Consider the following 260,939-nt stretch of genomic DNA (forward strand, 5'->3'; position numbering starts at 1 on the left):
GGGGATTGCCCACTCTCCATAGTGTGCTAGGCCCAAGGTGGACATTAAATATTACTATAAAAATGGACTGATTCAAATTCTTAAATGTATTAGATATCTAAAAAATATATTGAAATTGACGCCACTATTATAAAAAATATAATAAAAATAAAAAACTCGTTTTGAGGTTAATGTTCTATATAAATACCTCAAGAACTTTTCTTTTTTTAATGTTTAAGATGTTCCTAATGTATTTTTATCCAATTGTAGTTATTAGGGTATAAAAAACACACATACTTCTTTAAATATCTATATTATTCTATATTTTCTTCATCTTCATACACAATTAGTAAATCATCTAAAAATAGCACAGGAGAGCATATACACGGTTTTAAATCTCGGTCAGGTTAAAACCACAATTCACACAATGGTTTTCAGCCGTAGTATGAAACGTTATTGATAAAAGCAAAATAAATCGAAGAAAAATCAAAACACATCCATTTTGAACGCAAGCACAAGCAGCAAGCGAAGTGTCAGTCAGTCAGATTAAAATCAGTGTTGTCAGTATAAAGAAAAATAATTACATGAAATTCATATATCGATCATTTTTTTAAATAACCGATATTGGATTTATTTCTTAATCTTTTTTTTACGAGTACACATTATATTTTATGTTTTTGTTTTAGTTGTACATATTTAAATAACAATACAAGTTAAGTTTTTTTTTATTGCTTAGATGGGTGGACGATCTCACAGCCACCCTGGTGTTAAGTGGTTACTGGAGCCCACAAACATCCACAACGTAAATGCGCCACCCACCTTGAGATATAAGTTCTAAGGTCTCAAGTATAGTAACAAGTTAAAGTCCAATGGGTATGTCTTTGATGTTATTTTATGTCCTTAAAATCGATTAAAATCGATTGATTAATGATAATATTTAAAATGATTTATTTATATGTTTTTTTATATACTTAAAATGTTTACTTAATACGTAAAAGGTTTTGAAGTTGGCAATATTTTTCCCGCAAAAATAAAATTCTTGTTTTTTTCAATAGAGTTACTTTTTTTAAACTACTTATTGTAAACTGTAGTGGCGCTTATTTGGAAGAAAGTAAATGCATATTTATTTATGACAAAATTAATGCACTAAGTATTTTTTCTCTAATCTATTGTCCGCTTTGGGCCTGAAATGGGCCGTCCCCTTTGATCAAATCGCATAGACATTCACGACAATCGGACCAAACTGTTGGAACCAGCCAATTTGGTCAAATTAATTGGACGTCTATGGCGCAGTGCTGCCAGATGACCGTGTGAATTTCCCCCCAACTTTTTTTCGAAAACCCCCCGAAAATAGGCTTTTTGAAGAAAAAAAAACCCCAAATCAGTTTTTACTTATTTTAAAGAAGAAATAAAAAACCAAAAGGATTCTTTTATTTTTTAATCAAGCTATCCCTATAACTTCAACCATTTCTAAACAATTATCACGATCATATTCACTTTCGTTATTATTATTTAAAGCATACTCGTTTTCGAAGTTAAAGATATTTAACATGTCCGATGTGGGAACAAAGTTTATGCATCTATTTGGCAGTGAAAATCGAATCCTGAGAACCACTTCGGCAGTTTCTATTGCTATTTGGTTGTATAATTTGTCCATTATAATATTGACTTGTAAATAGTATAGTAGACTATAATTATTCTAATAGTAATTGCAAATTGATACTCAAAAAACCTCCGAAATTTCTCCCAACTAACTTTTTCCCCCCGAATGTCCCCCCAAAGAATCTTTGCCCCGAATTTCCCCCCCCAAGGTCGAAAACCCCCCCGAATTTGCAGGGAATCCCCCCCCATCTGGCAACTGCGCTATGGCGACCATTATCCTCAATAGTATTGTTTTTTTAAAGAGCTTTTATGACCTGGTAACTAAGACTTTTAGGTCAAGTCTTATTTTAATTTTAATGAAAACCTGTTTTATATAAGATATTATATTATGAAATGAAATGAAGTTGATTAATCTCAATGAAATGAAATGAGATGATATGGGATTAAATATAATCTCAGTAAAATGGTGGTCATTTGCTGAGACTTTTCCAGTGGACTTTTTGGAGGATCCAGAGAAGTTACGTCCAGCGGTTTTGTTTCATTTTCGCACATTTGTGCACTTTAATAGATACTAAAGAGTTAATAAACTACTGTACTTACACATTTAAACCTACATGTAACCTACATGTACCTTAAATTTAACATTAAATGAAGAAATACTCAATAGACAAAATAAAACCAATCATACAATTTTACTCCTCGCAGCATCTCGACGAAACGAGTTCTGTTACTTGTACTACAATTTAATTTTAAATAATGATGTCTCTTTCATCGCGTCTAATAACGAGTGCAGTTACCTAAAGTCCTAATTTAATCCGTAAATTAATAGATTTAATAATGATTCCACGATTATTGATCATTTATTGAGCTTTCACAGACCTATACACTTCATACCAGGTGTCATAAACTATAGAATAATATGGTGCAAAATCGGTACCGTAAAATGGGGCGATTAGGGACAAATTCCAACTTTATGAGCAATTTTAAGGTAGTTGTTGATGTATATAATGCTATATCAGGATCAAAATCATTGAGTCTTGGGGGCATCTTTGTTGTCCAATTTAAAACTATGCAACTAGCATTCCAGTTTAAGCAAAAAATGCAAAAATAGGTGTAATCCCTATTTACCCAGAAATTGCGGTTAATTGGGACGAAATGAGAAATTTGCTAGGGTTGGCACTACTAGGTTTTAATTTATTTATTTATTTAGTTGCAACAACAAAGTGATCATCAATAAAAAAAATTCAAAAACTGACAAAAGTACATGGCAGATGCCACCTCAATTATAGGTGCAATCGATAGTGCATTAACAACAATGGGCTTTCTTAGAAACGGTTTATATTTCTTCGTTCTTGGTAAGTACTTAGGGGCTGATATTTTTATCTGGGTTAAGAGATTAGGTGTGACCAAATATTACTATATACCTATATATTATTAATACCACTTTGAACAAATATTAAATATTTTATCATGTATTACTTAGACATTTTTTTCCACCTTGAGATTTCATTGTTCTTGTTACATGTCTGTGGAAAATCGACTTACTTATATTAAATTACTTATCTATTTCACCTAAGGCTTATTCCCAATTTCATAGGCTTCTATTGCTGTTTTTAATATTAAAGGATCATATCTCGTAAAAGGCTTTGCACTCTTTGATATGTACACGCGAAGCATATCTAAAAATAGAAAACAATACGTAACTGATAATATGAATATTTACCAAACAATAAAATAACACATTGATAATTTTGAATAAAAGTTCTAGACAAAAACATCATGAATAAACCAGATTTTTACCAACAAATTTAAAAAATATTGTTATAACTACATAGAAAATCCTACAAATCTGTATCTATTTATACTTAGGTCGTTTCCATTTCACGTATTCTTATCCCAATTGACCCCTTTTTCGTTGTTATTTGTACCTAAGACGTCCCCAATATCCCCAAAAACAACAGATTTTTACATGTATTTTTATTTTATCAAATACATTAAAACCAATAACAACTGAGACTCACCTTTAATATATATGCTGGTTCAAACACTAAATAACGTTTATAAATCACAGTCGTCTTCTATTATTATCAAATAAATAAAAGAGAGCAAAGTTTCTAGCACTAAAATAATTACCACCACAGGAAGTTAATTTGAAACGCGATTTTTTAAAAATTAGCAGCTATTATCATGCATATTCAGAGTTGTTTTGGGAACTTTCAACATTCAACTATTAAACTACAAAAAATGGAAGATTTTGCAACGAATATAAAACTTATATTGAGCGTCGAAAGATTTTCCCGGTTTTTTCCCGATTCGCCTTTCAATCCCTAATCGCCCCATTTTACCGGTACTACGGATCATGCATCTATGGCGAAATTCAGAATGATGAATTGACGAATAAAATTAAGCATTTTCTATGATGTGGATAATAAAATAATATTTTGTAAGGTTCAACTTTCTTTTCTAATTTTCAGATTTAAACAATCTTGGAACCACTGAATCACTAACAATTATTATGTACAAAATGTAGCGTAGCTTGATCTAATTTTAAAATGAGTGATTTATACGTTGCGGTTGTGTGTTCCTCTAATATGAATCGTAGCATGGAAGCTCACGCGTTTCTCGTAAAAAAGGGTTTTAATGTGAAATCTTATGGAACTGGCGAAAAAGTCAAACTACCTGGAGCCTCGGCAGATAGGCCTAATTGTTACGAATTTGGTGTTTTATACGATGAGATTTACAATGATCTTATGGAAAAAGACAAAAATTACTACACTCAAAATGGACTGTTACATATGTTAGACAGGAATAGAAGAATAAAGCCTTGTCCAGAAAAATTTCAGGTGTGTAATGAAAGATTTGATGTCATAATAACTTGTGAAGAAAGAGTATATGATCAAGTAATTGAATGGTTTGGCTCTAGAAGGTCAATCTATAATCAACCTGTTCACGTAGTAAACATTGACATCCAGGATAATCACGAAGAAGCAACGATTGGTGCATTTTTAATAAGTGATATGGTAACAAAAATGGCTCAAAGCGATGATTTGGACAATGATATAGATGAATTACTACACGAGTTTGAATCAAAGTGCCACAGACCTATTTTGAACTGTATAATGTTTTATTGAAAAATAATTTGACTGAATGCTATTGTGTTTAGCAATTAAAAATTAATAAATATAAAACTCATTATGTTTTTTCAGATAAAGTGATTTTTGTTTTACCTCATCCACATGTTTTACATGTAAATGAAAGATTTAATCTGTTAAAGGTGATCTTTTTCAAATTGTTAATGGAAACAAATGATATATAATAAAAAATATTCAGTGTATTTCTGATTTCCTTTTTTCTAAATGAAAGTTGTGATACGTTGCTTTCTATACCTTCTGTACAGTTAAATAGTTAAAACTTGAAAATGTAAGTAAAAAAAACTCATTCGCATTTATATTATAATCATATGGTTGCTATGGCACATTAATTACCAAATTTAGTGTGTTAATTGATATATAATAAATAGCATTGAGATATTATTATTAGAATATCAAGAAAACCAAAATTATTTACATTAGCCCTAATACAACTCCAAACGTTGTGGGCAGCTATCAATTGAAATACTTTCCCCATGGGAAAATTTACGAAATTAACGAAAACGAGTTTTAATTTGGTTACCATTTTAGCTTATTGTTACATGTCTATCTAGTGACATGCAACAGAAACTAAGTAGATTGCATGGTATTTCTCTCATCAAACGAGAGTAGGTACTTAGTGGCAGGTATATAGTAGCTTGGCTGTGCCATTTTTATCACTGATTTCCATAAGCGATAACCAGTGGTTAACGTCATGTGGACCATATGCTCGTCTGCAATCAATGGCAATACAGTCAGTCAAACCTGGATAAGCGAGATTTCAAGGGAGCACAGTCTCATTCTCGCTTATAGAGATTTCTCACTAACCCGAGTTTCTCGATAATGCACCCTCTGAATTACATTTCGCGATTTTCCGGATTCAAACGCATTCACTATTTTAAGTTTATCACTTAATGACAGACCTTTAATTTTCCGTTTTGAAATGATGCAGAACAGAACTTTCCTTCGCAATTGATTATCGATAAACTGAAAGTCCGACAAACAGGACGGTACACAGGCACACGTGTCCATTCGAAAAGAATGCGATAAAATAACGTTATTTTGTTCCCGAAATAGAATAGGTTCAATATTGACGAGAAAACAATACAAAAACAATGGTAGGAAGTTCCGTGAAAGTTAAGAATGAGTCATAAAATAGCAGATGTTAAATTTGTAATTTGTTTTGTCATTTGTTCCTCCTAAATACTATAAATAAATAAAGCTCGACTGTCGCTTATAGAGGTATAGATAAGTAGCAGTCTCACTTACGGAGGTCCATGAGGGAAAAACTACTCTCTCTTACAAAGGTTTCTGTTCCTCGCTAATAGAGGTTTTGGGAGCTTAAAATGACGGGTCCTGGCTATTATTCTCACTTATAGAGTTTTCTCGCTTATCCAGTTCTCACTTATCCAGGTTTGACTGTATATATGTTATATACACATTTACCGGTCACCGTTCTCTTTGAAACCGTTCGCTGACGACGAAGGGTTCGGCGAGTAAACTAACCCATAGACACACAACCCACTGAGTTTCTCGACGGATCTTCTCAGTGGGTCGCGTGTCTGATTCGGTGGTAGATTCTGCGAAGCACTGCTCTTTCTAGGGCTGGTGTTAGCAACGTCCCCAGATTAGTCCCGTGAGCTCACAAGCTCGCTCGGTGAATCTAATATGACCCTCGAGGTCACTAGAATAGGTAGGAAAACAAGTACACATATTTGTAAAACAGTAATCCCCGAGTATTTGGCAGATTCTTCTCATTGGAGGAAATGTATTTTAAATCGGCGATATACAACGACGATTTAAAACGTCTGTGAGGACTTACTTATATTTAAAAAAAACGTTTAGATTTTGAAATTTAGAACACAATATTGATTTGTGTTTGTTCGATAATTACCTGACAAAATGACTCACTATAAAATAGCAACTGCATAATTACGTACCAAGACGTATAACTTGAATAAAACAGATGTAACTTGCGATTTTATTTTTCGTCAAATCATGTTTCCCATATGACTTGGCGAAATGAATACGATAAGAGCAATCATGAATTGCTGCTGTTCTGCATTTTACAAAACGACGATAGTTTCTAAATAGACAATGAATATCAATATGTAGGTATACGATTTTTACATAAATTTGAACTTAATAATTATTAATCCAAATTTTATTAAAAAGTAGTTAAGTAATGGAAGTATTTGAAAGCAATGTTAAAATAGGATAGGCTGACGCTCACGGGTCATGACTGTTCGGACCAGCCCGGAACGAGCCGGCGATGTAGTGCAAAATTTGTGGCTGCGACGATAACCGAGAGCACCCGCTGGCCGCATGCAGTGCCCCGGAGAGCAGCACCGTGTCCTCGTGGTTCAAACAGGGCCAGATTTTTCGCTGCGGACTGTCGTATCTACGACGCGAAAATATAATTTATATACTGGACTGCAAGCACTGGAGCACGAAAAGAGTTCTTCTCTTCACATTAACCTGCTGTTATCGAGCCGGGTACAGGTGAAGAGCTTATGCCCAGCTACGGCCCTTGCAGGAATAGCCTCGCTCGGCGCCCTGAAAAGTCGAGGACGCCTGGAAGACTAACAGCATTCTAGTATGCTTCAGACTTATTAACATAGAGCAACCAGTTGTCGGTTTGTCGCGTGTCGATATCTCCCAGCATCTGCAGAATCACCGTGTTGGCGGACGCAGTGTCGTTTTGCCCCCCCCCCCAGTTCTATCCACAGCGGGCTGTGACATTCAAAGAGACGTTAAATGTGTGGTTTCAACAAACAACAACGTGTCTTTTCGGCGCGGGAATCTCGTAATAGATAAATGGCCCCCGGACAAACGACAAAAGGATAGGTAAGTGAATATGTAGAAAAGGATTAAAAAACTATTCGCATGCTCCGCATTTTTATTTAAGATTGATATTTCAACAATAAATTATAGAATTTATAAATAAGTACTTTTACAAGTAAATGTCCATTTTATTATTATTATTAATTAATTAAGTACATACACTTAAAATATCATTTTTTGTTTGATAATATCGCTGTAAACGTATTTCTGCATACCTGAAAAAAGTAAATAAACTATGATATAGTGTACCATTAGACCCATTTTAACAACAAATCATTTTTATCAGAATTTATTGTATGAAAAGCGAGCCCATGCTCCACCTAGTATTTGGCAATTATCGGTATACATAGAGACCAGATAATTATTATAAGATTAATATTTCCGTCCACCTTGAGACAAAGGTATTAAGGTCTCAACTGTATCGAAACTATCGGCTTTATTAACCTTTTAATTGGGAGGTATGCATCGAGACAGAAAAAGTAGGGTCTTGATATAAATCATTCTCCAAAAATCTCGATTAGTGTTTTTAGACTTATAATGGGTCCTATAGCCTGAAAATTATTGAAAAAAATTTCAAGAAATCCGAAATAGTATAATATTTTTCAGATAACATATCGTACCTTCCGAAATCGAAATCAATATCAGAATGTTCAAATTGCACTAGTGACCATATACCCCAAAGAAAATGTGAAGCTAACGAAAGTTTTTGTACTTCTTCATAAACTGTATTTATGCTTTTAGCGTCAGGCGTCATTGTTCCTAAATATTCCGATAAATATACTCTAATCCAAGCAAGTTGGAAGTCTTTACTCGGATATCTTTGGTAATCAATGTCTTCAATTGATAATCCTGTGAACAAACATGTCAAAATTTATTTAATATGTGCTTGTTGTCTACGAGCTTTAAATAAGGAGAGCTGTGAGTTCGTTCACCCGTGTATGGAATAAATAAATAAAATCGTATGTATTTGAAAATTATTTGCCATCACGTAATAATTAAAAACGGTCCGACCGGATTCTTTTGTTCCCCCATACCTTTTTTTCTTCCTATACTGATAGCCTTGAGAGACCATTTCAGCTTCTCCTTGACGTGTATGTGAGCTAACGGGGCCCAAGCTGGAGTGTTGCTAATACTGGCCCTAGCAAGAGCCGTGCTTCGCAGAATCTACCACCGGTTCGGAAAGGGCACCCACTGAGAAAATCCGGCGAGAAACTCAGTGGGCCGTATCTATGGGTTAATTTACTCGTCGAGGCCCAAGCAACGGGTTCGGCGAGGACGGTGACCGGATCTCAATACCGGGGTGCAACGAAAAACACGACAGTGCAATTGAGACAGAATACTTTGGTTTTGCAGCTTTAAAGTGGCGCACCTTAATCTATGATTGGTCTCTTGCCCTATTCAAATTCTATCAAAACGCCTTCCAAATGACTCTTCGAGACTAAAGTACCTAATTTGGTAAGATTGGGAAAAGTCTCCGAAAAACATAGCTATACCTGTGGAGAGGCAATAAGATAAGCCAAGCACGTATTAGTGCAGCATAAGGCGCTCCTTTAAAATCCTATGTGAACATTAAGTCTCTCAATAGTTGGAGCTCAAAAAGGCTTAACTACAAAAAAGACAAATAAACTTCTTATAAGGAGGCCCAGTTATAAAATCCAATAACAAGTCTCAGTCAATCCTAGGCATCTTATTGGATTATTTTGTTGGACACCTATGAAAAACAGTATTAAATCCCCGAGGATGTCGGTGTTTTGTCTTCTAGACCAGTCATAAAACTCTTTTCTAGAGAAACCAAACATGTGATACTAGTAGAGCTTATTGTACCGTGGGAAACAAATATACGTAAAGTCCAACAATAAGAAAAATCCTATGATCCCATAAATTAGCTAATCAAAAATTAATACGTGGTTAGTTTATATGCTGTCAAAGTGAGAGAGACAGATATAATCTTCTAAATTAAATTAGTTTTTCTAGAACGTCCATAAATTCTATACTTGAAAAAAATCTAAAAGCAGCACTAAGAGGTTTCTATCAAAGGACAATGCCCATTTTCTATGGGCGTTTGGGCCCCTAAAAAAATTTGTCGGGTGATGATGATTTTAACTTAATTTGATAGACAAAGAAATATCGTTTCATATTCAGAAAACGATTTTTATATTCTCACCCAGGTTTAAGAGAAATCTGTTTTTTTCTGCAGCTAAAATTAAGTTGTTAATTGTTTTCTTCGAAATCAATAATCGCTCTCATCATTAATTACAGTATTAAATAAGTTAAGAGATTTTATGACCTGGTAACTAAGACCTTTAAGTATAAATAAGTTAATTGTGGTTAATGTTGCTAGAAATAAGCCCTTACGTACATTTTATTATTATTATATCTGTGTGTGTGTGGCTGCCATAACTGGTTGAAGTAGAATATTTTTTGTATAAATAAACGCGATTGTAACACTTAGATACACTTTTTTATTTAAAATCTTACCTGTAGATATAATGCAAAATAATGATGACTGCTCTTGCCAAAAAAAAAATCAAGAATTAATGTATAGTACACATCAAAGTGAAATACCTAAATAAAAGGGCGGGAAAATTGTCTTCCACTCCGGGCGGCTGACACCTACGCTACGCCACTGAGATATTCGTCTCATAATAATGATTAGTTTTATATTGTATAATTATGCTACGGTGATGTTGTCTATATGCATGGTACGATTTATCAAAGCCGCAATCTCTGCTGGTATATTTTATTTAGTACCTACGTATCTAAGTAGGTTACTGTTCGTGTATTTCAGTATTATACAGAAGCTTACATATTTCATTCCAGTGGGTAAGATAACCTCAAATCGAAAGGTCGGAGATTTTAAATATTCTTATTAAAAGTTTTGATAACCGAAGTTGTGTCACACATTATATTTTGTAAATTATAATAAAGATGGCTTTATGCAATACTAAAGATAATGATAGTTATGGAATTTTTTCACTACTTTATTGCTGGTAGCTTATGGGAATAATTGCAGCTAGGCGGGGACGGAAGTTGTAATTCCTACTTTTCTATTGCAGACATATTTATAACTTTTTTCCTGATTATATACGAATAAAACAAAATAAAATAATATATCTAAGTTATAAAATAATATATGCACTATCTAAATAATAAAACAAAAGAATATAACTACGAAGTAAAATGTATCGTACTAAGTTTCTTTGTATTTCTCGATGTGTGCAGACGATCCCACGGTCTACCCGTAATTACATAGATAAGGAAACGCAGACAATAGAATTGGAATACCCCCTGCCTATCTTGAGACATGAGCTCGAATTTTAAATTATACTTTTTTTTTATGATGGAAAGATTACTGGTGGCCCGGAGGCCTTTCCAGCTTCACCAGGACGAGCAAAGGCTCAGCCAGGAGGGGTAAAAAATATACTATATATGGGTTATCCCACCTTTCAAAACGCAACGCTAGTCGACTTCGTTGCCGAAATAGACGGTATTATTCATAGGTGTTTATAACACTAGCTTATCACTTACTAGGCTGCACTAAAAGTATCGGGAATGGAATATTTCCACTGTTCCTGTCATATTAAAAACTTTTTAATTGAAAACTCCTTGGTTTTAAAAATCGAATACCATTTATTTATTTATAAAAAGATTCTCGGTCTTGTCACGAGGTTTTGTCAAGCTTGTTTAGTCGTTGAGAAAATGGAATTGACTCGAGAAAATTCAAGAGCGATGATTTATTATGACTTTCGAAGTGGTTTAACACAAAAACAGTGTGTTGACCGGATGATTTCTGCATTTGGTGATGAAGCCCCATCCAAAACCACAATTTATCGCTGGTTTGCTGAGTTTCAACGTGGACGTGTCAAGCTCAGTGATGATCCCCGTCAAGGTCGTCCAAAAACTGCAGTCACCCAAGAAAACGTTGATGCTGTGCGTAAGCTGATTGAGGAAGATCGACATGTGACATACCGCGAAATTCAGGTAACTTTAGACATTGGCATGAGTCAAATACAAATAATCTTGCATGAACAATTAGGTGTAAAAAAGTTGTTTTCCCGATGGATACCGCATTCGCTCTGTGAAGAGCAAAATGCGGCTCGCGTTACTTGGTGCGTCAGAACTCTCGAAAGATTCCACGCAGGATCCTCAAATGCTGTATACAACATTGTATCAGGTGACGAATCCTAGATATACGCGTACGAACCCGAAACAAAAAACCAGTCACGAGTTTGGGTGTTCGAAAATGAGTTAAAGCCAACAAAAATTGTTCGTTCACGGAGTGTTGCAAAAAAAATGGTGGCCACGTTTGTCTCCAAAACCGGCCATGCGACTATTCCTCTTGAGGGACAAAGAACGGTTAATGCAGAATGGTATGCTAGCATTTGTTTGCCACAGGTCGTTTCTGAACTCCGTAAAGAGAACTGCAACCGCCGCATCATCCTCCATCACGACAATGCGAGTTCTCACACCGCGCACAGAACAAAAGAGTTTTTAGAGCAAGAAAACATAGAATTATTAGACCATCCGCCCTACAGCCCCGATCTAAGCCCTAATGATTTCTATACTTTCCCTAAAATAAAGAATAAATTGCGTGGACAGAGATTTTCATCACCTGACGAAGCTGTGGACGCCTACAAAACGGCCATTTTGGAGACCCCAACTTCCGAATGGAATGGTTGCTTCAATGATTGGTTCCATCGTATGGAAAAATGTGTCAAATTTCGCGGCGAATACTTCGAAAAGCAATAAATACATTTTTAAATAGTAATGTTGTATTACTTCGTTAATTCCCGAAATTTTCAGTGCCGCTTTCGTATTGCGTAATTTTATTATGTCTACTTAGTCTGGCCATAAATACTGTTACAATTAAATATAAACAAAATATTACATTTGAATTTGGAATCTGTCATTTTTATATGATTGCTCATTGAGTTTTCTCATTTTGGCGCCAATACATTGTACAATATTTTGCGATATTAAAATGGAGTGGGGTGATAAATATTGCATACTGGACACTGGACTTTACTTTATACTGTATTGCAGCCAATGGAGACCACTTCGAATAAGCTTTTTATACTCTAAATTGTTTTATATTTATGTATTAAACTAACACAATGTAAAAGTAATATGTGATTTGCCATAGAATTTTTTTTTGTTTTCCTTTGTAACAGTATTTATGGCCAGACTAAGTATAGTTTTTTACAAATCTACTGAAATTCGTTCTTGTATGTGACGTGTTAGGTACCTGTATCTATTTACTTTTATTGAATCGTGTCTGACTATGGGATTTGAACCCCGGCGTTACTGAATAAACTGATTTTCCCACATGTTAGGCCATATGGGTTATCTACGCTACGTTTTACATGATTATTACACGTTACATTGACCCGACTCGAAAGATGTTGGTTAAATTTATATTTTTATTTCATAAACGGTTGAAGAAGCTCACGGCCCACCTGGAGTTAAGTTGTTATTGGAGTCCAGAGACATAAAAATGTGAATACCACCACCCATCCTAAAACTATTTTATAATGGCTGCTTAAACACCGCGCAGTCAAACATAACACACTTGTTTGTTCTTCGAATATAATAAATATATACTCACCGACAAATTCGTTGAAGTGATTAGCTATATCGAACGCCTGATAATTGTAACTGGCATATTCATAGTCTATGAAAGAGATGGTCCCTTCATCTTTGTTGAAGATAACGTTTCCTAGAAGCAAATCATTGTGAGCAAACACTATTGGGCTCTCCGTTTTGATTAGATGAGACTTTAGACGCTCAAATTCAATCCTTAGCTTAGTTACTGACCCAAAGCTACTCACAAATCTACAACAGAGACGAAAACGCTGTGGATTTAAAATTGTTATTTAAAACAAAAACTCCTAACCAAATTAAAAGAATTTATTTTCTTTCGAGCTGAGTCGACGATTTTACAGGGAAAAATATATTACCCAATATTACTATACTATTACTACTGTATTATCCCCTGATTAACATATACACATACTTCATTTTTAAATTTACATTTACTTTATAAATTAATTTGATTAAAAGATTGGGTTAATATATTAAATCTTAAAAATAATATTTCGTAATAACTTCATATTTAGTTCAATAGTCGCTCTTTAATTCGTAAAAATATGTCACCTATTGTGTTTGACTTCTGTAGAGAATTTCTCTGGCAACAAACTTAGGAATTGTTCAATTTTATCCCATACCATTGGATCTTTTTGTACCTGAAAATATAAACTTTCTATAGTAGACGTATTAATACTTTTGAATAATTTTAATTTCATCGTAATTTGTTTGTTTTTTTAACATTGAAGATGGTAGCTTGTAGTATATAACTCAATTGTCCTCATAAAATCAATTGTGGCATGTAATACAAGAACTTTTCAGATAATATTTTTTTCTTTGAAATAAGGGCGCATCTTTATATCCTCTTATCGTGGCCGTCTCTAACTACATATGCGATCTAGGCGACGGAGTAACACAAAGTCGCCGTCGCCCAAAGCATGTCTTATCGGATTCTCCGGATCTATTCTCGATGCTTATGAGGTCTAAGCACCGATCACTCTTCTCGTCACACTCGTCGAAATTCGACGTGCAACATGTAGACACAGCTCATTGAGTTTTTCGCCGGATCTTCTCAGCGAGTCGCGATTCCGATTCATTGGTAGATTCAGCGAAGCAGCTCTTGGTAGGGCTACTTAAAACTATCTCAGGTTGAGCCCGTGAGCTCTCCTACTCGTCCGAGCATAGCTGAAATAGCGCCTCAGTTCTTAAAATTTTACATACGGACAGAGACTGCCTCCAGATTCCTTCGCATCTGCCGGCATGCAAAAAGATTAAGAAGCGGGGCAGATATCTGGGATGACGTAGGAACCGAACATTGACCATTGTGATAACTCCATGTCTGAGATTCGCATACACAATGCGTAGTCTTGAGGGAGATCTGGTTCTTAACTTTCATATGTCAAGCGAGTCGCGCTGCTTCTTGCAATTAAAATCGTGCATCCCTTAGATCACAGACGTCTGTCGCTTATCTTAGGAGTTCCATCTTGTTGGAAGACTGCTTATGTTTACCCAATTCTCAAGAAGGATGACTGGTCGAATCCTTTGTGTTAAGGGCCTATGGCGATATAGTTCACTTCTAAAAGTACGTCTTGACCCTAGTAAATGCCGGTTCGAGATCGCAGTACACTGGTATAATACTCAGATATCGCTGTTGCTAATTCTCCAGTGAATTACTTCCTCGCCTTTTACAACATCCACAGAAGTAAAAAAAAAATACAAAAATAGTAACTATTAATTAAAACAAAATATTTTCACATATGTGGCCATTTAGCGTAAAATTTCATATATAATTTAAAAAAAAACGCACACGTTTCTACCAATGTCCCTAAAGAGATTAAAGATCAAAGTTCTGTGGCATAATTTATGCGTTACAGTATGGTGCAGTTCGTCCACACAGAACCTAAGCTACAATATCTATTGTCAGAATGAATTATAAAATATTTACCGAAAATGAAAAATGATGTTATTTAAGCAACACTTAAACAATGTAAGATAAGATAAGCGGATCTAACAGAAAAGTGATAAATTCTATATATTACCACATTTCATCTTCCATTTCATAATTATAAATTCACAACAATAATAAAACACAATTCAATGAAATTGTTCGGGACTTACCCTCCTGAAGCAATAAAATTAAAAATGAAATTAAATAATAAAAAAATCAAAGGCTGTTTTTTTTTGGTCCTAGAATATTAATTCCCTATTGGTGTATGATAAGAGTCATATTGCTCTGATGTGGTTCGATTACGTTAAAATCTAATCAATTCATACCTCTTTTCCAAGTTCAACTCTATGCATTTTTGCCATTTGCTTGGCCACAAGAGGCCATATTTTTATGTCAAGTACTGTTTCAATGTTTAAAGTGTCTCCAGGGAAGTACTGATAAATTAATCCATTTTCAAATACAGCATATAATTTTGGAGCTAAACCGAGAGCGCTAAGAGTTTTTATATTTCTGTGAACAAAAAAAATACCTATGATTTTGTAAATTCATTATGTTATAGATTTTTGTCTTTTTTTAGCAAGCTAATTTATTGTCATTCTTCAAGAATAATTCAAAGTAAACTAGGATATGGTATAATATAATAGGTTCGGGAAAAAGTCTTTTCGCATTATACTTAGTAGGTATGTATGCACTTGTAATAAAATCTCTTTGGCTATTATCTATTTGTATCTAGCTGGTTTTGGTATCATTAAAAGTTTAAATTTTAAAGAAGATAATTCCAAGTTCAAATTAGGAAAATGTGTGATTTTTATTTATTTTTCGTATTGTCAAGATGAATGAATCTAATGAAGAAATTCGATATATTTTAAAATTTTACTATAAAAAAGGTAAAAAAGCAACGCAAGCCACAAAAAAAATTTGCGATGTTTATGGAACTAGTGCAGTGTCTGTGAGAGTAGCACAAATTTGGTTTAAGCGTTTTCAATCCGGAAATTTTTATGTCAAAGATGCACGTCGCTCTGGTCGCCCTATTACGGATAAAATGGATGCCATGTTTGAAAAAGTGGAACAAGATCGGCATATCAGTAGTTACGACGTAGCTGAAGAAATGGGGATCTTTTTTTTTTTATTGCTTAGACGTGTGTACGAGCTCACAGCCCACCTGGTGTTAAGTGGTTACTGGAGCCCATAGACATCTACTACGTAAATGCGCCACACACCTTGAGATATAAGTTCTAAAGTCTCAGTATAGTCACAACGGCTGCCCCACCTTTCAAACCGAAACGCATTACTGCTTCACGGCAGAAATAAGCGGGGCGGTGGTACCTACCCGTGCGGACTCACAAGAGGTCCTACCACCAGTGATCGACCACAAAACAGTTTTGGCGCATTTGAAAAAAACTGGGTACACAAAAAAGATATCGATATTTGGGTACCGCACGAGCTCACTGAAAGAAACCTAATGAACCGTGTACTCATTTGTGATTCTTTATTACGAAGAATGAAACCGAACCATTTTTGAAGAAGCTGATAACTGGTGAATAAAAATGGATCACGTACGACAAGAACGTGCGAAAAAGGTCGTGGTCAAAGGCCGGTTAAGCTTTATAGACTGTGGCGAAGCCCGGGTTAGCTCGCAACAAGGTGATGCTGTGTGTGTGGTGGGATTGGAAGGGCATTATTCATTATGAACTGTTATTACCAGGCCGGACCATCGATTCTGAACTCTACTACGAACAACAGCTGATGAGATTAAAGCAAGATTTTTCAACATGATAACGCTAGACCTCTCACATCTTTGGCCACTCAGCAAAAATTAAGAGCTTGGCTGGGAGGCGTTAATGCATCCGCCGTATTGTCCTGACCTTGCATCTTCAGATTTCCACCTGTTTCGGTCTCTTCAGAATTCTTTAGGCAGTTTCAGATTAATATCACGAGAGGACTGCCAAAACTAATTGTCGCGGTATTTTGATCAGAAGCCTCAAAATTTCTAAAGCAATGGGATCATGTCCCTACCTACAAGATTGCAAAAATTTATTGAACAAAATAGTACCTACAAACTTTAGTTAAATGTAAATAAACTATATTAAAAAACTTCAGAGGTGTCAAGGGACACCCGGATGGAACGAAGTTCCTTTCGATTAATTAGTGAAGGAATTGTAATTTTTTTTTTAAGATATAATAATAAATTACGGCATTATGAAGAAGAAAAAGACAATACTATGAACTAAATTACTATTGTTGAAACGCTATCTCGAGAAACTGTACTCATTAGGCGGACCAATCGGATACGAGCAATATCACGCGATAAGCGCCTACACGTTGATTGGTCAGAATGACGGATCTAAAAAGTGTCATGACAACTTTTCGTAAGAATTTATAGCAAAAAGTGTCGTGACAACTTTTCGTAAGAATTTATAGCAAAAAGTGTCGTGACAACTTTTCGTAAGAATTTTTTCCGTCTAGCCCCCTTTCACAACGCGCGATAAGGAATTCGTTCCAAAAATGTTGTGAATTTTCTTAAAAAATGCGAAGAAACTTTTCCCCCAACCTATTATTATAAAGTAAAAGACAGTTATTAAAAAAAAAAATTCATTTACTCTTTATGATATGACCTTTATGTGGAATAAAAGACGAATTTAATATATCCAAGCAGTAATGTAGCGAACTAAAGATTTTTGTTATTGAACACTTATTTTTACCTTACACATGCATGACCCATGCAGCAGACTATCTACTTGGTTTAAAATAAGTATGAGTGTTTATTTCGATTTTCTGTTTTTTATGACATTGTTAATATTAATTGACTAATGGTTTTTTTTGGTTTTGTTCAAATTACTGGAGTTTTTTTTAATGTTTATTGTATTATAATTTTAGGTTTACCTCTCAAGTTCCAACATGCAATGTGAGCGTGCATGGGTACCAGCATTGTGACTATTTCTGGGGTGACTAATTTCTAGTTTGAAGGGATTTGAGATAGACAATGAAGTAAAATGATAGATTCAGTAGTGCAGTAGTAAATGTCTCTAACTGCTGCATCATGGATTTCGATTCACTCCTCGGGTAAACAGTGGTGTGAAGAACATGTCTTCATTCTTTGTCTGCATTTTTAATATGTATATGTTTGTATATTTAAAAATATACAGGTATATATCTATATTTTGTATATATATTAGTATTTGGTAACTCCTAATGCTGAAGCAAGCCAGTCTTGCACTTAGCATGGATCCTCATTGAGCAATGCCTACAAGTCAGGGTGTTTGAAGGTTTTTGGCTTTCCTATATGCTGACACTACATTATCATCATCGTCACCAGCCCACACCACTGAGCTCAATCTTCAGCTTTCCTCATCAACCTCCTGCCGGCCACTGTTCGGAGCTCATGACACTTGGATGGTATAAAATTAAACACATACACACAACCAAAGGTATAACACTCAATAACAAAAAATGCCAAAGGTGTCAAAGCATATACCATGTATCTAAGTATGGTTCACAATTTTTAAATCTGTCAAACAGGGAGAATTTAGTTGAACATATGACTTTATAAAGACAATAACATTTTTTCTACTACTGGTACCTGGGCAAGAAATAATGCACACCGACCTCTAGAAAGAGACATTCGGCTTTGTAGAGCGTTGTCCCTTTCGCACGAAATACTAACAGTATCTAGTCAGAGCTGTTAAAACAATAATTATTGTGAGTTGCTTGTTTTATCCATTCTTTTTATTTATTTATTTATAAAAAAAATCTATAAGTTTTGTCCTTAGATTATAGTAAAAAAACGTATGTTTACGTATTGATTTATTTATTTTGAAAAGTGATACATTCTGACAAAACAATTATAAATCCTCAATTCCTTCCGATTCACTATCAGTGCTCTCAATGAAGTCAATATCATTGTCGCTATGAGCAGTATTTATTACCAGTCTATCAGTGTAATTTTCTAGACTGTGTTGAAATCTTCGAAATTCATTCTCACATTTAATTGCATGATCGCAAACCTTTTTCCACTTCAGTCCCAATCATGTTTACTTTTTCTGCCAATAATGTTTAACTGTAGTTAAATTCATACCCACATTTTTAGAAGCTACATAGCCTTTCTGTTGGGGCCACTCAATACAGTTGAAACGCATTACTGCTTTACGGCAGGAATAGGCAGGGTGGTGGTACATACCCACGCGGACTCACACAAGGTGTAATTATGCAAATTACAATTTTGCGGATTCGATTTTTATTACACGATGTTATTCCTTCACCGTGGAAGTCAATCGTGAACATTTGTTAAGTACGTATTTCATTAGAAAAATTGGTACCCGCCTGCGGGATTCGAACACCGGTGCATCGCTCGATACGAATGAACCGGACGTCTTATCCTTTAGGCCACGACGACTTCGTGCTTTACATAGTGCTTTTCCATTTAAACTTTTCTATTATCTTCCATTTTAATGAACTGAAATCTTATTTCATGAAGTAATTTTCTCAACGTATTGTCAGATCCATTGTAATTAATAGCCTCCGATAGTTTAGCTTTGAATTATTTTACTGTAGGCAGCTCATTAAATCGTAAGTGAAAATCATACACCATTTTTCGCACCGCATCATAATCAAAATCATCCATATATAAACGAAATTGCTTTTTTGATCTTTCTTTTTTACGGGGTAGTGAACTTAATTGCAGTAGAATCTGTTTCAGTACTGACTTCCTCTAATATATTGTTCAAAAGTCTTCTTGAAATTCCACTGACATTTGCAACTCACTCTTGTATTTTCTTAAAATAGTTATATACGTCTTTATCTTCATGATTTTTAAATTTGTCAGCTTCAGTTAAAAATATTTATACACTTTGTAGACAATTTCACGAGACTGACCATGTAAAGGCTTTCCTCTTTTTCCTAAAGATGCAATAGTACAATTCTAAATCATTTATATTTGGGGGTGTTAACACCACTCTATATATATTCTGAACTGGATGCAACCGTACTCCACCTCATTTGTCGAATGACTGACAAAATGTAACACATGTAGTGTGCGAAAGGGACAATGCTCTACAAAGCCGGAATTAGCTGAATGTCTCTTTCTAGAGGTTGATGTGCATTATTTCTTGCCCAGTACTATAATTACCGGTAAAGTAATTAGAGCTGTTTTAAGTTTATGTACTTTTAGGAGCTTATTACTGTTTCCACTAAAGGAAAAGCTTTATGTATAGAAAAACAACACACAAAGAATATGGAAATACATTTATTTAAGATAAGTGATAGACTAGGCAAAAATGCTACAAGCCCATGATAACTATACCATATTCAAAGGTATTGATTTATATGTAACATGTGGTACTTGTGAAGTGTAACAGATGTTCATTTTTGCCAAAGGGCATTTTGTAGCATAATTTTTTAGAATAATTGGTTTATCAGATTTTATATCACCTTTTAATGTTTACTAACAATTTTCACTGTCAATAATGAATACTATTAAAATGAACTAAAGTATTATTTATTAGCTTTGCATGAACTACACTTTGGCAAGATTTTTCTAGCTGTACCAACATGTGTATTATATAAAAAATGTGCAAGCTGTGTAAGCTGTGTAAATAACTCACCGGACTTCAGCTTTTCTATCAATTAGTAAATCTGTTTTATTTCCATAAATCCGGACGAGGACTATGTCATTTTCATTGTGTGAAGTACTTAATTGACAACAAACTAATTTATTAGTTATTCCATCCGTGAAAACCTTGAAATAAATCCTAATGTAAATTATTTTCCTCTTACACTTATTTTCACAAACTATCTGTTGATATTTACACTAGGTTTACAGATACAGACCTTGAATTTTACGTTTTCTAAAGGCCATGTAGGTCTTAGGTTTTTTAGAAGTAGGTTTATCCCACCATAAATATCGCTTTCCTGAATTTGAATTGGAATATAAATATCACCAGCTGAAAAGCAAACTGTCGACATTTTAAAGAAATTATGTGATTCTATTGTTCTCGTTGGGAGAGCACACTAGCTTCAACTGAAGCTTTAACAAAACTAAGCAAAATAAGTGTTCACTTCTCATTTTATACAAACTATGTTTTCAATTGAATAAATTTTTATCTTCATCAGTAATCACCGCACAATAAGTGTATTATCTATGCACCTCACTGATCTCAAACGTCAAACTGATATTAATATATAATCTATGCATATTAAGTGTATTATCTATGCTAGGACTTTTTGGCGGGAACGCAAGCAGTGAAGTTGTGTGATTTGTTTTATTTTGTCTATTTAGTGTTTCTTCAGGATTACATGTGTAATAACGGTGGTTTATTAACGTTTAATATCTGTGAAAGTGCACAAATGTGGGAAAATGAAACAAAGCCACTGGAGGTAACTTCTCGGGATCCTCCAAAAAGTCCACTAAAAAAATCTCAATAAATGACCACCATTTTACTGAGATTATATTTCACCCCATATCATCTCATCTCATGTCATTTAATTTCATCCCAGTTGATTAATGTCTCAAATTAATCATCTTCATTTCATTTCATTTCACTCCATATTATCATTTTTCATAAAAAAACGGATGTCGTCATAAAAAAATACTAATGGAATGGTTTCATTTTTCAATTATCGCAATTATCGTTGCTATAAACAATTGACACCACATTCACTTTTCACTGAACTTCATACTTGACGAAAACATGTAAATGTACTATTGTATAGCAGCTGTCCACGCGGAGGCATTGCTCACTCAAGTAGGAGAGAGACAGATGTCGAACGCTGCCGAACGCGGAGGCTGATTGTGCCTCTTTGTCGCTCGTTGCGCGCTTTCGCTTGCACTTCAAGCCTTAAATGGAACGCCTCAGAGCGAGGTAACGCCGCATGAGTCATGTTTTTTCGTGCATGCAGCCGGCTCCATCGAATTATAAGACGTTGTCACGTCAATAAGATTATAAAATAAAATAAGACATGACTTAAAGGTCTTAGTTACCAAGTCATAAAATCCCTTAAAAATTATCTATGCTATGCACCAAACTGCAAAAATTAAAAAAAAACTAAAATGTGGTGTCGTGGGACACCAAGTAGGGACGAAGTTCCTTCGGCTAATGTAGAATCGACACAATTTGCAAAAAAAAGAAAGAGAAAGAGAAAGGTATTATACACTACTCGCTTGTGTATACGACTGTCGCGCTCGCGCCTGCGCACGTCTCATTTAACGGTTTTATTCCACGCACTTTTTTCCACGGATTTTTTCTTACGGTTTTACTATCACATTTTTTTCAGTTCGGTCGCGCAGCAAAATCCCTATCCCCTCCAAGCCTGCCGTAAGGAACTTCGTCCCAATATATAATCGTGTGTGTGATAGTGAAAGTCTGTCCGAACATCTCAAATATTAAGTATATTATCTATGGAACACTTCGTATTGACTACTAAAAAAACGAATACATCTTGTCTGAAAGTAACTGATCTTATCTGCTGTACACAAAGGGAGGTCGCAGATCAAAACAATGATTGATGAGGGTTTTTTGCCTATTTAGCCACATTTGCCACATTGCCTATTTAAAAACAAAATAATTAGGTTTATACTCAAATATCTGCAGAAGCTTCTCAACTATTCAATAGCGTTAGAAGGACGTGTGAATTATTCGGCTTTGCTGATGGTTTCGTGGGTGGGGGTATTTATCAAGGAGTGTTCGAGCTTTACTGTTATATAAATAGTACCAAAAGATCAGCCGAGGTATATCACCATACCATTCTTGAGAAGGTAGGTAGCTAAGTCTAACATATGCTATAAGGTCTTTTTAATTTCCCTATGGAGAAAGAGCGTGTTTTAATCATTAACTGGATATAACACTTAAAGTTTGATTTGTATTAAGATAAATGGAGAGCCTTTTGTTAATTTAATTAAGAGCTATTACATTCATGTATAATTTCACACACACTCCAGTAATAAAGGTTCAGAGGTTAATAGAAAAAAATCAATGTTTTCTTTTAACTATTTTTATGGAAAGACTAGCTATTTCACGAGTAGGTATATCTAGTACTAGGTATTTTGGTCATAGGTACCCTTCGCAGTAAAGTGACACTGCTCAGTGCGAGTTTTTTAACGTTCTCGCTAGCGTAAAAGTTAACTCGTATGCAGTTGAAACAGCGCCCCTAGCGGCAAAGGTACGCAAACGTTCCAATTCATCGCACAACGGTCTTCTTTTTTAAGGCTATGGGTACGGGTGGACGAGGTCACGGCCTACCTGATGTTAAGTGGTTACCAGAGCCCATAGACAACTAGAACGTAAACGCCACCTTGAGATAATAGTTCTAAGGTCTCCTTTTTTTCAGTACAACGGCTGTCCCACCTTTCAAACCGAAGCGCATTACTGCTTCAGGGCCGAAATAGGCTCTGCTATTGACGACAATTAAAAAAAAGTATGTAATTCTTCCGCCAATGTATTGGATCAAAATAATTTACAATTAATAAAACATTAAATGTTAGGATCAACTTCATCCATAAAGTCTCTTGGGTTTTTTCTCAAAGATGCATGATGCGCTTCTTCGACATATTTGTAGATACATGTTCCGATTATTGCAGCTGTCGAATAATTTTGTCAACGTTAATGTATGGTCGTGAAGACATAACTTCGCTTCGAACTTTTTTATGACATAAGCGCTCCGGAATCATATAATTTATAATTTAGTTCAAGTCATGATATTTAGTAAAAAATAAATAAGTTTGGAAAAATCGTAGTAACAGAAAAGCGAGTACTAACGTGGTAACCAGTACGCAATTGTTGCAAGCATTCTTGTCACAAAATTGGGGATTCCTTTTGTAATTGCACCAGCAAAGGCTTTTTGTTCATGTGGAGACATTTTATAATAAACAATTCCCCTAATGAAACCCAATTCACCGAAATGTTTTCCCATTCTGAATTTTCTTTAATTAAATTCAAAACTACTTTCTCTTTGATTAGTTTCGCTCTGTCTTTCTTTAGAATGGACTTTGACAAATATCTATACCCATAAATTACGTGCCTATAAAAAAAAGGATCTTAATAATCCGACTAAAACTCTTTTCGAGATAAATAATATAAGCATCACTGAGCAAGTAATCACTACGTTATCATGATATGGGCACCGAAGAAGTAAAGAGCAACATTGTCGGAAAATTGTATGAATTGTAGTGTAGCGAAAATAAAGTATCATTCAAAGATAATACACTTAATATCATTGATAAATAATTTTCAAAAGATGATGGTCACGACCCTCATCAGTGAGGAAACGACGCGAGGAAGAGGAGGAGATTAACTATTCTGTCAAATACCGAAAAAATATTAATAATACACAAAATGTTGGTTTTAAACCTAAATTTATTTTATCACTTTCAAACTGTGCTCCTTCAGAAAAGATTTTTTTTATTGCTGTTTTAGGCATACGAGCATACGGCCCACCTGATGGTGAGTGGTTACCGTCGCTCGTGGACATCCGCAATGCCAGGAGCAGAGCCAACCCATAAATAAATAAAACGCTTTTTCCGGAATTGAACTCAGTTCCCACTGCGAATTCTCCTTTGTGTCTTCTACCGAATGAAAACGGGAGCCACGAAGCCGTAATTTGATTTTAAGAAAAAGAAAGAAAACCGCTGGAGCAATAACTGGTGAATAAAGTGGTTGCTCGATGGTGTATGTTAAGTTTTTGTTCAAAACTTCGTTTACAATGATGGCCTTGTGCGAAGGAGCATTATCGTGGGGCAAAATTCAATAATCTTGTTTCCACAAATCTAGCCTTTTTAGTCGAATTTGGTTTCTTAAGCGCCGCATAACGCCTAGATACTATTCTTTATGTATCGTTTGATCTTCCGGCAAAAATTCCCAGTACACAACACCGCGCTAGTCAAAGCAAACAGACACATGACTGACTTTTGATCGGTTATGGCGTGGTTTTTTCGGTTTCGATTCAGTTGGAAGGCACTACTTCGAAGTTTGAGGAATAGTTTACCATAACTCCAACTTGTAAGCCTACGTCTATCGTCGTTACCAGTAACTACAGCACTTGAAGGTGCTTAAGTGCTGGTGTTCCTCCGTACTGAAGTTGTTTTTATGTGACTTTATCATGGCCCGGTGATTTCCCCTTCTTCATAAGCTTCAGTGCATGTTTAATCTCATATAGATTTATTTCCGGCAGATCTTCCGTCCTGTGTCTTCTTAAGAGGGGCACGTGGGTCTTGCTGGGCTACTGTGGGTCCAAGCGTTACGGAGCTACAGAATTGACCGTAGAACTTCTCCACAACTTGGATTATTTCATCTTGATCTGATGTCACGACATTTCCGTCCGTAGTAAGCTTGCGTATTTGCGGACTGCCGCGTTTAAGTTGTTTTCGAAAAACTTTTGGCCCTCTATGGTAATAAATATGTAGGTATCTCCGTGTAATTTTTATTTGTTATTACCCACCCGTAGAAGGTCTTACTGCTTAAGATACAGGCTTCCAAAATAGATTTCTATCTGTTATGTATGACAATTTGAATATATGCAAGTTTTGAATTTGAATAAGCCGATAAGTCTTTTTTTGGTCACAAAAAAAAATTTAAGGTAAAAAAACCCTGTAAAGCGGTTACTAAATTATTTAGTAGGTAGCACGACTTTCTATTAATACGCATAGAGTGCAGAGCGCCGAAATACCGACTATTTGCGTAGTTTGATCATAGGTAGTATCGTAGCGCGTGCATGTATGTTTTAAAAAAGTTATTAATGTTTGAACCATATAAAATTATTTCGCTGTGAATTTAGCATTGATTTTAATAATTTGTAGGTATGTACTTTTTAATCCTTTAGCCATGCAAAATGTGAAAATAAGCCCAGAACATAATGTTTATTAATACTTTTCTCGGAACCGATTGGTAGTCTAATAGTTGACAGACTTCGTCCAGTGGTCAGTAGGCGTTTTCTTTTCAAAACGCTTTTATGGAGGGGATGAACTTACAGTCCACCTTGTGTTAAATGGTTCCCGGAGCTCGTAGATGTCAAAGACCGCAGCTACCACCGTCGGACAGTGGTTTCGGAAGTGGCGCATCGACATCAACCCCACGAAAAGCACAGCGGTGCTCTTCAAAAGGGGTCGCCCTCCGAACACCACGCTGAGCATCCCTCTCCCGACTAGGCGCGTCAACACCTCCACCTCCGCCATTCGCCCAATCACGATGTTCGACCAGCCCATACCGTGGGCCCCGAAGGTCAAATATTTAGGCGTCACCCTCGACAGTAGGATGACATTCCGCCCTCACATCAAGACGGTACGCGACCGTGCCGCCTTCATTCTAGGACGTCTCTACCCGATGATATGCAGGCGAAGTAAAATGTCCCTTAGAAATAAGGTGACACTCTACAAAACTTGCATACGCCCCGTCATGACCTATGCAAGTGTAGTGTTCGCGCACGCGGCCCGCACTCACTTAAAATCCTTCCAAATCATTCAATCCCGTTTTTGCAGGATAGCCGTCGGAGGCCCGTGGTTCGTCAGGAACGTCGACCTCCACGACGACCTGGACTTAAGAGTCCACCAGTAAGTATATGCCGTCGGCGTCGATGCGCCACTTCGATAAAGCGGCACGATACGAGAACCCTCTCATCGTGGCCGCCGGTAACTACATTCCCGATCTTGCGGACAGAATGAAAAGCAGTCGACGTCGCCCAAAACACGTCATCTCGGATCCTCCCGATCCACTAACGGTGCTTTTAGGTACTTCAAGCACCGGTCACCGTTCTCGTCGAACCCGTCGCTTGCGACGAAGGGCTCGACGAGTAAATTAACTCTCAGACACAGCCCACTGAGTTTCTCGCCGGATCTTCTCAGTGGGTCGCGTTTCCGATCCGGTGGTAGATTCTGCGAAGCACGGCTCTTGCTAGGGTTCGTGTTAGCATCGTCGTCAGGTTTGAGCCCCGTGAGCTCACCTACTAACCACGGTTACGCTGAAATAGCCTCTCAAGGCTATCAGCTTAGGTAGGAAAAAAAAAAAAAAATAGATGTCAATAACGTAAATGCCGACCCACCTTGAAACACCAACAAAATGAAACCCGCAAAATTATAATTTGCGTAATTACTGGTGGTAGGACCTCTTGTGAGTCCGCACGGGTAGGTACCACCACCCTGCTTATTTCTGCCGTGAAGCAGTGGTGCGTTTCGGTTTGAGGGGCGGGGCAGCCGTTGTAACTATAAGTTCGCCCGATCACGATGTTCGACCAGCCCATACCGTGGGCCCCGAAGGTCAAATATTTAGGCGTCACCCTCGACAGTAGGATGACATTCCGCCCCCACATCAAGACGGTACGCGATCGTGCCGCCTTCATTCTAGGACGTCTCTACCCGATGATATGTAGGCGAAGTAAAATGTCCCTTAGAAATAAGGTGACACTCTACAAAACTTGCATACGCCCCGTCATGACCTATGCAAGTGTAGTGTTCGCTCACGCGGCCCGCATACACTTAAAATCTTTCCAAATTATTCAATCCCGTTTTTGCAGGATAGGTGTCGGAGCCCCGTGGTTCGTCAGGAACGTCGACCTCCATGACGACCTGGACTTAGAGTCCATCAGTAAGTATCTACAGTCGGCGTCCATGCGCCACTTCGATAAAGCGGCACGACACGAGAACCCTCTCATCGTGGCCGCCGGTAACTACATTCCCGATCCTGCGGACAGAATGGAAAGCAGTCGACGTCGCCCAAAACACGTCATCTCGGATCCTCCCGATCCACTAACGGTGCTTTTAGGTACTTCAAGCACCGGTCACCGTTCTCGTCGAACCCGTCGCTTGCGACGAAGGGCTCGACGAGTAAATTAACTCTCAGACACAGCCCACTGAGTTTCTAGCCGGATCTTCTCAGTGGGTCGCGTTTCCGATCCGGTGGTAGATTCTGCGAAGCACGGCTCTTGCTAGGGTTCGTGTTAGCAACATCGTCAGGTTGAGCCCCGTGAGCTCACCTACTAAAGTTAGGGTTACGCTGATATAGCCTCTCAAGGCTCTCAGCTTAGGTAGGAAAAAAAAAAAGAAAAAAAAAAGTAACTATAATTGAGACCTTAGAACTTATATCTCAGGATGGGTGGCGCATTTACGTTGTGGATGTCTATGGGCTCCAGTAGCCACTTAGCGCCGGGTGGGGTGTGAGCTCGTCCACTCATCTAAGCAAAAAAAAAAAAACCTTGAAACACGACAACACGTTAACAGTCCGGTGTTTCGTGGTCGAGGCGGTTGGCCAACCCCACGTGGGGTCTACGGACCGTCGAGGCGGTTTGCCCGGTCTTTTATGACTGGGTGAATCGTGGCCGAGGACGCCTCACCTTCCGTCTGGTGCAGGTGCTGACTGGGCACGGATGCTTTGGAAAGTACCTGCACCGGATAGGAGCTGAGCCGACGACGAGGTGCCACCATTGTGGACACGACCTGGACACGGCGGAGCATACGCTCGCTGTTTGCCCCGCTTGGGAGGTGCAGCGCCGTGTCCTTGTCGCAAAGATAGGACCGGACTTGTCGCTGCCTGGCGTCGTGGCGTCGATGCTTGGCGGCGACGAGTCTTGGAAGGCTATGCTCGACTTCTGCGAGTGCACCATCTCGCAGAAGGAGGCGGCGGGGCGAGTGAGGCAAAGCTCTCCTCACTACGCAGAAACCCGCCGCCGCCGAGCAGGGGGTCGGGACCGGGGTCCCGTCCGTAACCCGGCCCCCTAAGAGCTTCGGGCTCCACCCGCTTTGTGCGGGGAGGAGCTTAGGCGTGGGGCAGCGTGGCAGGTGGCGTTCCCCCGACCGCTCCGGGGGAAGGTGTAGCGCGGCGCTATCAATCGGGCTCTTGGCCCGTCGACCGAGGGAACCGGCGGTCATGTTGCTGGCGGCCGCCGGTCCGGCGTCTGGGGGACGGCGGGATGGATGTAATGTGCTCTGCGTAAACCCTGTCCCGCCGTCTCAATAACTCCGACTGGGTTCCCACCCGGTCCGGGGTAGGGCGCCGGCTGTGAGCGGCAGGAGTTTTTAGTGAGGTTCGACTCCCACATACCCCACCTGCCGTGCGGGTGGGGATCCGGCGATTTTCTCCTGTGGAAAAAAAAAAAAAAAAAAAAAAAAAAAAAAAACAGTCCGGTGTTACGTATGTGGTACACGGTGAGCGGTTCCGCCGATGTGCCGATGTGTTTCTCTACGGGGCCTAGAACCACGGACTTGTCAAATTAGTTAGTGTTTTCTTTGTGGACTTGTGGCCAAGGATCTAATAAATGGAAAAAGTCGAAAACATGTATTTTTTTTTTTAAATTCTTGGTATAGAAACATGTCACAAAAAAACTTAGAAAAAAAGATACAATTTTTTATTGGTGAACTAAAAGCTTAGAAAAACAAACAACACAATATGCTGTTTTGCAAATTTTACATTGCGTTGATACCCTTTTGGCTTTGGCCCCTGCATATGGAGCAAGTCGATCTTCATCAAGGAGGTTTTGGCAGCATCTCACGCATCGTCTTCGGATGAATCGAGATTCTTTCTTGCCCAAAAACTCCAAAAAATGTGTGTTTCTCAGCAGCGTACTTGAACTAGAAGAAAACGGTCTTCCTGATGATGGCCCTGGTAATCCTGATGGTCCTGATAATTATAATGGTCTTGATGACCTTGCATGTGACTGCGTTGTTCTTTCCGTGCTGGAAAAGCGTATTTCACTGGGTTGGTGTGCAAGTTCGTGCTATAAGAGTTTTTTTACAATGGTTTCATGGTTTCATGTGCTGCTAGAATGCTCAGCTTTTCTCTCCTTCTCACTTTCGGTAAACCTCTTCTCTTTTTATTGACTGTGCCACAGAGGTCTGTATTGCGAGAAAACATAAATTCTGTCAAAGGGTCGCTCGTGTAGTAGTTGTCAGTTATCATGCAGCGACCTTCATCAAGTAAACCTTCTGCCAATGTTACTACTATACTTCCGGTATCCAAACCAAATACTTGCACACTTTGACCATTGTAAATTTGGTATCCCCAAGTGTAACCTTCTGCAGACCTTAACTTATAGATCTTCATGTTATATTTATGTGTTCGAGGGTATGTATTGGCGGAAAAGTAGTCTGCCGCGGAAGTGAACCATCGATATGGTAATAAACTAACCGTACATACGTCTACTGGAACCACTCATGAGTCTGGGGTACACGTTAAGGGTACACGGTAATTTAATTCATAAGTCCGTGTACCGCCCGGTGTACACGAGTATATCCGGGTCAACGGCCATATTTTGTTACTTTTAATGCATCAGTCGATAAGTGGACATCGAATAATGGCCAAAAAATATATAATCACACTTGGACATATGGCGTGTTTCGGTACGCTTGTATAGGGACTGTTAACGTGTTAAGTCTCAATTTTACAGTACAACAGTTGCCCCGCCGCAGTACTCAGGGTAATGGTACCTAGTGCGGGCTCACAAGACGCCTCTACTATTAGTAAATACGCAAATTAAATATTTTTGCAGATTTGACTTTTACACTATGCCCTTCATCGCGGAAGTCATTTTGTCGACATGTGTTAGCAGTACCTACCTACTACTTCATTACTATTTCATTAGAAAACCGGTACGATTTACCGGACACGAGTACTGACAGCTTCGTCAGTCATATCAATTTAATAATGTTGTATTTAACATACTTTCCGTCTAATAAGCAGATTAGTGAAGGTCGATTTACCTATATACGAATCTTAAATTGTTTCTGTCCGGTGTGGTTACTATCTGTTGATAAATTAAAGTTTCATACAATGGTTGAACCATTTATTTGCACAACATAGGCCAAATTAACAAAATTGAAATTATTAAGTTTGTATGTGTTGCGAAATTACAGTATTAAGAATTGTCAATAGGTCATAAGTAAAGGATACTACATACTTTAATAACAATTACAAATGAATATTGATTCTCACATATGTTCATACTTTTAAATAGGTATCTGGAATGTTTTAGACGATTTCGGCTAAAACCTAATCAAATTAAAATTATGAATTACTTGAACTATTTATTTCCTGAGGGCTGTAAAGAAGTTGAAGCTAAAGTTCTAATTCAGAACATTCAACAAATTTTGCATTTCAAAATTTCTAATCTCGTTAATTTGGTTTAGTGAGAATCAAATAGTTTTTTGTCTGTTAATTAAAAATATTATTGAAATGTTCGACATGAACCTCCAGAAAACTTTTATTAATTATTAAATAATATTTCAGTTGCGTTTTATTTTATTGTTGTCATTCAATCCTTATGGAGTTCATATTTTATTGGATCACAGTTAATCAAGCTATGTAAATCCCTAATGGCTATATTATTATGCTGATTAGTTAAAAATCGAAAACAGGCAGTTGGCATTTATTGAGACAGTTGTTAGCCTTTCAAGAGTTTTCTTTCAAAATATTGAATCAGTAAATTTATATCATATTTCGATTCTTTCAACTAATTCATTTACTATAAAGTATAGGGCGTAAGCGCCAGCAAAATTATTGTTATGTTTACAAAGAAAATGATTAATTTACTTCCATTACTTTTTTGAAACTTTTCACTATCATAACTATACTATAGACAATTACCTATTGTTATTTACTAAACACTCAAGAATGTGCTATATTTTAAGAATATTACTAGTGACATTTTGCTGACTAAATTCAATTGTAGCATTGGAACAATTGAAATGTAATCATGAAATGCATTTGTGTAATGCCTGTTAATTTATGTTAATACTATGAACTCGCTGTATAAATCAAGCGAGCGAAAAACTCAACTCATTTTGAATACTAAGTATTGATACTTTAACTATCGCAATGTAAATACAATAAAATCGAGCCTTTATCACATGAGATAAATAAATACATAAAATTTATCTGCAATAATTTAGTACAGCTTTCAAATATTACTAAGATTGCTCAAAACTTGGCGCTCTTTTCTATCACAAAACTAAAGAATAACGAAATAGTTATTATAGAAGGTAAATATATAATTATGAGCCATTACACATTATAAATTGTATCAAGTGCACGATACGAATGATGAGGAAGGCGGGTGTTATTGTTTAGTGTTGTGAGTTTTCTAAAGATGCGTTTATTCAACATCCATTTGCTCTTGAGATTGAGTCGAAGGCGCATCCTTGTTACCATCAGCCTGTCCGTCTCCCGCAGTCTGATTGGAAGGAGGTGGTGTTTTCTCTTTTGGTTTAACTTTATTCAAAATAGGATGCACGAGGTTCTCAAAATTCTAAAAAAATAAATATAAATAGGATAGTTTTAATTAATTTAATTAAGCTTGTGGTGGATCGAAACATTTCGAGATTAAACTTGAATGCACCATCAGTGTCGTGTTTAGTCCACAAAGTGTAGAGTGGTATCAGCCGATAAGCAATCTTCCATCGAAAAAATTCTTGTTAGAAAAGCAGAAGTCTGTGAAATTAGAATCTGTTGGAAGACATGGAACTTCTATCTTGACTCTTGGTTTGATTTTGGTGTTGATGTTCCCGATAACCTCTTAACATCGGGTGGGCCATTAGCTCATGCCCTGCCGATCTAGAACAACAGAAATAATGAATGCAGTTACCTGACGTTCTTGACGGATTTGATGAGTAGTGTGCGATGGTTGTTGATGACGTGGTGTGTGTGCTAACGCTTGCCTTGCAGTCTCGAGCCAAGTTAGGGCATTTTTAGATGCGTCTATCACTTTCTGAACTTCTGTTTCCGCCAAGTGTGAAAATTTAGCGTCACCAGCTCTGTAATTAATGTGTTGGTGTTTTAATGTAATAATATTACGTTTCCATTTTATTTTTCTCATTGTGAAAAAATGACATGCCAATAAGTTATTAAGTTTAGTTCTGCCGTGCTTACGATAAATACAGTAAGTCACATTTTTGTCGATATTGAGTTAAGTATATATTTGGAATGTAGAGATTGAGATCTACATTTCTGTATATTTAAAATTTTAAAATGTGGTATAGAAACGTAAATAAGCTTAAGCATATCTACAGTAAGAAACATTTTGCGCCAAAACATACTTATTATAATTGCAGTATGGGCACATACGGTTGATTTTTTCATAAAGTTTAAACCATTTCCTATGTATTGATACAGTAAGTAATTTTGCTGTTATTATTTTTAAGATATGAGTATTTTTCATCAAGTATCACTGAAACATATTAGCAGTAAGTACCACATACTATTATTATATTAATTGTTGAAAATAAAGCATTAGTTACTAAACCTTAACATATCTACAGTAAGTTGAACTTACTGTGTATATGATAAGTCAGCAAATTAAAATATTTATTTTTATGCATAGTCGTAACAACAGCAAGATTCACTACTGTAATTATATTAAGGAATACTTCATATTATGCGTAGACTTGCCCGGAACATGTTAGGTAAACACGTTACTTACTACAAATATTATAAGGTGTTTAGTTAAAGTTCAGAGGGCTTATTTCATACTAATGTATAAAACAGATCATAAAATGAGATGTTGCAATCATTGGACTTTTTACAAGCCAAAATTATGATGACCCAAAAGTTTCCTTAGGTGAAGTTTAAAAATAGTCCCAGAGGAATCACTGCAGATCGTAAAGTAGATATTATACAGAAGCTTGTACCTCTGATGCCTGAGAATAGAAAAGATTTTTGGTTAAACATTTCGAATTCTGCATCAAATCTATTAACCGCAGAGTTTTGAGTTCAGAATTTTTTTTTTAAATAACTGGGATTATTTAAATTGCCGTTTTGTTGTAATAGGTACCTACTTCGAATTGACATAGAACCTTCATGGTTTGAGATTTTTTAGTAAACATGTGTAACGTTCGATTATCGACTTTCAGTTTTTTTTTATTATTCAGCTTAGACAAGAAAGATGGATACTTTGAAAATTCGAGTGATTTTTTAATAAGAGTTCCGACGCGGGACTAACGCTGCAAAAGCAGGAGAAGGGACTACTAATGAACGCAGCGTGTGTTTTAGTTTAAACGCTTTCGTGATGGAAATTTTGATTTGAAGAACGAACCACGTGGAAGACTGCCCACACATATGAATAACAATGAATTGAAAGAGATGGTGAGAGCTGATCCGAGCCAAACTACCCAGGAATTAGCGATATGGTTTAATGTTACCTTATCAACAATATTGACTCATTTGCACCAAATCAATGAAATTTAAAAAAAATGGGAAAAATGGGTGCATTATGATTTGACTGATCTGCAGAAAGAAACGCGTGTTGAACCTTGTGTTGCCTTGTTGAATCGATACAGAAATGAAGTAATATCATGTGATGAAAAGCGATTCTTTACGATAACCGTAAGCGAAAAATGCAATGGCTGACCCCAGGTCAAACGCCGCAACAGTATCCTGAAGCAAAGCTTACCAATATATGTATAGTAATGGTAACTGTTTGGGGATCTCAACATGGTGTTATTCACTATAGGTTTCTCCTATAGGATCTGGTCAAGAAATAACGGTAAATGTCTACTATGCCGTACTCCGAACAATGATAGTAAAACTTGTAGTGAAACAGCCCTGAATCCTGAATCGGTCTTCACCATTACTGCTCTATGATGACGCGAGACCTCACACAGCACGAGAAACCGTTTTAACTCTACAGGAACTGCAATTAGAAACCATTGGTCACCCCCCGTATTTGCTAGACCTTGCTCCAACGGAATAAACACCATTTTTTTCGGATTTGGACAAGTTTCTAGGTGATAAAAACTTTTCGTCCTAGGAGGCAGTACAAAATGCTTTCACACAGTTTGTAGAATCTAGATCACCAGAGTTCTATCGCAAAGAGATAATTGACCTTTCTATTAGATGGTAGCAATGTATAGATAATAACTGTAGATATTTTGATTCAATAAATATGTTAAATAAAAAAAAAAACGAATTTCAATTTTTCAGGTCAAATCGGCAATTTCATACTTTAACCCCTAATATGCCTATATTATGTAAGCCTACATATTACTAGTCAATTAAAGGACATTTACTATTTTACCATAAACTGTTACACAGGTGCTAATATTATTGATTTGTAAGATTGACTGATTTGATAATTTCTTGTATCGAGGATTTCATAATCTACATAATAGTTTAGTAGTACATAATAACCGTCTTAAGAGGTTATATGACTTATTAAAGATTATAAAGTACCTTATTAGATCAGGGTTGTGCAGCTGCGTTCTGTCAATCTACGTATTATTATTTTTATTATAAAAATTCCAAAAAGAACTGTATTAGTTTTTTTAGAAACAAAGTGTTTATTTTTGGTGGTTTTTTTATTCTCAATGCATAAAAAATTCAATAAATGGAACTGATTTTAAAATTTTATAGTCTTAACAAAGTTGTGTAATTATTCTATGAAGCTGTGATTTCATAAGATCTCTTTTGTTTCTTTTATCTACAAATAATATCGAGGAAGAGTAATTAATTATGGTTCCAGTGCTTTATGGTAGATGCCATAAGTTTATATATTGCTCATAGCTATAATTACAGTAAGTGATTAAGTTTCATTAAGCAAATTGTGCAATTTTTGTTATTCTATTTAAACATTCACCTCATTCCGTAATCATAATTGCAGTATGTAGTTCAAACTAAATATTGTTACAGTAAGTCACACACTTACTGTACCAATGCTAAAAAAATGTTTTTTTTTTAATTATAAATTCCTTAATATAAATATTTTTTCAAGCTTTATAATTTAAATATTATTTCTGAATAAAAATAATAATAGGCAAATTGTTACAAAAGCCTATATTTATCTTAAAAAATTATAAAAACTTAGGTATGCTTTATACTTCGCGAGAAACGTCAAAAGTAAAATTGAAATCTTTAACCGCGTTTTTCTCAAAAGTGTCTCCGAGGCACTTACTGTATATATCACAAGCACGGCAGAGTTGTTGTTTGTCTTGTCCATTTCAAATTATAACCTTAAATAAATTATTAAATGTATTTAACTAACTTGTACAAATCAACAGCTTTGTTGGTGAGTTGGATGGATAAAGCAAACTCATCTAGAGCCCCAGGACGTAGCTCAAACTCAAGACGCCTTTGTTTGATCGGCTCGCCTTCAGTTTTCAACTCGCTCAGCTTATCACTGTACACCTGTCACAATTGATGATCAATTAATCAATATTCATAATTGAATTAATTAAAAAACATTTATATGATTCTATTATTTTAAAATACAAGAAAATAGAACCAGAATTTAAAGCACAAACCTGTCTATTTTGGTCTTCACCTTCATCATAGAGCCATTGTTCAACAGAATCAAGATGATTGACAAGCTTATTACGTTGATCTTCTGCAACAAAATCATGCAGGGTTTCGCCTTCAGACAGTTTCCCTCGCAATTCGTAAACATATTCTTCAAGAGCATTACGAGCATCTGCTCTTTCTTTCTCTTGCCGATCTTGAGCTTGCATTTTGCCCTGTAAATTGAATCAAATGGATATCAAAACTGATCTGTATTATAACCAGATTTTGTTCTCTTCTTTTTTGTTCATCACACTGCAATGCAATATCCCTCAGACACAGCCCACTGAGTTTCTCGCAGGATCTTCTCAGTGGGTCGCGTTTCCTATCCGGTGGTAGATTCTGCGAAGCACGGCTCTTGCTAGGGTTCGTGTTAACGTCGTCAGGTTTGAGCCCCGTGAGCTCACCTACTAGTTAAGGTGCCGCTGAAATAGCCTCTCAAGGCTATCAGCTTAGGTAGGAAAATCAAAAAAATGCAATGTAGCTGTAGAACAAAGTATACCATAAGTATAATGTTTGTATACTGTACAAAGCATAGAGAACCCAAATATTCCTTATGCCTAGGACACCAGGTGTGTTATCCATTTAGGCCATGATGACTTTTGAAATAATATCATTTCGTAAAATTTGATTTACCTCTTGTTCAACATATCCATTTAGTTCATGCACTGATAGACCATGTGTTTGTGCTTCAATGGGCAGCTCCACAGTTTTCACAAGAACCTTCTTTGACTTATCCTTGGATTTATCCTTTTTATCATCACTCTCCTGAAAATGAGAACAAGCTGTTCATATCTTATTGTAAAAAGATTTCCCCACCACCACCACTGCTTGGACTGCGCCAAAACTTGATAAAATATAATTCTAGAATATTGAAAACTTTACACACCTTCCAAGCGATGTGGTGACCCATTTGCACCTCTTACAAAATTCACCAGAACGTGTAATTCAATGAGGCAATGCAAACTTGATAAAAAGAAATGTAACTATACCACCCTTCGTAAAATATACGTGGACACAGAGACAAACTGTGAATTATCAAAACAAAAGACAGCTACTGATACAGGCAATAAATTTAAGCCTTTTGAATTCGTGCAAATGGGGCCTCGACTTGAGGATGGGGAAGTCAGTTTGTGGTGTTTGCTGTCTGTTATGTGTTTATATTATTTACAACACCATTATAAGTACTCAAAATCAAACAGCAAATACCACAAAGCTAGACTAGTCACCGGCTACACATACCCCGCTGAACCACTGTCCTACTCTCTGTGTCCACGATTGTTTTTGTTGCGGCTCTCCCTTCATTTCCTCATCTCTCACCTCTTGGTTGTTCTCAGGACCATTCTGTTGTTGCTGGTCTTGATTTCCTCCATTCGTTTCCATAGGTGTATCCTGATTTTGAGCATTCTCATTACTATTTTCCATTTCTATGTTCTCATTCTGTGATGTGTCCTGCTTCTTTTCAACAAGTGAAGCCGAAGCGACTGTTATGATGCCATGAATGTTCACCCTCACTTTCAATTTTACTTTTTGGGATTCTCCTTCAGGTGTGGGCTGGACATCTTTGATTTGCCACTGGCCTAAAATCCAACAATGATTTGATAATGATTGGATCTTGTAGGAAACGAATACGAATTTTACAGTTTTACATACCAATAAATGTGTCCGGATAAGGTACTTGGTCAGAATAATAGGCACTGACAGAAAATGGCTCTTTCCTGTAGAATGTTAACATTTTTGAAAATGGTGCAGCGTGAAAAGCGGGGAATACCTGTAATAAAAGTGCATTAATTTTTTTTCAATTCTATATCAAAACATAAACCAATTTACCCAATTGATTTGGGGCAGAACCTAAATGGTGAGAAGTTTATTAAAGAAATAGTTTAAATATCATATACACTGGTGGAATTCATTTGAATGAAAAAAGTGTTTACATAATAATATATTGTATTTTTGTCACCATTAAATTTATTATGTTTGTTTGTAAGTTATATATTTGAAACGGTGGAAACACCACTGATCAATCGAACCGATAATGACAAAGTTAATAAAATAGATTTTTTTTTATTACAAAGTAAAATTGCAAATTCCAGTAACTTTTATGTAGGTACTTTATATTTTTTTCTGGATTTTTAGAGATTTTGGCTTGGACTTAATCAGTACTTTACAGTGAAAGTTTATTTTAAATGTCATTCTCTATATATATTCATGTCTACCTTTTTAAATAAGGATATAAACTTCTCCAGTCTTTCAAAATATGCAAGAACCAAAACGTTCTGAAAAATACTGTTAATAAACATAAGTTCGTCTGCCAGTCAGCCATAAAGAGTAAAGTAAGATACGTTAAGACAAACCTCCATATCACCGTCCTCGTTTCTGGCGGCGTCCCAGGCGAGGCGCACGGCGTAGGGCTGCACGTCGGTGATGCTGAACTCACGCACGCGTACGGCCGGGCTCAGCATGGCGCACTGTAGCGCGCATCCACGAGCCACCGCCTCGTCCTATCTCACCATAATCATACTTATTTTAGTTGTCACTCAAAAATTGTTAATATTTGTGCTTTTTTTTTTCAGTCCACGCTCGTCTACTGCTGGACATAGGCCTCCCGCAAGGTTCGCCACAATGACCGGTCTTGTGCAGCCTGCATCCAGCATAACATTTTTATTATTTGGTCTAAATTTTTTTAGTAGTTTCGGTGTAGTATTTATAAATAGTTTAGAGATTATACATAATTTGTGTCTATATGTGCAGAATTCATTAATATAATTCTATTTTATTATATCATTTATTTATATAATATAATTATAACCTTATAATAATTTTACTACATTATTTATTAATATAGGTACATATTCTTTAGATAAAAGTACTAGCCTTAACAATTACCATTAATTCTCAGGAATGGACATGAAATCTGACTCAGAATATTTTTGTTAGGTATGAAAAATAGAGAAGCAGAAAGCAGATATCAGACACTTCACCTGATTCAAGGTTGTGGAAGCATGCTTGCCAAACGCTTGTTCAATCAAACTCTTAACTGCAGGGATTCTTGTGGATCCACCAACAATTTCAACAGAGTGGATGTCTTCAGACCTTAGTTCTGAAATTAAAATTAGTAGTAAAGTGTGCGATTGATTGTTGTAGTAGATTCATGTAATCAGAAGGATTGAGAAGAAACTCAATTCAAGCATTAATGATTTTGCTGAAAGTTTTAAAACAACACTTACTTGCATTATGTAGAATAGCTCTTAAGGTTCTTTCAACGCGGTTAAATGTTTCAGCACATATTTGTTCCATCTGAGAACGCTGCATATCTCCAGATACATCTCGTTCTTCCATAAAGCATTCAATGTTAAGTGGTAAACGAGTACTGTTAGCAGACATTTGTTTTTTCAATTTCTCAACTTCTTGCAGAAGACGAAGATAAGCCCTGGACAGATTTAGAGGAAAAATATTTATATTATTATTATTTTAAAATAATATAGTTCAATACTCTGATTAAAATTTTGGTTCATAGCTAATGTTGCACTCAAAATAAGATCTGTTATTTCAAGATATTTGAATCCATAAGAATATTAAGACATTTTCATTGTGGTGTTTATGTGGTCTGATAACTCTTTATGACCGAGAGAGCTGTGAGCTCTATATTAATACACATTAACAAAAAATTAAAAGTATGCAAAGTAAGTCTGACGATTTTTTTTTTTGTGTGCAAATGGGTCTGAATATTAGACTAGTTATATTCTTGTACTGCCATCGGACCATGGATACAAGTGCAAATTTAAAAAAAAACTGGAGATCTTGAAATTTGAGAATTCAAACATTATATTCTAGACAGATTCATTCAAGTATTCATTTTAGACAGACAGATAGTTACAGGTCACACACAGTAATAAAAAGCATGTTAGTAAGATTATCAATTTACCTTTGATTTTTTCTGGCATCTAATTTATATCTTGTCACAAAATCTTGAGTGAAGTAATCAGCTAAAGCCATGTCAATGTCTCGTCCACCACACTGAGCATCGGTTGCAGTAGCGAGAATACGCAGCTTACCCTTATTGAAAGCACAAGCTGAAACCTGGGAAATTATTAAAATTTGCTTTAAGGTTTAAAATTTATATAAAATATAATCTAAAAGTGTTGGTTGCTCCAAAAACCAAAATCACCAGTCATCATTGCTCATAAGATTAATAATAAAATTATTCCCAACAAAGAGGCTGAATAGATTTCAATTTGAAGTTTGACTATGTGTATATTTACACATTTATGTTATTGTTTTTTTTTTTGTGCTAATTGTATTATGTATATCAAATATTTACCTGTAAAGAACTATGACCAAAGTCGACAAAGACAACATTTCGTGGTTTCTCTTCAGCACCAGGAAGATCTTGTTTATAAATTCCATAAGTTAAAGCTGTCGCAGTTGTCTCGTTCATGAGGCGCAATACATTAAGACCTGATATGACAAAAAAAACATGCAGGTCATAAGTATATAAATAAATAAAAATAAAGTCCATTTTGAATACTTCTTCATAAAAAAGTACTAACCAGCAATACCAGCGGCATTCAAAAGAGCATTTCTTTCAGCATTCGTGAAATAGCTGGGAACAGATATCACACAGTCGTTGATTTGAGTCTGTAAAGCTGTTGCTGCAACATCTTTTAATTTTGTCAACAACATGGCTGTTATCTGTAAAGAAAACTAATATTAGTAACACTTAAATAATAAGTGAATTAAGATAGAAAAACATTATCAGTGTCCATATGGACGTGTACGGGTCCCATCTCAGACTCTCTTGTTTCAATTATTTCTTCATTTTCAGAAACTACAAGGTGTTCCACCAGCTTTTTTCAGAAGAGTCATTAATTCATAAATCTATCAATTGTTGTATTGTTTTATGGTATGTTTTGTATATCTCATAATAATTTAGTACTTTTCTCATTTTGGGTAATAAATACCGTGACAGCTCAAAACAGATTATCAAACTCTATAGAATATACATACCTGCTCAGGGGTAAAGACATTGTCTTCATTGAGGTAGTTGACTCTTATTCCAATACCGCCATCAGACCTCTGTTCAACCTTGAAAGGGAAATGTTTTAATTCTTTTTGAACAAGAGGGTCTGAAAATTTTCTTCCCAGAAGTCGTTTGAAACCAAATACAGTATTCTTCATATTGGTCACCATTTGGTTCTTGGCTGCCACACCCAATATTCGATTCTTTTGTGAAAAAGCAACACATGATCTAAAAATAAATTAACTCTTACATTACATACACAATAATTTTTTTTTCAAGATTAACTTCCTCGTTGTTTCTGGGAAATAACAAGAAGAGAATAAAATGTAAATTAATTAAAGCTCTAAAAAATATTTATTATCACAGACAAGAATCAATTTATGTGAACTTTTTTTTAAATAAATGAAGCTTAACCAATTTCTTTTTAGGGTTTTTAATTTAGATGTCAAATATTTTAGTTACAATGTTTTACGGCTATTTTTTTCATAGACATCAGCAATAATACTAGTACAGGTTCAGCCAACCAACGGCCAGGCAGGGTTCTTTTCAAAGCTCATTTGATAAATGACAAAACAGAGAAATCAGAAAGAAACTAAATATAGAAATTAAAGACAATTAAGGAAACAAAATAAAATGAGGACACCACCACTACTGTGCATGTCAACAGTAAGCACTTGTGGACACTACAGTGTTACTGAAATATTGATTGATTACTCAAATTACTAGTGTGGTGTTTGACCCTGACCTGTATTAGATTCTATATTTTATATGTGTTGTAATGATAGATATATAATTTATATTAGTGTTTAAGTGGTATATTGTTCACATTGGTGAAAAAGGAAGCATCCTTTATTTCATACTTTATTCCTGAATAGATCAGACCTGGGGCCTGAAATTTTAAAATCTATGTTTCTTTGGATTTGCAATAATGATACGTGATAAATAATCATTTTTCCTTACTTAAAAATGATGAAGAAAGCAGTATTTAAAAAAGGTATTATGAAAAAAAAAAGCACGTAATGAAATGTCGAAATAGGGTCTATTGTATGACATGCATTATATCAACTTTCCGAAAAACCCTTCAAAAATACATTTTTATGGTTTGGTTAGAGCAAGTTTAATATATTTAATGAATATAATACATACGGTGTCCCTCGAAGACTGTAATCATTGGCTATTGTCTCTATCCCACCTGCTTTAGCCACAGCAATATAGCAGGATTCATTACCAAAATCAATTCCAATGACGGACATAGCAGCCATTGTGATAGACAAATTTTCTTATTTCACTGAAAAAATACTCAATTACAAGTATTTGCTCATAAATTGAGTTATTTCAAAAACACGTTGCTGAGGTTGACAATTGCTTGATATAACTACCTATCGTTAAATTGTTCACAAAAACGTCGAACGCCGGTTTGTCACCGCATTGCACTTCGTCGATCTTACACGAATTTTCTAGAAGTTGAAATGAAAATCGATATTATTTTACGAAATCGATTTAAAAAATATGTCGATTGTCAATAATTATGATTCTTAAATTACTTAATTATTATTTATTATTATAATCTATATTTATTCAAAATCTTATTTATTATCTTCTTCTTTCTTCCTATTTGTACACTCTTGACAGAGTGGTCGTGGTCATGCATCAGTCGGATACGACCTGCTCATGACTCTCGTGGGAAATTAGTGCAGTGGTTTCCCGTTGCCTTCTGCACCAGCATTTTAGGGGGTATTTGATCCCCAAGGTTTCTGACGCCTCTTCCGTACTTCCTTAGTTATTATACGTTATTTAAAAAAAAGAAGTTAAAGGTACAATTTATAAAAAACACTATATAAAAATAGATTGCCGCTGAAGGCGGTGTCTACGACACAAGCCACCAGTGGTTAGGATTCCAGAATGAAAACCTCCTCACAATACGCGCAGTATCGAGGGTAATTACCTTCTGTATCAGGTCCCTAGCCCAGCTGGGTTTTTTCCCAGGCCGCTGACCGAGCCTCCTACGAGGTCTCCGCGCCTAAGAAGGTGCGCGTGGTATGTGGGATTTGACCATCTGCCATTTGCCATTTGGTCAAGTCCCACATACAGGATCACATCCCATCTTGGATCAGACCGCGGGCCCAAGGACGTTTTAGAACCCTACCGCACTAAAAGTTAGTATTTATTTATGTTGTTGTATATATTCTATAGCTGTGCAAACTCAAAAGTCTATCAATTAGTAATTATGGCCCAGTACTTTGTAAAGTGCCGACAGCCACACCACTACGATGACCATCGATATTTGCTAAGATCAATGGGAAAATACGATTTTGAACTTATCGAACTTCACCTCAAAGACAAACTTCCTGCTCTTATGACAGCTAGTGCCAATTTTGTCTGGCAAGATGGATAGGCTTCACTGAAGTATGAAACCTGTCTATGATAGGATTGTAATAATTATGAGTATCACCTCAGATCACAAACAACGTGTTTCATTTAATAAATTACACCAAAGCCTGGAGAAAGTTTGCCAGTACCGAGCTCTGTTGCGCACTGCGTATGAGAAATGTTGTGTTAGACCATAGTGTCTAATACATAGGCCGCAACCAGATTAATCAACGGAGATGAGGTCCCCCTAATGATTTGACGCCCCCAAAACAGAATGGGACCAAGTCTCACGGCTTTTTTCCCCAAAAACTATATTAAATTTATACATTTCAAAGTTTGAGGAATCGAAAAAATCGAGGTCAATAATATCGCTTTACAAATTGATATCGGTGGCTTGGGCTTTTATTGATGTGAAAGCAATACATACGAGATAATATGTAATATCAAAGAGTAATCACTAATCAGTTATCTTGGACTTTTTTCTTACAAGCTGGTAGCTTTTAGAGGCAATGCCAACGTAACCCAACGAGTAGGTGAGCTCAAGGAGCTCTAACCTGTGCACATTGCTAACAATAGCCCTAGCAAGAGCAGTGCTTCGCAGAATCTACCACTAGATCGGAAACGCGACCCACTGAGGATATCCGGCGAGAAACTCAGTGCGCTGTGTCTGCTAATTTACTCGCCGAACCCTGCAAGCGACGGGTTCGACGAGAACGGTGGCTGGTGCTTGAGATACCTAAAAGCACCGTTAGTGGCTCGGGAGGATCCGAAATGACGTGTTTAAGGCCACGTCGACTGTTTACCATTTGATCACCGGTTACCGGTGGCCAAAACAAGAGAGTTTTCGTGTCGTGCCACCATCTCAAAGTGACGCACTGATGCCGACTGAAACTTACTGATAGACTCAAGCTCCAAATCGTCGTGGAGACCCACGTTCTTCATGAACCACGGTCCTTCGACGGCTATCTTGTGAAAACAGGATTGAATGATTTGAAGGGGTTTTAAATTAGTGCGGGCTGCGTGTGCGAGCACTAGACTTGCATAGTTCATGACCAGGCGTATGCAAGTTTTGTTGAGTGTCACCTTATTACGAAGGGACAATTTACTTCGCTTACAAATCATCGAACGGAGCGTTCTAGTATGAACGTGGCTCGGTTGCTGTTGGACGGTTAAATTTGAGGGGATTGGGTTCTTTAGGTGATGAGGGGCTATTTAAAAACACAACTGCTTCATTATAATTATATTACAGATAGCTTGAACACTTTTACACCATTATACTATTATTATTTTTATATATTTTATAAAACTATTTCATGTTTGTCTTGCCGTGTCTAGATGAGAAGTCATGTGACTTTTTCTTACGAGAATACAATGATCTGTTTTTTTAAACATTTAAAATAATTCTAAGATTCGAAATCTAATCAAGTGTCAAGTGTTGCCTGCCATTACATTTATATACAAACTCCAACAGTTGCGTACCGTTTTTATATAGACAGACCAACCTAAGATCATCATCTATCGAGTTTGTGGTTGATAAAGTGATAATGTAATTATATACATTTTTCTGGGTGTGTCAATTAATTTAAAAACAAATTAAACATCTGAACCCAAGATAGTTTTCAGTAAAATTCTACATTCTATACAGAACATAAAAAACTTAGATTCGATTTTCATTTGCATATGACAAATTTTCATGAATTCATTGATATCGATTTAAATTAACCTGTTTGGCACCGATTATTCGCCTAATTGATCTCAGTTCGGCATTTCAAATTATAAAAATAAATGTAGGTAGGTAATTTTTTTAAAGATTTTGTCTTGAATTGATCCATGTTACTCCATAGATACTATAAAAAGTAATTCTACACATATAACGTACCGGTAAAATGGGGCGATTAGGGATTGACAGGCGAATCGGGAAAAAACCGGGAAAATCTTTCGACGCCCAATATAAGTTATAAATTCGTTGCAAAATCTTCCATTTTTTGTAGTTTAATAGTAGAATGTTGAAAGTTCACAAAACAACTCTGAATATGCATGATAATAGCTGCAAACTTATAAAAAATCGCGTTTCAAATTAACTTCCTGTGGTGGTAATTATTTTAGTGCTAGAAACTTTGCTCTCTTTTATTTATTTGATAATAATAGAAGACGACTATGATTTATAAACGTTATTTAGTGTTTGAACCAGCATCTATATTAAAGGTAAGTCTCAGTTGTTTTTGGTTTTAATGTATTTGATTAAATAAAAATGCATGTAAAAATCTGTTGTTTTTGGGGATATTGGGGACGTCTTAGGTACAAATAACAACGAAAAAGGGGTCAATTGGGATGAGAATACGTGAAATGGAAACGACCTAAGTATAAATAGGTACAGGTTTGTAGGGTTGTCTATGTAGTTATAACAATATTTTTTAAATTTGTTGGTAAAAATCTGGTTTATTCGAAGCGAAATTGGGAATAAGTCTTTATTTGAAATAGATAAGCAATTTAATATAAGTAAGTCGATTTTGCAGAGACATGTAACAAGATCAATGAAATCTCAAGGTGGACAAAAATGTCTAAGTAATACATAATAAAATATTTAATATTTGTTCAGAGTGGGGGTATTCATCTGATTAATCCATGGAATAACCGACACACCTAATCTCTTAACCCAGATAGAAATATCAGCACTGTCGATTGCACCTATAATAGAGGTGATGTCTGCCATGTACTTTTGTCAGTTTTTCAATTTTTTTTATTGATGATCACTTTGTTGGTGCAACTAAATAAATTAATTAATTAAAACTATATATAAAAATAAAAGTAGTGCCAGCCCTAGCAAATTTCTCATTTCGTCCCAATTAACCGCAATTTTCGGATAAATAGGGATTACACCTATTTTTGCATTTTTTGCTTAAACTGGAATGCTAGTTGCATAATTTTAAATTAGACAACAAAGATGCCCCCAAGACTCAATCATTTTGATCCTGATATAGCATTATATACATCAACAACTACCTTATAATTGCTCATAAAGTTGGAATTTGTCCCTAATCGCCCCATTTTACGGTAGTGATTATATACTCTTTGTCTACATACTCAGACGTAGTTGGACAAAGCATTCCTGATAATTGCCAATTTTGCTGGCAAAATAAAAAAACTGCCCTTAAGCGAAATTGTGTTTTTTGCATGGGCTCTAAAATTTTTAGTAAATTTGTAAAAAGGTGGAGGTGATAATTCCTAGGATTTATAGGATTAGTAATTTTTGGCATCCAAAGACACGACACTGCTTGAACCAAGCACACGTTTGAGGTATGTGCTATGTTGCGTATCACATAATATTCGAAACAAGTCAATACAATAATTGTATGAATATTAAGTCTGTACATCGGATTGTAACTAGGCTCTCTTACCTATGCAAGCTAAAATACACATATTGGTCAGATTTACCTACGAAATGTAAGGTAAACCTATGAAAAGAACATGTGAAAAAAATGAGAAAGTTGAAAAGAAAATGTTTGGGAAGCGTTAATTCATTCAACATACATACATACATACATTCCTTCCACTCTCAGATTTTCGGCTGTTTCGTAGTGTTAGGTGTATAAAAAAGATTAAAGACAGCCAATTTTTATAAACCGACTTTAAAAAAAGGACGAGGTTCTCGATTCGGCTGTATTACTTTAAGTCAGTCCGCCCGGATTGTTTGTGCTAAGTCAGATTTTGTACTAGATAAGCCGCTTTTGTCGACTGTTTTTTATTTAAATTTAAACCAAAATAAAACATCTTGAATTTGTGCATAAAATATGTATTTTCATGTTTAATTTAAGAAAGTTCTTGACTGGCGACCGCGTACTGGAAGATGTAGCGTGGGTAGGCCTCCTACAAGATGGACCGACGATCTATTGAGATTCGCGGGGATCCGCTGGATGAAGGCAGCGCAGGATCAGTCTTTGTGGCGAGGCTTAGGGGAGGCCTATGTCCAGCAGTGGACGTCTGTGGGCTGATAAGATGTTTTAATAAATAAATAAACTTGAAACTTTGCCAAGATACGTTATCCGCTCGCATTTCTACGGGCTCTAGAATTGACAACACAAGCAATTGTTCGGGAAGACTATTGACCCTTCCTGATCTTTCCCCATATCACTCGATATTATTTTTAATAACATCTCGGTTGTTTTGTTCCATACGTCTATTCTAATTCTCCATATTGGTTGAATAGCAGTTGTTATACCCCAGCTCGTCCAACGTGCTGTGGATACTATTACTACTAGTTTAAACGCTAGTAGAAGCAAAAGCAACGTAACCGTATTCGTTGTAAGTTCGTATTTGTACGTGAGAGTTAGAGGTACTATAGCACTAATCCACTTAGTTTCTCGCTGGATCTTCTTAACGAGTTGCGATTCCAATCCAGGACACACACTGCCTTTGAGCTATTACGCTTTTGAGCTCTATTTTACAGTAAAGTTACTATATTTCATATTTAGACTTGGAATTCTTTAAAAAAAACTTGATAAATAGGTTCCATTTCCTTTTCATGAGAGAGGACCTATCGCTGCCACGCGTCGTGGCTACGATGCTCGGTAGCGAAGCGTCCTGGAATGTGATGCTTGACTTCTTCGAGTCCGCGAGTGTGATATGGTATCGCAGAAGGAGGCGGCGGAACGAGGGTGGGAGAGCCTTCCCTTCCCTTTCCGCACTGATTCGTCGCCGTCGATCCGGGGGCCGGAGGAGACAATACGAGCGTACGTTCAGGCCCCTGTAAGTATCGGTATCCCTCCAGTGAAGATCAAGGGGCGACCTGAGGGGGTCGAGGCCGCGCGGTGCGCTACCAGCACTCTAGCGCGCTGCTAAGGAGATTCTTCAAGATTAAAATAATCTTCAAGATTAAAATAGTAGCCGGTTGGTGGTTTATCACGTCCTGACCCGGCAGGCTGGTTCCAGCGGGGTATTCCGGGACACCAGTAGCACAGTCTGGGCGGCCTGACGGGCTGCCGCACCGAGACGACCGACGTTTCAGAGCTTTCAATTTGCCTCGAAGACTCTGTCGGCCGGGCGTCCTTGGGTGAGCTGCGCCGTCTGGTTGTAGTGTTCACCGCGGTAACCCCTTTACCTCATCCGGATTCTGACCTCGGAAGGGATCGGGCGCTTGGGTTAAAAGTCAAAGGGTGTCGTTTAGTGGGTAGGTCCTGAAAACAATCTTGTGCCCGCGGTCCTGCAGTCGCGGAGCAGTCCCACATACCCACGCGCCCCCTAGGCGCGGGGACCTCGTAGGAGGATTAAGCCTTGGCCCGCGAAAAAAAAGTTTCATTTCCTTTGCCTGTCCATTGGGGGGAAAAATTACAAGCATATTTTAAGGTTATTCAATCAATCACGATTTTTGATAAATACTATTAATGTAATTTATCAGTTAAGGGAAAATATCATAAGTAATTAAAATTAGTCTAAATTGTTTTTAACACCCAATTTTGTTTATCTCATTCGTTTATTTAATTAATTTAGTAGGTAATATTCAAAACATTTAACACGCTTCGTATAGTGCTTATTAGTATTGATGTCTTGAATCTTTAAAATTTAAAAGGTCACCTTGAATACAGTAATGTGACGTAGCGTGAGCGGGATTGCACTTACAATTTCAAGCTAATTAAGTTTGTATTACTAACTTACAGCCCTGTGCAATATTTCATTAGTCAGTATGAGCGGTGAACCTGATACGAAACGGACGAAAATGAGTGCCTTAGATCAACTTAAACAACATTCCACTGTTGTGGCAGATACTGGAGATTTTGAGGGTAATAACGATTTGTAAACCTAATCATTGATCATTGTTTAACAAATTATTGTGCGAGACAGCATCAATACATGAATATGTGAAAATATAATGCTGAAAATTGTCAGACTGAACATTGTTAATTTTTTTAACAATGTTCAAGTAATCTCAAATAAATTTCTTAAATAATAATTATGTTTTCAGCCATGAAAGAATATAAGCCTACAGACGCTACTACAAATCCAAGTTTAATACTCTCTGCCGCTGGTATGGAACAGTATCAGCACATTCTTGATAAAGCTATTAAATATGGAAAGGATAACGGAAGGTTAGTGAACTAATGATAGTCTCATGTGTAAAACTCGATAACCTAATAAAATTTGAAAAATTTTAAGAATTTTTGTAGTTTTTCAGTATAATTTTGAATTGGTTTTATAAACCTGAATTCATATTTGAAAAATATTTTTTTCAATCAGTCATTCTATAAGATCAGAATTTAATATAAGATAATTAGTAATTTTTACTTTACACCAAGTTAGTCATAATATTAAAATAATAATAAAAAAACACATAAAGAATAAATTACATAACACATCTATTAACTGATGATAAATATGCATATTTACAATTTTGATTACAGTACAGAGTAGCTATAAAATTTGTATAAATTAGACAAATAAATTTAAAAAAAAAAAAAAAAAATTAAAAATAAAATACAAAAATGTTTCAGCTCCATTGAAGAACAAGTGGCTGAAACTTTGGATATGCTGAGTGTGCTTTTTGGGTGTGAAATATTAAAAATTATTCCTGGTCGAGTATCAGTGGAAGTTGATGCAAGGTAAGTGTAAAGTCATTTTACGGTATTATGTGTTACATTTTATTTATTTATTATTAGAAAATGCACACAACTGGCACATAAAATCTGTTGTTTCAGTTATACTCCACAATGTTAAAGTTGTTTGGAATGTCAAATATAACCTTTAGTTTAGTCCTCTGACATAGATAGATATTTTTAAATGTTACTAATTTAATCCAAAAAAAATCTCAATTTAGAACTTTAATTTTTTGTTTTTCTAAAGATTTGGTTTAAAACAACTGAAATAAATAGATAATTTTGTAACAATTTTAATTTAACTGTTATCATTGTAATCAGTTATTTGCTCTCTTCTTGTAGGTTATCATTTGATAAGGATGCAAGCATAGCAAAAGCAATTAAATTTATCAATTTATTTGCTGAACATGGTATTAAAAAAGAAAGAATTTTAATTAAATTGGCCTCCACTTGGGAAGGAATTCAAGCAGCCAAGTAAGTATAAAAAGTATGAAATTGCAGTTTTAAGCGTCCCTTTTGTACCATTTTTTTAAACTAAGTTAAATATTTTTTTATTGAAGATTGATACTTTTGTATCCAGGGTGTTTATAATATATTATAATTATAATTTTGCCGTTTTGATTTTCATTACACGATGTTATTCCTTCACCGTGGAAGTCAATCGTGAACATTTGTTGCGTAAGTATTTCATTACAAAAATTGGTACCCGCCTGGAATTCGAACACAGGTGCATCGCTCAACACGGATGCACTGGACGTTTTATCCTTTAGGCCACGACGACTTCAAGTCTCTTTTGTAATATAATATTGTAAATCCAATAAGTCAAGATATTTTTCTATCATGTAATGATAGCAGGTTCTTATTGTTCTGGTAGCATTGTCTTTGCATCCTTTGCAGTATATCCATGTAGACAATAATTAAAATAATCGACATATTTCTTTTAATTGTTGAACAGCCTTTAAAAACATGATAATATAGCAAATTGATTATGACGATTTCATGAAATTTATTAGGTTCATAAAAATTTGAACTCAAAATTGGATCTTATCATTCGATCTGCTATCATTGCCAGTTAAATTAGATATCAATGTCTAATTTATCTCTTGCTAAATCTGAATTTCAAATGCTCAAATTAACAAACAGATAGATAAAAACATATATTATATTGATTGTATTCAGAAACACCTGAACATTATATTATAACCTGTTATGTTCAAACCCATAGAAATCAGTGTGAAGGTCACTACTAATATCTTACTTCTTATTACTTACAACTGTTCTTGTTGTATCTCATTATTTAACTAAAAAAAAGTTATTTAAGAAATCATTCAAATTGATACGCATTGAATGTTCTCATGATGACCTTGACCCACTGACAGCAAATAATATCAATCTAAAGTTGTTGTAATTGAGTTATGAAATTTATTTATTCTGGTTATAAAATTGGAAAGATTAGGTATTCGTATTTTATGCACTGAAGCTATTTATAAAAACACTCAATTGAGTTTGTATAGTGTTCCTAATTTTTTAACCCAGTTCAGGTCCAATCTGTCAATATCTTTATAATGATAAGAGGCTCTTAGTCTTGAGCATTCTTGAGCATACATTGTTCATAAAATTTATGGCTGAAATATCACTTACCATCAAAAACTGTAGACATACAAGAGCATTTTTTTCTACCCAATTTTTTTTTAATATTTTTTTTATTGCTTAGTTGGATGGACGAGCTCACAGCCCACCTGGTGTTAAGTGGTTACTGGAGCCCATAGACATCTACAACGTAAATGCGCCACCCACCTCGAGATATAAGTTCTAAGGTCTCAGTATAGTTACAACGGCAACCCCACCCTTCGAACCGAAACGCATTACTGCTTCACGGCGGAAATAGGCGGGGTGGTGGTACCTACCCGTGCGGACTCACAAGAGGTCCTACCACCAGTGATTACGCAAATTATAATTTTGCGGGTTTGGTTTTTATTACACGATGTTATTCCGTCACCGTGGAAGTCAATCGTGAACATTTGTTGAGTACGTATTTCATTAGAAAAATTGGTACCCGCCTGCGGGATTCGAACACCGGTGCATCGCTACATACGAATGCACCGGACGTCTTATCCTTTAGGCCGCGACGGCTTCTGAATATAATTTTACATTATTTTTCTGTTACTACACAGAGAGTTGGAGAAGAAGCATGGAATCCATTGTAATCTTACACTGTTGTTCTCTTTGTACCAAGCTATTGCCTGTGCTGAAGCAAATGTTACACTAATATCACCATTTGTTGGTCGTATATTGGATTGGTATGATATTTTTAATTATATTTATATCTACTATTATTATTCCCCAATTTGAATGCTACAAAAGTTGCTCTCGTTGTATAAATGATCATTGTAATATCTCTCCTTAGTAGAGTTGTTTTTCAACAAGTCTTTATTTGCTGTGGCAGTATATTCCATCGTTATGTATACAAACATGAAGATAGAATAACAAAGAAAAAAAACTAATTTCAATAATCATTTCATCACATCTTTTTTAATTTAAAACCTGATTGATATTTGCTGCTTTTTTTTCTTTTTTCTTTTGTTAGTATTGCTTGCTCGCCCATATGGGTTTTCTAATTTACCACGATGGGTGGAGAGGTGGCGGTCTCATTTGGGAGGAGTTAGGCTTGCTAACAAATACCCTAACAATACGTAACAGCTCAAGACCAACTACTTCGCGGGTGCACCTAGTACGGGATCGGAATCGCGACCCGCTGAGAAGTTGTGACGAGAAACTTAAAGGGCTATCTGTCATGCCGAATATTTGGACGAGTACGGTGACTTGTGCTATGGCTGCTGCTAGCATTAGAACTATAAGCGTCCAAGAGCACAGAATGGATCAAGAGGATTCATCAGGACGTGTTTGCGGCGTCGACGGCGGCTGGCTGCTCCGTGAGCCGGGTCAGGGGTGTAGATAGCGGTGGCACGATAAGGCCGTTATCGTGTCGTGAATTAGAGTTCCAACGCTGACGACATATACTTATGTATGGATTTGAGACATCTATTGTCGTGAAGACCTTTACGTACTAGGTTATTCAGATAGCATATAAAATTCTGGAGTCTGTGGGGGTGCGGGCTGTTTGAGAGAACACCGCTCTGGCACAAGTGATCTTGAGGTTAATGCATATTTTGCAAAGTCTCAGTTTATCACGAAGGGATATTTTACTCGCCTTACTGATCATAGGGAAAGTAATGAACCTATCGAAGGTAACTCCCAGATACAGGGCCGTCAGGCCAGGATATAGATTGACCGGAGAGGGTGATGGGACAGTGGAGGAGGGGAGGTGGAGCAGCCCGATGGCAAAAGTTGAAATACAAATACAAACATCGCCAATGCAACATCACCTACTGACACCACGCTCCAAATAAACATCACTTTATGACTTGATTTCCAAGACTTGAATTAATATTCAGATCTACATTATCATCGAACGAGCCTGAAACTTTTGAAAGGTTTTTATGTTATTATTTTAAGGAACTTTTGTAAAATAAAATTAACAACTTGAACTTATATTTCTTTATCTCATTTTTTTTATTGCTGCCACAGCAAACGGATTGTTTTAAGAGCTTGCCGCCACTTAAACTTAGAATATTTATAAAGAAATAAAGTAGACTTATGGATACTATTTACGACATCATCATCATACACTAAGTTTTAAAAATTATGTTTTCCAGGTATGTTGAACATACAAAGAAGACTTATGAGGGCAAGGAAGACCCCGGAGTAGTTTCCGTGACAAAAATTTACAACTATTACAAGAAGTTTGGTTACAAGACCCAAGTAATGGGTGCATCTTTCCGTAATACCGGGGAAATACGTGAATTAGCCGGCTGTGATTTGCTGACAATCAGTCCCAAATTACTGCAAGAATTAGCTAGCAGTGACAAGCCACTGAAAAAGGTAAGTCATAAAATGAAGATTAATTTAGAACTATTGTAGTTTTGCTCCCCTTGGTCGAAATAAGATAATCTCTCGCACCAGAAGATTTACATTTATTTTATGAATTTATTTATCTCTACGCTTTTTCTATTTACAATTTTCTTGTAAAGGTGGAGAAACAGGACACTTTTTTAATTGACAAAACCAAAGTTCGTTATTAGCTATAAAAAACAAACAGAAAAGGTCAATTTTCTTATGGCTTGTATTTTTGAATTTTGGAACATTACACTTAAGGGACACTGTAGGTATCACTGAATCATGAGTCATTTTTTAATCAAATTGAGTAAATTAACGTTCCTGATGCTGTCAATTATTAATAAAAAACGTTAATTTCCCTGCCCATCTTTGTTTAACCCTTTTTTTCTCATTTATACATATTGCCGTTATATAAAATTCCCATTGTTATATCCTTGTTGACCGTTGGCGATGCGTGAAAAATAATTAATAATCTACTGGGACCGATTTATCATTACGGATAGGGCTAAGGTCGCCAATGTGCCTGATGTGATAATAGATCTAATAGACCAATCGGCGCGTTGAACAGTGTTGGTTGATATGATCAATTCTCATGATGAGAACCTCATAAAGGTAGGACCACAATACTGCTGCCAAGTGACATTAATAGTTGTGTCGTTGAACTGTTTGATACCGATAAGCTTAACCTTAAGATAAGAAGCATTCGCTACAGAGACCAACAACTGGATTAAGGGTCTGATGCAGAAAGTGGCCATTTATGACACACCGTTTATTGTCAGGCTTCTCAGTCTGGAGCACTAAGCAGTAGTCGCTTATGTTGTAGACATCGTCACAGGCGATTATCTATCTTTTGTAATCTTTTAAAAAATGGACCTTCTATTTGTTACAAAATAAGATTTTTAATGAGAATATTGTTAAAAGTAGTTCTTTTTTGCCACGTACCATCCAGCTTTGGAATGACCTCCCTTCCCTCCCGTCCTTCTTCAAACATGGTTTGTGGAGATTACTTAACGGTAGGCAGCGGCTTGGTTCAGTCCCTGGCATTGCTGACCTCCGTGAGTGACGGTAACAACTCACCACCAGATGGGCCATATATCGTCTGTCTGCTAGGGCAATAAAAAATCCAGTGAAATATAAATGTAATTAAATTGGGAAATTTTGAGAAAACAATGTTTAGACTATCAATATACAAACATACTACATACATACATAATATACAAACAAAATTATAATTTGCGTAATTACTGGTGGTAGGTCCTCTTGTGTGTGTTGTAACTATACTGAGATTTTAGAACTTATATCTCAGGGTGCGTGGCGCATTTGCGTTGTAGATGTCTATGGGCTCCAGTAATCACTTTTTCTTTTTTTTATGCTTAGATGGGTGGACGATCTCACAGCCCACCTGGTGTTAAGTGGTTACTGGAGCCCATAGACATCCACAACGTAAATGCGCCACCCACCTTGAGATATAAGTTCTAAGGTCTCAAAGTATAGTTACAACGGCTGCTCCACCCTTCAAACCGAAACGCATTACTACTACTTCACGGCAGAAATAGGCGGGGTGGTGGTACCTACCCGCGCGGACTCACAAGAGGTCCTACCACCAGTAATTACGCAAATTATAATTTTGCGGGTTTCATTTTTATTACACGATGTTATTCCTTAACCGTGGAAATCAATCGTGAACATTTGTTGAGTACGTATTTCATTAGAAAAATTGGTACCCGCCTGAGATTCGAACACCAGTGCATCGCTCAACACGAATGCACCGGACGTCTTATCCGTTAGGCCACGACGACTTCATAACACTTAACACCAGGTGGGCTGTGAGCTCGTCCATGCATCTAAGCAATAAAAAAATAAAAATAAAATGTAATAGAAAACAATGTCTGCTTATTTATTTTTATGAAATGATACAAATATTAATTAATAATATGCCTTATTTATGTTTGTTCAAGGTTCTTGATCCAAAGTTGGCTGCTTTGAACGACATTGAGAAGATATCACTGACTGAACCTGAATTTCGTTGGCATCTCAATGAAGATCAGATGGCTACTGACAAACTCTCAGATGGTATAAGACGATTTGCTGCTGATACTAGGAAGCTGGAATCTCTCATCAAAACGCTTCTTGCTAATAAGTAGTCTGTTTACCTTTTATATACTAATGTGATAAGTGAAACTATGATTGATAAATACATTTTCATGTTGGTATTTATTTGATGTATGAAAATTTAATTTTTTCTTCTACAACTTTTATTTGGAAAAAGTTTTTAGGCTTTTACGGCTTTGTCACTTTACTAATATGGGACCATGTTGTTGATCATTCCTTTTTTTTGTATCAGATAAGGGAGAGGTTTAATAAAAATACATATATATACCAGCTTGTTTTACTTCGGTTTTCTTATTGCCTACTTAATTTAAACCCTGCAACTAATACTCGCTATTTTTGGCGAAGAAATCTCTCAAGCTCTATTATGGTTATCCATAAACTATGAAATGTGTGTTGGAAAATTGGCGTTAGCACAATAACTTATACTACTTACCATACTGGAACAAAAATCTAATAAAGCACCTAAAAGAATGAAAAGAACTGCTAAGGTGCAACTAGACGAGATGAACTATGCGGCGGGAAAACAAAACATTATTACTGAAATATGATTTTGTTTAATATTTAATGAGTTGTTTAATCGTGGGTTAAAGTAAGTTTTGCATCCGCTAACTGCTCTTGATGCGGCTGAGGCTTTATTGATTTTGAAAGTTTTTTTTTAAATCTGAAACTTCTAGTAGTTTTTTTCAAGTGTTCTAAGGTTTTTTTTCAAACAGTAGGTAGTAGTTATACGTGTATAATATTAAGTCTAGGCTACTTTTTTCGAATAAAGCATTGACTGCCTAAATAAAAAACTAAGGATAAAAACCTATATGTGAAAATAATCTAGAATAATATTAAATATAAATATAAATTTGAACAGCAGAGCACGATTTCATTTCATTTATTTCCATCGTGTTGCAGACATGTGAGATTACAGGATCATTGCGTAGAATAAAAAATCTCTATTTTGATGTCCGTAAAGCGAGGAAAATCTGTCGGGATAAAGAAGGGTGAGGGGTGAGGAGAGGCGGAGGCTTGATATTGACCTAGATGTTCATTCAGAGTTCGGTCGATGCGAAACTTGACATCTGCGCATTCCTGCGTTTTGTATTTTCGATTTAAATGTCCACTAAGCTCGTGGGCTGTCTCATTTGTTTTCGCTTTAAAATCTTTGTACGAGTCCTGTGGATTCCGTCGTGATTCCGGAATCCATTTTTCTGTATCATTTATGGACACTGTTGAACACTCTCCGTGAGTGGGATGTGTAGTGCGATGTACGGCAGTCCCCGTGCGATCGACATCGTCGTGGCCGCCGTTATAATGGTTCAACGTCACTTTGATCTCAAATAGTTTTGGCTCTTGATTTACTTAAAATGGAAAGCTCAGCCTATATTCCCGCAGTCACTAAAAGTATTCCGGCCATGGACGTCAAATTTTCTGAAGTGAGTACCAGTGACCTATAAATCATCTAAGACTCACGTTATCTGTGTTCGTTTGTATTAATAATTTAATCATGATTTCATTTTACATGAATGGCATTATGTAGGTATAGTTTAAGGTCATTCCTTTTAAGTGTAGTACCGCGCACACTAGCTGTAAAGTGTATTTTATTATAGTGGCGCTGTATTAGATTTGCTTTCATAAGATGACAGTCAGCTGCAATGACCTATTTAGCTTAATATAAAGAGAAGTATTACATTTATGGGTTATGTTACAGCGTGTTCCCTGATTCGGATGTTTTTTGAAAAGGTGTTAGTAAAAATATCCTTCCATTAAAAAACAATAGCTGCATTAAACTTAAAGGTATAACAAAAGTATTGATTGTTCTGGTACACATTGATTACTAACCTACACCAACACAGGGAGCGTTACACTGCACAGATCGAGAACTTGAAAGCTGATGAGCATCGAACATTTATCTGTTACATAAACGGCTGTAAAAGACATGTGTTTTTTAAATCAAGATTTGATTCATATGCACATTCACGTAGGTATATGCAGCGCAATGTATGTATAGCTAAGTCGATTTCGTAATCGTCCAGTTGATAATGAGAACTCGAATTCGTTGATACCACGATATCAGTGTCAGCACCACCTCAAAGAGACGGTCTCAAAATCTCGAGAGCTAAAAAAAGTGCTATCAGTAGGAATTCGTCATTTCGGATCTTCCCGATCCACCAACGGTGCTTTTAGGTACCTCAAGCTCCGATCACCGTTCTCACTTGCGACGAAGGGTACGTTTTGGTTTAGGTGGGTTTTGCGCCGTTTTTCTTCTCAGTGAGTCGCGTTTCCGATCCGGTGGTAAATTCTGCGAAGCACTGCCCTTGCTAGGGCTAGTGTTAGCAACGTCCTCAGGTTAGAGCCCCGTGAGCTCACCTACTCATTCGTAGCATAGCCTAAAAGGTTACCAACTTACATTGAAAAAAAAAAGTAAGAATGTGCGGTTCCATCATTCGATCTTTTTGGGTAATAACCTTCTTACTTAAACACTACATTACTTTGTCCAGGAATGTATTACAAATTACAAAGGTACATTTTCAGATTTGAATTTATTTGAAATGGAATCTACATAAATGTGAAATTTATAGTTTATCTACCTGTATCTGCTTTTATTACGGACGTGTTAGGTAGAGTCAATCGATTGCGATGAAGCTTTGAAGTTTGTACTTTACGAAACGCCCTGGTGTTGGTTTATTGAAGTAGGTACACACGTATGTAAGTGCCAAGCGAATAGTCTATTTTCCATAATTTTTTATGGTACACCGCCAGTCCAGCGTCCCGAGGGGGAGGGTGATGGGAGAGATGTGCTCCGCACTAAACACTTCACTTTCCCACCTTTGCCTTTTCATGAGTTCTGTCTCATGCGAGGTTTGGATGCTGGTTGTTGAGCGACAGGAGGTTTTAGTCTGTTCAACTCCGACATGCCCCGCCCTCCATCCCCAGTGGAGGGCGGAAGTCCGGTGATTTCCCCCTGACAAAAAAAAAGAGCTTATTGTAAGCCCGCACCGGTAGATACCACTGTTCTGCCTATCGCTGTTATGAAGCAGTCATGTTTTGGGGTGTGAAGGGAATGACAGTCGATGTGCAATATGATGTTTCAATCATTTCTTAAGGTTGGTGATGGCATTTACATTGTGCTGCCTGTTGGTGCCTTTAACGACTTAACATCAGATGGGCCCTGAGCTCATTCATCCAACAATTCAATAAAAAAGGGGGTTTCTTGAATGGATGAATTTCTAAAAATTTAGAACGTTTTAGGCAAAGCGGTTCGCCAGGTCTCAATATTACTGTTAGTAAAGTTACACGCCTTTCATTACTTTGGCTGATTTATTCATCAAAGTCCAAAACAATCCCCTGAACTAAATAAAATTCTTTTTTTCTTTTATTTTTATTATTTTCTATATACTTAATGACAATAATAGCAATAAAACAGGTTTTAAAATAGTTTTCTAAATGTGGCTCTTTACTGTTTCCCAACGAGTTTTATATAAAATAATAACTAAAAAATCAATATTAAGAATCATATACTAGACCATGTTTTAAAATTTACTAAATAATTTCACAAATTGTGATTTATTTAGATGCACATTGCTAGGGCGTTTTGTGATCTCCCACGTTAGGTATCACCCTGGTGCGTAGCCTCGGTGCAATTGTGTGATGCGATTTGAAAAATGGAACAAATTAAACTTCCAGGTATGAAGGTCGTCGCGTCTCATGCTTTTCTTTACTCAAAGAGATAATATTATATCGTACTTCATTTGAAGTTGGTTGATTGGTGAATTGGAGAGGGGTTGGCAAAGTTTAGTTTATTTTAACGTAGGCTCGTTTTTATGTATGTCTAAACATGCTAATCAAAAGAACTTCAAACTTTATTTCAAAACCGTTTTCGTTCGAAAATCCGTTAATTGAGTAATCTCTACACGGATACCTACAACTCTTTATTTACAAAATTGATTCAATCAATTTAAGCAACCAATCCATGGCAGTAAAATTTAATAAATAATGTATAAAACAAATAAAGTGCTTAATAAAGAGATCGAGTACTTGAATAACCTGAATATTTATATATGAATATATGAATTATATGAATAAGGATTTCCTTTCTCGTAATCATAAGATACAATATCGAAACGAGTTGGAATATTCTTCAAATAACGTAGCGTGCCGTGTATATTATTATCTATGGCTTAATATTAACTACAGGTGATGGCTGTAGTTAAAATAATTTGAGCTGCTGGTTAGTCTCACATCGTAACATTTTATTTTGAAAAAAGTTCCAAGAATTGAATTACTATGTTGTATTTGCTACTTTTACATAATAATCATAACAAAAATGAATTTAATGATAGACTATAAATCTAGATTGTAAATACGATTATTTAACAGCTATAATATGGGTTTTAATAAAGCACTTCGAATTTTTAAATTCAGTCGGCGAACACCTTTAGTGTCGTGAGAGATTGTTAACTCTGAGCGCTAGCTGAATTTTACTTGTCTTACATTGCGTGCAGTGCAAAAAACCTAATTCAAATATAATTTTTCAATCACGATTTTATGTACCTGCATAATATTTAAGTTTTTTTTGTAACAAACAGAACGAATTATTAGTTCCTATTTATTTCAGGGTGATGAAGAAAAGTCAAAAGCTCCTCTAAGTGAGGAAATTGAGCCGGAACGTGGTAACTGGACGGGACGGTTTGATTTCCTTTTGTCTTTATTGGGATACAGTGTCGGTTTAGGAAACGTGTGGCGGTTTCCTTATCTTTGCTACAATAATGGCGGAGGTAACAATAATAAGTAAAAAAAACTAGTATTAGATCTACGATCACATCTATGTATATAATGAAATGTGTATTTTACAGGTGCTTTTCTGATTCCATTTACGGTGATGCTCGTGATAGCTGGTCTGCCACTGATGTTTATGGAACTGTCTTTCGGTCAATATGCTGCTTTGGGTCCTGTTGCCGTTTACAACAAATTCTGTCCTCTCTTTCGAGGGCTTGGATACGGCATGGTCATTGTTTCTAGTATTGTCATGCTATATTACAATCTGATTATAGCTTGGACAATATTTTACATGACTGTCTCATTTTCGAGTATATTCTATCAATTACCTTGGCAAAATTGCAAGGCTGAATGGAGTACAAAACGTACGTTCACATAAATTACAAAAATGTGTTCTACAAAATGACAAAAACTTTAAGTTTCTCTTTGAATTTTTCTTCCCTAGATTGCTACTCTTATGAAGAAGCAGACGAATGCGAAGCTCAAAACGGAACGTACTATTTGAGACAATGTTTCAACCAGAGCTATTCAGTTTCACACAATATAACGGCCTTAGCCAAAACCGCGCTTAGAAGACCTCCAGCTGAAGAATACTTTACGTAAGATAGTCGCATTTGTCATCCTTCCAAAAAAGAAATTTATTTAACGTTTTAATAAAACTTTAAATGTTTTTAGGAACCAAGTGCTAGGTTTATCGAGTGGAATAGAGGAGACGGGCGAAATTCGTTTGGGAATGGCTATGTGTTTGTTAGCTGCTTGGGTGATTGTCTTTTTATGCCTGTGCAAAGGAGTGCAGTCTTCTGGCAAGGTTTGTTAAGTACCACCTTTTTAATTTTTATTTATTAGGTACGCAAATTAAGTTTTGTCGTTATTTCAAATAAACTTAATAATAATAATACAAAACTTCAATACTGGCTAACAATTGTTTTTAACGATCAGAAACGAACTTAAGCTATGACCTCATTTTCATTTCCGAAGTTTCACTTTTGCTGGAGTTTCAAGTTAATTGTTCGTTATTTAAACGATGAAGGAAGTTTATTTGTAGGGAAAAATGCAATTAGAGCAGCAATAAAGTGAGCACAAAATTAAAATATACGAATATATAATGTCTTGAATACAATTTAAACTCAATTGGTGTTATTTTTATTTAGGTTTTATGATTACACTACTTAGTCTGGCCATAAATAGTGTTACAATTAAAAATAAACAAAATATTACATTTGAATTTGGAATCTCTCATTTTTATATGATTGCTCATTGAGTTTTCTCATTTTGGCGCCAATACATTGTACAATATTTTGCGATATTAAAATAGAGTGGGGTGATAAAGAGAACCGAATCGCTGTGATTGCATTACACAAAGTAGGTATGGAACCAAATGCAATTTTTAGCAAGACTCGGCGCCAGGTCATAAAGCTCTACGCAGTCTTGGTTGGAAACGAACGTTTCGGACTTCATCAGAGCTGAAGACTGGCCGTCGTCTAGTCCCGATCTTAATCCGCTGGCTTATGTTTTATGGTCAGTTTTAGAGAGTACGGCTTGCTCTAAACGCCATGCTAATTTGGAGTTCCTAAAACAATCCGTACGATTGGCAGTGAAAAATTTTCCCATCGAAAGAGTGCGTGCTTCTATTGATAACTGGCCTAACGTTTAAAGGACTGTATTGCAGCCAATGGAGACCACTTCGAATAAGCTTTTTACACTTTAAATTGTTTTATATTTATGTATTAACCTAACACACTGTAAAAGTAATAAATGTTATTTGTAGTAGGATTTTTTTATTTTTTATTGTAACAGTATTTATGGCCAGACTAAGTATATACACGTATGGTTTTTAATAATTATTATGAGCGCTTAAAGGTACATACTAGACGAGTTTTTTTCATTTTAAGCGTTAATATTATTGACATTAATAAATCTGTAACTTGGTAAATATTAATAGACTCCGGTTTCAACCGTTTTAAGGATTGAGTATTGACCAAATGAATTCCTCATAATACGGGTTCCGAAAATACGAAAATAAATATCTGTAAAAGTCAACAAATACGACCATTGTGAACACCTTGAACAGACTGCTAGATGGATGAAGAAGGAACGTAAACCTGAATAAATGATATTTATAAATAGGTCTTATTTTCTCGAGTTTTGTTTGTGGCACCGATCATTCGATTACATTCTGGCATGCTCGAGTACTTCCTTAAGCGCCCAATCTGTCTATAAACTATTAATATTGATTGAATTAAATTGTTTATTTGTCACAGGTGGTTTATTTTACTGCTCTGTTCCCCTATGTGGTTTTGGTAATCCTATTTTTCCGAGGAGTGACATTACCTGGCGCAATTACTGGTATTCTATTTTACCTTACACCGGATTTTAGTCAGCTAGCCAACGCTCAGGTAACTAATAAATCAATAAAATGTAATGAAATATATAATGTATGCGATTAAAAATAGAATAGTTTAAGCATTGTGTTTAATTTCTGTAGGTATGGGGAGATGCAGCTGTTCAAATATTTTTTGCATTAAGTCCAGCATGGGGTGGTCTGATCACACTTTCTTCGTATAACAAATTCTCTAACAATTGCTATATGTGAGTACAACTGATTTCATGTAACAGAATTTTTCATATCTATCCATTTAATTTTTCTTATAAATGTATCTTTATCTGGTACTTTGTTCGATCATCGCGCAAAAGCTAAAGTACCTACCGATTTTCATGGGTATTTTTTAAAGCTGTCAGACTTAACGATTGATAAGTTTACATTTCATGTCACTGAAGGGAACCATAAATTCAATGATATAGTTACTTTCTTTCACATCAAGATGAAACCAATTTGAGGACCTTCTCCAATTTGTGCATACAACATTCTGGGAACACCCATATATGTACTTATTATATAAAATTACTTATCTTAAATAAATCACATTTAACTGTGTCATAAACAGTAACTGTTTTTTTACAGAGATTCCCTAATAGTGGCCGTGTCGAACATAGCGACATCATTTTTTGCCGGTTTGGTAATATTCTCAGTAATCGGTTTTCTGGCACATGAGTTAAATGTGAGTGTAGATCGCGTGGTTGATCAGGGAGCAGGACTTGCCTTCATCGTCTATCCAGAGGTTGTGACAAGGCTGCCTATTTCACCGCTTTGGTCCATTTTGTTTTTTGTTATGCTTTTGACCCTTGGACTGGATTCACAGGTAAGAAAAAATATACAAATTAAGAGAAACGTTTCAAAGCCGAAGCGAATCGTCAATTCCGTTATTTAAATTATTAATTTATTACGTTTATAAACAGAGAACGATGTTAATTTCCCAAATGAAGCATAACTTTTCTGTTTTGTCAACTCACAATATAAAGTTAAACAGACACTCCCCTTGTCACACGAGTTCATTGAATCCGCACGTCAGCTGATTTTATTCAATATTTTTCGGTTTTTGCGATTTTCGTGTTAGAATAAATTAAAATGGCATTAAAATCTGCCTTGGTTTTCTTACACCCTTAATTATGAGACAAATGGCCTATAATTAAAAATATAATATAATAGTGACTAAATTACAATTTGTAATTTCAGTTTGCATTGATGGAAACCGTTACAACTGCCATATTAGACAGATTTCCCAACTTCCGCCAGAAAAAAGGCTGGGTAGTGTTTATTGTTGCTGTTTTTGGATATCTAGGTGGACTCATCTTTACTACGAACGTAAGTAGTTTAGCTTAACTTAAGTAATTTTTATGGTTTTTATTCTTTAAAGCGAATTTGTCAAAATTAATTACAATTCCAAAACATATGCTGAGATGCCAGATGATCTCGTATCAACTATTTTAGCTATCGACATTTAGGTATTCGATTCTCAGTGTCTTTAGGTACTACTAATTTCCAGTCATTCTTCCTGGTACCTAATACTTCCCCTTATATTCTTAACACTTCCATCGATTTCTATCTAACCATGAGCTTGACTTCTCGCGAGCAATAATATAAATAACAATTTCAGAGTGGTATGTACTGGCTGCAACTGATGGATAAATATGCTGCGAATTGGTCGGTCCTGATCATAGCCATTGGAGAATGCATTCTCATTGCTTGGATATATGGTGCGGAGAAATTCTGCGGGGATATTCAGCGTATGATTGGTCGTCAGTCCAAATTGTGGGTGTACTTTTGGAGCGCTATGTGGCGCATTATCACCCCCGCTGCATTGGTGGTATGTAATCTAACTTGAATTATTCAGTATTAATAATATTCTAGCATTACGGTTTGAATGATAAGTCAGCGGGTAGTTCAAGACTACCTTAAACCTAAACGCAAACTCTACCTTACCAGGCAAAAGCCTCTACTTGTTTGTATCGTTTTGAAGAATAGTACAGCATTTTTACAATATAATTGATGTTTCGAGATTTTTGAGATTTCGTATGTCAAAGTGAGTGGCAGTATTCTTGTTCGCCTGTAGCCACTACGGTGATCAGCTAACATCGTGATGTGTATCACCAAGGGTATAATAAAAACAACGCTGAATTAATTGTCCATTTCATAACAAGAATATAAAAATTCAACGCTTAGATCTTCTGCAGTGTTATTGATGCCGGAGATATGTATACGATCAGTAAGAAGTACCTACCACCAGATCCATGTATATTTTAACAAATTTTCTACTTGTTGTGGGTTGGAGAACCCCTGGGGCATTATGTTACTAATCAATTAGCCGAATTAATCAATTAGAATAAATTAACAGGTGAATTAATTTACAGTTCATCCTAGTGTTCAACTGGATTGAGTACAAGCCTGCTTCGTATGGGCACTATGTTTATCCAATGTGGGCCGATGCTGTGGGTTGGACATTGGGAGTGCTACCCGTCGTTGTCGTTGTGCTGATGGCTGTCGATCAGATTTGCAGTGGCCCTGATGATCTGACCATAATGGAGGTTTGTTAACATTTAACAAGTATAAGAATTCAACAACAGCATTTTGTGGTATTTACAATATTTAAAATTAAATATAATATTTTGTGTGTTGGTTGGTAATTACATAGTTTAAATGTTGGCGCGGCTGTCTAAAGTAAAACTATACTAAAAATGTTCCAATACGTAAGATGTTGTTTTTCGCCCGTTCACTTTTTCGCCGCATCCTCTCAGCGGGTCGTTATTCCGTTCCAATGCTAGATGCACTGGCCAAGTAGCTCTTCTAGTGGCGTTCGCAAAGATGTTAGTAAACCCGAGCTAAAAGGCCCGATACAAAAACCCTGTCATATTGTTTTATTGTTCGGTGGCGTTATGGATTAATCTAATAAAAATTAAAAACAGACTGATAGTTTGAGATTGTTTTAAGTTGCGTTGTATTAAGTTCGTTTTACTTGCAAATGCAAACTCGCAATCAGAATATGCCGTTTTGACGTTTCTTGCAAATATAACATAGAAGTAGTGTACACTATGTGTCCGTACAATATGAGTGTGATTACATATACAAAATATATAATTTACATATGTATATAACGTATGGTAATGATCGTCAAGACTCAATAGATCATCAAAGTTCAAAAATCAAAGTACCGATAATTGTAAAGCATGCTTGAATAAGCAAAACCTTGTAGGGGTAGGAATGCTAATAGCCAATAGCTTATACAAGAAAATTTCCATAAAAGCCATCCTTTGATGTTGATAGAAAGCACGAGTACTGGCACGACCGACTGAAGAATGGGGTCAAGCGGGTTCTACGGCAACGTGCTTGTCTACTCTGCGCGTTGAAACAGAGCTCTCTCCGCCAGTGTTGCTTCTGCACGGACGTCCTGTGTTAAGGGAGCGTGGTGCTTGACCCCCGCATCATCCGCTCATCGCTAAGCGGAAGGTGATACAATTTTATCATTTTATAAGTTTAAAAGTATATTAATCAATATGCGTGTCACTTTGTCTTCAGTGGGTCGCTATTCAGATCCAGAGGTAGGTTCAGCGAAGCACTGCTCTTGCTAGGCCAAGTGTTAGCAATTTCTTTCAGACAGAACTTTGTGAGCTCGCATATCAAACCGGCTAAACTTGAATAGCCCCTGGAGGCTATCAGCGATTAGTCAGGGGGAAAACATAGCTTAGTATCAGGTGACCATGTTTTATCTGTCCCCGATTATTTATTTAAAATGAATATAACCCTATAACCCTTCATTAGACCGATATTCAGATATTACTGTGAACGCAAGTATGCTTACAATCCATTTAATGCTCTTTAGAGTTTAATATTTTGCGAACAAGAAACCTAATGTTTCAGATTTCTTTGTCACTTTAATGCTTTTCTGATGCTTTGTATCAGAACCTTTCAGTGTTTTTCACTACAGTTGTTTAGATCCTAATTACGGTTCAAATTGCCTAAATTTGTTCTTTTAAAAAAGATAGGCGTAATATAATTAACTAAGTAGCATTAGTTTTGAAAGTGAGAACACTATGAGACAATTTTTTTTAAATATTGTCTTTTTTATAATGATTCAAAATGATAATATGTAGTTTGATGTAAATATTTGATGAGATTGTTTATGAACTGCCCTATTTGGTGGTTCTTAATAATGAAATAGGAAGCATATTTTACTAGAGTATCATATGTTGACTTATATGGTCGCTGGCTTGGCTTTGGCTGAGTAATCGGAAGCACGTTGTATACCTGTATCTTTTTTATTGCTTAGATGGGTGGACGAGCTCACAGCCCACCTGGTGTTAAGTGGTTACTGGAGCCTATAGACATCTTCTTGGCTTTTGTTTGGGCCAATGATCTCATGGCTCACCTAATGTTAAATTTTGACTGGAGCTGCTAGAATACATACTTCATCCACCTTGACATACGAATTCCAAGTCTCCAAGTATGTAACGGGTCTCTTATCCTTCAAATCGGAACACATGATTGTTTCGCATTCAGTAGAGCTAGGCAGGGCGCTTGTACTTCTCTGTGCAGGCACACAATACCATCAGCTTTGACGTGAACTTGTATAGAAATCCTAACAACTAATTTAATTATATTATTTGCTTATTCCTTAGAAATCGCAAGATGGAGGTGATTCTACATCTGTTACGAGTGCAGCAGAAAATGAGATAAAAAAGGCTGAAGTGTCAATAATAAAAACTAAGAGAAACTCTATCAAGAAAAAGGTACAGAATTTAAGTCATGAATCTGATGATGCAGTTAACGAACCCTTACTTAGAAATGAATCAGATAACAATAGTCAAAGTACCAAATTTATTGCCGCACCAAAAACAGAGAGTGCCAATGATACCATACGTGATAAAAATTATATTTTTGATGACGCGAAAATGAAATTAACTGGTATTCAAAATAACACAAACGACTTTCCACCACATAAGCTGGACTGTACAGAAACGGCCCCTTTTCATAATCATATGAATACAAATGTTTTCAATAGCTTTGATCCTACTAGAAATGCTTCATTACCCAAAACTCAAATACTGGTTGAAATAGAGGGATGTAAGTCAATTCCGTATAACCCAAGCTCACTCATTTTTACCACGGCTAGAATACATAATGATAATAAATCTAAAAACTTGGAACCAGTACAGGTGACAGCCGTGCCAATATTATCAACTATTGAAGTAAGCATGTCAAACAATAAGAAATCCAATGATACATTAAAAACTATGACTTCTATGTCGAATACAAACGTAAAAGAACAACAACAGAAAGCCGAACCTGATGCAGTGTGTCAAGGTATAATGACTAAGCCATCTGATACGAAAATACATCATAGTGTTAAAGGTAATACTGCAGCAAACGGTAAAAACATTCTAAAATCTGTTAAAAACTTGACAAACAATGTTTCGGTGAACCCTGAAGCAAAACTGTCACTAGAAAGTAAAATTGTCCCACAAACAGAGGATAAATCCCAACAAAATAAGATCACTTTATTAGGTGGAAGCGGCAAAAAGACGGTAAAGGTTCCAAGGAAAATGAGTCGAGTAATAATTGTGAAAATATGAAAAAGAAAAATGTTAGCGAGAGTAAAGCAGATGACATTAAAAACTCAAAAAATAATAATACTTTAAATTCTGGAGAAAATAAAACGGATATATCAACAAAGCAAAATTTACAGAGTGTTAAATGTGGAATTTCTTCTTATAGCAACAAGTCATCCAAAGACACGGTGTCTGCAATAAAACAGTTACCAAGGCAGAAAACTGCCATTGTAGAAGATATTGATGATTTACCATGTAAAACAAAATCTGTAAAAACTGAAACTACTACTATCAGTGCTTCAAAAGAAACTACGAAAGTACCTGTTGATGTTATAAATTCATCCAAAGGTTCGACGCAGCATAATGTCTCAATCATCAATGATCAAAATATTATAAAAACAAGCGCTGTTAATAGTCCAATTACAACAATCATCACTTCTACTACTTCGCCCAAGTCCTCTTCGGTAATTATAACAAAACCCGTTGCAGTTACAGCGCCTATATCGACTATTCTAACACCAATTGCCTCCACGTCAAGACCTTTAGATTCCAAACCAAGCTCCACACAGAATACTACGGTTGTGACAAAAACAACCAGCAGCGGTCTGTGTATAAAATCAGAAACAAGTGTTTCTTCTCCAGCTGCAATAAATAATAAACCCATTGTTACTAATACGGTAAAAACGGATTCTGGTCTTAACAATTCGACAGCCTTAAAGAATGTTGTGAAATCACCACTAGCTAAAACTGCTTCGGGGAAAACACCAACAACCAACGTGAACAAAGTACCATCAGCAATAAAATCAACAGTTTCAGTGAGTACGCCAAAATCACAAGCGCCAACATCGACTGTAAGTATGGCATTGACTTCAGCCAATAATATTTCCAAATCAGAAACAAGTAAAAACAATGGGTCAAAACCTAACGAATTTAAAAAAGATGATAGAAGTTTTAATGTCTAACATTTGCAGATTATTGTTTCAAACAATAACATTTTAAATCCAAAGCTCAAATCAAAGTGCTAATTTCATTATTTGAGTCTTTTATTACTTAAAGTTTATACTATTTATTAAAATCTGTTTAAAGTACAAAATAATTTATCTAAAACATAAGTTGCACACAGTTTTTTGGACATTTCTCAGTTTGCCAATAAATAAGATGAAGCTCATTTAAGTTATAGTGTAAATAATTAGTCATAGGTAAGGTTTGGATTTTAAAAAAATATTTAAATTCCGACACGTGTCAAGACGACAAACCAAAAGAATATTAATGCCATGTGTCGATTAAACACAAAGAAATGCACGAATATTAATTGCATCTTGCAATGGTTGTTTAGTGAATTTATCATATTTGCTCACGTTATAAACGGAATTGACATAAAATTTAGTACCTACTCTGTCTTTTACAACAATAATTATATTATTAGGATTATTTGTTATGTCCATCCTATACATATGATTTGTGTATCGTTGCATAGCATATAAATTCTTCTGAAACAAGGTACATGTATGTTTTCTTTTTATTAAGTAGATTAGTGGTGCTAATTGTAAAACAATACTTTTCATAGACAATATTATATTTTCGAAACAATTTTCAGATGATTTAATAAATCATCTCTTATATTGTCAATTTGTGCAATTATTTATTTGAATGAATTTAAATTTAAAAACAACACACTTGTTAACAAGTCCTTTTTTATGACGTAATATCTTTATTACGATAGGGTCTGTATAAAGCATAGAATACAATTTGAAGGTGAATAGTTTGCATTCAACTTACAAGCAAAAACAAGAATCTCTTAAACTTATCATATTCATTTCTATACTTTATGTACATACATACGTCTGCATAGTTATCAGATATACACTGTAAGAATTAGGAGCTCTCGTTTATCTGATCTTTTAAACCAGTGATAGTTAATTAGGTATTTACCAAAAATAATATTCGACTTTTTCCATTATAAACAATTGCTGAGATATTCATTTATATTATAAAGTCGAAAGGAACGCATTATAACATGATTTCAGAGGTTTCATTTAGTAGGGATGAGCTTTGTGGCTTTTATAGCGGCTTGGCATCAAATATACCGTCAGTTCGTCTGTCTATCTAAATCAATAAAATAACTACCATTCCCCATGGAACATACTATGTAAAAGACAGAGGGAACTAAAGTCTCTCAATATACCCAGGGGTTTTGAACAATTTATGAGACTGCGATTATGGAGGAACCGAATGGACTTCTCTTCTGTATCGAGTCAAATGGAGCTGCACATTGAGAGTCTCGGCTCACAGACGTTAGCAGACTTAGCTCGTGTAAACCATTCGTGAAGTACTACTTTGCTCTGTTCAGGCCTCTTAAACGTGAGACTGTATCTTGCAAACGCACCACTCCAAATTTCAAACGTCATGACAAATGTCCGTCTTCCATGCGTTCACGTATGGTTCCGATTGACTTAGAACTTAGTGCAGTTGTAATGACCATTTCATCATCAATAACTTGCGATGGCTGAATGGTGCATAATTACATAGCCTCTACCAATCGGTGTTTTTCTTACATTTAGGCATACCGGAGAGTGAACTGGTTTTACTATAACAAAACATTTAATTTCACAAAAAATTGTTATAATTTTTTATTTTTAAATAAATAGGTCATACGTATATAGATAGCATCAGTGCCCATTTTTTTGTAATCTGCGCTCTTTCAAATTTATTAACTGAAATTCATGAAATGAGGTTTTTATCACACTATTGAAACTGTACAAATACTTCTTGCAATTTATTAGTTGCATTAAAAGTATTTGAATCGAAAATTTGAAGCCAAAACTTCAGATAGGCAGTAGAAGCATTCAAATAATTAGGAGGTCAGTGCACTTTCAGGAAGTATTTCTAGTTAATCGTATTCGGAAATGCGTACTTTTAATAAAATATTGAACCTACATTATTACCTTTGTAGATAATGAATTAGGAACTTAGATTCGTCTTTAGGTACTTAACTCAAATTGTAGATTTATAGATAATAAGGGAAGTTATTGTCCTCTGTTGAGTTGTTATAATTTTTAGATAACTTTATTTTGATAAATAAACCGGTTTATCCCGTCATTAGTAAAATTAAGTCGCATTATGCAGATTCATGGGTAATGTATTGATTAATATAATTATTGAGACATTTTTCATATTTTTTCGATAAATAGATCCTGTTTAGTTACTGGTTAAGCGTGACTACCCCTGTACCCTTCCGGGGAATTATCTTATAGGGAATAGTCACAGTTTGACAAAATGAATGTAATTGCGATACGCGTGTGACGCGTGTAGAACTGTAGGTGCATAGATATGTTACATCGTTTACCTGTATTATAATTGATATAATAAGGGAATGCAAAAGCGTGCGTCACGGGCAGCAACGGTAAGCAATCATCGAGCAATAACCGTATCGCCATAGCATTTGGCATGTTGCGGAAAATATCTTTAAATTTCAGATACGTACGTGTTTCTACAAGACAATTAACAATGCCTAATAATTATTAGCATATTGTTGTTAAACTTGATGTATTTTAGAGAATTATTGATGAAATCGATGTTACATAGATGTTTATTGTAAATAATTAGATTAAAATGATGCCAGAGTCGTGTGGAATGATTTAGAGGTGTTATAGAAGGCTGTATTTTTGGTGATATTTTAGAAAGGAAGGATGCATATCTTTGGTAATATTATTTAAATATAACACTGGAAATTTGTGTCAAGAGAAAGGATATAGAAACGGTAACGATGTGATAACTGTAATGTGCGAAGGATTAGTATTAGTGTTGTTGTGCTATTAATAAAATATGTTCAACCGTGTTTACTGTGCTGGTTTTATTTCATCAAACATTTAATAATACAATATTTTTTGCATTAAGCAAAGTATATATGTGCATATATATGTATTATCAGTTTTTTTTATTGTACTACCACTACTATTATTGGTTACAAGAATTATTAATTTTTTTTAAATTATGTACTAATTTCAGAATCTTTCATTTCCCTTCTCTTCAAGATAAACATAGGTAAAACCTATAAAAGCAATATCTCAACTATTAACTATTAATAACCTTGACTCATGACCAAAATGGGGAATCAATAACCTTGGATTATGATAAAACGGCGTCCCACTTACGTATTGTTTCTTGAACGAGCAACATAAATTACAAGTACCAAATCAAATACCTGGCCACGTAAAGGCTTTTATAGTAGTGACGTAGGACTTTCTTAAATTGCTTTATGTATAGTGGCAATCGTGTCGGCCGTTTATCGTGAACGCACGGTTGAGCCACGCCGGTCGTCCACTCGAATGCGTTGCTTCAGTACAGTCGGCTACGCTTCTCGACAACGGGCAGCCAGCGTCGTGGCTGCCTAAATAGTGTTTCCTCTATGCTGCTTCCCAATAAACGTGTATTAATTCAATTATAAATAAATTTAATAGATATTCCTCATTTGATTAATTATGGAACAAGTGATTAATATTTTCTATTAACGGTCATTGTTGGTCTAACGTGATAATGTTTCGTTTTATTTTTACCAGAGGTGATTTAGTGTGAAGTTAACTTTCCAGTTGGATTGACAGGTTGGTTTTATTAAACATTTTGGATTTATTAGACCAGTGACAAGAGTTTTTCATGAAACTTTTTGCTACTTAACAAAATATTTGTTGTTTCATTTTAATGGTGAAATATCTAAATGGTGTTAGTTAAATTAAACGTATAATTTTGCGACTCTTTAGTACAGAACACATCCCCCATTTATTATTAATTTTGTGTTGGATAATCAATGTAGGTATAGTCACTAAAAATATTTTTTATTACAATAAAATATTTAATAGCTTAATAACATTTCAATATATTCTATTAGTACTGATTAATATTAGTAAATAACTACCTTGCTTTTACCACTTAAAAGTAATCAATTGTGGGATATTTCTTTTCGGATATTTTACATAATATGAAAAACGCACCACGAGATAATCCGAACTGATCAGATAAATATTTACTTTGAGAGATATCAATGTAAGACAATTCTATCTGCCCAGTGCTATACTGCCATACATTGAGATACATTAATATATTGAGATACTGTCAATCAAATCAGGCGCGTTTTTTCCAATATTGAAAACGGTTGTTGCCTTCTGGTCTCTCTTTTTGTGAACTTTGGAATAGGTTTGCAAACTAGTAATATTCCGTAACAAGCAATGACTTTAGAATGCCAAATTTATCAATTGTATCTTGGAGCAGGTAAGATTGCGTGTGATAAAAACCGGTACGGGACCCCGCATTCCGTCTTCTCTTTCCCATGAGGGCTTCCTTTGTTTCATAACACCAGTAACATTCTTAAAATAAAGTAAGTTTTTCTACAGTTCATTATAAAATAATTGTAATTTTATTGTATTAAAAGCTATGTCGTTAATTTTACTTTAAATTATATTTGTTTATCCAAGTGTTTTAAATATGGTAAAACAGTCGTACACGACGAATAATGTCGTCAATAAACAAAGAAAGGCTGAATTTCGTTCAATATTGTTATTCTAGTTTTACAATACAGGATTTTATAAAAAAATATATATACGTAAGTCCATAGGTATAATTCATAGATTAGATAGAATTCGCATGCACATGTATTATTCATGTTTGACGAGATGTACTATGTGTGATGTGGATTATATCACCGTTATATTTTTCGTAGGCAATAGAACTCTCGGTCCGCTGATCGTAAACAGTCTATGGTGGCGCCAGAATCAAATTACCAATGACTTAATATTTATAGAATAACAGTTATGGATAATACACATCCGAAGGATCAAAGTGTCGAAGCAATTGTTTGCCCAGCCCGTAAAGATTAAGATATCGTAAATGTGTATAGATTGAGATATTAATAATATAAAATGAGTGGGTGCTCAATTTTATCATCACTTTGAAGTACTGGTTACATAAAATGGATACTCATGACTTCTGTGACAGACGGTATAAATATTCATTTAGAAAACAACATCAGTTCATGTTAACACGAGAGCGTGTGAACAGAAACTACGCGGGCTCGTTCGTCAGCTCACTTTCCATCCATTCATGGAACCGATCACTTTTTTCCACAGATTTCTTCCGACCTTCTGTATTGAACTTTCTTCTTTATTTATAAGCTATGTTTAATGAATAAATCATTAAATTTAAGTTAATCAGACTTCGAATTAGGTATGCATTAAGAATATTTTGATAGCTCAACTTGCTCTCGTATTTATCTGTATAACTCATGAATGTTCATAATAATATGCATCACTTATAATTTATTTGAAGTGGCCTACATTGTAAATTATTTTATATACATATATACTCACAATATTAAACTAGCACAACAAACAAAACAATCACGGCTCCAAATTGCGTGTAGTCTACAGGTGCACAAAGATGCGATTGCGTAAAAGCTCATCAAGTGGTGTCGTTGTTTGAAAATTCTAACTTGCCGAGATTTTTTCAATTTATCAAACGTTTGGTCCGTGTAGAATAGATTATGTTCGCCATATTTAACTCTTCATTAAAGTATGAGGTTTTATCTGAAATTGTTTGAGCTATCGGTTGAGAGCTGTAATTCCGATTTTCGTTTCCATAACATGACTGTTGACAGTGTATAAGTAGATAAAACTTAGTGAGAATTCATTTTGAAAGATTGCAATAATTCGAATCACTTTCTCGTTTATGAGCTGTGTAGGACGGAATAATCAGCCCGGCATGCGGCTCAGAGGTCGCTCGCGGTTAATTGGCGAAGAGTCACCACGGCCGGTTTGTCCAGCGGTCGTTGTTTTACGGCATTCCTAGTCTCGAATAAGCCTGCTTAGTTCATGTTTTATTTGAAAAGCCTCTTTGAATCTCTCTTGTTATACTTACTTAGTAAAACGAAACAACACGCATATTGTCCTTCGGGCCTTTCCATCCAATGGGCTTAAGTTATTCGATTCGTGTTCACGCGACGTGGCGTAAGGCTTCCCAGTTTTAGCCGGAAATTAAGAATCCCCTCGGAATGAAACTGTCTCCCCTAAAGTTTTAGTTTCGTATCCTAGCGATATCGATCCAACATTTTTGACAGTATTCTTTTACTGAGTCAAGTAACATTATAATATTATGTACGAGCAATCCTAAATACTGTTTCAGACTTGTCTATGCAGCGTATCTTTCAAACAAGTAATGAAATATGCATATTTTTGGGAAACAGTTGTTCATTTGAAGTTCTATTTGTTTTACTTTAGTGCTTTGATTCTTGTTATAGATAGTTTTGAATTTGTATTATTAAGTAAAAGGCCGTTGCTCTTGGATGACATAAAAACGGGGAACAGGCGTCGACCGAACCGGTGGGGATTCACGGTTGAGCGCCCTCACCACCTGCGCTACAGTAACTCTAAGCTTAGAGTCATATCGCACATTCTCAATTCTCAAAAAATAACTATTCATTTTAGTATATTCACCGAAATTTCGTGCCCCCTCCACCTTTTGTAGCCTTCACATTGCCGATAATAGTGGCAAACGTCTGTCATTTGTGTAACTATGATGTCGGTTTCTCAGTTACGATCCAACTAACCCAGTCGAGAACTTATAGGCAATGAAGCGACAGTGTACACAATATAATTTAGGTTAATCTCATCCATACCACGTAATACCAATCAATATGGCGAACATTTGCGGCGGAATAATGGCCGAGAGGCTGCGCTGGCTAAGGTCATTGCACTATTCGCCTCAGGAGGCTGCACTCGCCCCTCGCCCCACTCCGTCATTCCCACATTTTACATCCTTTGTCTTTTGGTAAATAAAGCTAATTCTAAACTGCCGCATCTCTTACATGCAGTAACTTTTTGTATCATTTCGATACACAAACGTCGAATTTAGTCACGCACAATTATTTTGTAAGGACAATTACAATAGTTAGCCACACTCATAATTTTGCTTTTCCCTTTGACTCGTTTGTAGTCTTCAATATTAGGATTGTCATTTTCATTTAGTAGGAAAGTAGTCTTCCATTTCTTTTACGCTTTTATCAACAGCAATTCGGTGTATGTTAATGATTTCCCCTATGATATGTACTCCAAAAGGCCTCAATAGAATATAATAGCATTTAAATGACCTTTAAAAACATTGTGATGCTAATGCCAAGGCTTTTGATCTTGTTTAGTTATGTTATTTGTGCATATTTTTGTTTTGTTCTCGTTTTTGTTCTATAACATATTATGTTTAAATGATAAAAACTTGTTTTCTTTAGATCATGAATATATAGGAATATTTTTTACTATAAATCGCTATAGAGAGGAAGACGAGCCTACAGGCCACTCATGTAGTCTTCGATCTACAGAAAATACCACGTGCCGTCCATCTTAGGATGTGAAGTCGAAGTCTCAGTTGTATTGTACAACAACTACTCTTTAAACTAAAACCTATTGGGGAATCGCGACAGTAACGGTCGTGATGGTAGTACCTACCGTGCGAACTCACAATGCGATCTAGCTCCAGCAATTATGTTTTATCGATATTTGACCATCTACCTATAAAGCTCTAATAAACCAATATGAAGAAGTTATGGCAGATTTACACAATTTAATCTGTATAGGGTGTAAAGTATTTTTCACCGTTCTGAAAAAGAAAAAAATATACTACTGCTACCCTAAAAAAATAACATTTATACAATATCAGTTATTGTTTAAATTTTGTTTTTTCTGTGACGGACTTGCTTGTCGCCCGGAGGACTTTCCAGCTTTATTAGTTACACTTCCTACACGTACTGCACTGAGAGTGGATCGATCGGCCGATATGTCTTGGGTATCGTAGCGAATTAATGTTCCGAGGTTGACTTCAAATATTTGCCTATGGGTTCGAGATCCTCCAAAAGCTACCTCAAAGGATTGTAAGATTTGAAAGGATTTGGGAGGAGGGGGGCTGTCGGCTGCATGAGCGTACCCCACACTGGCCTACGACATTATGAGGTGAATACAAGGTTGTAAAGTGTCATCTTATTACAAAGGATCAGCTTACTACACTTGTAGATCAGGCGATAGAACCTGTTGATTGTAAACGAGGCGCGATAATAATTTAACTCTTTGAAAGGTTGGAAGGTATTGGTAGCGTACCAGGTACTTTACCAGTCAAGCGTATTGGTTCAAGGGCACAGAGGTTGATCGAAGCGGGCGGGAAAGTTCCAGCATGAGAATTAGAGCTTTACAGGATTCTGGGCTACCTGCTGTTAATCATTTACCTTATTATATAAACACTGCAATGTTAGTTTTACATAAAACAATATGTCAAAACCTGAGGGACGTATACCTATATACATATACATAAAATATATACATCAAAACCGTGTGCCCATGAGAGTTTGTCCCTTAAACAAGCTCTAAAATGTTCAATCAAAGTGTTACATATGTAGATTTCGATAGCGGTAGGCAACGGCTTAGCTGTGTCCCAGGTACTGCTGACGTGCGTGAGGGACGGTAACCACCTGCCATCAGGTGGGCCGTATGCTCGTCTGCCTACATGGGCAATTAAAAAAGGAGCCCATAGCTGTCCATACTTGCTAATATTATATACGCGAAAGTGTGTTTGTTTATCAGTATTTATGTCCTTATTTCATGTCGAAACGCAGCAAAGGATTGACATGTTTTTTTTAATGTCGTAGTTTTAGATCGAGAGAGTCACGTAGGTTGAGGCTAACAATGTTAAAAAATTGGTATCAGGATATAAGATAATGTTTCTCGTGGGAATTAAATGTTCTTCGAGATAAAGTACATGTTAGAAAAATTACGTGATTCTTCAGAAAAACCTAATTAATACTTTTCCTTGACTACTTAGGCGAAGCTGTGGATAACAGTTTTATATAAAAAAGGATAATGATAAATACTTCAAATAATCGTACTGCCTATTTCAAGTGCAAGACACTTTGCAGCTTAAATAGGCAGTACGCATTGTGGTGCATTATGATTTGAGTGGTAGGACACCTTCTATTACTTACGAGTACAATACGCAATAATTGAGACTTCATAGTCGTGTCTAAATGAGATGATGGAATTGACGTTGCAATATTTACGCTCCGATAACCGCATATCACAAAGTGGCTGATAGGTTCGCCTGTATTTTTTTCGCAATAAAGGTGGTACTGGTAGAAGGACATCTTAAGAGCCCGCAGGGGTACTAAAACCCTCCTTTCTATTAGTGCCGCGAAGCAGTAACGCGTTTCGGTTGGGAGGGTGGGGTTGCCGTTGTATAATACTAATAGGTTTTGCCCGCGATTTCGTCCGCGTGGAATATGTTACTTTAGCATAACGCTAAATCTTACCCGCGACTTCATTTACGTAAAAAGTGAAAATATTTTTGAATAATAGAATGTTAAGGAGCTATTTAAGGTACCGAAATCACGCTTTTTAACCGGCTTCAAATGACAACATGACCACGTGGAAAGACCAGCGGCACCAGTTATTCCTTCTAATAATAACACGAGGCCCGGTTTACAAGTAGTCTTGCAAGTATGGTTCGATTCTTGGCTACTATTTTTTTTCGAATAAGATGCACCATATAATTATACATCTTTCAAGATGAAGAAACAATAAAATGTAATAAAACAGAATCAAAAAATTTTATAACATTTATTTTATAATTTTATCTAATAACTGAGGGAAGGGTATGTTAAGTTACGAGAACAATTCGGTTGGTTCTATTTCAACAACGAACAAACAAAAATATTTGGAGGGAATCATTGTTATTCAGGTGCAATTGAGACGTCGATCGCACGACTCAATTTTAAAGTTGAAGGCAGCAGTCACTCATCTATGGATTTCACACTTTTGACACCAAACAAAGATTAGAGTTCATTTTTAACAAATTTTAATTATATTCTTGTCTCATTGTAGCAATCAAAATGTACGCTACTTCAACGGCTTCAACTACGACATCAGGGTCGGGACGGGCAGCGGGAGTGACTTCAACGGAACGCCGAGTGCGGGTCTTGAGGCTGCTACGCCCCCGCAGATCTACTCCCGCATTTGGTTTTTCGTTACGAGGTGGGAAAGAATATGGCTCCGGTTTCTTCATTTCGAAAGTGGAGTTTAATTCGGAAGCCCACCTCCAGGGCCTAAAGGTTAGTTGACATATTAATATTGTGTTTAAATTGTAAACCTACTTCAAATATAAAACAGGGAACTTCTTAATTCGAAACTTATTCTATGTAACCGCAGGCTTACTAACTTAAACAAAACTTCTTAATGATATTTTCAAACTAGCTGACCCGGCAGACTTCGTAGTGCCTCAATCGACAAATAAAAGACCTAAACTTTTGTATAAAATAAACTTAAAACAAACAAAGGGAATCCGCCAGACGGGGGACACATCAAAGGGAAAACAAAATTGTTATTTTTATTTATTTCCGAGCATTTTCATATTTATCTACCTTTTAAACCTTCTGTGGATTTCCACCAATAATTCAAGACCAAAATTAGCCAAACGGGTCCAGCCGTTCTCGAGTTTTTGCGAGACTAACGAACAGCAATTCATTTTTATATATAGAGATAATACAGTGTTTTTACACACTACATTTTCGATTCGATTGGGTAAGATACCATTATCTTATTGTGACGAGTTTGCTTTGCGCTTACATACTTATGGGTACGTAGAGAAAATTGAATCCTTTGTTGTTGACAGTTTTTGTATTGACTGTACGGCCGCTTGATTTTCTCATGGTTAAATTATTTGTGAATGCGTGCGAACAACCGAGTTCACAATTAGCTTCTGTCTGAACAAGTCAAGTTGAAACGCTGTCGCAAGAAGCGTTCTATTCTTTTAGACTGGTCACGTAATGTCGCCGTCCCCGTAAGAACAATAGTTGCGCACCACCTGCATTTCTTCTGTTTTTAATTTAGACTGTTTTGTGTATCAGTAAAACATCTATCTATATATATATAAATCAATTGCTGTTCGTTAGTCTCGCTAAAACTCGAAAACGGCTGGACTGATTTGACTAATTTTGGTCTTGAATTACTTGTGGAAGTCCAGAGAAGGTTTAAAAGGTAGTTAAATATGAAAATGTTCGGAATTAAATAAAAATAACAATTTTGTTTTTCCTTTGATGTGTCCCCCGTCGGACGGATTCCTTTTGTTTGTTTTAAGTTTATTTTATACAAAAGTTTAGGTCTTTTATTTATCGATTGAGGCACTACGAAGTCTGCCGGGTCAGCTAGTACTAATATATAAATCTACAGTGGTTTTTACGGATGTTCCGTTATAACTACTGAACCATGCATCCGATTGACTTGAAACTTAGCACCCATGTAGAAAATACATGTACTTAATGAATAGTCTAATTTTTATATGAGTGTTGGACTCCCTAATAATAATGACAATAAATAATAATGTTAATTTTAAATGCCCAGCGAAGCGGGCGAGTACGGCTAGTAGTGTATAAAAAGCTAAGTGTGTGACAGTTTGTTATGGTTTTAATTCATTAAAGAATAGGGTCGACTGCCTCTTTTTCCAACAGAATAGAAGTGAGCTTCCATCTGTTGTCGCTCTTTCATCACCATCGACATCAACTATATCCAGAAGTGAAACTCCCACTTTGTTTCCTCATCCGTCCTTAATTATTGAATACTAGCTGACCCGGCAGACTTCATAGTGCCTCAATCGAAAAACAAACAAAAGGAATCCGTCCGACGGGGGGGACACATCAAAGGAAATACAAAATTGTTATTTTTATTTAATTCCAAGCATTTTCATATTTATCTAACTTTTAAACCTTCTCTGGACTTCCAAAATAATTCAAGACCAAAATTAGCCAAATCGGTCCAGCCGCTCTCGAGTTTTAGCGAGACTAACGAACAGCAATTCATTTTTATATATACCTATATATAAGAAGAAGATTAAAACACTTAGTAAGAACTTTTTACTAATACATATTTGTATAATTATTTAGGTATTTGATTAAGTTAGACGCAGATTAAATTCAGTATTTCTGAAAGAAATACTTTTTTTATAGTATGTTTAAAGTATAAAAACTAAAAGACACGTTTCAATAGCAAACGGAACTAACAATCAATTTCGTTTTTTACTTTATCCTATTGATACTTACTGATCGGGATTATGGTTATAAACTTATTGTACTGTCATCGGTTCTTGATACGTGTGCAAATTTTCAAGTTCGTTGGACGTCTTGAGCGAAAGAATGCGAAGTTAATAGAAGCGCGTTAAAAATGTAGCATGTCTCCCATGCTGAAGTCTTGCCATGTTTTTGACCAGCATTGACGTCACTAGAAGTGCATTAAAAATGTAGCATGTCGTCCATGCTGAAGTCTTGTCATGTCTTTGACCTCCATTGACGTCACCATGTCTTTCCGATAATAGTATATATTATATTGGAAGATCTGTTGTTCTTTTCAGTTAATATATCACCACTTTTAAAATGTTGTTCTGTTCGCCTGGAATCCGTTTCAGGGATTAGTGCTAGAGCGTTCGTGAATTAGGCGAGAAACCAGGGGAGTGCGTTGAGGTATTGTTCGAGATGATCCACTCCTTTTGCCATCCCACCTTCCACCAACCGAACAGAGTTCATACCATTTGGGGTCGTTGCGTTCACCCACAATGCGTTTTCGGAGATCTTTTTTGCTACATACCATCCGGCTCTAGAATGTTTTTTCTTTTTTATTGCTTAAATGGGTGGACGAGCTCACAGTCCACCTGGTGCTAAGTGGTTACTGTAGCCCATAGACATCTACAACGTAAATGCGCCACCCACCTTGAGATATAAGTTCTAAGGTCCCAGTATAGTTACAGCGGCTGCCCCGCCCTTCAAACCGAAACGCATTACTGCTTCACGGCAGAATTAGGCAGGGTGGTGGTATCTACCCGCGCGGACTCACAAGAGGCCCTACCACCAGTAAATGTATGTACTCCTGTCCACGATGCTTGCCTATGCCCTTAGCATTCTAACGTCCATGAGCGACGGTATTTGTGACTTGTCTGCCAACAAAAGTAATAAAGAAAAGTGACCTTACTTGAAATTGTGCGCAAGAGGACCAAACGTACTCTGAGATTAATTCTCTCCTCTGAGTCGAATTGCGCTCGGGACTGCGTCTTCTACAAATTCTCCTCGCGCCAATAAATCATCAATTGTCATCGTTTTGTATTGTGATCTGAAGATTTTCCACAGCATTTGATTAGTCGGTGGATCGACGGTTTGATTGTTTGCGCTCGAAAATTGTATATTAAGTATGTAATATATAAAATTATAATTAGCACAATTCAAGCTCATAGTCAGATTTCTTCTATGCCCCTATAGCAACCGCTAGTTACTATTATTATCATTATTACTGTTGTCACTCTTAATATAGGAAGTAAAACACGGAAGCGAACGTGGAACCGGTTTAGCCAAAGGTGCAACAAATGATAATAATATTATGTTGGCGTCACGGAGGGTTATATGAATATGGAATCGCACTGATGTTTGAAGTCAGAAAACCCTGTCAGGGATGTTTCGTAACTCAGTTGTTTATTTTCATTCATTTATTTAAACTTGTAATTATTTCAACGCTGATCATTATTATTATACGCTATATTGTTTTAAGTCGGAATATCTGTAACCATTCACTGAAAATGTTTTACAACCTATATTCTTCGACGGCTTGGTAAACGCAGGAAATGAGAAGGTAAACGATGCAATTAAACTACAATTTTGTAATAGTTCGGACTCCCAAGAATCAGAACTGTACGTGTCCGGTACATGAGTCATTCAATTTGCTCTCCTGCATGTGCTCAAGCGACTTTCTACTCTGAGATCGCGTGTGTTTCTTGTATAACAACTGCTAAAAAAGAAAAGCACCCATGTAGTCCTTTGAACCAAAGTTAAGCTGTCAATGATGAAACTGTTGTACGTTCGTTTTGACGAATCAACTTAATATGCAAGTGATGAGATTCTCGAAAACAACATTTTAATATATGAAGGATTTCTAAAAATCGATAATTACAACGAAATACATCCTTTCTCTGTGTTATTCTTTGATTGTTTTGAATTTGTAGTCTCGAACGTTCTAAGCGGAAAATTTATTTCGTCACATTTGATCTTACATGTTTTCAAAGACTTTAAAAGGCTATAATTATGTCGCCTGTCAGTAATACCCTCTATGCCATATTTAAACTGTAAATGATTAATGGTCTGTGACATCGTAAACACGATATGCATTTATTCCATTTCATACAAATTGATTTTATGAAGAATATTCAATAGATTACGAGTATAATTGTATTATTTGAAAATGTTGCAGGTGTACTATGTATATATGAGATATTATTTTATTCAGTTAAACAATATGACACATGTTTCTTCAGTATGAGTCACTTTGAGCAATCAAAACAGGTCTGTTAAAACTTAGTTTTTCATATTTAAACAATGTGAAGTTACCGCGTTTAATAAGTATTACTAACTACTAATTTGATATTAAATATGTTATTGAATTGAGTCACTTGGATTCACTGGTTAATTATTATGATGATAAATAAAGTGAAATACATAGGACGGGGCGACGTAATGTCTGGCGTTCCTTAACCTGACTAGCGAAAAGACGAATTCATAAATGTGATTATAACGAATGCTTGATCGAAAGTTGCCGTATATGTGGGCCACGAGTTGGTCTGTCCGGCTTCTCTGCGCACGCCATTAATTTGATGAAAGTGTTTGTCAGCGAAGTTGATAAAACAGACTAGTTTTTTGTCCAGTAGATTGTTTACAGTTGGACACAAATATTCATATTATATGATCTAGATAATCAGTAACGAAGTCGATTCGTTTGTTTATATTAATAAATGAATGAAAACTTTATATAAATCGCCTCAAACGTTATCAAGCAAAATATATTAAGTTAATCAGAAAACTGATAGGTGTGTATTGGAAAGTAGGCCATGGTTTCTGTCCCTCTTGAGACGAATTCGCAAGCTAACTTTATTTACATAACATGCCTACAATGAAACCGATAAACCAGAAGAGGAATTGCACAAACGAAATCTAACCATGCAACCAAAACACAGTTTGAAATTTGAATGAGAAAAAAACTGGTAAATACTGTATCACGACTATTTAAACGAAAAATATGCTAAACTTAACTTATACAATTGTTTTATCACTTATGTTATTAACTGACTATATATTCTTTATGTTTTTAACAATAAAATTGCTATAGTTACGTTTCGGAATGCGTTGCGCCATTGACCTTACAATACTTAATTGTTAACGCTTGTTTACAATCTATGAGCAATAAAACTTTATGTTATAATACGCCTAAAATTCTATGCAAATGGGAAAAGTAATTTCAAATTATCTTGTATAATACAAAAATAATAATTATCAAAATATAATTTCGAACGATGAAAAGAAATGAGCCACAAATTATTACCAATAAAAATCAAGCAGCTTGTATATTTAACCCATAGACACAGCTCACTGAGTTTCTCGTCGGATCTTCTCAGTGGGTCGCGTTTCCGATCCGGTGGTAGATTCTGCGAAGCACTGCTCTTGCTAGGGCCAGTGTTAGCAACCTGCACGTCAAGGAGAAGCTGAAATAGCCTCTCAAGGCTATCAGCATAGGTAGAAGGGGAAAAAAAAGTCGCCTTTCATTATTTCTAACTGTTCACGAAATATGAACTTCTTAATATGATGCTTAGCTTTGATAAGTCAATTTTTTTTTAAATTTAAATCAAGGAGTTTTCAATGTATCTTGAACTGTGTGGAATATTTTAGAAACAGTTTACGTTTGGTTACAGGTCGGTGACCAGTTGGTTAGCGTTAATGGATATAGAGTAGATGATGCAGTCCACGGAGAATTAATTCACTACCTCGCTTCTCAATCCAGACTCAAAATTAAAGTGAGACGTAAGTATTCAACGTAATAATTGCAAATAGATACTAATAAACAAATCTATGCTATTTTTTATGTAATTGTGATTTTATTTATGAAAACATATAATCGGGGGTCGTCACTCAGTATCGATAAGTAAAGTTTACGCGATCGAGATGTTAAAAAACTCGCAATATGCAAACTGAAAACACTGAACAATTTTTGTAAGAAGTTATTTATTATACCTGATATACTCTCAAATTCTTAAAAGTGTCAATGTTCTAAACAACCTGATTGGGAACATTTAGAGCTATTAGTGCAAAAATTTGTTTGACTTGTTTGGAAAAAAGTTAATTAACTTAAGCGTTTATCCCAACAATGGAATGTTTGTTACCTATGCCGCAGTTTTTGAATTATTTTCACTTCAAGTGTAACAGGAATTTCATCTTCTATTCGAAATAAAATAGTGAGGATAAAATATTAAGTAAAAAATCGCATTCAAACCTTTTTCTTTTAAAACATTTATTTATCAATCAACCATTTTTTGGTTATATAACTCCCTCTCTGAACTTGTAAATAACACGAACAATTGTTAACCATGTAACAGCGAATAACATTATGTTAATTAATGAACGTTTTCAGTAGTTACGTCACTGTAGAGAAGGCAGCAAAGTTTTTTGTTGGAGTTAGTGTGAAAGCGTGTGGGCAGCTGGTCTATCTATTATTGTTGCGTAAACAACTTGTGAGAATCAGGGCCCCGGTTTTTGATTGATAGTTATAATATAGTAATTATGTTACTCTGTTGAATATGTATTTTGTTAATTTTTACATAAGTTTCTTAATTTAAAAACTAAAACTTACGTAAGGGACTTGTATTGAATAATCATTCGTGTTTATTATATTTTTTAATCAAAATCTTATCTTACTAGAGGAAATTACTTTTCATTTGTGCTAAAAGTCAAAACGGGTTGGTACCGCCATTCTGCTTGGTACAGCCGTGAAGTAATCATGCACTTAGGTCTGAAGGTCGGAGACGAGAACTCGATCTACAGCACTTACGTCTTTTATTTCCACAGGAATACAGCACTTACGTTAGGTTGACTATTAATAAAAGTATTCTGGCTTTTTGCTATTCTGTGTATTTTTCGAATCGGTCATATGTTCTGGTTTGAAGTTTAGGAAATTTATACAATACCATACAAAGTATCAGCTCTAAAAGCCATTTGATGTTCCCAGTTAAAGTCGTCAGCAAAACTTAATATAATAGCCCGTACCAATTTTTTTGATTAGACGACCTGGATTCGTTTTTAACAATTATTAATAAAGTAATTCATTTTCGATTTCAGATATTGGCATGTTACCAGTCAAAGAGTGAGTATCTGTAATAGTAGAATTTTTGTATAGATAACATAAAAGGAATAACAAAATATTTCATTTAATGCAAATAATATGTAGAAGTTAATTATGAAGAAACCGCTTTACACAATTTATATATATATATATATTTTTTAAGTTATGGACAATAGCCTAAATAACTGATAAAGTAGCTGATACGTTATTATTATTAGGATACTTAATTTCAAAAAAGGAACGAAGTCCAACATTGCAACCGCCGCACTGTCATAGAAGCAAGAGGAGGTGGCGCAATGTTCCATTTTCAAACGAGAGGCTACTCCATTTTACAACTATTTTTAGATACTATCACAAGGTCACTATAGTATCAAGATCGAAACATAACTGTATATTTTAATGTTATTATTATATTTGTCGCCATCATTCCAATTTTGTAAGCAACTAAAAATTGGAAACATTCAATTAAAAGCCTTTTCTTTTGCATTTTAATCACAGAGTATTTGTAATAATGCATTTTATTGTATACCAAATGATAAGTTGAAATGATAGATTTCCATCAACATTAAAGAAATAAACAAATTTGTAACGGTAATTGAGCTTTAAACTGTATTAGATCTTATTGTGTACTACGAGTGTCAATTAAATACATAACTTTAACTCCGTCGAAATATATGCTTTTGGATTAGCGACACGTTTATTGAATACCTTTTTTCGAACTTTGCTATTCCTTTTTCAATAATCATTTTTGTTACTTATAAATAATCCATGTTAAGCAATGTCCAGTCGTTTTGTTGCAATATCCGATACTTGTACACTTAGCGGTAGGCAGCGGCTTGGTTCTGCCCCTGGCATTGCCGAAGTCCATGGGCAACGGTAACCACTCACCATCAGGTGGGCCGTATGCTCGTCTGCCTACAAGGGCAATAAAAAAAAAAAAAAAAAAAAACTTTCTCAAATACTGAATGGTTAAGTCACTATTACAACTCCGTATTATTACACGTTTATACTCGAAGTAACAAAGTTGACAAATTGAGAGAACACGACAGAGTTCCACCACTGACATTTCGGAATTAAACTACGAAGGTATTTTCTTAGTTCATCCTCACATGAAAAACTACTCTACCCTTGAGTTTTTTTTTTTTTTATTGATTAATATCCACCCAGGATGAGTTCACAGCCCACCTGATTATAAGTGGTTACTGGAGCCCATAGACTCTACAACGTAAATATGCCACCCACCTTGAAATATAAGTTCTAAGGTCTCAGTATAATTACAACGGCTACCCCACCCTTCAAACCGAAACGCATTACTGCTTGACTCACAAGATTACATTACCACCAGTAATTACGCAAATTATAATTTTGCGGGTTTGATTTTTATTACACAATGTGATTCCTTCACCGTGGAAGTCAATCGTGAACATTTGTTAAGTACGTATTTCATTCAAATTGGTACCCGCCTGCGGGATTCGAACACCGTTGCATCGCTAGATACGAATGCACCGGACGTCTTATCCTTTAGGCCACGACGACTTTAAGCGGCGGCTCAGTGGTGTGCATTGGAAGAGGCCTATGTCCAGCAGTGGACGACTGAGGGCTGATGATGATGATGATGAAGTGTCTGTACCAGACATCCATAACTAATTTAAAGTGTACGAATTAAATCTTTGTAAACTAGGGTGTACCTAAATGTAGATAATTATCTCAGAAAAGTAGTGGCCTAAAGCCACGACGACTTCAAAATACGTAGGGTATGACAGCTTAATATATTTCCTATTTTTTTCAGGAAAGGACACGAAGCTCTATCATGGCAATTCGTGTCGGAACGTGCATCGCTCGGGTCCGACGTGTCATCTTCTCCAACGCTTTGTCATGACACGGAAGGACTTGTGGATCTACGCCTTTCAATCTTGGTTCCACCCCGAGCCAAACTCGGTTGTGGGTGAGTTACTGAATGGGACTACTTACTTAATACTGTATTTTTATAACTTCCGGATTTGGTCATCGTTATTGATAAATTATCCATTCCGTCGTTCTAGATATATCCAATTCTAAATAAAACCAATATATTAATGAAATCCATTTAAAAAAGTATTTCCATTTAATTTAATTATAACATAAGTCAATAGAATTTAGAATTGTTAATTTATAACATATTCAAGTTTTATATGTTTATTAATTTGAATCTCATATTATATAAGAGACAAATGTTTTCATTTCACTCAACCTACTTTACCGCACTTATCGTGCTCAATTAATGACAAAGAAATCTGAACAATTACTTCTTTTTAGGATTTGTAAAGGACCTGAATGGAAACCGGGGATATTTGTTCAGTTTGTTAGGGAAGGAGGGATTGCGAGAGAAGCAGGATTACGTCCAGGTGATCAAATATTATCCTGCAATGGCACAGATTTCGGCAATATCGCCTTTAATGAGGTACGTTCCCTTTAATTTGAAACCTAATAATTTGAAATCTATTTACATATAACGGAACATAAATTAAAAAAAAAGATGTGTGGTGTCGTGAGACACCGGATAGGAACGAAGTTCCTTATTATAAAAATACTAATTTTAAGTTCTGTTCGAGGTATAAAGAAAATAAAACTGGAGGTTTCGCAACAACCCACGGTAATTCGGTAACGTGCGAACTTATTGTGGTACACTTCATTCACGGTTGTTTGCATAAGAGTTAGTGTATTGCGCAAACGAACGCTCTGAGATCGTGGTCAATGAATGATAAAAAAATGTTATTTTTTGAACGTTATTACAAAGTTAAGTCGTACATTGTGTGCATTACTAATAAAAATCTTACGTTACGGACGTTTATTCTCGGTTAGGGTACCCCTCCGCATCGTCTCATAAGGAACTTCGTTCCAATAGAATAGTCCAATTTCTGATTTATGTTCTGGCACAATTCACTTTGTATCGTCCGGTTTGCAGGCTGTGAATTTAAAGTACTCGTAAATTAGGAATAAGAAACTAATTTGAAAAAAGCCTATTTATCTATCTCCTTTATTCCTGTTCAGATCGTACCTATTTAAGATACCTGCAGTCAGTTCAAAACAAATCTTTGATAATAATTATGAAAATTACAATAAATTTGATAATAGTAGAAAAAAACAAAAAAGGACATTTTATTGTAATTTATAAGTTATAAATAAACCTTTGCCATAAATAGAATTGCTTTTAATAAAAAATAATATATTCAAACCAAAACACATTACTGCTTCATGGCAGAAGTAAGAAGGGTGGTGGTATCCGTAATGGTACCCATGGCGGCTCACAAGACTCCCTACCACCAGTAAAACCAGTAAAAGATACCGATGACGCGCCGGTCACGTTTTACAAAGATATCGTAGAGTGTAAAATAAACATAAATATTTATTCCAATCTTTTTAATAAGCTAAAAGCATTACTTTCATATTTTTTTTGCTTTGGACCGTAGGTATAAATTTATAAATCACTTTTATCAACTCCCTTTGAAAAGAAAATGCGAGAACAATGCAATGAATTACATTTCGTATCGTTTTATGTAATACCCCTACATTAGTGACAGTATTAACGTTTGTGTGAACGATAAATTTGGTAAAAAAATCGAAACATACAAAGCCCCAATATTATCTATATATTAATACGTGAAGGAAAAAATTGTATCACTTTTTACGAAAATTGCGCGGACGGAGGAGTATGAAATTTCCCACACTTATAGAGAATATAGAGAAGGAGTGCAGAATTATAATTTTTTTTTAATTATTCCTGAAAATACATTAATCAATGTGAAAAACCTTAGACACACTACCATCATTACCATGTATTTTACGCACACACACCTGCATACTATTTATTTATTGTCAAACTTTTGTTCTTGACGTCGGTGGTCAAATTGAGAATGGATTAAATATTGTTTGTCTTTATTAATATTTATCTATACGAGTATTGTAGTCTTGGCGAAATTTGTAATTATAGAAGTTTAATAGTCTGAAAAGACTACCGGGCGACCACTAGTATGATATTAATTTAAGCATGCATATGCAAATAAAAAAACTACGCTTTTATAGGTATTATTTTAATGTTTCATAAATCATTTTTATTAGGCTATAACGGCAATGAAAGCAACGGGACGCTTAGAACTGGTGATACGCGAAGGCGCCGGGACTGAACTAGTATCGCCGGAGAGCTCAGGGTATAACAGCTCCGCTTCGTCTGCGGCGGGAGAGAGAAGTCCCGCGCCCACGCCGCACGTACCACTCGCGCCTCCTGCAGCTTTACGCCGCCGTCTCGCGAGCGTCGCTGAAGAAGCGGCCGATCGCGCCGACAGGTGACGTATAAAATATTAAGGGCTACGGTACTTTTATTTTGTTCGCTTTCTAACAATTCAGGAAATTTGTTTTTTTGACTCGATGGACAAGAAAATCAGATCAGTGTAAAGACAACTATCGTAAATATATTGGTTTCGATGGCTATTACAATAAAAGCTCCTTATTCGCGTTTCCTACAATCGCGTTTTCACTATTCGCGAATTAACAAAATGCGACTCTTTAACCACGATTAACAAAATGCGACGAATATTTCGCGGCAAAAAAATTCTTTATTCGCGGATTTAATCTGTTCATCGGTATATACACATTGATAAAAAGGATTCCTTTTTTTTCCTACCTATATGTGTGCTCAAACCGGAGTGGGTTAATTCACTCATCGAGCCCTTCGTCGCAAGCGACGGGTTCGGCGAGGACGGTGACCTTTGCTTGTGGTGCCTCAAAGCACCGTTAGTGGATCGGGAGGATTCGTAATGACTTGCTTTGGGCGACGTCGACTGTTTACCATTCGGTCTACAGGATCGGGTATGTATAGTATTCCAATATGTAGGTTTCGAACCGAATATCCTTTGCCGGGGTCAGCATTTTTGAGAATGTATACAAACAAAAACTGTGTGAACCTTATAACTCACCGCGTAAAGAATATTTTTAAATAATAATTTAATTAAAATTACCATTCCATCTTCGAGGTATACTTACGCAACATATACCCCGCGAATAAAGAGCTTTTACTGTACATCGAAAAATAACGGAAGAAGCCTACGAATCTTTTGAACCGCCTAATAGTACTAGATTAAGTTTTAAAAAAATGTATGTGATTAATAACTTCAAAATTCATTTAGTAATTGCCGAGTCACTGTTATTAATTACTTATCCACGTTTATAATATATTTTACGACAGTATATTTTCAGGCTGACCATGAATAGACTGAAAAGACGCACTTGGGACAGCTTAGATTTCGATTGGAAGCACAAGGATATTCATAACTTTGATGCTCCCTCCGATATAGAACCCGATTACGATTGTCCAAGCATACCAAACAATCCACATACGTTTGAAAATAAAGCAAAAACTAGGAATAATAATAATAACAAAAGTGTTAAAGAATTTGTAACGAATCCATCGAATAAAACAATAATTAATTTAACGGAAGACGGTGCAACTATACAATGTAGTTACGATAGTAATCAGTCTCCAAGGAAAAGTACTTTTTCGTTGAATAATGGAGGCAGAGGGAACGACAAGAAGACAATCGTAGTTGAGCTACACCACACCAATACTACAACATGTGGGAAGCCGGCTTGTAATAACTTTATTCCTCCACCTATGATGGAGGCTAGTTCGGATAGTACCAGTGTTTCAAGCACGGTATCTTTATCAAATGCTATTGCAGAAGAAATACTAAGAAGAAAACAGGTTAGAAAATAATAACGTTTTTTTTATTTTTTATTTATTGCTTAGATGGGTGGACGAGCTCACAGCCCACCCGGTTTTAAGCGGTTACTGGAGCCCATAGACATATAAGACGTAAATGCGCCACCCACCTTGAGATATAAGTTCTAAAATCTCAAGTATAGTTAGAACGGCTGCCCCACCCTTCAAACCGAAACGCATTACTGCTTCACGGCAGAAATAGGCAGGGCGATGGTACCTACCCGCGCGGACTCACAACAGGTCCTACCACCAGTAATTACGCAAATTATAATTTTGCGGATTTCTCGGATTTATTCTGTATAAATTACATTTGTATGGACTCAAGAACCAATGTGGGGATTTTTATATTATCACCATTCTCCAAGGCATAACTGTGATATAGAAATATAGAACAAAATTACATTGACATGCTAGAGCATATTTGATAATACTCGTATTTTGCGCACTGATAATGGAAAGAGAAGGCAATTAATGGCGAAGATTTTTTGAAATCAAACATAATTTTTTACCATATTTTTCTCGGTTTTTTTTTATATTTTCGTAGACGGATGACCGAGCTTACCATCCACCCGTGGTTACCAAATCCCAGATATGACAACCTGAATGGCACTACCCACATCGAGATAATATATGAGATCAAAATCTCAATTATATTTTGTTAAACAATATAATTGAGATGAGATGGCTGTCTCACCGTACAAACCGGAAAGTAGGAATCCTTAAAAAATATGGAAAAAAGGCATTATGATAGTACCTACCCATGGAAGCATACAATATGCACTACCATTGTATTTACCAGTTTTGGCTTGCTTCGACATCTTCATGTTTGGGAACGGTTTCATAGATCTAACTAGTTTACCTACTGTAATATATACTATAATGTTATTAATGTATAAGTAAACCCTAGTAATAATGTTTATATTTTAATCATAAATTTATATTAATTCAATAATAATATAAGAAAATTACTTGTTACAGATGAAAAAATCTACGAACACTGAAAACGTTCCCCCTCCTGTTGTGCCTAAAAAAATAGTAACAAAAACTGTTGACAATGACAAGAAAAAACAACACGACGCTCTCATGGACGAATTTAAAAAAGTGCACAGGAAAATGTTTGCTAATCTGGATATTACTGATAAAGAAACAGCAACGCATAACATAGACAATAGCGATCCAATGGTAAGTCAAACAGTCTCGTAAAATAGTTTTGAAATGGTTCCATCATTATTCATTCATAGTATCTACTATACTAACATCATAACAAAAAGTAAAATTAAAGTAATTAACAAATAATTTATGAATCTATAACATAATTCTCTGATGACGAAAGCAAAGCAAATACATAAACGTATGATAGCTTCCGCGCGGACTTAAAATTGCAATTTAAGGTCTACTTATTAAATAAAACTTGATTTCGATTTGTGAGCTTGTTCGGTAACTAATCATCCATTTCGAGGGCCGGTTTGCATATTATATTCTCTTTTCAATCTCTTTTAAAATAAATTCAATTCTTTGGTTTTATATCGCGAGGTATGTAGGTACTCACTGTGTACACACTAACCACACTGTTAGCAAGTGAGCTGCATATAATATGTATTTTTTTTTAAGTTTTTGCATTCATTAAAACTGCGTTGGGAGGCGTGCCTATGGCCCACTGGATGTTAAGCGGTTACCGGAAATCATCAATACCGCAATGTGAGCTATGAAATGCATCTTGAGAAGTGGGTCATAGTTACATTCGAGTAACAGTCATCTAGCTCTTCAGACCGGAACGTGCTATCAGCCACAAAAAGGGCAGTCGTTATTTGGATCTCATGTCTAAAGAATTTGCGGTATTTAAGTTATGATTTCGCTAGACTGAAAATCAGTTGACAGTAGGAACTTATTTTCGTCTGCTAAGCCAGAGAAAAATAAGGAAGGCAAAAAGGTTCGTTTGTTGTAACTTTAAATTAAATCTAATCAATGAGCGCTTCTGTATATTTGAAATAATATAAATGATAATATTTGTCTCAAATACTGATCTTATACCTTTAAACGAGCAATTCTTGTATATATATAATCTGAATCTCGGAAACGGCTCCAACGATTTTCATAAAATTTAGTATACAGGGGACTTTGGGGGGCGATAAATCGATCTAGCTACGATTTATTTTCAGAAAATGTTGTTTTATTCGTGTTTTCAATAATCAACTCTTCCCGACATCTATTGGCGAATAATAATACTATTTTTCTTAATTGAGGGCAACTAACCGCTTTAAAGACACAACAAGATGACGTTATCAAAAAAAAAAACCGAGCAAAGCTCGGTCATCATCTGGTTAAATTAATATGTCAAAACTAAAAAGTTATTTTTATGAGTATGCTTAGAACTAGTTAAAGCGGATAGGTCCTACGCCTTTCATACCGGATTTCACCGCAACCATGCAACATTCTTTATAGTGATATTGTAAAAGCTTCGTTGACTTATTAATTAAATTTTCAACTTTTAATTAATGGAACAAAATACCTAGTTTTCTCTTAAACTAAATTTCAAAAATACTGAAATGTATCGTATCGAAGTATTAACAGCAGGTCAGTACTTAAGTATCTATATCTTAGTTGTGCAAAGTGCTATCTACTGTCAATCATTTAAGCGCCTTTGTTATCAACGATAAGGTCATCAAAAGATAAAAGCGTAAAGCAGGCAATATTTTATTAAATGTACATTATCTTGTTTGTTATGTCTTACTAGCAGCCTCAATGACGTTTCAATACAAATTTCGCTGCCTCTTTAAATCCTCATCCTCGTAGCTCCGTTGGAAGTGAGACTACAGCAGCTATAATTAAAGCATCCTAAGTATTTTCCAGTCTATCTCTAATTATCTATAAAATTCAGTAATTTTCTTTCGGGTTGATTCCTGAGAAGTAAGATCCAATCTATTTCGTGTCAGTGTTCCTAATCTTGTTTTGATCATAACTCTAGAAGCTACTATATTCGTCTATATTTCATATTTAAATGCGACCTTACATGTTTTGAGGCTACACAAGCTCGTTAGGACTCCCAATTTTGGCTCAGAATGCCACTAACGGCCCCTCTTCATCTGCTCCTGCATGTCGAAGGCTGATGGATCTTAAAATAACTACCTAACTCACCGTCTCTTTTTCCTTGACATTTATAATAATAACGGCTACGCAGCAGATAAACAATTAAAATGTAAACGGAAGTATAACTCAGAACCTAATTTCTTAAGGAATAAGAAAATTCATTAACAGTTGACTTGTGATAGGGCGTCTTATGTAGCTACACAGGTACCAGTGTACCAAGCACCAAGCCTACAGGTATCCGCCGCGAAACAGTAATACGTTTCGGTTTGAAGGGTGAGACTATGGAATAGTTAATTCTATCCCGTGGGTGGGACAGCCGTAATAATAATATTATGAAATTGAAACTTTGAAATCATGTCTCAAGATGAGTGGCGGCATTCACGTAGTCATGGGCTCCGGTAAGGACTTGACAGTAAGTGTGCTGTGAATTCGTTCACCTGTAAGATAAAAAAAATTAAAAAACACAAACAAGAAGAAACTGTGCTTTCTTCCGTTTTTGCGAGTGTAGTTTTACGATTTAATCTCGTGTTTTTATGCTCATTTTATGTATTATTTCCGGCGTAAAACACGAGATTAAACTATAAAAGTATGTAGTTTGAATTACCAAAAAGAAATAATAAAGGATTACAGTGGGTAATGCAGAAAGAACATGAATTTTGTTACGTCTTTTAGTCAATTAAATAATTTGTACTTCGCCAAAACCTTTACGTGCACTATTATGCGGACATGTGCTAAGTTTCACTTTGCAGTTGTTACATAAAATTGAACAATTGAAAGCAATTACTTACGAAATAATTAACCACGAGTTCGACACGAATCGTTACTACCTGCTTACATAAAATGAAATAGCTTATTGGACCGTTGCTTGTTGCGATGAAATATGCTTGTATATGTGGCGTATTCTCCGAACCCTATTTTTCTAGCAAATTTCTTTGAAGTTGCCAATGCGATACCAACAATATCGAGTACATTGTCATACGCATCCCTTTTTTTTTTTTTTTTTTTTTTCTGGGCCGGGGGCCGAACCTCCTACGAGGTCCCCGCGCCTAGGGGGCGCGCGGGGTATGTGAGACTCAACGATCTGCAGGTGTTGAGAGCAGATCGCGGGCCCAAGGATTTTAGGGCCCACCCACTAAACATCATACGCATCCCTGCCACGACCGTACGAATACAAACTATGTAGTGGTTTGAAATTAGGTACTTAAAAATTTGTTTAATCAATAAATTTACTTCACATAATTGAAAATAATATCAGTACCTAAATGTTATTGATAGTAGTATCCTTTATATATTTAACTTCATTTTCTTAGAGTAATGTAGGTACTTATGTAATGGGGTAATAATATTATAATTTTATTTTATTTCATTGAAAGTACAATTAAATTACTGCACTGAATAGGTGTGCTGAATAAAACACTTAAATAACACACATTCCCAAATTCCATTCCCAAAGTTTGTGCGTTTAAAATTTATGAAATTATGAGGATATTTTTTTTTAATGATTACTGGTGGCCCGTAGGCCTTTCCAGTTTCACCAGGACAGGTGGGCGAGCAAAGGCTCAGCCAGGAGGGGAAGATTATGAAGATATGTTCTGTACGTAATTGTTGAAGAGAGTCCCTTCTAGATTGATAGTAATCGGTAGCACTTCATTATTTTTGAAGATATTTCAAATTTCGGTAGCGGAACTCTAAAGAGATGTAGTTTTAACTTCAAATAAAATTAATGCTCGGTACTGCGTATATTCGACGCAGTTATGTGGACTGCATTTTACATCAATTCAAATTGTGCAGTTATTTTTATGCAGGAAAGGGCATTGGGCATGTGATAAATAAAAAGTTAAAACACATAAATAGGGAATTATTGTGTATAGCTCTAGAGTGTGTTGTGGATCAGTGACCAATTGTATTGCATGTTTGTCATGCGCTATGGTGTGTTTCACGATTGGAACCATATGCAAGCATATCATGGGGAATCTAAAGTATGTACTATCTTTGAATCTACGAACATTCACTCCATCACTTCCTTTGAAAACTTTGGTATAATGAACTAGTTAATTTTTTATTAGTTAATATAAATTTTACTTAAGCCTAAAAACACAGCTTCTTTCAAACGTTGACGTAAAAATCAACCAAGTAATGAGGGATTCACCGGAGAGTATGACAAGTTTTTGTCAAAACTATTATGGATATGTTGGGAACGTAATCGTGTCATTAGGTGATTCCCATACGTATTCATAAAATATTCAATTTTCATTATAGTTGACCTCGATAGTATCTCTTATCAGTTTTTGTCTGGGCGCCATTCCAGTGTCCCGGTTTTTTGTTGCGGAAAGGAAAGGATGCTACTTTTTCTACTATCTACTAATTAAGCTTGTTTCGGGACTCGAGATTTTGTTTTCAACTTTGAGAAATTAATCTAAAAGCTACGTAACGTATTATGTTCAAAGTAATGATCACTGATATTTTTGTGCTTTATGTTTTATGAGATTAAAAAGTTTCAAGCACTTAACAGTTAAAGGGAGTCTCCATATTTTTAAAAGCTTTTATTTAACTTGCTACCTTTCTATGCACGCTGGTTTATGTCTTATTTTACAAAGCTGAATTAAAACCGCTGCCTTTCTATCTACGGAGATTTTTTACATGCTGTTTCAGTTTCGAACATTGCAATAGTTATATAAAGTCATATAAAATCTTGTGGTGAGATTTTACCTTGTATTGTTTTAGTGTTTCATAAAATAAATTTACTGGAGGTAAATCTCCCGACAATGTTTAATCATCATAAGCTATATAGTGTATAATAAATTGGTATTATTTAATATAACTTAATTTTTATTTGTAGAAATTCATATGAGAGTTCGATATAAAAATATAAATATTCTTACCTAGCAATACTTTAAGGTCTAACAGGACTGAAACAAATCCCTATTTGAGTTTCGCCACTAATATTTAAATAGATAAAAATTTCTTAACATTTTCATAAGCTATTTCGTTTCATTGCAAGCGCAATTAATAAATATAAAAAAAAAACGATTTAATATCATCATCGGGCATGTCGGCGAGGCGACGGTTGATTTCGCTTTTATTGCATTCAGACTGTAGACACGGCCGATAGACTGGAAAGGCGCTGTAATTTTGCTTTGTGCACTGATAACGACAGCGAAAAATCAGTGCCGACCGCCGCTGGACAACAAATAGTCCACAGACTCAATTCAGTCGTTCACAAGCGTTGTGCTCCGTCGATCGTATTGCGTACCGCGCCTTCACGCCAACAAGGCTGATTTACGAATGCGATTTTTCACGCACCGATACAATAATTGCTAACCTTGGCGGACTCTTTAACATAAGTCAAATTTACAAAGTTCGTAACACAAACAATTGTTAAGTGTATTGTTTCTGAAGATATAAAAATACGCGAGCAAAAAAATTACCTTCACGAAAGCCATATGTGTTTTCGCGATTAACCTTTATGATAATTTCAAACGTTTTCCTCGTGTGTTTATAAGCCACGTTAAAAATGAAGAGAATTAACAAATCGAAACCTTTGGTCATCATCCAGTGTTACGAAGTAAGTGTACGACGATGCCAAGTGCAAATTTTATTTTGTGGAGCGAAGGAAACCACGTATTATTTAAACAACATTGTATAGGTACTTCAGTTTTTAACAATAATATTAAATAATGCAGCGTAATCTTTAAATAATGTTATATACCTATCGTTCATTTTATCCATGAAATCGAATGTTATTGCAAATATACATTTTAGTCATGCCGGTTTTGATTGTGAAGTTTATCTATTGATACAAGAACATATTTGTGATTGATAAAAATATAGTAGGTAGATATATCACGATTAAGAACGATGAATAATGAAAATGCCTTAAACAAATTATTGTTGTAGCTTTGATTTTCGCGAATCGCAGCTATTAATTAAAAGTACTCTTTACGGTTTTAAAAATTATTATTGTTTTTATTACTTGAGAGCTTAGAGCTTATATCTCAAGGTGGGTGGCGCATTTACGTTGTAAATGTCTATGGGCTCTAGTAACCACTTAACACCAGGTGGGCTGTGAGCTCATCCACCCATCTAAGCTATAAAAATTTTTTTAACTTTTTTTACTAAACTTCTACATCATCTGTAAGTAAGTACTGTGGAAAAAAACTGTAAAATTGATAAATTAGTTTTTCCATTCATCAACAAAAAATATATGTTGCTTTAACTATAGTTACCTGAGTGTTATTAGATGATGTCATAACTTAAACTGCGTCAAGCTAAAACATGTTTTCGATGCATCATGACCGCTATTCGTCTTTACAATTACACCAAATATTTGCTGTAACTTACCTTTCGTGCAGTATTCAGTGTGTACTCAGAGACGTAAATGATGTGTAATAAATTAATGGTCATTATATATCTTAATGGTGTAATTAACTTGCTTAAATTATTTACTGGTGGTAGGACCGCTTGAGTCCGCGCGGGTAGTTACCACCGCCCTGCCTATTTCTGCCGTGAAGCACTAATGCGTTTCGGTTTGAAGGGTGGGGCAGCCGTTGTAACTATACTGAGATCTTAGAACTTATATCTCAAGGTGGGTGGCGCATTTACATTGTAGATGTCCATGGGCTCTAGCAACCACTTAACATCAGGTGGGCTGTGAGCTCGTCCACCCAACTAAGCTATAAAAAAAAAATTAAACCCAACATTCCCCTTACAAAAACTTAATTCAAAATTATAACATAGGTACTTTTTTATCAATCGGCCTGTTTGTCACTTGCACGATTTGTTGGTACAACTAGCGTGCCATATTACTGATAAATTATCTATTTCATTTCAAGTTACATTACTTTTCGCAATTTTACTTCGCCTCCTATCGCTGTTTGCTTTATATCGTATCATTTGTACAAGTATTATTTCGAATTCTAGATGCGAAATATCTGTTGCCAGCCTTTGATTATATACACGTCGTGTTTATAATCAAAGTTGCCAGCTCTCATTCGGGTTTATGGTTTTTTTCCCCTACCTAAGCTGATAGCCTTGAGAGACTATGTCAGCGTAACCTAAGAAGTAGGTGAGGTTACGGGGCTCAAACCTGACGACGTTGCTAAACACTAACCCTAGCAAGAGCAGTGTTTCGCAGAATCTACCATCGGATCGGAAACGCGACCCACTGAGAAGATCCGGCGAGAAACTAAGTGGGCTGTGTCTATAGGTTAATTTACTCGCTCCCTTAGTAGCGCAAGCGACGGGTTCGACGAGAACGATGACTGGTGCTTGAGGCACCTAAAAGCACCATCAGTGGATCGGGAGGATCCGAAATGATGTGTTTAGGGCCACGTCGATTGTTTACCATTCGGTCCGCAGGATTGGGAATGTAGTTTCCGGCCGCCACGATGAGAGGGTTTCTCGTGTTGTGCCGCTTTCGCGAAATGGCGCATTGATGTCGACTGCAAATACTTACTGATGGACTCTAGGTCCATGTCCTCATGGAGGTCCAAATTTCTCACGTACCACGGCGCTCCGACGGCTATCGTCCAAAAACGGGATAGTATGATTTGAAGGGGTTTCAAGTTAGTGCGAGCCGCGTGCGAACACTACACTTACATAGGTCGTGACCAGACGTATGCAAGCTTTGTAAGATGTCACTTTATTATGAAGGGACAATTTACTTCGATTGCAAATCACGTTCACGCAACATGCAACCTTTATAGAATGCAGTCTAACTTTGCCTTAAAACTCGACTTAACATATTTTTTCTAATAAGATCACGAGGTTTCCTAATCCCTGTTAGATGGCGATCCTCTGTTTTTCAACGAGAGATGGTTCACTCAGAACTCAATTGCATGTTTACTGTGCCAAAAAACTTCCCTGTGTGCTTAATTCGAAAATTTTTAACGTTCTCGACAGCTTAAAGGTTATCTCTGAAACGTTTGCCTAAGTTTGCCCCTAGGAGCACTGTTCCAACTGCATACAAATTTGATAACGTGTACACTATCGAGAACGTTAAAAAATGTGCACTAAGTATCCTGAAACATCAGCAATAATATACTGTAACAAGTTTCCAGTCAATCGCATAAAGCCAATAGGAATGCATCGATTTCGGAGAAAAAAACATTATTTAATGTATAAGTTTTATACATTATAGTATATGTGTGTAATTTTATACAATGTATAAGTTTTATACATTAAATAATTCATATTTTCCACGGGTCAACTTCATGAATTGAACATGTTCAAAGTTCAATGTCAATGACAGCGTAATTTAAAATATCAATTGTTGACGCTTTCGAACTTACTTGCAAGTCATAATGTTGAAAGTTAATTTAATGATTTAATTTTATTATACGTTATAAGACCTATTATATTAATAGACCATAGCTATAAGTTTCTTCGGAAATTCTATTAATATGTATTTAAGTACATACGTACATACGTACGCGTTTTTCAGTTTTTTGTATTAAAATAAGAAATTGGCGTGTTAAATCGTGAGATTAAAATACCCAGTCGACTAGATTACGTAACTAATTACATACTGGTACAAACATACATACTTATTTCCATGGAATTTTAGCCTTGAGATTATGTTACACGCTTAGAGCTAACTACATAGCAGCGTCTGTCATTTCTAGCATTCTGCTTTTGCTCGCTACTTTTCTGAGATAATTATCTACATTTAGGTACACCCTAGCTTACAAAGATTTTATTCGTACACTTTAAATTAGTTATGGTTGTCTGGTACAGACACTTCACCCTATCCCACCCCGCCTATTTCTGCCGTGAAGCAGTAATGCGTTTCGGTTTGAAGGGTGGGGCAGTCGTTGTAACTATACTGAGACCTTAGAACTTATATCTCAAGGTGGGTGGCGCATTTACGTTGTAGATGTCTATGGGCTACAGTAACCACTTAACACCAGATGGGTTGTGAGCTCGTCCACCCATCTAAGCAATAAAAAAGCCCGATCTTCGGCTCTCCTCATCCACCTCTTGCCGGCCACCATTCGGAGGTCATCGCACTACCTAGCTTATACTTAATAATATACAATTTTTTCATATTTTCCTAGCTCCTCTCTTAGTTTCCCGCATTTTGTTAAGACCGCGCGTCCTTAGTTATTTCTGTCGCAGATCATTCATGCGTACTGTCATCGTAATTTTTTTTTAATTGGATAAGTATGTGAAAGGAGTTCACGACCCTCATGGTGCAAAACAGCTACTTGAACACATAACCACGCGAATGCATTGATCACAACACAAATGACACCACCTTGATACTTGAGGTCGAACTCTCTATATTAAAATATTAAACCAACTACCGTCTCAATTTTGAAATAGGAATGTGTGTCTGCTTCGCGGTAAAAATAGGCAGGATCGAGTTACCTACCGGTGAGAACTGGCGTACAAGTGGGCAACAGTATATTGTGATATCTATGAGCTCCGGCCACCACTTAGAGGTGAACCATGACTTCGTCTTCCCGTGCGATAAAAATATAAGAAGCCTTGGCTAATTAAAATCGATATTAATAATTCTAAACGATATTCATTTTTATTTTAGGACAGACAACCTGCTTTGCCGCTCAAGAAAACCGATCACCTTCCGTTCGAGGCTACAAATGATCCTCCAATACCCAAACGCGAAACTACAGAGGATCCACCGCCTCCACCACCGGTAAATAATATTAATTTAAACGCCTTAACTTTTCTCAGAGCAACTGTTTTAAGAAATTATTTTAGTAGGCATTCCTTAGGCTAGTTGTTCTCTGAAAACAGAAAGTCTTAAAGTATTTTATTAGAATTTGCTTACTGAAACGATGCGGGTTAATGTTAAGAAGCTCACATGGAAGTTTGAAAAGCTCTTTTTTAATAAAATAATTTCAACGTTATCAGTTTATATTAATTTCCAGAAATTAATCATAAAGAATTTACTTGTAAACATGTTACATGTTCTTAATAATATTATGGTTTACAATTGTTTTCAGATGCCAATAACAAACGGTCTACAAAACGGAAACCATTTGGCGAAAGCTGATAACATATTAAAGACAGTTTTAGACCTTAAAACTTCAAATTGTAGAAAAAACGGTACTCTAACTCGAACTCCGACACCAGACTACGTCGACAAGGCACACGTACAACTAAAAACTGTCAAAGACGAAAAAGCTGAACTAGAATCACTCGAATCTTATAAACTTAAGAATCCCGTTAATGTCGCACCAAAGCCGCCATCAAATTATTTCGTAAAAGCACCAAATGGAACTACGACCATGAAGAAAAATGCAAGACCCGTGTCAGTAACTATTTGCGAATATTCAAACAACGGCAATAGTAGACGAGAACCAACGAAATTAGACTTTTTAGGTGCTGATATGCCAGATGGAATTTTAAGCGATGGGAATGATATACCTATCACGAACAGACTGCAATCAGAACTAGCTTTAACTTTGTCTAGATCTAATTTACGCAAGAAAACTGAAGCTTTGGTAAGTAAATATGACGAATTGTTTTAAGCATTTCACGGTTATCAACATTTTTTTCATTGCTTAGCTGGGTGGCCGAGCTCACAGCCCACCTGGTGTTAAGTGGTTACTGGAGCCCATAGACATCTACAACGTAAATGCGACACCCACCTTGAGATATAAGTTCTAAGATCTCAGTATAGTTACACAAGATTCTATAATACATCAAAAACACTTTTATTTACGGGTTCTTGCCTCGATTTGGCACAGCCCCGATATATCGGGAACTCATTAAAACGAAAATAGCCCGTAAGAAAGTGATTGTTTTTGAATTAGTTTTAACTTTTGTCAAGGCTCCGTGAATCCAACGATAAGCTTCAAGCAGTAAAATTAAAATTAAATCAATTTTTTTCAGGTCAAGTCCATAAATGGAAATATTAATTTGAATTTTGATGATACCGGCAGTGACAGTACATCTATAGACAAAAATTTTCATGCCAGATATGGCAACAATCTCTTACCCCTACCGCCTTCGATATCTATACCTAAAGTAACAAGCAAAATTGAGAATTGACCTAAAACTGATGTAATACCTACATTAAAAATAAAAACTACAAAACATACCACCTCAACAAAACCAAAGTATCTATATATACAAACATTTTGTTAGTCTATTTAAAAATCACAGTTTCCAGATCGCACCAAAAAGTACCTACAAAACAATTCTGCTTTAACTAATTATTTAAGGTGCTGGTTTGAATATGATTTGATATGATTAGGTTGATTAACTTCCACGCATCCGATTTATGTTTGAGTTAAGCACTGTAACTAAAGCAATTATATTTTTTGATAGTCAAATAGTTGTTTGATTTTAATTTTGTCTCATTTTTCAGAACGACGCGAGTCGGTAGACTTAGAAAATTGGGAAAAAATGGAAAAATACAGAAAAGGAGCTATTCGCGATTCTAAAGGAGTTTTCAAAAATTTTATAAACCAAAGTTAGATAATTGTATAATTTATGGAAAGTTAAAAAATAACATAGTCAAACTGTCTTAAATTATTCTTAGGTTGAAATATATTTTTTAATATAATTTTGTGATCGTGTTCATGAGTAATTTTATCTGCGTAAAATAAATTGTCTAATAATTATTGATACATAACTAGTGTATACTTATTCCATAATATTTTTGTTATTTTTAATAAACCTACATATCTAATACATTTGTTTCATCGAAACCTAAGTCAATAAAATAAAGCATATAAATCAACTTGAAGGGTGAATTTTTTATTTATTAGTTTAGTAAATTAGCTATCAAAGGTTAGCTTCGCTTTGATTATATTATACACTAAAACAGTGATTCTCAACCTTTTTTTGTTGCGGCACATATTTAACGATTTCAAAATTTGACGGCACCCAAAAAAAAGATAAAAATTATTTACTTACTACCGAATCACATACATTTGCCAATTTTAACGAAAGAAAAGGTGCAGTAACTACTATGCAACACCTTGTGAATCCCAACTATCACACAACACGTTTTGTACGCAGAAGTGGCAAGTGTGCGCCGACTTGACATATTCCTATTGCTATGCACGCCGCTTCATCATAATTTGGCACTAAGAAAAACCGCGTTGCAAAGCAAATAATAAAAGAATTAATTTTTTTGTGGATTTAAATATATATTCATGTTAAAAATATTTTTCTTTTTAAATGATATAATTTAATAATATTAACATTATTATATATTTGCAAAATTTGGCGGCACACTTTAGAAATTTGGCGGCACACAAAAGTCCCGCGGCACAGTGGTTGAGAATCACTGCACTAAAATATCTAGCAAGCAACAGTCCTCATCAATTTTATATATTACCTATAAAATCATCCTGGTCTAAAACCTTACAAACGAATACGTCGAGCTGTTAATTAATAATAAAAATCCTAATTATAAAAAAAAATACTAAGGCAAACAATATTAATTTCTAATTTTTTATCCTACATAATGCTTGAAGCGAGTGTAACGTTTGTTTGTCGCCAGTTCAAAAATGCGGATTTCATTGAAAAATCCAAATTGAAAATGTATTGTAAGATGAACTGTTTTTATATATTTGAGGTATTGATACCATTCTACCAGTGTACGCAGACGTCCATTGCAGACATAGACCTCGGATTTGTGCGACTTTTACCAGGTCCACTCTAAAACTTTTTTGCTCCCACGACCATAATTTCTTCGAGCAATATGCTCTACACATAATCAATTTAACCTCGCAATCCTTCGGGCTACGTCGGTTATTTTGGTTTTCCTTTAAATCTCCTCATTCCTCATTGGATCTGTCTGAAGTCTAAAGGTATTGCGTTCAAAATTTCATGTGTTATTTAATGCAAATGGTAACTGGTTAGGGTTCGATTGTGGGATCTTGTAGTTTTTATTTATTTTTATTGCTTAGGTGGTTGGACGAGCTTACGGCCATCCCGATCTGAAGTTACCGGAGCCCATAGACATCTACAACATAAATGCCGCTACCTACTTTGAGATATGAGCTCTAAGGTCTCAAGTTCTGTACAACGGCTGCCCCCTCCTTTAAGCTGAAACGCATTACTGCTTCACGGCAGAAATGGACAGGGTGGTGGTGGTGCCTACCCGTGCGGACTCATAAGACGTTCCACCAACAGTCATTACGTAAGTTATAATTTTGATAAAGTAAGTAAACTAGGTACTGAGTTTCCTCTTCTATAGTCTTTGCTTTCTCGCAGGCAACTTGAACCTTATTGTTCAGTTGTTTCATAAATTAGAGTTATATCTTTAGGCGTCGTTACAGACTTTAGACTTTATAGATATTAGTTTCATTTATGTAGTAGGTATACAAAATTTTGATGCAAAAAGAAGACAATAGATAAAAGGTATTTTTAATTTATTTCGTTAACACTTCATATGGGTGGCAGAGATTTCCTGCCGATGGTGTATTAGTTTGAATCTAAGTTTTCAATTTCGCTAAATTGTAAACAAATTGTGTGCAAAAATTTTAAATAATTTTATTAGTTACTTTGTCCTCTAACTATTCGTTGGCCTAGAGGCTATTCCAACTACGCGCTGCTCAAACTGAGACAATTACTAATACTGGCCCTAGTAAGAGGTGTGCTTCGCTGAATCTACTACCGAATCGGAATCGCGACCCACTGAGAAGGATCGACGAGAAACTCAGTGGGTTGTGTCTCTAGGTATATCTAGGTTTATCTTCGTCATAATCGACGAGTTTGACGAGGGGCAAAGACCAGTGCTTGGAAACCCTAAAAGCACTGAGTATCCGAGGGATCCGACAAGGACATGTTTCGTACTCGGATATGTAATTAGCGGTGGCCACGATAGCGGTTATCGTGTTACGCCGCTTTTTCAAATTAGTTAATTACTATTAATGTCCGCAGTTACATAAGACTTCCATGTTTTTTGCGTTTATATATTACATACAATATTTGGCGAATAAACATAACTCATTCTTCTGTACCAACGAATGAGTCGACAGAAACGGTGGAGCCGTATTAACCTGGACAAAAGAGACAATTTTTTAAAACGAGTGTTTGTATTTCAGTCAACTCTAAATAATCACACAAGCTTTTGTTTTTTAGTTAAAGTATCTTTTATTTTGAATTTAACGAACATGTTTAAGTTTCATTTTTATTAATATTATTACAGCTTTGTACATAAGTTGTTTTAAACGGACGAACTCAGCCTTCTTCTTCTTCGTCGGTATCGCTCTTGACAGAGTGGTTGTGATTATCAGTTCATATATTGGTAGCAAACTTCACAACACGCCGCCAGTCCGCTCTGATAGTCTCCCTCCTCGTGCATTCAGTGATGATGACCCATTTACTGCCTCTTTATATAGACTCGTTGGTACGGAATTCAGTCCACTACGAACTCATCAAGCTACCTCAATGTCAAGAAATTCTGCCATGAAAAATATTTTCAGTTCATTCATATTTTTCTTTTGAGACCTAAAGAGAACTAAACTTATAAATCTGGCACTTTCTAAGAATTATGACTATGAAGACTATTAAATACAGTATCAGTACAACTATGCTTTTTCCTTGATCTGTTTTCGATTAAGCTACAAAGATAACTTTCTTTCTCTTCAAAATTATCTAGTTGTGAATATGTTTTCCATGGCACCTGAAACATGTATAGGGTTTAGTTAGACCTGCTTTAATTATCTTGAAAATAATTACTGTCCAAAAATCTAGTAAAGATTTATGATTATTATGATGCTAATTCAATAAATCTAAATACTATTTAATACCGATTATGCATGCTGTAAATTCGACTGAGTACCACAGTCATCCCTATTTCTGCCGCTAAGCATTCATCCACATTCCACAGCATAATGGAAAAAGGCATAATATGTTGCGGTATACGGTTATGGGAATATATTGCAGAAGGCATATGACCTTCCGGCTTACACAAATGTTGGCTGAATACAACTATATCGGTCGGTACATCGTCGGTCGCAATACCGAAAAGAAGCCGACGACGGAGTGCCACCATTTTGGCTGCAACAGGGACACGGTGGATGTGTGGTGGCATACGCTCGCAGTTTGCCGTGTCTCAGAATGGCATCATCGTGTCGTGCTCCTATAATATTTCTAATATGGTAGAATAAAATTAATTCAAAAACTTTACCAATATAGGAGTATAGCCTAAAGCTGCAAGTTCTCGAATTTTTGTCTGAAACTGTCCTGTAGGTACATTACAGTTCTGAATTAGGGAATTTTTTCCACCTATTATAAGTACAATCCAATCATTGCCATCAGGAGGCTTCCGAATATACCCAAATGTTTCATTTTTAAATGCTTCTTTGACTGGCATAGGTTTTCCATTGTGATCATTGCAAATGATTACATCTATAAATAAACATTGTGAACATTATTATACCATAATAGTCACATTTGACCATTGTCAATAAATTCAAATACAAATTTACTTCTTATTTTATAACCATTTCTATGTTTGCATTGATGTGAAAATCACTTTAATATACATAGCTAGAGTAGCTAGTAGCTGCTAGTGTGATTTTAATTAAATTTCGTATTAAATAACTAAGCACTAGATAAGTCTATACCTATCTAACCTGATTGGCAAAAGTTCAGTTAAACATTGGTCTATACAACTGTTTTTTTTAATGCCTTTAAAGGTGGCACCAGAGCACAGTACACTTGAGGTTGAGCAATTCACCTAAATCCTTACTGAAGGTCACCACAAATAGTGAAACATGAGATCTTTGTATAACAGATGTTTTGCACTTCTCATCTGCTTGAGGTTACTTTGTGTGAAAAGTGTGCTGGATAGTGGTGGGGACCCATTGCTTTATTTTATTACACAGTGCAATTGTTTTATTGTGGAAGATGAGCAATAACAATTATTGGTTAAGTACTTAAAAGAATCTAGTAAAATATATGATGTACTTGAAAACATCCCAAAATATATATTTTTTTCAATCATTACAATCATAAGCAAATGATTGCTGTGGTGGGAGGTTTAGTCACAAATTTAAGTTTCGCAAGCTTATTCCTGTCAGTACAAAGGAATTAATCAAGAATGATTTTAGATATGTAAACCAGATGCATATTTCATACAACTGACCTCCTCTTTGATGGTGGGTTAAAATATGTTCAGCGATGACATAATTTTGGCCTCCTCGACAATCTCCCAAAACTTTCATAATATCTAGCATCATTTTTTCACTAATATTGTACTGTTTTTTGTAATTTTCAGATGGTACATAATCTGTATATTTTTTTGACAGGAGGAGCACCGCTTTTTCACTAAGCCGATTCATTGCGGACTCCCTGCAAAATATCTCTGCACTGTTATGTAGGCTTAATAATTCTTTACCATAACTAAACATGTGTTTGCCATATGTATTTTCTATAAACTCTGGGCTTAAAGCTTTACTTATTAAATCTACAGGATATATCCCTACCAATCCAAAAAATGATATACAGCAACTGTATGACTTTCCATGTTGTGAAATCTCAGGAAATCTTTCAGGTTTTTTCAATTCTTCAATTACTTTAGAAAAAAAATTATCTTTCGTAGCTGGTATTAAATTAAATGTGCCATATGTAAAAATTAATCTTTCAAGGTCTTTTAGTCTTGTTTCATGCATATTATCCATTATATAATGGGCTATCTTGGTAAGACAATCATTGTGTACTGTAAGTGATGATGTTCCAACTAGTGCTAAATGTACATTGCACATTACAGAAAGCCTTGTGACTTGATGTTGTAAAACATCTAGCAGTGAAAATATTTCATTATTTTTATTTTGCTTCACTGAATATCTAATGATTTTTAAAATAGCAGCTAGTGCAACTTCATGAACATGTTCAGAATCTTCAATAACTTTATTGATTATTTTTGAAGCAAGCTCCATACTTCTTATAGGACATTTACTCTTAAAAAAACCCATGCTCATTATGCCAATGTCTTCAACTGAAAAACATGCAAAGTTTTTAGAAAAATGAATTTCTAAATTATGCATGTCATGGGGTTGTTTACGTAGGACTCCCACAAAAAACAATGTTTGAACTAGTTGTCCTGGTGTTAGTTGATTTGCTTTAGTTGCTAATTTATTTATACTTTTCCAAGAAAAATCACTTACTCTTGTAACATTCAACATAAAAAACAATGATATAAAAGATAATATTTCATCGTGTGACCAATCTTTTAATCGTTTTAGGCATTCATCATCAAGTGCAGCCCACACCTCAATATAGTTTCTTGTTCTAATCGATGCTGTTTCTGGCCACATGTTTAAGGAATAAAAAAGAGTTTTTAATTGTGAGTCAGTAGCCATTTGTATGGTATCAGTTAGATTGTCTATGAAATTATCAAATATTTCACTTGATATGCATAAGCTATGTTGTGAACAATATTTTCCGAAAATAGGGAATATTTCAAAAATTTCTTGGGCTGTTTTCTTAGCCCAATCTTCTTTATTTAATCGCTGAAAGTCTTCTTGAGATATAGCTTCGCTAGAATGTTTTGTATAAATATTTATTGCATAACCTTTATTTTCTAATACACTGTATGCATATTCATTCTCTTTTTCCATATACATTTTAATGAATAACCCAGCACTACTATGAATAGATCGCGTATAACCTGGTTTAAGCTTAAATTGTGAAACACTCTGCAGTCGGAAAATTGATGTTATTAACAGTTTTCGCCCAATATTTATAAAACTACTCATATTTAAATATTCTTTAATTCACAAAATTAAGTGAACCCTTTAATCTAGTGTTTGTGCATGTTATCTCCCCATTATTATTTACTTCAGTGTTTTATTTTATTCCTACGTTTTAATCTGGTTTATTGGTTATGTCAAATGTCATATTCGCACTTCACACCACTTTACACGTGCTTCACACTTGTGGTGAATGGTTTTTCACACACAGACTAACAACGGGAGACATCCGGAAAAAAAGAAAGACAGGCTGTCAGATTGAGGGAAAAATGTCATGAGATAAAAATTTGCGTTTTACGTTTTTAAAAGGTTCAAAGGATAAAAACCAATTGATTATTAATGTATACATTTTAAGGCGCGTGTGGAATAAATAAGTGCTTCCTATACTGCAGTTTGAGTTTAATCCGCAACGACGACAGTTGACAACATATTTCCTAAAATGGTGACCCCGACACGAGAAATTGAGATGTCCCGTTGAAGCCGCGGTCGTAATAACGGATGTAATAACGCAATATAGAAGCCTGCTTTCAATAAATCCACGGAGAACCACAGAAATAAATCGCAAATGTTCATTTCCTTATTACGCCTGAACATTTTTTCGACAATTTAATTAACAATTTCGCAAGTATTAGTGAGGTCTAATACGAACACCATCAGTGCTGCAGTCTATATATTAGGGACTCTAATAAAAAATAGAATTTCGTATTAAAAACCTTAATGTTATTTATTTCCTTTTATTTTTTATTTTTCTGTGAATGTATTAACCAATATTAATTTTAGTTGAATTTTTTTTAATACCATATTCTATTGTAATATAATACTATAATTGGTTATATGTATAATTCCTGCTGAGCGTGTGGTATAGTTAACATTATTTATACAGTTTTATATTATTAAACTAAGTTTATATTTTTCTTCTTAACAATGGCCAGTCAAGAAATACAGGAACAACTGCAACAACTCTTGGCTGCAAATGCAGCGCTACAAAAACAACTTGAAGGAAATGAGAGAGAAACAAAAGTTTGTAGAGTTACAGTCAAATTGCCTACATTTTGGGCTGACAAACCAGCTGTTTGGTTTGCCCAAATTGAAGCTCAATTCCAAATTGCCAATATTGTGACAGATACTACTAAATATAATTATGTTGTAGGTCACCTTGACCAAAGAATAGCTGGAGAGGTTGAAGACATAATAACAAACCCACCAACTGAAGAAAAATATGAAAAATTTAAAAGCATACTTATTCAGCGCCTTTCTGTATCACAGGAAAAAAGAGTTCGACAACTTCTGAGTGATGAAGAACTTGGGGATAGAAAACCATCACAGTTCCTCCGACACCTACGCTCTCTTGCAGGAAGCACACTCACAGACGACAATATTATACGCCAACTTTGGTTACGCCGCTTGCCTCATCAGGCTCAAGCTATACTGGCAGCACAGGCTGACCTTGGCCTTGACAAATTGTCAGAACTAGCCGACAAAATTCTTGAGTTGGCCCAAACTCCTCCTATGGTCTGTTCGACCGCAACATCTTCGAACAGTTTAACCCTTGGTTCATTAGCCAAACAACTAGAAGAGGTCAGTAGCCAAGTTGCTGCCCTATCTAGGCGAGAGAGCCGCCCGTATCGTGACAGATCATCATCTCGCGGCCCTAAAATTTGTTGGTATCATCGGAGGTGGGGCAATAATGCAACTAAATGTGTAACTCCTTGCACCTGGAAGGCGGAAAACCCAAACAGCAGTCAGTAATGGCGGCAACTGATTGCCATAGTATTGGCCGCCGCCTGTTTGTCATTGACCAAGTAACCAAGCACCGTTTTTTAATCGACACTGGATCAGACCTTTGTTGTTTCCCCATCACTGGTTACCAGTAAAGCGAAAGGCTACCAAATACGACTTAAGCGCTGCCAATGGTAGTTGCATTCGGACTTTCGGCACAATTAATTTAAATCTAAACTTCGGGCTACGCCGTAACTTTGTCTGGAAATTTGTCATAGCCGACGTTAACTCTGCAATTATCGGATCTGATTTTTTAGCGTTTTACAATCTTTTACCGGATTGCAGAAATGAAAGGATAGTTGATGGGACCACAGGACTATCATCAATTGCCTCAACCACTGATATTGATCAACCAAGTGTTCGAGCAGTTGCATCTGGAAAGGTAATTTTTACTGAATTATTAGCAGAATTTCCAGACATTACACGACCACCAGGGCTGCCTCGAGTCGTTAAGCACCATACGGTCCATTTCATCAAAACAACGGATGGGCCTCCGATTTCCTGCCGTTCCCGCCGCTTAGCCCCTCAGAAACTAGTTGCAGCTAAGAAAGAGTTCGAGGATATGGTGCAATCTGGTACAGCTCGACTATCCAAAAGTGCCTGGTCATCACCACTGCATATGACAATTAAAAAATATGACACCTGGCGTCCATGCGGGGATTACCGGGCCCTAAACGCCAGAACAGTTCCAGATAGGTACCCCGTGCGCCATATTCACGATTTTGCTCATAACCTCTCTGGTTCAAAAGTTTTCAGCACCATCGATTTAGTAAAAGCTTATCACCAGATACCGATCGCTGAGGAGGACGTGCCGAAGACAGCAATTGTTACACCGTTTGGCCTCTTCGAATTCCCATTCATGACTTTTGGGCTTCGAAACGCGGGACAGACATTCCAGCGGTTTATTGATGAGGTCACACGGGGTCTTGATTTCTGTTTTCCCTACGTTGATGACATCCTCGTTCATTCAGCTGATGAGAATCTTCATCTGAAACACCTTCGAACCCTCTTCGAACGTCTACAAGAATATGGAGTTGTAATTAACCCCTCCAAATGTACTCTGGGAGTAGATGAAGTTAACTTCTTGGGCTACCACATAAACAGTGAAGGGACACGCCCTCCTCAGGCTCGCATCCAAGTCTTATTGGACTTTCCACCTCCTGAGACGGTACAAGGTATGCGCCGATTTCTCGGTATGCTGAACTACTACCGGCGTTTTGTTCCACATGCTGCTCAGTTTCAGGCACCGCTAATTGAGGCTCTCGTAGCAACAAAGAGCAAGGGTGCCAGGCCATTTCCTTGGTCCCCAGAGCTACTTCAGCAATTTGAAGCCTGCAAGCAAAGCTTGTCCTCGGCGACGCTATTACAACATCCTGTGAGTAATTCTAGTTTAGGTCTTTTCACGGATGCCTCCAGTGTTCATATTGGGTCTTGCCTTCAGCAAAAGGTAAATGGTAAGTGGTTTCCGCTATCTTTTTTTAGTAAGAAACTCACACCCCAGCAAAGACAGTGGCCGACTTACTACAGAGAATTATTAGCGGTATACGAAAGTGTTCAACATTTTCGATATATTTTAGAAGTCCAGCATGCCACAATTTTTACCGACCACAAACCACTCTTATATGCTTTCTTACAGAGACGCGAGAAGCTGCCACCTCCTCAGTTAAACCAGTTGTTTTTTATAAGCCAATTCACGACTGACATACAGTATATTAAGGGCGAGGACAATATCGTTGCTGACACAATGTCACGCATCGATATCAACGCCATCGCGCTGGATCAAGATCACGATGCACTCGCGAAGTCTCAGGCTACAGATTCTGAATTGAAAAATCTGTTACAAAATGGCTCTAGCCTGAGCCTAACTAAAATCAGCCCTCCAGAAGCGAAATCGACAATTTATTGTGACGTTTCTACAGGTAAGCCACGTCCGTATTTGACCCCTTCCTTTCGAAGAACCGCGTTCAACCAACTGCACAACTTGAGTCATCCTGGTATCCGTGCTACCACACGCCTCGTGTCAGAACGTTTCGTTTGGCCATCGATGAAAAGGGACTGCCGTATTTGGTCTCGAAGCTGTGACGCATGTCAACGTAGCAAAGTTTCAAGACACAACTCAGCTCCTACTGGAAAGTTTAACACACCATCCGGTCGCTTTATGCACGTGCATATAGACATTGTAGGGCCATTACCGGTTTACAACGAATACCGATATTGTTTGACGGCAATTGATAGGGTTTCCAGGTGGCCAGAGGTGTGGCCTATGCGCACCATCACGGCAGAGGAAGTGGTGGAAACTTTTACCAGGGAGTGGATTTCCCGTTTTGGAGTACCGTCAATAATCACAACAGACCAAGGATCCCAATTTGAATCCGATTTGTTTAACCGGCTGCTGCTTCGATTCGCCACCAAGCGTATAAGGACTACCTCATATCATCCCTGCGCAAACGGAATGATTGAACGTGTCCATAGACAGCTCAAGGCGGCATTAATATGCCATCAAGATTCATGGGTAAGATCCCTTCCCATGGTTTTGCTAGGAATGCGGTCAGCCTTTAAAGAAGATTTGGAAGCCACAGTCGCAGAAACGGTGTACGGTGAAACTTTAAGACTCCCCGGAGAGCTGTTAATAGCTTCCTCGTCAATAGAAAAAATTGAGGATGCCACCGACTTTGTGGTACAATTGCGTAACAAAATGTCATCTATACGCCCAGTGCCTGCTCCTCGACATTGTAAAAACTCTCCATTTATATTCAAGGAATTGGCAAGCGCTTCTCATGTTGTCCTGAGAGACGATACCATCCGCAGGGCATTGCAGCCGCCATATACAGGTCCATATAAAGTATTAGAACGCTCCCCTGATGGGAAAACGTTCACACTGTCCATAAAAAATAACAAAGTTGTCGTGAGTGTAGACAGACTTAAACCGGCTTTCATAGATCACATTGATGATGAACGAAAGCAAGCTGAGCATTTGTCTTGTCAGCAAAATCAAGCCATACGACCAATGGATCTGGAAAATCCACCGCCGCTGTTGCCGCTGTCAATTCCAATAAAAATTCAAGATGAGAAAACAAAAGAGCCTTATACCACACGCTCAGGCAGACGTGTCAGATTTAAAAAAAATGACTGATTTATAAGAACTACTTGTTTCTTGTTACCTGTTGTTACCTATCGTTACCTTGTACTTGTTACTTGTTACCTGTAATTTTCACTTATAATTCTTCGTTTTATACATTCGCACGTATACCTAATTATGCGTAATATTAAGAGTATAGTGACAATTTTGATTAAGGGCTCTCATCTGGCGTATCTTTCTCCGTGGGGGTGTGGTGTGGTGAATGGTTTTTCACACACAGACTAACAACGGGAGACATCCGGAAAAAAAGAAAGACAGGCTGTCAGATTGAGGGAAAAATGTCATGAGATAAAAATTTGCGTTTTACGTTTTTAAAAGGTTCAAAGGATAAAAACCAATTGATTATTAATGTATACATTTTAAGGTGCGTGTGGAATAAATAAGTGCTTCCTATACTGCAGTTTGAGTTTAATCCGCAACGACGACAGTTGACAACATATTTCCTAAACACTCACAGGCTCTCTCGTCTCACGCTTTTTTTTTATGGCCTGTGGCCTAGCCTTCTACGAGGTCCCCGCGCCTAGGGGGCGCGCGGAGCATGAGTGGCTGGTAAGCATCTGCTTCAGCCGAAAGGTGAGACATCCGCGGTCGCGGCCCACACAGTCCGTGAGAACCGGGCGCACCGCCTCGACGATACGGACGCTCATCAAACGACGAGATTGCGCCTCCAGCATGGACCGCCGAGATTGGAGCCTCCGCGCTCAGATCACTCCTTTTTTTTTTTTTTTTTTCGGGCCCGGGGCCGAACCTCCTACGAGGTCCCCGCGCCTAGGGGGCGCGCGGGGTATGTGAGACTCAGCGATCTGCAGGTGTTGAGAGCAGATCGCGGGCCCAAGGATTTTAGGGCCCACCCACTAAACGACTCCCCTGCACTCTTACACCCGACGTCCGATCTCCGTCCGGGGTCAGAACCCGTTCAGAGTAGGGGGGTTCCCGCGGTCAACACTACAACCAGACACGCGGCTCCACCCCGAGGACGCCCGACCGACGGATCGTCGAGGCGATAGTCGACGACCAACGACGTCAGTCTCCGCGGTACGGCGGCCCTACCAGGCCGCCCGGGCGGTGCCGCTGGTGTTCCGGGATACCCCGCTGGGCCAGAACCAGCCTGCCGGGTCGGAACGCGATACACCGCCGACCGAACTCAGATCACTCCTACGCCAAGGCGCCCTTCCCCCTTAGAGCGAAGACGTCTCACGCTTTGGTATTACCTTTTTTCTGCCTGTTCTAGTAACCTCGAGGGGTTATTCTAGATTCACTGAACTATTAGGTGAGCTCGCGGGGCTTAAACCTGAAGCTGTTGCTAACACGAACCGCTTGCCGAGCCTTTCGTCACAAGCGACCGATCGACGAGAACGATGACTGGTACTTGGGGTACCTAAAAGCGCCGTTAGTGGATCGGGAGGATCTGAAATGACATGTTTTGGGCGACGTTGACTGTTTACCATTTGGTCCGCAGGATCTGGAATGTAAAAAGCGGGAACGCGAGGTGTGAATTTATTTAGAATTTTAATTTACATACATATTCTTTGGATTTAAGTGTGTATTAATTGTGGCTTGTTAGCCATTTAACGTGTAAGTTCACAAACTTAAGACTGCATTTAACGTGTTTAGATTTTTTTGTTTGACTTGTATTAAGCTATTGCATAGCTTTTATCGTGGGCTTTGAGCGCGGCGACTGAATTAAGAAATTCCGTAACGAAAATAAAATCTAACCACCCCCACTCAGTCTACGATGTAGCTCGCGTTCAAACATTCACACGTTGCGCTTGTGTAGTGTCTGTTAATAAGCGCGCGGCGTGCGTCACACTGCATGCGCATCATGAAAAGTCTGCCCATCTCTCTCTCGCGCGGTCTATGTAGCCCATAAATGAGTGTGAAGGGGACAGTTACCTAATGTTTTGCTTTTGTTAATGTTTATAAATATAGCGTGGTCTTATTTTATTATTTTTTTAATATTAAATTATTATTGTCTAATTATAATTGCATAAGTTGATAAAAAATGCTGTGCAAATAGCTTTATCGCGGCAGTCCCCGAGTGCCAAACGTGTTTTTTTTTGTCTCATTTAAACAAAAAATATTTTCACCTCATATTATTCGATTCCGTTGTATTAAATTACGTTCATAATCATCTTCCAATAACTCATCATCATCGCATTCCGGTATATTTATATCTTTTGTCCATTAGAAAAAAGGTTCGGCCTTTAGAACACATCAAGATTTGGCTTAAAAGACTAAAATTCAGGCTGTCAAACACTTTTAAAGGTGTCCTTTGCCTAAATAATTAACTATAGTGTTTGTGACACTCTGTGATCATTTTTTGCTTTTGTCAGTTTGCGATTTTCGCGCCCGGTTCTAGTGTAATGTAATTACATTAATCTTCAATTGTGAACAATATTTAAACAATTCAGTCAATAGGTATACATTGTACTACAAAATGTAAGAATTTATTGAGTTCCAACAAGTTGAAAGTGTTCTTCTTTGGTTTTCATACATACTTTAATCTTCGAAGTACCTAGTTTGTAATGTTCGTATGTTTTCAGCCTTCATGCAGTCAATTTATAACTTTAAGTTGTTTAACCAGTGTACAATTGCTGGTTTCTGGTTTATTTGAATATATTTTCTAACTTCGCAATCTTGGTCGTCTAGTTCAATATTTTTATATCTGTAAATAAAAATGGCCCAGTCGGATGATGCCATGGACGTTGCCGATATTGGCGACAATTCCGTAAGTAGTTTATTTTTTTTATTAATAAACTAACTAACTGAATTTTACTTAAACTAAAACATTTAATGAATCCAGACTAATATTACCACACCCAATTTTATGAATCCAGAATGGCTCTTCAAGTGACACGACATCTTCAAGAGGGAAAGAAGGTGATTTCGAGAGTAAGATTGAAACTGATCGTTCCAAGAGATTCGATTTTCTACTAAAGCAAACGGAGATATTTTCTCATTTTATGACCAACACTCCAAAATCTGGTGGGAGTCCTCCAAAACCAAAGGCTGGCAGACCCAGAAAGATAAAAATAGATACTGAACCTGAAGGTCCTGGAGAGTGAGTATCAATATCACACAAAGTATTACTTGTCAAACTATCACATCTATGTATACTTTGTTTCAATAATGTAAAATCTACTTGACAAATTGTACAAGTACGGTGAAAAAATATAAATAGTATTATGTCCACTGAATGCTGTTGAAAGATAGATTAATAAGATTTCAAAACTTTTTTTTTCATGTGTCAGTCACAGACATAGAAAAACTGAGCAAGAAGAAGATGAAGAACTTCTGGCAGAAACAAATTCAAAACAAAAGACAATATTTAGATTTGAAGCATCTCCACATTACATAAAAAATGGAGAAATGCGGGATTATCAAGTTAGAGGGCTTAACTGGATGATATCATTGTATGAAAATGGTATTAATGGAATTTTGGCTGATGAGATGGGTCTAGGAAAAACTTTGCAAACAATTTCTCTACTTGGATATATGAAACATTTTAAGTAAGTTCAAAATTTTTACATATGTAATGTTCAGTATGTTATAAAATATATGCAAACAGTTCAATATATTTATGGGATTTCCAATTTAAGTGCCTGTGTACCCAATACACAAAAAAATAAAAAGTTTGATAGCAATCAAGTGTAACAACTTTGCTTCTGCTTTGTATTCAAACAGTACAATAGTAAGTTATGTTATCATTTATTGCCTAGGTTGTATTATGGAAATTAAAGGTGTGATTATGGCTTTGCGATACTAATAACTGTCTTAGGACAGGTTAAGTAGTAAAAAAGTCTGGATGTGTTTTTTTTTAATTATTGGAATCCTAAACTTTTCTGTATAAAGTATCTGTACCAACAGTCTAGAGACTATCAAAATCACTTAGTAGGGCATGCTACCTGCAATGCAGACCATGATTAATGATGAGTCTTAGTGTCTGCCACAGTGAAGCTTTAGTTGCATGGGCAGTTCCATGACATGTATCTTGAGCCCATTGGAAGAACTGTTGCACCAGTTGGGATTACTTGTTTTGCTGATTAATCAATTTTTTGTTTAGATAATTTTCTCATGAACTGAAAACATGTTCAAGTGTCAAAGTATTTTTTATTTTTTATTTATTGCTTAGATGAGTGGACGAGCTCACAGCCCACCTGGTGTTAAGTGGTTACTGGAGCCCATAGACATCTACAACGTAAATGCGCCGCCCACCTTGAGATATAAGTTCTAAGGTCTCAGTGTAGTTACAACGGCTACCCTACCCTTCAAGCAGAAACGCATTACTGCTTCACGGCAGAAATATGCAGGGTGGTGGTACCTACCCATGCGGACTCACAAGAGGTCCTACCAGAAGTAAACAATATTAGTATCCCAATATTTTGGGATCCCCAATGTACATCTACTCAGAATCATATGTATAAAGCTACCTATGATTCTGAGTAAGATTTTTAGTTGGGCACTAAAGCCATAAAAGATTGAAAGTAGATTTTTAAATTATTAATTTATTGTCAGTGTAAAGTATATGATTTTCACCAAGCTTTGAAGTGCCTGTGGCCAATAAGAAAATGTACCCAGTGTATTTGCAATGATCTGCATAGTGAAATTGTTAAAACACTGCAGGCAGTTATCAATGCTTCTTAAAGTAAGTAAAGTAAAGTAAGTCCCTAACCCACATTCTGGAATGGATTTCATGACAAAGGCAACACCATCATCATGTTCTAAAGGATAAGAGATGTGTACAGCTTACTCATGTCAAGTAATGTCATCTTACCTGTACTGGCAGGTACCAATTTTTATTAGGAAATTTGGTTTTAACAGTGGGTGTGTAGTAACAGTGTTGTTTGTTTATACTTTAAATAAAGACACTGGAAAAGATATGTCGTGAATATCTAAATAAGTATTTAAAAAAATTTCAGAAACGTTCCTGGTCCTCACATAGTAATTGTGCCAAAATCCACTTTGACAAATTGGATGAACGAATTTAAAAAGTGGTGCCCTTCACTAAAAGCTGTGTGTCTTATTGGTGATCAAGAAACAAGGGTATGTATAATGTTCATTGCCATTTAATATTTATAGCAAAATTTTAATATATCATAATACAAGATATTAATAGAATATTACCAAAGGCAAATAAAGTCATTAGAATAGCAAAATTTGACTAAGTACATAAATGAGTCGACTATTATCAAAGCCGGCAATGTGACTTTGGACAATTATTGGTAAATCAGAAAAACGAATTATTGACTTTGTATTCTATTGGCAGTCACAAAACTCTTCTGAACGACATCTTAGATAAATAACAGGTTAAGTATTAACCTTTATTTAATGCAGGTTTTAAACCGTATTCTTTGAAGGAGACGATTATATTCAAATCAATCTGTATTGACATATCAATAACATTTTTTTGTCCAAATGCACAGATTGCCACCTTTGATAATAGACGACTCAAATAGTCCTTTTCAAAAGTCTGTATATCATTAATATTCCACATTACACAGAAAGAAGAGAAACGGTTAACAGCCATTATAGAGCAATATAAAACCTTGTATAGAATTGAAAAAAAAACATTGTACATTATTATTTTTAGACTTCATTTTTGATTATATTGTATTGCACTATTATATGTACTTTTTTTGTTATTTGTTCTACAAACAAAAAAGATATGCCAAAAATATATATACATATTATGCAAAACACTTATGTGCAAAGCTTAACCTTGACTAGTTTTCTTAAAACAAATATAATATAGACATCACTTTAGACTAGATACAAATGAAGAGTATGGTAGGAAAATGGATTAATAAATAAATATGTTTCAGAATACATTTATCCGAGAAACCTTGATGCCTGGAAACTGGGATGTTTGCATTACATCATATGAAATGATTATAAGAGAGAAATCTGTCTTTAAAAAGTTTAACTGGCGTTATATGGTGATTGATGAGGCTCACCGTATCAAGAATGAAAAGTCTAAATTATCGGAGCTGCTTAGGGAATTTAAGAGTATGAACAGGTTGCTGTTAACTGGTACTCCCTTGCAAAATAATCTTCATGAGTTGTGGGCACTATTGAATTTCCTTCTGCCTGATGTTTTTAATAGTTCTGATGTGAGTAATAATACAAGGAAATGCACAATGGAAAAAATGCAAAATTAACAAATACTATTTTAATTAAATATTATTTTCATTAATCTTTTTAACATTCAATGTTTTTTTTTCTGATATTCTAGGACTTTGACTCATGGTTTAATACAAATGCAGCCCTAGGTGATAACCAATTGGTTTCACGTTTACATGCTGTACTAAGACCATTTTTGCTTCGGAGACTCAAATCTGAGGTTGAGAAAAAATTAAAGCCTAAAAAGGAATTAAAAGTTTATGTGGGTTTGAGTAAAATGCAAAGAGAGTGGTATACTAAGGTTCTTATGAAGGATATTGATGTAGGTAAGTCAGAATATGTTCATTATGCAGAATAACAATCCCTTAAATGTTTCCCTAAACATTGGTTTTCTAGAAATGGTTTTCACCTATGGTGTCACCTATGGCAAAATGGTTAAGAAGTCACAATAAAACAATAGTTAACATATCCATAGTCTTGAGGTAACTAGGGAGGCGTCTCCTATATGCCTTTGCACTATATTGTCCAAGATATAAAATGAAAAGTTTATTATTTAAATTCGTTATTTTTAACTTACTTTGGAAATTTACTATAATTTACTATAATGATATAGATTAACTGAGAATAAAGTAGATATAACTTATTTTTCTACAAGTGCTATCTTCTAATGGAGCTCGGAAAGCATTATGGTGACTTTAACCTTACATAACTGGTCTGAGGTGCTTTTGTTTCACTTGCTTTCTTTTCTCTACAGCTACTTAATAAATAATATGTATAAGAATCATAGATAACATCCTCAGCATTAGATTTTTTGTTTCAACTTGTCTTTGAACTGTGACATTTCATGGCTAAGATTTTGCATTGGGTGTCCGAGATACTCTGGGTGATGTTGAGTAAGGGCAAGATACACCCACACCTGTTGCCTTAAGTTTATTTGCTTATTAATAAATTAATTACCAATTTGTAATAATTTTATTACCTACAGTAAATGGTGCCGGAAAGGTCGAAAAAATGCGACTCCAGAACATTCTTATGCAGCTACGCAAATGTTGTAACCATCCTTATTTATTTGATGGCGCTGAGCCGGGTCCACCATACACAACTGATGAGCATTTAGTATATAACTGTGGTAAACTTACTATACTGGATAAGCTTTTACCTAAGCTTCAGGAGCAAGAGTCGAGAGTACTTATTTTCTCACAAATGACTAGGATGCTGGACATCTTAGAAGATTATTGCCTTTGGAGGCAATATAAGGTATTTTTAAGCATGATTTGAAAAAAAAAATTTGCTAGCTTTTAACCTTTATTTAGCTGCCTTTAAATGTAAATACTGCATCCACAGACAATGCTATAAATGAACTCTTTATAAAAAAATAGCATATAACATATAGCTATGCAATATTGTATTTTTTTTATAGTATTGCCGTCTAGATGGTCAAACACCACATGAAGATAGAAACCGACAAATAGAAGAGTATAATATGGAGGGGAGTGAGAAATTTGTTTTTATGTTATCTACACGAGCTGGTGGTCTTGGTATTAACTTAACATCAGCTGATGTTGTTATTATTTATGATTCTGATTGGAATCCTCAAATGGATCTGCAGGCCATGGATAGAGCTCACCGTATTGGCCAGAAAAAGCAGGTGGGTTTATCTTAAATATGATTTTACAACTTTTGCACACCGGTAAGATTAATTATTAGTGCCATTTGGAAAATTAATTAATCTAAATGTTTTATAGGTCAGAGTGTTCCGTTTGATAACTGACAACACGGTTGAAGAAAAGATTGTAGAACGTGCGGAAGTGAAATTGCGCCTGGACAAACTTGTGATTCAGTCTGGTAGACTGGTCGATACTAAGAACCAGCTGAACAAAGATGAGATGCTCAACATGATCAGACATGGTGCCAACCACGTCTTTGCGTCTAAGGATTCTGAGGTTACTGATGAGGACATCGATACGATTTTAGCTAAAGGAGAGAGCAAGGTATTGTAATATAATATAATAGAATTTTTTTTTTTGTAATACTTCCACTTTCTTGACAACATGTGTTAAACTAGTTTTTTTTTAATATACCATTTTAGACTGAGGAGTTGAAGCAGAAATTGGAGAGCCTGGGCGAGTCGTCCTTGCGAGCATTCTCAATGGACACTCCTGGCGCGACTACCGACTCAGTTTATCAATTTGAAGGTTGTCCTTAAAACTATTTGATAAAGTGAATTTCACTTCAGTTTTGAACTGATAATTTGGTAAAGTATTAAAAAATCTAATGTTTTATACTCACAGTGTTAATAATATTATTATGCCCGTTTAGGCGAGGATTACAGAGAGAAGCAAAAAGTTATCCCAATGGGTAGTTGGATAGAGCCGCCTAAGCGCGAACGTAAAGCTAATTATGCCGTGGACGCCTACTTCAGAGAGGCTCTACGTGTATCTGAACCGAAGGCGCCAAAGGTACAGGTAAATAAGTGTAAAGAGCTAAATCGGATTCCACAGGAGTCCTCCTATTGGCGATAGTTGGTATTGGTATTCATTTAATCATTTATGTAACAGTATTTTGATTAGCTCTTTATACTGGTATTTATGTATGCCTTATATAAATATTTAGCTTACATAGTAGATTATGAATATCTCGTCTGTTTTGTAAAAGTCTCTTCAATTTTAATTTTGTGAATTACATTGGACAAGAATCCGAAGAATAGGAATGTAGACAAACCAAAAACAAAGAATCAAAATATTCCTAATGGATAGACATTTAACTAAAAGTCCATATGAAAAAAATTACGTTAAAAAAGGAGTTTTCATAAAAAAAATTAAGTTATTCTTATATTATTATATTATCGATCTAAATTATAAGCAATAAAGTTGCAAATTTGTCAACATTCATTCAGAGCGCGTATTATTTACTATGTATTTATTTATATCTATTCATACATATGCATAATAATATATCACGCAACTAATCAGAATAAATATATAATTAGCTTTATATGCACGCTAGTTATATAGTTATTTATTTTTTCATTTCATAATGAATATACGTTTTTAAACAGGCTCCGCGTCCTCCGAAGCAGCCCATCGTACAGGATTTCCAGTTTTTCCCTCCACGACTTTTTGAGTTGCTTGATCAAGAAATATATCATTATCGCAAAACCTTAGGGTGAGATAATTTGTTTATATATTTTTTTAAATACATGTATTTAAGTATTCAAAACTTACAAATACATACTTGCAATTTGTTTATTATTTATTTCATAACCACAGATATAAAGTTCCACGTAATCCAGAATTGGGTCCAGACGCAGCGAAAATTCAGAGAGAGGAACAGAGAAAAATAGATGAGGCAGAAGCGCTTTCTGAAGAAGAAGTACAAGAAAAAGAACAATTACTAACTCAAGGTAATCGACCATAAAAATTACAACCATTAAACTTATTGAATAGCAGAAAATTTAAAATTATACTTATTATTTAATTATGTTTTGAATATATTATGTACTGAAATGTAATGAAATGTGTACTTTGTAGGTTTCACTAATTGGACAAAACGTGATTTTAACCAGTTCATAAAAGCAAATGAAAAATACGGACGAGACGATATCGAGAATATTGCAAAAGATGTTGAAGGAAAAACACCAGAAGAGGTATGGAATATTAATCGCATTTACTTACATTATTTGTTTAGTCTTTGTTGTACACATGAATGAAATATGATAACTGTGTACTTTTTAAAAGACATACACAGACTAGCTGAACTTGTTAGTTTTTGTTCAGAAAATATTCAAACTACAGATAAGGTGACAAAATATATGAAATAAGGATATTGTATGACATACTAATTTGATAAAATGAAAGATGCCTTTGTTAATAAAAGCATTTAAATTTTTTAGCACATTAATTGATTTGATATATCAAGCGTAATGTATACATATAAAAGAGAATGTATCTATATTTACCTAAAATTAACTTAGGTAGTTAGCTTTCTGCATCGTCTTATGGCTTTTATGTTTTAATATAATATTCCATTTTGCTGCGTGCAAGCGCAAACTATACATCTTAATTGTGTGTGTAACATTATCGTGTGTTCATTAACATTTAATAAATGATAAACTATTGATTAAAAATTTTTAATCTGTTGGTTAAGTAAAAAGTCGTTAGCGAATATAAGTACGTATTTAAAAAAAGATGGTACTTTTGCCAACACGGCTTGAACACCGGCATATTGGCATCGAGTGATACGAGTATACTGGGCATCTCTTGGTTTAGAGTTAGACCAAATAACGTCAAAATCTTATAATTTGACTTAGGTCAACAAAACACAAATCAAAATAATAAACTTACATGAAATCATAATAAACATAAAAATCTATTAAAAGCTTATTGTTTTCTAAATTTATCCTTTATAGGTTATGGAGTACTCAGCTGTATTTTGGGAACGTTGCCACGAACTTCAAGATATAGATCGAATTATGGGCCAGATCGAAAGGGGCGAGGCTAAAATTCAACGACGAGCCTCTATTAAGAAAGCGTTGGACGCTAAAATGGCCCGGTACCGAGCACCATTCCACCAACTTAGAATCTCTTATGGAACAAACAAGGGCAAAAATTATGTTGAAGAGGAAGACAGGTCAGTATTTAAGTTTCAAGCAATTAATACTAAAACAATAATAAAACAAGACCACTCTATATTTATAAACATTAACAAAAGCAAAACATCAACTGTCCCCTTCACAGTCATAAGTTAGACCGCGCGAGAGAGAGATGGGCCGACTTTTGATGATGCGCATGCAGTGCGACGTCACGCCGCGCGCTTATTCACAAACACTACACAAGCGCAACGTGTGAATGTGTTAAACTACATGGTAGGCGGAGTGGGGGGTGTTAGGTTTTATTTTCGTTACGGAATTTCTTGATTCGTGCGCCGCGCTCAAAGCCCGCGATAAATGCTATGCGATAGCTTAAAAACAACGAAATTTATTTTACAGGTTCTTGGTGTGCATGCTGCACAAGTTAGGATTCGATAAAGAAAACGTATACGAGGAACTTCGAGCTGCGGTACATTCCGCGCCACAGTTTCGTTTCGATTGGTTTCTAAAGTCAAGAACAGCCGTCGAATTACAACGTCGGTTAGTATGACATATTTATCTAATCTATACATATTAATAAAATTAAAGTGTCTGTTTGTAATATTGAAATAACCGCTTTTTACTACATGCATAAGAATATATATAGGGTACATACACAAAATAATTTTTTTTTACAATATTTGTATGTCTGTGTATGTCTGTCTGTTTGGAACGGCTGGACCAATTTTGACAGGACTTTCACTGACAGGTAGCTGATTATATAAGGAGTAACTTAGACTACCTTCGCCGCGCGCCATCACCCGCGGTAACATCGCGGGACTCAACTATCAATGATAAAATTTAATGTTTCCGAAGCGAAGCGAGGGCGGATGTCTCTTGATGAGATGTCAAATACTTTAATATTTTCAGATGCAATACTCTCATTACTTTAATTGAACGAGAGAATCAAGAGCTTGAAGAGAAAGAACGAGCCGAAAAGAAAAAGAAAAGCGGGAACGTCAATCCAAGTACGCCAGGCGGCAACGCGGCTGGCAAAGGCGCTAACGCAGGCAAACGCAAAGCTGACAACACTACTGATAGTGCCCAGAAACAAAAGAAAAAGAAAACTAAGTAATTCTTATCACACTGCGACAAGACTAGTCGTAATTTATCCTACAGCTAGACAAGTATCTATTTGAATGTGATCAAAATCGGTACTAACGCATCGTCAACCAGGGAAATAAAATATTTGATAATTACCCTTAAAATGTTTGACAGAAAGCATAAACTATATACACACAAATATTATATCATAAAACAGTTCCTTACAAATGTGATTTCTCGATTTGTAAGATTGTCTTCTTAATAGTCTTTTCAAAAGTGTCACTCACATTCAAATCGAGCCCTGTCAGTCTTTAATACTGATTATTTTATTTTCAACGTAGACGTTCGTCTCAAACCTGCCGAAAAGGTGAAGTCCAATAGTATTAACAAACGTATTGAAAGCTTGAATGTGATTTTGATTTTATAGATTATTGTGTCTGTTTGAAAATTGTATGTCTATTTATTTGTAGATTCAGACAATTACTTCATTTACTTACTTAAATGCGGCTTATACGTGCTATGCGCAAATAATGTTTTTGTTAACTGGTGGTGAAACTGTATTGTGAATTCTTTACTTTGATCAAAGAACAAACTGAAAAAAGCGATCGCGTAAAAGTAAAAAGTGGTAACCATTCATATAATTCAGTTATAAAGAATATAAATAACAAAAATATAATAAATATAAATAAATAAATTCAGTTATTCAGTCTTTCGTGGTTCCTCCCAGCAGACTTGCTGTATGATGGTAAAAAACTTGAAGTATTTTTTTTCATTTAGACGATTCATTTTATCATTTCTTAAAAGGAAGCAGAAGCGTCCTCTGCCTTGAAATATTTCGGTATCAATTTTTCATTCACTGTGCATTCAACTTGAGTTATTGATTAATTTCCTGAATAAATTTAATATGAATAAAAAGAAACAATAAACGCATATCTAAAGGCTATGTTACATAGTTTGTGGTAGTATCTATCTAACGTTTTGTTTTTAATCTCAAGGCCATGAAATTTCGACTAAGCGATGTTTCTGTTCTTCTCAAGGAATGTTCCTTAGAACAGATACAAATATTAAATAACAATAACATAATTAACAAATATTAACAATACAAATATTATTGGTGACATCTAGCATGTATGTATGTTCCGCAAAACTTCCTGTGATTTGCCCATAACTTTGCAGTACAATAAGTAACATTTAAGTTAGATGATATTATTGTGTCAAAAACTACTTTTAATAGCTTGATGTGAATTTGTAAACACGGTTTGTAGAAATTTGCATTAAAGTGACATTCAATTATTTTTTGTAATGTTTTCATTTCGATGGGTTCATTATCTTATAGCTCAACTAAATTTTAAGTTCCTGTGGAGCAGGCTATCTCGTCCTTGATCTTCACGGTAGACTCTGGGTACATAAGCGCTCCAACATTTTCTGCATTTTTTTTCCTCCCAAAGCTGAGGGTCTTGAGAGAACATTTCAGCGTAACCTTAACTAGTAGATGAACTCACGGGGCTCGAACCTGACGCCGTTTCTAACACTAACCCTAGCAAGAGCCGTGCTTTGCAGAATCTACTACCAGATCGGAAACGCGACCCACTGAGAAGATCCGGCGAGAAACTCAGTGGGCTGTCTGTGGGTTAATTTACTCGCGCCCTTAGTCGCAAGCGAAGGGTTCGACGGGAACGATGACAGGTGCTTGGGGTACTTAAAAGCACCGTCAGTGGATCGGGAGGATCCGAAATGACGTGTTTTGGGCGACGTCGACTAGTTACAATTCGGTCCGTAGGATCGGGAATTATTTTCTGCATTATCTCCATCGTTTCTAACACAGGCTGGATGTTTACGGGCAAAAAAATATATGAAAATGCGAGCCAAGTAAAAGTATTTAATGGAACACATTGCAATCATCAGATTTTTTATAATGTTAAATAAATTTTATTTTATTTTATCAAAGTTTATAAAATTAAATATATTGTAAAATAAATTTAAAGATTCGCCAATTGAAATAGCTTTATAATATTCTATGAATTTCATTTACTCGATTGCGACAAGAGTTAAGTTATTTAGACAGTGTTGTTTAGACAGCCCTGTTGTAGAGTAACCACCTTTACAGAAGAAACTAAAGTGAATGCTTAGACTACTCTTGAGTTACGAAAAGTACTGAAGTAATGATGAAAAGTCAAATGATATGGAATTTTGAAATTTTTTCTTTCAGAATGAATCTCACCAAAAATAGTGATGTAGGTGTATATAGGCAAATCGATAAAAGGCTGAATACCACGTATTTTATATCTATGGTCTCAGGTGATCACTTAGTACAAGGTAAGCCATAAACTCGTTCACACACTTGCAATAACAAAATTAAGATTGCGTGAACCAACGTGAACAAGATCTTCTATAGTTGGAAATTAAAATCAATAAGTTTAAAATGTTTAATTATATTCATCTTTAACGAATGTTGGAAAAACTAATATAAAAACAAATTTTATTTACAATCTCTTTATTCAGTCATTAAACTACCACGAAGACAAAACTACACTAACATTTATCACAGTTTAGACTAAGCTTATTTCTTCAAAGTTAATCAGGTACAAATTGTTATTTATTTCTATTCCTTGGTATGAAACAGAAGTGACTACTGAGTTAAACTCTTTAGCAAGGCAGTTCAGATCAAGATGAGTTTCCACTATCCACGTTATCCTGGAAGTTGTTGGCGTTAGTAGTGAATGGAGCTCCAAGTCCGTACAGATGCCCACTCGTACTTTCAATGTTTCCATCAAAAAATATCTTTAAAATAAAAAAGCAATTAGGTGGGTTCACACAGAGCGAGCAGCCTCGCGAGGAATTTTCTTCGCGAAACTGCTCGGTCTGATGTAGACGCCTCGGCCGCGGAAAACGCGCGTGGCCACTAGCGAGCAATCGAGTGTGAGGTTTTTGTTTTGCTCAAAAGCGTCTCAGTTGTTTGCAGTATTTCCACAATGAGGGGAAATTCCCCATTTGAGGGGAAATTAGGGTCCATAGGGGAAGAAAAAGGGGAAATTGCGGGAAATCATGAGTAAAGGGAATTTAGTGTAAATAATATTATCAAAGTATAGTATCACCAAAGGCGTGGGCAGGCTATAGAAGAAAATCGATAAAAACCTTTTTTTTAGTTACTACACTAGGGCCAAAAGTAAAAACTACAGCAGAAAATTTCTTGAGGGGAAAAAGCCCTGAGAATGGGAAATTTGAATTGAGGCGTGGGAAGTGGAAACACTGGTTGTTTGCTGTGCGCACTGTGGGCTCAAGCGTATTTCATGCTTCACTCGAGGATATATAATTAATGGATAAAGAGTAAGGGTTTGAAATTAATATCTCTCCATAGTACAAACACCTGGCTACGGAATGCAAGTGATCATAATTTCACAAATAAAAGGCCTTACAGAAGATACCTGGTTAAATTTTAACCGCGAGATGAATAGATCATCGTATCCATTAAATAATCTGTTTTTGTATAATGCCTGGATCGAATATTGTTTTCGTTTAAGTTTTTTTTATAATTCTATTTATAAAGACAAAAGCAATTGCTACCACCGCAACTCGTACGTGTGGTGCCATGAGATCTTAACTCTCAACTGGACGAACGAACAAATGGCCCGGGCTTGCTGCGCGCAGCATCCTCGCGATGATACCGAGGCTATCTATCTCACTATAATAAAGGTTTATTATGTGAATAGCAAATTAAGCAGACTCACTTCTTTAATTTTAAAAAACGCCATGCCAGTCAGTAGTGAGTCAGAACCGGCTTGATGTTGGGGACCTACTCGCCTCAATTCCAACTGATCTGCAACTTCTTGTAAGCCACCTTTAAGATTCTTGCAAAGTTTCATCAGGTACTGTTAATAAAAAAGAAAAAAAATTCAAGTACTGTCACAAATCCATTCCTTTTTTGAATGATTGTAGGTACAGCACATTGGGCGTATGGTTGAACTTAATCTTTCCTTCCGTTTCCTAGTCATAATCATTAACATCAGGGGTTAAGTGGGTTGCAGAAAGAGCAAAATATAACTACTGTTAAGCCGGTAAGAGTAACGTCATCTATCGCCGAATAGTAGATCGAATATCGAAGGACCTAGTAGCACCTAGAACGCTCGAGAAGTACAACGCCATCTATTGTCAGATAGCGGAAAAATTCTAGGGATGAGGTATCGAGCGTTGCAGGGATGGCACGCAGTCAGTCAGTAACCGGAACTACTCGAAGCGAAATGGCGAACGGATAACCTTAAGCGAAGCGGAAGAAGCTAAATGAGAATTTTAAAGTGTTTATGAAGTGTTTAAGTGTTTTAAGTGTTGAATACAGTTTCTAGTTACTGTTGTACTTTGGTGAAATTTTATTTATCCCGAACCCCAGCGCGTAACACTACTCTACTTGTTTTTTGTAAAACCTAAATACTCTTCGTTGCTCACCTTGACATCATACACGGTGGGGAAATATAGACGCAATCGTTCAAAGAAGTCATTCTCTTCATGAGGTAGGTTTTGATCAGTAAGCAACTTAAGTAAATAACCAAAATCATATCCAGAATGAAAACTCAACCAGTTGATGTTATCCATTAGTACAATTCCTGAAACATTATGCTGTATATAATAGCTGGAGAAAACATTCAAATTGAAATGCTGTGGTAAATACATTTGTTTTTCCTACCTATGCTGATAGCCTTGAGAGGCTATTTCAGCTTCGCCCTAACATGTAGGTGAGCTCACGGGGTTCAAACCTGACGACGTTGCTAACACGAACCCTAGAAGGAGCCGTGCTCCGCAGAATCTACCACCGGATCGGAAACGCGACCCACTGAGAAGATCCGGCGAGAAACTCAGTGAGCTGTGTCAGTGGGTTAATTTACTCGTCGAGTCCTTCGTCGCAAGCGACGGGTTCGACAAGAATGATGACCGGTGCTTGAGGTACCTAAAAACACCGTTAGTGGATCGGGAGGATCGAATGACGTGTTTTGGGCGACGTCGACTGCTTTCCATTATGTCCGCAGGATCGGAAATGTAGATACCGGCGGCCACGATGAGAAGGTTCTCGTGTCGTGCCGATTTCTCGAAATTGCGCATTGATGCCGACTGTAAATATTTACTAATGGACTCTAGGTCGATGTCATACAAGTCGATGTTCCTGACGAATCACGGGGGCTCCGACGGCTATCCTGCAAAAAATATGATTGAATTATTTGAAGGGGTTTTAAGGTAGTACGGGCCGCGTGAGCGAACACCACACTTGCATAGGTCATGACGAGGCGTATGCAAGTTTTGAAGAGTGTCACCTTATTTCTAAGGGACATTTTACTTCGCTTACAAATCATTGGATAGAGTAAATACATAATACATTTTACATTATAATTGATTATAGTATAGTCACTTACCAGATGACATTAGTAGTTCGGCAAATTCAAGGGGTTCAATGCCATGTTCTTCATGTTCCCTGAATTGCAGACCAGAATTTTGTAGTAAGTCTATCGAGTCTTGTGCATACATATCCTCCCTGATGATACATTTATAAATTTTATAATTGTTGAATGGATGGACACAAATTTAGTGATGTTTAAATTTACTTACTGAAGATTGAATTTAAAATTAAACTGCCAAGTTGTGCACCCTGGGGGAGTTTTAGCATTTTCGTCCATAAACGTTAATCCTAATTGTATGATTCGCAACAGATCCACATTGCATCTAATTAAAAATAATACTTTAAATGAGTAATATTTAAATTGGTTATTAAATAAACTGTGATATGGGAAAAGCAATTTAGTGTAGTGTAATAAATAATATAGGAAAAGTTTAGTTGACGTTTCAAATTAAAATCGATTACAATTAGCACACAGGACTGGTCCCTCAGGAGTATTAGATGGTGCCTCTATTACATGCATGAAATTACAATAATTTACATACTTTAATCTAGGCATAAACTAATGTGTTTCGATTTTATAAAGTAAAGATGTAGTGTTAACAAGTGCTCACGATTGGTAGTTATTGTGTCTGGGTACATTGTAAACAGTTTGGGTAAAGCTGGTGCTTAAAATTAGCAGAAGCAAAAAAATTTGGGTAAAGCTGGTGCTTAAAATTAGCAGAAGCAAAAAAAAGGTCCCATTAAGTTCAAGAACAATGTGAGAGAGCTATTTCTGAAAACAAATAAATACAAACAGAAGTTTCAAATATCATAAAATTTAAACATAATTTATACTGAACAAAAATTAATATCTACTAGGTTCACAAAGTCAACAATCTTGCAAGATGCCTAGCTTTGCAAACAGCTGAATTTGTTTTAGTTGACAGCATGTAAATATAAAGCTGCTCAAGTTTTTATACTAATTGTAAGCTTATCAATTATTTTTTTCAATTCTTTTCATCTATTTCAGCTTCAGAAATAGTTTCTCAGCATATCATACTGGATGCTCATAAAGCAGTGTTTACTGTGCATTTAATAAATATAGTCAGAGTATTTAAATAAATTACCCACCTTAAAAGCTGGTATTGATAATCTGCAGTGGATCTAAATTCACCAATTGGTCTTGCAACTACACCTGGAAATTCAGTATCCATGGCCACCCAATGGTATTTCTGGACAACCTGTTTATTACCATTGTGTAAAGGAGTTAGCAGAGCCCATAAACATTACCATTTAAACTCAGACCAGCCTCAATTTAAGCATATAATCGAAGGCATAACTCTATTGTGGCTATTTCACGCTTTAAACAAAAATGTATGACTATTTTATTTTAGAAACAGGAAGGTTGGTGGCAAATGACAGCTTACATTACCCCTTACTACCAGCAAATACAGGTTGGAAATCACAGTATGGTGATATACTAAACTGATAATGCTGCTGCATATTCTCCTGTGACTTGCTTTTATAACACCCACATGAAGAGATTGGGCTGTGTTATTGTAGGACACCACACAGCCTATATTTTTAAAAATCAACATGGCCTCCAATATTAGGTACCTAGTGCATTCATATCGAGAGATTTGACTTTACTGGTGTTTGAATCCCATAGGCCAGTGCTAAATTTTTCTAAATGATAGAGTGCTATACTGGAACTCATGGCTCACTATATGTTTGGTAGTGCTATCAACATCTAAAAGTGCATTATGATTTTTTTTTCTACCTAATTACTAGTAGCCTCTATGGTGTATTCTGATTTCACCATATTGGTTGTTGAGCTAATAGAACGATAAATGAGTCGACTATTATCAAAGCCGGCAATATGACTTTTGGACAATTATTGGTAAATCAGAAAAACGAATTATTGACTTTGTATTCCATTGGCAGTCACAAAACTCTTCTGAGCGACATCTTAGATAAATAACAGGTTAAGTATTAACCTTTATTTAATGCAGGTTTTGAACCGTATTCTTTGAAGGAGACGATTATATTCATATCAATCTGTATTGACATATCAATAACATTTTTTTGTCCAAATGCACAGATTGCCACTTTTGATAATAGACGACTCAAATGTAAGACTATCGGCCTGCAAATAACTTTATCTGATAGAATTTTTTCCATTGTAGTTTCTATAAATCGACCACCACCGGTAATTATGTGAACTTATAAATACACTAGTTACACTTTTATCACCCCCTAGTTTTTCTCCATCATAAAACCACATAGGTAATTTTGGACATAGGCATAGATTGATACTAATACATCAGACGTCTCATCTATTAGGCTACAGACATTAAAATAATATGAAATACAATAAGAGAGAATTGGTAATTTTCTGAACTTACTGAGTTTTAATTGTATTCTTATAATACTATCAACTATGTTTTATCAACTATGTTGTATTATCGACCTTTGATGAGTAAATAAAATACTTAAATTATTAAATGTCTAGCCTCTACATAGCTCTAGCTCTAGCTACTTATATTGTTTACTCTAAATTCTGACCTGTCTTATTACATGAAATTCTTCATGAAGATTATGATTCCAAACGTTTTTAATACTGCACTCTTCTTTTAATGCACTGCACAGTAAAGAGGTGAAACTGGTCGCCGGCATCTAAAATCCAAATATTGTTGAAAATACATTCCTTGAATGAATTTTATTTTGTTATGAATAAGATGTGTACCTTTTCTCCTGATGGGCACCTTTTTTGTTTCATTGAGTAGCTAATTTTTTTTTAAAATTATTTTTCAATTTCTGCTTTGTTTGGTAATACTTTGAACCAACAATTTTTTTCAAAGAATAGAAGTCGTCATTGTGATATCTTTTTTTTGCCATATTCTTAGACCACAGATTAATTTATTGGCTGCATCGGCATGTGTAGTTCCGGACCGAAATAGTTCCTGGAACTATGTTCTCGTATGGAACTATATCATTCAATCCGAGTTGTCAAAATTAACATGTTCAGACAGTTCCATTTCCATTCCAAGTGTATTGTTATGCAGGAACTACGAACGCGATGAATATGACGGACATGCGGACATGATTAGAGCATAGGTACCGCGCGGCGCGGAAGCGTGACGCGGCGAGTCCCGAACCGGCACGAGTCCACGTAAAGAGATAAGGCGAAATATAACGCGAATACGAAGTAGTGAGATGAAAGGAGTGAGATGGAGCAACTGCGTGTGGATCTCTTTCATATTACATTTTCTCTACGACCTACGTGGGTGGACGAGCTCACAGCCCACCTGATGTTAAGTGGTTACTGGAGCGCATAGACATACAAAACGTAAATGCGCCACCCACCTTGAGAAATTTCTAAGGTCTCAAGTAAGTTACAACGGCTGCCCTACCCTTCAAACCGAAATGCATTATTGCTTCACGGCAGAAATAGGCAGGGTGGTGGTACCCACCCGCGTGGACTCACAAGAGGTCCTACCACCAGTACAAAACAGTAGATAGTTGAATAAATTAAAATGTTTTGCTATGGATTTTGACCTTGACCATACACCATTCCTACGAGCACTTAACCCTAAGTGTTTGTAGACCATTTCTTAGAAAATCATAATTCAAAAATACAGAATTTTAAAACATTCACCACTTTCGCTAGTTTTGTTAACTACATTACGTAATGAAAATAAAATATATTGGTATCTCGGTTATGGGAAAAAGGTTCTAAGGCTATGAGCTAAATTTATGTTGTATAACAGAACAACTTGGTATTTTAATTAACAATTGATAGGTTATAGTTTCCGATGCATCGTACAATACATTCAAAAATAATGAAAGTAGTAAAGTAATTAAAATTATGACAAAGTAGAATAGTACATTAATAAATTATGCAATCAATTCTAACAATGAACCTAAAACTAAAAACCTTACAAAATAATAATTATAATTGCCATCAGCGGTAATCTCTTTTTATAGTGTTTTTTAAAAATTGTATTATTAATACCTTTTTTTTTAAATATTGTGTAATTAATAAGATTTTAAATAAATAATAATTTAATACGTGATTCGCTACACTACAAACAGCTACAGACTTAACATGTCCGCGGAACTAAACAGCTACAAACAGCTATTAGACTTAACATGTTCGCGGACCTGTTTAATTCCGCGAACATGTTTTCTGGAACTAGTTCTGACACTAAAAAGAACGATGTCATGTTCAATCCTTTTCAGAACATGATTAGCGCGGCTCACTGAATTTGGCTTCCCTTTTTTTGATTTTTGGAATTTTTTAATTTTTAATTATTTGTTCGTTAATGATCGAATGTAAAAATTGTTTGTTTGTCTTTTATTTATTCATAATTAATTAAACACATGATTACCCTTAAGTTGGCCCCCCTTACTAGATATCTTTATTTTTATCGTCCAGATTAATTAATTTTGATCAATTATCGTTTCTTCGACGACTGTTGGTGATTGTTCGATCATAAAAACAATTAAATTCCCAATTATTAATTATCACTGAAATTTCTATATAGTTGTTAATATTCAATATCATTAAAAATAACTGAATTTATTAAAACCGCGCTAATCGTACTTTAACGACTAATTATTGCCCGTCTTCATTGACATTTTTTTGTTGAAGTATTGTTGAAGTTTTCAATATTTTTTTGATCTCCATAAGAAATAATTACACAGTATAAACGCTCTTGTTAACAAAACGCTAGTAAATAACTGAATTAAACTCTGTACCACGACTACCACGAGTCGTGTCTCGCAGACGGGGCGCTACAGTCGCGCCATGGAGTGTTGCTAGCTTGCACTATTACATTCGCTATAATTTAATTTCCAAGAAATTTAAATTTAAACTGATTTTATAGTAATAGGTAATAGTATTTAAACACAATAAAAATTATAACTTTTTGATATCGGCCTAAACTTTCTATATCTATACTAATATTATATTTCCAAAGCATATTTCACATTTAAGGTCCTGGCCAACTTTGTTAACAGCGTAGCCAGAAATATATCCAAACGCTACGGTACTAAATAAAGAAAAAACATTTTAAATGTTAATTGTATAATTATGGTCATCTATTGTGGTTATTCCAGACATACTGCAAGGACTATTCGGATCATCTACATTCATATCACTATCATTATCAGATTCTATTTCGCTATCACTTGCTCACAAATATTATAAATCGGTCCATTTCTTCGTCTATCAGACCGTCGTTTTTTAAATAATCATCTTCTAGATGCTCCACATGCTTACATTGAATTGCCCAATCTTCTGGTGTTACACTTGCAAACGCATCTTCTGTAAGTTTCACAATGTTTTTTGGGTTTTGTTCCAAATTTTTCTCTGCCACACCTCTTTTAACAAGGCTCCATATCTTTTCAATTGGGTTTAGATCTCAATGATACGGTGGAAGTTTTAAAACTTTGTGATTGTGACTTTTTAAAAGTTCATTTACAGCATAAGTAGGCGGTCCTTTATTTAGTTTTATAAGTTTATATAATACGGGTTTTGTCCAGCTCTCTTCAAAATAAATACCCCTTTCTCGCAACCACTTACGCATTTCGTCTTTTAAAGTTGACATGGTTGGAGCTTTATTTATTTGGGTACAGTGGTATGGAGCATTATCCATAACCACAAGAGACCTTGCTGGCAAATTTTAAATTAATTTATCATTCATCCACTTGAGGAAATTGGTTGAATTCATGTCATCAAGGTAATCAGAAGACTTTGATTGAGATTTAAAAATAAGTAAAGCATTACTAATAAAACCATTTTCTGTACTAGCATGTGCGATTATCCATCTACTCCCAACAGAATCTGAAGTGAAAAGTTCTAGCTCTTCCTCACTTTGTCAACAACTTGGTATGTGCTGTAGATATAAGTCTCATCTACGAATACGACGGGTCTTTTTTCGGTGGTTCGATTCTTGTGCATTTTTTCTATATATTTTGCGCGCCAAACGATTATGCGCTCCATTAATATTTTTCTTTTGGACTGGCACCGTTTGTATTTAAATCCAATTTTTTTCAATATTCTATGCAATGTGGTAAGACTTCCTTTAAAATTATTATTAATGTCTTGTATCAACACTGCAAGTAATTTGTTTAATGTCGGCAGTTCCTTTTTTACAGCATGCAATTGGTGAATTTTATGGCGAATAGCACAAATATCAAAATCATCTATAATTATCTTATTTGGACGTGGACGACTCTTCCCTGGTGTAATAATATTTTTTGAAGTACTTGCAGCAGTCTTTCCTTCTTGTATTATTCTTGATACGGTTTTCTCAGACACACCTGGATTTTTTTTAAAACCATATTAGTCTTTATTTAGTAAACTTATTTTTTATCAGTGGTAGTTAGCTGTATATGCCGTTTGTAAGTCGTGTATGTCGTCTGCTCGTTTGTCTTCCTTTGCTCAATAAAAAGTCTAGTGTCCTAGATTATTGATAAAACTAAAAAAACAAATGATAAAGTTTAAATAAATAAAACCCTAATGTCATCATTTGTGTAGTAAAATAGTATACAAAGTGCTGATAGTAATAGCAAGAAATCAAAATTTCAAAAATCAAAATTTTAAATTTTCTTACAAAATAAAATCCAAATCGAATGGCAAACCATATTAGCTAGCAATACTAAATATGTACCTGTAATGGCAGCAACTCTCTTGCGTACATTGTCTAATGGTATCAAAAGTCCTTAATTTTACTGTTCTGTTTCACAAAACGCCATTACTTGCAGTATCATTTCTCGGCCACCACTTTTTATCACTTTAGACATTGTATAGAACACTTTATATCAGGGAAATAAATAAAAATCTTAACAACAACCGAACACAGTAACAGCGTTGGACAGTAACAATAACAAACAACATGGCTGACCAAAATAATTAGTTCTGTTTTTGGCCGCGGACAGGACTCGTGGTACGGACTGTGGCGGCACATCACTAGTCGTGTGTGCGGCCACCACTAGCACAAAACCCGTCCAGGCGACAGCGGTGTGCGGGGACGAGAGCGGGTAACGCGCAGAGGAACCTGCTTCCAGTCGGCCGCCGAGAGCGCGGTGCGCTACGAAACGACTCCAAGATTGAACCTACGCAGCTCTGCTCGCACGCGCATACAAATATTATATTTCTCGTCTCACCGAATAAAACGCATTAAAGTTAGTTAAGTTCTCATTGCTACGGCGCCTTCCCGCTCACACAAGTACCATAGGACTATGGAAATGAAACGTCAACAGAAAATACGTGCCACTATGACGTCATCTGGCCGCTAAACATGGCGGTTCTAGTGCTGCCCCGAAGATTTTAATGTTATTAGGTTTTATCGATAAACGTACTTGGCTCTTTTTATTTTAAATATTGTTGAGTATTAATTACTTGTAGAATTTATACTTTAATAGGAAGTAAGTATATTGTTATGTGCAAAGATGATGTGATTTAGATATGTAAAATCTAAGACAAGTAAACGATATGACGATTTTTAAAAGTTGCTACACTGATTTTATAATGTTGTCGTTTGACAACTCAGTGACCGCAAAACATAAACATATGGCGTAGTACAGTGCCATCTGCTCAATTCTAGCATGCTAAATGTTATCGTCGTTTCGTATGTTGCCGTCTCGCTCGCACTTGTGCATATGCCAGAAATGGATGAAAGCTTTATGTCGGCGATAAAACGTTAGCATGCTAGCTATGCTGTTTTGGATATCAAAATAAGAGTACGTGTTTTTCTTAGATTACTTAAGTACCGCTCTATTACAATCTATTTTAATTGTGTTGGTGACCTAAAGTCCGTAACATACTACCGCAGCGCACCTCAAGGTAGGTGCGCCGCACCATTTGAATCACTCTCGTTTGAGAGTGATTTAAATTTTAAACTTATCAAGGGACCGCGTGATAAAAAAAACACCTACAGAACATTTATTTAATTACAAACGTCATTCCTTGTGACTTCTTCTCTAAAATCACTTAATTATAAAAAAAAATAACGAATTTACAATAGCGCTTTACTCGCTACGGAATAAAACTTTTTTATTTAAATAGTTCCGAAGGGAGATTTTTTTCGGTAACCTTTTTCCCGAAATATCTAAACAGAATATCTTAATATGTTTTGATGACACATTTTATTAACCTTTCGTATTAGGTATTTAGGATCAGTGTCATGATCAATAGATTCCGACCGAAAAATGGAGTCCGATTTTTCGGATGAGTGCTCCATAATGAATTTAAATATATTTATAGTTTTGGGGCATCGACTTTCTTGGGATCCTATAAAATATGTTTTAATTATTATTTTTGTATGTTTTAAGCGGGGTAGCATGATAAAATTAGAAATTTTATATAAGCAATCATATTAAATCGATATTAAAGTCAATAAATAATGTACAACCCAAAACAGACGGCTGAACTGACGTGACAATTACATTTGGTGCGCTAAACATGGCGGATTTTTGGCCTCATTAGACATTTACGTATATTCATGTTTCATTTTATGTACGCACTGTAATACTGTTATATTGTTTTCCTGCGAGTTACAGTGCTCAGTAAGAACGAGATAGATATATGTTTATGTGTGGGCCTTCAAAATGGGTGCTATTTATATAAGCAATTGTACGTATAGAACAATATGTCGTGTCCCTACTATATAGGTCTATGTAGTAAATACGGCCATTGCCAGCTGACTGACAAAAGCGGCGCATGCGCAATGTAGGCGTGAGGTGATGGTTTGCTTATTAGATATAAAATAATTAATAATTAAGAATTGAATTGTTTTTATGATCGAATAATCAACAATAGTCGCCGAACAAACAAAAATTGATCAAAATTAATTAATCTGGGTGATAAAAATAAAGATATCTAGTGAGAGGGGCCAGCTTAAGGGTGATCATTTGTTTAATTAATTATAAATAAATAAAAGACGAACAAAAATTTTTACATTCGAACATTAACGAATAAACGACAAATAATTAAAAAAAAAAAAATCCGAAAATCAAATAAAAGGGGCCAAATTCGGTGAGCCCTAGACGTAGCATATCGGGATCTTCCAAAAAGGCCACTGAAAAAGTCTCAGTAAATAGCCACCATTTTAATGAGATTATCTTTCATAACATAACATCTCATCTCATTTCATTTAATTTCATCCCAGTTGATTAATGTCTCAAATTAATCATATTCATTTAATTTCACTCCTATCATTTTTCAAAAAAATAACGATGCAAATTAAAGTATGGCTTGACCCAAAAATCTTAGTTACCAGGTCATAAACTCCCTTAAAAAAAGTAGTACCTATTCCTATTTCCTATTCATTATTTGTAATCTGTATTTTGTAGATCATTTTATTTATTATTTTTATGCAATGCATTTGTGTTTTAAATCATTCATGTAATAAAATTAGCTAAAAACAACCTATAATTTTATCATGTGACTTAATATTTCCACGAAATGTATTCAAATTAATACCACAGCAATATTCAATGTTCATTGATAACATGTGGATGTTTTAAAAGGCCTAGCACTGGCGTTTAGTTCGTTCAAAATACACAAAATAAATCGAAAACCACGGCGTCGAAAAAAACAGATAATTCTTCTCGTTTGGAAACGGATAAACGATACAAGGTAAATAACTATGTTCCTATTAGAATTAACATGTAAATAGTGTCATGTATTGTGTAAACAACTTTGAAATTTATTGAAAATTTGTTTTACTTTACGTGGCCTTACATGTTTTTAGATGCCGTCCGCAAGTTTTGGTTCCATATCACTTCCAGGGGGTAGTGATTGTGGTATAAAAGATGTTTGGAATCACAATTTGCATGAAGAATTCCAGATAATCAGACAGGTATTTAGAAGTTTTATTAAATCCAAAGCATAATTCTATAATCCTGATGTAATTGTGTTTTATCTTTTAAAAGGTAGTCCAAAAGTATCATTGGGTAGCTATGGATACAGAATTTCCAGGAGTAGTTGCACGACCAATTGGAGAATTTAGATCGACAGCTGACTATCAGTATCAATTACTAAGGTGAGAAAAAATGTTGAAATATATACAAAATGTATCATTGACAAAGTAGGTAACTTTGTTGCTTGATTGTGTATGTTATGCTGATGAAGAAAATGTATCTGGTGAAGATAAAACCAGACAAATAAAATTTTGTCTGATATACATTGGTGCTAAAGCTAAACTTCAGTAATCACTTGACACAGGGCCATGGATATTCATCTACACTAAAAAAAACAGGTGTAAATAGCTTTGTATTGTAATAATTTGACTTGAAGCCTGTGACTTGGTACTGTAAGTACTAAAAATGAAGATTTGTAATGATAATGGTGTTGATTCACAAAATAATAGCATTACATATAGAGGGGGGAAAGGCTATTTGGTTTAAATGACATTTTGCATAATATATGACTTTTATCTTTCTAATTAAAGGTCAATTTTATTTGTTAATTTGGTGAAATTAAACTTCAATTATGTTTACACCATTAAAAGAGCTGAAGAAGGTTTTATTTATGTTTCTTTTTCAAATTATAAATTTAAACAGGTCTCTTGTAAAGTTTCAAAAATGTCGCCTAAACCCATTAGGTTTTAACACCTTGATTGATATGTATAATAATAAAAAAATTAAAACATTTGAACAACATAATTCAGTTAAAATCTAATTAGTACATGGAATCCAATACCCGAGAAACATGGTTAGCGGCTGCCTGCTTATACTGCCTTTATATGAATTTGTCGGTTTACAACATTTTTACACAAGTGACAAATTAGCTTAGTAAACAAATAGTCTATTGCTTACTTTAAGTCTAGTTATGTTTTGGCTTCTTAAATGAATTAAACACACCCTGTAGGAATGCCTCATATGTATGTATTATGTAATTTGAAACTAACCCTTTTTAGGTGTAATGTTGACCTTTTGAGAATAATACAGTTAGGCTTGACCTTCATGGATGAAAATGGAAAGACACCACCTGGTTATACAACTTGGCAATTCAACTTTAAATTCAATCTACAGTAAGTAGGAAGAGCTTATTTGTTTCATATATTTTTAAATAGAAGTATGTTTAGATACATAAATGCCTACTAATGGGAAATAGTAATAAATAACCCATTAATATAGATAATTCAGAAAACATATAGACTAGACAAACATTAAGTTTTTAATTTGATTTTAGCAGTAATTTGTAACATTAATTTCAGAGAAGATATGTATGCACAAGACTCTATAGACCTATTACAAAACTCAGGTCTACAGTTCAGAAAACATGAAGAAGATGGTATAGAACCATTGGAATTCGCTGAACTCCTTATGTCTTCAGGTAAAATATGACACTAGTAAATTTACCTACTTCCTGTTCACTTTCAAATTTGTTTCAAATAAGTGATAGAAGTGCAAAATTTCATACTGTTTACGTTAAATAGTGTGGCTTTGTTTGCTTAAAATTTATTTAGTTTGATTATAAAATTATGTACAACTTAATATTATTTTTGTTCTTATTATTCAATGCTTAACTTACTTTCTATTATTTGATATGTTGATTAATCTATTAAATCTACATAATAATATGACTATTGTGAAGAAGGAAGTTCATAAAACTACAAAGACGTACCAAGGAAACTTGTAAAGACATACTAATAAATTAGCTGCCAAACTGACAATTTGAATCTATAATAACCGGAGCTACCTGAGAAAATAAATACTCCCTATATAAATAAAATTGATCTATGAATGAGGATCTGCCTTCATAGGACGGTATACTGCTATACAATTAAAAAAATGTTGATCAAAGCAAAGATATTAATCGACACAATAGCTTCCTAGTTAAAAATTAATCTTCTTAATTCCACCTCAACCATAATTTATCTTTCTTCTACAGGTCTTGTACTCATTGACAACATAAAGTGGCTTAGTTTCCACTCTGGATATGACTTTGGCTATTTATTAAAATTGCTAACAGATCAGAACCTACCGCAAGATGAGAATGACTTTTTTGAGAGTCTTCGACTGTATTTTCCAACTGTTTACGATGTTAAAGTGAGTGCATAAAATTTAAGTAAAAAGTTTATGTTAATAATCTAAGTTGAACATGAGAATTGAGCATGGACATGTCATCCTTATCTAAACGACATTTAAAATAGATTTCTTAATGTTATCTAGTAGTTTGTTTGTGTCCCTGGCATTGTCGATGCTCATGAGCCAAGGTAGCTACTAGCCATTAGCTTTTAAGCTTTTTCATTCTTCAAAGGTATTTAAAAAAAAAAAAGTGTGTGTGTCCGCTCCGACGCACGACTGGAGTTTACTGGATATAAAAAATTAAACGAAACAATACGAGAAATAGTTCTATATTACGACAACACGATACACTACAGATTATTAACAAATTAACGAGACACAAAACAAACGACTAACAAATATATGAAAATACAATAATGAGAGAAACGCGCGATCAGTACGAGGCTTTGTGGCGGACTGCCGGCGCAGCAGCCCGGCGCGCATTTCGTGTGACATGCGCATAACGCATTTCGTGTGACATGCTAGTACGATTTTGGTCCCCATAATTTTCATACCCCGGGCCTATATATGTAAATCGATTCTAAAGGAGTAAACTCCAAAAACTTTAACTAAAATAATTTTTGAGATTTATAAATATTGTTTACTTTAGTATTTGATGAAGCTGTGCAAGAATTTAAAGGGTGGATTGCAAGAAGTTGCTGACCAGCTGGAGTTGCGTCGAGTGGGACCTCAGCATCAAGCTGGTTCTGATTCACACCTAACTGGAATGGCTTTTTTCAAAATCAAAAAGGTTTTAATATTTTATTGAATTTATCAATTAATTTACTGCTTTTTATTGCTAAGATGGTTGGAACTAGGTGTTTGGTGGTTATCAGAGCCCATTTATATCTGCAACGTGAATGCTGCCACCCACTTAGAGACGTGTGTTTTAAAGTCTCAGTTTTTACAGTACAAGGACTGCCTCACCTCTCAAACAGAAACGTATTACTGCTACACGGCATAAATAGGCAGGGTGGTCGTATCAACATGCCCTATAATCAGTAAAGGTTGCTTTTAAATTTCAAAGTATCCGAAACGTCGGAAAATAATAAACGAGAGATTTAACCGTAAAAATAGTTTTCATTCATAGAGGGTAGAAGTAAGCACCATCTCAGTCAGTGCATTAAAACGTGGCCACTGAAAGGGAGCCAATTAAGGTGGCGCTATAGTAGCAAGTGGAAAGATTTTTTCTCCTACCGACGCCGAAAGTTCGGTTTTCGTCCCGCTGTACGGGGAAGAAAGTCTAACTTTTCCTCCCTGGGTACAAGTGCGCATGCGCGTTAGTGTCTACGTCTGCTCTCACGCACCTAAAATTCTCCGCCATTGTTGTGCTCGGGTAATTTGCAATATTGTGTTTAGTGTAAAAGTGAAATAAACAAAAGGCAATAAAATTTAATAGTGAAGTATTAAACAAAGATGAGTTCATCAGACAGTTCTTATTCAATTAGTAGTAGTTTATTTAAAAATTAAAAAACAGTTAAATTGTTTTTTTTTACGAGTACGGGGGGGTTCTGCTCCCCCTACCCCTGGCAAGGGCTTCGCCCCTGGACCCTGGTTCGGTACTCCACGAACTTTTGGCCTGGTAGGAGAAAAAACAGTATGTGCCCCGCGGGAGAAAAGTTAGACATTTTCTCCAGCGTGTTTGCCACCCCTCGCCTTCGCCTTCACAATGTACTATAAAAACAGCACCATAAACTACCACATTTCACTTCAATCCAGCACATTTCACTCGGCTTAAAACTCCTATATTCATATCATTTCCACTTGCCGCACTAGCGCTATTTCGATGAGTTTTCCAACAATAACTTGCTGTTTACAGGTGGACACTTTTTCAACTTGTCCCCTATACAAGACGATGCTCCTTGCCTCTGCCCTACATAATATCTTTATATATCGTCTTCTCGCATTAAAACTGTATAATCTCAAAACTTACTAATTTTACAGGAGAGTGTTTTAAGGGTTTAACATGTAATATTTTTAATATTAATCATATTTGCAATATTTATTTTTTATTTTTTACCAGTTACATTATCTGTCTTTTAAAGTATGAAAAAATTATGTATTAATTTTGTTAATAGTAGTCAAAACATAGGCAAACTAAAAAAAAAAAACTAAAATAAACTACGCTCTTTTGACAGTATATTTTATGAGAAAAATACTGGTGATACCAAATGTTTACGCATATTAACTCAATTTCGAATATTTTTGGAAATTGTACAATTTTTATGCGAAAAGGCGATATGTCTCGCGTGAATTTTCCATGGCCTTGAGACAGTAAAATTGTGGCTATGTTTGTTAAAGTTGGTGACGGCATTATCGTTTTTATTTACACTATTGATGTACTCCGGTACATCTAGTGCAAGTATAAAAATGCATCTATCATATGTTCACCAATGACTTACTTCATTATGAAGGATTAACAATGTCAATGAAACCTATACCTTTACTACAGATAGATCGACTTGTGATCGTAATTCGATTCGGCATATACCGATCGTGTCTTGTTTATTTCGAGCAATTTTACTGTAGTAGCAATAGACTAACCACACGTCACATTCAAAGAGCCTGGTAATCATTTGACATACTCTATAAAAAATATTATAGGTTCAGTAATTTGTTTATAATTTAAAACAATAAATACAACGCGACATTAGTCTTGGAGTTTAAATTTTGAAATTAATTGTTACAGATATTTTTTGACGACAATATTGAAAGTTCAAGTGGGCATTTATACGGTCTTGGTGCACCGTTTTCAGTGAATGTCAATAACTTCCAAGACAATGGCGAAAACGGAAATTCCTCTTGATCTGCAGAATCTGCGTGTGTATCCAGACATTCACCGCAACTACGCATATTTCATCTTAAAGAATAAATGGACAAATCCTGATACAATTACATTAAATTGTAAAATATAATCTGGTTAATCTAGAATCTAGATAAATGTGAATTTACAATAGACATTTTAATGTTCGTGTTGTACATGAATCAGTGCTGATTTATGAATTGTGTATTTTAATTATTTTATGATAAAATTGGAAACATGAATTGTGAAATAAAATCTGATGTACTAGCCGTTTTGGTTTGTAATTATTATCGGTATCATAGTGAAATTTAATACTAAGATATTGTAATAGATAAGATTTTATCAATATAATTTAATTCTAAAATGTGTATGGTATAAGCCTTTGATACTTATTATTTTGTAAAATATAAATTTTACTAGAAAGTCCTATTTCATTGAAATTTTGAATTTACCAATTCGAAGACACCACTAGGACACCTTTATAAAACTAGACGTAAGCATAAGTATAATAATAAAAAAATTGTAAATATAAAGAAGTCCTTCATTTTCACCGTTCTATGCCCGAAATAATGTTTTATGTCCGACGATCCTAATGACAATAGTTTGTCCGACTTTAATTCAGACCAGTGTCCCTCAGGTACTTAGCTACTGCTACCCTCATTATATCCTTCCCATTTAGGTACCGCTAATGTTAAGTCTAACACCCTCTTACATCTCGTATTAGGTAGCTGAAGGTAATATAATTTTAACTGATGTTGTGCAGAGTGGAAGAACGAACGTGTCTGTATAAATCGAGTGAATAAATAGCAGTTAATTGTTAACTTTTCAAAATTTCACTGTTGTAACTCTGGTATAGATCTTTAAATTAGAATTTTTCAGAGTTCCTTTAAAGCCTAAGTATTATTAGATGTAAAAAAAACACTTCAGATTTTACTTTGATTGTAGTGAGCAATACTCGATATTTATTTATGTACTACATAAAAGCCTTTCATCCGGGACGGTTTTTTCATTCGTGAACATGAGTGAAGTACCTATTAAATTAGAAAAATTAGTAGTTGCATGCTGGATTTGAACCCTGGTACACTGACATCGCTCGATACGAGTACATCAGCAGGCGCTTTATCCTTTAGCCCCCGACTACAAATTATAAACGACGCCGACTATAAATTATACTTTGTTGTACTTAGTTTAGAGGTATGCATTAGTATAATAAATTATATAGGGAATACAACAAAGATACTCTGGTTCGTACTCCCTTAAGGAAGACTTTTCCTTCAATTTTAACCTCCATAGCGTAAATTATTCCCGTTTGAAATGGTTGGTATCGTTAAAAGTTTTGATGACTTTAACGATGTCGTTTTAACGAAATCGGTAACGTTATCGTAACTCTTTTATAACGATTTATTTTCCAATCAACTGAAATTACGTCACCACCAATCTATGTTGTATTAGTATACGCCAAATTATGCAAATTTTACTGTTATCAGGAACATCTCAAGATTTAGATTTACATTCAGTCAAAAAAGTATCGGGAACAGATGATTTGTTTATGGTTCCAAACTCAATTTTTTTATTGTTGTTAGATTGGCAGAACTGTTTTCCATTTTGGCGCGGAATTTGAGTTACATCTGTTAATTTAATTAGCGATTTAATTAGATTAAAATGATTATACAGTGCTGTTTTTAGTTATAACATATTTAGCGTGTATTTCGAATTTCGTAATAGACAAAAACATCGAACAAAGAGTTTGTCTTAAATTTTGCATCGTCAGTGGAATTTCCTGTTCGGAGTCACGGAAAATGTTGCGAAACACTTACGGTTAATCGTAATCAATAGATTTGTAAAACACGTGCTTACGAGGGGTACAAAGCATTCTAAAGCGGTTGATACTATGTGATGGAAGACTTGCCTCGTTCTTTTAGGTCATCCTGCAACTAAATACTATTTGTATATAACGTTTTTATTACAGGACTTTTCACAAAAGGAGTGTAAAATTTTCACATTTCGCGTATTTCGAATCACTCGATACGAGCAGATAGATACGTAGGTAGTTCCATTCTTTAGGATACCACTTCACAGGAATATGTGTTACATTTCTCTTTCGTTTTGTTATTGGCATTTTTATTGGCAAAATGATTATTCCGTAATGTAGTTACGGTACATAAAGTTAGTGTCGTCATGGGAATTATATTAAAAAAAAAATATTTTTGGAACTTTTTACCTGCTTCACTTTTTGATAACTCGTCGATACGTTACGAGTTCACAGTAAGTAACCGTTGCAGTAACATTAATTTTACACTCCTCACTCCCAATATCGTGCAGTTTAATAATTCATAGGGTGGCTCTAACTACGAGTCTGTCTGAAACTACACAATATTGAGTCTAACACACTAACGATATCTGAGTCTCTTGCTGGCTGCTCTTACGACTGAAACTGCATTCAGAATTCGCGATTAAGTCATGACTAGTTAAAAGACCGGTTAATCATTTACTTGAAAAAAAAATCCTTTTGATTTTATATTAAGTTTGTCCATATGGAAAAAAAAACATTGATTCATCAGAAAAAAATCCCCAATTTTGTGTCAATATCAGTAAAACGATAGTATTTTGGTTATTAATTTAATTATTAATAATTGTAATAGTTATGTTTAGTAGAGTTTTTGCCGGGAACGAAGTTGTGTGAATTGTTTTATTTTGCTTTAATTTAGTTTACTCTCTTTGATTCACAGGATTTCTGTTTTCGAATCAACATTTCTGTGACGCCAATGATCCGAAAGCACAGTGAATGTGTAATCGTCCGTGGAGATAAACGTAGAACGTCATATACTATATGGTGCGTAGATATTTTTTATTTCTTAGACCTAAACTATACCTATACAATTATTTTTAGTCTCATTATCAGTTGCAAATAATAAAAAAAAGATCTCAACAATCTTGTCTCAGGTCAATAGTTATTGGTGATAGGGCGTGATGTGAGCCCGACGTAGGTCGTGAGGTAGGCCCACTGTGCTGTCTATTGTCGCTTAGCAGCCATGCGTTCGTTTCCATACCCGATTCTGTGGACCGAATGGTGAACAGTCGACGTCGCCCTAAGCACGCTATTACGGATCCTCCCGATCCATTAACGGTGCTTTTAGGTACATCAAGCATCGGTCACCGCCTACGCGGAACCCGTCGCTTGCGACGAAGGTCTCGACGAGTAAATGAACCCATAGATACGCCCACTGAGTTTCTCTCTGGATTTTCTCAGTGGGTCGCGTTTCCGATCCGGTGGTAGATTCTGCGAAGCACTGCTCTCTTGCTAGGCCCAGTGTTAGCAACACTTCGGTTTGAGCCCCGTGAGTTCACCTACCCGTCAAGGAGAAGCTGAAATAGCCTCTCAAGGCTATCTGCATAGGTATGAAAAAAAATTTTGACGGAATACACGGCCTGATGTCTCAAAATGAGTAGCGGCATTAACGTTTGTTGTATATTGACTCTGGTAATTATTTAACAACAGGATGATCGTAGGCTCGTACCCCTAAGTAGCACAATAAAAGAAACAAAACGTTTTACAATTTGCGCGTGATAATTTTGTAACCTACTATTTCAAATAGCGCATGCCGTTCAAAAAGAAAATCTTTTCTAAAGCTACTGTATACTGCTGGCTTAGCAAATTGAGGTACCGTAGAGTAGCTTTGGTGGAGGAAAAAATAGGCGCCTTTCCCTTTGACTGTTGCTATCGAAGAAAACGTGCTGACTCTGGGTTTTTATATTAAAATAGTATAATAGAATTGTAGATCGTAGTTCCGAAGACCACTTTATTGACAGATTGCCGGTAAGCTCGTCGGTTTAATGAAAAATCGTAAACAAAAAAATAATATTTTAGCTTTAGTTTTCTTCGTGACTACGAGTTAAATAGCTTAACGAAATAAATTATATTTTTTGAAACTAGTTAGCATTAATAATTTAATTGCCACAAAGACACAAGGTTTTATGATTTTTTTATAAAACTTTATTAAATGCGGCGATTGATTTTTTGCTTCGTCCTAAAATATTAAAGCTGCCTATGGATGAACTGACTAAACCTATTGGTTTTTTTTAAAACAAACAGGTCACATATCTTTTTAAGTTATATTTTCTCGTCCTACTGTCGTCGTAAATGCTTAGTTATTTAATAAAAATAATAGCCATACAAATATCAAACAATTTAATAAAGCATTATTGTAAAAATGTTTTATTAATATCAAATTGTGCAATGTGAAAAACCTGTAAAGAATCGAGCGGAGATACGGGTGGACTGAAAGCTAAATCTTATAGCGCACTGTGCGTGGACGGGGCAGTCGTTCGCGATCCCCTGTATGAGGCGGTTGTTTCAGCAGTATTTCAGGCTACATTCGTCACGTAGTCACCGCGAGACGGCTAAACAGCAACTTTGTGACAATATTAAAAAAAATATATGTGATTTAATTTTCTCTCTTTTTTTTTTTTGGATTCAACAACGTCGACTGTGAGTATACCGTATTTATTACAATATGTTTTTAAATAAGCTTTAATTACATTATAAATGCCACATATGGATTTTATTATTGTTATAAAAAAAAAAAGAAAAGAAATTTTCTATCAAACAGTTTTGAGTTTTTAGAAACAACTCTATCATGTAAGTATCGCTCATTTTCTGATAGAGTTACATAGAGGAGTGAAGGAAGCCTTTTGGTCGCTATGGCCAATTTATTTCGAATAATAAAACTGTGCACATAAAATTGCTTTTAATACGGATCGTTTTTGTACAAAACGCGCGGGGAAATTGCTTCCAGTCTTGTTTTATAAAGGAATTTACATACGAACGTAAATCCAGTAAGTGTGTTTGATGAGGCAAATAAAAATAATATGTAGCGCGACTATTATTATTTTAGTTTGATTGTAGTACGGCAACCAATTTATTGTAGGAACTATTTTTTTGAACATTTATTATTCCCATATTTAAAAAGCTTATTATAATTTTCTGTGCTCTGGTGAAATAAATATCAGATGGGCGCCGAGATGGTCCGCTCTTTTATAAAAAAGTAAAATAAGACTAGAGCTGTGTTATTTTATTAATAATTCTTCGAAAGTCCCATATATATCATCAACCTTTAGAAATTGTGAAGGTTTGTTGATAGTTTTCTAAAATCTACTACCACATGACACAGCTCATGAACATAATCGTGTCTGTGACGACTTCTAGATTGCATTCCTGATTATTTATTACTGTAGTCCAGACGAAGACGAAAGCCCAAAATTAAAGGCTTTACGTCAGACGCTTATGAAAATAAATATTAGACAAAAACGTCACAAACGTAGGTGATTATTTACTGTTCAGTAAACAAAAATTCTTGCAAATCTTAAAAAATGTCAATTTGAATAAACGGATTATGCACACAAATTCGATTTATTGTAGACACGTAGTGTTTTTAGCAGCATCATTGGTGACGACAAACTTGGATGAAGCCTTTCTTATGCGTGACATTTTTAATCTAATTGCAAAAGTTACGTAATTATGTAAGAATTATTTGGTACATTGTATAATTCGTTTCGTATTCGAATAATATTACGTCTTCTATCATGAATATCACTTAAAACAGAGAAATAAAAATGGTTGCATTATACAAACGTTTTTTTTTGTGATTTTTACGTTCATGAATTACTTTGAGTCATATTATTGAAGTGTCAGTAGCGTTGCAATAAATACTGGCCTTTCGGACAGAGCACTGTATGACTTCGCAGAAATTAGGAGACGTGGTCTTAACTTAAGCCACGGTATTAACTAAACCACTCAAACACATAATACCACTACAGTTCAAGATAGGAATTAGGAGTAATTGTCTATTAACTTACTAAAATATGCATAATTTTCTCAATTTGCATATTAACTTGCCCTTCTTCCTTTTCCGACATGTCACGAAACAAGGAAGTTATTCCTGTAGCTCAACTTATTTCTCTGTAATGTTTATGATATTGGAATGGGGTTATCATATAAAGCGATCTAGACGGTTACATGTGGCATGGTTCTGTCAGAATTTTGCCTTGTTGAATCGATACGATCGGAATATTGGATCAAATTGTGACATGTGATGAAAAGTGGATTCTTTACGATAACCGTAAGCGAAAAATGCAATGGCTGACCCCTGATCAAACGCCGCAACAGTGTCCTAAAGCAAAGCTTACCAATAAAAAGGTAGCTTTTTGGTGGTCTCCGTATGGTGTTATTCACTATAGCTTTCTCCGATGTGGTCAAGCAATAACGGCAAATGGCTACTGTGCCGAACTCTGAACAATTATAGCAAAAGTTGCAGTGAAACAGCCGCGACTCATGAATCGATCTTCACCATTATTGCTCCATGATAACGCGAGACCTCATATAGCACGAGAAACCATTTTAACTCAACAGGAACTGCAATTAGAAATCATTCGTCACCCTTCATATTCGCTAGACCTTGCTCCAACGGACTACCATTTTCATCGTGATTTCGACAATTTTCTACGTGATAAAAAGTTTTCTTCCCAGGAGGCAGTATAAAAAATGCTTTCAAACAGTTTGTAGAATCTGGATCACCAGAGTTCTATCGCTAATGCATAAATGACCTCCCTATTAGATGACAGCAATGTAAAGATAATAGTGGCCATTTTGATTAAATAAATATGTTAAATAAAAGCAAAAAAAAAATTCAATTTTTCATTACAAATCGGCAACAAAGTATGAAACTTTAACCCCTAATAATATAGGAAATAATTCTACGTAGAATTAATAAAAAAATATTGTTTTGATTACCAAGTTCTTCCAATATGAAATGAGTCCCTTTTGAAGTGCTTTGTAAATTATTTTAAATATAAAGCGATTCGGATTGCAACACTTCCCTATTTATTTTTCTATTTATTTTTGGAGTTTACTCCTTTAGAATCGATTTACATATATAGGCCCGGGGTATGAAAATTATGGGGACCAAAATCGTACTAGCATGTCACACGAAATGCGTTATGCGCATTTCGTGTGACATGCTAGTACATGCGCCGGCAGTCCGCCACAAAGCCTCGTACTGATCGCGCGTTTCTCTCATTATTGTATTTTCATATATTTGTTAGTCGTTTGTTTTGTGTCTCGTTAATTTGTTAATAATCTGTAGTGTATCGTGTTGTCGTAATATAGAACTATTTCTCGTATTGTTGGAGTTTACTCCTTTAGAATCGATTTACATATATAGGCCCGGGGTATGAAAATTATGGGGACCAAAATCGTACTAGCATGTCACACGAAATGCGTTATGCGCCTAGCATGTCACACGAAATGCTTTATGCGCCTGATTGGCTCCTGATTGCGTGATGCGTGCGCGCGCCAATCAGGAGCCAACGCGCGGCCGCGTTATCGCAGGTGACGCCGGGCTGCTGCGCCGGCAGTCCGCCACAAAGCCTCGTACTGATCGCGCGTTTCTCTCATTATTGTATTTTCATATATTTGTTAGTCGTTTGTTTTGTGTCTCGTTAATTTGTTAATAATCTGTTGTGTATCGTGTTGTCGTAATATAGAACTATTTCTCGTATTGTTTCGTTTAATTTTTTATATCCAGTAAACTCCAGTCGTGCGTCGGAGCGGACACACACACTTTTTTTCGTTTAATTTTTGGAGTTTACTCCTTTAGAATCGATTTACATATATAGGCCCGGGGTATGAAAATTATGGGGACCAAAATCGTACTAGCATGTCACACGAAATGCGTTATGCGCATTTCGTGTGACATGCTAGTACATGCGCCGGCAGTCCGCCACAAAGCCTCGTACTGATCGCGCGTTTCTCTCATTATTGTATTTTCATATATTTGTTAGTCGTTTGTTTTGTGTCTCGTTAATTTGTTAATAATCTGTAGTGTATCGTGTTGTCGTAATATAGAACTATTTCTCGTATTGTTTCGTTTAATTTTTTATATCCAGTAAACTCCAGTCGTGCGTCGGAGCGGACACACACACTTTTTATTTTTTATTAATTGCCCTATAATTCAGTTGAATATTTCCTTTGTATAGCCCCGTGCATACCCTATTATACTTCCAGCAAGAGATTTATAGGCTGAAATTAAGATAATATTGGATACGCGAATATATTTTCATTATCTCTATTTATAATTGTTGTTGGTATTATTATCATTTGACCAATTAAGAAATGCCTATTGGTGACCACATTCCCTTAATACAGAGGAATAATTAATTGGAAGGCAACCCGCGAGGGTGACGTACATATGTCATAAATATACAGATTTTTTAAAATTTAAAAATCCATCTCTATTTTTCTTTAATTTGAATTTTTAAATCCCTGAGAGAAACGTGACTGCTAGTCTAAAAACAAAAAAATAATCTGTCAACAGTTTTTAAATTGATCAAGTCAATTGTACTCGAGTGCTGGAAATATGGAGATCGTGATATCAGAGAACTCTTTTTTGAATATTCGATAAAGTGTATAGAGCAAGCCAATAATTCTTCATATTCCTATAGGCTGCGGATTCTTGAGCCATATAATAAGAAGCAATTTGTATATGTCCTTGAAATAGTTTACTATCATGATTTTTTCGATTATGAAGCCGTACTAGTATGCCAGTAGGCCTTCTTTGACACTAAAAAATTATACTGTGTTTTGTAAAGTTGCGGATAATAATAGGGTTTCATTTTGGTTCACTTTTGCTTAGAAGTGTTATTCATCAACAAGATATCAACAACGTTAGTAGTGATGTTATTACGATTAAGATAATTACCACATAAAGTCAGGACGCTATAAATTCGCAATCCAGACACGTGCTTAATGTTGACGCATTAATGTTCCTGACGACATTACAGTCTAATTCTTGATTCTGTTTTCATTTTGGTTGAAAAAAGTTGCTTAACTTTTAATAAGAAAGCTTAGAGATTCTTTAAGCTTTCTTTCTCTAAGCTTTAAGTTTTAAAGTAGAATTTATAAATTCTGCCTTAAAACTTAAATTAGATATTAACTAATTTACTAAATTATATTATTGTTTTTTTATTTATTGCTTAAATGGTTGGATGAATTCACGGCCCACCTTAAGTGGTAAGTTAAGTGATTACCGAAGCCCATAGACATCAACAACGCGAATATCGCCACCAACCTTGAGACATGAGGTCTAAGATCCCAGTTATTATGGCACACGCTTACGTTAACTAAAATTAGTGGTTTCTTATGAAAACTGAAATAAAAAATTAGATTGCACTAAAAGGTTTAATTTATTTCAAACAAAAACTTACAAAGCGTGATGTTAAAAATTAGAAAAAAAACTTAGTACGTTAGAATAAATTGAATTTAAACCCGAGGGGCTTCCTGAATTTATTAGCGTATGTTTTTTTTATGCTTAGGTGGATGGACGAGCTCACGGCTCACCAGATGTTAAGTGGTTACCAGAGCTCATAGACATCTACACAACGTAAATGCCGCAACCTACCTTGAGATATAAGCTCTAAGTTCTCAGTATAGTTACAACGGCTGCCTCACATTTCAAACCGAAATGCATTACTCTTTCACGGCAGAAACAGGCAGGGTGGTGGTACCTACACGTGTGGACTCACAAGACGTCCTACCACTAGTAATTACGCAAATTATAATTTTGCGGGTTTTGTTTTTATTTCGCGATGTTATTTAATCCTTCACCATGGAAGTCAATCGTAAACATCTGTTATGTACGTATTTGATTAGGAAAATTGGTAGGTACTTGCTTGTGGGATTCGGACACCAATGCATCGCAAGATACGAATGCACCGGACGTCTTATCCTTTATGGTACCACGACTTCGAATATATCGGATAAATATGTACGTGACAAATTGATAATGAATTATTTTTATATTTTTCGAAATGATTTCAATTATTGTAAAAAGGTTTAAATATTAACAAATGTGGTTACGTGCATGTACTACGAAGGCGGAATGAATTTTTACGATTAAAATTTAAAATTGATGTTTTTTTAATCGTTCCTATAAATTACGTTTAGCTGAAAATACTATAAATTAAAAACTAGAAAAATATAGTTCAAATCAATTATCGTTTTCAAGTTTCTTTGAGAACGAAAACAAGAAATCTCAATCTCAAAGACAAGAACATTTTGCTGATCTAAGTTCAGAGATTATTGGTAGTGATAATTAAAGATTACAGATAGATTACATATAGATTACTATAGATTACAGGGAGCTATAGATTACTTTTTATTTTTATTACTACTTATCTATCTGACTATTAAATGAATTATAAGGTGGTTGATTTTGGGGTTATTTCGGTGGTAACGGAATTACATAATCACAAAAATTAATCTAAAACAACAATTTAATGATTTGCTTAGTAAAATCATTTTTGTCATTACCTAAATCAATAAAAATCCCAATATATGTATTGAGAACTAAGATTTGGTTTTACAATTATCTTTTTTTCTTGGTAGGCTGAGATTGGAGGCTTTAGACGAAGAAGAAACATTTAAAATATTAAATTTAAAAGTAGTAAAATTTTATATATTTTTTGTGAAGAGCATTTAGAAATAAAAAATTTTTATTGAATTAAAAAAAACGATTGAGGCAGGAGGTTTTATGATGGGTCCCGATCTTTCGGCGGAACAATACGGCTTCAGAGAGGGCCGCTCGACTATCGACGCAATTCTGCGCGTACGGGCCCTCTCCGACGAAGCCGTATCCCGGGGCGGGGTGGCGATGGCGTTATCCTTAGATGTAAGGAACGCCTTCAACACCCTGCCCTGGTCGGTGATCGCGGGGGCGCTGGAGTATCACGGCGTCCCCGCATACCTCCGCCGACTGATCGGCTCCTACCTCGAGGGCAGGTCGATCCAGTGCATCGGACACGGTGGGGCGATGTACCGCTTCCCCGTCGAGCGCGGTGTTCCGCAGGGGTCCGTCCTGGGCCCCCTGCTGTGGAACATCGGCTACGACTGGGTCCTGCGGGGCGTCATTCGGGGACCCCTCCCCGGGCTCAGCGTAATTTGTTACGCTGACGACACGTTGGTCGTAGCTCCGGGGAGGGACTACCGGGAGTCTGCCCGTCTGGCGTGCGCAGGCGTGGCACACGTCGTCACCAGGATCCGACGGTTGGGGCTCGAGGTGGCGCTCGACAAAACCCAGGCCCTGCTCTTTCACGGGCCGGGACGAGCGCCGCCTCTGGGTGCCCACCTCGTGATCGGAGGCGTCCGCGTCGGGGTCGGGGTGACCGGTCTTCGGTACCTCGGCCTCGAACTGGATGGTCGGTGGAACTTCCGCGCTCACTTTGAGAAGTTGGGCCCTCGACTGATGGCGACGGCCGGCTCTTTGAGCCGGCTGCTTCCAAACGTCGGGGGTCCCGATCAGGTGGCGCGCCGCCTCTACATGGGGGTGGTGCGGTCGATGGCACTATACGGCGCGCCCGTATGGTGCCACGCCCTGACCCGCCAGAACGTCGCCGCGCTGCGACGTCCGCAGCGCGCGATCGCGGTCAGGGCGATCCGAGGATACCGCACCGTCTCCTTCGAGGCGGCGTGCTTGCTCGCCGGGGCGCCACCCTGGGACCTGGAGGCGGAGGCGCTCGCTGCCGATTACCGGTGGCGTAGCGACCTCCGCTCTAGGGGGGAAGGGCGCCCCGGCGAAGGAGTAGTTCGAGCGCGGAGGCTCCAATCTCGGCGGTCCGTGCTGGAGGCGTGGTCTCGCCGCCTGGCGGACCCGTCGGCCGGCATCCGTACCGTCGAGGCGGTCCGCCCGGTTCTCGCGGACTGGGTGGGCCGCGACCGCGGATGCCTCACCTTCCGGCTAACGCAGATGCTTACCGGCCATGGTTGTTTCGGCCGGTACTTGCACAAGATAGCCGGAAGGGAACCGACGGCGCAGTGCCACCACTGCGCGGACCGCGACGAGGATGACACAGCGGAACACACGCTGGCGCGTTGCTCTGGATTTGACGAGCAGCGCGCCGCCCTCGTCGCGGTCATTGGAGAGGACCTCTCGCTGCCGCGCGTCGTGGCTACGATGCTCGGCAGCGACGCGTCCTGGAAGGCGATGCTCGACTTCTGCGAGTCCACCATCTCGCAGAAGGAGGCGGCGGAGCGAGAGAGGGAGAGCTCTTCCCTTTCCGCACCGATCCGTCGCCGTCGAGCCGGGGGCCGGAGGCGGGAATACGCCCGTACGTCCCGGCCCCTGTAGGTGGCGGCCTCCCCCCGGTGAAGGTCAAGGGGCGACCTGAGGGGGTGAGGCCGCGCGGCGCGCTACCAGCACTCTAGCGCGCTGCCGTGGAGTGATTAGAGCGACCGGTCGACGGTGTATCGCGTTCCGACCCGGCAGGCTGGTTCTGGTCCAGCGGGGTATTCCGGGACACCAGCGGCACCGTCTGGGCGGCCCGACGGGCTGCCGTACCGAGACGGCCGACGTTTCAGAGCCTTCGATTCGCCTCGAAGGCTCCGTCGGCTGGGCGTCCTTGGGGTGAGCCGCGCCGTCTGGTTGTAGTGTTGACCGCGGTAGCCCCCCTACCTCATCCGGGTTCTGACCTCGGAGGGGATCGGACGTCGGGTGTAAGAGTGCAGAGGAGTCGTTTAGTGGGTGGGCTCTAAAATCCTTGGGCCCGCGGTCTGCTCACAACACCATGCAAATCGTTGAGTCTCACATACCCCGCGCGCCCCTTTTGCGCGGGGACCTCGTAGGAGGTTCGGCCCTCTACCCGAAAAAAAAAAAAAAAAAAAGTGTGTGTGTCCGCTCCGACGCACGACTGGAGTTTACTGGATATAAAAAATTAAACGAAACAATACGAGAAATAGTTCTATATTACGACAACACGATACACTACAGATTATTAACAAATTAACGAGACACAAAACAAACGACTAACAAATATATGAAAATACAATAATGAGAGAAACGCGCGATCAGTACGAGGCTTTGTGGCGGACTGCCGGCGCAGCAGCCCGGCGCGCATTTCGTGTGACATGCGCATAACGCATTTCGTGTGACATGCTAGTACGATTTTGGTCCCCATAATTTTCATACCCCGGGCCTATATATGTAAATCGATTCTAAAGGAGTAAACTCCAAAAAAGGAGGTTTTATGATAATTTTTCACAAATGTGGACATTTTGTTGGTAAACGTGGAGCTCTTTATGAGTTGGTCTGAAAAGAGCAGTGTGAAGTCGTTCAAAAGTCAGAAATAGCAAGACAAAACATACGCAGTACATATTAGTATGTCTTTCGGCAGACAATTGCAACGACCCAAAGAAAATAAGTGCTGAAAACATAGCAGGAAAAAGTTCAAAACGAGTGCTTTTTTACGTGACTGTAACGGAAAGGGATTATACATAATATTAACACAAATTAATTTTAACAGTGAACTTAAAATAAGTAATGCCTTAATTGACCAACGAAGATCTTACCCTAGTTTATTTGTGTATTGCGGCGTAGACGAGCAGAGAGAATGAATGAAATTATATCATTTTTCTTTTAACCACATAATTTAAAATAATACATAGTACGCTCATAGATAAGTAATATAGGAAATGAAGATGTAATAAAACGTAATTCAAAAGAATCCAATGTCACATTCAGTAATTTGTGAATGAGAGTGAGCTGGGTGTCAGCTTTGTATATCTATATTGAGCTCCATAACCCTACAGCGTGTTGATCGATCGAATTTGGCATTGGGCCAAAATTGAAAATGATTTATACATTACTAATTGCAGGTAATGAGTAGGTAATAAATTTTCACCATAGGCACCTAGGAGAATAATTGTTGATTTACTTATTAACTTAAGGAATAAGTTTTCATCTTTTGTATAGAGTAATGGCACTCAGTTGATTAACATCCTCCCGTGTTCTTGTGTCGCATCCATACGTCTAATTGAGTAGTGTTTCACTTTCATTATTTTAAACCGCTTTCTTAGTTGTTCATATTATAATCAGCAATAATTTATAGATTCGATTTAAGAATATATTTTTTTTACTTTTTCAACGCATTACACTGAATATTTTTCGAAATATTTCTTATGCTCGCCAAAGTTTTGGAACCCCATCAAATTGGCCCTCGCGTCTTTTTATGTAAAAGACAACCGTTTCCTTTCCACACAATTATTTGAAAATACTTTTTTTGCATTGACTTTTTATTCGGAGACGCACTTAGAATTATTAACATTATAAAAACGGCACAAATAAAGATACTAAATTAAATTTATTGTACCGCATGGGAAGATCCCACGTCCTACATTCAATTTCTTACTAGTGGTAAGAGCTCTTGTGAGTCCGCACGGATAGGAACCACCATCCCGCCTATTTCTCCCGTGAGACAGTAATGCGTTTCGGTTTGAAGGGCGGGGCTGCCCTTATAACTATACTGAGACCTTAGAACTTATGTTTCAAGATGGGTAGCGCATTTACGTTGTAGATGTCTATGGGCTCCAGTAACCACTGAACACCAGGTGGGCTGTGAGCTCGTTCACCCATCTAAGAAATAAATAAAAAAGTGTTCTTATTTCAAATATGAACCTATAAAATACAATTGAGTCATCGACCTCATGTTTCAATATGTAAACACTTTACACTAGATGTGTCGTGAGGTTGTACAGCATATTATACAGTACTACGCAAAAAAGAACAAGGACAATTGCGAAAATAATACGATTTTATTTGAACAGGAATAATTGGATTAAAACAAAATCCTTTCGACCATTCATTTGTATTAAACGCACGATACATTTGAAAATTACCGCCGGTCTCGTGCCATTTTAGAATCTCCAATCAACTCATTTGTAGAGTTTGCATTTAATTAATTCCCTTTGTTATGGCCCGTGCTAGCGGCAGCTGTCTTTAAAATTGTCCTAGTTACTGTTTTCATTTCAGAACAATAAACAAAATGCCATTCAGTAAGTGAACGTGGTCCAAGATTCAATTGACGCAACCAAGCTTAGTATGGAACGGTATAGTTACTGTTCAACAGTATAGTACAATTAGATGAAAATTATTTAACTAGACTTGGGTTTTCCTAGCTAAATTTGTATTGGGAGCATTCGATTTCCTATTTCATTGATAGCTGTGATCACTGCTAAATACGATTGACATAGGTAGGTATAAATAAAAAATCTTAAATAAATTGCTGTTATTGTCTACTGCTTGTACGAAGGCTAGGGGTCGCAATGAAGATAACCTGTTTTAAAATCCACAAAAATAAATGTATGTCGGTGAGGGATATCTTCAGTGGTTCCAAATAATATGACGTCATTAATAATAATAGTGACGTAAGGAGCCGTTGATACTGCTTTTTTCCTACCTATTCGTATGGGTAGGCGAGCTCACGGGTTCAACCTGAGAGAATTTGCGAACACTAGCCCTGGCAAGAGCAGTGCTTCGCAGAATCTACCACCGGATCGGAATCGCGACCCACTGAGAAGATCCAGCGAGAAACTCAGTGGGCTGTGTCTATGGGTTAGTTCGCTTCTCGAACTCTTTGTCGTAATCGATGAGTTCGACGAGGACGGTGACTGGTGCTTGAGGGTCCTAAAAGCATCGAGAGTGAATCCGGGGGATCAGACAAGACATGTTTCGGGCGATGGCGGCTTTGCGTTGTCCCGTCGCGGTCAGATAAGTTGATACCGTATTGTATGTACTTACTACGAGAAAGCGACAAACACGAAGGTTAGAATTTACTCCGAGGTATATATGTAAGCTTTGTTTTGTGGATGAGAACTGTACCGTAGTTATTTTACTGTACTTGTCTATCAAGGCTAAATTAAAATTGTAACCTCATTATCCTCAACCTTATTGATGTCATTTACTGGTGGTAGGTAGGACCTCTTGTGAGTCCGCACGGGTAGGTACCACCACCCTGCCTGTTTCTGCCGTGAAGCAGTAATGCGTTTCGGTTTGAAGGGCGGGGCAGCCGTTGTAACTGAGACCTTAGAACTTATATCTCACGGTGGGTGGCGCATTTACGTGGTAGATGGCTATGGGCTCCAGTAACCACCTAACACCAGGTGGGCTGTGAGCTCGTCAAACCATTTAAGCAATAAATAAAAAATTCAGTCTCTGACGCTATATTAAATTTAATAATAATAAAGTAAGTAAAACTCTTTAACCAGTCTTTGAATGCTCAACTCTTGATTGCCAACATTTCAGAGGACCATCTGACAGATTTACCTATTAAGTGAATTCGATACTAAATCCCACTTGAAGTATCAACCCCGAAAACTTCAATATTCCAGGAAGTTTTTTTTAGCAATCGACTAAAATATAATCCATTACATTAACAATGGTCTCAGAAGCAGTAGATTTCTAAAATGAGATTCATTAAAGAAATATGTAATCAGAGACTGTCTTGTTCAAGAATTTTACTGTTAAGAGTTCAATGACATAACAATAGAAGTTAACAAAGGATTCCATTATCCTTCTTACCCCTAATTTTCCAATAAAACTGGTATTTTACATGGTATTTTAATATAGTTTAAAGTCAAAAGCTCAAGCAGAAATTGAGATAGATTGAAATATTATTAGTAAATAGTTTTAAGTCACTGAAATTGCCTTTATTATTGGGTTTTAAATAACATAATACTGGCTTTATTAGTTCTATGATGCCAAACGCAGTCGAATTTATTCCTAATTTAAAATCCTAAATTAATCGAACGTAGATAAATTTCAGAGAAAACAGTTTCAAGATCTGATTTACGAATGTTTAAATTACCTAAATAAGATCATTAGATATACATAAATATCACTGTTTTTCCAATCTTAGCTGTGAAGCAGTCATGCGTTCTTGTTTCAAGGTTATATAGCCTTTAATCCCTGCAAATAATGTTTTGACCTCATGCGGTTGAGACAGGCGACTGCTTTATCGTTGTGATGTGTGTGAAATCTGGTAGCTACTTAACTACAGGCGTCCCGTCAGTTTACTTGTCCATCTACGCCCACATAAAGCAGATAATTTTTGTGTTACCACGTATTCTTTTATGAAACCCTATGGTAATTTATCTTGCAGTTGCTATTTGGATCACGGTAGAATTTTGTCGTATTCACGGTATCGTTTATTTCTGGTGTTAGAGCGACAAGAGCGTTGACTCAGTAAGATTACGATTTAAATATAGGCGGGGGCTAGTTGCCAAATCATTGGGGAAATGTTCGAACCAGAGAGCGGGGTATCTGAAGAATTCAGACGGATCACAATCGTTTTGTGAATTGGTGGGAAATCATTTAATGTTTAGCACTTGTTTGGCACGTGTAACGATTCTGACTTTGTCAAATATCAGTTCTATTATATAGGCCAGATTATGGCGTATTCTGTGATGAATCTATCCGCGGGAATCAAATTTGGAACGAAACATTATAAAGAGTTCGTAAACAAAAAAGTATATCTACGTGAATGAATGATTAAAAAAATTCTTAATTTAATTTTTGTTTGTTTAAACGTTTAAGAACAAACAACAATTTTAATAATATGGTAATTGTGGAAAATCAGCTCGGTGATATCGACAAACTTCGTGATAAAATACTCATTTAGGGGTTAGACGAAAGCGTACATTAAGAAACTTTCATTCGCGGCAGGTGTTTAAATTATGTAGATGGAAATTCATTAAGAGTAATAATTCATCATCAAAAACTAAAAAAAAACTAGCAGCATTGTATTCTATGATTGCCTCTCTGGTTGAATGGTTATTGATACTGACTGAAGTATATCTCTGTATCTTAGATAATATTTCTTCTTCTTCTCAGTCGTGTCACTCTTGACAGAGTGGTCGTGATCGTCATGTAGTGTTGGAAGGGGCAGACTTGATGCGTCTCACGATGTCGCGCCATCTCTCCCTGCTCGATATATTATTATCTCTGGAACAATTATACGCTTCAAAAATCTAAGTTTATGCCCGAAATCCAAGCCTAGTTCGGTTGTTTATTTATAAAAGCGTTGAGCCAATGCTGGAATCTATATTTTTTTTATGTTTGATGCGATTGCACTATTTCGCAAATTTTACTACACTAACTAATTATTACCCTAACATAAACCTAAAGTCAAATCTACTTTTGAAAGCACTTGAAAGCCGGAGACATGACAAAGCTGACACTAAAAAGAGACTAACATATGTACATGTCTGAAGGATTTAGCCCGCATGAGAAGTGGGATATAGCTAATTGAATATTGAAATGAAGTTGTGAAGGTTTCACTTCTATCGTGGGTGCATTTTTCTCTGTAAAATAGCTTTTTTATGAAATCATGTATGTTTTCTTTCTTGGGGAGTTCAACCTCTAGACTATATTTTTTAGATCAATTAACTTAGTAATAATTGGTAAAGTTAAAACCGTTAAGTACCTTTGTCTCCAGTGTTTCTCAAATTTTTTATTATTTTAGTAGCATTATTCAATAGCGAAGTTTATTAAAAGAAAATGAAATAACAAATGGATAAATTTAATACATAAAATTTCGTATTGCGATCATTTGGGTAACACTAGTTTTTGTTGCTTAAGTTTTTTGTTGTAACTGTAATAAACAAAGACTTGGTTATCCGAAATTACGCTAATAAACAAAATATATAAACTTGTATGTAATGTAGGTTAAAGAATGTTTTTAAAAAAAAATAAAAAAAATATTTTTGTAAAATAGTTACGTTTTTTGCAGTAAAACCGCACACGCTATGTCCGTTGTCTACCGCAGATATGTATGTTCGTGTCTGAGGTCACTGATTTATGTGGGGACATACGTGTAAATCTCTGCGAATGAGTGTGTTACGAGATATTACGTTTTGAAAACATTTCAAGCCAGCCAGTACCGTCCATTAACTGGATTGCCATTGGGATTAAATTTATTTAGGGTTGGTATTATGGACATGGTTCGAATTTGAAAACATCGCATATTCGACTTTTTTATATAAATTTTTTTAATATCCATTTTAAGAATATATGTTTGTGTAATTACTTGTAAAGGGATTGTTGCAAGACGTTGCAATAGTATTGATACGGCTGTGGTTTGAAGGGCGAGACAGCCGTTATAATATTCATTTGAGTCTTAGACCTCATGTGTCAAGGTCGATGACGAAATTCAGGTTGTGATCGAGAATCTATCGAATCTGGTAACCGTGAGCTCGACATGCCTGTGCAATATTAAGACTTTGCTTAGGACTATTATTATTTTTAGTGTTTATTATTATAGTCTTCAATAGAGTTTCGTAGGTATCGCATAGTAACTTAATATTAGTATGAAAAAATAAATTATATTATAATATAATATAATAATTTTATTTATACATTGCGTATAAAAAATACACAATGTACTCAATGGCATTGTATTTAGTTTAAACATAATATAATAATACTATGACACCGGATTAGCTCCAATTTTCATGTCAAATACTGTGCAGTTTTAACTCAGGTTTGTTTGTTGTTGAAAATGTCGACATCGTTCGTATCAAATCAACAGTAGTCTATATAGGTTCCAGAGCTGAACTATAAGCCAAACATACAAATTAAAAAACATATATAATTCAAACATGTAAGCCAAGTTGTTGGTTTATAGGTTTCAATAAAATCTTACATAACGTTTTAAGTTTTCTTCGTAGTTTTTTTTAGAACGATTCTATCTAATTTTTACGTCTTAATTTTGAAGAATTCAATCTTTTGCATTGGATATTGTAAATGTAATCAATGCTATCTATATTAAATTTAAGATTTATATATCGCACTGTTTATTTGTTTTTTGGTGTACAATAAAGAATACTCTTTCTCTCTCTCTCTCTCTCTCTCTATTTCAAACGTAAATAAATCACGAGTAAAACATGGTTTTTGAATCAAGACTACATCAATTTATAGAAATGAGATATCGCGCACCTTTCTGGATGTGTTAGCAATGAAGAGTTGCATTGCAATCGAAGAACGAACACATGAAACATAAACAAAAAATTATAATAAATTAACACAAAATTAAATTATATTAATAAGATACATTTTCACCCATAAAGTATTTTATTACATTTAATGATCAAAATATGTAGTTTAGGTTGCCTTATGATACATTTAGAAAAAAGGTAAATCGCATTATCTTCGCGTTTTACGGTTGTCCGTAATTGAGAAAATCCGGAACTTTTCACAAAGCGCACGAATTTAGCACTGTTGTTTTATTTTATTCCTTTATCCAGCATGATGAATATGTAAATTGAAGGCCTCCACTGGATTTGCGGCAATTTCCCTGACAGGAATTGTAAATTGTTCTATATAACTTGATTCTCTGAAGTTCCCTATTTTAATTGGAACCAGGATGCTTTGATGCGCTAAATTTGATTAGGCCCATGAGTTAGAGTTAGGTGTTAATCAAAACATATTCTGTGTAAGCCAGCGTTGAATGATTACTAAAAAAAAACGAGTTATATTCTTGTATTATTTTTATATATGTGAATTTTAGGTTCCTTTCTTATCCGTGAGCTGTCTTCCATGGCAAAACATCTTTTAGAAACTATGTCTTTTAATATTATCTTATTTTATATATGTGTGTGTGTGTGTGTGACTGACGCAAAAAGGAAACTAAAACTATCTGAATATGGTTGCCATATTGTGTATTCAACAAAGTTGACGTATATTTGGCGATCCAGCTATTTAATTGGCAGTGTGCCAAATATCCATTCAGTGAAGATCATTTCAAAAGGAAAAGTCGCGTTGGCTGATTGATGGGCAATAATTCCAACTGCCTACAGCAAACTATGCCAATTTTTATTTACCGGGTGTTTTCTTCTGATAGATATGTTATTATAATAGACATATTATTACATAAATGTATTTTTTTTACATGTACATAATTCAGACATGATTACATATAAAAGTAACTAGAACTTACTACCTATGTGGATTTTATTGATTTTACTAAATTTACTGAATTATACACTATATTAATCAAAACTAAATACCTAATATATTTGATCTGGTAACAATAATTACTCAGTATTTTAATTGTATTAAAGTCAATCAAACTTTGATAATTAGCCCCGTGGCATGAGGTAAAAAGATAAGCATGTAGTCAAGAAATTATTCATACTAGAGGTCCCGCAGTAGTCGAAATTCGACTATAATTAATTGGAATTGTGTAATAAGTTTGTGCACTATTATGATTGTATAATATTTTATACTTCTATAATCACAAATTTCGCCAAGGCTACACTATAAAAAAATATTAATAAAGACAAACAATATTTAATCTATTCTCAATTTGATCACAGACGTCAAGAACAAAAGTTTGACAATAAATAGTATGCATGCGTGTGTGCGTCAAATACACATTTAGTGTGTGTAATGTTTTCTTTATTGATTTAATGTATCTTTTATGCATTATTTAAAAAAAAAATTAGCATTGTACACTTCTTCTCTACCTAGTCAGGTCATAAGTATTGTCACACAGTAAAAACTTTTCTTTTAGAATGCTGGCCACAAAAAAGTTTATTGAATTCGAATTTCGAATTGTTCATGAAAATAAAAATGTATACTAATAGAATTTTACTCATTTTTAAATATGGAGTGGACGCTTAAAGAAGACCGTGTTGCAGTTATTGCGTTGCATCGTTGCGGTTACGCGCCAATTCAAATTTTTAACATACTGAAAAATTTGAATATAACCAAAAGAGGTCGTTTATCGTACCATCAAACGATACAATGAAGACTATAGTGTAGATGACAGGTCAAGAAGTGGTCGCCCTCGGTCTGATAGGACTCCAGCAGTGTTAAAAGCTGTGAAGGCGCGAATTCAAAGAAATCCCAAACGTAAGCAGAAACTGTTGGCCCTTCAGATGGGGTTAAGCAGAACCACGGTGAAAAGGGTGTTAAATGAAGACTTAGGGCTTCGGGCATATCGAAGAAAAATAGGACATCGTTTGAATGCTCGTCTAATGGACCTGAGACTGAAGAGATGCCGCGCTTTGTTGAAGCGGTACGCGGGAAAAAAATATCGGGAAATTCTTTTTTCGGATGAAAAAACTTTTACCGTAGAAGAGAGCTACAACAAACAAAATGATAAGGTGTACGCACACAGTAGTGAAGAAGCGAGCAACCGTATTCCGCGTGTCCAACGAGGTCATTTTCCATCCTCGTTCATGGTATGGTTGGGAGTTTCGACTCGGACTGGCCCTCCTCCAGTCCAGATTTGAATCCGTTAGATTACAAGATATGGCAACACTTGGAGGAAAAGGCGTGCTCAAAGCCTCATCCCAATTTGGAGTCACTCAAGACATCCTTGATTAAGGCAGCCGCCGATATTGATATGGACCTCGTTCGTGCTGCGATAGACGACTGGTCGCGCAGATTGAAGGCCTGTATTCAAAATCACGGAGGTCATTTTTTCATTCAAACTTTAGTGTCATAAGAATCTATGTTTTGTTAAGTTCATTTTGGTATATGAATGGTTACATAATGAATAAACTTGTTTCAATTATTTTACATTAAACATGTGACAGAATTTATGACCTGACTAGGTATATTCTATATAAGTGTGGAAAATTTCATACTCCTCCGTCCGCGCAATTTTCGTAAAAAGGGATACAAAGTTTTTGCTTCACGTATTAATATATAGATAGCCACATATGTGTGTGTATCTATTTCATAAATAAAAATACAACAGACAATGTTGGATAATGAAAATTTGTTACTGCAAGCTTCATTGTTTCACATAATACGAGATTGAAAATTATTCGATGTAAGCCATCATGCAGTACAAATTCATGAAAGTTTTAAATTTTTTTTTACTGTTTCAATTTTAATTATCACTAGCGACCCCTCCTCGCTTCGTTTCGGAAACATTAAATTTTATTATTGATGGCAGAGTCCCGCGATGTTACCCGCGATTATTGTCGTACCGCGGGTGACGCCGCGGGGCGAAGCTAGTCTAAAAAAATTAGCCTAAGTTACTCCTTATATCATCAGTTACCTATCAGTGAAAGTCTTGTCAAAATCGGTCCAGCCATTCTAGTAATTAGCCGAAACAAACAGACAGACAGACAAAAATTGTAAAAAATATTATTTTAGTGTATGTACCGTATATATATTCATATAAATGTAGTAAAAAGCGGTTATTTCAATATTACAAACAGACACTCCAATTTCATTTATAAGTATAGATTAAATTTACTGAAATTCAAATGTTAAATAAACTTTCAGAAACAAAGTGTCTGGTTTTTCTCAAATATTGAATTATGCATGGCTCATTAAATTCGGCTCGAAATGTATAACTTCATTGTGGTCTGGGGTTTAATAAAACTTGAAGAGAAGCGATAGTAAAAGTTTAGTGAATAACTTTTGATATTTTAATGTGATCATAATTTCGAAGATCATAAAAACGATCACTTGCAAATGTAGAACGATGACTAATACGTCTCTCTGACTGTGATGGTTGAAGCCAACGACATATTATTAACTTATATTACTAGTTTTTAAAGAAACGAAACGACGCATGCCATAACATTTTTATTTACGTCAACACATCAGCTCGCGGACTGCTATGATATGATGTAGGGTTATATTCGATTTTAATGCTATTTTGAACGCTGTTTCATTTCATTACGTAATATCACCGTGGATATTACTTACGCATCGTATTCAATAAATTGTTTATGTCGGAATTTCGATGATCAGAATCAGGATTATTATTGGTAAATTAAATTTAGACTGTTGCAACTCTGTCGCACTTAGGCCACCGTGATTGGTGGTAAATTCATCGAATATACTTTGTTGAAACAAATGACGCATTACTTAGCGTAAGTTGGAGCGGCTATGTCGAAAATATTCCCTGAAGTCTATAGTATAATGTTATAAGTAAATCATATAAAAATCATTATTCCGGCCAAGAATCAACCTCACTCGAGTTACCCTTGAAAACGTGAAATTGCGTTTAGGTAAACTGGTTGATTGATAGTGTCCCTACACGATCTCAAATGTTTGGTTAAGCAACTCGAAGAGAGAATTTTATAAAAATGTTAAAAATTCAGGACATGTGCCGAGATTTATCTTAAATTGATCTTGTAATAGGGAACAGGTTTATGTTAATATTTCCTGCCTTCTAACTTGATGATTCCATACACATAATGTTATAAAGGTAAAAGGTCAAGCTACGAGAACGTGGTTTTGAGATGGAAGTGGAATCCTCATTACCCGATGTTGAGGGCAGTCGAATATCCTTAATTTATCCCCTTTGAGAAGAGGGTCCAAAAAGAGAAAATGTACTGATGCGTGAATTGTTCAAGAACTTTACTAATTGTTCTTATGTGCTTATTCCATTAGAGCTGGTTATGTTTTCTGTTAAGGTGAAATTCCAGTGGCATGAGGAGGTGTTAAAAATCATCTCTAATCTAAAAATCTAATTCGACGCAATCGCTTGATACGAGAAACTAAAACCAGATTTTTACATATGCCGGTTTCCAATCAAACTGTCATTTAACTCTTTTTCTAGGGAAATATAGAGGTATCACGTTTTCAGGAACAAGTTTAGCTACGAATTACTACGAACATTAAAATTTATAAACTAGTGTAAGTGGTGATCGAAGTGTGTATTGTAAGTTCATACGGGTAAATACCTCCATACTGCATATTTTTGTCGCAAAATTGTCATATTTTACGATTTGACGATCCGCTTCGACAGTCTTTATAGAATACAAGTGAGACAGCGGTGAGCTTGGGTCTGCCCCTGGCATTATTGAAGTCCATGGGCGACGGTAGCCACTCACCATCAGGTGGGCCGTATGCCCGTCTGCCTATAAAGGCAATGAAAAAAAAACTTTGATCTTATTTTTCATGATGGGTCATGTGAATTTACGTTGTTATATCTATGGGAACTAGTAGCGACTTAACGCTTGGTAAAGAGCTAGTTCGCCAGTTAGATAGTAGCTATGCAATAAATAAATAAAATGCATATTTATTTCCCAATGGTAGATAAAAAAGAAACGTTCCAAGTTAAGATTACCGGAGAAATTTTACATTTAGTGCATTTCCATGTCCGACGGATCGATGAAATTCATCATACAAATTGGAATTGTTCACACATCTGGCACGGAACGTTGTGGTTTAATTAATTTATAGTTATAGATAGTACACTTCTATCTATGTGTAATAATTGGGTTTTCGTAATTATTTAACATACATTGATTGCCACAGGTCAACTTTGTACTTATTATGTTATTATTATTAAGTTATGTGCCAGATGGCCAGAAATTAGGCGAATTTATTAAATTGAAAACATAAATATTCTTTTGGGATATAAACTGGGAGTCATCGCACGCAACACGCATACTAATGCATATATTATTCGTACATTGTTTTGTTGTCGTGTTGCCAGTGCTGAAAGCTAACACAATAATATATTGATATTCATGAACGGCGAATGATACCATTTGTAAAATTGAATATAATAATAATAATATATGTTCGTTAATTAACAGAGCTTCGTAAAAGCTTACGCAGGAAAATACTACATGAGATTTTGTACATTCGAATTTTTGTTTAGTGAAATTTAAAGTCGAAAGCTGTGTTAAATGTGCCATAGTTTTTTAAATGACAACCCTTTAAAACAAGTTAACCGTACTTTTACGGCCCTCGGTGCTACCATTATACGCCATTAGCAGCTTATAATGACACCCAAATAATCAAGTTCTTCATAAATATATTTAGGGAACATTTTTGTCACCTCAATTCAAGATTCCTAATTCAGGCTGTATAAAAAGATGTGTAGCAATGTCTGAGCGTGTATGCTAATCATTTCAGTAAGTCTAAAAATTATAGCTCTTTGTTGCTTGAATAATCCAAGTTGGTTGCCTGCTGATATTGACAGAATGAAACAACAAAAATATTTTAATTTAATTCGGTTATTTAAAAAATGAAAGGAGTTTAAACCTCAGACTTATATAGTTGTTAATAAAATTGTATGATATTGATAATACAAATATTTTTTTATGTCGCTATACAGGGGAGTCGGTTTTCGATTACGGTGGGTTGTAGTTTTGTATGGTTCAAGTACCCATATTAATTTGTTTATATGATGTATTAATTTGATAAAATATTCACAAAATTATTATTAGAATAATATATCAAACAACATTCCAAACCAATTAAGCGAACAGTGTCACAGATATTGTTCTTGTCAATAAGCTCATTGAGGTATGATTGATTTATTTGTAAGTACAAATATTTTTGAATAGGGTAAGTCGAGATTCAAATATTATAATTTCATGAATTTCCAATGTCAAACAATGTCGAAAGTAAATGATCTATGTATTGTACATACCTAAGTGTGTTTTAGCGCCAACAAAAAGATTAAAGTAGATGTTTCTGTCCCGTTTTACGATAGCAATTCGACTTTACGATTCCAACGAAATTAGGTAGGTTAGAACTTTCTTGTTAGCTGTTTATAAACTGACTACAAACATTTAAGCTCAACACAATTAATTTGTTTCAAGAAAGAATAGCATTAAATAGGTATTGCCCTGAGTTTCTTGCCGATCATTCTGAGGGCTGAAATTTCATCCCGAATTGGTGATAACGTCATAGCGAATTAAAATTTCTTGCGAGGATCTACTTTAATAAAAAAAATTAGTTTTAATTATGACCTAGGAAATGTTCACTCTAGCGGGCCGCTGTGTAATTGTAGCCGTAGGCACATAAGAGGGACCGGATGACGGCCTGATACGACAGGCTGGTTCTGGTCCAACGGGGTATTCTGGAACATCAACCGTATCGATGGGCCGCCCATCGATTCACCATAACGATGACTCTACCTTGGGCGGAAATCGGATGCTTGGGGGAGAATGCAAAGAAGTCGTTAGTAGGTTGGATCGAACATCTTCACAATCTCACATACCCCGTGAGCTCCCTCTGCGCGGGGACCTCGTAGGAGGTTCGGCCCCCAGCCTAATAAAGAAAAGGAAATGCTCGACTAAGTAGCTTATATTTTTGTAGCATTTATACTGTCTTAGTACTCCCCTATTCTCTTATTGAAAGCTGGGTCTCACAGAGTATGAAGGTTTATTCTGTAAAGGTAATTCCGTTGTTTGAATGCCTTATTTTTTATTATTGAATGGGTCGCGTTACATACATAAACTCAAGAAATTATATAAACTAGAGGTCCCGCAGTAGTCGAAATTCGACTATAATTAATTGGAATTGTAAGTTTGTACACTATTATGATTGTCTTTTATACTTCTATAATCACAAATTTCGCCAAGACTACACTATAAAAATATTAACAAAGACAAACAATATTTAATCTATTCTCAATTTGACAACAGACGCCAAGAATAAAAGTTTGACAATAAATAGTATGCATGCGTGTGTGCGTCAAATACACGGTATGTAGTGTGTGTAATGTTTTCTTTATTGATTTAATGTATCTTTTATGCATTATTTAAAAAAAAATTAGCATTGTGCACTTCTTCTCTATATTCTCTATAAGTGTGCAAAATTTCATACTCCTCCATCCGCGCAATTTCCATAAAAAGGGATACAAAGTTTTTGCTTCACGCATTAATTTATAGATATCGACCGAACCTCACTTTAATTCGTAATGAAATCATTTAGTTCAATATGAATGTGAGCAAAATAACCATTTAAATGTATGCCAACAAGCGTCGTGTCGTTTTCTGCAACCGAAACTGACCTACATTTACGTTACGATCGGTTTGTAAATAAAACGAAGATAAACTTTTTACCATTCAATTCGAAACGCTCATTTCAGGCTGTATGTACAGGGTGTATTCACCGATTGAAATTTGTGAAAATAAAACACATTTAAGCATCGTCTAATATTCTTCTCCGAATGGCATCCATTTAGAGAGCTCGACATTTACGATCAGTTTTTATGTGTTTGCTTTTCAAATGATTCTGAAAATAGTCGCATAATAGCATTGCTGTTTACGATATTTACAGTTTATTTCCGCCATGGTTTGCATTTCATAGTCGTATGTGTTGTTAGTTATTCGAATCTGGGCACACGAAAAATGCGGCCCGTTGTATGACCATGTGGGAGGTGTTGCCTGCATTTACGGGTTCTATAGTAATGATGGTATCATGTCAAATCGATAGTGTCGGATAATGGATGCATGGTTCGTTTGGGCAGTTATATTCGAGGTAGAAGTGATCCTTAGAGGATTCAATGCTAATCTGTAAGACTGGTTGAGTTCCAGGTCTGCCGTCTGCCGCGTCAGTCTGTCTATGATTTCGCCTCCCTGAACAGAGCGCGACCATAGGCCCATAAAAATCTCCTGATTTTTTTTGTGGAATTGATTCTATCAGGTACCGAACATACCGTGTTATTTTATACAATAAAAACATTGGGAAGCAGAGTGGATTTTTTTCCTTGGAATTTTATATCTTCCTATGATCATTTTATTTGAGAATCGCAAAATTATTGTAAGTATAGAAAATGTTGGAAGGAAAAGTCAAATTGATTAACTCAATGTTAGGAGTCCTTAACAAAGCGAAGCGGTAGAGAAAGCCGTATCAAATTGTTACGCTTTTTAGAGCACAAATCGCCCATCCTAAGGCTTTTTAATTACGTTACGTACGGATATCACAAAGGGAATGCGGTTGCGTAATTTTGCCGTGAATCCGACATTGGGCTATAAGTATCAATTGTAATGCTATCACGGATGTCCTGTTCTTAAAACCGGTACGTATGCAGCAGAAAATATAGTCAAATTAAAATCTATAATACTACAGTACAGTGTGGTATCTACAATACTGTTTGTAAAACAGGTGAGCTGAGAATTTGCTTTACCGACTACCAGCTTTTGGAGTTTCGAATGCAAGAAAGTAGGCTCGTTTATTGGCATGTTGCAAATAATTAAAGCGGACAATAGCAGAGTGTGAATATCACGTTACGTTATTTGGGGTACGAATTAACGAGAAAAGTGAACGCTGGCTTATACGAGTATTACTAAGATAAAAGTAGGAAGGTCGTCATATTGTTTGAGAAGCTAATCGCGTGGATGTTTCTGAAAGATGCGTGTTATTTTGTAAGCTTCTTTTAGTTTGTACTAAGAAAACACGTTTAAGCAGAAATGCATAACAAAGTTTAAATTGAAAACCTTTTTGTCCTTGTAATGTGTCTGTCACGAGCAACGAAATTTTTGTTTATAATTATTTTAATAAGTGATTTATTTTTATATATTAAAATGATTATGATTTCTCTTAGGAAATTGAAATTGATATGTGAAAAAAATATAACATGTAGAGGAGATGAAGAATATCTGAAGCTGCATTTCAGCGTTCGTTTTTTCCATCTCCTCATCAATAAGGCTTTCAAAAGGCCTCATTATTTTTTGGTGTGTATTGCCTTTTTAACTTTAAACATACTATGAACTATGAATACATTGATGAATTTACTTTTCAAAATTGTTCTACAAATGTAGCTGTTGCTGTGTAAAATTTTCATTTCTGATCACGTAGCAATCGTTTGCTATGTTTATGAGTCTAACATGAACTCTAGTTGCGTGAAATTGCGTGAGATGTTTTAATAAGAATTAACTTAAGAATTTTGTTGTACTTTCGACTGAATAAATTTCATTCATATAATAAGATTATTTCTTTTGGCTACGATCGATATACCCTACTACAAAATGAAAGAGTTAACAGTAAAGCATACATTGAAAAACATTTGATAATGACAAATTTGTTACAGTACATAAAGAAGATACAAAGCTGACACTTAAGTCGATTGGTTCTGATAAAGTTAGAAACAGTGGGCCTTATGAACTGGCCCCGTAACATTTGTAATAAACCTTGCATAACTTGATTAACTTAAAGGCAGCCGGTCATTGTTCCCGTCCAACCCGTCGCTTGCGACGAAGGGCTCGGCGAGTAAATTAACCCACAGACACAGCCCACTGAGTCTCTCGCCGGATCTTCTCACTGGGTCGCGATTCCGATCCGGTGGTAGATTCTGCGAAGCACGGCTTTTGCTAGGGTTCGTGTAACAACAACTTCAGGTTTGAGCCCCGCGAGCTCACCTACTAGTTCGGTGAAGCTAGAATAATCCCTCGAGGTCAGTAGAATGGGTAGAAAAAAATAATTAAATGCAGAGTGAAGTAATATTATACACTAGCGTATGTCCGGTATATATCCATCACTCTCTAACGCCAGTATAGTAACGGAATGAACAATACATCTAGCTTCCAGCAGTTTGCTGGCCCTAGTGTAGTAAAAAGTATCTTACGGTTTGTGTCGTAGTCTGAACGACTGTGATTAACGAGGAGTGTTTTTCATTTGTGCTTTTTTCGAAGTAATTGTTTGATCAAGATTCTTCATTAAACGTGTTTTACTCGAGAGTCAATTTTGTAAATTAACTTTTTATTTGTGCTGTAGTCAAATTAAATTCATCAAAACCAAATTAGGCTAAGTCAATGGCTCCGTTGTTACCGATTGTTTTTTATACAGAAATAAGCCTATGGACATCATAATGTGAATATCTCGGTGCATGCTACGACATGACGTCGTGATTTAAATTGCAAAATCTTAGTGGAGCATATTATTGCAAAACCATAGTGGAATCATCTAAGTGGAACACCTCATTAATATGCTACGGATACCAGATAGCTTCGCGTTCGGGGCCTCTCAGACGAGGCCGTCTCTCGGGTGGGGTGGCGCTGGCGGTGTCTCTTGACATCGTCAACGCGTTTAAAACTGCCAAGGCAGTGCCTTCCAACGCCCCTCTAGTGTCCCCCAATGCCCCTCCAGTGCCCCTCTACCTCCGCCGGTTGGTTGGCTCCTATTTAGAATTCAGGTCGGTCGAATGTACCGGGTTCGGTGTGGGGCGGCGCGCTTTGCACGCTCGCCCGTAATAGGAAGCCGGGTGATGGTAGTCCACGTTCCCAAGACCGCTTCGGGGAAAGTGCAATGCAGCGATACCAAGGCGAGCTCTCGGCCCGCCGATCGAGGGAACCAGCGGTAGTGTTGCCGGTGGCCGCCAGTCTGGCGTCTGTGGGGCGGCGGGATGGATGTAATATGCTCTGCGTCAACCCTGTCCCGCTGTCTCAATAGCCCCGACTCCGACCCGGTCCTGGGTAGGGCGCCGGCTGTGAATGGCAAAAGTTTTTAGTGAGGTCCAACTCTCACATAGCTCACGATCTGGCGATTTTCTCCTGTGGAAAAAAAACGGCCAGATAGCAACCCTCACTAAACCACTAGGACCCTAGATGTAATTAAAAACAGAGTTACATAGAGTGTAATTAAAAACTAGTGGCTTACAGATTAGGATAAAATCTGTATATACGTCCGTGGCCTATTAGATATAAAGCTACTGCCTCAAGGTGAGCCGTATCTCCATTTTTCCATGTGTAGTTTAGATAGCTTGTTCAACGCAAAGTGCGCCGTCAGGACATCTGTGAACCGTAACCAATAATAATGTTAGGTATATATAAAATTATTCTGTAAAGAGCTATGGGTTGACACGCTTCGCTTACAATTGCGTCCTTTTATTTTACATATGATAGATTTAGTTTTCGTATTACCATTTTTTTGGACCCTGGCGTATTGCGTATCGGCATCTCGTTCGGCTGTTCTAGTATACCTTTCCTTTTATTTCTGTGTTGGTTACATCCCGAGAGTTGTATTAGATAAAGGATTTAGTTTTCTCGTGGGTGCCGTCGTTAAGTCGATTTAGGATCCTATTCTTTTTGTAATACGATATGCTACGTATTATAGTCAGTAGCATGCAGTCAATATTAATAATACACCCAGGTCTACACACACACCTTTCTATCCTATTTAAACGAAATCTTACGGTTGTAACTTGCATTTATTCATCATTAAAGTAGTTTTAGCTGTCTATAAATCACGGAAATTTAAAATGACACTTATTATTCCAGATTCATCCGGTCAAGAGTATTCATGGGTATATAATACAACAGGTCATGTTCGTAATTTCAAATTTCTGCCCATTGATCAGCCGCAGCCATTCCTAAGTCCCGCGAAAAAGTGCCAAGATGCAATCGAAAGCAAAGAGATAAAAGCCACAGAGTAAGGGCCAAGAGTCCCACGATGTTTTCTTTGGCTGAGGGTTGTGGGTGCGTTAGTTTTCGTGGCGGTCGACGTACTCGCTCCCAAGGAGATGATTCTTCATCATGCCGGAGCTCAGAAATAGAACAAGAGGTTCCCCAAAGATCGGGTAAAAGACTACTCAATGGCGAATGTACCATGAAAGCTTTGGTACCCTTCTTGAAATTTTGGAGAAGAGACGATGTTAGTATGACTAAAGCTGAAAGAAGTAAGTTTATTTTAATTTTTATTAACTAAAATGGGCATACGATTTCGTAGCCTATATAGTTTTAAGTGCTAGCCGGAAAATTGTCATAACCTAAATACTGCTGGTAAAGACAGAATGGAAGTCTCAATTGAATTGGTACGATTTTTGTATTATTATTCAAACCGAACTTTCTTAGCGTATAGAGTTTCTATGAGAGCAAACTTCATATAAGAAACTATACAGCTACGTCAGCGTGGGTGTTAATGTCAAGGGTATTAAGGCATATATAGTACCGACAGAGTACCCCGTAAGTCAAAGTCCGATACAGGAAGAGGACGCCGTCCGGCCTGCTCCACTTTTAGACGCCAAATTCTCATCCAACGATATAACAAATAACGTAGATGTCACACTGTTATCAGACTTATGCGGTGGCGGGATGATTGGGGGCAAAATGTGGCGAGTAAGCAGAACGCGCGATTTTTACTGCTGTGCGATTCTATGTTTTGCGACTTCACTTTCAAAGTATTCTATCTAAAGTCTGCGCTATGTTGACTGGATACATGAAAGAAAAAAAAAATCCAAATTACGAGAGATTTTGTTACGTTCTTAACTCAACGAGTTTTGGGTTGAGGCGCTCTCGAACCAGTACGTCTTTCAATTTACTTTGCGAATCCTTAGGATTGTCACAAATAATTACTTTCTACAAGGGCCTAAGATAATTTAATTATCTACGGGTGTGGTGTTAGGGAAAACCAATTTGTGATTACCAATTTTAGTTGAAATCTATTTTACACAAACAGATTTGAAAGCCTCTAAGTTCAAGCTACAGAGCTACAAACCGTCAAATAGAATTTCGTTTGGTTTTCCTGTAAACTTTGGCAGAATTGTATTCGAAGCTTATTGGCAGTGAAAATTGCGTGTTCCAAATTTCTCGAACTGGTTAAGCTCTTTAAGAAGAAATTGATTTAAATAGAAATTTATTTGTGACTAACAAAGGACAAAAAAGCTTATTAGACGGGGTGCAATCGTATCGTTATTTTTGGTTACATCATTCATTAAGATCTACAAAATTTCAAACTGGAAATCTTAATTTGATTCTTGGCTTCTTATGTAACTTTGCATAAGATTCAGAGTTCGTATCATACATAATGTACCGTAATTTACTATTTGTCTGAAATAATCTAAATGACTCAATAATACATACTTTCATAATGTACCTTAGGAAATTTTATATTTGTTTGTTTGTATATTTGTTTATATAATTTTATATCAACTATACTTGAGACCTTAGAATTTATATCTCAAGGTGGGTGGCGCATTTACGTTGTGGATGTCTATGTGCTCCAGTAACCACTTAGCACCAGGTGGACTGTGAGCTCGTCCACCCACTTAAGCAATAAAAAAAAAAAGATTTAAAATTTACCTTCGAACTACATCGTTCTTTTCGAAGCGAATGAATTATTTCAAAAGGTATCTGAATTCCGATATGCCTACGATTTCGGCAAGTACTGGAAACACGTATGTCAGTTCAATAAAGTATGAAAGTTTTTCTACTTTTTCACTAAGATATTTTTCTAGTGGTCACGGATTACAATGTTGTTTATTGTCGAAGAATCTAAGTATCATATTTTCTTTAACAATGTCTTAAGTTTATTTACGGGACCTAAGGTATAACGGGAAATGCATTTTTATATCTAGTGGCACGCTAGCGGACTAATGTTTACGATGTATATAACCTATATGTCCCCACTTGACCTACTTTGGTTAATGTTTACTCCGAGTTCCTGGTATTACCAGCCTGTGTATTTATTTCGTTTCTGTCATCAATGTGTGGTGCTCGAGGTCACTACCACACAACATAAGGTTAAACGCATTTTCTGTTTGCTTACTTAGATTGTTCAATGTCATTTATCTATGACGATTTTTATCATTGTCCCTAGTAGTCTGTATTATAAGTTAAATTACAAAATGATTAGTTAAAATGTTTAATACGGAACTGCTGTAAGATACTTTAATAAAATATTACCATTCTTACCAAATTAGGTATCAAACTGGTATAAATTGTAGCATTGTTTTATTGTGCTCAAAGTTATATTCTCACAAATAGATTTGATAAATGCTTTCACAATATATAAGCTCTTTTATAAAAGGTATCTTAATACGAGCATTATATTTTGTTGCAAATGAATAGAATTGGGTTTCATTCAGATGAATATACTCGTAATCGTAACGATTAATCTTGCACAATGAGTGACAGCGGTGTCGGTTTTCTCTAAGCATTAAAGAAACCAAAATTTGTATATTTTTTAATTATTCGAGACAAAATACATTCTCTGTCATAATTAATTTCTTATACACATATACATAACTGTTTACTTGTTTCTAAATCTAAATAGGTTTAAGGAATAGTTAGAATAATGAAATTCTTCTAAAAAAATTCCCAGAAACTTAAAAATGTCGCATGTGTTTTTAAATACTATTTGTGTTTTGCTCGACTTAAATTTTGTTTGAACGGAGATCAGTATCCAAAGCGTAGCGGAGATAGTAGTTTTTTTAAAATTAATTATTTAGGTTTGCTCAACTTAGAATGAGTTGCGGATCGATATGGTTTTCATTATTAACTCACGAGTTATACGTCGAAACTTAACTATAAAACTATTTTCTATTGGATCAAGTTTAATTAACTTTGTTATTACACAATAGATTGTTATATGGATATTATATAGCCTTCCTCAATAAATAATCTATCTAACACTGAAATATTTTTTCAAATCGGAGCGTTGGTCTTGAGATTATCGCGTTCAACCAAACAAACAAATAAACTTCAGCTTTATTATATTAGTTTAGATGAATTAAAGTTAAATCTAGGTAGTCACAAATAAGAATGTATATACATATATATATAATAAATAAAGAAACTAATTTTCATGTAATACTTACAATCATTAGAATCATCAATAAAGACTTTATGTATTCAAAATGTAATCTTAAATTCATTAAATTTAGAATTGTGACATCTACTCGTACTACGAGTACGCTTGGGATCAATTTATAACGCCAAAGTGTAAATTCAAGTGATAACGAGATTTTCCATTGTGCTCTTGAGTCAAAAGATCAAACAGTATTTCTACGTGCTTTGCGTTTGTATATATTTTACTGGTGGTAGGACCTCTTGTGAGTCCGCGCGGGTGGGTACCACCACCCTGCCTATTTCTGCCGTGAAGCAGTAATGCGTTTCGGTTTGAAGGGTGGGGCAGCCGTTGTAACTATACTTGAGACCTTAGAACTTGTATCTCAAGGTGGGTGGCGCATTTACGTTGTGGATGTCTATGGGCTCCAGTAACCACTTAACACCATGTGGGCTGTGAGCTCGTCTACCCATCTAAGCAATAAAAAAAAAAAAAAATCTTTAAAATTTATTTCAAATTGTGATACGGTTCGCGAGATAACGCTAACTTGTGCCTTAAAAGTTTCCCTCATAAAACATTGAGAACAGAAATCGTTATAAGATTTAGAGTTTTTTTTTAGTAATTAAGTAATCATTATTTTCACAGTACATAAAGTATTGGTAAAATATGTAAAGTTTTTATATCTCACTAGCTGACGCGGCAGACTTCGTAGTGCCTCAATCGATAAAGAAAAGACCTAAGCTTTTGTATAAAATAAGCTTAAAACAAACAAAAGGAATCCATCCGACGGGGGACATATCAAAGGGAAAACAAAATTGTTATTCTTATTTAATTCTGAGCATTTTCATATTTATCTACCTTTTAAACCTTCTCTGGACCTCCACAAATAATTCAAGACCAAAATTAGCCAAATCGATCCGGCCGTTCTCGAGTTTTAGCGAGACTAACGAACAGCAATCAATTTCTATATATGTAGATATATACAACATTTCGCCATTTTATACTACGTATTAAAGACACAAAACGATTTCAGCTATGAAAGCCGCCATTTTAATTCAGCAGTGGTACAGGCGTTATTTAGCGCGAATGGAAGTGAGAAGGCGTTATACCTGGACCATATTTCAGAACATTGAATATGCGGGCGAACATGATCAAGTGAAGGTAAAGGTTTTTTTTTATTCTATGTAAAATACCAAAACAGTTCACGACTCATCTGGTAAAGCGGTTGTCGGAGCACATAGATGCCTCGCGTCTTGAGAAATAAGGTCGAATTGAATTGGACATAACGAATATCCTCTCAATACGAAATTCATATTTGTTTCGTCGTAGCTATAAGCAGAGCTATCTTACCAATCAGCAACTAACAAAATCAAGCATTAAAGATACGGGGGGCCGAGGTGAAAAAATATGGTGGGAATTTATACATCTACCATGGAATGATGATGGGGAAGTAATAACTCAAAAGGCCAGGATTGCATCAAACAAGTGCCTCTGGTCCAGATAAAGTAAATTTATTTTCAATGGAATTGATTGAAAAGTTATTTTTAAGGGTATATGAGCAGAATTTCCGAGACTTGTTACAGTATGGTAAATTTTAATATTTACAAAGTTTTTTTTAAAATAACTAGAACCTTTTAATGGTGGCACAGTATATAAAAGCTGTTATGAGTTAGACATTAATATGAGCTAGAAATAAAGATGTATAGTACAGTATCTAACTTCAATATTTGTTTGGTTAATACCCGCTAACAAAGACTAAACTAAATTAACGTTCAAGTGGAGCGAGCAGTAGGTGTTTGTGAAATTAGAATTTGCAAACTGCATCGAGTTTATAAGTGATTAAGAGTTAGGTTTACGTTAACTAATGGAATTGCTCCACCGAAGATGAAAATGCGGCTAACAGACATTATAATCGGAAAGCATTTATTATGTTTATTAATTAATTTACCGTTGGTAGCGAGTTAGGAAAATACGTTAATTATAATTACAAAGATAAATTAACAAATTATATTTTGGACGATTAAAGTCGTCGCTTACAATAAATTTATTGCGTTAACTCGCCGCCGAGAAAGTATTGTGAATAATGTTCAGGTTTTTTTTTATTGCTTGGATGTGTGGACGAGCTCACAGCCCACCTGGTGTTAAGTGGTTACTGGAGCCCATAGACATCTACAACGTAAATGCACCACACACCTTGAGATATAGTTCTAAGGTCTCAGTATTGTCACAACGGCTGCCCCGCCCTTCAAACCGAAACGCATTACTGCTTCACGGCAGAAATAGGCAAGGTGGTGGTACTTACCCGCGCGGACTCACATGAGGTCCTACCACCAGTAAAGTCGTCGCTTACACTAAATTTATTGCGTTAACTCGCCTCCGAGTTTCGAAAGTATTGTGAAAATAATGTTCAGGTTGTTCCTATCCTCACTGTAACAACACAAAAGCAATTCAGTCTATCTTATTTACAAATATCGCTCATAACGGGTTTCGCTACGCAGGTAATCCTCTTATGGAAATGTTCGTCTATGTATTTGGATTCTATGAATTTTAATGTGAATCATCGTCGGGATAAGTCGATTAAGATTCATTCTACATATGACTTGGTTAAATAACGAAGTCACAGTTAATTAAGTCGGAAATGGATAAAGCTATCTATGTACCTAGAGGCGAAGCGGTGTCAGTTATGTTGACTCACTCTGCTCACTGAACATTTCAGTTCAATCATTCAGTCTGACTGAGCAGGGTTACAAATAATGACAAAGTGTAACTAGATAATATTTGACATTTCTATGAACTATGAGCAAAATTTTTTTTTTTTGCAAGGTTGTTGGTCGAGCTCACAGCCCAACTGGTGTTAAGTGGTTACTGGAGCCCATAGACATCTACAACGTAAATGCGCCACCCACCTTGAGATATAAGTTGTAAGGTCTCAAGTATAGTTAGTTATTATCGTATTATTTTCTTCATACTTTACTCACAGATGTACACGAAGTGGTATTCAATCTTGATGTTTAATTTACAGGATTTCGCAACGCTTTGATGGATTGATAATAAGACCCATACATAAACGGGAATATTGCTTAAATTTGTTTCCCCTCTATGTTGAAAAATAAAATATATTGCAAAAGATTTTCTCACTAAATTAAATAGGAAAAGGCTGTTAAATATTCCAAATTTTGCGAAAAAGAATGTTACAGCTTTATTATTTAGATGTTATTTTTGAATTATTTGAAAATGCACTGTTTTTTAAACGAATAATTGACTAGTCATGCTCTGTCTAGACACTAGATACGTACGCATGAATGCCCCTGTGGTTGCATCGGTGACTCGCAACATAATCATTGACTAGTCATGTGTGTGCACAATCATATTGCGCAAAAATAAAACGTATTAAAGTAAACCCAGGGGATTCGTACGTTGTTGTTATCGGTTTACTGATTCCATTTATTGGCGCTGTTGAATTTAGAAATCCAGAAAATAAGAGCTTACTTTCATGTATGTTTTGTTTGGTCGAAGAATAATATACTTTTTATTTATTAGATGCATTATTTCGATGTATTATTTAAAGGCATCAATTTTTGCTGAAAGGAATAATAAAAATAATTAAGAAGCCTTAGATTTTTGGCGCCATACATTTCAGTGTGCTTAGTGCGAGTTTTTTAACGTTCCCGATAGCGTAAAAGTTAGCTCATATTTGTATGGATTGGGATCGTTTGTGTACGTTTGCCGCTAGGGGCGCGCCCGGGACACCAGTGCTACGAGGCCCCTATTGTTTGTGCTGTGCGATTGTGTGTGCCCAAAGCGTGAGTGTTGTGATCTAGCGGTGTTGTTTCGGCGCGGAGACGTTCCGAGCAACGTAACGCAGGACCCGGGACCAGGTGAGTTGTTCGACACTTTCTTTCCTAACATTGGTTAATTGCGGGTAGTTGTCGTTCAGCCTGGAAAAGCTGCGTACTCATTTTATTCTAAGAATAAAAACCGAGTTACGTTAGCGCCTTCGAGTCTGGCCATCTGTGTCCGTTCCCAGTCCTCCCCTACCCTTCGGGGTTAGGAGGGGCTGTTACTAAACCCGCGTAAGCCGATTTACGGTGGTGGACCTCGGCAACGTCGGGAACCCCGTATACAGTTTGTTTTTAGATATAGTAGTAGTTCATAGTAGTTTTCTTTATTCTTGCTTTATTGTCTTTAAATTGTTATTATTTCTACTAATTTTAAACTAATTTTGAGATATTAATTATAATTCCTATTTTGTAATCACCCACTAGCGCCACTGTGGCAGATCTATTTACTATAATTAAGTTTTTTCAAATATACCCTCCATAGTTTTAATATTTTAAATTCATGTAAATATAAATTTAACTTTTACGTTCCAATATTGGCGAACCGACCGACCCTTGTAAGTGGTCATTTCAATTTTTCTTTTAGTAATTAGTACGAAACACGCTGTAGGTTTCCCCGTCGTTGCCGACTTACAGTGGTTTGTTTTCTTTGTAGATTGTAGATTAAATTTATGTGTCTGTTGGAATTCTATCCCCACCTTACTACAAGCTGGGGTGGAATCCTGCAGGTCCATCGGTATCGTGTCGGAGCGATTGAACGCTCGACGCATACATATACATAATTGTTAATAGTCTCCTTATTTCTTTATTTTACACCAAATTATTATAGTTTATTATTTACTAGGTTGAATATTTTACAACATTTAGATGCACATAAATAGGAACTCGAGTCTTCAATAGTAAGTACATTGTTAATTTTGTAGATTTTTTATTTTATGTTAATTTTCCTACGCACACTACAAGTGGCCGGCTGCGGCGGATGCCTGCAGGGTGGACCGTTGCAGATTAATTTTAGTGTATGTTCAATTTTTTTTTTGTCTTTGCTATTAGTCTAATCCAATTTTTTATTATTATTATTCTATAATTCTTTTCAAGTAGCTTAAATTATGGTATCTTTGACCAGTTAATTAGTTAGTTCAGTTAATTATAAGCACCTATTAATTTATTAGTTAAAGCCAACAAATACATCGGTCGGTTAGCGGAAGTATATGGTTATATAGTAACTATCACGGATGTACCGACAGTCGTGGGACCCGTTAAAATAATTGGCTAAAACATGTCTGGGGGGACATCACCCCCCATTATCAGCACCCCCGGCCCGTCCCGTAAGGGACGCCAAGTTATGTCGAGTCTAAGATTCAGACCAGCACCAGCAACCCGTACAGTCTCGATGGGACTCGGGACGGACAGCCGGCCCGGGCCCCCGGTCGCGGCCCAGAGGACTCCGAGGATCGAACCGGAGGAAGATGTCCTTCCCCCGTTGACCGATCCCTCTGGGCCCTCTCGGCCGCGGAAGAAGGCCAGGTCCGAGTCTGACCGAGGCTCATCGAGCGAAAAGAACAAGCGTCCTAGAATAGGCCCCTCATCTAGATCGGAGGGAGAGGAAAGTGCGACCACATCCTCTGCACACTCCTCAACCGAATCGGTCACTCCTTCCTCGTCTAGGTCTTCGTCCCCCTCTGGGAGTCCAATCCCAGTTCAACCAATTCCGAAGCCTAGGGCTCCCGCCAGGACAGGGACAGCCCCAAGGCAAGTAAGATCCCCTCCTCGCTCTCCTTCCCCAACGCTATCTCCAATCCCGGTAGACTCAACCCGAGGTGCCCCCGCCCTAAGCGGCACGGCGGGCAACCTGGATTCGACCAGGTACATGGACCTCGAGTCTACCAGACCTCAACAAGCCACTAAGCCCAACCCCACTCCCTCCACCTCCTATGCTGCCATGGCAGCTAGGCCAGGTATCCCTACCGCCCAGAGGACTTCCCAATCCTCACGAGTCCCTCCCCCGAGGCCGAAGGGTCGCGCCCAGGAGGAACTGCGCCGACACCCGCCAATTATGGTGGAGGCCCTCCCAAATTGGTCCCGCCACATGGCGGCCATTAGGGAGCGCCTAGGCCGCGCCCCCTCGGTGCGACCCTTCGGCGCCGGTTTTAGATTTCTGCCGACGTCGGCTGAGGAGTATAGGGCGGTCCAGGCCTACCTGTCGGAGGCCTCTGCCAGGGACGGTACCATTAAATGGTACTGCTACGCCCTGGCGGAGGAGATGCCTTCGAAGGTGGCGGTCCGGGGCCTCCCTGCCGACACCGACGAGGCAGAAATAGTCAATGCCCTGAAGGAGCTGGGATTCCCGGCTCGATACGCCAGGTGCATTAGGTCCCGGAGAGGGCGTCCGGGCTGCGTTTTTCACGTAGCCCTGGACCACCTCTCGAAGGACGACCTCGCCCGCTTGTACGCAGTCAACGAACTGCTGTACCTGCCGGGGGTGACGGTCGAAGGATGGCGTCCAATCCGAGGGCCTGCGCAGTGTCATCGCTGCCAGGCCTTCGGACACGCCTCCTACGACTGTCATCGCGCGGTCCGTTGCGTAAGGTGTGCCGGGGAGCACATCGTAGCGGACTGCCCGAGGCCGAGGGACGGCCCGTTCTCCTGTGCCAACTGCGGGAAGGACCACGCCGCCGTCGACAGACGGTGTGCGGTCTTCCGCAAACGGGCCAGGATGATGGGAGCAACCGTCCCCCCTCCTGCACCACAGGCACCTCGAGCCGGGAGTGCAGCTCTTCCGGCTTCAATACCTGTAGCAAAGGGGAAGGGGAAGGGGAAAGGGAAAACTTCCCAGCCCCCTCCCCCATCCCACTCCGCTCCGTCTGCTGTGGTGGTGGAGGCACTGCCATCGGCGCCTACGCTGATGGCACAGGCCAACCCACCACGGCGGATAAATAAACCCAAACCCACTCCTGCTCCCCGTGGTCGTACATCTGCTGGTATATCAGTGCCTAAACCACTCCCGACTAGCGGCCCTACGTCCACTAAAAGGGAGAAGAACAAGAGGAAAAAGGCCAAAAGGAAAACAAGAAAAAGGGAAGAAAGAGAGAGACTAAGGGGTACATCTGAACCCACAGTGCCAGAACCCCAACTAACCAACACAGAAACCATGGAGGTCTCCGAGGCCCCCCTTACTGCCCAACAACCGACATCAAGCCAACCACTGCCTACAGCCCATCCGGCCGAAGGCAAGCACGACTTGAACAAGCAGCCCCCCCCCCCCCCGCCCTCAGCGCGAGCGCCGCAGCGGTCGACAGGCCTCCCAGCCTGCCGGCTTTGCTGCATGGCTGCTCGCACTGTGGGAGAAATTGTCCGAGGTGATCTCCGGAGTAATCCGTGAGATCGCCTCGGGAGCCAGTCCCTTCGGGGGGCTCCTGTCGGGGTTCTACCAAATGATTGCGCAGTTCAATGGCTAGCCAGGAGCTGCGCATCATTTATTGGAACCCCGACGGGATAAAGTCCCGAAAGAACGACCTGCTTGTTCTCGCCCGGGAGTATAACCCAGAGGTTGTGCTCCTGGGCGAGACCAAGCTACGTCCTCAGGATGCGTTCAGGATTCCAAACTACTTCATGTACCGACGTGACGAGCTTACCCCTGCCGGGCGGCCGTTCAGGGGCACTGCGGCCCTCGTCAGGCGGGACGTGGTGCACGATCAGTTGGATTTGCTGTCCTTCACATCGACAAGGTCAGTCGGTGTGAGGGTACACACCTCGGGGGGAGATATGCGGATTTATGCCGCGTATAGACCCCCGGGGCCTGAATTTCACCCTGAGGACATAAGACGGGCCCTGAATCACGACAGCCGCCCAGCTCTGCTGGTCGGGGACCTCAACGCGAAGCACGTCGCGTGGGGCTCCCGACTTAACTCAGCAGTGGGCAGGCGGCTGTTAGAAGATGCCGATAGGGGCGACTACTCCGTGGTCGGCCCCGACGAACCCACACACATCCCGACCGCCGCGCGCTATCAGCCCGATGTGCTGGATGTGTGTGTGCACAAGGGGCTACGGTGCCCCGTAACGATCGAGGCACTGTACGACCTGGGTACCCCACATCTCCCTATCCTGGTGACACTGGGAATGGGGCTCACCCGGGTTGCGACCTCGCCCCTACGACCGAAGGTCGACTGGGAGCTCTTTAAGAGACGACTAGTCGACCTTCCCGTGATTCAGGACCCCAACACCCCTGATGGGGTCGACGATGCGGCAACCCGCCTTGTTGACTCCATCAGGGGAGCGATCGACCAGGCGACGACTCTTGTGCCCAGCGGCGGGCCCAGAGGTATACTCCCGGCCCATCTGAAGGCGATTATTCGCCGGAAGAGGGGCTTGAGGAGGCTCTGGGCGACAACTCGTTGTCCCAGGATAAAGCGCGAGCTTAATGAACTGGAAGCGGAGCTGGCGACAAAGATTAGCACCTTCCGGGGCTATGCCTGGCAGGAGAGGATCGAGGAGGCCCGCGAGGACCCCTCCTCAGTATCCCTTCACCGGCTTTGTCGCCAGCTCGCAAATCGGCCTGCCCCGACTTGTCCACTCGTGGACGAGAGGGGCAACCGATGCTTCTCGGCTCAGGCCCGCGCCGATATCCTGGCCGAAATGCTGGAGCGGCAGTTCGCTCCTAATGACTCTGCACCCTCAGAGGCCTCATTCCACCAATCGGTGGAAGAGAGCGTAGCAAGCCTACTCTCCTCCCCGGTGCCACCGTTGGGAGATGGTGATTTCATCACTCCCAGCGAATTGCGCCTCATCATCAAGCGGATGAAGAGGCGCAAGGCGCCGGGCGAGGACGGTATTCCCTCCCTCGCTTTTTTCCACTTCCCTGAAACGGTCGTGTCATATATGACACGGCTGTTCAACTCCATTCTGTCCACAGGACACTTCCCGGGAATTTGGAAATTGGGCAAGGTTATCGCCTTGCCCAAACCCGGCAAGGACAGGAGAAATCCCTCCAGTTACCGTCCGATCACGCTGTTGTCGCACGTGGGCAAGTTGTTCGAGCGGCTGCTGCTGAGAAGGATGTCGCCGCACATCCTTCTCAGACCCGAGCAATTCGGGTTTCGTAGCGGTCACTCGACAACGCTGCAATTGGTCCGCGTCATGCATCACTTGGCGGATCGGACCAACGCGCGCCAGTACACGGCCGCAGTCTTTCTCGACATCGAGAAGGCCTTCGACCGTGTCTGGCATGCGGGACTGATCCACAAGCTGTTGCAGAACACGGACCTCCAGCACGCCTACGTGCGACTGCTGGGGTCGTACCTGGAGGGAAGATCCTTCCTTGTCGCGGTCGAGGGCGCCAAGTCGTCGGTGCGCCCAGTCACGGCCGGAGTTCCGCAGGGGAGCGTCCTGGCACCATTCCTCTACGCTCTCTACACCAACGACATTCCCACGCTCGAGGGCAACCTCGAAGCGTGGGAAGCCGACGTGAAGTTGGCGCTGTTTGCCGACGACAGCGCCTACTTCGCGTCATCCAACTTCCCCTCTGCGGCCATTTCGAGGATGCAGAGGTTATTGGACTTACTGCCCCAGTGGCTGGACCGATGGAGGGTCGCGGTCAACGTGGGGAAGACCGCGGCTATTCTCTTCGGTCCGGTCCGCACAAGAGTCGTCCCGGGACAGCTCAGTCTCCGTGGCGCTAATGTCGAGTTTAGATCCAGCGTCCGGTACTTGGGGGTCGATATCGACCGGAGTTTGGGGATGACCGCCCACGCCAATAAGGCGTTGGCGGCCGCTCGCTACGCGAGATTCCTCCTCCGGCCGGTGTTGGCCTCCAGGTTGCCGGTCAGGACTAAGCTCGGCATTTATAAGACGTATGTCCGTTCCCGTATCACGTACGCAGCTGCGGCCTGGTATCACCTCATCCCGCAGGTCATGCGGGTGAAGTTACAGGCCCAGCAGAATCTGGCTCTTCGCACGATAGTCGGAGCAGGGCGTTACGTCAGTAATGCCGTAATCGCCCGGGATCTGGATGTGGAGTCGCTCGAGGAGTTCATCCGGAGGCTAGCTCGTAATCTTTACGAGCGGGCTGACGGTGGACCCCACGAGCATCTCCACAATTTAGCTCCCTTGCACGCTAGACCACCTGATGGTCTGGCGCTACCAAGGGAGCTACTGGAACCCCCGGCTATGGTAAGATAGTCGGCTTAATCGGAGTGATATGGGAGTGCTCATAATGAGTGCCCCCATGGGACTGAGCTGTCCACACTCGTCACTTCCCCCCACATTGCTGGGGTGCCCCCCTATGGGGACCCATTTTCCACCCCCGAGGGTGGACCACTCCCCCGTTTGGGGAGTGTTTTAATTCGGCCCCTCCCCGTGACGGACTTCCCCTTCTGGGGAGCCCTTAGCGGGTGAGCGCCAAACTAGTGCCGCGGCTCCCCCTCTGATTGTAGAGGCGGGGCCGCGGCATGGGGCCGGTGGCGGGCCCCTCGTAGCCGCTGACTGTTGTCCCCGTGTAAATAGTAGTGTAGTTTAGTTTGTAGTTAGTTTTTAGTTAGTTAGTAAGGGAAAAAAAAAAAAATTGAGGACAACACGACGCCGGAGGATCCTGCTGCCGGGCGTCATCCCTGGAGCCATTCAAGCCCATCGTATTATATATATGTATATATTTTTGTCGATGCGAGTGTGCCGAGCACGCTACGAACAGCCTCCCCTAATCCCGTCTTGCAATAATTTCACCCCTGCCCTGTATGGCAGGGAGCTCCGTCCCGGGTAGTGGGGTTTGCCCCGAGGCCCGTTCCGTGCCCCCGAAAGGGGGTACGACGACCCTTCTTGCTTGCTTGCTTGCTAGGGGCGCAGTTCCAGGGGCTGTTGTAGGGGCTTTGCTCTGCCCCTGGCATTGCTGACGTCCATGAGCGACGGTGACTTACCATCAGGTGAGCCGTATGCTCGTCTACCTAAAATGACAATAAAAAAAAAGCTGCATACAAAATTGGCTTAACTTTTACGCAATGTTAAGAAACTCGCACTAAACACACAGATTATACATATCAGAGAAATGTATTTGAAGTATTTCCATGATGTGTATTATTGTTCACAGCTGTATAATTTTTTCAACGCACTGCTCAGCCACATGATGGATACGAATGGGCGGCCCTCCTCCGAGCGTACCTCGAGGACAGCTTCCGTTTGTAAGTCGTTTCAGTATGCCATTTCCTCGGAGTAGATTACACCGGAACCGAAATGCTTATGGAGACAGTCTGAACAGCAACATCGCTTAATGAACTGCATACTATTTTCAGAATAAGTTCTGTGTAATTTTGTAAGTCTGTAGCTTAATGTCTTTGTGTTTTAATTACTGAGACGCCCGGTGCATTCGTATCTACTGCTGTTACTGTGCCCGTGTTGAATTATTTTGGAAGGTTTAAACTTTATACGTGATCAATAATACTATAATGCCACAATGACTGAACAAAATGTCATAAAAACAAATGGCAAATTTTTTACGGATTTATTGGTGAAATAACAAAACAAATTGTTACATTCGTATAAAATATTAAAGATTGTCAACTAGTTTTCGGACACTAACATGTGAAAGTTTCTCGACGTTTCAAATAAGCCTTTAACAATATCCGAAAGTTTTCCGCTGACAACAGCTGTGAGTTTTCTCTGTAGTCTCCAGTGTATTTGATAACTTATTTCTAGATGTATTTTTATTTAGCTCTTTTTTCAGTTCGTTTTGTAATCGTATTAAAAACAACTAATAGAATTTAAATATTTAGTTTTGCAGAGTGTAGATAGCGACTTGTTATCAAACATCTCGATTTGCGACGAGCAATGGTGACTATTCGTCATTAGATAGACCATAGGCTTTGAACTGAACTGATCGGTTTAGCCAAGTTAAGCAAAACTTTTCAACGATTCCCGATTAATAGAAAGTAGCGTATTGTACTAAATATTTAATTTGTAATTTAGGGGCCATTTTTAATAAAATGCATTAGTTTAAAAACAACTTTAATTAAGTATTAATTAACAATTTCATTTCAATTGAATATTAGTGAAGTTTTCGGATAGTTAGTCAAACAATTACTTTTCAACTTAATTATCATACATTTCGAAATATGCACTGGGCCAAATTTTAGAGTATATAATATTTGTACAGAGTTTTCCGCCCCGCGTAATTTTGTAAAGTTAATATTACTTTCAAGCCTTTTTTGTTTCACCTTTTATTACCATATTATCTTGCTACAATGCAAAGCTCAAATACGTGTCACGACCAACACAGTTCAAGTAACTACACTGCAATGACCTTTGTCAGTCTGTAATGTGAATAAAACTAGGTCTCGGCTATTCTCGGACTAGTGCGACACGAAATCCTCAGATATGTTGCGACGTCGTATAGTAAAGGAATGAGTTCATCATAACGTATATTTCCGACAATAAAATTTACGTTCGAACACATTCATCCCTAGATTGAGAACGCAGATATTGCCAGTTTTAGCACAGGGGAGTAATGTTATAGTTAACGACATTTCTACGATTCTATTCTTATCTGCACATTGTGTCAGCGACCTCACAATCAACGGTAACAATCTTAAAGTTCTGCTTGAATATCTAAAAGTCCTTATTGCACAGAGCTTTAATTATGAAAAACGCGAATGGAGGAGTTATGAGAAATGTTTACGTATTTTGAAATTTTGTAGTGGAACAAGTTTTTTCTGAAGAGTCCGACGAAGGAGGGGGCGTCGATGAGACCGCTCCCCCGAAGCCTTCTCGAGGCCCCGACGTTGAATTCCCGCTACAAAGAAAGGATATCGACCTATTGATTGAGGCATTCAGAAAGAAAAAGGTACGGATTCGTTGTATTTACTCCAGCCTATTTTAAGTGAACCAGAATATTTAAGTAAACTAGAATAGTGTGAAGGATTTACGCTTGTTTAAACGTCTATGTATGGCTAACAATTTTTTTCAGTCGTAACGTTCTAGGAACACTATTGAGTTCGTATGGCAATCGACATACGTGTGATTCTCGTCAAAATTTTTTATTTGTGGGGCTGAGAGATTGAAGCGCCGTATATATCGACCCTTAAGAGTATTTTGTGCCCAATCCCTGATCTTTTATATATTTTCCAAAAAATAGCGTGAATTTTTGGTTATCGTTCTCGATTTTAGAGACAATTTGGTCTCGGGTAAGTTTTGTATGCATGAAATTTTGAATATCGTTATTGGGTATAGATTTTAGAGACAATTTGTTCTCGGGCATGTTTCGTATAAACTTAGTAACATAATGTGCAGGAAGGAGGTTGAAAACGTTTGATATTCTAAATTGCTTTTTGTTTTGATATGCCTGAAAATATATTCATCATACCCTTTCTTTACAGCATCGTTTACATCCAAAGCACGTAGCTCAGATACTGAAAGAGGCCACACAAGTATTGAAAAGGTTACCCAATATCAATGTGGCTACCACATCTATATCTAGCCAGATCACTGTTTGCGGAGATCTCCATGGAAAACTAGATGATCTACTCGTCATATTTCACAAGGTTGGTACTAATGGAAAGAGATTTCAAATAAAATTACAAAAAAATACTACGTGACACTTATAATTTGAATATTTGAATATCTAATGTCCAAGTCTATATTCGTTGCGACATTGACTATCGCTATCAAGTGGGATCCTCGCAACCCTCTCGGATCACGATTCGAAGTGTTGAAGCAATTTCTTTCCACATTTATAGATTTACGTTGAAAGGTTTGCCTCTAACTTGATTTTTTGTCAATGGAATCCGAGTCAAAGTATTTTTTTTTTGCCACATTCGAATAAAATACATCAAGAATCACTACATAGTATAAAACAAAGTCGCTTTCTCTGTCCCTATGTCTGTCTGTCCCTATGTATGCTTAAATCTTTAAAACTACGCAACGGATTTTGATGCGTTTTTTTTAATAGATAAAGTGATTGAAGAGGAAGGTTTTTATGTATAATAACATCCATTAAATAGTGGAGAAATCAATAATAAATTACAGTTTCCGAAGCGAAGCGAGGGTTAGGCGCTAGTCAGATCATATGTTGAAAATAATTTTACATCGCAACACCGAACCTTTCAACGAAGAATTAACCTCTGTTATTGATGAGATTGGTGAATCCATTTATATTTGTCGGAAAATACCCACTTCGCCGTCTCGCGCAAGCCTTGACATATTGACACTACCTATAATGGGATATTATCTCGAGCTAGTTTGCGTTTCACGTTAATGAGAAGGGTTTCTTTTCGTATATCGTATGATATATATTTTTTCCTTTTATATTTCTTTACTAGCTGACCCGGCAGATTTCGTGGTGTCTCAATCGATAAATAAAAAAACCTAAACTTTTGTATAAAATAAACTTAAAACAAACAAAAGGAATCCGTCCGACGGGGGACTCATCAAAAGAAAAACAAAATTGTTATTTTTATTTAATTCCGACCATTTTCATATTTATCTACCTTTTAAACCTTCTCTGGACTTCCACAAATAATTCAAGACCAAAATTAGCCAAATCGGTCCAGCCGTTCTCGAGTTTTAGCGAGACTAACGAACAGCAATTCATTTTTATATATATATATAGATAGATAGATTAAGCGTAGATGGGTGGACAAGCTTACGACACGTCCTCAAGTAAGTGGTTACAGGAGTCCACACCTGGATATTACTATGTAAATATTCATGAGTTCGGTCGCATGACTGCTACGTGGAAGAAATAGTTAGGTTGTCGGTACCCATCCCTGTGGACTAATAATAATACGGCTAGTAATTACGCTTAATAAATTGAATGGGCTTGCTTGTATGACGTTATTCCTTTATCTATATATTAATACGTGAAGCAAAAACTTTGTATCCCTTTTTACGAAAATTGCGCGGACGGAGGAGTATGAAATTTTCCACACTTATAGAGAATGTAGAGAAGAAGTGCACAATGCTAATATTTTTTTAAAATAATCCATATAAGATACATTAAATCAATAAAGAAAACATTACACACACTACATACCATGTATTTGACGCACACACGCATGCGTACTATTTATTGTCAAACTTTTGTTATTCACGTCTGTTGTCAAATTGAGAATACATTAAATATTGTTTGTCTTTATTAATATTTTTTATAGTGTAGTCTTGGCGTTTTTGATTATATAAGTATAAAATATAATCATAATAGTGTACAAACTTCCAATTCCAATTAATTATAGTCGAATTTCGCCTACTGCGGGACCTCTAGTCATGATAATTAAAGAATGTACTTTTAAATGGTCTGTAACGCGTTTGTTTTTACTATTTTTCAAAATAAAGTGTCAGTTAACGTGTTCGATTATTCTTGATAGCCTATTACTGGAGGTACTCTTGTGAGTCCGCGCGGGTAGGTACCACCGCCCGGCCTATTTCTGCCGTGAAGCAGTGATGCGTTTCGGTCTGAAGGGTGGGGCAGCCGTTGTAACTATACTGAGATCTTAGAACTTATATCTCTAGGTGGGTGGCGCATTTACGTTGTAGACGTCCATGGGCTCCAGTAACCACTTAACACCAGGTGGGCTGTGAGCTCGTCCACCCATCTAAGCAATAAAAAAAAAATGAAGCGAAATTAATGATGAATCAACAAGCGAGCGTATTTATTTATGCCATAATTTGCACTCGCTTTCGAGCGTAGGGAAAGAAACTGGGTCAGATAGACTGGGCGTGATTGACACGTTAACGGTCGCAGCGTACACTATATAGTGATTTTGTTGTTTTTCCGTAATCGATGGTGGTGGTGGGACTTCTTACTGGCGGTAGGACCTCTTGTGAGTCCGCACGTGTAGGTACCACCACCGCGCCTATTTCTGCCGTGAAGCAACAATGCGTTTCGGTTTGAAGGGCGGGGCAGCCGTTGTAACTATACTGAGACCTTTTTTTTTCTTCATAAAAGCTAATAGATACTTTTATTAAATTTCGACGCTATTGACTACTTCGAAATTTAACAAGATGCATAGGTATTTAAACATTTAAATATAATGATTATCATGAGAGGTAAAATAATATATGACAAGGGGGTTTTGAGTAGAACAGTATACTGAGACCTTAGAACTTATATCTCAAGGTGGGTGGCGCTTTTACGTTGTAGATGTCTATGGGCTCCAGTGACCACTTAACACCAGGTGGGCTGTGAGTTCATCCACCCATCTAAGCAATAAAAAAAAAACGGTTGTCGGAGTTACTTTAGGTGAAGAGGTCGCGACTGGCGACCATCGCGCTGGGAGCGGCGCACGCGTCATCCCACAATAATTGGTGTCGCCGCGCCGCGTCCACTACGGTTTGATTGATAGACCGCCTGTTACGCCGGACGACCTAGTTAATTTGCAGATATTGTTTTCCTATTTCTATTTCCGTCTTATTGATGAGGGAAAAAAAGGGGGAACTTTCAATATCGTGTCACTTTTATTAATTTATATTAATAGTGCATAAATTGATTATACTGTCTGACTCGTTGGTAGAGTAGGTAGCGCCGATAGTCGCGGGTTCGATTCTCATTTCGGGCGGACATTCGTGTGAACTTAGTTGGTCTATGTATCTATTTATAGATTAGTACCTGGTTTACATTGCTTATTATTTATTTAATTATTTTAATTATTATGTAATTATCTTATTCAACGTTTATAAGTTAAATAACATAATAATTAAAATAAAGGTCTTAGTTCACTTTAATCTTTCGTAATTTTCAATTTTTTTGTATACCATATCGAGGGGTGAATGGCTATTTGGTTTAAGCGACATTTTACTTAATACGCGACATTTATCTTTGTAATTAAAGGTGCTTTTTATTGGTATTAGCATCAACAGTTCGATGTTTTTAATTGAACTTCAATTAAGCTTACTCTATTGAAATACCTAAAGGATATTTGAGTCGACTATTATCAAAGCCGGCAATCTGACTTTTGGACAATTATTGGTAAATCAGAAAAACGAATTATTGACTTTGTATTCCATTGGCAGTCACAAAACTCTTCGGAACGACATCTTAGATAAATAACAGGTTAACTATTAACCTTTATTTAATGCAGGTTATGAACTGTATTCTTTGAAGGAGACGATTATATTCAAATCAATCTGTATTGACATATCAATAACATTTTTTTGTCCAAATGCACAGATTGCCACCTTTGATAATAGACGACTCATTTTTTGATTGGATATTTTTCCAAATTTTAAACTTTTAATGGCTACCCTTATGTAAAGCTGCAAAAATGTCATTTACATCCAATATAGTATCCAATAGCCTTTCACTTCTAGATATTATGATATCAGTTAGAGCGAAATATGAACGTATAGCTAAATAAAAATATCTTAGCAGTGGGCTAACGATATATTGTACACACATGTATGATTAATTATACAATTAACGATGGATTACGACACTGACCGTGACTTATTGAGGGGATTATGTGTTGTACGTGTGTGTAAGGATAATCATTATGTAACGTTGTTGGGTATCGATTGGCTTTTTTTTTCACATTGCGTAAGTGGCTCATTGTTGGTAGCGACTGGCGACGCTGCATATGTAAGGATTCACGAAATCAGTCAAGATTGCCTATAATGCCCTCTGACCTACAGTGAAATGATACCTAAATTATTTCGAGACGTTAAGTTTATTTATAGACATAGACATGATTCTTTCACGTTTTGAATTCGTGTATAATAATAATTATTAGAGTTAATTGCGAAAAACTTGTTGCGTGTTCGTTTGGTGTTTGATTAGAGCAGGAAGCGGCTTGACTGTGCTCTTTGGTAGGATTTTCGCCTATGAGCATCGGTGACCATCCACTATCAGGTGTACCGTATGTACCGTATGTTTTTACTGGTGGTAGGACTTCTATTCTCTCGTCCACCTATATAAGCAATAAAAAAAAATGTTAATCAGACCTTTTAAAGTTGCTTAAAATTTTTGTAGTGTAATTCCAATATTATTATCGGTTAGTTAGATCAAGCTCCTAAAAGTATCTTTAATAAAATGTTTTACTTTTAAAAATTCTAATATAGAACAATGTTTATAGAACAGCATTAAGTTTTATTATTAGTAAAGTACAAGGTTCTTTGCGTACAGTAAAGAACAAAGCACAATTCGTATACATACTTGTATCTAGAATCTAGACTCTAGATGGATAAGTAAATCAGATAGTATTTGGTAAACAATTGGTTGATTTTGCAGAATGGGCTGCCATCTCCAGAAAATCCATATATATTTAACGGAGACTTTGTGGACAGAGGCAAGAAGGGTCTAGAAGTGTTTCTTCTGCTGTTAGCGTGCATGCTCGCTTTTCCCGGGGGTGTTTTCTTGAATCGCGGGAATCACGAAGATCTCATTATGAATTCGAGGTGAGTCCCTGGCGCACCGAATGCCTTGTTTACCTTTTTTTACCTTATAAAAATGCTAAATAGAATACATTTTTCTTTAGCGAAATGGAATATGTTTATTCTCTTTCTGGTATTGTACAGTTGTCTAAGTGATTACGTTATTTGCAGGTACGGCTTCATCAAAGAAGTTCACATGAAATACAGGGTATGTTTTTAAATAATAGTCGTATTTATTTCAGTGTATTACAAAGATACCATTATATATTATATGAAGATAATATGAAGATATTTTATATTATGTAAGAGTATAATGCGCTCTGTAAAAACAACAATATTTTTGTTTTGATCGACGATGAGGAAGTATTATGGGGTTAAATAATATAAAATTAAGTAGGTATTGTAAGTTGGTCATTATATTGAGTTTTGTGCACCTTCAAATTGCGAGCAACGGTGAAATATATATTTTAGACTAAAATACTCATAGGTACAACTACAGTAAAAAAATTATTCACTATGAATGTTATTTCATAATCAAGAATCAATCGGCAATCATTTTTCGACAGGAAATTTGTTTGTAAATGCTTACGATAATTAACAGTGCTCTTTAAAACAGATTTTTTTTTAAATTTTCGTAGACCTAATTTCCGAAACAAGATTAATTTAAATGTGGCTTGTCCTTGAAAATATATCTTTATTTTTTGTCGCTCTGCTTTACTTAATACTTTTGCTTCAGATTTTTACATAAAGCCCGGAGTTTTGTATACTTATAATTTTGACATTGAGTCTACCCGTAATACAATTTATTCTAGATGTGGGTTAGCTTCAAAGTATTCGTATAACTGTAGACATTGAAGTGACATTCCAACGTTCAAAGTTTTGATTGATATTACCGTCATTTTGAATTTAATCAGGATTAGGTGCTATTATATTGTAATTCATGTTTAGCATTAGGCAATGTTCTACATAACAATTACACATCGAATGACATTCAATGAAAGAGACAAAAAAAAACTGGGATCAAAGTAAATATTAACAACATAAATACCGTCCATGTTGTTGCTGGATTTAGTAAGGAAATGAGAAATGTGACATTTTGGTATTTAAATATGATTTTTCATTTTAATTTTTAATATTCATAAAAGTCATTAAAATCAGTAACGTGCTCCGTATATACGTAATGGTGAGTGCGATCTAATTTTGAAAGTATTGTTTACTTACGGCAACAGTACTAGTAGCAACACTCGCGAAACATCAATTTATTAATTCAGCCATTAAAACTATGACCGTGTACCTAAATTGTATTGCGCTCCGAAGCGACGTTTTTACAATACAGAACCATTAACTTAATTACAATGGTTTTTGATGTTTTGTTCGCATCAAAGATACTTTTTGAAATTAGTTTGTTTGTATTTATCGAAGTCGACGAGGTTAAAAGTCGATAATTGTAAAGTTTAAGTGTTTTTTAGCGTTTACTAGCTGACCCGGCAGACTTCGTAGTGCCTCAATCGATAAATAAAATACCTAAACTTTTGTATAAAATAAACTTAAAACAAACAAAAGGAATCCGTCTGACGGGGGACACAAAAAGGAAAAACAAAATTGTTATTTTTATTTAATTCCGAGCATTTTCATTAATTTATATACCTTTTAAACCTTTTCTGGACTTCCACAAATAATTCAAGTCCAGCCGTTCTCGAGTTTTAGCGAGACTAACGAACAGCAATTCATTTTTAAAAGAATGTCATTCAAAATATTTTAATATATATTTGCGCAATAGTATATGTATTTACATATATAGTTGCGCAGTGTTTTCCCTCTTTTGGTGGTGTTTCAAGCGAGCGATACTAATGTAATAGATAAATATGCAAATATTTTATAGCTACATTGTTTGTAACAGAGTATTGAGCAAAATGTAACTGAATTTCAGTTTTGTTGTTCGTCATCTAAATTTAGTCGTGATAACCTACAGGTATCTTAAGCTATAGATCGGTAATATTATATTAACATTTAGTGAGCTTCATTATCACAAAGACTGTAATACCACACGAAATCAGTAATACAATATCCAATTTGATTACGATAATAGATTCCATTTTTTTTTTAAATGACATGTGTAACCAAGTTGTTTGAAGAGGAATAGCGATTTGTTAGATTAAATAAATTGCAGCAGCTAGATAGAGATTGTAGCTCTTATTTTACTTTTCACTGTCACTCCACTCACTCTAATGGTTTCCAATTTTGTTTTTCGATTCATAAAACTCTGAGTATCGATTAAGTTTTTATATTGACCACTTTGGGGTTTACTGACTAAAATGTTATTTATATTACAGCAAAAACGTTACCGAAGAGCACCAAATTTCTTTAAGGCCTCCGATTTCTTACTGGACGCTCATAATTTAACTAACTATAGAATGCTAGTTTCTAATTTATTTATTATGATCAATTTATTTATGAGTCCTAGTTATTTGGTTTTGTTAGACGTTACTGGAGTCTGCAGATATCATACCGTTAGTGTCACCGCCTTCCTAGATAAAACTTCAGGTTTAATTCTACGAAATAAACAGTGTTGTCAATCCGTGGAGCCAGTACCACAGTAGCTATGACGGATATTATGAGCAGAGTTCGAATGAATGCTGGCAAAGTAATAGAAGTATCTCGAAGTATTTGTGGTCGTATACATGTAATATATGTTGTGCTGATATTCGATTTAGAATTGTTTATAAGTATTCAAATTCGAATCCATCTCGGGTTCGAATTCAAAATCGAAAACCACTGTTATAATTATTAAAGTGTGAACGCATTTTTTTTCCATGATCGTCGTTAAAAGGACTTGTGATTTACCTCTGTTAAAACTACGAAATATTTGCAGCACAATGCTGAGCGTCTTTTGAAACTGATTGAGTGCGTGTATCGGTGGCTTCCACTCGGGACCATCATAAATAATCGAGTTTTCGTTGTCCACGGAGGCATCTCGGATACTACAGACCTAGACATGATTCGGAGCCTTGAAAGGGATAAGGTAAATTTATTTCATATGAAACTACACTGGTTTTTTTTCTTGTAAATTTCCGTAAAACGTAGCTTTGATGCTTACAGAAGATTTAGTTTCTTAAACGCAACCATTGGCTATGCAATTAAGTACCATAATACGTTATTAGCAAGTTGCAATATAGGCTACATTTATTTTCACGTCTCAATTGTATCTCAAAAATGGCTGTTCGCCTCTTCAAATCGGAACATTAGATAATTCCGCTGCGGAAATAGGCAGGAATGAAATTCTAAAGGAATCAATCATAATGGTACCTACCTCTGAAAGACACTCGTGGTATTGATATCACTGGTACGACTGCTCCTGATATTAGTGGTATTGATCCACGATTGTAATTTTTAAATGGATTGATAATTGATATTTGGATGCAAATAAATTGAATTTCGTTTCAAATACAATGTTCACTAAAAATTGTTATTTTCGTAAATCCTAAGTATTCTTAAGGATTTTGTGCACATTTGAGTAATTTATTCATCCATCTTCATTATCAAGAAACAAAAAGGCAATTATCCTGACCGTGACATTCGAGAATTTCTTAATTTTGTGTACTTTCTGCGTGATCACGGTCTGTTGGCTGAAAAGCATTTATCTGACGTAGCTTATTTAGCCAAATTTAGATTATCCTTACCAAAATTAAATGCGAAAAAGAGATTGTTTGTTCGTTACATTTTCACGTCTTAACCCAAGCCATTTTCATGAAATTTTGAACAAACGAGTAAGAACCTGGTATCCAGAAAAAAAAGTGCTGTTCTCCAGTGATCTATTTATACTACATTAAAGTGAATGAATTCATCGCATAAAAGCTAGTCAAGTTTTAACTTGAGGTCTTTTCAGTTTTATTTTATACAGAATGTAAATTTTTAAGCGTGAAATTGTGACGAACGAGATAATGGAAAACTTAAGTGTTGAATATTAAGTTCAATAAGGGAATGTTGTTCTAGTACGTGTCGCTTCTGCGGCCGCCGGTGATCGAGGGCTCAACGGCCGCGGAGTCGATAGATAAGGTGGAGTGGAAGCAGGTTAGTGGGCCTCAATCAATCATTAACCATCTAATTCCATTTTATCGATTGGTTCCTAGCTTTAGCCTTTACACACTATAATATTCATTTATCAGTCTTTCTGTTCGCTTAACAGTTCTAGAGATATTTTCATTGAGGTATACTTTAATCGGCAACCGATCAAGTTTCAGATCAATTTCTGCAATTACTGGAAAATTCAAAGTAATTTATCCGTCTGCTAGTTTCCATCGAGATTCTAACACTAATTCGTTATTGGAATAAACTCGCGCAATTTCCCATGGACCAAACTAAATTAAAGCTTGCTAACTAGCATCGCTTCATCAAACGCTTAATATGATTTGAACTTGCTTCGGTGTTCGCGACAAGATAGTTGAGTGGACTAATTGAAGTTGTACCCACTTACTAGTTCAATGTTTCACATTTACGCTCTCTGCATACATTAAACACGTGAACCACATTCATTACAAATTTAACGACATTTGCGAAAGATATATAAGCTTTTAATATGCTTCTTGTAATGAATGATAAAGTTAGGTAATTGTTGGTAGGACGTTTTGTGAGTCCACACGGGTAGGTACCACCACCCGTTTCAGTTTGAAGGGTGGAGCAGCTTTTGTACTGAGTAAAAACTGAGACCTTAGAACTCATATCTCAATTTGGGTGGTGGCATTTACATTGTTGATGTCTATGGTCTTAGCTTATAGGCTCGTCCAACCATCTAAGCAATAAAAAAATGTTTTAGTTTTTTCTCATCTTCGATACCTATTTAAAATATTATATCTGAGTAAACCTTATTTTCAGTCCTTTTACTCAATAATCGTTGAGACGGGTTTCATCTCAGTTATTAGGTACATCATTGATCTTATTTCTTTTGGTTCAAGCAATTTCAGCTAGCATCCTTCGCGTAATACAATTTTCTTGGGTCAGACCCCCACGGAGTGACACAAGATAAACTTAGAAATGTACCAAAGCGGCGCTTTATGAACTTTCTTTCCCAAAGGCGTGGTTTCTTTAACGATTTTTCCTTTCATCAAGACATTTTATCGTTTACTTGTAATGAACATGAGTTTACTAGAAATAAGTTCTAGTGGAATGATTTTATTAGAATTGCCGTTGTAACATAAATCGGTTGCCCTTTTCGCGCAGTGCATTAAATATGATCCTAAATGGATTTTCTATTAACCGGTAACACGACACCGCCGAGTGTTTCTTTTATTATGCATTACGTGGAATCAAAGACATTCATTTGTACACGTCAGACTGTGTCTGTTGTATATTTGCTTTTTACGGTTGCAAAAGATAGTCTTTCTCTGAAGAAAAATGGTTCAAATTAAGAAACAGTGCGTATTAAAGCGACATCTCTAAAGTATGTCTAATTTTTTTCGTACTTCGAGCGTAGTTTATTTATTCATTTTATGTTTGTTTTTGTTTTATGTTTTCTATTTCACTGGTGAAAGTGTACTATGCTTTATGCTGCTTTCGTAGTATAGGAAAAAAAACTGAAACCGTGGAAAGGAAACACGTGCCACTTGTTGTTCGAGACTGGAGACTTTTTTACTGGTGGTAGAACCTCATGTCAGCCCGCACGGGTAGGTACCACCACCCTCCCTATTTCTGTCGTGAAGCAGTAATGCGTTTCGGTTTGAAGGGTGGGGCAGCGAGAAAGAGAGAGAGAGAGAGAGAGGGAGAGAGAGAGAGACAGGGAGAGAGAGAGAGAGAGGGGGAGAGAGAGAGGGAGAGAGAGAGAGACAGGGAGAGAGAGAGAGAGAGGGGGAGAGAGAGAGGGAGAGAGAGAGATAGGGAGAGAGAGAGACAGAGGGAGAGAGAGAGAGAGAGAGGGAGAGAGAGAAAGAGAGAGAACCATCAGGTGGACAAGAATCATTTGAAAACGAACTACGCGCGGTGTACCAATCCAGTGAAATACGTATATATGGGCGCAAACGCCACTGTTGGCAATAATTAACATAATAATATATAGTTTAGTTTATTCTATGTTAATATTTATTAATTATTAGCAACAAAACTGTTATTCTACCATATTTAATAATTAGCAGACACTGTTTTGATGTGAAAATGTTCAGAATATGTTTAATGTTTATATTATTGTTTAAAAACACAAATGACTGTATAAATGATTAAATATGAATAAAGCAAATATTAATAATAATTTATATTATAATTAACAGTACTAATAATTTAATTAAGTATTGTAATTGTTATGCAATGATGTTGTTGGCGCCATCTATTATTAGGCTGGATAATAACAATGTTAGTTAATATTGCTTAAAAGTAATTCATGTAAAGTAAATTAAATGTGAGTCATGTAAAATCACTAAAATATGTATTTTGAATATTAAGCTATGTTTTGTGAATTGTTTCCCAGTAATTACATTTGTTTGTATAAAAGAAGTTGTAGTTGCTATAACCAACACCAAATGGCTAATTGTGTAAAAACCACTGAATAACTCAGGCGTGGCTTTTTGTTGTAAACAAGTAATGTTAAAGTTTTATAGAATTGTATTGTATTTTCATTGTAAAAGAACTTATGTGTGTAAATCCTGGCTTAACGCTGACATCAGAAGTGGGATCACAGCCCCAAAATTAATCGTAAGCCTCCCAATGAAGTAACCCACTGTTGAACAAGTGATGGGTCTCTCAACCTGTATTAAAAAGGCGAAAAGTGATTATAGCTGCTGTACCCTTGTGGTGGCATTATAACTTTTATTTGCCGCCGTTCAACTCTGATGAGGGCGTGACATCAAGACCGATGCGGAAATGTGGACGAAACTATCATGAAGCTAATTGTTTCATCGCATGAACATCGAGTTCAAAAGAGCAAGCAAGACATAAGCCGATATCTGGTCTTTGTATTGAACCGCATTGGAGCAAGTGATGGACGAACTGATCCATGCATTCAGTAAGGATGTGGATATTTAAAAGGAGTTCTAGACCGTGGATGTTTTGGAAAAGCTACTGACGCTGAGATGGTAAAAATACTGATTTCAGGTATTTATCTTAAATTTATTCGATCCAAGTTATTGAGAAATACGCTGTGGTATGTATTTCGCTTCCTAAATAATATCGATTCTAAAACCGTTCCGAAAGCGTCAAATTGAAAATATACTGTAAATATAATGTTAATAATCTAAACATAACTCAGTTTTATCACAATCACATAATGACTCCCTCAGTTTTCGTTGCACTTTTAGTAACACTAAGGTTTTAAATGTGGTTACTGCGTCACTTGCGTCATTTCGAGGTCAAGATGACAAACGTATCACCTGGTATCACCACAAATAAGACTTAAATCATTGCAGATCTAGTTTAGTAAGCTATACAACTTCATGTAAAGTTTTTGAGCATAAGGGGTCAACTGATTTCAAAACAAAGCATTGTGACTTTTAATGGAGAAAAATACTAGAACTATTATAGAATTTCATATGGTAATCATAATCATATGGTAATACTGACAGTCTTGCTGACATCCTAATAGGTTTTAATCTGTTAAAAATAACTTCTCAGTGTTGCACTCTTTGAAGAGAACTTATCTATTTTTATAAGTTTCTATCCAGTGAACGCTCAAGTTTGGAGTCATTATTCAATCATCATGTAACTTTTGCAAATCATGTCTCATAGATGGTGATCAGGCAGATAAAAGTTGGATTTGAAATAATTAATTTGGATAGGATAGTACAACGCTGTACATACTGTATGTCTCCTGTTTATTGTGAGGAGTTCAAGCATATTACAATAAAAATAAACTTGTAATAAAATGTCATAATAAGAGACAGCTCATCCCTGTTCAGTAGCTCCATATTATTACTTTTCCTTTCATAATTATTTATTTTTGGATGAGTGGGTGATTAACTCTCTGCACCCTAGGTTTCTAGAGGGGATGCCACTTTATTATTAGTCAAGAAAAAGGATTGCACAGATCTCTATATTGATTTCTGCTTTAAAAATCTTAGTTACATTTTTGGAACCCTGTCACTTTTATAAAAATCACCAAGGTAAAAGATAATTCAGGAGTTTCAAAAACTTGTGAACAGTATGAAATTCAGTACCACATTATTGCAAAGAGAGAGAGCATGGTCAACAGGCATGCTGAACTATTGATGGGTCATAAATGTCACATGTTTATAAAATATAATTTAATAAGCTCTAACAGGCAGCTTTAAGAATTACAGTTGATTAAAAGCTACAGCACAAAAATAAAACAAAAATGCAGAGGCATTAGGAGGATGATGTTCCCTACCTGCCATTAAAATAAAGCAAATTGGAAATGTTCCGCTGAATGATGAATTAGGGGAAGTTGAATCAGCTGGTGAGAAATGGATGGACGAGCGGTCTCTACCATCCAATGTGTTTTGATAAAGGTAAAGGTAAAGGTTTGGTAATGGTAAAGGTTTGATACAGGTAAATCTATCCTCTTAATGTCAGAGGATTCTGATAACTGAAAAATTGACCGTATGGGCAGAGAGATTTGTTCTGCTGTAAAATGATTGATAATTTGTTAAAGTGGCTACTTTTATTTTCCTATCCAATTATCCTTCCTAAAACGCTGGCGGGCCACCATGCGAATCCTTAATCCTGGTCTTGTTGGCTAGATCCCGTATGGGTGATGCCTTATGAGTTGGCTAGATCTCGTATGGGTGATGCCTTGAGAGTTGGCTAGATCTCGTATGGGTGATGCCTTGAGAGTTGGCTAGATCCCGTATGGGTGATGCCTTATGAGTTGGCTAGATCCCGAATGGGTGATGCCTTATGAGTTGGCTAGATCCCGCATGGGTGATGCCTTATGAGTTGGCTAGATCCCGAACGGGTGATGCCTTATGAGTTGGCTAGATCCCGATTGGGTGATGCCTTATGTGTTGGCTAGATCCCGAATGGGTGATGCCTTGTGGGTTGGCTAGATCCCGAGAGGGATGCTTTGTGGGTTGGCTAGATCCCAAGTGGGTGATGCCTTGTGAGTTGGCTAGATCCCGAATGGGTGATGCCGAGTGTGTTGGCTAGATCCCGTAAGGGTGATGCCTGGTAAGTTGGCTAGATCCCGTAAGGGTGATGGCTTGCGAGTTAACTAGACCCGTATGGGTGATGCTTTGTGTGTTGGGTAATCCTCTTGTGTGTTAGCTAGATCTCGTAAGGGTGAATAGTGCCTTGTGTGTTGGGTAGATCCCAGTAGGGGATATGCCTTGTTTACTGTTATGTGAAATGCTAAAACAGCGCAAGGGACGCGCTGGAATCAGTATGGCCGTATGGGCGCAAACGCCACTGTTGGCAATAATTAACATAATAATATATAGTTTAGTTTATTCTATGTTAATATTTATTAATTATTAGCAACAAAACTGTTATTCTACCATATTTAATAATTAGCAGACACTGTTTTGATGTGAAAATGTTCAGAATATGTTTAATGTTTATATTATTGTTTAAAAACACAAATGACTGTATAAATGATTAAATATGAATAAAGCAAATATTAATAATAATTTATATTATAATTAACAGTACTAATAATTTAATTAAGTATTGTAATTGTTATGCAATGATGTTGTTGGCGCCATCTATTATTAGGCTGGATAATAACAATGTTAGTTAATATTGCTTAAAAGTAATTCATGTAAAGTAAATTAAATGTGAGTCATGTAAAATCACTAAAATATGTATTTTGAATATTAAGCTATGTTTTGTGAATTGTTTCCCAGTAATTACATTTGTTTGTATAAAAGAAGTTGTAGTTGCTATAACCAACACCAAATGGCTAATTGTGTAAAAACCACTGAATAACTCAGGCGTGGCTTTTTGTTGTAAACAAGTAATGTTAAAGTTTTATAGAATTGTATTGTATTTTCATTGTAAAAGAACTTATGTGTGTAAATCCTGGCTTAACGCTGACATATACATATATGTACACATACATACATACATACATACATATATCCGTAAATATACATATAATTAATACACAATGTATTATAATATAATAATAGTTATTAAAAAAAAATTGCTTCTTTATACATACATAAGAATAAGCAATTTACATATCAAAGATACATATCATCTCGAACCTTTGAAACATATACAATTGAAGTAGATACCAATTTCAGAAATCTACCTTATCACATATTAAACTGGTTGACTAATATTTAAAAAATGCTCCTTAATGAGGCGTTGAGCGAATTTAATGTTTTAGCATGTCGTATACGTACAGGAGGGCATTCCACAAACGAATAGCTTGAACGGTAAAGGAATGATCGTAGAACTTTGTCGAATGCACTGGCATCATTAATTGCATGTTTTACGTTGATCTCAGGGATATGGTATGTGTATCACGGATAAACTCATAGCGTATGGAATGGTATTAAAATGCTATAACTGTACACACGCATTACAGTTACAGATTTTTGCAGACAGTCTCTCCGCAATATTTTTTTTCTCAAGTTACGTAAGTCAAGTCGTGACTTAGATAGAACTCAGTAGACATAATAATTAAAACTACTTTTGAGGTTTGATCTCGCGGCTTTTATTGTCACTATATTATTTCCGACGTTTGGAATACTTACGGTTACAGTTTTTATGGTCATGGGCGACTAAGGTGTTATTCGTCAAAATCTGAATATCGTCCACAATAGTTATGTAGAATTGGGATTGTGGCGTATAAATAAAACTATTCTACTGTTTTACTTTTATGGTTTTCTTCCCAAATCTTCTCAGTTATTATAATCAAAAAATTAACTTACACCTTTTTTTACACCTCGCTCATTATCTCGCTTTCTTACCGTTTCCTCTCATTCACACCTTTACTCTCCGTCCCATATTATTGTCATACGTTCCGTTCTTACCCATCCTATATTTATTCATTGAATTTTCAATAAATGTATAATATATACATTGATAATGAAAATAAAAACGCGAGCTTAAACCATGAAAGTAGTTTTAATTTTGTCTACCACTCGCAAAAGTCGATGAAAATACTAGACATTATAACTCTGATACCGCTGCTAGTTTTGAGACCTGAGGTCGATATTGCAAGCGGATTGCAGGAAAACGTGTTCGATGTAGCCAACTAGATCGTAAGCGACAGAAGTAATAGGCATAGTTAGGGCATAGTTGTCGGTACTAGCTCAATTTTAAACGGAATGTATGACGCCATGGAAGAATACGACGTTTGGTGAATATGATATGAGCTGTAAATAATAAAACGAAGAAAAGTACGTCTTATCCCAGGACTGAAATCACGGCACAAATTTTTTATGTCGGCTGTCGGCTTACTTTCAATGATGTCATCACTGTGTACTGAGTACACAGATTCTGATGGTGTTGTCTTGTAATGCTTATTTTTATCTTTTGTCCATGAAATCGTAAAAATTCTAAATTTAAGAATAAAACGTGTATAAAATTTAAATCAAAACAAATTTAGCAAAGAATAAAGATATTAAAATTTAGTGCGGTATGTTTTGTTTTTATTACTGTTGCCGTTGTGCCGTATTTTACTGTGTTTCAATTATAAACTTAAATTTTTGAGTGATCGATAAAGAGAAAAACAAAATGTTGCAATCTTTTGTAGCTCGTAATGAACCTAATGTTCAGTGGTTAGCGGAACCCATGGACATAACAAAAATACTTGAATTTCATTTTAAAATTTTAAATAAACAGTTTCGAAGTACATAAATTAAATAATTAAGAAAAACTAAACCACAGATACGTGTCATTCTTCCGAGCCAGAACTTTAAATCGTCAGTAACCTTTGCTAAAATATGGTGAATTACATATAAATTTTAAAGTTATGTAAACAGTATTTTATTGCGATTCTATTCGATTTCTATTTGGAATCATAGAAATAATTAAAACTACTTTTACGTTCGTAAAAAAATTGCCTAGTATTTGAAACGTCGAAATTAATATAATTACAATTAAAAAAATGAGATTATATCGTAAAAGTAGTTTTTATTAAGTTAAATAAAATTTAATAGAAAAAAAAAGTTTCACCTTCCATAAGGTTGGTTATTTACAACAAAGTGTAATTATTTATTGTCTATGATGCACGACTTTAAAACACATAATACAAAATAAGTAAATTACATTTAACTAGCATTCATTTGGTATATGTTATTTTTTTTTTTCGACAAATAATATTGAAAATTAACACATTTATTTTTGTCCCGAAGTATTTCATAGAAAGCTTTCAGCCATTTTCTTTCGAATTCCTGTTCGAAATTCAGTGAACTACGACAACAGAAAATTATTAAGATGATAGATCTTTTTTTTTTGCTTAGATTGGTGGACGAGCTCACAGTCCACCTGGTGTTAAGTGGTTACTGGAGCCCATAGACGTCCACAACGTAAATGCGCCACCCACCTTGAGGCATGAATTCTAAGGTCTCAAGTATAGTTACATCATTTTCAATATCTGTCATCTTGTTTAGGTGTTTGATATACTGTGGTCGGATCCACAATGCATCGGAGGATGTGTGGCAAATGCGCTTCGAGGAGCAGGAACCTACTTCGGTCCTGATGTAACAGCGTCGTTCCTCCAGAAGAATAAGCTGAGCTTCATAATTAGAAGTCACGAATGCAAGCCCGGTGGATACGAAATCATGCATGGCGGTAATGTGAGTATTCATTCATGTTATTTCGATTATATTTTTAATTCCCTGATAAAGTCTCTTTTCTGGTTAAAATTGAAATTTATTTAAGTTAAATTCAACTGTTTTAATTTATTTCTTATGTAACTTTCAAATACAAGGTCCGAACAACAACGTTCGGGCCATCGATCTACTGAGTGGGCGTTTTTGCTCTTGTATCTTGTAAATGTCCTTAGCGCGAATAAGGTTTTTGTCGGATTGCTTCTATTCTATAACAGTTCTCGCTACAATATACATAGTTTACGAATCTATAAATTGCAATGAATATTATTCTTGAATTTTAAATAATACTGGTTTTGAATAAGTTTTCTTTTACTACATGTAACTGTGTCATTGTTACGCCCCAAGCCGGATGTCGTTCAGGGCGGCTGCCCACGATCGTAATATAGCGGAAAGATGCGAACCAGTCCTTTTATGAACTGAGCGTCATATGTGGAAGTATAGGCGAGTCGGTAGTTGCATGTCGGAATCGATAGAACCAGAATGCGAAAAAAAGAGCGACGCATATGATGCTCGCCGAGGGATTAAAAATCAATTTTAACTTTCCCAATTGAAGCATTAAATATTCGTGAATGAATAAAAAAGCGTGATAATTCTGATATATAAATAAATTAAAAAAGAATAATAAAGCAATCAAATGATAGCTCTAAGTTGCTGGACTCCCCGTATTTTTCCTAACAAACATTTACTAACAATTAAAACTACTAACAAGTTTCTAGAAAATTCTAAGAATTTTTTATATTCTGAAATGAAAACCTAAAATATAATAATAAATAATAATAATAATTATTTCATGTTAGCGGGTAAGAAATGTAGCGATACACTATTGCTATTGACATTTTCGAATCCAGACTGAAACGCAGGGTATAACGCGGTACTGTGCAAACTGTCAGTTGTCAATGTTGTCACCCACCGTGCGAGATATCATCCGCAAACTTACGTATCGGTGGCAACCTCTAATAAACTTTAAACAAACGGCGCTATAGTCTGCTATAATAGTTTTCACTTATTACGATAATTGATTAAATCACTGACTGATCCTCCTCCTCGAATCGTGTTCCTCATGTCTGAGGGTCGTGACCACCATCACCCATGAGCTTCAATCTTAAGATGTTTTTCCACTTTCCCCTGTCCACGGCGTCATGCAGCGCGCTGTACACTGTACTGTCCAAAGTGGTGCGGATCTGATCGGACCAACGAGTCTGAACTGACTGATCAATTCATCTAATTCACAATACATATAACTACATAAATATACAATAGACAGCCGTTTGACGACCAGGACGGCCGTCTTAGGTGAAAACCAGAAAAAATAATTTGAGGATAAACGCTGCTCTGAAACGGATAGTCGAGGCGATGAACTGGAAGCACATCCGCATTCACTATCTCTTACAACTATTATAATGGCGTGCTCACCTCTGTCCGCAATGTGTACGAACTTTTAGGAATAATATCGGTTATGTTAACCACACGCGAGCACACCGTGACAATTACAAAAGGACCGTGGCCGAATTAGGTTAATGAGAGTAGTGTTAGTATTTATACATAACACATTCAAAATTCCACAAATCACATACATTCATTGAAATTGAAACTGGAATCCTTATTTTTGTAAGACTCTTAAACTATTAATTTTCCGAAGTTAATTAATTCACTGGAAACATTATTTCGTTCACGCATATTTGTGTTTTAGTTTAGTTGTACCTACTAACCAAAACAATACGACAACAATCAAATTCAGGTGCAGAATTCCATTTGTCAAATTACCCGGCTTTAAACCGTCAAAATACGAACTGTGATTGATTGCTTTAACCCATTATTTATAACACAATAGGCGGAACTGGTACATTTATTAGTTCTTTGTATGCGCTGCGTGTAATCGATACACGTGTTTGGATAGAAGAGTAATCCACAATCTCCCGAAAGCTAATGCATTATTTATGTTCGAGTAATATTTCCAATATAGAATACTAGCTTTTGCCCGCGACTTCGTCCGCGTGGAATAGTTACTTTGGCATAACGCTAAATTTTACCCGCGACTTCATTTCTTCATTTTGAGATTTTTTGACAAACAATTTTTTTTATTTTTCGTAAAAAATATATATATTTTTTCTTAATAAAAAGTATCCTATGTTACTTCTAATACCTCCAAGAATATGTGTACAAAGTTTCATGATGATCGGTTGAGTAGTTTTCGCGTGAAAGCGTAACAAACAAACTTACATTCACATTTATATATTAGTAGGGATTGCTGCTAACACCCGAATTTCTATGGTGATAGTGTTTTTTAAGTGTTGCTTTGCCTAATATCACAGAATATTAGTTTTTGAGCGCATAAGAAGCGTTTCAATTGTGAAATGTTTCATTGTATCGTTAAGTCTCAATATATTCCGTAAGAACCGTTCAATTGGATTCCGATTAAATTTTAAATGCATTTCTATCTTCGTAAACTTCGACTGGATCTTGGTATATATGTATCTTCGCTTATAGTTTCTTATTCGCAGTTCTTTTTACATTATGTATATGGTTTTTACTACGAATCCATTCTAATTTGCAAAGCCTTTACTTGCGTGATATAAATAATAACTTAGATGTTTTCGCTCCCTAAAATATGGACGTGTGGAACGTGTAGCTTATAGTGTATACAACTTAACAAAAAAACGTTTTAAGATTAATGTTGAATAATACTGTGTTTTCTACTTTATTGATAAGGGAGTCAGAATATTTTAGTGAAAACTCAGAGCGGTTCTAAAATATTCGAAGTTTCTTCGTTAAAAAACAGATTAAAAGTACTTCATTTAACTTTCTGTGATCCCTGTTTGAACTTTTAAATTTTAAATTAAAAAGTTACGTTGTTAATTAGTGGATCTTTAGTAGTTTTAACTTACTCTTCAAATAATCCTTTTGAAGATCTATTACTGTAAAAATAGTTTTCACGTCGTGTACCGTTAAAACAAAAATCAGTTGGCGTGATAAATCTCCATCAGGTAATTACAATTTTCTCGGCGTCGAATTACTACGAGTTGGGTTCGAACAAGGGCGCTTACCTGAAACTATGCGGGAACTCGTTGGAGCGCCAGTTTGTGCAATACACGGCGGCCGTGTCTCGCACGCGGCGTCTCACCTTCAGACAGCGGGTTGGCCTTGTCGAATCGTCCGCCATGAGGGAGCTACACAATCAGATTATGATGGCCAGGAGATCTCTGGAAGCTACTTTCCGCAGCTTGGATTCGGAACAAAGTGGTTTGTATGAAGTTTTATTTTATTGTAAGAGATGTGTGTATGTGAGATTTTTAATACGCTTTTTTTAGCTTCAAACGTGTTGTATGTTAGTATGTATGTTTGTAACGGAATCTTTGAACATGATTTTGACCCCCTTCAAAACGACGGATTAACTCGAAATTTTGTATACTTATTAAGAACCGATGACAAATCAATATAAAAAAAATTTGAAAAAATTGAAATTCAACAAAAAAAAAAAAAATTTTTAAAAAAACTCACAAAATACATTTTTATAGAAAATCCAACTAAAAAATAGAAAATAAATTTTAATAAATTTGAATTAAAAATATTGTAAGAAAAAAATATTTTATTGTAAAAACAGCGTGGGGTGCATGGTATTAGTAGTTATAAATATTTTATGAACAGATATGAGTAGATGGGTTATTTTGATAATATCCTGAAAATAATATTTTGTTAGTTTTTTTAAACTATTATTTATTTTATAGCAATGAGCACAAGGCGCGGCTTGATTGACATTTTATTGGTTTTAATACCATAATTTAAACAGAGTTTTCAGCTGTTTTCTTGTTTCGATGTTTCCATTTGTCTTTACGTGGTTCATGAGCACATTTGTGTATAGAACTAAACAAATAAAAAACCGAATAGTATTAATTTATCAAAAATATTTTTATTACTTCAAATGCTATCTATATACGTAGTTCTAAAGCAATAGTTCTAAAAACAGGAAAAATGTTATTATTCTGAATGAATAGCCATTATTTAACAACTTTTCTACGCAACTACCTTAAAAGATAATCTTTTTGCGAGAAAACTGTAGCGAAGCAGAATGAAAGAATTTACGAGTTCATGTATAACTTCAAATAAATCGGGCGCTCTTTGCAAATCAAGTCAATTTATCCATCAGGAAAGTGTATAGCTCCGTAACGATTGCCTATTTATAATGTTCGAATATTTATTATTCCTTGTGTGGAGCTATGAAAGCGTGAGAAGGGTTGACATTGTGTCTCCGGCCTTGTGGAAACGACACTATTAACTCTCCTCTATTACCTCAATACATAGTTTTATGTGTTATTAGGGACCGGGTTCGCTTTGATAAGTATAACGAATTATATTCCCACGCGTCATGCCAAGGGTAAAATAGGTTTAACCGTATTACATTTATAATTAAATGTGTAGGTATGATGCGAATAGTTTTACTGGTGGTAGGACGTCTTGTGAGTCCGCACGGGTCAGCACCACCATCCTGCCCATTTGTGCAGTGAAGCAGTAACACATTTCGGTTTATAAGATGGGGCAGCCGTTGTACTGTACATCTGAGAATTAGAAATCATGGCTCAAGGTGACGTCTATGGGCTCTGGTAGCCACTTAGCATCAAGTCGACTGTGAGCTCGTTCAGCCGTTTATACGATAAAAAAGTTTAATATTCATTTTATGTCATGTACATGACAGTTGTGCTTAAATCGTGATAAAAGAGGTCTGGATTGTAAGATAGATAGTTATTTCCAAAGTTATTGGACAAAATAAATCTAAAGGCAGAATGAGACGTGTTCAAGAAGCTGTATATTTATCTTTTAAATCTCGTCCACTGTAAAGATTGAAAGCAAGTGGTTTCCAAGTAAACGAAAATATGTATCTTATTTTCTTTTTTAATGATGTATCTTATTTTCTTTCCGAAGAATGTAATTTTATCAAGATCGTACTGAGAAAGTAAGCACCAATTGAACACTTTGTGTCAACAATCTTTTTCTCATTAAATTTAAAATCAGTGGCTCCCAAAGTGTAGTCTTTACCAACTTTTGGGGGTCAATAAGAATTTGAATTGTGCTTACATAATTCAATAATAAAGGTTTATATAATAGGCGCATTCTAATAAAAGTAATACCCGAACTTTTATAATATTATAATGATGAACTTTAATGATATGTATGACAATTTTATATGGTTTAAATTGTGCAAGTACTTTTGATTTTATCTAAGTTTCATTATTTTTCTTTTCTTCTCTTAAATACCTATGCGTGTTTCGCGGTTCCAGCCACATTTAATTTGACTCATCTATCGTATTAGTATAGAAATTATATACTATCCATTATATTATCCCATACCATCTTTGGGAGAAACGACAAATTTAAAAACATCAAAACAAACAGACAAACACAAAATAATATTATAGAATTCACCTTATACGATATTTTCATAAGGTCAGAGGATGGCAATAAAAATTGTAATTACTGGTTTTAGAGCGCGCGTAGGTCTAGGCATTGTGCCTCTTTTTACTATATAACATTACGTATCTTAAGCAATAATAATAGTCAATTTATTGGCGTCGGTCAAACGATCTCACGGTCTGCCTGCTATGAAGCGCTTACCCAAAAGCATCACAATATTAATGCTGTCAGTCAACTATTAGAGGCATGAAGGTTGAAGCCCCAATTTCACAGGTTTAACGACTTTCTCACCCTTCAAAGCTCCTACCCTAAAGCTATCGTTCTAATTTCAAATTGAGAGATATTTTAAAAACCGATCTTTGTACGTAAATTGAAAGTATAAAATCGAAAAGAATTTCAGATTTCGTGAAATTTTGATGTTTTATCCAACGGATAGGTTCTTTGATCTTTGATATAATTTGACAATCTGTTCAGGCATTTCGTATTGAGTTTGAAAAAGATTTGTTAAATCTCTCGATTTGATTGATTCGTATTTTATTTATTTCCAATAGTTCTCAATTTACTTTGAAAATAGGTTTCATATCTATAAGCGATTGGTGTCAAGCCATGGAGGAGACAACACACCTCGGTCTTCCGTGGAGGATGCTTAAAGACAAGCTTGTTCGCACAGATCCCGAGACACGCAAAGTACGTTACATGGATACATTCGAACTCAACACCAATGTAAGTATTATCACGTTTTGTAGCTTTTATCGAATTAATGGTAATGCTGTTCATTAGGTCTGAGAGGTTTGATAAATATTTTTAGACGATAGTTTAAAATACAAGTTCTTGCCAAAAAACATACCTACCTTTTTTTTTTTTTCTATTACATGAAACATTTATTATGGCAGCGTGCGTATGTTTTATATTAGATTAATTTAATAGCATTTTAAATATATGAAACTCAGTCGAAATTATATCTATGAACCCTGATTTAATCACTAAAATATTGTCTAGAATATTCTAAAAACTTTGCTTAAATTATAAATAGTAATTGTATAAAGTCTCAAGTCTGCATTTTAGACCACGTTTAGTACCACGTGTGCTCATGTACTGTCACAAAAAGAAAATACAAAAATCAATATTTGATTTTAATTGTGAGATTTTCAAAACACACAATTCGCAAATCTTTTAAGCAAAAAAAAAAGATTCAAATAAGTTTTCTTTTTTTCTTTATCTCACAGAAAAGTTTCAGCGCCTTAAAATTTTCTTTTGTCATCAATGATTCAGACAAATTTAAAAGTAAAGTCTCGTTTTGAATGGCAATAAATTACTGTAATGTTTGAACTTTCGTTGACTAATGTGTTTGTCGGTGACTTTTGTTTCAGAGGAACGGACGAAAATCTGACACGCTGACAGTCGTCGAGACTTTGTATAAAAATCAAAGAAGCTTGGAGGCGATCTTCAAGATATTGGATAAAGATAATTCTGGTGCGTACGAAATATTTTACGAGTTTCATATTTTGAATTTGAAATCGAAACAATTTTTTTTTTATTGCCTTTGTAGGCAGCATACGGCCCACCTGATGGTAAGTGGTCACCATCGCTCATGGACGTCAGCAATGCCAGGGGCAGAGCCAAGCCGCTGCTTACCATAAACAGATATTATAGCCACGTCCTTACGGATCCATCAGATCCAATAACCTTTGCATTAGATGCCTTCAGCTCTAATACTAGGGGCAGGCTTAGGGACCCCGGTAACCGTACTCGTCGAACTCGACAAAGAGGTCGACGTGCAACCTAACCCATGCATCAGCCCGCTGAGTTTCTCGCCGGATCTTCTCAGCGGGTCGCGATTCCGATCCGGTAGTAGATTCATTCGCGAAACAATTGCTCTTGAGTTGTTAGGTCTCCTTCGGAGGCGCTCGGGCAGTTGTTAGCAAATCCCACCCCTCTTGGCTGAGCCTTTGCTCGCCCACCTGTCCTGGTGAAACTGGAAAGGCCTTCCAGTAAACCAGGGCCACCAGTAAACTTCCAATCATAAAAAAAAAAGATATTATAGCGCATCGATGTCTTGATGTGTGTAGTAAAATTAAACTAAATTATTAATGAATACAATGATAATGCACAAATACTCACAATATTTAGGGACAATTTTTTTTTTAGTTAACCTTATATTAATTTAATATCAAATAATGCGTGAAGTTATGTTTTATAGTATATTCTTTAATAATATTCTAGTTAATAGGTACAATCTATGTCTATACGACTATATGTTTATGCTGAAAAATCTCTGCAGTGTAAGATTTATTTCCTAATTTAAAATGTGTTTATAATGAAATAACAAAGATGTGAGTTACCGTTATTTCTCCTTTTCTTTTTATCTCGCTGGGTAAATCACACAGAATGTTGTCGATTCGCTTTGATTTTGTTTTACGATTGTACTTCTGACTTCAATGCTTCATTGGAACTTTGTAGGGCTTAAACTGGCAACCAAAAAAATTAATTTAATGCCAGGTTTGAAATATTAAAATTGTAGTACTATGGATAGGCGATGATGTAATAGGATGTAATAGTAGATTTTTTTTTTTTATTTTTTTTTATTCCTACCTAAGCTGAGAGCCTTGAGAGGCTATTTCAGCGTAACCCTAACGTTTGTAGGTGAGCTCACGGGGCTCAAACCTGACGACGATGCTAACACGAACCCTAGCAAGAGCCGTGCTTCGCAGAATCTACCAACGGATCGGAAACGCGACCCACTGAGAAGATCCGGCGAGAAACTCAGTGGGCTGTGTCTGGGAGTTAATTTACTCGTCGAGCCCTTCGTCGCAAGCGACGGGTTCGCCGAGAACGGTGACCGGTGCTTGAAGTACCTAGAAGCACCGTTAGTGGATCGGGAGGATCCGAGATGACGTGTTTTGGGCGACGTCGACTGCTTTCCATTCTGTCCGCAGGATCGGGAATGTAGTTACCGGCGGCCACGATGAGAGGGTTCTCGTGTTGTGCCGCTTTATCGAAGTGGAGTAGATTTGATGGTCCCCGATCGCATATCAGTGTGCTTAGTGCGAGTTTTTTAACGTTCTCGATAGCGTAAAAGTTAATCCATTGCATGCTTTGTATGCAGTTGGAGCAGCGCCCCTAGCGGCAAACGTAGGAACACGATCCCATTCCATACAAATATGAGCTGACTTTTACGCTATCGAGAACGTTAAAAAACTCGCACTAAGCACACGGTTTGATAAACTATTATGATGCCGGTCAGGGTGTTTTGGAAATGTAATGCGTAGAGAGAAGATGCATGTGAGTAGCAGATGTATGGATATGGTAGTGCAAGGTAGAGGGGGAAGATGTCGACCGAAGAAGACATGGATGGAGTGTGGGAATGACGATATGAGAGAGAGGAGTGAGTGTTGAGCTGACAGCTGATAGAAGAGAATGGGAGAGAAAAATTAGCTGTGCCGACTCCACCTAATGGGATAAGGTGGAGAAAAAGAAAAGAAACCATTATCATGCAATATCTTTTATCCCATGTAGTTTTTTTTTTCTTATCTTACACTCGTGTCATAAGCAATCCGTCTTTAACACAAGATGCGACGTAATTTATACAAAAAGTGACATCAAGTCCATTGAAATTGAGGCTGATTGATGTCGTAGCCGATTTCTTTGGGTCGTTCAAAGAAAGGAATCGATCGTGTTTTACTGATTTTACTGGATGTGTTTGTCTAAAACTAAAAAGTTGTACAAATGCGTAATAATAAAATAATAGAACAAAAGATAATGTTTTAAACTGACATTTCTTGTGCGCTTTGGGAAATATTCGTTCTAAATGACCGAGAGGAAGGCTATGTAATTACATATTCTGTATATCACGAAATTTTCACATTGTCGTATATTGGCGGTAGTCGTCGTTAAAAGGTTAATTATTCACAAGCGAACAGTGGTCTTAGTATGTTTTGTAATGCACTACCACAGAAAAAATACTCAGATAATCTGTGTAGGTCACTTCATGAAATCACCAGCAATTTTTTAAGACAAATCAGACACAACCGTCAAACTGTTAATACGGCATTGTTATTCTCGAAAAAAAAATTTTTCAACAAAATTGAAACATTTTAAAATTATAGTCTACATTTTTTTTTAATTGGTATCTAAAACGTTCTAATTACGATTTATTTATCGCAGATTTTATATACATTTAAGAATAAAAAAAACACATTTACACAGGTTACATAACGTTGGAAGAGTTTTCCGAGGCTTGCCAGCTGATCGGCAAGTACATGCCGAATCCGATGACGCAGGAGCAGCTCGTCGACATCTGTCGGCTCATGGACATCAACAAGGACGGCCTGGTTGATCTCAACGAGTTCCTCGAGAGTTTCCGTCTCGCCGAAAAGAGTTTACACGAGCAGGAAAGGATGTACGAAGACATGCAGGCTACCTGACAAGAACTGGACCGCCGACCCAGCAGGACGGCGGTCGATAGAAACGAAACCGGCGTCGAAATAGAGATCCTCAAACTGGACAACGAAGAACAAGGAAACGCTCGCGGTGAGATCAATGATTTTAAACTAATAGATTGCGAGGACACGCCGAAGCGACCAGCGGGCCTGTTGGAAAGTGATATTTAAAATTTCTCCATAACTCACTGCCGGTATTCTTAATTAACTTTGTAAGGCTTCACGTTTGACTCACTTAACGCTCCCATAGATTAGATGTGTATTGCGGCACGTTACATTGGTAAGTACGTGCCCATTGCTCTTTTCGTATTCAATGCTTAGGTCGCATTTTAAAATATCTTAATCGAATTATCTTCAAGAAATAAAATTAAAAAAAAAGTCTCTATATTTATAAAAGTAGTCAAACATGATACTTAACCGAGCGTTTTAACATATGTAGGTTTAAACCTTTATGAATATGAATTTTATTATTGGAATTATTCTTCGAAATTCGAAATTTTTTATGTATTTAGTGGGAATAGTGAATAAACAAAAAATTTATTGGTTCTTAAATTGGTGCCAAGTAAAATGAATATAAAGTAGATATTTGAAAATTATAAAATAAATAAAAATATATAATCCAAGATATTCTATTTCTCTACTTTATTCAGTGTAGTGCAATGATATATCTAAAATAATATTGTAGTGACATTTGAGAAGATCAATTAATAAATGGGAACAATGACACTAATGTCTTATACAACTCTTCAATATTCATATTCCAATTTTGCTAAATTAAATCTATCAGTAGATTCTTATTCTTAATAAAAAATATAATGGTAATTAAAAAAAACCTTAGAAAATTTTATCTAGTCATTTTACCAGAGCTATTTCGCATACATATCTTCTTAATCAATTATAATTAATGCATTCCAATTTATTGCAGCAACGCATTCGATGTATGCTTAGAGAATATCTATTCATTATATATTCTATGTAATTTTACTAGTTCTTACAAATCGCTGTTAGCATATTAATGGCCAACAATCTGTAGTGCAATTCTTTCTACAATACAATTTTATATTGATTCTTGATATAGCTACTGACTTATTGTTTAATTTTAAATTATTTGAGTCTGTTAGTATTATTAAGGCTAATATTATATTTATTTGTGTTCAGAATGATTGAGTGGATTGATGATGTCTTTCATATCTAAGGGGCGATTTTCAGTCTTTAGTTTAAATGCTCACACGTTTAAAAAGCTAAGAGTAACACAGCCACAGAATGTTTAAAAAAAATTTGAACTTCCAAGTCAATGGATTATGACTATCTGTGGATTTTTAGATAATTTTGAGATGAGGCCCAACTATCTAAATTAACATTGGAGGTTGATCTAGCAGATGAATAATGTATATTTTAACTATTATTTGGTAATGTATATTGATTTTTTAATAAAATATCAGTGTATTTATACATTATTTTAGTGATATTCTATTATCTATTTTAAATTATAATGGTGGACTTATCAAATATTCTAGGCTGTCTTCAGTAAGCCGCCTGCTAAAATATAATAATAAAACATTGACATACACAAACAACAATCAAAATCATTATAACTTCATTACAACAACACAACTTCAAACACCAAAAATTCTAAGGCACAAAAAAAGAAACAGGAAACAAAGAAACATACATTTAATTTTATAGGTTTCACTTTGTTACGCAATGTTGTTCCTTCATAGCGGAAGTCGTTTGCGCGCTATTATTAAGAAAAATATATGGAAATATTCTCTACTGGTTTGTTGTTTATTTGGTGCTGTCAATAAGTGACCTTCCCGTCTTCGATCAGCTAGACCAGTGATTCTCAACCACTGTGCCGCGGCACTTTTGTGTGCCGCCAAATTTCAAAAGTGTGCCGCCAAATTTTGCAAATGTATAATTATGTTAATATTATTAAATTATATCATTTAAAAAGAAAAATATTTTTAACATGAATATATATTTAAATCCACAAAAAAATAAATTATTTTATTATTTGCTTTGCAACGCGGTTTTTCTTACTGCCAAATTATGATGAAGCGGCATGTATAGCAATAGGAATATGTCTCAAGTCGGCGCACACTTGCCACTTCTGCGTACAAAACGTGTTGTTTTAGTGATAGGTGGGATTCACAAGGTGTTGCACAGTAGTTACTGCACCTTTTCTTTCGTTAAAATTGGCAAATGTATGTAATTCGGTAGTAAGTAAATAATTTTTATCTTTTACTTTGTGTGCCGCCAAATTTTGAAATCGTTAAATATGTGCCGCAACAAAAAAAAAGGTTGAGAATCACCGAGCTAGACGAACTAACATAGTAACGTGAAATGTGTTGATGCGTGAAATGTGATTAGTTTAACTGAAGATTGAAAACATGTCTTAGCCAATTGAAAGGTTTCCTATTTTTGTTTTAGTTTAAGTCAGTAACTTGTATTTTATTTCTTGTTATATTATATGTCTGTCCATTAAAATGTGATATTGGAATTATTGTTTAATTTCGTTTAGAACTAGTCGAACTATGATTGCGCTGTGATCCGATCGACATCAATGTTTACAGGAATACTGTTAAAGAGCTAACGTAACCTACTCGCACGAAATGATGCATACTGGCAATTAATAAGCGTTTTGTTATTAACAACATGTATGCCATTAACATTCTATTGTATCGATTTTAATATGAACGTAATGTCTCATAAAATTATAATGGTTGAATGTAAATAAAACAATAATATTATCTTACATACCATTTTAATTCATATTAAACACCCACGTGGCTGATCTAAAGATTTCATGAAAATTTCATCGAAATCGCTTCAGACATGTATATAATCAAAGCTTCAGACGTTTCGCAGCTTTTAGGGAATATCGACATTTAAATGTATAGATAAAGTATAGGTACGTTTAAATATTTAAGCATTAGATAACAAATTAAGTAATTTGGAACGCCTTGTGGTGACCGGTAAAATAGAGGGAAAAAGGCCTAGGGGTAGAGGTCCCAAACGATGGTCGGACCAAATAGCGGAGGAACTGGGGATACCTATCAGCGACGCACTCCACCGGGCTGCAGGGCGGGATCGATGGAGACAGTTGGTTGATGAAATCGGACGGAGTCACGATCTTCAGCAGTGAGGAACCGATCGAAGAGAGAGAGAGAAGCCATACCATTACTAGGCACAAGTAAACATTTAAGTACCATTTCCTATTAAGTTTGTTAATCGATTTTTTTAGAACAGAGGAAATGTGTAATTCACAGAATGAATCTAAATCTTTACATTGTTACTTATGGTCGAATTCCGGACATTAGACGAATATTAGTATAAATATCACAACGTAAACCTTGCGAGAAGAGTTCGAAGTCTCAATTGGAATATGTAGTCTATAGCGGCTTACAATTTAAATCAGTATATATTGCTACTTCACGACCGAAATAGGTAGGTAGGGTGGTGGTACGTTCCCGTGCGGGCTTATATTACGCCCTCATCACTAATTAATGTCGACCCTTTGCTGAAATAATACTTTAAGAACGGTGCTAACTATTTTCTGTTGGTGAATTCCTTAGTCGCCTTTTACTACATTCACGCTATTATGCTGGTCTAGGCAGATAACAAACAGTCACACGGCCTTTACAAGAAAAAAGTCAAAACAAAAATAGAGTTAGTTCTTCGGTTCTTAGATTTTAAATCGGCACGCTGCCAACATTTTCATCGCATATTTTTAAACTACAATACTCGGTTCGTGAAATATATGACGCCCGAGTTGATTGCCCGAGTTACGATTTTACTTTTCAAATAAACTTTGTGAGCAGTGTATAAGATAATTGCTTATATAAAACGAGAATGAGCACATACATCACTAATAATACAGTCATATTTATTATGATATAAACAGCGAGCTCCCTTTACATTGGTTGATTGTGTTATTTTTTATCTTTAACACACATCGCAGCGAAGTTAAACACTAAAATATCCAAACCAATACAAAAACATAAAGTGCGGATTATTTATTTATTTTCCTGGATAGAAGAACAAACTGCTCACCTCATGAACATAATGAGTAAATAAAATTTTTCATGGTCGTAAATAATGTCGGATACGATCGTGTAATAAAAATCAAACCCGCAAAATTATAATTTGTGTAATTACTGGTGGTAGGACCTCTTGTGAGTCCGCGCGGGTAGGTACCACCGCCCTGCTTATTTCTGCCGTGAAGCAGTAATGCGTTTCGGTTTGAAGGGTGGAGCAGCCGCTGTAACTATACTTGAGACCTTGAATTTTATCTCAAGGTGGGTGGCGCATTTACGTTGTAGATGTCTATGGGCTCCAGTAACCACTTAACACCAGGTGGGCTGTGAGCTCGTCCACCCATCGAAGCAATAAAAAATAAAAATAAAAAACTTCTCTGAGTCGCTATCTTTCACTTAGGAGTCTTTGTACAAAAGGGGTACACAAATAGCGCTCGGGAAACAAATCGACAAACAAGACAAAATTTTCGCGTCGCGAAAAAGGTCTGATATATGTACATGGATCAGCATACCTGTCCCAGTATGAGCGTGATGTCCTCTGGTGGTCGATTATGCAATAGTAATGGAGACGAATTTCATCACAAACAATAAATTCGTCAGAGCAATCATATGATCACACTATATTGATTTTACGTATGTGATCTCACTGTACAAACACAATTTTATTCTGTTCCATTTTTATTATATAAAATTAATATTTAATATGCGACACTGATAATCCAAGGTATAGTAGGTACCAACGTTCTGTTCTATAGGTAATGTAGAAGCTCTGTCTCTGAGTAGGTATTTGTATAGGTGACTAGAAAAATAATAGAAAGATGGAAAGTGGAGGTCAAGAAGCCGCCAAAGGAAGTACTTACTTGAATGAAAAATATATTCAATACTATAGATGTCTGGATAATAAAATGTGGGCATAGTATTGTAGACAGCGAGCATACGGCCCGCCTGATGCTGAGTGGTTACCGTCGCCGATGTACTTCAGCAATGCCAGAGGCAGAGCCAAGCCGCTGCCTATCATTAAGTACTCTCTACAAGCCTCGTTTGAAGAAGGACATGTCATAGCGCTCGGGAAACAGCGTGGTGGGGAGCTCATTCCACAGCCGGATGGTACGTGAAATTTTTTTATCTGGTAACGCACTGTGGATGAACGCAGTGGCTTCAGGTAATATGGATGAAATCTACTCCGGTGGCGGGCGGGGCGATGGTATAAACGAGATGAGTATAAATGAGATGATTGGATCATCTCATATATTTTTTCAGAGCACTGCCCATGGAACATACAGTAAAAACACCGAGAGAACCGAAGTCTCTCCGTGTAGAGATATACGACAAAGGAAAGATCTTCCACTGAGCGGGTGATATTGCTCGGTAGACCGACGGTCCGAATGTTGTTGTTCGGAACTTGTATATATGTGAGCTTATCTTGAAAATGTCGTAAGAGAGATTCAGACATCTGTCAATTATCTTGCGTTGTATGATGGCTATCTGCCACACTCCGCAGAACCAGATGTTCCAAAGGATCCGTGAGAACGGGATTATCGACAATCCGAACGGCCCTCTTCTGTATGGAGTCAAATGGATGAATGGAGTAGTTAAATTGAATATTTAACAAACAATATTATATATAATAGTGTATATCACTATTACACTACACCTACCAAGGTTAATCTCTGCACCCCCCTAAGGTAGACTGTCAGAGAATGCCTATGGCATTAAGCCCGCCTTTATACTGTCTAGTATATAAAGTTATAAATAAATATTAGTATGCAGTATACAATAATAGATCAACAAAGTATAACATTACTATGAGATTTTGTAGTTTAAACTAATACTTAAGACTCAATTTCGACTAATTTCCATAAGAAATTTCAACCAGTATTAGCTCGGAACACATCCTAGCACTAATAATATTCTAACCGAGAGGTTAAAATGTTATTTGTTTTAAGCTACAGTTTTGCAACATTAGAGGAGAGCAATTTAAAGTTTACAATTTGGAAAAAATATCGCAACAAAAATACTTCATCAGCTTATTACATAGAATGGGCTTCATTGAAGTTCAATCAAAAGCATCGAATTGTTTATGTTACCAAATAAAACGGACCTGTAATTACAATACATGTCACGTATTAAGTTACATATCGTTTGAACTAAATATGTTTTCAACCCTCGATATTAGACTTTATAAATATTATGTTGTCAATGTTAGTTTCACAGAATTAGAAACAGGATGTGATTACCTTGTAAATAATAACCGAAAACAATACTGTACTAAGTTCCTGCAGGACAAAGAATTCAAATTGTATCGTCGTCTGCGATTTCGATCAAAACACGTAGTTTATTTGTATATTGTTCTGTTTCTAAAGTTTTATCGAATTTAACAGAGCAATGGAGATGCAGACAAATTTACAAATTAATAGTGCACAGTTACATTTTGGACATATTTTTATTTAGTCTTCTGGTGGAAAAAATAATAATAAAAAGAAGTAATTCCAACATTTACTGAAACAGAGTCTCCATCTGTTTTTTAGGTACTATACTAATAAGAAATCAGCTCTGCAAGTTTTCCTATATTCTCCAAACCCAATTTTACATTATTCCAAATAGTGTTGATGGAATCCACTAGGTGGCAGTATGATCTTAGTATTGTCTTATTAAGAACATAGATGGCTGCATGATCTCTACTGAAATTTATGTTAGGGTTTCTAGTTTACCTTAAATTTGTTCTGATTATGCACATTATTATTTTAAAATATTGTATTTTAGTTCAATTAATAATGAAAGAGCTCTCATCTTATTAAGCGGTTGACGTCACGTCGCTTATGGACACTGATAATACCAGAAGCACAGTCAGGTGACTAGCCAAGCGTAGATGGTCTAAAATACTAAAAGTTATACAACAGATTGATCCACGAACCACTTAAACATATTACAAGAAATTATATGATTAATTTTCCAGAAAAAAATCGATTAAGTAAAGGTCCCGGGCTCGACTTGCCCTCTCTGGACAATAGACAAGAATACGGCTACCTATAAATTATAACAACGCAGCATTTACAATTTCATAGTTAACATCTATTAAGATAATTTATAGTCGTTTAATATTCTAGTAAAACGCAGAGATTTGATTATATTGATGTTAATATTTTTTGTAGTTTCGAGTCGTGGTGCATCGCGTGTCGCGTGCTTCCGACTTCTTTTTTTATTCACGTTCAGGGCTGTAGCCGTGTGTGTAGCTCACAAAAACTAAACTGACCAGCGACTACTGGAATATACGAGTAATTTTTGTCAATTTCATAAATTACACGGCGTGCAGACTGATTGTTGGTGGCCGCGGGCATTATAGAGCCACTACTTATGGACGAAGACTGTTTTGATAAAATGAATTAGAAATAATAGGAATCTAATGTTCATTTAAATATTTTTAGTTTCATTAAAATTACTTTTATGTTTCAATCTTGCGTTTCGTTATTTTCTTTTTATGAACACGTTGGTGAATATTGAACGGGTTTTTACTACGATTTTTCGTTTAGATAGCTCCGAAAGTTTTACACAATTTACATCTTTACAAATAAATAAAATTGAGGTGTCTGTTTGAAATATTAAAATAACCCCTTTTTAATACATGGATATAAATGTAGGTATATACGGTACATATACCAAAATAACACTTTTTACAATATTTGTTTTATGTTAATTACAATGTTTGTTCCAATTAATTTTTGAGCGGCCGAACCGATTTTGACGGGACTTCTGGCAGATAGCTGATGTGATAAGGAGTAAATCAAGCTACTCTTATTTTAGAAAAAAAAAAAAATATAATTGTAGAATAAAGTAATGTTTTCTTAAATTCCACACGGACGAACATGGATACAACTAGTTTTAAATAAATTAGATTGGTAAAACTTAAGGTTATAAGATATTTGATTTTTATTTTTGGTGAGTAACAGTAGATTGTGAAATGACGCTTTATTATTACCGATGTTGTTCGTAGTCAAGTAATAATATTGTAACGAATAAAACATACAAATCTCCTTTGTCAGTCGACGTTGACTCGACGAGCTTAACGTACCTACATTATAATAATAATATGTAGTTCTTATACTGAGCTGCGGCGTGGAAATTGCTCGATGGCGCCCCTCGATTACACCGCGAAATTTGACTCGGCAAGACCGTTGGATCTCGCGCGTCGCCGCCAATGGTGACGTCATTTCGATTAGCTATCAAGATCAGTGCAATATTACTTACTGTATCTGTCTTATTTATAATGAGCTTATAGAGCACTAGCCGTACTCGCCCGCTTCGCTGCGCATTTAAAATTAACATTATTATTTATTGTCATTATTATTAGGGAGTCCAACACTCATATAAATATTAGCCTATCCATTAAATACATGTATTTTCTAAATGGATACCAAGTTTCAAGTCAATCGGATGCATGGTTCAGGAGTTATAACGGAACATCCGTAAAACCACTGTAGATTTAAAATATTAGTATAGACAATACCTACGATAATACACAAAAAAAAAAAGATGACCTATAGATCGATTTCCGAAATCAACATAGGACATAGTTTTAGTGGCGGTAGGTCGTCTTGTGAGCCCTCACGGCTAGGTACCACCACCTTACCTAGGTACTTCTGCCGTGAAGCAGTAACGCGTTTTAGTTTGAAGGGTGGGGCAGCCGTTGTATTGTAATGCTGAGACTAAGAACTCGTGTTTCAAAGTGGGCGGCAGCTTTTACGATGTCGATGTTTATGGGCTCCGGTAACCACTCAACACCATGTGGGCCGAATGCTCGTCCAATCATTTTGAAGTCGTCGTGACCTAAAGGATAAGACGTCCGGTGCATGTCCGGTGTTGAGCAATGCACCGGTGTTCGAATCTCAGGCGGGGATCAATTTTTTCTAATGAAATACGTACTCAACAATTGTTCACGATTGACTTCCATGGTGAAGGAATAACATCGTGCAACAAAAATCAAACCCGCGAAATTATAATTTGCGTAATTACTGGTGGTAGGACCTAATGTGAGTCCGCACTTGTAGGTACTACCACCCTGCCTATTTCTGCCGTGAAGCAGTAATGCGTTTCGATTTGAAGAGTGGGGCAGCCGTTGTAACTATACTTGAGATTTTAGAACTTATATCTCAAGGTGGGTGGCGCATTTACGTTGTAGATGTCTATGGGCTCCAGTAACCACTTAACTCCAGGTGGGCTGTGAGCTTCATTTATAAGGTAAATTATTAAGTTACTAACGAATGATACATTGAATTAGAAGATTACTACTATCGAAAATATGCTTAAACTGTTGTTGTAAGGGCACAATTTCAAAACTACTACAAAAATGCATACTTCGACCTAATGTTTCACCTCATATCCGAACTAGGCGACGCGGCGACGGGGCAAAGCTAGGCCGCCGTCGCCCAAAACATATATAAGGACCGACGACTGTCGAATACCTCGGATACACTCTCGGTGCTTTTGGGCTCTTCAAGCACCGGTCCCCTTATTCGTCGAATTCGTCGACTACGACAAAGAGATGGACGTGCCAGCTAGCCCATAGACAAAGCCCATTGAGTTCTCGCCGGATCTTCTCAGTGGGTCACGATCTCGATCCGGCAGTAAATTCTGCTTTTGCTAGGGCTAGTGTTAGCAATTCTCTCCGTGAGCTCACCCAAGCCCGTGAGCTCACCTACAGGTTCGCGCAAATCTGGAATATCCCCTTACGCTACCAACAATTAGGTAGTGAAAAAAATAATATCTCACCTAACCTAAAACGACCTTCACTTTCTGATGTCTATAGACAGCGGCAAGGGTGGTGAGCTCTTTCACTAAAAATGACATAGTTGTGACTTCAATGAAATTCATCAAGCATCCATGTTTATGTTGTCATATCAGTGGGTTCTAGTGAGCACTTAATACAGTGGGGGATCTGAGCTCTTCTACCCATATTAGTTTAGGATAATCTCCTCAGTCTAAAGCAGGGTAGTGTACTAGTATCTACTAGTAGGTATATGGTTTACTATAATATAAGCTAGAAGAACTAATGCTTAGAGCGGTGATCGCAATTCTATGGTGTTTTTTTTAGGCGTTCAAAAATTTATGACGAGACGGATTAACGTAATTTTGTGATACTAAGGGAAGGATTGTGATTGTGTTGTAGATATCTTGAAACGGTAATGCTGGTGTATTCCGTTCAGTATCGGTGATCGTCTTTCGAAGCGTTTACTGCGACCAGTAGCCGTGCCTTGCCCGACTCAAACGTTTTTTTATCCCGTCTCTGACAGATCGAATTAAAATAAACGCTTCGATAAGGCGTCCTATAATATTATCATCCCTGTATTCGGTTACGTGAGCGAGTGACGTGCAGTGGGAACGTGGTAGGTCGAACCTGTCTATTTCATGTGTATATTTTTTGTTCTATCAAAAAAAAAAAAGCAGTTGTAACGTTTTTGTATAAGTCATTGTCTAAAGCTCTAAATAGTGTTTATAATGTTCTTGGTCGTGTGAAGTTTCTAATTAAATTTCTAGATATTTTTAACGTCTTTCGGTCGTATGCAATTTTCAAATTTGAAATTCTCATTGTTAACAATTATTTGTTTAAATTTTGCATTGCAAAGTTAACTTATGTACTGGTTACGGTTCCGTGACGTTGTATAGTCAAATTTATTATGTAAACACGAGATAAACAAAATATCTTGAGTAGCAGAGATAGTGACAAATTCATTCGCGCGTAAATGCTACCGAATTCAACGGAAAAAGGTTTGTTTTTTCCCGGTAAACCGTTACTAATAGCCAGATGGTCAATTTTTTGTTTAGCACATCCATAACAATGATTATAGTTGACATACGTGATACATGCTTCAGTGAGAATGAGGTATTTCGTAGCTTCAAATATTACAGAGTTTTATGTAAACTGGTATGTATGACTTGTGAACTTGCTCGGGTGTATACAGCTGATATATAGGTACAATACAATAGAGATTTCGACCTCATCATTTCTTGAAGTTTTCAGTTTCACCAGGACATGTGGACGAGCAAAGATTTCAGGCAGGAGGGAAGGGATTCGCTAATGGCTGCCTGAGCACCTTCGGAGGAGACCTAAGAACTCAAGGGCAGCTCAAGGGCAGCTATAATAGATTCATATTGCCAGATCGGAACTGCGATCCGCTGAGAAGATCCGGTGAGAAACTTAGCGAGCTGATGTATGAGTTAGGTTGTACGTCGCACTCTTTGCCGCGTTCGACGAGTACGGTTATTTATGCCTTCAAGTCCAATGAAAAACAAAACAGAAACGAATTATAAGGATTGCCGTAATAAATAAATGCAGTGTGTGTATCAAAATTGTATTTCGAATGTTATTATTCATTAAATGATTTTCCATAATATCATTCAATTATTAGTAAGTATTGAGTTTAAGGCAGAATTTAGCTATATCCACTAGCAGGAATTGGGACAGCACTTGTATGTATTTAGTTTTATTTTGAAATTGGATCTAGTTTCATCTCTATATGTTTCAAAGATTGGTTGGCTTACGTCGCGTCTACACTATGAAATTAGTTGCGTGACACTAATTTCACCAAAAAATCGCGCAGCGCACGAAACTAATTTGAATGCATGAAATTAATGCATGCATTACGAAAGTATTAAATTACAAGTGAAACTGTTGGTAAAACTAATGTCACGAAATTAGTTTCATGCCACTAATTTCGTAATGTAAATTCGCCTTTATGGAGAGTCAAAACTTTAAAATGACAATGTACTTATATGAACCAGACTGCAACGTATTCTCATAAATAAAAATGATGAAACAAAGGCAAATTCGTCTTAATTATATCGAATACTCGAACAGAGGTAGAGCGATATCCACCTTATCGAGTTACCTAGGCTACTGGGCATCTTCGTATCACCATCTTAAAATGTTTTAAGCTAAGCCGTTAGACCATGAATTTTAGAACTTACCTACCAGTCTCACAGATCATTTTCTTTTGGATATTTGTGTCGAGTTAAAACAAAAAACTGATGTGCTCACCATAATAATCGCTTGGGTGATTTTATGGAAACACGATACTGTTTGCCTCTCACAAAAAGACAAAAAAAGCGACACACGAACGAAATTGTTTTAATCGTCGGAAGCAACTCGGTACACATCATTGTAACTTTGTGATTTTAAGTGAGATTTTTTTTTATTGTGGTAAATTTTTTATTATGCACGAAATTCGAATACGGATAAAAATTAAACACGAATCATCATCATCATCATTATCATCATCATCAACAGCCCACAGTCGTCCACTGCTGGACATAGGCCTCTCCCAATCCACACCACTGAGCCCGGTCTGCGACTACCTCATCCACTTCTTGCCGGCCACCGTGCGGAGGTCATAGCCCGCGTAAAGATAATTAAAACTTTTATATTTTAATCACGCGTTTACGTAATCTGTAAAGTAATCTGTAAGTGGTAGAGTTAATGTTATTGTTATTTATATTTTGACATTCAACAAGGGTGTTATGCTGACATCTAAGTTGAAATAAATGATTTTGAATTTGAATTGAATTAGAATTCGAAACGTCGGAAATAACTAATAAAATAAATAAAAATAGCAAAATTAAATCGTAAAAGTCGCTTTATTTATGTCTGGGATTCGCGAAAATCGAAGACAATCCTAGACTATGTAAAGTTTTTGAGTTAAAGGCTATATTAGAACAAATAGAAATACCAATAAGCTAATAACGAATAACGATGGTTTGTTTTGTATCTTATATGAAATGGATTGCACATATGCGTTGTATGCTCTTTTAATTCGATTTTCTATCAGTACGATTGAAATTAGATAAGGACACGATAATGGTTGTAGGCTTTTTTGAGAGTCACTGACGTAAAAACTTTGACGTAATACGTTGAGACACCGTACGATTTGTTTGAACTAACTTGCGCATGAAATATCGGTCGGAGTCAGCTACTGATGGTTCGCTGGCTCACCTACCGCCGTCCTCGCCGACCACAGAAAAAACTGGTAGCTATTTTTATGGTATTCGAATTCCTTCGAAGCAAATACGCGCGTTTAATCGCACGTAACAATTTATTTAATTCACAGCGTGTTAAAACGAATAAAAAGAAGATGAAAAAAAACTTGATTTTCTAGTTGTAACTACATGCTTATTGGTACGACCGGTATATTTGTTAATGTGCCTGCTCCTTTGATTAGTCATCCGAAGTGAAGCTAAAATTCGCTCCAGCGGCGCCTACTTACCTGGGATTTCCGTTTTTTTTTAAAGCTTAGATTGGTGGACGAGTTCACAGCCCACCTGGTGTTAAGTGGTTACTGGAGCCCATGGACATCTACGACGTAAATGCGCCACCCACCTTGAGATATAAGTTCTAAAATCTCAGTATAGTTACAACGGCTGCTCCACCCCTCAAACCGAAACGCATTACTGCTTCACGGCAGAAATAGGCAGGGCAGTGGTACCTACCCGCGTAGACTCACAAGAGGTCCTACCACCAGTAAAAGTTAGATACACCGAACATCCACTAGCTTGATAATTAATCTATAATCAAACGAAATGCGAGTATGGATTATTCATTTGATCGTAACCCTACCTATCAGATTGCAAAGGCTTGAAAATCATCATTAATTAACAATGTTAAGTGAAGCTACCTATTTCGAATGAAAAGATTTTTGTTAACGAACGGTATGTATAATTAAGCGAGCAAATGAACAAGCTATTAAGTCAAAAAGAGTCTTGAAAATTCACGAACAGATGACGTACGTCGTATTTTATAAAAGAAGCCAAAAGCAGGTGACGCTGGAACAAAGCCCTAATAGATTTGCAAAGTTGACATTAAAACGGTGAAAAACGGTCGGTGTCTTCTGGCGATGTTTCGGAAACCACAATAAAACCGCACAGTTTTTGAACGGTGTCGCGTGGCGGCTGCTAAAACTTTTACCAAATTAAACATTGGCATTCAAAATATTTTAGCACACACATGGCTTGGTTGCTTAATGATCTGGAATAATATAATTAAGACACAACAGATTTTCCTTAAAATTACAACAGAATTTATTTTGTTACATTGTTAACTTCCGTTTATTGTTAACCGTCTTTTTAGAGGACCAATAAATATTTCGGGTAGAACGAGCCCTACTTTTTTTTTGTATATAGTGGTAGACAAAATGACTTTAAATCAACTCTTTCGTTATCTATGTAGTAAACTTGTCGCCTTTTAACTTATAATGAGATACCATTAACGATCTTTGTTGATTTTACAGCATGACAACGTACCAATTACACGTTCCACATCACACGCCGCGACTGAGAAACGACTTTTAGGATTCCGTAATCCTTCTAGTATATTCATCTTCAGCTATATTATATAAGGCGGTTTTTATCGGTAGGGTATCTGGGGGAAGAGAAATGTTGAGTCCATCTGTGCACATACTGTGAAATCGCATGACATCACATTAAAAAGGACATGGAGATTTCCAAATTACTTCAAATGAAGCTAGTTTTTTTTTTTTGTTCTTGAGAAAATCGCCGGACTTCCGCCGTCCACTGGGGATGGAGGGAGGGTGGGGCATGTCAGAGTCGAAACTGACTTAAACCTCCTGACGCTCAACAACCAACGTCCAAACCTCGCATGAGACAGAACTCATGAAAAGGCAAAGGGGGAAAGTGATCTCTCCCATCACCCTCCCCCTCGGGACGCCGGACCGGCGGTCGTCGGCGCCACGACCACCAGCCCTCTTGGTTAATGAAGCTAGTTAGTTTGTTCAAATGAAGACTTTGTGAGATTCAACAGCATTTAAAGTCCAAAAAAAATGTGCTACGCTAACTTTTCAACTATTTGTATAAGATTTCGATTCCTGAAACAAAAGGGATTTTAGACCATTAAATAATCTTTGAATAAAACTCAGCTTGCACAAATATATGTTGGGCTTTTGTATGTATATAATTGTGTAGTTGGGATATAAAATATTTTCTGATATTATATTATATACTGCATACGGAACCATTCTTTTTGCATTGCCCGACACTCCCTTGCTAGTTTTTTTAACTATTATGACCTGGCCTACGAGGAATATAATTAATAAAATATACGTTTTGATAAGATTTGGAATATGTTTTATGTTATTGTAATTTTACAAATAAATGTTTTTGATTAATTTATGATACATTTATTTTGTTATTGTTAAGTTTGTTCAGATATATACCTATTTTAATTTTTGATAAGGATAGTTTTACACGGTTTTGACAACTCTAAAGTGCTGAAGGAATTTAACATAATATAATAATATAATATCGAATTTTATTAAATGTACGTAGTGATACATCCTAGTGAATTGTGAATTGCTAATTATCATGTAAGCTAGTGCAATCGATTCGACCGTCATGCACAAAAACTATTTAACTATACCGTTATTACCATGGCTTTAGTGTCCCAACAATAATGCAATCCCAAGTCCGAATTCCCTCATCAACTAACACATTATTTACTTTATATTAAATTAACGAAATAGCAGTCTTAATATTAATTTAGAAAAACTTTTCAAAGTATTTTAGTGTAAAGTCGAATCAGTTGGTGAACAGGCGAAGGCGATTGATCAATTGCTCTCGGCAAGGGGTCGCCACTGCCTCTGTCATGTCCCGAGATGGTACTACTGAAAATTAATATCGACATCGATGAATTAATAGATTGCTTTATTGAATTGATTATTAGACGAAACATGTTTTGTGTCCGTTACTTTTTGTGTAATGAGAAATTTGATGAGAACTCACGCGACTGAGGTTTTCTTTTTTAATGCACAATTGCGTAAGCACATAAGATACATTAATATGGTCAGAAATGTTCTTTAGGCCCATATAGTTGCGAGTATTATATTATAAGTAATTATGATCAACCTTTATTTTCATTTCGAAAAATTTTATTTGAGAAAAAGAACACAATGGAAAAGATACTATTCGTTGGTGAGCAATACACATCAGAAGGGCAGTCATACAGCATTCATTTTTAAGTGAAAACACAAATATTTTCAAGGTGCCAGAGAAATTAGAAAAATGTTAAATTCAGAAAATTATCACAGAAGAAATTTACTTGAGTCATGCAATTTCTGTCGAGAAGCTGATTCTTGATGAATTTCTTCATACGAGCCTGTGGTTCATCTGTTTGAAAATTCAACGTCGATACGGGAATTGTCGAAAACTGAGTCTCATTGGTGGAAATACCACTATCAAGTATTTATTTAAGTTATTATAGTACTTTGCTACAACTTGAGGCCTTAGAACTTATATCTCAAGATGGGTGGCGCATTTACGTTGTGGATGTCTATGGGCTCCAGTAACCACTTAACACCAGGTGGGCTGTGAGCTAGTCCACCAATTTAAGCAAAAAAAATAATTATATTGCGTATCATCAAGCAAGAGTACTATATGATTTAAATTTTTTTTTAACTCTATTAGTTGAACAATATATTATTGCGTAATCAATATCGATATATATGCATCCTTATAGCAAATTGACTGACATCGGGAGATCGTCAGTGACTCAGTTCGGGGAAGTTAGTCCGACTTCTGAGACGTCACATTCCCTCGGTCCTCGGCGGCGAATGCGCGAAACGCCGCCGACGCACCGGTCGATCGTAGATAATGACTGCTTATGACACGAATCATGCTTTTATTCCAACAAATTGATTTTGAATACACATTCGTTTGGACTGACGGCGACGGTCTCTCTGTCCGAAAATATAAAAAGTACTAGATGATGACCGAGCTTTGCTCGTTTTTTTTTTGATAACGCCATCTTGTTGTGTCTTTAAAGCGGTTAGTTGCCCTCAATTAAGAAAAATAGTATTATTATTCGCCAATAGATGTCGGGAAGAGTTGATTATTGAAAACACGAATAAAACAACATTTTCTGAAAATAAATCGTAGCTAGATCGATTTATTGCCCCCGAAATCCCTTGTATACTAAATTTTATGAAAATCGTTGGAGCCGTTTCCGACATTCAGATTATATACATATATATTAATATACAAGAATTACTCGTTTAAAGGTATAAGATAAGATAATTTGAGTTTAAGGCTTTGGTAATTAAAGTGTTGACCTGAATGTTTTTTAAACATTGTATTATTAGTAATTAGAATTATTTGGTTCTAATTCTAATTTTTCACTGACATTCTTTCTTTCTTCTCTACGCTAAGGTTTCTGAGAAACTATATTGAAATCGCAGTTTTCCATTTCTTAATGAAGTCCGTAGAAATAAAATCGTACAAATCACGACCGCCAACCGACACAATAAAAATACTTAAGCGGGGTTAAATTAAAAAAAAGAGGTGAATTCTTTAATTAAAACGTGAACACTATTATTTATACATGTATCTGCCTGCGGGTCATTTGTGCTATGAAAACGAAAAAAAAGAAACATATTCAGACAATTTGTGAGGGTAACGCGTTGAATGATTATTACGTCGTGATCAAGATAACCGATTATTAATCGCCACTAATTACTGCTGGTGTTAGTTCGGCCTCCATTGGGACACCGCTTACTACGACACTGGACAAAAAACAATACAAAAACAGCGAAGAAAGGTATATTCGTACCTCGGTTGTTTTACTTTTCACCTGTTCCCCGTTTGGCTGGCGGCTGTTATAAACAAAACGTTTCAAATATCACAGTTTTTTGTAGATAATAGCAGTGAAACTAATAAATCTTATTGGTAATAACTGCACTCGCGGAGCCTTAGATTATCGCTTTAATGTATGGGTGAAGATTTAAAGGTTGTGATTTATCGAAAGCATATCCTTACCGACTCTGTTCTGACCGTGTTTGGTGTCGTTTTATTTACTTAACGCAATTTTTGTTATGCGAGTATTATTAATTTACTTATAAGCTTTTTTAATTGTCTAATATATTTGAATGGATAGATTGTATAGAGAGAATAGAATTTGGCGTAATTTACTAAAAACGACGTAGTGCTAATTAATATGAGAAAAAAAAATCTAAGTTTATTTAATTGTGATTTAACAATTCCAAAAATAAAAACTACCAAATTTCTTCCGAACTACATTTAAGGAAATTATTGTGGCCATATATCGACCATGACAAGGTTTGAATTCAAATATACATACCCAACACTAATTATCAAACTACTTCCACGATGAAAGTATAATATTATGTAATAAAATTAAGTTCCTAATACTGATTATATTAGCGTAATTACTAATGGTTCAGATGTAGCTCTAGATAGTGTCACGTACGGGAAGGTAAACAGTACTTAATGATTTTCGACACTGAACTATAACCATAGTAATCTAGAATAGTCTTTGTTGACTCCGGAATATGTTAAAGAATGTTTTATTTTGTTAAATATAGGCATTAACATGTAATTAAACAGAAATTAGGTTTCGGAATAGAAGCATGCAACGCTTCATTTGGGCTACGAATGTTGAAACATTTTACTGATGATAGAACGTCTTACGAGTCCACACGAGTAGGTATCACCACCCAGTCTAATTCTGCCGTGAAGCAGTAATGCCCTTCAGTCCGAAGGGTGGCGCAGCCGTTGTACTGTTCAAATTGAGACCTTAGAACTCTTTGTACGTTGTACGTTGTAAATAGGTAGGTGGGCTAGGGCACTAGTGTGAGTTGGTCAACCGATCTAAGAAATTTTTTTTTAGATAAAAAACATTGAATAATGAATATTATATTTACCACCTTTTCGTGCATCTGCATTACATTTTATGTGAGGAACCCTTTTTGGGTTGCACATTGACGTTTACGTGAAAGTAGCGCCCGATCCCACACGATCGCGAACGGATGTACACGTCCATGCAAAGAGTCTCGTCGATAAATCCCAAGTTCGCTGCGGGCGCGGGTTTCGGGACCCATCAATCATTCCGGACGAACCGCGTCGCTGGAGGTTCTCCATACTATAGACCTACGCACCTCTAGACCGGATTTAGATTCTAACAAGCCAATATAATGGTGCAAAAAGTGAACTACATTATTTTCTATACTATCTATATTGTATTATTCTTGTAACGGGTATAATGCGAATAATTCCGAATCAACTAATTTAAGCGGAATGAATTGCCCAATAGATTTTTCAGTTTATATTATGTACATGGTTTTTTGTTACTATCGGCACGGAAATCATTGTTTAAATTTAGTTGTGGTCAAAATGATTTTAGCTTGTTAGTTATTTTTGGGCAAGCCAATTTGCTTATAGAACAACCCGCTGGAACCATAGAGTTATTGATTGACGACTACGTACCGGAAGACGTAGCGTGAGCCCACATGGTAGAATGACGACTTGTTGAAGGTCACAGGAATCTGTTGGATGCATGCACGGCCAAACCGGTCGCTGTCCAAGATGGTATCTGTCGGCTGATAGATAAATGGTTGTTTAATAGCAATGGTTATCCTGATTATATAACTATTGGTTTTATAATTACCCGCTGATATTTATTGTATTTTAAATTATATCTACCTTGGTATAAAAATTGCTAATTAGACTTCTGTGTCTAAATAGTACGAGTAAGTGAGGTTTTATTTTTTTAAGCGCAATAAGGTATCTACTCTATTGTATTGTATTCTATTTAGGGTTTGATGGAATACTAATAAGTCGAAGCGAGACTTTTAGTAACTGGAGTACAAGTTTTAAATTGTATTTTTCTTAAGTCTGTGGTATATTCTAACGAGTCCTTATTAAAAGTTAAACTCTGGCTCCAGAGTACGTCAGATGCTGTTTGTGATGCATGATTACTACGGGCGAAGTCACATTAAATCAACTTAGTCGCACTCGCTCCTGTAATTCACTTAATTTCACTTACTGCTCCGATAAATCTGCGCGTGAGATCACTTATTAAATGAAATGTTTTTGTGCTGAGATTCTTTCTTATGAATATTTTTTTATTTAGTAATAATAGTGCATCGATAACCAGCTAATTTTTATTGAATGGATAAGTTTTATCAGTAATTAGGTATGATCATTGTCCATATACATAGTTATATGTAAATTAATAAATAAAAAAACGAAATTGGTATATCTCTTGTAGTTATTATAAATGGGGAAATCTATTTGAAAACGTCAATGCTGCAACTCACTTGGAGGCATAAGTTCGAAGACTCCGTTGCACTGTACGTTGGTAGACCGTCTCATTATACAAATCGGAGCTCTTGGCTGCTTCGCGACAGAAACAAGCGGAATAGTAGCTTCTACCCGAGGGGTTTACGTCCTATCCACTTGGTAAAGACTGTTAAAGTTCGCTGCTGTCCATTCTTCAGTGAATCCATTAATCGTCTTTTACGACATCCACGATAAGAAATGGGATATAATCTATGTTGACATTACACAGCCAAAACACCGGTGACATAAAAATATAACAAAATAAAAAAGAGCTTGTAGCTACCTCGGTCAAAGAATTAGTCTAGCTATTCAAAGGGGGAACGCTGCTAGTATCTTCGGAACTTTGCCTAAAGGGACTCCTTTTAATAATTTTAGTTATTTGATATTATGATTATTCGACATGTTAAAATTTACTAAGAATTAGGCTTTTGTATCCAAGTTGTATTCTTAAAATTATTATTGGTAGATTGGAACTGACATTATTAATTCAAATTGTCAATCAATTTAAAATACGATTTTATACAATAATAGCTTATACAGCTGTTTATTGATAAATCAGACCTTGTCGAGATTTAGTACATATTTCTCTATTACCAATCCGTAGTTTCAGAACACTGTGAGTTTTGTTATCCCCATCGCATTGTTGACGTCCATGAGAAATTGTCGACCAGTGACCATCGTGTGCGTCATATGCTCTGCCTTTCACACTCCTTGTTTATCAGTGTCTCGAAAAACCAATGTATGAAGCACACTGTATTCAGTTCAACGCTTAAGGTGACCAGTTTCAGATCACTTATTAACTTGTACTCTTTAATGAAAATTAAGAAATGTCAAACTTTGATTTCGTATCTTCGGGTGGGCGGCAGTATTTGCGCAGATTTGTCTAGGAGCTTCGGTAACTGTCAACTGCCTTAGCACTAGATGAGTGTGGGTACCTAATCATCGAGTCAATAAAAGAACAGCGGTACCGTGATGTCTTTTGATGATGCCTTTTACAGATAATTTTGTGTGATGTGTATAAATGTAATTTATAGAAAAAAAAAATGTTTTTTAACAATTGGGATAAATTTTTCAAAAAATATAAACGCGTTACCAGTTTTCGTTTGGAGTATCAAGAAATTCACGGTTTTGTCCTTTAAATGTTTCGGGATTTGAGTGAAATATTTCATAGCTTTCAAATCGTTGGACCTTTTTTATTTTGGGGTAAAACAATTTAAGGTTCATTAGGTAATTAACAAAGAAAAATATTATGTTTAGAATAAAATATTTGACCGATTTCAATTAAAAAGTACGAATATTCTCAATTTAAGGCGACGAGTGTATATTTCTTAAAGTATATACGAAGTTTGTTTCAAATGTCCAAAAATTAGTTAGTGTAATTATCTATATATTAATACGTGAAGCAAAAACTTTGTACCCTTTTTACGAAAATTGCGCGGACGGAGGAGTATGAAATTTCCCACACTTATAGAGAATACAGAGGAGGAGTGCACAATGCTAATTTTTTTTTTAATTATGCATAAAACACATTAAGTCAACAAAAAAACATTACACACACTACCATGTATTTGACACACACCCATACATATAATTATACTTTTTGTTTATTGTCAATTGTCAAACCTTTGTTCATGTTTAACATCTGTGGTCAAATTCTTAATAGACTAATATTGTTTGTCTTTAATGTTATTTATCTATAGTGTAAAGTGTAAGTTTTGGCGAAATCTGTGATTATATTATAGAAATATAATAATATAGTATTTGACAATAGAACCATGAATAGAACCATAATTATGTTTAAACATACAATTTCAATTAACATTATAGTCGAATTTCGACTACTGCGGAACCACTAGTTAAGATAAATAATTAAGTAAGATGTCTGATATCCTCTTATTGAGTAATGGTTTCAATATTGGGAGCAAAGGTCGAAATTTTTTAAAATAAATATGAACTATGTACAATAAATTAGGGTGTAGATAGAGCCAGTGCAGTGTTTACGAACGTTTCCACGATGACGTAATATCACTTAATTCAAATATACCTATATTTAGGATTTAAACCTCATGCGCCATGGTTCTGTGAATTATTTAATACCAAACGAGCCACGGACTCGTCTGCTTAGCTTCTGCAATAAAAATAAGTATTGATTATACCTTAATGATTGTTCGAATTCTTTAAAAGCATCGTGTTCTTGTGACAGACGTGAAGAATTACCTTCATAAATCTAACTTCCTTTATCATTTGGGTGCAGCAATACAGAATTGTATAAGTACTGTAGAAACTCTAGTGTTTCATAACCCCGAGATTACTGTGGTTTTAACTGATCGCCAACGGCCTGCAGTTAGCTTTTGAACCCGATGAGTAAGCCTTCATCTACTCAATAGAGATGAATATAGCTTTAGAAATATAGTCCAACTTTGCCCTATTGTTTTGCTTCCTTCAATTAAGTTTGACGTTTGTACAAATAAATCTGCTGTTAATATTTACCAAAAAAGATAATTTATTTTGATAAAAAATAACTTTTTAACTTCATAGTCCTAAAATGACTGGATTTGCTTTTGTTATCCAAATATGTAGGAGACAACATTAAACATACTAAATGGAAATCAGTTTCCGTACCAAATTGTGCTTATAGTTGGATTGATAATGTTATTATTAGAAGGGACTGACTGCGATGGTGAGAGTCAGTGCAAATCGAGGGCCGGCCGAGGTTCGGTGCCTATTATCCTGTCGATGCGCCGACTTGTGAGCACGAACATCGTTGATATACGTCTTTACTTAATGTCAAACTTAATTTCTTACTCGTGTCCTTTGGTAATTCATTGCTATTGTTTGTACAGTAATGCAACGTTTACTTTTGAATTTCGTTCTATTTGATGGTTAAAATTTAAATTTAAATTTAATTTAATTTTTAAATTGTATACTATAGTTTTATAATGTAAATTGATGTATAAAATAATATGTGTGTATTGTGTTGCTTTTGTTTTTTTTGTAATTTAATTTTATAAATTTCTCTTCTTTGTTCACTTTTAACTTATATGTGATTTTGATTGTGGAAACATTTTGGTTATTCTTTTAGCTATATTTTTTAAAATATTATATTTTACTGTTTATATTGTACTGCTTGTTTCCCAAATAAATAAATAAAAATAATAATCTGATTTAGAAAATTCGGAAAACATAATTATTACAATGTCTTTTGGGCTTATTGTTCATTTGGTATTAGATAGTTATTGGAGCCTATAGACATCAATCATAATGTGATAGTTTCCACCTTCCTTGAGGCATCATATCAAATTTGTTAAGCGGTCATCATACTCGACAAGCGGGAATGCATGACTTCATCACGACAGAAGCAGGTAGTATGAGTAATACCGGTTCATATAGCTTCACAGCATGTCCAAAGACCTATCCTAATATATATATGCTAAAGATTACGTTTCCTGGTTCAAAAAATAAAGGTACCTTTATGATATCTTTGAAAGCTCTATGGCTGCATTAGGTTTATTGGCTTTTATTAAGCGCTTATACTGAGTGATAAACTTGATAAATTGCATTTCTATCCAATTGTTAAATATATTGAGGGCCGGCATGACGAGTTATTAGTCACTGGCCGTTATAATTTAGGCTTAGTGTCAGTGAGATGTTTTGAAATGGCCGCTTGTTAGGCTCACTTGTTATGCGCGCGCGCTCACACCTGAACACATTATCAGCACAATCATATAGAGGCAGACATAAAAAAAAATATATGGTGTCGTTGGATACCGGATAGGAACGAATTTCCTTATTAAAATAAAATAATTTTATGTTAGATTCGAGGTATAAAGAAAATAATTATTCGGGTATACATTTTTTATTATGATTTTTTTATTGATAAAAATAAAAATAATCGCAAGGGTCAACCACTCCGCAGGGTAATGAAGCAGCCTCGCCCTGGGGGAACCGCCTGCATGTTCACGGTATCCCCTACGCCAGGTAAGTATGACTTAGCAAGAGAAATACGAGAACGTCTATCAACTGTGTAACATCTCGTCACCGCGATTCAGGAATTGTTGAATTTACGTGCAGCGACATCTGTTGATAACATACTAAATGGGAAAAAAATCTTACGTTACGGACGTTTTTTCCAGGTAAGGGTACCCCTCGCATCGTGCCATAAGGAACTTCGTTAAAAAATATTATTTTCTTTGACCGATTTGACAACCAATACAACATAATTTCATTATACTATTTTTCGGGTTTTTATCTATATTAAAGTTTAAAAATCGAAGAGTTTGCAAATTTGTTTTAATCAATTCATAAACAGATTGCGTACTTTCATGCGTTAATATTTAACATAAAACAATATTGTTCGTTATGTACTTAAAAGCTATGTTTGACGTGACTTAATAAATTATGATGAAAAAGTAGACTCCATACTGACGCAGCTTTCGGACATTAACATATCGCTGACGATTTATTTACATTAGCACCATTTCTTTATCAGTTTATCACTGATTGTCTTGATGTGGTATTGAGACGAACTATAACACTTTTATGTTGATGAATAGCAGTCGGTTGAATGTAAATATGATACAGCACTGATTTACATTCATCGTAATGAACAAAAATTATTTTACGACTGGTACACGATTTTTGGCACCACTCGAGTTTTTTTTATCATTGAAGGATTACTGGTCGCCATGAGGCCTTTCCAGTTTCACCAGGCCAGGTGGGCGAGCAAAGGCTCAGCCAGGAGGGGTGAGATTTGCTAACAGCTGCCCGAGCGTCTCCGAAGGAGACCTAACAACTCAAGAAATCCTAATATTGTCATATTGGGGGTTACAGTATGAAATTGTCGATTTGTACTGAAAAATTGAAATTCGTTATTTTTTTCATTTAACTTATTTATTTAATCAAAATATCTACCATTATTATCTATACATTGCTGCCATGTTATAGCAAGGTCATTTATGCCTTTGCGATTAGTCCGTTGGAGCAAGGTCTGGCAAATACGGATGGACGAATAGTTTCTAATTGCAGTTCCTGTAGAGTTAAAACGGTTTCTCGTGCTGTATGAGGTCTTGCGTTATCATGGAGCAATAATGATGAAGAAGGGTTCATGAGTCGGGGCTGTTTCATTAGAAGTTTTACTAGACATCTGCCGTTATTGCTTGACCAGATTGGAGAAAGCTATAGTGATTAATACTATGCTGAGACCAACAAACATTTACCATTACCTTTTTATTTCATCACATGTCTCAATTTGATCCAATATTCCTTTATTTCTGTATCGGTTCAACAAGGCAGATCAGTCAAATCACAAGCCACCCATTTTTCATATTTTTTAATTTTATTGATTTGACGCAAATGAGTCAATTTGTTGATAAGGTAACGTTAAACCGTGCCGCTGATTCCTGGGTAGTTTGGCTCGAATCGTCTCGTCTCTTTCAATTTATTTTTATTCAAGTGTCTTCTACGTGGTTCGTTCTTCAAAATTTCCGTCACGAAAGCATTTAAACCAAAATCACACGGTGGTTTCATTAATAGTCCCCTCTCCAAACGCAACATTGATATTGCGAACTGTTTCTGCTGCGTCGGAACTCGTATTCAAAAATCACTTGAATTTTCAAAGTATCCATATCTTTTGTCTAAGCTGAATAAAAAAAACCCACTGAAAGTCGATAATCAAATATTGCCCTTTTTTTAAAAGAAGAATCTCATAGGTACCATTTGAAAAAAGTTTCACTCGAAAATCTCAAACCATGAAGGTTCTCTATCAATTCGAAATAGATAATACAATAAAACGGTAATTTCATACTTTAACCCCTATTATATATTTAAATTTCCTAATTTTTCTAAATAAATGTACTTAAAGGCCAATATTTTAGTTGAATGTTTTTATATAGTTTTATGTATTAAAAAATATAATAATTATTGAAACGATAATATTTCAACGAGCTGGCTTAAGTGAATGCCTCCGTCCAACTTGACACGTGACGTCTAAGTATCAAAATTAAATATATTGTTTAACAGCATTCAGTCTTAGAATCGGACTGCATGTCTGCTTTGCGGCAGAAACAGGTAGGATGGTGGGAATCACTCATACAGGTTCACAATACGTCCTCCTACCAATTTGCAGGCCTTGCCGCCCATTTTCCGCCGAACCCCTGAATCGCCTTTTACGACACCTGCGAAAGACATGGGCTGATGTGATGGAATGTCGCCCACATTCAATCGTACACTTTGAAAACTTTGATCTGTACAACAAGAATAAAAAACTTGAAAGATAAAATACTCCTTTCATCGCGGACAAGCCGTGTAAATTTGAATAAAATTAGTGGGTCGACTTCATTCAGTATTTGTACGAGAATGAATCCTTTTGTACTATTCCCTATTAACTGCTTCAGAAGTTCATAACATTTTTTTGTCAACACTCAGCGGCGACATCTTTTGTTATTTTGACTTATAAGTGGGTTCTGTGAGATGAACGCTCCGACCATCCGTTCAGTCGTTTATCGTATTGTGTTAGCGTATTTTGACACATCGCCTTACATTGTTTATTATTTTTTAAGGTCGTAAATTATTTTTTCGGGCAGCCTAAATGTCCGTCCGAGTTCATTTGACGAAGATTCAGATGCCCGATTTGGGATTAGTCTGATGTTTTGATTTATGTGACGTCCCTTTTGTGAGTGAGCTTCGGTGTGAAAGAATCTTGATTTTATTGAATTGGAGGCCTTGATGATTCATTACGATTTGATAAAGTAACTCCACCACACCAGTTTATAGTCCTTTTGAGTAATTTGACTGTGTTATTTTCACATGCAGCCAATTCCTTCGCTCTAGTAGTCAATAAGCTTGATTTTATTACGGAAGGTTTTTACTAAATTCAAGGCGTCTTGTCGTTAAAATTACATCAATTTCAACGTATATTAACTATTGAAATTAGAGCTATAGTAATGTAGCGCTGCACAACATTTATTTCCAGAACTATAAATGAATGAAAGCGTTCAGTGGATGGGTCAACACGAATACACGTATTTATCCAGCTGTGAGACGTAGCCATACTTGCCTACTTTTACATAATTCGTTAACCTATCATAACCTACTTTAATTGTATTATAAATTAACCCCAGTATCCATTTCTTGTTTAATATCATACACAGTCGGCGTGGTATTGTCGGTTCTGAGTGTGGAGACAGGTGACAAAAGAGCGCGGCTTCTTTTTGAGAGTCACGCGCAACGAACAAGTGTGATAACCAATTGAGGAGAGTGTGGATCGCACAATAGACTCGCACAGTAGCGGGCTTCCGTGTCGCTTTCCAACCAGAACTATGACTACTCAGAGACGGCATCTGTTTATTTTTTAAAGTTTTTAAAGTTGATTCTACCATAGTCATAGAATTTTTATCAGTTAATAGAAAAAAATTATCCGAAAGCATATTATATGATTTAAAGCTGTCATGATGATATATGAATTTGGATATTGAATAGGTTAGCCACTAGTATACTGACGGTATAGTACTGACGGTCATGAACGATGGTGACTACTCATCAGGTAGAAAGAAAAACCCTGGTGTAGCAGTAGGTGACTTAGTGATTACTGCATTCGGTTTTGATAGGAATAGTATCTCGCTAAGTATTCATATTATTATGAGTATGGGCGTATTTTAAATCCCTTTGATCAAATACGAGCTAGCTTTCCATTTAATGTCGAGTTATTACTCTCGATCATTTACATGGTAAATCCCAGGGAGAATGCCCACCGCCGAGAACTCTTCTTATCAAGTCTCGTTTGCAGAAGAGTCTCATAATGCTCAAAGCGTACAATTTAATTTCTAAGCTGGTTTTAATTTCAAGCCCTAGCCTATGTACATGGCTAATGAAGAAGCGGACTTTCCAGGCGAATTCTCATATGGTTAGTGTTATGGTATAATGGAGATTCTGGGATCAACTCAAAATATTTTTTAGAAAGTCTCCCTAGAACACTTTTTACATGGAATATACAGTAATAACACCGACCGAGAGCACCGAAGTCGACCTTTTGACACTGAGGTTCAAAACGATCTCTTAGATTATACCAATGATTCTCTTTTGTTTGGGGTCAGTTGATGTACTTGAAGGCCATGGCCCAGAGTTGTGAGTAGTCCTTCACAGTGAATGGATGCACTTATTCTTGTCTTCCTGTCTTCTTCTGTCTTGTCAGGGACTCATAATACAGAATTACGGTGAAGATGATATGAAACTTATATTTATTAGGTTTATTTCATTTCGTTTTGATCTACACTATTGAAACACGTCTGTTCAAACGTTACCTAAATATTCGGTCTATGGCACATATTGGTATTGCGACATAATAGTGTGCACATAAGCCACGGTAATGAATTAACATAACTTAACCACGAAGGTTTCTTTGAAATGTGCCGTCTTTTTAAGAGCCACTTTTGACTGTCTTTATGCTTTATGTAGGTGGAGGGTAATATTAATCATTCCATTCTTAATCTTTAAACGCTTAGGCTCAGTACCGAAATTAAAAATCGTTCTGTTTTTCTACATCTGTATTTTATTTATGATGTTAAAATGGGTTCGCGGTTCTATCTAGTGTTATGTATAATAGTTAACAGAGTTCATTAGCAAATATCTGTGTATTGAATTGAATGTATTGAATGTTGCTTCTACCTTGGAACATAAGGCCGAAGTTCAAATTCAATTTAATATGGCCTAATAACATTCAAAGCATGAATGTGTTGTGATAGAAATACGTAAAGCATACCCACTCATGTGGTCTGACAATACTCAGTGTTGTCAGTTAAATTAGAGAAAGATGGGGGCGAATAGTGAAAAATGTTTGGGACGGAAAAGAGTAGTGAGGAAATGATATTATCACTACAGGTGAAGTAGGGAATTTAGTAGTAGCTACTAGTGACATAGGTCTACTTCAAATCTATGTAATGAAGGTATAATTATATATCGACGCTTGAAAGGCAAACGTGACTAAGCGACAATAACTGCTTTGTACATAAATGATAGACAATAACCATATTCGATGCGCAAAAAATATATATTTCTAGGTCTATTAAAATCATTTCAATCCTACAGCTAGATTCGTTAAAATATAATTTTTTCAGGTATTTCAACTTTAAGTTAGTCTCCTGTAAAATTCACGCATTGTCGCTTAGTCACGTTTGCCTTTCAAGCGTCGATATGTAGTTTAAACCAAAAAATAAAAATAGTAAATCGAACGATTGTTTTCTTCTGTTGATTACTAGTCAGGAGAATATTAGAGAGAAGTTATAAAATGAATGTACCTACTGTAACCGATCCTTGATGCCTCTCCAAATTATCAAATTAATTAAACGACTTAAAGTCGGTGAAAAAGTAGTTCAAATATGGATATTTTTTCCTATTTTTTTATTGCTTAAGTTGGTGGATGAACTCACGGCCTACCTAGTGTTAAGTGGTTACCGGGGCCCATATACATCTATAACGTAAATGCCGCAACCTACCTTGAGATATGAGTCCTAAGGTCTCAATTTTTACAGTACTTAAAAATACATTTTACAGTAATTACAATCTTACAAATACCAACCTTTGATGTAGCTTCGCTTGAAGCTTCAATCGAAATGATTAAAATAATCGATAGCTTTTTTCAGAATAAAAGGTACCCTATTTTCTTTTCTGTACCCCTGATAACGTCTACACCAAATTGTAATTGGAACCGTAGTAGTCTGCCACGTACCATCCGGCTTTGGAATGAACTCCCCTCCACGGTGTTTTCCGAGCGCTATGACATGTCCTTCTTCAAACGAGGCTTGCGGATAGTACTTAACGGTAGGCAGCGGCTTGGCTCTGCCCCTGGCATTGCTGACGTCCATGAGCGATGGTGACCACTTACCATCAGGTGGGCCGTATGCTCGTCTGCCTACAAAGGCAATAAAAAAAAAATGTTGATACGATAAAGAGTTACAAACAAACCAAATTACTTTTTTTCACTTACAATATTACTTTAAACATTCTTAGAAAAACATAAATTCTATTTAAACAGCAGAAGGTAATCCTATTGTGTTTTACCAGACAATTTACGAACCACTGGCTATAACAATACGTCTCTATATTAAGTCTTGTATGTTCAACCGAGCACTCGCTTATGTAATGGGCCCCTAATGCTTACTCATTGGCGAGCTTTCATTGAGAATTCCCCTACTACACCGTAATTAACTGTTTATTGTCGTACTATAGTCCTCATTGGCCGTTTACGATACATAACGATGTACATACATAACACCTCTTGAATTGAAATGTGAAATTTAAATACGCTTTTGTTGTATGATAAATATTTAGAGAGTAAATTAAAATTGTTAATTTTCCATTCAGTTTCATTGTTTGTTTAGCATTATGACCGTTTACTAATTAAAATCAAATTATACTAACCGTCAAATTTTAATCTCTGGAAGCGGACGAAATATATGTTCACATGTTAAAACAATGGCTACCGACAGTTGCTTCATGCATTGTTATCTCTTACATCAATAAAATACCTTTCTTTGGAACTCGGAGCGTTTGTTATGTGAAATTTTAATTTTGATGTCCGGCCACTTTATATGGAGCTCTTTAATCGTGATAATATCGAACAAGAAGAAAATTATACGCTATAATTGATATAAAATTACGTTAATATTGTACATTCATGAAACATCATAGTTGATTTGTCAAAATATTGTCAAGTTTTATATTGTCATTTAGTAATTTAAAGGAAAATGATTAGAATTCTGTGAAAATACCTACCTAATTTTAATTTTTTTTGCAAATCGTAATTGTGATAGAAAATATTAACATATCTAATAGATAAGGTGTTTTATGAAGAAGATAAATTGTTTTCTTGAAATTAATTGCGCTCTACCCTACTAACGAAGATGATATTAAGCAAGAAACACGATTTTCGAATTTGAACACAAATTCAAAACGAATTGAGACAATTATATAAACTACGCATACTTCGAAGTTTTTACTTTAATAGGTGAAATGAAGTTATATTTTATTCTGACTTTGTTGAATCTTATGAAGTGATTCCAGCAAACTTTTCCATTACAAATTATTCAATCTGTATTTATTGATGTATTAAATATGTTTTAAATTGTTAGTAGCTTTTGGTGGCCGACGTTTTGACTCTGTCCCTGACCACTCCGTATCAGATAGGCTCATCTGTCTACCAACGCCATAAAAATAGATGTGAAAAAACTTAGAAATGAACATTAATAGTTTAATTTTTTTTATCAGGAAATACACGAGTACCTGTGACTGAGATAGATTTAATTTTAATGACAAAAATTTTAAATTCTAACTTCATAGTACTCATATCACTTCATAATCAGCCTAAGGTTGTCCACTGCTGGAAATATGCCTCCCTAAATTTACACTGAGCTTCGTCTTCAGTTCTCCTATTCACATTTCTTGCCGGTCATCCTTCGCAAACCATTTTCTGTGTTAAAAGTGATAAACATAACTGAATGTTTAAAAATGTTGTATGTAGAAGTACGTGCCATGCGTTTCTGAGTGACTTCATTATAAGTGTACATATATCGTGACTTAATGATGATTACGCTAAGGTTCATTTAGGTGGGTCTTAATAGATTAAAAGTAATAGTCACGCTTCCCAATTTTGGAGAATAAGGCGACTACATACTCGAAAACAGTATAAAATAAACCTTAAATTAAGAGAAACAATAAGAAGGTAAAATTTAAACGGTACATTGACTTTACATAAACGGTTACAAAGCGTATATTTAGTAGTTCGATTCTTTAAAATTGTGCATATACAGATTGACTCAAATGAGATGTTATGATATGGAAAAAATTACATTCGAACGATCTGCGGTCTTTGAACAATTTGCAGAATTAATGAAAAAAAAAAGTAAATCTTTAGTCGAAAAAGTCGATGGTTCTTAAATAATATATTTATACTCTCAGCCTGTTGCTTTCCTAAGACTCATTATTTTGGTTAAATTGCGTTATTTTCATTGCTGTGATAAATTAGAATTCAAACATAATACACCTGCATAGTAGTCATCTTTTTGGCTAAGAGAACCCTTCAAAATACGCCTTGGGTTCAATATTTTAAAATTCTAACAGACGCACATGAATGTAGCGCAAGGTGCACAATTGAATATGATTAGCAGCTCGTCAAAAAAGACTTAACAAGTTTAATTTATTCAAACTAATTCTGGAAAGGGGTTGTTTTATTAATTTAAAAACGATTAGTGTATTAAGAGAAATAATTTTGTTTGGGATAATAAATTGTATTGTTCGGTATTTGTAAGTATTTTTCGTGTAAAACATGTAATCCAAACACAATCAAGTTTTATTTTTATCATTTCATATTGACAGATCACAATCCGTACGTATTTTTACAAACAGCTTTAATAAGCAACCTGATGAAATTATAATTTTTTATTTATTACCTACTGGTGGTTTCGTAAGGCTGCACGGTTAGTTACCCTTCTGCCTATTTCTTTTATCTCAAGGCAAACGGTAACAGCTATGCTGTGCAGAATCTGGTAATCACTTTACGGTGAATATGCCGTGGAAATCTTTTGCACATTTATACCAACTATGTTGAAGTCATCGTGGCCTATAGGATAAGACGTTCGGTGCATTCGTGTTGAGCGATGCACCGATGTTCGAATCCTAGGCGGGTACAATTTTTTTTAATGAAATATTATACGTACTTAATAACAAATGTTCACGACTGGCTGGTGAAGGAATAACATCATGTAATAAAAAATTCGCAAAATTATAATTTACTGGTGGTAGGATCTCTTGTGAATCTGCACGGTAGATACCACCACCCTGCCTATTTCTGCCGTGAAGCAGTAATGCGTTTCGGTTTGAAGGGTAGGGCAGCCGTTGTAATTATACTGAGACCTTAGAAGGTGGGTGGCGGCATTTACGTTGTAGGTGTCTATGGGCTCCGGTAACCACTTAAAACCAGGTGGGCTATAAGCTTGTTCCCCTAACAACGCAATAAAAAAATTAAAAATATATTTTAAAAACTATATTAAGCGAACGCCATCTGTGTCATAATACAGGGTAATTACTTCAAGTGCTTGGCGTATCGATGAAAAGAGCAGATATACGATGTAGATAATGATGGTGACCCTCCGCTGAACGCGTACAAACGTTTGCTGTACGCAGGGGTGCTAAATCGTCCCGAATACAAATTAACATATCAGTTCTACATTATTTTGCATAATTTAAATTTCTGTAGATCTAGCGATAACAAGATAAAGAAAAAGTTATAGCATGTTTAATAAATAATAAAACGGTGTTAACAGCCAACTAATTAATATGTGCGATACACGGTGTGTAAATGTCAGTTTGACATTGACATAAACATTACGCGACGCGCAATAAAAGGTGACTTACTAACTTCGTGTTTCTTCTGATTAAAATGAAATGAACCTAAGAGATAGATCGATAAAATGAAATGAAATGATTAAAAGGACGTACATAAATATCATTGTGTCCCTATTTCATGGCTTTTGTAACCACTAATGCCTAAGTGGGTCCTTCACTGTAGTTGATTTATTGACACCAAAAAGAAAATAAAACCAAGAAAATAGCTACATTTCAGACGCGTGTTTTTCGCAGTGATTTGACGGCGGGCTAAGACGTCTATGATGCTCGATGTAGTCGTATCGAATGAAGCTACTATGCCGGGATCCAAATGCATAAGGACGTTCTCAATTTCTAAAAAATATACGTACTAACTACAAGCCAAGAACGACTTTCATCAAAAAGTAATCACATCACAAATGTTCTTTTTCTCCACCTTATCCCATTAGGTGGAGTCGGTACAGCTAATTTTTCTCTTCCATTCTCTTCTATCAGCCGTCATCTCAACACTCACTCCTTTCTCTCTCATATCGTCATTCACACACTCCGTCCATGTCTTCTTCGGTCGACCTTCTTCCCTCTATACCTTGCACTACCATTTCCATACATCTCCTAGTCAGATGCATCTTCTCTCTACGCATACCGGGGCTAATTTCACACTTCCTCTGATACATTCATTCTTTATCTTGTCCATTCTTTGTCACTTCACACATCCATCTCAACATTCGCATGGCTGCTGCATGCATTCACAACACAATTAAATTCCTAAAAAGTATTGCCAAAAAAACTATCGAATTATTTCGTATTTTACATGAAAACATTGTATATTACACTACGACACTTGTCTGTTGCTGTATGACATGACATACACTTACAATCTTGTCCGAAATCCGATTAATAACATCAAAGCTATGTCATATGCAAATCGTCGCATACCCTCCGCATAACATGTAATATCTATACCATCACTCTTCCTACGACTCGTTTAAAATTCGTTCCACCGCCGCTCTGATATGCAAATAACGGGCGACATTCGAATACAAAAAGCTCGAGCTCGGTGGCAGTGAGTAAATCAATCGATCAACGCCGGATACACTGGTAGGAATACGTCTTCATTGTGTTCATTAGCGTCGTCTTGGCTCGACCACACCTGCCTCTATGTGTCCTGTTCGGTAAAAACCGTATAACCCGAACACCCTTTTCGTTTGTCTAGTCATACTTTTTGTATTTTTCATATTGATTTTAAGATAACTGTGCTGTGTAAAAGTATTGTTTGTATTGTTTTGCTTCAATATTCCTTTAACATATTAGTTTAGTTGAACATAAATATGCTCGTCTGCTTACAAAGGTAATAATATTAGTGCTTCTATTAATAATATTTTAGAAAATTAAATTTCGTGTTGATTGATACTTTTCCAGCTCAATCAGGTTTTAATTATGAGGACTGTCTGGTCAAACCGATTTTCTTGCTGATTTACTTATTAATACGCTTTTGTTAGCTTCAGACGAATGTATGTTTGTAACGGAATCTTTGAACATGATTTTGACCCACGCTTTTTTACAATAAAATCATTTTTTCTTACACTATTTTTAATTCGAATTTTTTAAAATTTATTTTCTATTTTTTAGTTGGATTTTCTATAAAAGCGTATTTTTTTTTGTTTTTTTAAACTATTATATTATTATTATTTTCTTTAAAACGCATCGAAATCTGCGTTCTTTTTTTGGTCACAGTAAGAATTCGAGGCACTTTCAGTATACAAAGAAAACACAATACCATATTCAATTGAGACCGTTACGGGCTCTTATACTATTAAACACCCTAATTACATATCAAACGCTGCAACCACAAAGGCTTCATCTCGCATCGTATTTTCGACTTTTGTGTCGTAAATTTTGTTTTAAAAGCGGTGCAGTTTAGCGGTTTCTTAAATTACTTTGGGTTCCGCTTATAGACACGAAAATTGAACAATACGTTATTTTATCTACAAAAACTTTATTTAATTAAAATGTGTGCGGTCTCCCTATTCATCCTTAATAGTTTCGTAACTAACCAAAAACGCTAGTGTTAAAATTATAGAATTTTATTTTTAAATGCAGTAAGTAATCTAGAACCAATCATAGAAATGTATGGCGAAATTAAAGAGAACTCATTGTTTAGTGTCCTTAAGAGATTTGAAGAAAAATATAATTTTAAAGACAAGTTACTGGTGGTATAACGTATTGTGAGCCCGCACCGTGCCTGTGAGACCACTTTGCCTATTTCTGCCGTGAAGCAATAATGCGTTTCGGCTTGAAGGATGAAGCAGTCGTTATACTATAGAAATTGAAACGTTGAACTCATGTCTCAAGATAGGCGGCGATATGGTCGTACTTGTTGTCTACAATCATTTCGGATCCTCCAGATCTACTAACGGCTTTTAGGGACCTCAAGCACCGGTCACCGTTCTCGTCGAACCCGTCGCTTGCGACGAAGGGCTCGGCGAGGGAATTAAACTACAGACACAGCCACTGAGTTGCTCGCCGGATTTTCTCAGTGGGTCGCGTTTCCGATCCGGTGGTAGATTCTGCGAAGCTCTGCTCTTGCTAGGGTTAGTGGTAGCGACGTCATCAGGGTTGAGCCCCGTGAGTTTACCTACTGGTTAGATTACGCTGACATAGTCTCTGAAGGCTATCAGCTTAGATAGGAAAAAATAAGATGTCTACAGACTTCTGTGACCACTTAGCACCAGGTGGGCCGTGAGTTCCTACAAACGATACACGGATATTTAACATGTTTA

The 260,939-nt window shown here is 36.3% G+C and overlaps 13 protein-coding genes and 1 pseudogene across 29 annotated transcripts; 9 read left to right on the forward strand and 5 right to left on the reverse strand.

Annotated features, from left to right (window-relative positions):
* Positions 1-3,917: 3,917 nt before the first annotated feature.
* On the forward strand, positions 3,918-4,792 carry Ssu72 (Ssu72 CTD phosphatase). The gene has a single exon (XM_028181786.2). It carries the CDS (start codon positions 4,134-4,136, stop codon positions 4,710-4,712), a length of 579 nt encoding a protein of 192 aa, XP_028037587.1. The 5' UTR covers positions 3,918-4,133; the 3' UTR covers positions 4,713-4,792.
* Positions 4,793-7,590: 2,798 nt separating this feature from the next.
* On the reverse strand, positions 7,591-21,232 carry eas (ethanolamine kinase 1). The gene is made up of 7 exons (XM_028181761.2): positions 20,911-21,232; positions 20,685-20,818; positions 15,411-15,594; positions 13,707-13,795; positions 13,159-13,385; positions 8,174-8,402; positions 7,591-7,768 (listed from the first exon to the last, which is right to left on the reverse strand). Exons 1-7 carry the CDS (start codon positions 21,043-21,045, stop codon positions 7,702-7,704), a joined length of 1,065 nt encoding a protein of 354 aa, XP_028037562.2. The 5' UTR covers positions 21,046-21,232; the 3' UTR covers positions 7,591-7,701.
* A 9,593-nt stretch (positions 21,233-30,825) lies between these two features.
* Positions 30,826-42,801, reverse strand: Hsc70Cb (heat shock protein 70Cb). Of its 4 annotated transcripts, none has more exons than XM_089732346.1 (16): positions 42,720-42,801; positions 42,487-42,628; positions 41,328-41,568; positions 40,871-41,012; positions 40,642-40,778; positions 40,246-40,400; positions 39,548-39,750; positions 39,302-39,420; positions 38,675-38,821; positions 37,974-38,091; positions 37,641-37,900; positions 36,957-37,088; positions 36,287-36,496; positions 36,028-36,170; positions 32,638-32,806; positions 30,826-32,301 (listed from the first exon to the last, which is right to left on the reverse strand). In XM_089732346.1, exons 2-16 carry the CDS (start codon positions 42,600-42,602, stop codon positions 32,149-32,151), a joined length of 2,445 nt encoding a protein of 814 aa, XP_089588472.1. In that variant the 5' UTR covers positions 42,603-42,628; positions 42,720-42,801; the 3' UTR covers positions 30,826-32,148. The 4 variants fall into 4 exon arrangements, with proteins under 4 accessions (XP_089588472.1, XP_028037559.2, XP_028037561.2 ...); XM_028181758.2 differs by having other exon boundaries at positions 37,563-37,900; XM_028181760.2 differs by having other exon boundaries at positions 42,487-42,794.
* A 3,991-nt stretch (positions 42,802-46,792) lies between these two features.
* Taldo (transaldolase) lies at positions 46,793-56,631 on the forward strand. 4 transcript variants are annotated; one of them, XM_089732359.1, is made up of 8 exons: positions 46,793-48,456; positions 49,365-49,487; positions 49,670-49,793; positions 50,196-50,303; positions 50,640-50,771; positions 52,472-52,597; positions 54,014-54,239; positions 56,213-56,631. In XM_089732359.1, the coding sequence occupies exons 2-8, from the start codon at positions 49,391-49,393 to the stop codon at positions 56,396-56,398; spliced, it is 999 nt and encodes a 332-aa protein (XP_089588485.1). In that variant the 5' UTR covers positions 46,793-48,456; positions 49,365-49,390; the 3' UTR covers positions 56,399-56,631. The 4 variants fall into 4 exon arrangements, with proteins under 4 accessions (XP_089588485.1, XP_089588483.1, XP_089588482.1 ...); XM_089732357.1 differs by having other exon boundaries at positions 46,797-47,007; XM_089732356.1 differs by lacking the exon at positions 46,793-48,456 and adding an exon at positions 49,025-49,200.
* Positions 56,632-57,408: 777 nt separating this feature from the next.
* On the forward strand, positions 57,409-72,913 carry GlyT (Glycine transporter). The gene is made up of 13 exons (XM_089732355.1): positions 57,409-57,787; positions 60,970-61,129; positions 61,208-61,495; positions 61,576-61,729; positions 61,806-61,938; positions 63,392-63,526; positions 63,616-63,719; positions 64,093-64,330; positions 64,705-64,833; positions 65,126-65,335; positions 65,880-66,053; positions 66,790-66,972; positions 68,142-72,913. Exons 1-12 carry the CDS (start codon positions 57,719-57,721, stop codon positions 66,937-66,939), a joined length of 1,944 nt encoding a protein of 647 aa, XP_089588481.1. The 5' UTR covers positions 57,409-57,718; the 3' UTR covers positions 66,940-66,972; positions 68,142-72,913.
* LOC114248534 (uncharacterized) lies at positions 67,020-69,095 on the forward strand. Its single transcript, XM_089732549.1, has 2 exons — positions 67,020-67,064; positions 68,142-69,095. The coding sequence occupies exons 1-2, from the start codon at positions 67,020-67,022 to the stop codon at positions 69,093-69,095; spliced, it is 999 nt and encodes a 332-aa protein (XP_089588675.1).
* Positions 72,914-73,330: 417 nt separating the features above from the next.
* LOC114248500 (uncharacterized) lies at positions 73,331-105,849 on the forward strand. Of its 4 annotated transcripts, XM_028181753.2 has the most exons (14): positions 73,354-73,500; positions 73,631-73,672; positions 79,976-80,202; positions 85,866-85,974; positions 87,286-87,310; positions 89,079-89,234; positions 89,585-89,729; positions 91,388-91,611; positions 92,522-93,026; positions 94,023-94,226; positions 103,675-103,788; positions 104,099-104,599; positions 104,991-105,217; positions 105,469-105,849. In XM_028181753.2, exons 3-13 carry the CDS (start codon positions 79,984-79,986, stop codon positions 105,147-105,149), a joined length of 2,361 nt encoding a protein of 786 aa, XP_028037554.2. In that variant the 5' UTR covers positions 73,354-73,500; positions 73,631-73,672; positions 79,976-79,983; the 3' UTR covers positions 105,150-105,217; positions 105,469-105,849. The 4 variants fall into 4 exon arrangements, with proteins under 4 accessions (XP_028037552.2, XP_028037555.2, XP_028037554.2 ...); XM_028181751.2 differs by having other exon boundaries at positions 73,331-73,672; XM_089732350.1 differs by lacking the exon at positions 104,991-105,217.
* Positions 105,850-108,184: 2,335 nt separating this feature from the next.
* Positions 108,185-112,009, reverse strand: LOC114248542 (non-canonical pre-mRNAs endonuclease FASTKD5, mitochondrial). 4 transcript variants are annotated; one of them, XM_089732352.1, is made up of 4 exons: positions 111,230-111,956; positions 110,209-111,060; positions 109,249-109,469; positions 108,185-108,741 (listed from the first exon to the last, which is right to left on the reverse strand). In XM_089732352.1, exons 2-4 carry the CDS (start codon positions 111,041-111,043, stop codon positions 108,601-108,603), a joined length of 1,197 nt encoding a protein of 398 aa, XP_089588478.1. In that variant the 5' UTR covers positions 111,044-111,060; positions 111,230-111,956; the 3' UTR covers positions 108,185-108,600. The 4 variants fall into 4 exon arrangements, with proteins under 4 accessions (XP_089588478.1, XP_089588480.1, XP_089588479.1 ...); XM_089732354.1 differs by having other exon boundaries at positions 110,209-110,414; positions 111,230-111,344; XM_089732353.1 differs by lacking the exon at positions 111,230-111,956 and having other exon boundaries at positions 110,209-110,414; positions 110,549-110,729.
* A 729-nt stretch (positions 112,010-112,738) lies between these two features.
* LOC149501675 (uncharacterized) lies at positions 112,739-113,563 on the forward strand. The gene has a single exon (XM_089732550.1). It carries the CDS (start codon positions 112,739-112,741, stop codon positions 113,561-113,563), a length of 825 nt encoding a protein of 274 aa, XP_089588676.1.
* Positions 113,564-119,019: 5,456 nt separating this feature from the next.
* Iswi (nucleosome-remodeling ATPase imitation SWI) lies at positions 119,020-129,818 on the forward strand. Of its 3 annotated transcripts, none has more exons than XM_089732348.1 (18): positions 119,020-119,150; positions 119,276-119,460; positions 119,570-119,793; positions 119,984-120,241; positions 121,652-121,775; positions 122,555-122,842; positions 122,965-123,178; positions 123,838-124,109; positions 124,273-124,500; positions 124,598-124,843; positions 124,942-125,047; positions 125,172-125,317; positions 125,911-126,017; positions 126,122-126,255; positions 126,383-126,498; positions 127,261-127,481; positions 127,840-127,980; positions 128,350-129,818. In XM_089732348.1, exons 2-18 carry the CDS (start codon positions 119,410-119,412, stop codon positions 128,552-128,554), a joined length of 3,081 nt encoding a protein of 1,026 aa, XP_089588474.1. In that variant the 5' UTR covers positions 119,020-119,150; positions 119,276-119,409; the 3' UTR covers positions 128,555-129,818. The 3 variants fall into 3 exon arrangements, with proteins under 3 accessions (XP_089588474.1, XP_089588473.1, XP_089588475.1); XM_089732347.1 differs by having other exon boundaries at positions 119,030-119,171; XM_089732349.1 differs by having other exon boundaries at positions 119,030-119,171; positions 125,172-125,311.
* Positions 129,819-131,000: 1,182 nt separating this feature from the next.
* LOC114248548 (CCR4-NOT transcription complex subunit 7) lies at positions 131,001-137,039 on the reverse strand. 3 transcript variants are annotated; one of them, XM_089732361.1, is made up of 8 exons: positions 136,632-137,039; positions 136,451-136,561; positions 135,017-135,126; positions 134,116-134,229; positions 133,923-134,041; positions 132,964-133,121; positions 132,325-132,392; positions 131,001-131,304 (listed from the first exon to the last, which is right to left on the reverse strand). In XM_089732361.1, the coding sequence occupies exons 1-8, from the start codon at positions 136,662-136,664 to the stop codon at positions 131,073-131,075; spliced, it is 945 nt and encodes a 314-aa protein (XP_089588487.1). In that variant the 5' UTR covers positions 136,665-137,039; the 3' UTR covers positions 131,001-131,072. The 3 variants fall into 3 exon arrangements, with proteins under 3 accessions (XP_089588487.1, XP_028037620.1, XP_089588486.1); XM_028181819.2 differs by having other exon boundaries at positions 132,252-132,392; XM_089732360.1 differs by lacking the exon at positions 132,325-132,392 and having other exon boundaries at positions 136,632-136,906.
* A 1,789-nt stretch (positions 137,040-138,828) lies between these two features.
* Positions 138,829-140,226, reverse strand: LOC149501676 (uncharacterized; annotated as a pseudogene).
* Positions 140,227-142,995: 2,769 nt separating this feature from the next.
* Positions 142,996-149,302, forward strand: Pop2 (CCR4-NOT transcription complex subunit Pop2). Its single transcript, XM_028181821.2, has 8 exons — positions 142,996-143,531; positions 143,647-143,754; positions 143,828-143,937; positions 144,814-144,927; positions 145,114-145,232; positions 145,791-145,948; positions 146,577-146,717; positions 148,656-149,302. Exons 2-8 carry the CDS (start codon positions 143,647-143,649, stop codon positions 148,770-148,772), a joined length of 867 nt encoding a protein of 288 aa, XP_028037622.1. The 5' UTR covers positions 142,996-143,531; the 3' UTR covers positions 148,773-149,302.
* A 3,777-nt stretch (positions 149,303-153,079) lies between these two features.
* On the forward strand, positions 153,080-227,117 carry rdgC (retinal degeneration C). Its single transcript, XM_089732362.1, has 15 exons — positions 153,080-153,258; positions 180,583-180,980; positions 184,902-185,029; positions 194,783-194,873; positions 196,386-196,531; positions 197,064-197,228; positions 201,908-202,074; positions 202,222-202,258; positions 204,923-205,072; positions 206,044-206,121; positions 214,551-214,736; positions 217,757-218,012; positions 220,753-220,901; positions 221,549-221,651; positions 224,385-227,117. The coding sequence occupies exons 2-15, from the start codon at positions 180,755-180,757 to the stop codon at positions 224,600-224,602; spliced, it is 2,100 nt and encodes a 699-aa protein (XP_089588488.1). The 5' UTR covers positions 153,080-153,258; positions 180,583-180,754; the 3' UTR covers positions 224,603-227,117.
* Positions 227,118-260,939: the final 33,822 nt, after the last annotated feature.

This window comes from Bombyx mandarina, chromosome 13 (assembly GCF_030267445.1).
Source record: "Bombyx mandarina strain Sakado chromosome 13, ASM3026744v2".
In the NCBI taxonomy this organism is placed as follows: Eukaryota; Metazoa; Arthropoda; class Insecta; order Lepidoptera; family Bombycidae; genus Bombyx; species Bombyx mandarina.

What these genes read in the sequence shown, in the direction of transcription:
- LOC114248500 (XM_028181751.2), top strand. Translation starts at nt 79,984, where the DNA reads ATGTACGCTACTTCAACGGCTTCAACTACGACATCAGGGTCGGGACGG. An exon ending in TAGACAATAGCGATCCAATG is followed by an intron (nt 94,227 to 103,674) that starts GTAAGTCAAACA and finishes TTTTTATTTTAG; the next exon opens with GACAGACAACCTGCTTTGCC. An exon ending in ATCCACCGCCTCCACCACCG is followed by an intron (nt 103,789 to 104,098) that starts GTAAATAATATT and finishes AATTGTTTTCAG; the next exon opens with ATGCCAATAACAAACGGTCT.
- Ssu72 (XM_028181786.2), top strand. Translation starts at nt 4,134, where the DNA reads ATGAGTGATTTATACGTTGCGGTTGTGTGTTCCTCTAATATGAATCGT.
- GlyT (XM_089732355.1), top strand. Translation starts at nt 57,719, where the DNA reads ATGGAAAGCTCAGCCTATATTCCCGCAGTCACTAAAAGTATTCCGGCC. An exon ending in TTGCTACAATAATGGCGGAG is followed by an intron (nt 61,130 to 61,207) that starts GTAACAATAATA and finishes TGTATTTTACAG; the next exon opens with GTGCTTTTCTGATTCCATTT. An exon ending in GACTCATCTTTACTACGAAC is followed by an intron (nt 64,834 to 65,125) that starts GTAAGTAGTTTA and finishes TAACAATTTCAG; the next exon opens with AGTGGTATGTACTGGCTGCA.
- Hsc70Cb (XM_028181758.2), bottom strand. Translation starts at nt 42,602, where the DNA reads ATGGCTGCTATGTCCGTCATTGGAATTGATTTTGGTAATGAATCCTGC. An exon ending in TTATCCGGACACATTTATTG is followed by an intron (nt 37,901 to 37,973) that starts GTATGTAAAACT and finishes GTTGGATTTTAG; the next exon opens with GCCAGTGGCAAATCAAAGAT. An exon ending in ATGGATATGTTGAACAAGAG is followed by an intron (nt 36,497 to 36,956) that starts GTAAATCAAATT and finishes TTCAATTTACAG; the next exon opens with GGCAAAATGCAAGCTCAAGA.
- LOC114248542 (XM_089732351.1), bottom strand. Translation starts at nt 111,820, where the DNA reads ATGAGTAGTTTTATAAATATTGGGCGAAAACTGTTAATAACATCAATT. An exon ending in AACCCACCATCAAAGAGGAG is followed by an intron (nt 109,470 to 110,208) that starts GTCAGTTGTATG and finishes GTTTATTTATAG; the next exon opens with ATGTAATCATTTGCAATGAT. An exon ending in TAGGCTATACTCCTATATTG is followed by an intron (nt 108,742 to 109,248) that starts GTAAAGTTTTTG and finishes TACATGTTTCAG; the next exon opens with GTGCCATGGAAAACATATTC.
- LOC149501675 (XM_089732550.1), top strand. Translation starts at nt 112,739, where the DNA reads ATGGCCAGTCAAGAAATACAGGAACAACTGCAACAACTCTTGGCTGCA.
- rdgC (XM_089732362.1), top strand. Translation starts at nt 180,755, where the DNA reads ATGTTTTCTTTGGCTGAGGGTTGTGGGTGCGTTAGTTTTCGTGGCGGT. An exon ending in TACTCGTCATATTTCACAAG is followed by an intron (nt 197,229 to 201,907) that starts GTTGGTACTAAT and finishes TTGATTTTGCAG; the next exon opens with AATGGGCTGCCATCTCCAGA. An exon ending in CATTCGAACTCAACACCAAT is followed by an intron (nt 220,902 to 221,548) that starts GTAAGTATTATC and finishes CTTTTGTTTCAG; the next exon opens with AGGAACGGACGAAAATCTGA.
- LOC114248534 (XM_089732549.1), top strand. Translation starts at nt 67,020, where the DNA reads ATGCGTGTCACTTTGTCTTCAGTGGGTCGCTATTCAGATCCAGAG. An exon ending in GTCGCTATTCAGATCCAGAG is followed by an intron (nt 67,065 to 68,141) that starts GTAGGTTCAGCG and finishes CTTATTCCTTAG; the next exon opens with AAATCGCAAGATGGAGGTGA.
- LOC114248548 (XM_089732361.1), bottom strand. Translation starts at nt 136,664, where the DNA reads ATGAAACAAAAAAGGTGCCCATCAGGAGAAAAG. An exon ending in GGTGCCCATCAGGAGAAAAG is followed by an intron (nt 136,562 to 136,631) that starts GTACACATCTTA and finishes TTTGGATTTTAG; the next exon opens with ATGCCGGCGACCAGTTTCAC. An exon ending in CGAACTACTAATGTCATCTG is followed by an intron (nt 133,122 to 133,922) that starts GTAAGTGACTAT and finishes ATAATGTTTCAG; the next exon opens with GAATTGTACTAATGGATAAC.
- Taldo (XM_089732359.1), top strand. Translation starts at nt 49,391, where the DNA reads ATGAGCGGTGAACCTGATACGAAACGGACGAAAATGAGTGCCTTAGAT. An exon ending in GAAGGAATTCAAGCAGCCAA is followed by an intron (nt 50,772 to 52,471) that starts GTAAGTATAAAA and finishes GTTACTACACAG; the next exon opens with AGAGTTGGAGAAGAAGCATG. An exon ending in GTGACAAGCCACTGAAAAAG is followed by an intron (nt 54,240 to 56,212) that starts GTAAGTCATAAA and finishes TGTTTGTTCAAG; the next exon opens with GTTCTTGATCCAAAGTTGGC.
- Iswi (XM_089732348.1), top strand. Translation starts at nt 119,410, where the DNA reads ATGGCCCAGTCGGATGATGCCATGGACGTTGCCGATATTGGCGACAAT. An exon ending in CATTATCGCAAAACCTTAGG is followed by an intron (nt 126,018 to 126,121) that starts GTGAGATAATTT and finishes TCATAACCACAG; the next exon opens with ATATAAAGTTCCACGTAATC. An exon ending in TATGTTGAAGAGGAAGACAG is followed by an intron (nt 127,482 to 127,839) that starts GTCAGTATTTAA and finishes TTTATTTTACAG; the next exon opens with GTTCTTGGTGTGCATGCTGC.
- Pop2 (XM_028181821.2), top strand. Translation starts at nt 143,647, where the DNA reads ATGCCGTCCGCAAGTTTTGGTTCCATATCACTTCCAGGGGGTAGTGAT. An exon ending in TATCAGTATCAATTACTAAG is followed by an intron (nt 143,938 to 144,813) that starts GTGAGAAAAAAT and finishes AACCCTTTTTAG; the next exon opens with GTGTAATGTTGACCTTTTGA. An exon ending in AACTTTAAATTCAATCTACA is followed by an intron (nt 144,928 to 145,113) that starts GTAAGTAGGAAG and finishes CATTAATTTCAG; the next exon opens with AGAAGATATGTATGCACAAG.
- eas (XM_028181761.2), bottom strand. Translation starts at nt 21,045, where the DNA reads ATGTCGACAGTTTGCTTTTCAGCTGGTGATATTTATATTCCAATTCAA. An exon ending in GATAGAAAAGCTGAAGTCCG is followed by an intron (nt 15,595 to 20,684) that starts GTGAGTTATTTA and finishes TTTTGTTCACAG; the next exon opens with AAATATAAAAACTCTTAGCG. An exon ending in GAGTTGAACTTGGAAAAGAG is followed by an intron (nt 13,796 to 15,410) that starts GTATGAATTGAT and finishes TTATATTTTCAG; the next exon opens with GTACAAAAAGATCCAATGGT.